This window comes from Thermobia domestica, chromosome 2 (assembly GCF_964235325.1).
Source record: "Thermobia domestica chromosome 2, izTheDome1.hap1.1, whole genome shotgun sequence".
Taxonomy (NCBI): domain Eukaryota; kingdom Metazoa; phylum Arthropoda; class Insecta; order Zygentoma; family Lepismatidae; genus Thermobia; species Thermobia domestica.
The window spans coordinates 290,554,339-290,797,601 of NC_137455.1; the positions used below are offsets into that span (position 1 = coordinate 290,554,339).

Below are 243,263 nucleotides of genomic sequence, written 5' to 3' on the forward strand. Positions count from 1 at the left end.
CTTCCGAAGTTCCATATATTTCATCTCCTTGTACATTTCTTCATATTACCCAATTCTCTCCAATTCTTCTACGTATTCCTTTTTTTTTTTTTTTTTTTTGAAAACTCTTCCCTTTTTCTGTCTGTTTCCTTTTGTAACTCGTTGTTTAACCTTCTGCATATCTTTCTGTCCTCTTCTATATTAACCTGTTTCCACGTCTTCCTTTCTCTCATTTTCTGCTAAGTCTGTAACCCATGGTTTGTTAGTCGTTTTGTGTTCGCGGTGTCTTACCACATTTTCTGCAGCCTTCTGCATGAAAAGTTTATTACGCTCCCATCTATCCTTTACTATTAGCACCAATCCTTTTCTTGTTAAGAGTTTTTTCCTCCGAATTTTCCAATGAAAAGATTTTTACTTCCTCGTTTTTCAATTTTTCAGCATTCAACAACTTTTTGCCTACTTTTCTTTTACTTACATTTTACAGTTGAATATCCGCTTCGGCCAACACAAGGTTACGATCAGAAAAAATCTCGTTCCGGAGAGGGTCTTCGCAGTCACGGATTTGGGATATAGGGCCCGGCAGGAGTCTCACTTAGAGGGCCCCATCTTTCCTTATTATTATTATTATTATTATTATTATTATTATTATTATTATTATTAGTAGTAGTAGTAGTAGTAGTAGTAGTAGTAGTAGTAGTAGTAGTAGTAGTAGTAGTAGTAGTAGTAGTAGTAGTTGTTGTTGTTGTTGTAGCGCAAGTTTAGGAGGCTTGTAACACTATTACCGTGGGGTGGCTTTTCTTCATAAAGATGTCAGCTTCATTTACATGAGGTAATAGGGCCAGGATGGGGACCTGGTCTGTTTCCTTATGGTGTTGCAATAACTTCCCAGACGACTAACAGAGGGCCCCAGCAGGGCTTTATAAAAGTCAGTCTGATTTTGGTATTCATGGGGTCCCAATATACATTTAGACAATATGATGCTGGGGCTCCATTCTTCATATCGTTGAAATATATTTTTACTAGACCTCAAACAAAGGACCCCAAACAGGACTTTGTAATACTGTTAGTTTCATTCCAATAATGGGGCCCCAAGACTGCCCTCCTGCCCTGGCCAGTCTGAGCCTGGGTCTTCGCGTTCTTCAACTATTCCGATACCTGTCCTGAATCACAACACAGTGTATCTGATATCTTCGCTCGTCTATTGAGGATTTCCAGATATATCTTCTCCTTTTGTGCTGATTGAACGAAGTGCTCCTAATTACTAGTGAATAATGTCTACAGAATTTGACCAGTCCATCTCCTCTTTAATTTCTTTCGCCTAAACTATATTTGCCTACGATACTATCTTCCTGTTTTTGTCCCACGACTGCATCGAAATCTTCCATAATAATTACGCGAGCACCCACCTTCTACCTGTCTATAATTTCCTTTATTTTCTCATAATTCTCTTCTGTTTCTTCAGTTGCATTAGAAGTCATCGGTGCGCATGTCTGTATCACCACTAAATCCTTGGTTTTTTGTTTAAGTCTTAACATCATAACTCTATCATCAATAATTCAAATTCTAAATTCATTGAGTTCTTTTTTAAGCTCCTACAAGAATTATTCCAACACAATCATGACCGCCCTTTTCATTGCCTGAGTAAGACATTCTATATCCTTCACTGTTCAACACCTCATTACCTTCCCATCTAATTTCACAAACTCCTATCAAATCTAGATTATTTTGCTTCATTTTATCTTTAAGATTTTTAAATTTTTCTACCTGTAACACAGCACTTACGTCCCATGTCCCTATCCTATACCTTTTGCACTTGCTTGTCTTTCTTTCTCTAGCTATCTTCCCTACATTGTACTTTCTCGTCCAAAAGTCCTTCGCTAGACATCTCCATCCCGGAGATCCCATGGGGTACATAGATCTCTTTTTGCTGTCAGTAAACTAAAGAAAAATAGAGTGGAGGTTTTCCGTTACCTTCCACCCCGTAGTATTCAAGATGTCTCTCTCATCTATACTTAAGACTAATGTCCAAATGCCGTGCCAATCACTATGATTTCCGCCAACTTGGCTACTGGAGAACTGCTCCTTCTCCCAGAACACTCTTCGTCTGGTTACTTCATTTAAACTAATTCGGTAGAGGTGGTCCTTCTGGTAGTGGACTACTACTGACATTACTCTAACTTTTACTGTAGTTAGGGATGCGCTCGAGTCGAGACATGTCTCGAATCTCGACTCGACTCGACTCGAATTCGAGTCGAGATTCGAGTCGAGACACACTTTGTAAAATTCGAGACGAGTCGAGACAAACGTATTTCTCGACTCGAATTTTCGAGTCGAGACACGAGTCGAGTCGAGACGGCTCTTAAAAATTAAAGATTAAAGATTTAAATTAAAAATTAATTTTTAAGAGCCGTCTCGACTCGAATGTCTCGAAAATTTTTCTATAATTTTAAATATTATTTTGAAGAAAGTATTCACTCAGAAACAGCCTTGAAACCAATTCCAGCGTTTATTCCTTCAGAAAGGTACAGAACGCATAAAATTAATAGTTAATCTTTAGAGATCAAGATTTAATTTTCAGCTCAATTCAGTTAATTAGAACTAATAGTTAATGTTGTTGTATTTGGTTGTACTGCAAATATAATGATAATAATAATAATAATTGACTATCTAGTTTGTATAAAACTATTATCCGTAGTTTAAATCTAGTTTGTATAAAACTATTGCGATAAAGTGAACTTCATAAATTCTCTGAATGAGCAGTTGATAGTCTATAGTAATTTAGCCAATTTAGCATAGTTATAATTATTGTTTTTGTTCCCATGAACGCAATAGGGTTACGTAACTTCTGGACTATTCGCTTGCCCAGCTATTTTGAGGCTTTAATATGTTGCAGCATACCAAGAGCTACGGATAATATATAATGAAACATTTGTTGTACATCACATATTGTGATACGAGACTATTTTACATAGTATATCTTATCTAATATAAATAAAATAAAGAGTTGGTTTGTGTGTTTGTCTGTTTGTGTGCGACCTGGGGACCAGACGAGTGGACCGATAGTTCCCAAAATTTGGTCACGGGTACCTTGGTCCAAGCCCCAGATCAAGACGAAGCGTTTATTTTTAAATTTCGAACCAGGGGGGGTCTCGGAGGGGACGTTTACTGGGACCGACCTGGGGACCAGACAAGTTGACCGAGAGTTACCAAATTTTGGTCACGGATACCTTGGTCCAGGTCCCAGTCTAAGGCAAAGCGTTTTTGTCAAAATTGTAACCAGGGGGGTCTCAGGGGGGCGTTTACCGTGACATGTAGTAAAAGTAATCCAAATTGATCGACATTAGTGTCAAATCCATAGTTTTCACGGTCGCTGAGATCAATGGTGACACTTCCATCAGGATGACTTGCAAATTCAGCTACCACTGTATGCGGGCCGAGTGTCAGATGGTGAGGAATACCGAGACATGTATAGCCCATATTGATTGATACTAGTGTCAAATCCATAGTTTCGCGGTAGCTGTAATGAATTGTAATGATTGTTGACTTCCAAATACAGCTCCCATGCGAAGAATGGGTATATTAAGCTAGTATTACAATAAACGGACTGCTTGGATGCCAAGAACTAGTACAGATAAGTACCATTCACTTCTGTGAATAGGTATTTTTTTAAAGGATTTTTGTAAACACTACATTATAAAACAATGAACTACATACAGTAATTATGGTTTTGGTTCCCAACATAAAAGAAATATGAATTGTTCATGAGATATTGAACTTTAACTTTCACTCCTGGAAAATTTCAATTTTGGAGTTAGGCCACTTGGTATCGAAGCAGTTCACTGTAAGATAAATACATTCCGCACATTAGTAACATAGTTGTTCAGAAGCCTTCGATTTCCATCCTCTCAAATGAAAGCTGAACGATTGCTTGATACATGCTGACTATATAGGAGAAATAGTGTATTAAGTTTTCGAGCTTTGGTGCGTATCCGTATTTACACTCTGATATAACTTTAAGTTCACACTCAAATCGAGCTAATTGTTTAATACATTTCGAAAGCTTTTGTATATATGCAGCTCATTAAGGAAAATCTATTTCATAATCGTAACATTTATGTACTAAGAAACTATGAACGTAAAGTGGACTCGACCTAGCCTCGTGGCTGCTGTGACTCAGTGGCACAGCTTTCACCCTTGGTGTGTGAGGACTCTGATTCTGTGTGTGTGTGTGTGAACTCCGTGGCTAGTGTACGCATCTTTGTCGTGGAAGACTCGGGTTCAATTCCCGGCGCGAGCTCATGCAGTTCGGATTCCACGTTAATCAGTAGGTCTACACTTCATATATCCTCGCTGCTGAAAGAGACGGTAAAGTCAAAATCAACTTAACAATATATATGTGTGTGTGCTTATGTGAATTTCCTCGTGGCTGTATGGTTAACACATACACCTTGATCGCGGGAGACTCTGGTTCGATTTACGGTGGAAGCTCATGAAGTTGTTACCGGTATTCCACTTTAAACTGTAGATCCATGCCTCATATAACCATACATATAATATATATGCCTTTGATACACTTATTTTCCGACTTGGAAGCCATCGAAAATTTCCGGACACAGAGTCCCGTAGACCGAAAATGAGAAACATGGCTACAGAGTAAAACTGCCATAAAAATTTAAGCTTTTTAGGCTAACTTAATCCTTATATATAATGCAACTAGCTTGGCCAAGTTATAATGGAGGAAATGCTATCATTTGCAACACTCTGAGAATAGAAAATGTTCGCCAGGTATTACTATCCTCCCCTTTCCTGCAGAATGAAAACCCTGACTAAAACTCAATATTATATATATATATATATATATATATATATATATATATATATATATATATATATATATATATATATATATATATATATAACTATTTTGTGTAATGTAACAAACCGTGGCGGATAGTATTCATGTTTTCTTGCAGAGGTCCTTACGAGGGTTCGCTTCCATCTTCCTCTCCCCAAGAACTAAGATAAATTAAAAAATTGCGATTACTTGTTAATCTTGTAAAATTGCGATTACTTGTCAATCTTGTACAAAGGACGCAATTAAAGTCCCAGTGTAACACCCCTTCACATTTAGATTTTTGCCCTGGAAGAAAACCAGTTATTATTGTTTCTTGATTTCTCAGTCTCACCTACATAAACATACGAGTAGAATTAAAGGATAGGACATGTTTAGAGTGCTTGCACGTGACATCTAACTATATTTCTCATCAAATGTGTCACAAATGAAAATTTCCGTTTGTACTGCCTCTATTTTCTGGTACACATGTTTCATTTATGTTATGTTGCTAAAATTCGTTAGGAAACAAGTACAGACTGCGCCTGTGTGCCTGACAAAACGTAAATGTACTGGATAATTATTTCTTCACTTTCTTCAAAAAAAAGTAACTCATCTCATGTCGGCTAACAAAAGGAGGTAAATCTAGCGGACCAAAGATAGCCGTTGTTTACCTAAGGTCGTTACACAGCAGCGGTTTCACTCAGTCAGAGAGAAAAAAAATTAAAGTTTCTACATTTGTTTTGAACTGCAATATACTTCTTCCTTTTATTTTAAGAACCATTTCCTTGTCATTTGTCTGCATCAGAAAAAATGCAAAAAATCACTAGAATGTGCCTATTTACCCAAAGTAGTACTAGATCACTAGTTCAATAGTAAAATCACTAAATCTAGTATTATACGAAATCATAAATGTGGCATGCCTGGGTTGGAGCGAAAGTAATGGTTGGAGTAAAAACTAGTCCGTATTTCTACTGCGTTCCGTTGTTGAATTCACAGAAATGTTCAAATATAAATTCAAGAAGTAAAACACGATCCTACAAAAGACTGTTTACTTGCTCACTGGTTTTAGTATTGTGAACTGAAACTCAAGTCGCAGTCATGTTGAATACTTCTGTCCCTTTCTAGTAGTTTCTACTTTACAACTTGAGGTAGGATGAGGGTCGAGTCGGAAGCGGTATGTATTGTTTATACTACTTACAATGTTACCCCCCCGATAAAATATAAATTCACCCTTTCTCCCTTCCCTTTTTTGAATACAATGAACCGGCTCTTTTGCTGAAGAAAGATGCTAAGAGAAAATTGAAACATCTGTGTCTAAACTTTCTTTGAAGCGCATTCTTTTGTATTTGTAGGGTTTAGCGAGTGTTTTCACATCAATATGAAGAGATAGTTAGCCAAATCTTTTACCATGGACTCCTGCTGCGAGTGACCGTGAGTAAACACCCGATCTCGCTGTGCTCAATTTCTCTCGCACACGTGAAATGGGTGTTGTTGTTTCCAAAACAAATAGGAAGTTATCTTATGCTTTTGCATTTCTGCACGCACACAGGTACCATTGCTATATTTTAATGATCAGAAGAAATATCAAAACCATCCAATATATATGATACGAAACAGCTAACAGAGGGAGGCAAAGATTATAGTATACCAAGTTTTCCGCGTGGTACCATTATGGAGAATATATATTTGATAAAGTCACGTAGATGCGCTTAAACCTATTCCATCTGTCCTTGTAATTTTTCTGGTCTCATCAATTTCTCAGGAGAATACGTACAACATATGTCCAAATTCCATATATACTCTTTCTAAACTAATGAGTAAACTCATTAAGAACACCAACTGATATCAATAAACAGGAAAGAAAACAATACTTTATACTTCTATCATTTGGTACAAATCTCTATCATTTGGTACAGAATGAAGCATAGCTTGTTTCTTTTCGAAATAGCTCCTTCGTGTCACAGCTGTGGTTAGTTTTGTTTTGTGTTAGGATGAAAGAGACAAATGCAACATTTGCTTCGCGGTGAAATTATATATATTATTAAGATGAGCGGTGATAAGCGAGGTTTAACAAAGAGTGCCTTTCGGATGCACAATTTAACGGGTAGTTGCAGTCCGTGTTGAGAATCGAACCAAAGCTATGTAAGACATGTCAATATTGAGCTCTTTTGTGGTAAAAGTGAACTTCAGAAACACACAAAAGACTTGAAACATCAAGCTAATGTAAAGCAATTGAAAAATAGCCTACCTATCGCTGCATATTTTCTGTGGCAAGGAGCATGCAGTGCGCAACAACAAGAATCGTGTTAAGGACTTTTTTTTTCGAACATAACATTCCCTCCCACACCATAAAAGTCAATATAATGTTTGTTAAAAGAAAGTGCACATAATATTTTTAAATTTTGTTTGTGATCCTATCATGCATAATTATAAATAATGCCTTTCATACTACGAGAATGAGTTCAACTATACGTCATGGCCTCTTTAAAGCGACGCCGCGGTGGCTCAGTGGTAGATCGTTCACCTCTGGTGCTTCGGGACCCTGGTTCGACCCCAGCTCGCACCAAGTGAACTTTGTGGTGGACAAACACCGTGTGCGTGGGTTTCCTCGGGGCTCTTCCGTTCCTCCCACTTTCTTCATTCCACGATTTCACTAATTTCTCATCATCACCCCTCTCCTTTAGCCTAACCGGCATAACCGTGGGACGTAAAACTCAAAGATTTCACTTCATTTTTTCCCTCGAAAGCGATATTTTTTAAAATTATTTATTGTTAGATATTGTAAATTTACGGTATCTATTTTAGTGGACGGGAAATTTTGCATCTAATCGGATAATTTCATGGCTTTTAACAGGAATTCGCAGTTACGAAATTTGCATCACTGTCTTTTAGTGTTGTAAATAGAAAAAAAACGGTTCGTATTTTTTCAGAAATGTACGTTTTTTTTAGAAAAAAAACATTGCCTCTCGTTTTTTTTCAAATAGTCATTTGTAATGCATCTTACGTCTATTTAAGTATGAAATATTTTTATGTAGGTCTAATCACCGTAAAATGCAACATAAATTAAACGCTAGATACTGATACGCTACAAATATTTTACAATTTATATGAATACCATACCTATTAACAATTCGGGTTTCAGCAGTTTTCATCAATATCAACTAAGAAATAAAAGTAGAAATGAAATTTTGTTTTTTCGTGAAAGCAGGCCTTTAATAAGCACGAAAATAATGTCACGAACAGTATAAAATTCCAATAACTTGTCTAAAGGTAAAAACTAATACTAATTTGCCTAATAGTATTTTTCTAAATGTCATATATAAATAATTTGTCGACTAGATATATATGATATGCAGAGCCGGCTCTACCATATATGCAGTGGCGTATTTACGATTTTGTTTCGGGAGGGGCTTTGCTAACTTTCGGGGGGGGGCTTTGCCTGAAAATGTGAAAATTATGCAAGATATTTCATATACTTTACTATAGTAAGTACGATTTCGGGGGGGGGGGCTTAAGCCCGGAAGCCCTCCTAAATACGCCACTGTATATATGCAACACGTGGATTTGCGTGGAACGGCAAACTTGGATGGTCCGGCAAAATCTGTCATAAGTATATTATTGAAATTAAATATTTCTTGTTGGAAACAGACTTCATGATGATAGTAGTTACATTTACTAAGCTGACCTTCTATTTGAATACTACATTCATAAATTATGTTTAGGTTGCATTAGTTTAAGGCCACATGAACAATGCTAAAGCAAATGGTCGAATAAATCGGAGCACAAATTGCTTGATTGTTGTCAAATGTAAGAATTCAATTCTCGAATAGTAGTGAATATCTGTTCCATTTAGTAAGTTATCACAGTTTTGATATGAAAGTAGTCTTGTTTTTGTCAGAAGCAAGTTCCTTATCATTGAAGATAGAAATAAGTTTTTTTTTTTTAATCTTAGAAGATGTAGAAGAAAAATCAAGAAATAAAAGAGCTAGTTGCACTGGAATTGCAAACTGAAACATTGAGATTGAAGCTCGATAAAGGATTACCATCTTTCCTATGCAGGTGTGTTTGCTTTATCTTTCACTATCCTAAAAGATTAACATTTAAAGAAAAAAATAGATACAACGGAATTGCGTTTTTAGTAAGTATTTAAGCCTTTCTGAGTGCAACTGCACTTACCCTCACCTTTGTTGTTCATGCTGGAGTAGCATACTTAAAATAATGACTTCTAAGATTTATTCTTTCTGGAGAAAGGGGGAGGCGGCAAATTATGCCATTGCACGAGGCGACAAATTGACTAGGATCTGAATATAGGATGACTCAATATGAAGTAATGCAGGGTGTTTCAAAATTAATATTAGGTTTTTGACACTTTGTAGTATCTATTACAATTAACTTAAATTCTAAATATTATATTAAATGAAAGAGCAACTCAAACAGTTTTGTACGCACGCATGTGCATAAGTTGTTTCTTCTAGCTGCCGTTAGAAAGAGCAAGTAGCAAAGGTGGAAACTAGAGAGCAGAAAGCTTTTTGTGTTTTAATAAAGACTGAACCTGTACAGTGCAACCGTCTGTGTGAAGAATATTAAGGAGACACTTGCAACTACGTCTTTATTGTTTACAGTTGCTACAGGTCTAAAACCTAAACTACGGTTTACGTGCCAATTTCGCAAGAGAAATATTGCTGCATAACAATGAAGATTTTCTGGATCGTGTCGTCTACAGTGATAAATCGACTTTTCACCTAAGAGCTAATGTGAACACTCATAATGTTTGAATCTCTCCGTCAGCAAATCCTCAGGAGATGGTACAATTGAAACGAAACTCCCCTAAATTGAATGTGTTTTGTGCCATATGGCGGAAAGTTTATGGGCCTTTCTCGCCTATCGACTAGATGTGTGCCGTGTGGTGAATGAATCTCACATTGAACACTTGTAGCAAAGACTGTTTGAGGTGCTCTTTTACTTCATGCATTGCTTATAATTGTTCGTAAAATGTAATAAGTACTACGAAGACTTAAAACCCCAAAATTTATTTTGAAAAACCATACATTTCTCACCAACAGTGTTGGAACTAAGATGTAAAAAGGAGAAAAAAATCCTTATAAAGTTATTGTTTACAACGATATTATTATTAGTCGAGACTATAACTACAACAACAACACGAGTTAGTAGTCAAAAAAATGTAATCAAGTGTATACTCAGTGGTCAATGTGGCCAAAGTGGCACACACAGGTGTGTCACTTGTTTAATCCGCTCCAGTGTGGACACTAATTAAGATATCGGGATATTGTTCTTGCAAAATGTGGTTGGACTATAGTTTATTATATTAATTTCTTTTTCTTCTGGTGTCGAATTTCACCCCAGTAAAAAATTGGAGAATTTTCTAATTTCGAATTTCCTTTATTTTTTTCCCTATAGCTTCCTTCATTGTAGAAAGACATCCCTAAGACTTGCCAGGTAGATACCTCGGATGGGTACCTAACTGTTGACATCAATTGAACGGGCCTGCGCGTAGTGTTGCCAATTAGGGAATTTAAAATTCTCCTATATTAGGGCAAAAAATTAGAAATTTTTGTTTATAAATCCGTAGCTATACGTCCGAGTGCAAGTCAACTTACGCCAATCGAGCATTTGTCCTTACTTAACAAACGAAAGTACAGATCGTTACATGGGGTAATTAGGGGACGCACGTAAAATTCGTATTTAGGTTCTAGTCCTTGATTTTTCTAGTTTTTCCTTGCTTTTCTCTTTACCGTAATACATTTTTGATAATTAGAAGCTTTGTTCCTTAAATATCGCCATAATACTTGTAGGATATATTAGTGGTGTACCAAAGTTTAATTTAAGATAGTTTACGTCTGTCTGGTTGCAGTGTTGCCAGCTACAGATTATTTTAATTCCAGATTTTAGGGGGAAATTTTGGAAAAATTATATGTTTTGTCTCAATTATATCCCTCTTGTTGGCTATATCGGAACAAACGTACCAGTATCTGAAGGTCTCGTGTTTGCTCTACACAACGCACTATAGAAAGTTTCAATAGGCTAATTAGGGGAAGTACAGTTGAGGTTTACAGTGGACCTTGTTCTCTAATTGAAAAGATAACTGTGATTTTTTTAAGGTAGAATGAGATATTTGTTATTGACATGCTTACTTTATTAGATATCGTCACAAAACTTGTAGGATATATTAGAGGAGTACCAAAGCTTATTTTAAGATAGTTTGTGTGTCTGGTAGTAGTGTTGCTAGCTACAAAAAAAATTAATTCGAGATTTTAGGGGCAAATTTTGGGAAAAATTCCCTTTTTTATTTCTATTATTTCCTTCTTGTTGGCTACATTCAAACAAATGTACCAGTGTCTAACAGCCTCATCCTTAGCCTACACAGCGCACCATAAGAAGTTTCACTAGAATAATTAGGGGAAGTACAGTTGAGGTTTATAATAAACCATGTTCTGGAAATTGTAAGAAAATGGTGAATTTCTGAGGTAGAATGAGATTTTTTTTTTTAATTTCATGTTTACTTTGTTATATATCGCCATGATACTTGTAGGATATATTCTTCGAGTACTACGGTTTATTTTCGGATAGCTTTCGTCTGTCTGATGGCAGCGTTTCCAACCAAAACAATTAATTCCCGCTATTAGGTGAAAAATTCGTAAAATTTCCTTTTCCCCTCTATTATTACCCTCTTACTGGCTACATTGAAACAAACTTTCCTACTACCTGAAAGCTTCCTCTTAGCTCTACAGAACGCACCATAAAAAGTTTCAATAGGATAATTAGAGAAGCTGTACCCCAGCATATTTGATTTTTGCCTCTGAGGCGTAAAAAGTGTCAAAATTTCATGTGTATGACAGAATTTTTTCTTTCCCTCTTTGAATGAAAGCCAGCGACTTCAGGATTTCACGGAACCTTGTCAACACACCAAAGATTTGTTTAGGTGACTTGAACCCATATAGCAGCAGTGGTGCTAGATACAAAATTTTTTTGAAATTCGGTTAGGGATTTTTTTGTAAATTTTCACCCCTACATTTCCCTCAATAATTTCCCACCCGTTGGTAACACTGCAATGCAACTTACACCAAAAAATAGCCACATCCATTTTCTTAAAAACAAGGCCTTAACCATATCAATCGAATGAATAGTTTTCGAGCAATAAGTCACTAACTGGAAATGTAGGAAAACGCCAAAAATGACCTGGGACCGAAAGGAATAATCACACAATTTTGCTCGTATAGGTTCAAAGAAACAAACGATTTGTAAGTTACGAGGGCTTCGACTCAAGTTCTGTTGATTATTTCAATAATCTGCAACATAAATCAATAAATAATAGTTGCCAGAAAAAAACAGATTTTTGAAAAAAACATGAAAAAGAACGGTTTTTTATTGAAAAAAAAACTTCACAGAAAAAAAAACGTTTTTTTACAACACTACTGTCTTTTGAAATGATGCCTAGAAAAAATACTACTAGAAAATAACTGAAAACACAAAATGAATTTGATAGCCAAATTCACGTCATCTTGGTGCGTCATCATTTTTCTTTAAATATTTGTATTTAGTATTAGATTAGAGTTTAATGTCTATTTCAGCATCAAGGCTATATGAGACGTGAACTTACAAATTAACGTGGGTTCAGAAGCACACGAGTTCCCATCGGAAATTGAACCTAGGTCTCCCGCACCAAAGACGCGTACGCTAATCATATGGACAAGGGTGTTCAATATTTAGTAGTGTGTACATAAAGTTGTGAAATTGCGCTTATATAATGGAATGCAATTTCTTCTACTGACATAAACCTTCACAATACTCAGCTGGACAAAGTATCTTTAAAAAGAAAAAATCACTGTTTATGTTTCAGTTCCTGGTTCGACTGAAGGATGGAACAAATTGCAATGAGCGTTTTTGGATCCTACTTTGTGTAGTTGATTCATCATAAACTTGGTATTTGATACGGATATGAACTAAAAACGTACAAATATAAATTTAAGTCATTCAAATACCTTTAAACAAAAATTGAATATATATATATATATATATATATATATATATATATATATATATATATATATATATCGTTCGTGAAAGAGTCATGTTATTTCTTTAATACAAGTACATGAATACAGTTAGCTCCTCTTAATGAAAATAAGTGGTGGTTGGTCTTTAAAACTAGTGTGGAAAGATTAGTAAAGAATTTGGCATAATTTAAAAAAATATATGGTAATTCAGGCCCGTGTTTGGCATCATCGATTGTGTCAAGAGTGGCAACCCTGACTTAAAGGTTTCGCTTCGAGAATAATGGATTCTCTGGGATATATCAGATATACAACTCGAGTTGGAGCAGTATTCTCTATAACAAGCTTTGAAGCAGGCAGTATATCTGTTGAAATAAGTTATTTCTGAGTATATGAGTGGAATTCAGAACTATTTTGAGTCAGTTCGACTTGTTTCTAGTTAAGGCAAGGTAAATCAATCCCCGGATAGAGAAATAGATTACTCTTATGTTATTTCTTAGTAGGGAACATCTAACATTTCCACGGGAGACAGTGTCCTTTTATGGGTATTGACATTTCCACGTATATTTAAGATTGCTAGCAATACCTGGTTTCCATAGTAACGGAGCAAGTCGTAGGGATTTTAGAGTGAAAGCCTTATTTGAATTGTCAGCAAGAAGGATGCTTGTTTACGAGGTTCAAAGACTGTTTTTAAACCACAGTCTGACTGTATTCAACTGAGTGTGAACTTAAAGAATACTGGACTAGTTCTCGATGCGAACCTAACCTCAAACGAAGATTCTGCTGAAGGCGCTTCACTTCTCTGGTGAGAGGAATTTTCTTATATTCAACCAACTCAATCCTATAAGTAATAGAATTAGCCTTTTGGATGAAGAGTCTGTTTATAGACCATTCCATGTTTAGGACTTTAGGCCAGACAGCTTTCTGATTATTGAAATTGTCTTTTAAATGTGAGGGAGTATGATGTAAGAAAACACATGTTCTGCTCTCTCATGATTAAAGCACAGCTTAGCTGCGTTAAAGAAAATCGATTTGTAGTTATAGTTTCATGAAGGCTTAAGTTGGCGACTTCTTCTCCGGACTGAAAAGTTGGTCTTCTATTTCATGACAGTTAACTTAAAGGAAATTCTTCTCAACCTGTATGGACTGTGGAAATGCTTTATTTATAAAAGTTTCCCTAAACATGTGGTATGTACTACTCTGTGCTTGTTAATTACCCTAGACAAACTTACCGGGCAGTTCAAATTTTTACAGTTAAAGAAAAGATTACAAGACTAATAGTTATTTACTATATGTTATTTTAAATGCGACACTAGTAGCAATAGAAGCCACGAACTCATTTTTTTCTTTTCTTTCTTTCTTTTTTTAATCGCACACACAAGAACACCTGTACACCAAAACAATCATGTTCGACAATGTTCCTGGGTTCATTGCGTGTTTCTATCTCTTGGTAGATGAATGTTTGCCCAGAATCACTATTGGAAATCGGGTTGCAGACCGCGAAATGCATGTTTAACCCTTTGAGACCTGGTGGTAACATTTGCGTACATCATATTTGCGAACAAAAAATACTACTTAGTAAATAACCAGTGGTTTTGAAATAGTCTTTGTTACTACTTATATTATTATGTAAACAAATTAGATGGAGCACTATGGCTCAGTGGTAGAGCGCTTACCTCTGGTGCGTGGGGCTGTGGTTCGATTCCCGGCAAAGTAGTTTTGTAGTGGACAACATCGTGCTCGTGGGTTATCTCGGGGTACTCCCGTTTCCTCCCATAATTTCATTCCAACAATTCTTCCATCATCATTCACTTACTTTAATCATTATCTCCCTTAGCCTAACAGACATAATCCTGGGACGTTAATTTCAATTTTCATTTCATTTTTTAAAAAACCAATTAAATCATAATTAAATTGAAGGCTTATTCTTTTAGTATGGGAAACATATTGACACCCATGGCCGTAATCAGGCTTGAAGATTTGGTCGGACAGACATTATTTAGGGTCAGGCTCTTAAGTATTCTTTTAATAAACAATGCTGAACAAACTAGACAATCGTGTTTTAGGATTGTAGAAAACGACCGTGAATTACTCGTATGTTCAAACACAATTATTATTATATTTATATCTCTGACTATTGGATCTTTACACAACAGTGTTAAACAAAAGAGAATAATTGTTTGTATAATAGTATTCAAGAGTTTTCTCATCATGATTAGTTTTGTAAACAATTCAATTACACTTATTTGGTGTTTATTTCTAAATAATAAGCCCTAATACAATTTCATAAAGTTGTAATTCTTCTTTAGTTTGTATCACTTTACACAATGACAAATCCAAAAGGTGTGTTGTATCGGTGCAGTACCAGTTTTTCACGTTTTTCAAAATTTTCCAAAACCCAAAGACTAATCTTTAATTTCTGATATTTTAGTCGTCACAAATTACAATTTTATAATGTAGTCAATGTTTATAATTACTGGGCAGTTGGGCGTTTAAACTAATGACATCATAATAAAGTCAAAACCATAATTTTGAGTTGAATTGATTCTGAGTTTAACGTCCCGTTCAGAAAAACTTTCTTATAAATACATACGCACCTTACTCACCTTTTATAATTGCTATGCTTAAGTTCATAAAAACAGAAATTCTCTTTTAGTGATACTTTACACAAGATCACGAAGTGGATTCCAATTTAATTAAAGGCAAAATACAATACAATAATCCACAAATATTGCCTCAAGTGAGTTTAAAGATTTCTAAACATTAGTGCGAAACCGGGCTCTGCCGTTGCGATCAATTTGCAGGTCTTGAGACGAAAGTAAGAAGGGACTTACGCACATAGTAAGTAAAAACAATTAATATGCCTGTAACTTTTCCCCAAATGGATGTATCTTAAAACTAACCTCACCATTGTTTTCCTAATTAAATTCTAGCCCGAAATTATGTATCATATTACCCTATTCCCATTTTAAAAACTTGACCTTAATTCAAAATGGCGGATTTCAAGATGGCTGCCGTCAAGGTCATACCTACCATACGACTTCCCCCCAGGACTTACATGTATCCACATGGTTGTTCTTCACTTTTCTTCATTAACGCTCCGTTTACAAAGGGTAGTAAGGGACTTCTGTAGTAATCTCTAATAACCACATCACAACTCTTAAAAGTTATTAGAAAAAAAAAAGAGAAACATGCACCATGGCAAAAATTTGTCATCACAAGTAATGCACAGCCGGACATTTGAGTGATGTCCCTTGTGGAATGTGATTGAACGTGACGTCAAAACGCATCGCCCCCCTTCCCGGAATTTACGGGAATTAGGTGACCTGAGTGTGCACATGTGGTGTCAGCTCTCTCCAGCGACCTATCAAGGATCATTGCGTGTATGCCAAGACGTGTCGCCGTTTTTATCCATGCCAAAAGTCGACATACTGACAATTAGGTAGGTAGTCATAATGGTCTGGCTGATATATGCGTATATTTTAACTCGTACATTTTGTCTCGACTCGAATTTCGAGACGTCTCGACTCGAATTCGAGTCGAGACGTCTCGAAATTCGAGTCGAGACACGAGTCGAGACAGAAACATATTTTCGAGTCGAGACAACATTTTCTCGAGTCTAGTCGAGACAGGCTTAAATCTCGACTCGACTCGACTCGAGCGCATCCCTAACTGTAGTACACAATACTCTCCCCGACACATAAGTGTCTTCGTAAAGATATTTATCTGCGATGCTATTGAGGACCAACATTTCGCTGAAAAGATATTCATTCTCCCTATCTATCAACCTTCCTAGCTGTTTGCTATAGTGTGAAATGAAATGAAATTTCCAGTTCAACGTCCCACAATTATGCACTGAGCCTAAGGAAAACGGTGATTATGACAATGAATTAATAAAGAAAGTTATGGTAAACGAGAGAACTAAGGGAAACCATACGCACACAGTGTTTGTCCACCACAAAGTCCACTTAGCGCGAGGTGGAGTCGAACAAGGGCTCCATTCGCCAGAGGTAAGCGCTCTATTACTGAGCCACTGCAGCCCCGGAGTTGTTTTCTATATTGCTTCACCTCATATTTTCTTAAAGAAATTAAAATGAATGTAAAACAAAGAATTTATTTATAAACCTCTAAATTATCTTTTTGTATAAATATAGCACAAAATGGCACACAGTGTTGTGGAGGCATGGAAAGTTTAGGAAAATAAGTCCCCTAGCTCATCTTGGCTGCGGGCCTCAGAGTTCTTAGTCTCTTGAACGTTTACCCTGGATGACATTAACATGTTCAATTTATAGTAGCTTATGTAAAGCGCTGTTGTGTTCTGTTCTGTATATTAATACTGACTATTTCATCTCCATACGGCTTCGGAGCTTGGATCTTATAAAATTACTGTTATACCGTAATATTGGGTATGGATTTTTAACTTAAGTCTTTCAAATCCGGAGATGAAATCTAAAATAGGTGAGGAAGCGATTGCTATTAGGTTGGCAAGCATAATGGAAGACCATTGGTTGGCGGGAAAGCTCTGAATTAGTATTGTCCAAGAGACAAGACGAAAGAGACGAATCTATTTCAATAGAAACAGTTACACTTTTCTAAACGAGACAGTACTTTCACAACATCTTTTCGCAACGACATATCCTTATATCTCTCTCGTGGGCAAGGGCGCCGATCCCGTGGAGCCCGGGCCCCCCAAAGCTCATGTGGGCCCCCTATTGTATTTATGAATATACAATGTTTTGCCTAATTTGACTGCAAGTTGTTTTAAAATCCTCATATATATACCTTCTGCATCTGAATGCCCCCCCCCCCAAATTTACAGAGAAATCGGCACCTTGCTCGTTGGCTATATTGTTTAGAATGTATAGTCAAGCAGCCAAATCTGAAAGGCCCTTTAAAACGAAATTGGCACAACCCACAGTACATCTAAGGTTTGACACCACAGTTTGGTAGAGTGGGTTGTATATAAACACCCTAGGTAGTATGTCACGTCAAATTGTGGTAAACTAATTGTATGGACATCACTTTGTATTGAGATCATGTGACTTCGTTCACGTTCGGGAGTCGATGGTTTAAAATGTAGTATAGGAGCATTTTATTATCTTTCATTTGGTGTGAATATTGTTTGAATTGCTCCATTCTAACTGGAGTTACGAACATTTTAACTCAAGACTTCCGAATGTGTCCAAAATCACGTGATCTTAAAACAAAATGGTGTCCATACAATTAGTGATACCACAACTTGACATGACATACTACCTAGGTGTTCATATATAACCCATTCTATCAAACTGCAGTGTAGAAACTTAGATGCAACGTCAAATTGTAGTATCATTAACTTCATGGGCGTCACTTTGGGTTGTGATCACGTAACTTCGGCATGTTAGGGATTTGTTGGCTTCAAATGTAGTAGAACATTTCATTAAGCGGAGTTTTGCACATTTTAAGCCAACGACTCCCGAATGGACCGAAGTCATGTGATCACAACACAAAATCGCGTCCATGAAATTAGTGATATCACAATTTGACGTGACATACTATCTAGAGTGTTTATATACAACCCATTGTACCAAACTGTGGTGTCACGCTCAAACGCCGGTTGAGCGAGACATTTTTTTTTTATATATATAGATATTAGCTCCTTGACTAGTACTTAAAGACGAGAATAAACATTATTATGACAAGATCGTCTGAAAGGTGCTAGCAGGGGAGTATGATACTCCCTAACAAAATTTCGTTTCGTCAACTGTGAGGACCGAACGTTTTTTCCCGTAACTGTAATCGAAGCCGGAACCACATTTACTTGATAATCATCTTTAATAAACGGGAAAACAAAATAAAGGAAATGCAGAATAAATCAACATTATTTTAAAAAGAAGTACTACGAAAACAAAGCAATCATGCTTTTGGGCAATAGCTCCACACGGAACAGGTGCTTTCATGACTCTGACACAAGCAAATACCTGGTAGTTGATAAATTGTTTTCTTCTAATACTATCTTGACAGCTCTGATTTTGTTTTACAGTAATTAGTAAGTTAGTCGTATTTTTTTATTTACAAATCTTGGAATTATTATCTGTTCTAATTTGCTTTAAATTTATTTTGGAAAATAGTTGAAGGCTTTTCCACAGAATTTCGAAAATAGAGGTGTTGAATGAAATTCGGGGAATCATGGTTGTAAGTGTAGCCAAATGGGATTCACCACTAGCGTCGACAGAATTCAACTTTGGGAGCTTGATATATTATTATTATTATTATTATTATTATTATTATTATTATTATTATTATTATTATTATTATTATTATTATTATTAAATAAATAGAGAATGTAGAGATTATGGAAAAGACACTAGGTAATGTATACTCCAGTAAATATTGTTTACGTAACATTGGCTCCAAAGTGCCAAATCACAGTATAAGAAGTACCGAAAATGTGAAATTTTAAAAAGGTTGAGTCATTCTTTTACATGATTAGACTTATTATTTTAGGGTGATTACTTGAGCAACATTCATTAAATGTAATTTTGAAACTACTTTCTTTAGGTTTCTTTCTTTGTCTGTTCGTTTTTAATCATATTGCCTCATATTCAGAAACGATTTTATGTGTGGCTAGTTGAAATACCCATTCTTCTCATGGGTCAGGTAAAATATCTATGTAAACAAATTGAACAATGAAAGGAAAAAGAATGTCATTTATTTCTACTACTTATCCCGGTAAACGGCTCTGAGACTCCCTGGTTCGAAATTAAAAAAAAAAAAAAACGCCTCTGACCCTCAGCCGATGGGGCTGTATTTGTAAGTCAACGCATGGGGAATATCACCATTCATCTAAGCTACCACGTAAACTAGGGTTTTGAGACTAATATTAGTCATTTTGGATTATTTTTTACATGTTTCAGTAAGCCCCCGCCGCAGATGAGCCCCGGCCCGCATACAATGGTAGCTGAATTTAAAAGTAATCGCTAATGGAAGTGACACCATTGATCTCAGCGACCGCGAAAACTATGAATTCTACACACATATAGGTCACTTTCTACTACTCTCACATGTTCCGGTAGAGCACATCTTCCCCGAGACCCCCTGGTTCGAATTTGAAAAAAGCGCTTCTTCTTGGTCTGGGGCCTGGACCAAGGTACCCGTGACCAAAATTTGGTAACTCTCGGTCCACTCGTCTGGTCTCCAGGCCGTATACATACAGACACACAAACTCTTTATTTTATTTATATTAGATAGATTAGATCAATGTTATATTAAGAGTTTGGGTAACGCAAAATTTCAGTTAATTTCAGAATTCAGAAGCAGGCTTGTGACATAGTGCATGACATATCGGAAGATGCAAGCCATTACCTTTCCGCAGGGTTGTCCAAATACCTATAAGAATAAAATAAAAGAATGATTAGTATTTTCTCTTACCTTTTCTAACTTGCTTGAACAACTCTGTGTAAAAGTTGTGGATTACTTCTTTGGATATAGATATAAGTCATGGGTAACACAATCAAGATATTGATCAATACTTAAATTATAATCAAATGTTAGTCAAACGCTTAGTATGATGCTAATTATAGGTAAGAACCACTCTGAATGACACATTGAATCTAAAAGTTTGCACGTTTTAGCAATACGGCAAGGAACTTACTCTGCTTAGTTGACTTTCATTTCCCATTATATAAATAAGTGATGTTCTCTTTTTTCCCCTTTATAATGATATTTTTTATGATTATGTTTATGACAGTGTGTCCGTAAAGTTGTGCAACCCAAAGTTTGACTCTGTATATCTTTTGAACAAAGAACGATAAAGACCTAAGACTTAAAACAAATGTAAGCGTGTTCTATGTAGATATTTTCGAGGTCATGACCAATGTTAGAAGTTGTAACATTTTTGTGTAGTAATGAAACTAATTACCGAAAGTGTAAAATAAAAAAATTACAAAATGAAAAAAAAATCAATATTCAAACTGATTTCCTGCTGGTGAATACCTGGGTATATGTGCAATATCCATTGGTGCGCAAGTGTGACAAAGTTAATGCAGTCCAATGAGGATGGTGACTAGAACGAGTGTGGGTAAACACTCATAATCTATGTGTGCCTCATGTTACTAGATGCCTTACGTGACGGACAGCTTTATCGTTACGAATCATGACCTAACACATTGCATTGACATAGAAATTCAGCCTATTATAGCTTCCTTGTGGACTATCGATTGATATATACCTAATTTTCGAATAGTATTTTACTTAAACACAAATTAAAGTTTAAGAGTTAGTGAAAATTTTAGGTTATACATTCATTAACAACATGTCGTCTTACTAGTTTCATAATGAAGAGTATAATTAGGGTATATTTCAATACCAGTTTTATGTCAATACGTACACACAGCATCAAATCTCGCACAGCATAAATTCTTAGATTTACAAATTGTTTTTCTCCTTTTTCTCCAAAACTGTTTTTTTTTTTTAAATACGATTCGTTTTATTTTTTTAAAAGGAAGCATGTTTTCAAAAATAAGTATTTTTACTTTCGAGCGACTGTAGAAAAGGAGAAAGTATAGTGTCCGAAAAAAAAAATCCAATTCAAGATTTCAACGATTTCACACATTTCGTAGTCCCAACATACCTCCCAAAATTATTTTTTTGACATCTGTCCGTCTGTTCACACTCGTTCGTCCTCACCTACACTCGCCTAGAGGCCATACCGTTCAATGTATGGAGACCAAATTTTAAACTTAATGTTTTTATGGGGTTGAACTTTCTTCTTATTCTAAAAAAAAGGTAGATTGAAAAAGGATTCGTTATCTGGACAGCAATATATTGTACAAATATACGGAATCCATATGTTTACGTGGAAATCTGTATGGAGCATACGTTATCGATATGCAACATTCGTACTGCTCTTTTCCTGCTTAGAAGCTACGTAATACAGCTGCAGGATATCTGATATCTAACAGTCTTCTGTATATCACATACGTATACGCATGTTACATAGCTACGTTACCTATATGTTATATACGTAACTCCATCCATCTTGATTCTGGAATTATTACTGAACTACTTAATATTTTTCTAACCACAGTATATACTTCTTTATTAAATTAAAATAAGTCGTAACAGTTTCAGTAATGTACCGTTATCATCATCAGACGTTAATTATCATTGCGAATTAAAGTCTGATGAAGATAACGGTGCGTTATTGAAACTATTACGATTTATTTTAATTTAATTAAGAAGCACATACTCTGGATAGAAAAATAAGTTATATACGTCCATCTGTATAACAGATCCTAACTGTCTATATACCGTTCGTTCTTCCATACAGAAAATACGTTTATTCGGAACACTTATACGGAAAGTATGTGTAAAATATACGTTTTCATTTAGACGATTGCTGCAGGATATTAGCTAAGGTTGTGCGTTAAGTTCAAAACTGCAGGATTTACGCATGTAACCTACGATTTTACTCACGCCAGATTCGTTTTTGTTTTCTCAGTGTAGTTTACTAAATGATGATAAAAAATATTATTTTCTCGAAAACGGCTCTATTTTGACTATAAATAAATATTTAATTAACAACCCTATATTGTTGCATAAGTAAGTCATTTCTCTGGGAATAATCCAAAAAGAGTACTTTGCTATTGGAGGTGTTTTTCCCGGATGATTTTCTCAAGAACGACTCCGGTAATTTTGTTCATATTTCGTAAATAAATGTTGCATTAAGAAATTTACAATATGCTGTAAGTCATTTTTCATTACAAGACTTACAGGGAGTAATTTAATCTTGCGAGTGAGCTTTTCCCGAATAATTTTCTCAAAACGACTAACGGAATTTTGTTCATATTTCATAAATATTTGTTGCATTAGCGAATTTACATCATAGTATAAATCAGTTTTGATTTTTAAGAATTCGCAAGAGGTAATTTACAATTGGGGTAGTTTTCCCAGGATTTTACGATAAACGACTCAAACAATTTTGTTCATCCTCATAAATGAATGTTGTATTAAGAAACCTACAACATAAGTATTCATTTTTAAAAAATCACAAAAAGTGAGTTGTTATCCGGACAATTTCATCAAGAACTCTTCCATTTATTTGATCTTGATTCATTAATAAATAATTAACAATTCTATCATATGGCATAAAAGTCATTTAGCATGGAAAAGTCATCCATACGCATTAGTTTATGGCAAGGGCGCCGATTTCTCCGTAAATTTTGGGGGGGGGGGTATTCAGATGCAGAAGGTATATATATGAAGATTTTAAGACAAATTGCATTCAATTTATACCAAATATTGTATATTCATAAATACAATAGGGGCCCACATGAGCTTTGGGGGGCCCGGCCCCCCCGGCGCCCTTGGTTTATGGTAGTTTACTCCTGGGGGTATTCTTTACGGACGAATTTCTCTTGAATGATTTAGACAATTTTGTTCACATTTCATAAATAAATATTTCTTCAAAACCCTACAGCACGGTATGAATAATTTGTCATGAAAAATTTCACAAATGTTAGTTTGCTGTTGGAGGTGTTTTCTTTGATACAGCTATCCGAAAACACCTATTGTAATATTGTCTATCTTTTGTAAAACAACTACAACTTGATATGATTTCATTTAAGAAGTGAAAGTGAAAATGTTTAATGTGGTGTCCTGTACTCATTATCATTATTTTTATTCATTATTATTATTATTCATTGTTTATTGTTTTTTTTTCATTTTTAGTACGATTTCATTTATTTTGTTTTCGTTTTTTAAAGAAATTATATATTTTTTTAAATATAACTTTTCAAATGTTATGAAAAATCGTGAAAATCTGAAATTTTGTTCGAGTTAAGAATGTTTATCCTGTATACCAGATAATTCTGCTTTACTCATGAGTAACGCTAATTGCATATGAAGAGGCTGACGATGTTTAAAATAAGACAAGAGATTCAACTTTAAGAATTATATAAATACTAGCCTTCAAAACTTCCGCGATCACTCGGTCAACGGCTTTTTCATATCATATTTCCGTTCCTCGCACGACAATAATACTTTTATGGCATTATTCCTTGCGGAAAATGAAAACTCCATTCCTCTTAGAGTACGTATTTCAATCACAGTGAAATGATAAAATCCTATGTCAGTTCAAGTGTTTATGTGTTCCATAATTCATTTCAAACGGTTCACCTGTTTCTCGTGATAATGAGATCTTGAAGTCATTTTATATATTAAAAAAAAAAAAATAGAAATAATCCTCCTTTCTCCGTTAAAAGCGGAATTTCCGGAAACGTTGTTGCACATGTCCATTCGTTTTGAATAAGAAGTTTATATATCAAGTTATATATTCTTGGCATGTCTAATCTTAAAGGAATTTTGAGATATGCCCATCTTATTATAATAACAATTTCAACCCCATCTGTTTCCTTCCCATCTATGGGAGACGTCAAAAGAGGCTGAAACGTGTCTTTAATTATTCTAAATGAAATGTCTAAATACCATATTTCATGTCTCTATTCTTAAAGGATTCCAAAATATGGCTATCCTATTGTAACAATTGTAATCCTACACTTTTTCTCTTCCCACCTTTTTTCTTCTCTTCTAGGAAAAATGACAGGGCCGGGTCCAGGATTTTCTGACGGGGGTGCAGTACATTTGAATAACTACCAGTACAGTTGAATTAAATTTGAATTTGTTTTAATGTCTTTAGGTATCTGTGATATGAATGAGGAACTGCCTTGGAAATACTAAGTGTCTGCTCTCTGTGAATCCTTTCCCTTCAACCTTCAGAAAATTGACTTAAACTATTGATTTTGCAAATCTCTCTCTTTTAAGCCCAAACGGAAACATGACAGCAGAAGTTTTCGGAAAGTGTTGCTATTTTCATTTCTAACTTTCACTTTAGGTAGTGTACATTTAATATATATATATATATAGATATATATATAGATATAGATAGATAGATAGATAGATAGATAGATAGATAGATATAGATATAGATATAGATATAGATATAGATAGATAGATAGATAGATAGATAGATAGATAGATAGATAGATAGATAGATAGATAGATAGATAGATAGATAGATAGATAGATAGATAGATAGATAGATAGAACAGAGAGAGATAAGCTGTGAGACACTAGTTTAATGATTTTAAATGGGAACTTCATATACCAAATTTCATGTCTCTACCCTTCAGAGAATTGGAGATATGGACATTTTACTATAATAATTGCCACCCTAATGCAAATTTCTTACACATTAATATGGCTAAAATTAAGAAAACTAGTGATGCTATTGGCTGTAGAAGCGAGTGAAAGTTTTAAATTGGAAACATCTTACTTATAGTGACCACCTAGCTCAAGTTAATACGAGTTTTTCGCACGATTAAAACATAAAATACAGTACTTATAGTTATAACAAATGTGCCCTTATGATGTTAACTTGCAGCAATGAATACTAGGTTATCTACAAAATATGATATTTGAAGGTACTAAAAACCGATTTGTAAAAAAAAAAAAAAAAAAAAAAAAAAAAGTATACGTAATGGATTTCTAGTAGAACATTTATTGTAAATCTGCTCCATAGAAAAAATATTATTTCTTGCACCTAACACACGTTGTCGCGAGTTTTCCGGATGAATTATCTTTCGTTATCTGCCTTTTTAAATAATAGTTTATTATAGTTATAATAGTTACGACTTCCTAATGTTAACCTATGCCGAGGAACACAACGTCACTTACAGAGTACTAATTTGAAGGTATTAAGAGTCGATTATGTCAAAAATATAAGGTACACTTATATGTAATAAAATTTCCAGTGGGACTCCTATTGTAAATATGTACTATATTATCGTTTGTCAAAGATAAATATTCTAGCACGCCGAACTAATTTAGAGCTAATGAGAACAAAAGTAATTAATGATATGTAATTTATTTTATTGTCGGTAAATATCAATTGCCACATAACCTGCACTATAATATTTGCTTTACTTGAAACATTCATGAATACACTCCCAGGATCACTTACTCACATAGGATCCATAACATCTTCAGTATCTCAATTTTTCATGGTACAACCTTTTCCAAGCTATCTATCTAACCATGTATTTATGTGCAAACTTGCAGCATGGGATGATTTTAGCCCTTTATTTTTGATGAATTGCACACCAAATAATAGAGTTATTTCTGCAAGTGGAAGTAAGGCACATTGCAAGATCCATTAAATTCGACTAAGTTTTACGAGAATTATCGTGGAAGAGACGGACAGACAGATGAACACACACACAAATGCCAATTGAGTTGAATTGTAGAAGCTTGCCTATTCACAGAACAAGACTTATGATGCCTTAGTCTCCTACCCCAAATGAGGAAACGATAATCGTTTCAAAAGTCCAGAGTGCTCTGCAACTAAAGTGGTATAAGAAAAACGACTCCTTATATCTCCATCATAATTTGAATCAATTCAAATTAGTTTCGATAAGATAAAAATAATGCATTATCAGCGACAGTATGACAGCACATAATCCGTACATTATAATACTCCGAAATAATGCATCAGTAATGCATACTACGTATGAACATTATTACAAATGTTGAATAGCCTATTTACAAATACACTTATACGTTTCACTAATGTGCATATGGTCATTTTTCTTTCATTTTTAGTCATTTAAATGCATCATTGATCCAGCGGTAAGAAATCCAAAACCAATGAAAGAGCTTTTTCTACAGTAGTGTGCCAATATGAACGAATGTTCAATGCACTTTATCTGATTTTGCAGAGGGCGAGTGAAGTTAAGAACATAGGTGCACTTTTCTTTTAAAATCGAGAAGCATAATTACGAATCTCCTTCAACATTATTCACTTTCGTTCTTTCGTATCTGCCATTATCTATATAGCTTTTGGTATTGTTTCAGTTCTTTAACAGTTTGTATAACGGAAAAGAAGTCACTCATTCTTTGTGTTCACCAGAATGTTTTCACCTATGATATTAGCGGCTATGTGTTGTTAACTCCTTTCATAATTTAGTTCGCCTTTCGCCCTGATTTCTGAGTTTCTTTATTTCATTGCTTGGTTCAATACACTTCCGAATACTAAGGGTATATATGGATATGAGACTTGTCCGATACACAAAAACTCCCATCAATTATCGAACTTGCAATCCAGAAGGGAGAGCTTTTCTTCATTTGAAGCAATGGAGTGTAAAGAATAATCCTTATTATGAAAGGAAAATGTCACAGTTTGTGAGTGACGCTAATCCCCAATAGTTAACACTCACCGCTCCGCTGCGTGCTCTGCCTGCCTGGCATCAATAGATAGCACTAGTGTGCAGTCAATTTGCAGCTTAAAAAAACCTATTGTGACGATTTAATTGCAAAATTTTATAATGCATCAAAATTGGACAATAAAGCCGCAACCGTATATATATATATATATATATATATATATATATTATGCTGGTCCTTAATTTTTTATTTCGGAATTTCTTTGAACGAGCCCCCTCAAATGGTTCCATGTGGAACTATATTAAGCCAGGAGAAAAATTAGCTCCATTGAATAATATTAAATGGTGCCTCAAGCGACCTAAAGTTTTGAATCCGATTACAATACATAGCATATGGGAAAAATCTGGAATAAACTCTTCTAATTTAGAAACGCCTTAAGGGAACGCGAAGATACCCTGGATAATGGAACTAGAGAAAGAGACACACCTAATTTTGTATAGTATTGGCATGGCGGCCATCTTAAAGTCCGCCATCTTGGATTCAGGTCAAAATCTTTAAATAGGAAAAGGGCCATGTGACATATCAGTTTGAGGTAGCGTTTCACGAGAAGTATAAATATGACACTATTTTAAAGACAGCTTTAGTCAGATAAGAATTATTACCTGTGAAAAGATTTCTCCTTTTCACAGATCGCTTCACAGGTAATAATTCTTACACTACTAAAAGTATCTTTCAAATAGTGCCAGATTTGTGCTTCTGGCACTATTATTCAATCATATATTAACCTAAGTAAATACAGCAACGATGATAATTGTATTATTGCATTTAATTATTGGACTATAATATTTATTTCTGTCATATTCAATACAACGTAATTACTTCCTAGTTAATTTGGTTTCTTAGTTGGTCAATATATGGCAGTAGCAAATACTGTGTTTATAGCCTACTTTGTAAGTTCTTTTTCAGTAATTTAAAGTGTAAATGCATGAACATAGAAAATATTTTAATTATAATTTCGTAGGCAAAAAGTTTTGTTTGTTTGCAGTATTTTTGCTGCGTGACATTCGATTTTTAATATTAAATTGAAGCTCACCAAAATATTTTATATCTACTTGAGTATTTGTAAGCTACAGAGGAAAGGTTTAAACTCTGGCCACAGAGAAGGTATTGCCTTCTACGGCCTACCCATCCTCGAATGGAAAGAATTTTTTTTTTTTTTAATGGTTATTTTAGTTCAAATATCAGGGTTAACAGTTGAATATTTCACTTTTCTAGCGAGTTTTAATGGAAAAATGCAAACTGCGGATACAACCATGTGTCGAAAAGGAATTTATTTAATTGGTAGTGCCAATGAACAGATTCTGGGAAGTAAATTACCATCAAACAAGTAAGTGTTAAAATCTTTTTCTACAACTTGAGAACGGTGAATCTGACAGTGAGGGAAAGCACATGATTAGCTGTTAAAGAAACTGAGCCAAGGATTCTAGTAAAGGCAAGGATTCTGGTAAAGGCAAGGATTCTGGTAAAGGATACCCAACACAGTGTTGACAAGCTGATTGTATTGTATGAGAAATGGTGAACATTACAGAAGAACAATGAAAGTCGAGTGAAGTGCAAGAGCAAAAACAATCCTTCTCAAACATCTTGCCTGATGTATTTGATATAGCACACGCTAATGCTCTAGGTATTATTGAAATCAAGATTTATTTTGCCTCAAAGGCAGAAGGGATGCCATGGTAACATACTTGGTAAAGACATGAGTTTGGCGCGAAAAGAACAAAACGGATATACACAGCTTCAAAAGAAAGAGGAACCCAAAAGCAAATTCACTTCTGAAAACTAATTGTTTGAACTTTATACACCAAAAGACATGGAGGTAAGTAGTTCAAGTAATGAAGAGGAAAACCCAGCTGAGAATGTTAGAGAAAATGTAAAAACGGATGGGTGTGTGCCCGGACACTCTAAGAGATGTAAAAGGGGAAAAACTAATTTTATTACTTCAAGACTAGTTGCTGCTCTTGATCGATACAAGGTCACTAATAGATTTGACAGTGACGGCAGAAGCATTAGGCCATGATGTATAGGAACTAGTAATAAATAGCTCTACCATTCACTAATGCCAAGAGAAAATTCAAAGCGAAGTTGCACAAAACAATTTCAGAGTGCATCAAGTGCGTTAGTAGTGCATTGGAACGGAAAACTACTACCGAATTTGACTGGCAGAGAGACTGTCGACAAGTTATCAATAATTATTACAGGATGGTCATGAGACGCTAATTGGTGTTCCCATTTTGTAAACATCAAGAGGAGAACATATTGCTTCTACTATAGTTCATTCACTTGAAGAATGGAACTTGGTAAAGTTCGTGCAATCAGTTTGTTGTGGCTCTACTCGCTGCAATATGAATCATGTCAACGGTGCTTGCATTCTGCTAGAGCAGAAGTTCCAAAAAAAAAAAAAAAAAAATCTTCTATACCTTCCTTGTAAACACCATATTTATGAATTGGTTTTAAAATGTGTATTTGATAAGTGTTGTGTTTGGTTTGCAGCTAGACCGGACGTTCCTCTATTTAAGCTTTTCAGAACGAGTGGTCTACAATAGATTGCACTAACTTTATTCCTGGAATTGATGATGATGTAAGGAACAATATTTCCGGTGTAAGAAATGAAGTGTTAAATTTTGCTTTCAGACTTGTAGAAGCAGGACACCGCAGAGAAGATTACGGAATTTTTAGGACTGGTCATCATATTCTTGGGTTGCATACCACAAACCTCCTCGAGGAGTTTTCTTTCGTTTACCTGAAGCAATTCACCATGCAAGGTGGATGGGAAAAGCAACCTACTGTTTAAAAATATTTCTCTTTCGCCAACAATTTCGTTTAACGAAGCAAATAGAAAAGGATCTTCGGAGAGTATGCATTTTTCTGATACGACTATACAGTATGTTCAAGCTTGGTTTAAATGTGATCGAACATCCTATTCACCGTTACAAGACCTGCAATTTTTGAAAGGTTTGTACAGTTATAGACAAATAGATGCTGAATTATCTGAAGTGGTTCTTTCTAAATTTTCTCGCCATCTCTGGTACTTGGCGGAGGAACACTTAGCGTTGTTGTTTTTTTAAATGAAGTTAGCATTATGGAAAAAAAAGATTGAAAGAATTAAAATTGTAAGGGGAAACCGTGAAACAGCAAAGAGGCTTGACGCAAGAGGTGATACGATAAAAATTCTTGTGAAAAGAGAAATCAATGGTTTTGTTACCACAAACACACAAACTTTCCTCGAGAGATTTAAAATACCCAAAGGGTGTCGAGTGTGATCCGATTCATAGTTAAATAATAATGACTATCTTCAAGGAAATACAATAATTAAATTCATTCACGTAACAAACGATGCAGCAGAAAGGGGAATGAAACTAATAGAAGATTGCAACAACGTTCTTACGAAAAATAAGAAGCAGAAACAGTTTCTTTTGCAGATAGTGAAGGCCCACAGACAATCTTTTCCTAGATGTGTCAAAAGTGAACTATGTAGCAAATAAGATTGTATAAAGCTACTACACAAATAAGGGATATTTCAATTTCTTTCAAGTTATCATTTTTCTCTTTTCTCATAATAGTCTATGAATCATAGTGACGGAAACTTATTTGTAGTTCATATAGCGAAACAAAGATTTAGCTTTCTCTAGCAGTTTGTTTCAGTTTATGTAAAAAAAAAAAAAAAAAAAAAATCCAAAGTACTTACAAATCTGTTGTCCATAACAACAATAAAATAACATTACATCGAAGCATTTCGTTTTTCACATGTAATAACTCTTACATAATTATAGGTAACTTGAAAATAATGCCAGATTTGTGCTTCTGGTGAAACGGTGTCTCAAAACGGTATGTCATATGACAATCTTCCTATCTGAAAATTTTTACCTGAATTCTAGATGGTGGACTTTAAGATGGCTGCCACGATAATGCTATACACGATTAGATTGGTCTCTTCCTCTAGTTCCACTATCCAAGATATCTTCCCATTTCCTTAAGCCGTTTCTAAATCACAGATTTTCCCCATATACTATGTACTGTAATCGAATTCAAAACTTTAGATCGATTGAGGCACCATTTAAAATTATTCAATGGATCTAATTTTTCTCATGCCTTAATTTAGTCCCATATGGTACCATTTTACGGAGCTCATGCAAGGAAATTCCTAAATTTATTTTCCCCATATAAATAAGGACCACAATAATATATATATATATATATATATATATATATATAGGGCGCGACAGCGTTCATAGCGTAATTTGACTTGCGTAGTACAATGACGTACTGCATGAATGCGCGCCAGCTCGTGCCGCATTCGTGTACTAATGAGCTGCCATTTCGAGTGTGACAGTGATATGGAGCAGTGGAGTGCACAACATCCTGCCTTTGCTGTTGAAAGTTATTTCAAGAATAACGACTCTGTTATTGCTACCCAGCGTCTATTTCGGCAACATTTCAACTTGGGACGCCATGGGAAAGTTCCAGATGGACGGACCATTGTGAGGTGGGTACGTGCATTTCGAACAACAGGTTCTGTTTGCAATGGCAAACCGGGAAGAAGTGAAAGAACTGTGCGGACACCAGAAGCCGTGGAAAATGTTCGTGCTGCAATATTGAGTAGCCCAAAAAGATCTGCTCGTCCTCATTCGCAAACTGTGCATATGCCCGATCGCTCATTCAGGAGAATATTGCACGAAGATCTCCATCTTCACCCATACAAGCTGCAGATTGTTCAGGAAATTAGGCTTCGCGATTGGGTTTCACAAGAAACTATCTGCTTAACCATGCGTGATCTCCTTCGCCAAAATCCACAAATGTTGTACACCATCCTGATGTTAGATGAAGCTCATTTCGAGTTATGTGGTTCAGTGAATAAACAGAATATGCGTTATTGGAGTGATGTAAACCCGCATGAACTGCACATCAAGCCCTTGCACAGTTTTCGCGTAACAGTGTGGTGTGGAGTTGCTTCCTTTGAGATTATTGGCCCTTACTTCTTTGAGGATGCCAGCGGTGTGGCTGTAACTGTCACCAGTGAACGCTACCTAAAGATGCTGCAAGACTTCGTTCTTCCCCAAATAGGTATGGTCGATGTGGATGTGGAACAATTACGGTTTCAACAAGACGGAGCGACCTCGCATACAGCCAGAATTGCATGGATTTCTTGCGACAGACATTTCCAGATAGAGTAATTTGCCGTTTTGGTGACATTTCCTGGCCGCCTCGCTCACCTGTTCTCTCATGTGCAGACTATTTCCATTAGGGCTACCTGAAGCAAGAATTGTTCCGAACACGTTGTACCACCATTCCTGAGTTGAAGGATCACATCAGAACTGCCGTCGGCAATGTCCCAGGGAATACGTTACGCCGAGTTATGGAAAGCTTCCAACGCTGCCTAGATGAATGTGTTGTGCAAAGGGGGCATCATTTGACAGGAGTCATATTCAAAAAGTAATCCACGCAATGGACAATGACTTACACATTAGTAAATGGCATACCTTTAACTATTAATTGACATAAGAGGTAATAAATAAATTACAGTTACTGCCTGATAGTGTGTTTTTAATATCCTACTATGAACGCTGCCGCAGCCTGTATATGATCATTAATATTTATGTATTCTTCAGTAATACTTTGTGAGATTTAATTGCAGCTTAAGCTGTGTTGTTTCAATTTAATGGTTTGAAAATGGATAGTAATGATGCTGAACATGAACGTGCTTTGTTTTTTATTATTAAGACAAAGGCCGTAACCATATTGCAAGGATCCATACAACCACACGTACTATATGCCACATGTTTTTACTACAAACACGTGTTTTCACGATTTGTAAATAAATAGTGGCAGACGACAGAAGGAAACTACACTTTCCGAAGAAGACGAAGAGGACACGAAGAAATCTGACTACTCCTCCACATATTCTCCCTCCAATGGACGGCCATAAAAGAGGACGTCGAGATCAAGAAGTTATCAGTGCCTTGTACTGGTCATCCTCCTACAATATCTACTTCCAAGGCCGCTATGAGCTACGAAGACTTAACCCTCAATATCTACTTCTGAGGCCGCTATGGGCTATGGAGACTTAGCCCGCAATGTCTACCTCTGAGGCTGCTATGGGCTGAGACTTAAAACACAATTCCAACTTCTGTAGCCGCTATGGCTATATAGAGACTTAATCTACAATACTTACTCCTGAGGCTACTCTGGTCTACGAAATCACCAGTCCAGTCTGAGGCCGCTTTGGGCTGGGGCACCTTTCTAACAACCCGAGGCAATTATACTCCGAGAAGGCCCTTTTTATCCAACATTTATTTAGAGTGATTAGAAACAGAGAAAGATTTCATTGAGACCTTTTATGAAAATTACATTTTTATACGACATTTCTATAATAAAAAGGTGAAGAGCTAAAATTCCCGTGTACGCTATTGACTCTCCCTACAGAATACTACAATATTTAGATTTGTGGATTGATATTTATGTTTTTTTTTAAAAAAAAATAAATAAATGTAAATAAATACAACTTTTAATTTACATTAATCTATAGTGTACAGCGAGCCAAAAGCTTCGGGTATCACTGGCACTACGGGTTCCGGGTTGGATTCCAGGTTACGTGACTTGGCGGTAGACACTATTGTGTTTGTTGGTTTACTCGAAGTTCTCCCACTTCCACCCGAGTTTATGTTTCATCAATACCTTCTTCTTTTGTCTTCTTTAGCATAAAGGCATTAAATAAGAAATCGAGAAAGTATTTTCTTTTATGTTTTAAAACAAGTTAGTTTCGTTTCACAGTGTAAAACGATGTTAAATTTTCAAATTATGCAAATTCAATTCTCGAACTTAAAGTAGCACATTTATAACTTCTTTGTTACAATAAAGGGATAACGGGATCAAGGGGATAAAGGGATAAAGGGATCAACGACAGAATATGTTCCTCAGAAGCTACGAATTCCATATCTACTAACAATTACTTGCTATCTCTTTCTGTTTTGGCTCTATTGACATTAACATAGAAGTGCTAATTGATGTGTATCACCTCCAGTTGCAATAGATGAATAAAATGTCGAGGAAATGTCTATGGAATAAAATGTCTATGGAAATAAATATTGAAACTGGGACTAGTAGTAAATTTCAACTACTTCTGGTTTCGGTAGAATGTTGCAGATGGCGATGCCATGTTCTTTTGGAACGCTCAATAGAATGCAAAACACAGCATGGGCGATGACGATAAACATTAAAACCGGAAATGGTTGATCTCTACAATTCTGGCTTGAATAAAGGGTTAACAGAGATGGAATATACTCTTGGGACACTAAATCGATTGTGAACAAAACAAAAAAAGAAACGTTTTTGCATAAATCTTACTGATTTTCTTCTTATAGTGGGGCAGACAAACATAGCCGTCCTATGAGACTTCCGACATTTAGGCGTAGCCTAGTTTGGAAGTCTAAAACTCTTTTCATGAATTTTGTTTGTAATCGTACAATAATATCCAAAGTTATTGCCTAAGCGACAAGATAACTCCTGTACAAGCAATAAAGCGTCTTAAACTATTATAGAAACAGAAAATCTATTGTATTTATTAAGTAATTTTGGACATATTATGCTGTATTACTAGATTCTACCTAATAGGAACTCAGGAGATTCAGCTCTCCGGCCCAGATCATAAGTGTTTGACAAATTTTAAACTTAATGAAACTTTAAAATAATTTTGCTAATTATGTTTTCCTTAACGATACATTTAAAAACAATGTGCCCACTTGCCACAAACTGTTGCTCTGAGCAAACTACTACACAGTTGCATAATGTCAGAACAGTGTCTCCGCTGCCATCTTTTAAAACTTCAGTAATTTCAGAAGGCATGAGGTTTTATGGAAAGATAAGCCATGTCCGTTATCACTAATTGTGCCGGTAGTTTTTAGTTCGCTTGAAATAACATACATTTTTGGCGGACATTTTGAAAACAGTGCCCCATATTGCGAAGGTTTCCTCCGATCGTTGTTTAATTTTTCAGGATCTATCGAATGAGGTATCATTCGACCCATGTTTCATTTCAAATTTTCGAGTTGGCCCACCGGTGTCCTATGATGGGGACATTTGGTATTCACACAATTTTATCGGCCCCTGACATGGTAACATTCCTGCGCAACTGGATTTGTCACATGTTTTGTCATTTCGTAAATGTTTCACGTCAGGGTTAGGTAAGACAATCTGTATATAGATAAATAGATATGATCAGATAAGCAAAACAATATTTCACTTGAACTGAATAGCTTTAAGTAATGCTATTTTTGATTAGTCTGTATATTATCCTCCGATCTAGTCTTTCTACCTTAAAGTATTTTCCCCAAATTTTTTGAACCACAATTCTAAAACTTGTGCTATTCCTCTCATACCTTTTTTTTATAAGTCAGGGTGAAATTTTTAACCAAAAGCGATGACCAGTAGTCATACCAAAAATGATCCTCAATGTTGAAGATAATGGAACCAACAAATGGACTGTATAGGTAATGTATAAAGGAGAAAGTCATCTTGTATGTGATTGAATCACAGGAAAACGGTTGAACCGTTTCAAATGAGTTTTTGAATATAGATACCATCAAATACTTGGAACTGGGTTTCTATCATGTTACTTTGATTAAAATGCATATTCTAAGGGAGGAGCAAGGGGCTCTAATTTATGCAAATAATAGAGTATCTCACGAGTCCGTCAAATTAGGAAGATAAAACTCGGGATATAAACCTTTATTAAAAGTAAGGGCCCAATATTCTCAAACAATTTCTGTTTAAGGGGGGAAGGTGTCACTTTCAATATAAATAAAAACGAAATGCAAAATCTTTTGACTGCCAATTCCTCTTAGACCAGTGTATCAAATTTGATTATTTTTTGGTAGATTAGTGTCCCTAGGCCCAATGCGCAATCTATATTTTTCGGGCTCACAGAGATGAATGATCATGCTTTTCATGCCATTTAAGTCCAAATTAATTTCCCATCGGCACTGGGGTTAAGGTTGAGGGTGAGAAAGGGGTGATATGCAAAAATAATCTAAAACCGACCGACCTTAGTGCGCAATTCATAATTTTCGGGATCGCTGAGGCGAATAGTTGCACTCTCAATGTCATTTAAGTCCACCATGATGGGGGCATTTGGTATTCACACAATTTTATCGGCCCCTGACATGGTAACATTCCTGCGCAACTGGATTTGTCTCATGTTTTGTCATTTCGTGAATATTTCAGGTCAGGGTTAGATTATGACATGTGAAAATAACCTATAACAACAGATATTAGTGTGCAATCTAAGATTTTTGCGGTCGCTGAGATGAATAGTGATGCTTTAAAGTAGTAACACGTCGAAAATCCAGGTTCATCCCCAATTGGCATGGAGATGGGAGGAGAGGGAGATATTACAGATTTTTGTCATAACACTTTTATTTAAATTTATTTCCTAAGGGAGGAAAGACGTTTCAAATACATACTTTGACAATCCTATTTTCTTCTTGCGAAGAATGAGCATTTGAGCAAGTTTAAGACTTATATCTCATTTACAGCACGACCACTGAAGAAAATATTTTTTAAAGGAATTGAAAATGCTTTTCAGAGAAACAATCTTCAATGGAAAAAAAAAAAAGTAAAATGCATCACTACTGCTGGTGGCAAATCTTGGGTGCAAAAAATAAAGGTGTCGTTGCTCTTGTATCAAATGTCGTAGAAAATGATGGTTTTCAAAACCATTGCTTTTGTATCAAACGTCGTAGAAAAAGACAGTGTTCAAAACCATTAATCGTACATTACATCATTCATCAACAATCTTTGCGATGAAAATGCTTCGATGTGTCAGCTCAGGAATTTCAAAGTCAGATATGTCAGCTGTTAATTATATCAGATCATATGTGCTTCATCATTGTCAATTTCGTTAGTATATTGAAGAGATTAGAGAAAACACTTAAGGGCCATTACACGTGAAAGTGAGGCTGAACCCAAACTTTCGAAAACTGTCAAAACCAATGCATTTTTACATATATATGAAGTAAATAGAACGAAATTTACTTTTTCACAAAGAAAAACTTATTTATACTTAGAATTCACGTAAAAGTTTAAGTTTAAATTGTGAATTTGTAACAAAAGTTTAAGTTTAAATTGTGAATTTGTAACGTCCGCTGCGAGGAAACTTTTTATTCTTGTTATCGGCAACATTTTACGGTATATTGTGCATGTTTGGCTGAAGTAACTTTGAGCTATTCAAGATGCTTCTTTTTGCTACAAGCTGCAGTTGAAAAAGTGTTTACAGGATAAAAATTGTTTATAATATCATTAAAGATATAAACGTCAACTTGAGTGTCCTGCCCGTGACAGAAAACTACCAAAAGTTATTGTACTGAATTACTAAATTTGAGAATGTGGTTCGTACTTAGTAGAAGTGATAATTTGCATGTGTACTTCACATTTACCAAATTTTGGACTAATGCTAATAGTAGGCCTATATTTCGATTTATTTCAATTTGAAAACTTGTCCTGCCCGTAACAGTGAGCATGCCACTGGTGGGAAAGTTTGTGTACATTAGTTATTCATGATAGAAAATGACTTCATGTGAACTAAAATAACGTTTCCTAAGCATGAACATTATTTACTTAAATAGAGGATTATCTATTACTGTCAGTATGATGTTTTAACTTAAAATAAGTGTCTTATAAATATTATCATTAGCGTCACCTTTTTGTTCGTTTCAAGGGAGCAGTTGATGGGATTGGGGTACGTACAAAAAGGCCAGTATGGAACTTCCTGAAACAAAACAAAGTAATTGTAAAATGTGCTGCTGATTTCGTAGCAGCTTTAAGCTCTTTATTTCAAAATATATCTGTTTTACTACTATCATCAGCAGAAATTGAAAAAAAAAAAAAAAAAAGAACAAAAGACGCTTTGAATAAAAGAAGGGAAAATGCTCTGTCAATTGAATGTCTTCAATCAAAACACTTTTTTTTTCTGCAATTTGACAACGAAAATTTGGTCCTTCGTTGAACTTTTAAATCAGACCTTTATCCGTGTAAAATTTTTAAATTCCTAACAGGCTTTTATTCAGATTCTGAAAATGATGATTTCGAAAGCCATGAAGCTTTGAGCGACGACTTAGGTTTGCATGTTAACAAGGCTTGTGTTAGACCAGCTGTTGATGATATAACACAAGGAACATTTTTGTTTATGGCAATTTTCTCTAGTTTACAGAAAAAGAAAACATACAGACATGCAACTATCGCACAAAGCCCAGTGGAAGAGGACGAAGAAGTCAAGGAAATTTGTATGAAGACCGTAAGCGATTGCGGTAAAATTTTCAAGGCTGTTGAAGATGTGTCCTACTTGCATTTCGATCAAATAATCTCTGTGATACCAGCAGTGCCGTGCCGTGGGGAGAAGGGGAGAGCGGGGTGACGGCCCCGGATGTCAAAGTAGGGGGCACAAAATTCAGGAGGAAAATGAATATATATATATATATATATATATATATATATATATATATATATATATATATATATATATATATATATATATACAGACTGTTCCATAATTCGTGTTATTTTCTACAGCGCTGGGAGAAGATGAAGTTTATACACTATTAATGTAAAATTTGGCACTCTTATTGAGAAATATCTGAATTTTTCGAATTTCTAAAGAAAATAAGAGAAAATTGTTGTTTAGCCCCCGTTTTAGGAGTGTAAACACGAAAGTTCATTTTCCTTATGTGAGATTCAATGTTAAATTTTAGAAGCAGTTTTCTTCAATAATTATTCGTGAAGATTTTGGAGCAAATGAGTTGTATTTGTTACAAAATGCAAAAACACTCATTCACAAAGCTAGTAAAGCCGTCTCAAACATTATTTTGCGAAGCTCCCCCTTTTGGGGGGCAAGGGGCGTAAAAAGGTGGTGGGTTATATGTTACCAAAATCCCAAAATGTATTTTCAGAATGCCAGTAAGCGTGAGATTAATCACAAATGTCACAGAATTGATGCTCCAATGTCCTTACATGTAAGAGTGACTGATAATGGAGCTACAGCCCCCTTTCAAAAATAAAAAAACACCATAAATATTCAAGTAGGGACATACGAGAAGAAGGTATTTTTGTTAATGTGAAATTTGGCGTCATTGTATCAAATGAGTATGCGTTTTTCAAATCTGGAATGTTATTTTGATAACGCATCGCCTTAGGGGGGCACAGGGGGTGAAGCACTCAATGATGGATCTTTATAAAACTTCAAAATTTTGTTCCGGAAATGTCAGTGAGAGTCAGATTAATCACAAATGTTACAGAATTAATATTCTGATATTTATATTTTTTATATATTTTTTATATTTTTATATATTTTTTAGATTTTATATATATTTTTAAAATTATTACTGTTTTAGTAAAACGAAACCTACGTAGAATAAAAATTATTTAATTGTTGTTTCTTAGCAAAGCATTTTCCATTATTCAACAATACTCTATGTTAAGTTACCATCGTTTTGATGACGTACTGTACTTGTCAAGTGAAAATTTTTTTCAAATATTTTATAGTCATTTTAAAAATTGCTGCATTTTGGTAAGTATTACTTGAAATTTTAAATATTTTTTAATTATTAAAACTATACGAAAAATACACGAAAAAATCATCGAACAGCTTTAAATTATAAGGATGTGAGAGGGACAATATTTTGATTCAATGATCAATGATTATTAATCTTCAGTATGAAAGGTCACAGACTCAAATCTAACAAGGAGACTTACGGAAGTATCATTCACAGATTTGAATGAAACTTTGCATACTTGTAGAATGTTACAAAATAATAGACACATTTCTTTTTTTTTTTTTTTTTTTTATTTCGGCAATGGTACAGGTTTAAGAGTAGAAACCACTCTTTGAACGGTAGGGGTGATCTCCAAGTATAGATAGAAAACAATCATTTAATGTAGAAGAAAACATACTGCCAGGGGGATTTTAGAACAGTTGATGGAGAATCTGACGTCAAAATTACAAACTTCAAAATGGCGGATCCAATATGGTGGTTACAATTACAAAAAGTCTTCTAGTTTGAAATGCTTTGTAGTTAGGCGAGAATAATTATAGTTGGCAGAGGTTACTGTGAAAAGATTGCTGACCGATTTGAATCTCATTTCTGTACGTACTTTAACGGGATGCTTGATAAAGTGCGTCTCTGCACCTCTCACTATTAGGGGTGCTTATTTATAGTGAGCCCCTCGTCTCTTACTATTCGGGGCTGCTTGTTGAAAGTGAGTTCCTTCGGCTCTCACTACGTCAGAACTTCATTTATCCTCAATTATGAATTTATCGAGGAAATGTTTTACAGTAATGATATTTCGCAAAAAAAAAAAAAAAAAAAAAAGTGTGTGATGTATAAACATCGTTTACAAGACGCACACTTATTATGGAAATAACTGTAAACAAATCGCAAAATGCTGCACAACCTTTGAAACAAAATGTTACGGGATTTTCAAACGCAGATGGTTTTTCCTGCAAATATCTGCTTCTGTACCACGCATACCTAATACGATTTGCAAGTCTGGGAGAAGAAAACTGATTATGAATCAGTGATTGAATCTTTATTATATTATTACGAGATGCAAATTTATATTATATTTGTAGAGAAGGACAATGTCAGAAAAATGTCTCAAGAAGTTTTTTCACGAAATAAGGAAGAATAAACCAAGAGGCTGAATCCTACTTGTTGTTCCTGGGGGAAGAGTTTCTATTTTGAGGTACTCTTTTGTTCTTAAAATGGGTTCAAAAGTTGATGTATTGTGATCACTCCACGAATGAAATAACAAAATGGATTTTGCATTAGACCCTGGGAGAAAAACCTCTTTTGAGACGATGATCTCACAAGACTTGTTAATTTTCCCTAATTTGATACTTTCACAAGGATATTTTCAGATTTAAAGAGGTTGTTTTGGACTATAATGAGAGGCGAGGGAACCCACTTTCCTTAGACACCTCGGATAGTGAGAGGCGAGAGGACTCACTTTAAATAAGCATCCCTAACTGTCAGAGGCGCAGACACCACTTTAATCAAGCATCCCGTTAAAATACGTACAGAAAGGGATTCAAATTGGTCAGCAACCTTCTCACAGTAACCCCTGCCAACTATGATTGTTCTTGCCTAACTGCAGAGCACTTCAGAAGACTTTTTTGTAATTGTAATCACCATATTGGATCCGCCATTTTGAATTTTGTAATGTTGATGTCCAGGGGCGTCATTTCAGACTTTGCTTGGGGGGGGGCAAGAGCACAACCGGCATAAGAATTTCACGTTTTGTACTAATATATTAGTAGACAATTGATTAAAGTATATGTATATCTGAAACTCTTGGGGGGGCAATTGCCCCCTCCTGCCCTCCCTAAATGACGCCCCTGTTGATGTCAGATCTCCATCAACTGTTCTAAACCTCCCCTGGCAGTATGTTTTCTATCTATGCTTGGAGACCACCCCTACCGTTCAAACTCGTACCATTGCCGAGATAAAAAAAAAAAAAAATACGTGTCAATTATTTTTCGATGTTCTACAAGTAGGCAAAGTTTCATTCAAATCGGTGAGTGATACTTCCGTAAGTCTCCTTGTAAGTTCAAGGTGAAAAACAGCATCTTTCAGGACACGGTGGATCAGGGATAGAATGCTCACATGTGATACGAGAAGGCCGTTCTTCCATCCTGGCGACACGAGATTATGGTAGACAACATCGTGTAGGTGTTTTTTCAGGGTTTCCTCACATTCCCATTCCACCAATTATTTCATACTTATTTATTTCATTAATCACTCTTCTCTTTTAGCTTAAATGGCAGAATAGAACGTAATGGCATTTCAATTCATTACTACTCTATAATACTTTGTAATCTGTGAAAAATTATGTTCCGAAATGGTTAATATTTTCTTAATGTTAACTTATGTTAAGAAACTTCATTTCAAAGTCTTATATAGCAAAATCATATATTTGACAATGAACAGACAACTGCTTAATTAAATGGTATCAAAATCAATAATTTCTGAGACTCAAAATTGTAATACTTGTATTTTATCAGAAGAGGGCAATCCATATTGTAATTTGAATTAGGTTATTTGTAGAAAACATCAGGGCAGATACCCTATTATCTCTTCAATAATTTCTAATAATTCAGCATTTGAAAGGCTTGACAACAAAATAGCACTAGAAGGAGCTTTATAGCACATTCTACATTTCTTTCTTTGACATTTCATTGTGGAGTGTAAACAAAAACCTACTTTAAAGTGCAGAGGACTTTTGTTTCAAACTAAAAGTCCTGGAATGCCATGTCTTAAACTTTGTTTATTCCTTACGACCATGGACACCAACAAAAGAAGTCTATCGTTGCACATCTATACCAATACTCTTACTACATCTGTACAGTGTTCGCCAAGGGCGCCCATCAAGGCGGGGGCCAGGTAGGGCGCTTGCTTCCCCCCTAAGAGGAAATTGTACCTGGGTTTATTGAAAACCCAATAGAATTTTTACATTAGTCACAGCAAAATTTGATACTATATTTGAAACATCGCTTATACTTGCCTTCCTTGGAAACCATAACGTGGGCGCCCTTGGTGTTCGCTCTAGTTACATTCAATGCCGTATAGCAGACGCGCATCCGATTCTCCATGAACTTTCAGACCAGACTCCAGCTCTACAACGTTACGCATTTTCACCGTTAGATTACGTCTTTGCTATCCATGAACATGATCAGGCCACCGCTCACTATCAAAGGCGCAAATCTGTCTTCAACATTGGGGGGGACGGGTAAGATGGTCCCGTATATATATATATATATATATATATATATATATATATATATATATATATATATATATATATATATATATATATATATATATATATATATATAAGCGATGTTCAAAATATTTATGAAGTTGAAAAACAATGCTGTGAAGGATCAGGGGAGCAGAATTGTCTTCAGTGACGAATTTAGGAGGCTATCGGGCTCATTCTCCCCTCGAAATAATTTGTTAGTTTTACGCATTCCACGTACAACAATAATCCTTCTTACCATTTCTAAGAATGTCATTGACTTTCCATTTTCTTATGCTTTTTTTTTAGAAATAATACTGTATTTGTCAAATTTCATTCCATGTAAGAACCGCGTCCTTAATTGTTCTTTCTGTCATCCTTTCTATTTTTCTGTTTCTTTTTCATTTCGCCTATCATACTTTATCGACCGTTGTCAGTTGTGATTCAAGTTGGCCGTCATCAGTAACACCAAAACTAAGAGGAGTTGATAAGCGAAACTAGTGTTCCATACCAACATGCGCGGATATCAACATGACAGGACTTGAGTTATTATAACAAAGGAACAATTATATCGTTTAGTTATTTTTAAAAGAAGGAAATGTTTGAATTAAAGAAAATCAAAACGGGGGAATAATTAGCCCGGGAAATTAGGACGGCCAAGAGGATGCTTTCTTTTTCTTGTATGAATAGAATAAAGGGTTAGATTCACTTTTAAATTTTTGTGTCATATCATATAGGATTTATCGATCTGTAATTCTTGTCATTATAACTTCAATTTATGCATAAATTAAAATATATTTAATTCTCAAACTCAGGTGGGCAATTGCCCACTTCCTTCCTTGTATTGGGCATAGCCCTCAAAAGAAAATCCTAAATACGCCATTGGTTGTCTTCAACATTGGAAGGTGGGCAGATTTGAGGCTTATTCTAGATAAGGGAGATGAAACTCTTATTACGGTAGATGAATCTGATCAACTGTTGTAGAGTATATTATATATTAGGTGATGTAGATGAAGTAGTATTACAAATCACTGCCGTGAAAACATTCTGAAATCTGAATACATGCATATTTATAATTGGTATGTTTCTAATTAGGCATCCACAAAGATCCACGTTAAAAATGTTTTATAGTAATATAATAATATAAATGACGACTTCCCCAAAACTATGAAGAAAGAATATCAATTATGTGTGACGCAACAATACTCTTTGAGCAAAATGATTATAATCTCAATAACATTACAGGAATCGTTTCAGAAATCTGACGCATGTCATACTCTTTACTTAACAGATGTAACCTTAAGATTAGAGAGAAAAATATTCCAGCAATTGAATTCTTTTCTTTGCTTACGAAACATCCTCTCTCAAAAGAAAAATTGGGACACGCGGAAATAATACGTAGGAACAAACCATGGTTCGAACTAGCAGAGAAGAGAAAACAGGCAAAATTACGTTGGCTACAAAATCCGAATGAAGTAACTACACAAAATTTCGTAGACATCAGGCGAGGAACTTCCAAAACTTTTAGAACAAAAAAAACGCGATATTTTGAAAGCTAAAATTTAGGAACTTGAAGATAATAAAAATAAAAACATTCGGGACATGTATAAAGGGGTCAACGAATTTAAGAAAGGCTATCAACCTCGTTCTTATATATGAAAGAAAGCTGATGGAACAGTTCTCACTGATACAGATAGCATTTTAAATAGATGGAAAGATTTCTTTGACGATTTGCTTAACACGCAGCCAAAAGCTAATGTGCGTGGAGAAAGGAAGATACACACGGCAGAATCATATATTCCAGAACCCAATCGAATAGAAGTAAAACTCGCTATAAAGAAATTAAAGAAACACAAATCTCGGGTGCAAACGAAATTCCGGCTGAGTTAATTTTAGCTGGAGGCAAAAAATTGTGGAACAAGATACACAAACTCATTCTCCTTATCTACAACAAGGAAGAATTGCCACAAGAGTGGGAAGAATCAATCATTGTTCCAATTCACAAGAAAGGCGACAAAACTGACTGTAATAATTATCGAGGCATCTCTCTTCTGTTAACATCCTATAAAATCCTTTCAAACATTCTATTAGCAAGAATGAGCCCATACGCAGATGAAATGTTTGGAGATTATCAGTGTGGATTTAGACGAAATCGATCAACTATCGACCAAATATTTACCATTCGCCAAATACTCGAAAATAAGCGGGAATACAGTAGTCCGGTACATCAACTATTTATTGATTTTAGAAAGGCTTATAACTCGGTTAGGAGAGAAACATTGTACAACGTTCTTACAGAATTTGGAATACCGAAAAAGCTAATTAGATTAATTAAGGCATGTTTAAATGAATCCCAAAGTAAAGTCCGGGTAGGAAAAGTTTTGGCCACGAGCTTTCACGTTAAGAATGGCCTGAAACAAGAAGATGCGTTGTCGTCATTATTATTCAACTTTGTCCTGGAATACGCTATAAGGAAGATGAAGGATAGCAACCAGGGCCTAGTGCTGAACGGTGTTCACCAGGTTATGCGTACGCTGATTATGTAAGTTTAGTAGGGGTTGATATGAGAAAAATAGAAAGAAATGCAGAGGTCTTATTAGACACGCTTGCATGGACATGAGTTTAGAAGTAAATGCAGAGAAAACTAAATACATGGAAGTGCGTCGGGACCGTAATACGGCAAATTATGTATGTGTTAAAATATTAAATAATACTTTTGATAAAGTGGATACTTTCAAATATCTAGGATCAATATTAACAGACGAAAATCATATTCACGAAGAAATTAAATGTCGACTAAAAACAGGGAATTCGTGTTATTATTCAGTTCAAAACCTCTTGTCGTCGCGAATTCTGTCGAGGGATTTGAAGCTTAAAATGTATAAAACGATAATCATACGCTTACTGAGTACAGAGCATAGACTGAAAGTATTTGAGAACAAGATCCCGAGAGAAATATTCGGACCAAGAGGAACGGGAATGGGGAATGGTGGAAACTTCATAACGACGAACTACGTAAATTATATGGCTTACCAAACATTGTTAAGGTTATCAAGTCTAGGAGGCTTAGGTGGGCAGGACATGTAGCCAGGATGGAAGAAAGTAGGAACGCTTTCAAAGTGTTAGCGGTAAGACCAATCGGAAAACGACTATTAAGAAGACCTAGGCGCAGATGGGAAGACAATATTAAGATGAATCTCGCAGAGATAGGAATACAAAGCAGAAACTGGATCCAGTTGGCTAAGAATAGAAGTCAGTGGAGAGCTTTTGTGAACGCGGCATTGAACCTCCGAGTTCCATAGGCTATAGAGTTTGTTAGCTTACGAAGCATGAGTAGATGCCTAGGCTGATACTACAAATAGATTAAATGCGCATTTACTGAAAAGATGGGTTCTACTGACATTGGATAGTCTATATACTCTTCGTGTGCTAGGGCCTAGGGGAGAGGAGGAGATAAGATTTCATATGAGGTTACGTCACGCACAGTCGCACGCCTTCATTTTCATTATAAATGGAAAAGCCAAGAGAAACAAATTTCATCTAACTTTCCTTTGTGGCAGTCGGACACAACTCATCACAGTTATCTGCAAAATGCACTTTTCAAATCGGCACTTTTCAAATCGGATTATTGGGAGAGCCTCTTGTTCCAATGTTGGGGGGGACATGTCTCCCCATTTCCCCGGAATTTCTGCCCGTATCTACAGCTGAGACAACTTTCCAGCATGAGGAGAGGGGCATATCCTCCTCTGGCATTTATTGCAATTTGTGCCCAAGTAGCGGAAGTGGAATTAATACATATTGATGAGACTACTAAACTCACTACAGCACGAAGTTCAGTTTGAAATACTACAGAATACGATTCTTTTTTTAAAAAAATGGAAAAGCCAAGAGAAATCAATTTCATCTTACATTCCTTTGGGGCAGTCGGACACAAATCCGAAAAAGCGCTTTTTAAATCAGATTATTGGGGGGGACAGTCCCCCCCAGGTCCAACATTGGGGGGACATGTCCCCCTCGTCCCCCCCGGGATTTGCGCCAGTGCTCACTATAACTCCTGTCGTTGTATATATTGTCGCCACCCATAGACTTATTAAACATAATTTCACGAAGGCACTCCTTTGTTTTCTAATTAACAGGGCTGCAAGTGTCTAAACCCGCTCTGAGTAGCCCCATAGCAGAATATTAACACTATTATCGCAACCAACATCGTATATTCTTGTGTTCTGTTACCTGCATTTCATGTCAACATACATAGCTCTATTACATACTATGCTCAGGTTACCTTCTTCTGCATGCCTAACCAGATAAATATATCAATCAATAAATAAATCCTGATACCCACCTCCCAATGATACTACAGTACAACCCCTCAAATCCGAACTAATTGGGGCTGAAGCCTGTTCGGATTACCCGGGAAATAATATTACGTACTTATTTCGTTACTGAATTGGCGGTAAAACAACGACTGAGGTTAGACAGGGTGGCCCAGTAGTCGAAAGGGCAGTGACCTTGACTGGCGGGTGTACACTCATGTCCAAAATGATTGTCGCATATCTATAACTGTCTTCTTGTAACAATATAATTAGATAATGATTTAGAATAAGCATTAAGTCTAAAAATGTTAAAACCTTAAAAAAAAACTAAATTTGTGTGATTAAATCTATTTTTTTTTTTTTTCATTTTCCAGCTGTAGTTATTTTTTTTTTCTCCTGAGAACATGTTCGGATTTGCCGGGGTTCGGATTTGAGGGGTTGTACTGTACCAATAAATGAATGTTCATGGCTCCAGAGAAGGCGTTACCTTCTGTGGCCCGCCCATCTTCGGATGGGAATGAAATTGCACTTTCAAAAAAAAAAAAATTGTTTCAACATACTTACAGATGATAATAATACAGATGATAATAATTTACTTACTACGAAGGTAATTAGTTGACTGGTGTTTACCGTCTATTTACAGCACTAAGGCTGTATGAGACTCCAAACTAGTACTCGAGGTAGAATCTAAATCTTGCATCCAGGGCAGTTATACCTAGTGGGGATCCATCCAAAGATTACGTATACTAGCCACTCGGCCATGAAAGGAATATAATGTTTCAAAACGTGACTATTGCCTATACATTGCAGAAGGATTAGGGGAATACAGGATATATATCATTGGATTTCCTGGATTGAATTCCTAGAATTATAACAATTTTTGTTCTAGTGGCATTAGATATGTGTAATACCTGAAAAAAAATCTTAAATATAAACGTGTTCACCAAAGGATCAAGTCCTTACAGAGTAGATTCGAATCAGGTCATTTGAATTTGATTTCGTATGTAGACGTTGTCGCATACTGATTACATTAAGAATAATGAAGGTTGCGTGTAAGCAGGTATGTCAAAATACGTGTACATAAGTACGATTTTCAGAGTTTCAAGGTTCTGTTGTGCTTCGAATTGACAAGATATATGTGAATCCTTTAAGAAATTAGAATTGTGGTTCCTGTTGCGATATTTTAATTTGTTGTTGTCGTGCAAGCTTTGTTCTTGTAAAGCTTTCTTTGTAGATATTTGAAAGAATTTATCTTAAATAAATTATGTAATCACTACGCCACGTAATTGTAGTGTTTTGTTTACAAGCTTGCTTTGTAAATACTTGAAAGTATTTATCTGAAATAAATTATGTAATCACTTTACTCCATGTAATTGTAATGTTTTGCTTTTTACATCATACTGCCCACTTCCGCTAGATTTGTTATACTACAAGTGATTTTTAGGGTTGTTTGATCACATAAAACATTTCGTTCCATTCGTGAGTTCAACTTATGCACCTCACTCGTGCGCTTAAATTTAATTTAAAGGGTTTTGGGATGATATTTTAAAATCAAGGAAAAAATAGGTACTAATAAATTTCCCTCACATTTAAATATCCCTTTTGCGAGAATTAGGCAGAACAGGAATTACTGTTCTGCCTAAAGATAAGATTAGATAAAAATTGTGTTATAAACTGCTATATAGAGGGTCATTAGGCAGAACAGGAAGGAAACTTTATAAGAATCTTACACTCACACATTTTAATCAGTTGCATAAATTTGCTCGTAGCATTCTTTCAACTTTCGGTGAAGCTTCTGCTGATACTTTCCACTAATAAACTTGATCCACAAGAAAACAATTGTCAGTGGACAGTTACAGCTACATAAATGTCTTTAATCATAATTATAATGTTTAATTTCATTACGTGAATTACATATCTATGCCACTTATTGTGAGTTTTTAGGATACATTTTGTATCTTTAATTACAGTTAAAATGTTCAATTTCATTATGTATATCACGAGGGAAGGGTGCGATGTCACTTAGATATAATTGCACCAAATTTGGTGTAGGAGTAGGCAATGGGAATAGAAAAGAACATGTGGAAGCATTTGTTTCGCAGACATTCGGAATCAGAAATAATGGGCCCTACAGTTCTGGAGACGTATGGCCTGTCAATCAGATATTGATGGGTCGGAGCCTTTGCTCACTGTTGTGGCCAATGCAGAAGAAGTTAAATAAAGTAGAATGAAAACAGAAAAGATGAGCTGAACAGAAAATGCGCCAACGTCCGCCTTCAGTCCCAACAGGCGAATATAGGGATACTAAATCTATCAACTGTCCTTGCCATTACCCACCTTATATCTTGTCCATTGGGTGTGCATCACTAGTTAGCCTAATGAAATTATATTAAGCAAATATAAAAAAATATATACACAGAATATCTCACAAATCGATCTCACGAAACACTCATGTTCATTTTGTGTTCACACTATTAAAGTGCAGTATTTGTGAAACATGCGTGACTTATATTTGGAGTCTTGAACGAAGTTGTTGTTATGAGGCTGTTTCTGTCCAATACATTTTGCTACTTTCTAGTGGTGAGTAGACAAAATTCAAATAATTCCTTTATCCTGTGTGTTAACGAAGAGTCTTGTATGTATTCAAACGGTTATTTTTGTTATGGCCGTCCACAGTCGTTCCCATTTTAAACATCACTAATTCCGAAATATACATTTAAATTTTCCTCACAAACACACAATATTTTAATTTTGGTAGGCGCCACATCGTAAATATCAAAAACCCGTACAAATGTATTTAAATAATATTGGTGGGTTCAAACATTTAATACTTGCGTACTGACAGCACACTAAAGCGTGAAGAAATACAGCAACTTCCTTTCGACCCCTTCCCTGGAAAACTTCTGGCGACTCCCATGATTAATGTCTGTATACATTTTCTTTATTTTCTTAATATAATTTCATTAAGCTAACTAGTGATGTATACCCAATGGTTAATAGCAAGGTTAGTTGATAGATTTAGTATCCCGGCATTAGCCCTGTGGAATTGAGGGCGGATATTGGTACACTCATGTCCAAAATTATTGTCGCATGTCTATTATTATGTTGTTGTAGGAATATGATTTGATAACGAATTCGCCCGGTATTTCTTAAAATGTTAGTATGTGTATAATCGGCAAAGATATGTATGTGGCAAATTTCGTGTCAAAAGAGCAGTAAATAAGAACAATAAAACGAAAACAAAACTTTCTAGTTCATTTACCAACATTTTGTTTTACTCATTCTAATTTTCGTATTTATAATTCTTTCCTATGAAATTTACCACAAATATTCATTTCTCGATTATACACATAGTATCAGTGTTAAAAGTACCCAACAAAATCATTATCAAATTATATTCTTACAAGACACTTATAGACATGCGACAATCATTTTGGACATGAGTGTACATTTTCTCTTCAGCTTATCTTTTCTGTTTTCATTCTACTTTATTTAATTTCTTCTGTATTAGTCGCAACTGCGAGTAAAGGCTTCGTCTTATCAATATCTGATTGACAGGCCATACTTCTCCAGAACTGTAGGGCCCATTATTTCTGATCCCGAACGCCTGTGAATCGAATGCTTCCACACATTCGTTTCTGGGGCCGCGGTGGCTCAGTGGTAGAGCATTCACCTCTGGTGCTAGGGGTCCCGGGTTCGATCCCAGCCCCCGCCAAGTGAACTTTGTGGTGGGCAAACACCGTGTGCGTGGGTTTTCTCGGGGTTGTCCCGTTTCCTCCCACTTTCTTCATTCCACCATTTCATTCATTACTCATCATCACCGTCTCCTTTAGCCTAACCGGCATAATCGTGGGATGTAAAACTCAAAGATTTCATTTCATTTCATTTTACGTTCGTTTCTATTCCCATTACCTACTCCTACAACAAATTTGGTGCAATTATTTCTGAGTGACATCGCGCCCTTGCCTCTTCAGTTATTATATTTCCCAATTGGTCGTATAAAAACATTATTATGTATGATTTACTTAGTAAATTTTACAATTTAATCAAAATAAACTGCGGGCGGTAGTTTGGATACCACTGCACGGTAACATAAACCTATTCTTCTAATCAGGTATTAAAAATTACCCAACACTTCACTTTTGCCTCTACGTGAATTCATACCCCCACCCCACCCAACAAAATAGAATCGCTCTCGTAAGTTACAACGATACGATGTTTTTTTTTATCACACGTAGTTCAACCACTTGTCTATTGGGCGCGCATACTACAGTGATATGATGACGTTTAAATGTCGTTCATATGTCGTATTCTCATTGACGTCATGTTTATTACAATTATTAAACGCATCACATGACTTCATATTCCTTCGCTTGACTTCTTTGGAGTTTCATGACCAACATTTTACATCCTATGACGTGAGTGTATTGGTTGGGTATGTTGCTTAGTATAAACCTAATATGATTTAAATATTAGGTAAAACTTTACAATGTTGGTGTGGCTATTGTAGCATATGTAGGGATCCCATATCGTTGTGGTATATGTGTGTATATGTGGTATATATGTTAGGACAATAAAATGAGGATATGTTGATAAGTATTTTAATAACAAACTATGAGAAATCTCGAGTAAAATAATAATAATAATAATAATAATAATAATAATAATAATAATAATAATAATAATAATAATAATAATAATAATAATAATAATAATAATAATAATAATAATAATAACGTGCTGAAAAAGATTTTAAAATATTTACAGTACATCCTTCCTCTGTTCATTCAAATATAACAATTTCCTTTCATTATGACCCCAACTATTATAAAAAGTACATATTCACTATTATAAAAACAACATACTCAATAATGTCTTGTGAAATATTTTACAATATCTGCGTTCCTTTCTCTGTTGAATCAATAGTTGAGGTGCTACATCGCAGAAATCAACGAAAAACTGCAAATTGTGATAAGAACATCCCCGTTGGTATAAATAATGTTTAAGGTTATATAATGAAATTAAGTCGGGGAGGCATCGTCTAAAATCAAAGAAATCCAAGATGGCGACCATATTTCAAAAGGGCTACGCGGTTACACTTTTTCTGTTATACATCGTAGGAATGGAGTGTTTGGTATCGATTTATAGGTTTTTGAGGTCAAGGATTGCAATTTTTATGTTAAAAACAAGTTAGGAATTACTATAGGTGTTTTTCTGTTCCATATACTTTTTAAATTGAAACGGGCGAAATCATTATACACTATTTTTTATCTAAAAGTATATGATAAAATGCTTCGTTTAAACTGAATATTTCTGAAGTTGAACAATGTATCTAGACCATAACCAAACATATCGACAGCCATTGGTTCTTACATTCATTCATTGTGCACATTCATTCTTACAGTTGCATAATAGTGTACAAGACAGTCCAACATGCCTGCATCCACACTTGTTTCTACAGTTTTTGCACGTACATTTTATTAGTTCTCTACATAAGTCCGAAATCTCTGACAAATCCGATTATTTCACGTGCCATGATGCATCATCCAACCACCGTCCCCAGTCGGCTGGAGAAGGTACACATATTGTGCGTTTGCTTGCTTGTCCACAAACGTGTCTAGCTTCGAAAGCACTACGTAACACTTGTTGTAATGCGTTCTTCGTCGGTGGCAGACTTTCAAGGGGACGTTTTTTGGTCATGAACAACTCCTGTCGTGCATTATTGACACTTCTACTGTTACTGGTTGAGCAGTATAGTAATGCCACGTATCTTTCAAGAATGACAAAAATTGCCGTTGGAATGGAAGTTTGAGGTTGTGAGATGAAAGAACATGCAGACAGCATCCATGTCTTCCAAGTTTGTTATTATTATTATTATTATTATTATTATTATTATTATTATTATTATTATTATTATTATTATTATTATTATTATTTTGTTTTCCCTGTAAAATATGGAATACTGTCACAACCTGTAAAAGCATGGAATCCTGGTAAAGCTATATAGCCTTTTCGCTTCCCATTGCTTCAGCTATAGCGTGAACTGGAATAAATCCATAATTCTTTCCTGTTCTAAATGCAATACAAAGTTTATCCAGGCCCTTTGTTAACAAGGGAAAGAAGTAAGCAATTGCTAAGACTACGACATCGGGATCTACAGTGCTTATAACAATATTTTTGAAGCCGTTTCCTTCTTTGTCTTGGAGGTGGAGTATTATCCTTGTGTCCGCTTCTTCATGGCCAAGGCAATGGGCACCAATTAGAGAACTTCGTGCAGTAATATTGCCTTTAATTTCTTCTCCTACAGTAGTTAGAACCTGAATATTTGTAATATTATTTACAGTTAATGCTCCAAGTAGAGTAAAAAGCTCTTCTTTGTTGCTAGAATTCCGCAAGAAATCTTGCCAATGTTTAGGTAAAGTCACGTGTCACTTGTCTCCTGGTTCCAGCTCCTCTCTTCTGTCTAGCTGCACCTTTAATACCTGGTGTAATGTATCTATCTCAAATCAAATCAATTCTTTGACAAGCAAAATTTTCAATGTCGTTACCAATGTGAGGATAAAATGTGTTCATATAGTAGTCATCAAATGTTCTTGAAGAATGTGGTTTTAAAACGTTAATAAGAACTGCACCATCATAAACTATAGCATCACAGGTTCCAGGAAAGGCATTATCATTCTTGTCTACAGTATCTTCTAGAATGTGTACTAAGCCAGATTTATTGCCTAATCTAAATTCGCCGTTATTTGAAACTGCAGGTGGAAATGGTTGGTTTTGTGCTTAAAAAAACTTTCCATATCCAACTGACGATTCTGTGTAACTATAAAGAGTCTAGAAAACAGCTTAACATCTGTTTTTAAAGTCTTAAGTATACTATTGTGTTTGCTAGCGTCCTTCGCAGGAGTGTTAAACAGGGGTATTTTGCTCTTCTTCAAAGGTTGAAATATTGTTGTAGACTGTTTTACTAATATTTCCTCGATGAAACTACGGAATAGCTTAATACCAGTCGACTGTGCCGAATAAATTGATGCATTAACTTGCTTGTCTACGATAATCCTGTAGTCGATGACAATAAGATCTTCACCCCCTAAAAATGGATTTCCAAACTCTATCAATTTGTTGTAAAATGCTTGAACCTTCGCGACATATTTTACTTGATATGACTGGTACTGCTCATGATGGCGTCGATTGTTTACTTCCAGTTTTAGCTGAATGGCACTCTCAAGTTCCATATTAACTCAGATTTCTGGCCTGGTAACCATTTAACGTCTTAGTGCCGATGGATACGATGGATACTGCTTCAGCCCTACGGCACCACCATCACCTTTCACTACTGCGTTATTTTGTTCATGTGCTTGGTCTATGCTAGTTGCTGAGAAGATTCTGTTTGATTTTCTTATCACAAACTGTCCAGAAGGAAATGAGCGATGCATGCCTGGTAGTTGAGACTCTGCATCAAATAGGTCTTTCAGATGGACCGGTAGCCAACTGGCATAGTTATGATGATCCAGGACAGAAAACCAATGAATCATGTCTTTTAAGCAGTTACAATACAAAAAGAAGTTGCCTTTTCTAATTGAGCGAACAAAAGAAGCAATAGGATTTACATGTCAAGACAAGTCAGCCAATATTTGAACACGACACTGTTTTGCAGCTCGCTCTTCACTCCATATGTCAAATTCAAGCTCGGAACCAGACTGGTGATAAGCATCTTTCGACAAATGGTATAGAGCTGCTGCAGTCATTTGGTGAATCCCTCTGTCTTTCTTTACGTGGGGTTATTTTGAGATAGCTTTCTGCAATTCAATATCAGCGCTGGAAATTGCAGCGCTCCATTCACTTCCTGACATCCACTGACTCAAAACTCTGAGAAAGCTTGTTTGATGTGGAAGGCACCAAACATCACCATGAACTTTTTCTCACCATACATGTCTGGATAGTTCCACTGAATCACTTTTGATAGTTCCACTGAATCGCTTTGCCATTTTCGATTGCCATCTTCACATACTCAAATCTGAAAAAAATTAAAAAAGTAAAAACAGGGATTAGTTGGGTGTGCTTTTGTTACAAAGAGTTTATTATTATATAAAAGAACCACAAATGTAGAACACTACACTTGTGGTCAGGACGTTTACATATAATTCCTAACACGTTTTTAACACAAAAATTGCTATCCTTGAGCTCATAAACCTATAAATCGATACCAAACACTCAATTCCTGTGACGTATAACAGAAAAACTGTATCCGCGTAGCCATTTTGAAATATGGCCGCCATCTTGAATTTCTTTGCGTTTAGACGATGCCTCTCCGACTAAATTTCATTGTAGAACCTTAAACATTATTTATACCAACGGGGATGTTCTTATCACAATTTGCAGTTTTTATACACGTAGCACCTCAACTACAAATGTTAACAGAACTTTTATTTAATATAAATTTTTGTTTTTATTTTTGTCAACTACTGTCTGTTCCAATGACAGGTTAAAGGAGCAGTAGAAAATTGTTTTTGAAATAACATGTTTGATACTGCAAGGATGCGATGACGAAAATTTATGATAAAAAGGTCCACGTTGTTATACAACGGTACTATACTTTCGGAAGCTTGGAATCTCCCTTGAAATCCCCCTGACTAGTAGCAGAAATTCTGAGAATTCCGTAACTTCTAGAAATTCTGAGAATTCCGTAACTTTTCTAGAAATTTCAAATTCCCTGACTCTTCCAGGATATCTCGCTCACCTCACCACCATGTATTTCCAGTAATACAAATCTCATCATAAGAAAGAGTAACCAAAAGCTTCCTGATTTAAAAAAAAAAAAAATAACGTGATCCTTCTTTTTCTCATTTCATTTTTTCATCCTTCCTTATTTTTTCATTTCTGGATTCGAAAAGGGAATCCGGACCCCCCGGACCCCCCCCCCTTGGCTACATGCCTATACTACTACTGCTACTGCTACTGCTACTGCTACTTCCACCACTACTACTACTACTATTGCTGCTACTATTACTACTAATACTACTACTTATACTTACGTCGAGAACAGAACTCAACCAACCTCTGCGGAGCTTCTAACCCGTTCCTACTTCTACTTTTGTCGAAAACAGAACCCAACCAAACCCTGCGGGGCTTCTAACCCGTCCACTACTACTATCACTATTATTATTATTATTATTATTATTATTATTATTATTATTATTATTATTATTATTATTATTATTATTACTGCTACTACTACTACTACTACCACCACCACTACTATTACTACTACTACTACTGCTATTACTACTACTAATACTACTTATACTTTTGTCGAGAACAGAATCCAACCAACCCCTGCGGGGCTTCTAACCCGTTCCTACTACTACTACTATTACTACTACTACTACCTATACTAAAGCAACCTTACCCTACACTAAGCATTACAGTGCTTAACCTCATATTGTAGGTGGGTATAGTCTACCTACCTCCACAAGAAAATTGTGTAATATTGTTCGCGGAGGAAAATGTTTCTTGAAAAGAAAGGAAGCTAGATGTCCAGCGAAATGGTGCCTCTTGTTACCATATCGCGAAATACTAAACTTGGCGTCCTGCCACAAACGCTCAATATTTTGGGTGTGCACTCCTGTCACTGGGTCTACGAAATTCAAGAAATGATTCACTGCGAAGTGCTCAAATCCTACCTCATTCAACCTATCATAAGACTTCCAGTAATCACTATGAATTGTTGTACCAGGCTTAACCCATTGCTGAAGAACTGAAACAAGGACTTCAGCTGAACGATTTTGCACTACGCTCATGAATACTTTCCCTGAACCTATCTCAATTCCCCAAAAAACCCATGTACCGTCAATCAATCTTCCGCAGTAATTTTTACGCTTCCCGAACTTAGATTCATCTATCTGAACTACTTTCCCTGGACCTCTTAGCTGAGAAGAGGAATCTAAGCACCAACAAACGCAAACTTCACGGCAAAAGTTAAACCAATCAATACAAGTTCTTGAAGAGACACCAAGATTCCAGTAAGCATTATTGATACTTGGTCGATTGTTCAAGCACCAATAAGCCACTAGTCATGTCACCACAAAATAATTGAGCTTTGCTCTACCGAAGAAAGTATCATTGAAAATTGAAGAGGAAAATTCATAACGCTTTTTCCTCCTCGAATTTCCAATGGTACGTTTCTTCTGGCAGCGAAACCCATTCCTTTCCTTTAAGAAAACAGTTTCCTTACCACAAGAATTACACAATTTCCCTAGTGGAAGCACTCCATGATTTTGCAATAATGTGAGGGTTCCATTTCATTTTCAGTCAGCTGTTATTTCCACAAGCCTATACTCATTGATTTCACATCCGTCACAAACTGAATTGCGCATAAGAATCCCGCCTGCCATTCTCGAGCTTAATATACCACGCCTACTTGTCACACTAAATAGTTCTGGAATGTCCTTTTCTGCTTAACACACTTAGGATTAATACACTGATAAGCTCGATCAGTGGCCATATATACATACGACAAGGCCACTCCAAGTATTGAATGTAATTACACTTTAAAAATCATTTTAATGAAATAATGATCTCATACTTCACAACACCTAGTACCATTTAATATTTAAAAATTCTACGAAAAAATAATCAGTGAATTATAATTTTCAGCATGAAGCAACGAACTACCAGGGGAGCAAGAAAGTTCGTGCGCTTTTATACTATGGAAGAAAACTGTCAATTACATGGTTTTAACGGTTTGTTTATTCGGCAAAATAGCCTCCATTTGCTTCTACAACCTTCTCCCAGCGCACAACAAGCTTGTATATGCCAGTTTTGTAGAATATTTGTTCCCGAGACTCGGAAAACTCAGCAACTGCATTTTTGACGTCTTGTTCAGTCTTGAACTGCCTGCCACGCATAAAGTTGTCTATGGCCAAGAATAAATGGCAATCCGAAGGGGCGACATCTGGGGAGTAGGGAGGATGAGATACAAGCTCCCAACCAAGTTCTGAGATTACTTTCAGCGCCTGTTTTGCGGTGTGAGGGCGCGCGTTGTCCTGGTTATAGAGCACACCTCTTTTGTTCACTAGTGCTGGCTGTTTCTGGGTCAGTTTGATGGCTACCGTTCTCAGTTGTGATGAGTACACATCTTTGGTAACTGTCTTACCACGTTCCAAGAATTCGTAGTGCACGATACCGTTTGTAGTCCATCAAACACAGAGCAAAACCTTGTGTTGATGGATGTTCGGTTTTGCAGTCAAAGGCTTCGGATCATTCGGTGATAGCCAATGGTATGACCGTTTTTTATTGTCATACATGACCCACTTCTCGTCACAAGTTATTATACGGTCCAAAATTGGACAGATTTTGTGTCTCGTCAACAAAAATGAACAGATATTCAGTCTTAGAACTTGGCTCATAGCGGTCAGCTCGTGAGAGACCCACTGACCCAGTTTTCAGGTCTTCCCCAACTGATGCAGACTTACCCGAATAATTTTCCTGCTTACCTCGAATCGGTGAGCAAGTTCCTCACATGGTTGACTGGAATAATCTTCAATAGAGGCCTTCAGGTGGTCCATATCCACTGATTTAGGTCTCCCAGAGCGAGGCTTATCTTGAAAGGTCTCGTCACCAGTTGAAAAGGTCTCGAACCATTTTTGTGCTGTACATTTACTTATTACACCCTCTCCGAGCGCAACACATATTTTTCTAGCTGCTTCTGCACCATTTGTCCCCAATTTAAACTCGTAAAGCAAACAAGCTCTAAAAACTTCATTTGACACCGACATGATCACGAGCGATTTTTACACACTACACTGACAAATGCGTTGTTATATTAACCGTGGCTGATGCGTCAATGAATAAGCTTTCCCAAACAGTAAAAACTTTCATGCTACGGGGACAGATGTCGCCGCAGCAGCCAAATGGAAGCAGGAGTGGTTCAAAAGCGCACGAACTTTCTTGCTTCCCTGGTACTTAACAGATTGACGAAATAGAACATCATAGCTACCTATACTCCATAAAGATAGAAGAGTGGCTACTCCAAATTTCGGTACCTTGAACAGAGACGACGACCCAATGCAACTGTATTTAGAGAGATTTGAACAAATGTGTAAGCCCCACCAGATTTCTGTGGAAGAAAACTCTTTTAAAACTAAGAATTATTTTTTGCTGCGAGTGGATTCAACACAATCTACACCGTAAACAAACCTCCGAAATCCGAAGATATATCGGTTCAGCGTGTTGTCCATACAGTAACAGTTACCATCTATACTTATAAAATGCACATTTAACTTTGTTGTTAGACGTTAACAAGCAATTATGTCGTAAATTAAGTTTTTCAATTACTTTAATATTAAAATCACATTATACTAAGGAACCTACACTGGATGCTTCCAGAACCGTAGCTAGGGGAAGGGGCCCAGGGGAGCAGTCGCTCTGGGAGCTGATAGCAAGAGGGAGTCAAACGAACAAGAAAGGTAAAATGTTGGAAATGAGTAAACGACGTGTCGCCCCGAAAAAGTATTGGCGCCCTATTAAATCAATAATCTTTCGGCTTGCAAAGAAATAGATTTGGTAAAAAAAATTTCTTGCTCGCTTCTCTCGCATCCCAAACGTTTCAATAACAGTCAGAGCTCCTCCGTGGCTAAGCGGTTAGCGTACGCGCCTTTGGCGTGGGAGACCCGGGTTCGACTCGCGGCGGGAGCTCATGTGGTTCGGATTCCACGTTAATCAGTATGTCCACATCTCATATAGCCTCGCTGCTGAACGGGACGTTAAACTCAAAATCAACTCAACTCAATAACAGTCACAACAAGTTTTTAGTTATTACTTGAAGAAAGTTATTATATATGACATCTTAATGACGATGTGATATACAAGATGCCGAACGCGAGAGCAATTTGAATATCAGAAACGGTCAAAGCCAAATACGTCTTCAGCAGTTTCATGATGATTACTTTGCTTAGTTAATCACGTTTTTCTACGCCATTCATTATTCACGGCGGGGAGAGTGAAGCTATGAAAATGAGAGGGGCTCAAGAGACACACACAAGCTCCTGTTTGTGCGGGAATATTAAAAATAAGAGGAATAAAGGTAAATAAGAGGAATAATAACATTTTCGAACTTGAAGTAGTTATAGAATAGGGGCTTAAGGGATCAGAACTTAACCTAACCTACAGAACTATATATATAACTGCTTCAAGATATACAGATGTGAGTTTTTAAATCATAGTGAAGCTTTTCTTCGCGTAAATATAAGGAAATTAATAGCTTTAGATTCGGCTGCCAAAGGCAATGTTAAGACTGAACTTATTTTTCTATATTGAAAAGATACAGGGCCTTACTTTCTTATAACTTTTTATTATTTGTCTATTTATTTTAGCGTGGGGGTACAGAAGTAGGTAACTCATTGCGTAAGCACGGAAAGAGGGACAACGGTAATAATGCATTTCATATACTAGATCAATGGTTCTCAACCGATGTGTCGCAACACACTGGTGTGTCACGCAGTGACCTATGTGTCGCGTTAGAATTTAAAAATCATGAAGAATTTAATAATAATCAGTTAAAATCGAGATAGACTGTGTCAGTCAACACCTCCAGCGGTAGCAATGATGCTCAGTGCTATATAGAATCATTATAAAAATTACTAGGTTTCACTATTGTGATAAATATTATTATTATTTATAACAATAATAGTAAATAAGTGTGTTGCGATTATCCTGGACGTTTAGTAGTCTAAAGTGTGTTGTCAGTCAAAAAGGTTGAGAACCATTGTACTAGATATTTGAAATATAATATATTAAAGGAGTAACATAGTAATACAGTAAAACATGTCTTTGGCGGAATCGAAAGGTACTCGCAAAATTTTCCGTTAAAGATAGCTTTCCGGTTAACAAGGGTAGACATTCAAAAAAAAAAAAAAAAAAAACGTACATAATGGGCATATCAAAGTAAAATAATATTATGTATGTACCTTAGTCAATATACAGTATTTACTTCTACTACGAGTTAATACACGCAAAACTTGCAATGAACAAAAAAAAAAAAAAACGTACGCACCTTAACTTTATTTTTCTCGTACTCAAAGAGTTTTCTGTACACATTATTGCATAGCTGCTTGATTTTCCACAAACACTTTAGACCGAAAAAACACTAAATATATCAATATCATTTTGACGTAAGGTAAATTGTTGCAGTTCTTTAAACTTTTACAAGCATCTTGATAAGCCTTTACCCTATACTCTTCTTTCAGCTAAATGCCATATTTTTCTTCCTCTACCTCCTCTTCTCCTTTGAGATTTTCCGTATAATTCTCATTTAAGGCATCTACAGTATATCAATTTTATTTGTTTCGGTTTGGACATTACTATCTATTTCGCTGACAATGTAGTCTATTGTATATATGTATCTTACCCCAATAGATGTCTAAAAACTTTCTAAATGCTGCAATCTGGAACTTGAATTCCTCCGTTAAAAAGTATATTTTGATTTCCGTTGTACGTGTAACACAGTTTTCGCCTAATGAAGGGAATTTAACATGTCTTTCGATCCTATATTCAAAGGGCCGTAAAATATTTCCATTTAATACAAGTTTCCGTTTAATATAGAGTTCGTTGAAGGCAAGTTTTACTGTATTTGTTAAGATAATGAGCGTGATTTGTGGCGAAGACACCAGTCACAAAAGAATGTAATGGGTAATAAATCAGAAATTCAAGCGTAAAATTTACGTTACGATCCTCATTCAATACAGTCTTTGTTGCTGGCAAGCGATATTCAATGACATTAATTCAACAAACATAAATAAACTATGAGTATGAAAGTTAATTGATTAATAGATTGAAAATTAATGTCCCTTTTTATTAGCACTAAGCATAAGACAAAAGTACTGCTTAAGGAGGAATCCGAATCGCTTTTCAGTCTCTATTCAAATTGTATACTGGGTGTCCGGCTGAGAACTATAAGAAATGACAGTGGGATAAGTATTTTACTTACCAAGATTTATTGTCCAAACTTGTTTTTACGAATTTTTACCAGTATTTAAACCAGTTTTTACTACTACCGGTTTAAATAGAAGAATAAGAGTTGAAATAGAATATATTTTTGCGATCCTGAATCCATATCAAAAATCTATTTGTCGCTTCCTATTACCGTTTCCATAGTGCTAATGTGGAACAGTGGCAAAACCAGAAATTCATTTTGTCACAAAACTTTCGGTCCTCGGGCGCAATTCGTGACGAAGTATTTTAATTTGCATAAAGACAAAAACGTACGTGTTGTACATAAAAACGTAGGTTACATGTGTAAATCCTGTACTTTTTTGGATTTAAGGTACGTCTCTAGGTAACATTCTGCAGCAAGCGTATAACTGAAATTGTATATTTTATAATACTTTCCGTGTAAGTGTTCCATCTATACGTAATCTCCGTATGAAATAGATAGGCGCTAAGGATCTCATATACAGATGTACGTATGTAACATATAGCTGACGTATGTAACATACTACGTATACGTATGTAAAATTACGAAAAATCTGTTAGATGTCAGACATCTTGCAGTGACATGATGTACAATCTAACCGGGAAAAGGGTAGTACGTATGTAACATAGAACATTTGACCGTACAGATTCCCGTAGCAAAGTCATGGAAGCCGTATATTTGTATATACAATATAGCCCTATCCGAATAACGGATTTTTCTCAATGTGGCGATAGTTACTTCCATAAATTAGATCTGTGCGACAAAAAATAGGAACCGGGCCTGAAATTTTGTGCCCTACATATATATAAATAAAGAAAGGGCTCAATAAGTTTTAAAAAGTAACACATCACTTTTATTTTCTAATACTTTCTATTCGTACTCACAGTAAATTTCGACGCATACACTACAGAGAGAGGAAGAACTGAAAGACATTCAGAATACAGTATATAACTAGCTTACTGAAGTCTTGTGAAAAGTTAAATATAAAGATTTTGGGAAGTAAGTTTTTCTGAATATGACACTACAATTATTATTATTATTATTATTATTATTATTATTATTATTATTATTATTATTATTATTATTATTATTATTGTGAATTTTTTTTTTAAAAAAATGACAGTATTAAGGATATCATAAATAGAACATAGCTACTGAATTGAAGCAGAAATCATTTTCAACATCACTGCGCTAGAGTGGGGCTTGAGCCGGGTTAGCCATCCTCGGATGAGACACAGGAATCGGAATAAGTATAGAAATCGAAAGTGGTACAAAATTTTATACCATTTAATAATACCATATATAGAGACATAATAACAGAGATGAAAGCTATTCCTTAGAAACTGACTGCATATTGAAAGAAACGTCTCTCAGTATCTCTTACCAATATGAATCGAATCGCTTGTTGAGAGAATAGATACAGTGCTCGAAACCATGCAATCTTCTTATTTGAAAAATGAAATGAATTATTTTTAGTTTAACGCCCCACGGTTATACATTTAAGCTAAAGGAGACGGGTGACTAATTAAAAGTGAATAATTGTGAAATTATTTCTTGTTCTATTCCACCGGGAATCGAACCTAGGACCATTGTACCAAAAACACACGCGCTAGCCTCTAAACCACCAGAAAGGGAAAATCTGCATATTTCTTCTTCGTTATACCAGAGCACCTCACAATAGATCTTCACCAATCAACAGAAAAAAAACTCGTGATTTCTTTGATAGATGCACAACCACTATCTTTGGAACTTGCGAGTACTAGATAAAAATAAATAAATAAATAAAATTTTAATAATTTCAACAGCATTACTAAACCCGCTTGACCCTAGAGGCAACTTATAGGTAAAAGTTAAATAAATAAAAATTATAAAAAGCGCTTGAGTAGTATTACTCCGTCTCCTGATAGCTTATCGCGTGTCTCCAAAATAATTAGGAACTTTTACTATTTTCTTACCATAAAGATAATTTTAGTTCACAGCTCCTATTCAAAATTTCAAAATATAACAAATATTCTATTCTCTCCGTATATCTGTGATGTGTGCATAATTTTGGTCAAAATCAGGAGAAAACGAAAAATAATGTGTTATATGATATTTAGAGGCAAACAAATTAACTTTTGGCATAAATCAATGAGCTCTCAACGTTGCCATGGTTGTCAACATTGTTACATATTGACATTGCACATGGTAAGGTGTACTAAGAACATATAGAATGGTGGCCGAATCAGATCCATTGGCATCGCTGTAAGTGCGTTAGTCGACATGAGAGTCATGTCAAGCGTCAATCCGACCGCCGCACACAATAGCCAAACTTTGCATTATTTTGCGAGTTAAGTTCCGTCAAAATTGAGCTCTGAGTGACAACTTATGTCACGTAAAGAATTGTTTGTAGCGATAGAATTTTTCGGCTAGATTCAAATCAAGAAAAATCTAGGTTGATCAGGCTATTACTGCAGATATAGAAAATAAATATTCCTATTTACATAACTTAAAATCTTCTATCTTGGTTGACTTTCTTTTACTTATTTGTTTATTGAATTTTGGGTGAAGAATGAAGATTTTTATTCGTAGGCCTCTCTGCTGGTCTAGTAACTAGCGTGTGCGACTTTGAGAGGAAAGCACAAAAAAATAATTTTAGAATAAATTCTTTAGGTTAAAGAGCATATCAGTGAGACGTTAAAATTTAAAAAGAAAGTCAATTTTTCATTGCACAAGTTAGGATTTTCGGAACACATTATTGTAGTACCAGAGCACACACACTTTGGGAAATATTATGTAGCAAAGTTTAAAAAAAAAAAAAAAAAAAAAGCTTTTCGTAGTAATGGAAAATATATTTTTTGCAATGCATTGAATTCAGTATCATCTTTCATAATAGGTCTACGAAACTACTGACAAAAAAAAATAAATCGCGCTGCGGAGACTCACTTGGAACATTACGTCCTTTCTCATATTTCATCAATATTGAAAAGGGTTATTAGCCCCAATTAAGCAATCAATAATAATAATTATTATAATTATAATTCAATAATTATAATGCAATTTCCAACTCTGGAAACTTATTATGTTAAATTATATTACGGAAAATTTAAAACAAACCCAATATGCACACAGAAAGTATAAATGAAGGTTCAGTGTCTCCTTAATGTCCATAGTTTTACAATAATTCGTTTCGTTATTGCATTTGAGCCAGGGAAAATGCAATAAAGAGTGAAATGCGGCCTAGATCTTGTGACAGCTCCACGAACAGGTGGCCTACAAATCAAGTTTTCGCCCGAAGCATCTACTTAAGCAGAGAATAAATGAAATTGTTGCCTGTTTATTCTTCTAGTAGCGACATCGTGAATTGACTTTCAACAGGAAATAATGAATGTATACAGAGTACAACTCACTTGCTTTTGTTCTGTTGACGCAAATGATTCAACTCCGCCTAATCCTGTAGCAAGGCGTATTCATCAATTGGATATATAGACTTAAATAATTATTAAACTTCTAAACCAGTGGTTTTCAACACATTTTGACTGTCGTCATACTTGCTGAGCGCTCATGATATCACAACACATTTGTTCGATTTTTTTTAAATTAATAGGCTAATAATATAACTTACCCTAGAGTAAAGGGGGCGCGGTGGCTCAGTGGTAGAGCGTTCACTTCCGCTGCTTCAGGTCCGTGATTCAATCCCAGCTCGCGCCGTGTGGACTTTGTGGTGCACAAACACCGTGCTCATGGGTTTTCGCGGGGTCTACCGTTTCTTCCCACTTTCTTCATTCCACCATTTCATTCATTTCTCATCATCACCATCTCCTTTAGCCTAACCGGCATACTCGAGGGACGTAAAACTTAAAGATTTCATTTTTGCGAACCTTGTATTATGAACCTGAACGTTTTATTGAATTTTCTTATTCATGGGTTATCCTAAGTGAGAATCTGACGGGTGCCATCTTGTCACCCTTGGGCAATTCAAAATGGTGGCTATCCAATTTGACGACTAGAATCTATGCGTACTGTTGGTTTGGAATGCTTGTATCTCGTAAAGTACTAGCCCAAACTATATCATTCAACCACTAAATTATTAGGGTTAGTAATTAGATTTCTGGGCTTTTGGCAGCTACGACCATATTAGCCCGTCACGCATGAGTGATGACGTCCCTTAATGATCACAGTAATGAAGAAATTGGGAAGGAAGAAAGTGGCCTGGGCCCATTATGTTAGGTAGGTGGTGTAAATGAGAACAACCCAGTAAAACCTAACTCAGGATGAATGACCTGAAAAAGCTTTTACACTTTTTCGACCGAGTATCCTCACCGGGAATCGCACCCGGGACTAATCACAATAAAAACAAGAGCGTTAGCGACTACGCTATGTGGGGCCTAAACACTAAATTATGTAGAAGATGTGGTATCACATATTGTTACTCATATTTAAAATTAGCATCAATTACCCGCTTCGTTGGCTTAAATTAAGAAAAAATAGTAATATGTTCCATTACGCAGTCATTTTACTATTACTCTTTCATATCGGTCATTTTCGATTATTTTTATATATTCCCCTCCCCTCCCCATGTTGCGGGCACGGCATCGAACATGTCATTGTTCATCTCAGCGACCCCAAAAACTATGAATTCGACACTGATATTTTTCATTTCGATTATTTTTATATAATTACCCTCTCCCCCAAGTTGCGGGGCTGAATTTAGATTTAAACGGCATCAGATTTGTCACTGTTCATCTTATCGACCCCGAAAACTGGATTCGACACTAATATCGGTCATTTTTGATCATTTTTAAATGTCTCTCCGCTCCCCACCTTTAAGAAACATCGTCAAATTGATATGACGAAAACTATATCAAGTTTTAACTTCATCTAGGTTGTAAATTTGATCCAGATCGGTCCGGTGGCTCAAGAGTTATTAAGTTTTATTTATTTTTATATACCTCCCTCTCCTATTCCCCTCTCCTTAGTTCTGCTGTCCAAATGAAATGATGAAAATCTTTAAATCTTTTAAGTTTTACGTCCCACGGTTATGCCAATTAGGCTAAAGGAGACGGTGATAATGAGAGATGTGTGAAATGGTGGAATTAAGAAAGTGGGAGGAAACGGGAGAACCCCGATAAAACCCACGAGCACGGTGTTTGTCCACCACAAAGTCCACACGGCGCGAGCTGGAATCGAACCAGGGACCCCAAGCACCGGAGGTGAACGCTCTACCACTGAGCCACCGCGGCCCCTTGAAATGATGAAAAACATCTCAGGCCCGAACCTCATCTATGTTGAAAATTTGATCGAGATCGGTCGAGTGGTTCAAGAGTGATGAAGTCACAAAGACAGCCAGTCTCATTTTTATATTTTACATATATCTCCGCCTCCCCCTCCCCTACGTTGCACTGTCAAAGTTAAATGACAAAAATTAGTCCAAACGTGATCTATGTTGAAAATTTGATCAAAATGTCACACTATTGTGAGCGGTGATTATATTCAATGAGAAAAAGCGGAAAGGCTATTACTCACCGCAAAAAGTATGTAGCAGAATTTCCTTCTACATAAACAGGTAGCGCTTTCGGAAGCTGCTACTTCCTTCATCAGCCTGTGGTAGACTTCTAAAAGGATGAAAAACATGAAGGATGGTTAATGTCAGTGAGTTTCCATTCCTGTGTGTTTTAATGTTTGACAGAAGATTTGCTTCTTACATATCCTAACTTTTTAACTATTTTTAACCATCTTTCATGTTTTTTATCCTTTTTGAAGTCTACCACAGGCTGATGAAAGAAGTAGCAGCTTCCGAATGCTTCCACACATTCGTTTCTGGGGCCGCGGTGGCTCAGTGGTAGAGCGTTCACCTCTGGTGCTAGGGGTCCCGGGTTCGATCCCAGCCCCCACCAAGTGAACTTTGTGGTGGACAAACACCGTGTGCGTGGGTTTTCTCGGGGTTCCCCCGTTTCCTCCCACTTTCTTCATTCCACCATTTCATTCATTACTCATCATCACCGTCTCCTTTAGCCTAACCGGCATAATCGTGGCATGTAAAACTCAAAGATTTCATTTTAGTTCGTTTCTATTCCCATTACCTACTCCTACAACAAATTTGGTGCAATTATTTCTGAGTGACATCGCGCCCTTGCCTCGTCAGCTATTATATTTCCCAATTGGTCGTATAAAAACATTATTATGTATGATTTACTTAGTAAATTTTACAATTTAATCAAAATAAACTGCGGGCGGTAGTTTGGATACCACTGCACTGTAACATAAACCTATTCTTCTAATCAGGTATTAAAAATTACCCAACACTTCACTTTTGCCTCTACGTGAATTCATACCCCCACCCCACCTAACAAAATAGAATCGCTCTCGTCAGTTATAACGATACGATGTTTTTTTTATCACACGTAGTTCAACCACTTGTCTATTGGGCGCGCATACTACAATGATATGATGACGTTTAAATGTCGTTCATATGTCGTATTCCCATTGACGTCATGTTTATTACAATTATTAAACGCATCACATGACTTCATATTCCTTCGCTTGATATCTTTGGAGTTTCATGACCAACATTTTACATCCTTATGACGTGTGTATTGGTTGGGTATGTTGCTTAGTATAAACCTAATATGATTTAAATATTAGGTAAAACTTTACAATGCTGGTGTGGCTATTGTAGCATATGTGGAGATCCCATATCGTTGTGGTATATGTGTGTATATGTGGTATATATGTTAGGACAATAAAATGAGGATATGTTGATAAGTATTTTAATAACAAACTATGAGAAATCTCGAGTAAAATAATAATAATAATAATAATAATAATAATAATAATAATAATAATAATAATAATAATAATAATAACGTGCTGAAAAAGATTTTAAAATATTTACAGTACATCCTTCCTCTGTTCATTCAAATATAACAATTTCCTTTCATTATGACCCCAACTATTATAAAAAGTACATATTCACTATTATAAAAACTACATACTCAATAATGTCTTGTAAAATATTTTACAATATCTGCGTTCCTTTCTCTGTTGAATCAAATGTTAACAGAACTTTTATTTAATATAAATTTTTGTTTTTACTTTTGTCAACTACTGTCTGTTCCAATGACAGGTTAAAGGAGCAGTAGAAACTTGTTTTTGAAATAGCATGTTTGATACTGCAAGGATGCAATGACGAAAATTTATAATAAAAAGGTCCACGTTGTTACACAACGGTACTATACTTTCGGAAGCTTGGAATCTCCCTTGAAATCCCCCTGACTAGTAGCAGAAATTCTGAGAATTCCGTAACTCTTCTAGAAATTCTGAGAATTCCGTAACTTTTCTAGAAATTTCAAATTCCCTGACTCTTCCAGAATATCTCGCTCACCTCACCACCATGTATTTCCAGTAATAAAAATCTCATCATAAGAAAGAGTAACCAAAAGCTTCCTGATTTTTTTTAAAAAAATGTTAACGCGATCCTTCTTTTTATCATTTCATTTTTATATCCTTCCTTATTTTTTCATTTCTGGTCTCGAAGTGGGGTCCGGACCCCCCAGACCCCCCTTGGCTAGGTGCCTGTACTACTCCTGCTACTGCTACTACTACTACTGCTACTACTACTACTGCTACTACTAATATTGCTACTGCTACTACTACTACTATTACTACTACTAATATTACTGCTACTACTAATAATACTACTTATACTTTTGTCGAGAACAGAACCCAACAAACCCCTGCGGGGCTTCTAACCCGTCCCTACTACTAATACTATTACTATTACTACTTTGAACTTTGTGGTGGACAAACACCGTGTGCGTGGGTTTTCTCGGGGTTCTCCCGTTTCCTCCCACTTTCTTCACTCCACCATTTCACTCATCTCTCATTATCACCGTCTCCTTTAGCCTAACCGGCATAACCGGTAGGACGTAAAACTCAAAAATTTCATTTCATTTTTTATTACTACTACTGCTGCTGCTGCTGCTACTGCTACTACTACTACTGCTGCTATTGCTACTACTACTACTATTACTACTGCTACTACTACTGCTACAACCACTACTACTACTATTACTAGTACAACCTCTACTTATACATTTGTCAAGAACAGAACCCAACCAACCCCTGCGGGGCTTCTAACCCGTTCCTACTACTACTACTATTACTACTATTACTACCTATACTAAAGCAACCTTACCCTACACTAAGCATTACAGTGCTTAACCTCATATTGTAGGTGGGTATAGTCTACCTACCTCCACAAGAAAATTGTGTAATATTGTTCGCGGAGGAAAATGTTTCTTGAAAAGAAAGGAAGCTAGATGTCTAGTGAAATGATGCCTCTTGTTACCATATCGCGGAATACTATCCTTGGCGTCCTGCCACAAACACTCAATATTTTGGGTGTGCACTCCTGTCTCTGGGTCTACGAAATTCAAGGAATGATTCACTGCGAATCCTACCTCATTCAACCTATCATAAGACTTCCAGTAATCACTATGAATGGTTGTACCAGGCTTAACCCATTGCTGAAGAACTGAAACAAGAACTTCAGCTGAACGATTTTGCACTACGTTCATGAATATTTTCCCTGAACCTATCTCAATTCCCCGAAAAACCCATGTACCGTCAATCAATCTTCCGCAGTGATTTTTACACTTCCCGAACTTAGATTCATCTATCTGAACTACTTTCCCTGGACCTCCTAGCTGAGAAGAGGAATCTAAGCACCAACAAACGCAAACTTCATGGCAAAAGTTAAACCAATCAATACAAGTTCTTGAAGAGATATCACAACGGTTTTTCCTCCTCGAATTTCCAATGGTACGTATCTTCTGGCAGCGAAGCCCATTCCTTTCCTTTAAGAAAACAGTTTCCTTACCACAAGAATTACACAATTTCCCTAGTGGAAGCACTCCATGATTTTGCAATAGGCCCCTAATGTGAGGGTTCCATTTTATTTTCAGTCAGCTGTTATTTCCACAAGCCTATACTCATTGATTTCACACCCGTCACAAACTGAATTGCGCATAAGAATACCGCCTGCCATTCTCGAGCTTAATATACCACGCCTACTCGTCACACTAAATAGTTCTGGAATGTCCTTTTCTGCTTAACACACTTAGGATTAATACACTGATAAGCTCGATCAGTGGCCATATATACATACGACAAGGCCACTCCAAGCATTGAATGTAATTACACTTTAAAAATCATTTTAATGAAATAAGGATTTTGTTTCAAATTGATCAAATACTTTATTACCGTTTTACACCTCAATGTTTAATTGACACTTTAAAACAGGCACTTCCTTAACCTTAGGGTGGGAGCTACGCCACTCATCTTTGCTATCTGTCTCGAGTTGGATCACCAAACAAGTTAGATTCAAAGTCTTATGTTTCGTATAGTTCGCGTCTCACTTTAAGTGCATTCTGTTTCTTATACAAGTTTATAAGGTCGTAATGTATTATATAAGGATATATCCAGTGCCATAACATAGATTAAGCTTATTCCTGAGTTCTCAGCGGTGCATATGATCTTTATTCGAGAAAACTAATCATGCGTTCATTACGCTGAAATTTTACATTGCTTGAAAATTACTTGCAAAACATGGACATACATATTATGTAAGTATATAGGTAATTCGAGCTATATGTATCTATTTTCTCTGTCCCGGCAAAACAAGGATTCTTAACTTTCTAGTTTTCTTTTGTATTAATTTTCGTAGTTTTGCTGCAATATGAAGGATCATTATTTTTTTCGCTGTACGAATTTTGTTAAATTTTGGATCTGTTTTTACCCTACCTTACCTGGTAAAAATTATATATATACATGAACTTTAGAGGTAGACTATGCTAAGTCATTTTTGGGTCGAAACTAAGTTAAGAATACATTATTAATAGACTATGTTCTTTCTAGTGGTGAACAATGTAAGTCTAAAAGCATCCTATTACTTTGTAACTACTTAGTATAGTTTGAAAACAGTACTATAGGTCTTACTTAAGGAACTGGTTTTTCGCTTCTCTTCTAAAATTACGAAACTATGACGGTTTAGTTTACCTCTAAGGTCCAGATATAATAAAATCATAGACATAATCATAATCAACCATTGTCAATCCACTGCTGGATGAAGGTTTTTCCAAGTCTTCTCCACAACTATCTTGAGCAGTTGTTTTTCAGGTTACTTCCCAGTTGTTCTTGATTCCGTCAAACCTTCTTGTATAAGGACGTTTCTTTGGCTGTATTTATCTCGTGGTATCCTGTCTAGAATTGTTTTTGTCTATTGATCATAATTTCTTGCAATATGTCCAGCACATTTTCCAGCCCACTTTAAAAATTATTCAATTAGTAGTACCAGTCATTAGTTGCCAAATAATTCATTTCTATATATTTGGCCTACAAATAGTCCTAATCCGCTACTTTTGGAGCACACACACGCTACTTTTTGATCTTCGAATCTGGCAACACTGACTCAATGATTTAAATCAACACAATGTGAGGACCTCCATTTGGTCTAGCTGCTAGCACGCCTGACTTCGGTTCGGTGGTTCCGAATTCGATTTCCGGTGTGGATACAGTTGAACGACCGAAGTGGTTCGGACTCCATTATTATCATTAGCTCCACGTCTCCTTTAGACGCCCTAGCATAATCATGCGACGTTAAACTAAAACAAATCAAACCAAAAATATGTATTACACAATAACTGTAAGTCCAATCAACACAATATGTATTACTAACTGTAAGTCCTTTATTGCATATAGCTATATGGTATGGATCGAGTTTGAGGTGGTCGGTGGTCAAACTAAAACAAGTGAAATGTAACTAGGGTGTATTTAAAACTTTTAATTAAGCACGGTTTTAATGTAAAGTGTAGACCAGACCTAGGGCTTAGCGGAAACAACCAATATTACTGAAAAGTTATCAGTTACGTTTAATTTCAGTTACAATTTGCATTTACATGTATTGCTGGAACGAAAACTTTGATATTAACATTATAAATAGCCCAAAGACTATGAAAACCGTCATCTTTTGAAAACATTCTGGCACCATAAAACAAATTACGAGTTATTAAAATACGTTGCAGCTTAGTTACATTGTTTGCACTATATTTAGAATAATATTTAGCAATTTATTTAAGTTGGCAACACTGCTTAAAATAATAGAACTGCGACTTGTAATTAAAACCACCAAAAATATTGTTGTAATGTTATAGAAGCAACACAAATCAGCGTTGCCAATGTGTGTGTAATTGCACAAAATGTGTGCAATTTTGGCCTGTTTGTGCATTTTGTGTGTAATTCCAATCTGTGTGCATTTTGTGTGTAATTTGGCACAATTAAAAATTTTGATCATTGATGAATATTACAAAGTTCCTTTCATTCAAATATTCATTATTTCCACAATTTTTTTTCTGAAAATTGCCTTCTAAAAACTACGAGCTCCAACGCCTGACTCCAGGCCAGCGTAATAAAACCACAGAGAAAATAACAAGTTATTTGTTATTATTGTTAATCTCTTGTTATTTTCTCTACGGTATGATAAAACCTATATTGCTTCCTTGGTACCTCACTTCTTGTTTTTCAGAGGCGGGTGTCATGGTATCCCCAAGCAAAGACGCTTTGTTCAAGCAAGCAATGTGAATGAATGTTGACCCTCGATGTTGGCCAAAACATGAGGCGGAGGGGGTAAGAAGTCTTTTGTCTTCTCACCACTTGTGAAGAAAATGCCATTTTGCAAACAGATGAACGACAGAGTGGCCAATGTCCAATTAAAAACATTAAGTACGTTGAAAGCAATGGCGCAGACTTTCCAAGATTTATGTGGGTGCATATCAATGGCGAAGACTTTCCAAGATTTATGTGGGTGCATATCAATGGCGAGTCATATTAGCCTATATGTTTTCAGGGAAGTCTCGATGTTTGATTGATTTACTTTTAGTTAAATATTTTATGAACATTGTCATAAAGGACTGTGCTGTGAGAAAGTAAAATATATCGGTACTATAAGGATAAATTGGGGCTGCCCTAGCTCAGTCGGTAACACGACTGATTTAAACGCAAGAGAAACTGGTTCAAACCCGGGTTCAAGCTAAAAAATCTTGTGGGAGCGCTGCACCCACAAGATTATTTATGTGAGTGCCGGAACCCTGGAGCACCCACGTAGTCGGCGCGCATGGTTGAAAGTAAAATGAAAGTGACAATGGGCGGAAAGGTGACGGTTTTACAATAATAATAATAATAATAATAATAATAATAATAATAATAATAATAATAATAATAATAATAATAATAATAATAGTAAATCAAGCGCTGAATTTCTAAATAATGGCTGGTCAATGTACACTCACGTCCAAAATGATTGTCGCATATCTATAACGGTCGTGTTCTGCGAATATAATTAGATAATAAACTCGCAAGGTACTTCTAGTACTGTTACTATGTGTATAATCGGGAAATGTGTATTTGTGCTAATTTTCATAGAAAAAATTATAAATACGAAAATTAGAATGAGTACATCAAAATGTTGCTAAATGGACAAGAAAAGTTTCTTTTTCGTTATATTGTTCTTATTTACAGATCTTTTGACATGAAATTTACCACATACATGTCTCTGCCGATTATACACATAGTAAGAGTGTTAAATGTACCCTGCGATATAATTATCCAAATATATTCGCACAACAAGCCTGTTATAGATATGCGACAATCATTTTGGACATTAGTGTACGTATAGGTATGTACGTCATTAGACATAATATACATATAGATAGGTATTATATATTGTGTAATGTTGTGTGCACTGTCTTCCAGTTTGTGTGTAAAATTGTGCAATTTGGACGTAAGGTGTGTGTAATTTTGCTTGCCCTGTCTGGCAACACTGACACAAATACGTTATTTTAAGCAGTATAACAATCACTATCCAAGTGTTTGGTATCTCTGAAACGGTTTGAAATAATTGTTGTAAATGACAACATGATCACTTAAGTCTTTTGGAAGTATCTACATGATGAAACGTGATATGCCAGCACGTTTTCGAAGTAAAGTCTTAGAAAAAGTTAAATTTTTCATTTCTTGTAACTTTGTTCCTTCATTCATTCAAAATACATTATACCATGATCATAGTATTTGACGCTAAGATACAAATCATGCGCATTGCACCGTCTATGCTATTTGAGTTATAAGAGATCTCCAAAATGTTGATGTTAGTGACACTGTATTATCCTTTGTTACACTGAACAATGTATGTGGTATTGTGTTTTTATTTAATATCTAAATTAGAAATAGGTAATACCTTACATAGTGCAATTTGAGAAAATACAACTTTATTTTGCGTTGGTAACGCTGCTTGTTTATATATACGAGCGGATCCAAGGGAAGGGCTATAGGGGCTATATCCTCCCTTAATGCTCAGGTATACACTGAATAAAATGAGCTTCAATCCTGCTTGACACTGGATAAAGAGGCAAAGTATGGTTTAGCCCCTCTCTTAATCATATCCTGGATCCGCGCCTGTATATATATATATATATATATATATATATATATATATATATATATATATATATATATATATATATATATATATATATATATATATATATATATATATAGAGAGAGAGAGAGAGAGAGAGAGAGAGAGAGAGAGAGAGAGAGAGAGAGAGAGAGAGAGAGATGATTATATACAACGGCAGTGGATTTTGTTTCGGGAGAGGCTTGAGGAACGGGTAACAAACATTTGTGTCGTACCTGCAATGCGAAAAAATTATTACAAATTTATTTCGGGAGGGGCTCGAGCGTCGAGCCCGGTACTTACCCCTAAATACGCCACTGTACATCAGTCAACCATTCCCATATTATCTCATACAGCAACGAAACAAATTTTGAGTAAACGCAAAATAACTATCAATATTCGAGACGAGACCGAGACTTTCGAGACTAACCAAGGTCTCGTCTCAGTCTCGTCTCGATTTATAAATGTCTGTCTCGGTCTCGGTCTCGTCTCGGTATATAAAAGTCCGTCTCAGTCTCGGTCTCGTCTCGAATTATCGAGATGAGACCGAGACGATACCGAGACTAGTTTCGGTCTCGGTACCATCCCTACTATTATAATATATATTATTATTTATAACAATAATAGTAAACAAGTGTGTTGCGATAAGAACCATTGTACTAGATATTTGAAATATAATATATTGAAGGAGTAACATAGTAATACAGTAAACCCTGTCTTTAGCGGAATGGAAAGGGACTCGCAAAATTTTCCGTTAAGATAGCTTTCCGTTTAACAAAGGTAGACTTATACAAAAAAAAAGAAAAAAAGAAAAACATGTACATAATGGGTGTATCAAAGTAAAATAATATTATGTATGTACCTTAGTCAGTTTACAGAATTTACTTCTACTACGAGTTAATACACGCAAAACTTACAATGAACAGAAAAATAAAAAAAACTGTACGCACGTTAACTTTATTTTTCTCATAGTCAAGGAGAGTTTTCTGTACACATTACTGCATAGCTGCTTGATTTTCCACAAACACTTTAGACTGAAAAACCACACTAAATATATCAGTATCATTTTGACTTAAGGTAAATTGTTGCAGTTCTTTAAACTTTTAGAATCATCTTGATAAGTCTTTACCCTATACTCTTCTTTCAGCTTAGTGCCATATTTTTCTTGCTCTATTCCTCTTCTCCTTTGAGATTTTCCGTATAATTCTCATTTAAGGCATCTACAGTATATCAATTTTATTTGTTTCGGTTTGGACATTACTATCTATTTCGCTGACAATGTAGTCTATTGTATATATGTATCTTACCCCAATAGATGTCTAAAAACTTTCTAAATGCTGCAATCTGGAACTTGAATTCCTCCGTTAAAAAGTATATTTTGATTTCCGTTGTACGTGTAACACAGTTTCCGCATAATGAAGGAAATTTAACACGTCTTTCGATCCTATATTCAAAGGGCCGCGAAATATTTCCATTTACGACAAGTTTCCGTTTACTAAAGAGTTCGTTGAAGGCAAGTTTTACTGTATTTGTTAAGATAATGAGCGTGATTTGTGGCGAAGACACCAGTCACAAAAGAATGTCATGGGTAATAAATCAGAAATTCAAGCGTAAAATTTACGTTACGATCCCATTCAATACAGTCTTTGCTGCTGGCAAGCGATATTCAGTGACATTAATTCAACAAACATAAATAAACTATGAGTATGAAAGTTAATTGATTAATAGATTGAAAATTAATGTTCCTTTTTACTAGCACCAAGCATAAGACAAAAGTGCTGCTTAAGGAGGAATCCGAATCGCTTTTCAGTCTTTATTCAAATTTTATACTGGGTGTCCGGCTGAGGACTATAAGAAATGACAGTGGGATAAGTATTTTACTTACCAACATTTATTGTCCAAACTTGTTTTTACGAATTTTTACCAGTATTTAAACCAGTTTTTACTACTACTGGTTTAAATAGAAGAATAAGAGTTGAAATAGAATATATTTTTGCGATCCTGAATCCATATCAAAAATTCATTTGTCGCTTCCTATTACCGTTTCCATAGTGCTAATGTGGAACAGTGGCAAAACCAGAAACTCATTTTGTCACAAAACTTTCGGTCCTCGGGCGCAATTCGTGACCAAGTATTTTAATTTGCACAAAGAGAAAAACGTACGTGTTGTTCGTAAAAACGTAGGTTACATGTGTAAATCCTGTAGTTTTTTGGATTTAAGGTACGTCTCTAGGTAACATTCTGCAGCAAGCGTATAACTGAAATTGTATATTTTATAATACTTTCCGTGTAAGTGTTCCATCTATACGTAATCTCCGTATGAAATAGATAGGCGCTAAGGATCTCATATACAGATGTACGTATGTAACATATAGCTGACGTATGTAACATACTACGTATACGTATGTAAAATTACGAAAAATCTGTTAGATGTCAGACATCCTGCAGTGACATGATGTACAATCTAACCGGGAAAAGGGTAATACGTATGTAACATAGAACATGTGACTGTACAGATTTCCGTAGCAAAGTCATGGAAGCCGTATATTTGTATATACAATATACCCCTATCCGGATAACGGATTTTTCTCAATGTGGCGATAGTTATTTCCATAAATTAGATCTGTGCGACAAAAAATAGGAATTGGGCCTGAAATTTTGTGCCCTACATATATATAAACAAAGAAAGGGCTCAATAAGTTTTAAAAAGTAAGACCACTTTTATTTTCTAATACTTTCTATTCGTACTCACAGTAAATTTCGACGCATATACTACAGAGAGAGGGAGAACTGAAAGACATTCAGAATACAGTATATAACTAGTTTGCTGAAGTCTTGTGAAAAGTTAAATATAAAGATTTTGGGAAGTAAGTTTTTCTGAATATGACACTACAATTATTATTATTATTATTATTATTATTATTATTATTATTATTATTATTATTATTTTGTGAAAATTATAAAAAAATGACAGTATTAAGGATATCATAAATAGAACATAGCTACTGAATGGAAGCAGAGATCATTTTCAACATCACTGCGCTAGAGTGGAGCTTGAGCCGGGTCAGCCATCCTCGGATGAGACACAGGAATCGGAATAAATATAGAAATCGAAAGTGGTACAAAATTTTATACCATTTAATAATACCATATGTAGAAACATAATAACAGAGATGAAAGCTATTCCTTAGAAACTGACTGCATATTGAAAGAAACGTCTCTCAGTATATCTTACCAATATGAATCGAATCGCTTGTTGAGAGAATAGATACAGTGCTCGAAACCATGCAATCTTCTTATTTGAAAAATGAAATGAATTTTTTTTTTTTAGTTTAACGCCCCACGGTTATGCATTCAAGCTAAAGGAGACGGGTGACTAATTAAAAGTGAATAATTGTGAAATTATTTCTTGTCCTATTCCACCGGGAATCGAACCTAGGACCATTGTACCAAAAACACACGCGCTAGCCTCTAAACCACCAGAAAGGGAAAATCGGCATATTTTTTCTTCGTTATACCAGAGAACCTCACAATAGATCTTCACCAATTAACAGAAAAAAAAAACTCGTGATTTCTTTGATAGATGCACAACCACTAGCTTTGGAACTTGTGAGTACTAGATAAAAATAAATAAATAAATAAAATTTTAATAATTTCAACAGCATTACTAAACCCGCTTGACCACAGAGGCAACTTATAGGTAAAAGTTAAATAAATAAAAATCATAAAAAGCGCTTGAGTAGTATTACTCCGTCTCCTGATAGCTTATCGCGTGTCTCCAAAATAATTAGAACTTTTACTATTTTCTTACCATAAAGATAATTTTAGTTCACAGCTCCTATTTAAAATTTCAAAATATAACAAATATTCTATTCTCTCCGTATATCTGTGATGTGTGCATAATTTTGGTCAAAATCAGGAGAAAACGAAAAATAATGTGTTATATGATATTTAGAGGCAAATAAATTAACTTTTGGCATGAATCAATGAGCTCTCAACGTTGCCATAGTTGTCAACATTGTTACATATTGACATTGCACATGGTAAAGTGTACTAAGAACATATAGCATGGCGGCCGAATCAGATCCATTGGCATCGCTGTAAGTGCGTTAGTCGACATGAGAGTCATGTCAAGCGTCAATCCGACCGCCGCACACAATAGCCAAACTTTGCATTATTTTGCGAGTTAAGTTCCGTCAAAATTGAGTTCTGAGTGACAACTTATGTCACGTAAAGAATTGTTTGTAGCGATAGAATTTTTCGGTTATATTCAAATCAAGAAAAATCTAGGTTGATCAGGCTATTACTGCAGATATAGAAAATAAATATTCCTATTTACATAACTTAAAATCTTCTATCTTGGTTGACTTTCTTTTACTTAGTTGTTTATTGAATTTTGGGTGAAGAATGAATATTTTTATTCGTAGGCCTCTCTGCTGGTCTAGTAACTAGCGTGTGCGACTTTCAGAGGAAAGCACAAAAAAAATAATTTTAGAATAAATTCTTTAGGTTAAAGAGCATATCAGTGAGACGTTAAAATTTAAAAAGAAAGTCAATTTTTCATTGCACAAGTTAGGATTTTCGGAACACATTATTGTAGTACCAGAGCACACACACTTTGGGAAATATTATGTAGCAAAGTTAAAAAAAAAAAAAAAAAAAAAGCTTTTCGTAGTAATGGAAAATATATTTTTTGCAATGCATTGAATTCAGTATCATCTTTCATAATAGGTCTACGAAACTACTGATAAAAAAAATAAATCGCGCTGCGGAGACTCACTTGGAACATTACGTCCTTTCTCATATTTCATCAATATTGAAAAGGGTTATTAGCTCCAATTAAGCAATCAATAATAATAATTATTATAATTATAATTCAATAATTATAATGCAATTTCCAACTCTGGAAACTTATTATGTTAAATTATATTACGGAAAATTTAAAACAAACCCAATATGCACACAGAAAGTATAAATGAAGGTTCAGTGTCTCCTTAATGTCCATAGTTTTACAATAATTCGTTTCGTTATTGCATTTGAGCCAGGGAAAATGCAATAAAGAGTGAAATGCGGCCTAGATCTTGTGACAGCTCCACGAACAGGTGGCCTACAAATCAAGTTTTCGCCCGAAGCATCTACTTAAGCAGAGAATAAATGAAATTGTTGCCTGTTTATTCTTCTAGTAGCGACATCGTGAATTGACTTTCAACAGGAAATAATGAATGTATACAGAGTACAACTCACTTGCTTTTGTTCTGTTGACGCAAATGATTCAACTCCGCCTAATCCTGTAGCAAGGCGTATTCATCAATTGGATATATAGACTTAAATAATTATTAAACTTCTAAACCAGTGGTTTTCAACACATTTTGACTGTCGTCATACTTGCTGAGCGCTCATGATATCACAACACATTTGTTCGATTTTTTTTTAAATTAATAGGCTAATAATATAACTTACCCTAGAGTAAAGGGGGCGCGGTGGCTCAGTGGTAGAGCGTTCACTTCCGCTGCTTCAGGTCCGTGATTCAATCCCAGCTCGCGCCGTGTGGACTTTGTGGTGCACAAACACCGTGCTCATGGGTTTTCGCGGGGTCTACCGTTTCTTCCCACTTTCTTCATTCCACCATTTCATTCATTTCTCATCATCACCATCTCCTTTAGCCTAACCGGCATACTCGAGGGACGTAAAACTTAAAGATTTCATTTTTGCGAACCTTGTATTATGAACCTGAACGTTTTATTGAATTTTCTTATTCATGGGTTATCCTAAGTGAGAATCTGACGGGTGCCATCTTGTCACCCTTGGGCAATTCAAAATGGTGGCTATCCAATTTGACGACTAGAATCTATGCGTACTGTTGGTTTGGAATGCTTGTATCTCGTAAAGTACTAGCCCAAACTATATCATTCAACCACTAAATTATTAGGGTTAGTAATTAGATTTCTGGGCTTTTGGCAGCTACGGCCATATTAGCCCGTCACGCATGAGTGATGACGTCCCTTAATGATCACAGTAATGAAGAAATTGGGAAGGAAGAAAGTGGCCTGGGCCCATTATGTTAGGTAGGTGGTGTAAATGAGAACAACCCAGTAAAACCTAACTCAGGATGAATGACCTGAAAAAGCTTTTACACTTTTTCGACCGAGTATCCTCACCGGGAATCGCACCCGGGACTAATCACAATAAAAACAAGAGCGTTAGCGACTACGCTATGTGGGGCCTAAACACTAAATTATGTAGAAGATGTGGTATCACATATTGTTACTCATATTTAAAATTAGCATCAATTACCCGCTTCGTTGGCTTAAATTAAGAAAAAATAGTAATATGTTCCATTACGCAGTCATTTTACTATTACTCTTTCATATCGGTCATTTTCGATTATTTTTATATATTCCCCTCCCCTCCCCATGTTGCGGGCACGGCATCGAACATGTCATTGTTCATCTCAGCGACCCCAAAAACTATGAATTCGACACTGATATTTTTCATTTCGATTATTTTTATATAATTACCCTCTCCCCCAAGTTGCGGGGCTGAATTTAGATTTAAACGGCATCAGATTTGTCACTGTTCATCTTATCGACCCCGAAAACTGGATTCGACACTAATATCGGTCATTTTTGATCATTTTTAAATGTCTCTCCGCTCCCCACCTTTAAGAAACATCGTCAAATTGATATGACGAAAACTATATCAAGTTTTAACTTCATCTAGGTTGTAAATTTGATCCAGATCGGTCCGGTGGCTCAAGAGTTATTAAGTTTTATTTATTTTTATATACCTCCCTCTCCTATTCCCCTCTCCTTAGTTCTGCTGTCCAAATGAAATGATGAAAATCTTTAAATCTTTTAAGTTTTACGTCCCACGGTTATGCCAATTAGGCTAAAGGAGACGGTGATAATGAGAGATGTGTGAAATGGTGGAATTAAGAAAGTGGGAGGAAACGGGAGAACCCCGATAAAACCCACGAGCACGGTGTTTGTCCACCACAAAGTCCACACGGCGCGAGCTGGAATCGAACCAGGGACCCCAAGCACCGGAGGTGAACGCTCTACCACTGAGCCACCGCGGCCCCTTGAAATGATGAAAAACATCTCAGGCCCGAACCTCATCTATGTTGAAAATTTGATCGAGATCGGTCGAGTGGTTCAAGAGTGATGAAGTCACAAAGACAGCCAGTCTCATTTTTATATTTTACATATATCTCCGCCTCCCCCTCCCCTACGTTGCACTGTCAAAGTTAAATGACAAAAATTAGTCCAAACGTGATCTATGTTGAAAATTTGATCAAAATGTCACACTATTGTGAGCGGTGATTATATTCAATGAGAAAAAGCGGAAAGGCTATTACTCACCGCAAAAAGTATGTAGCAGAATTTCCTTCTACATAAACAGGTAGCGCTTTCGGAAGCTGCTACTTCCTTCATCAGCCTGTGGTAGACTTCTAAAAGGATGAAAAACATGAAGGATGGTTAATGTCAGTGAGTTTCCATTCCTGTGTGTTTTAATGTTTGACAGAAGATTTGCTTCTTACATATCCTAACTTTTTAACTATTTTTAACCATCTTTCATGTTTTTTATCCTTTTTGAAGTCTACCACAGGCTGATGAAAGAAGTAGCAGCTTCCGAAAGCACTACTTGTTCATGTAGAAGCAAATTCTGCTACATACTTTCTGCGGTGAGTAATAGTCTTTCCGATTTTTCTCATTGATCAAAATGGTTGTGTGAAACGATAAAAAACTTCCCAGGTTTGAACCTCATCTATGTTGAAAACTTTATTGAGATCGATCGGGTGGTTCAAGAGTTATTAACTCATGAACATAGTAACTTTTATTTTTATATTTATTAATTTTAGTATATCTCCCCCTCCTCCCCCTTCCGTACATTGCTCCGTCAAAGTGAAATGATAGAAAACATTCCAGTTCCAAACCTTATCTATGTTGAAAGTTAGATCGAGATCGGTCGTTTGGTTCAAGAGTTATTAGTTTTTATTTATTTATTTATTTATTTATTTATTATTATTATTATTATTATTATTATTATTATTATTATTATTATTATTATTATTATTATTATTATTATTATTATTATTATTATTATTACTGTAATTCCCCACTCTCCCACCTCTAAGTTCTACCGACAAAGTGAGTAGCTAAAAACACTTCCAGGCCAGAACCGCATTTACATCAGAAATTTGAGCGAGATAAGTCGGGCGGTTCCAGAGATTAAGAGTCACAAACATAATCATTTTCAATTTTATAATATAGATTAGTAAAGGAGAAGATTAATTGAATGATATGTTGTATTGGATACATTATGCCTATAAGATAACTAAGTTATTCCCCTTAAAATATGATGACAGCTTGAAAACCTTTGTTTTTCAATGAAAGACTTTGCTATTTATTTTACACTTTCGCCAATTACCCGCTTCCGAAATTAGTAATATGATATCTTCCGTTAATCAGTCACTCTTTACTATTACTGAAGCACTCTCTGATATTGATCATTTTCGATCAATATATATATATATATATATATATATATATATATCGGGTGTTGCAAAATAAGTGTTACAACTCTTGGGAGGTGACTCCTGCCAATGAGACAAGAAAAAAAGTTCTCTTGAACTTTTGGCTATCGGACGTAGTTTCAGATCTACAAGGTGCCGAAAGCGTGGGAAAATGACTTTCGGACGTCCATAGTTCGGAAACTATCCAAGATAAAGAGGGCGGGTAAAAAGTTCACTGAAGAAGTCATACCTGCTGTATTGAATTTTGCATGTTTCACAATCCTACCATGCACGCGCAAGGGATTCCCCAAAGGAACGTAGGGAGTCCCGGATAATCTGCCAAATGAAAATTGGTCTAAATGAATATGAATTGATAGGGTTTCTACCAGGTAACAATAATTCGTTTGTATTAAGTCGATATCTGGAACAAATACAAAATGGCGGACACCTTCATGCCCGTTGTGTGTGGTTGCATAATCGCCAGGTACGGACGCTGGCCAACAGTGACGTTCTGAGTATTAAGTGTAGTGAATTTGTACTCAAATGCTCTAGAAAGACATCTGGAGTGTCGGTAGAGCACAACAGATGAAACAGGGTGATTCACATGTCTGGAAACACTTAACAAAAAATTCCAAGAAATGCACTCATACTCAATAAACCTGAGTTCAAAGCGTCGGAATGTAAGGATTAGCGTCAAGAACATGACAGCCATTGCCAATTCACCAATAATATTCCCTCAAACCGATGCAATATGATCTGCACGGTTGCATACCAATAAGAATGCAACAACTTAAGTCAATTTGAAATTGTGCAAGGGGACTCACAAAGAAACTGGGTAAACTAAATGAATGCCACTATGGGGATTGCATGACCGATATTGAAATGTGGCCAATGTGTGTGATGATATCGACATGTAGCTAATGAACAAATGTCAACATATCCCACTACTGCTGGGACACCGTCTCACGTGCGAAAAATATGAAAATAACTATTCGAGTCTTGAATCTGAGGCCGTGGGCTCTCAGTAAGATTGAAAACTGCGATTACGCGAGCGAAAGCGAGCGCTCTAACCCTTATGCTTCGAGAAAGCCTCACTTTCTCTGTATTCATTTCTTTGAGAAGTACCCACTTTGTTTGGCAAGCGCTTTTGTACAGCCTCCCGACATGCTTGTGTGTTTCATTTTGTTATTCCTACTACACAGTTGTAAACAATCAGAGCTTTAAGACGTTTCTTCCTATTTCTCATGTCCATTTATTTACCATATGGTGTTCCAGCAGTAGTGTTACATGTGCCAAATTGGTTCATTTTCGTCTTTGTCTTGGCATGTGCACTGTGTGTAAGATACGAATTTCTGGAGGTATTTTCCTATATTTCGAGTACGTCATATGTCCGAGAAGAAGTGGGACATGATACAAGTTTGTTATTGTCACGCTCTATCAGACTTTGAACCATGGATTAAGATATTTCTTTTCATATGTATCGACTTTTCATATGTTTCAAACAAAGAGGGACATTGATACAATCGTGTTCTAGTTACGTTCTACCAAAAAGTGCACCAATGTAATAGCACAATGTACAACGTTATTTTCCTAGTTTTCGCACGTCAGACGGTGTCCCAGCAGTAGTGGGACATGTTGAAATTTGTCCATTAGCTACATGTTGATACCAACACACACATTGGCCACATTTCAATATCGATCATGCGATCCCCATAGTGACATTCATTTACTTTACCCAGTTTCTTTGTGAGTCCCCTTGCACAATTTCAAATTGGCCTAAGTTGTTTCATCCTTATCGGTATGCAACCGTGCAGATCATATTGCATCGGTTTGAGGGAATATTATTGGTAATGGCTTTGGAATTGGCAATGGCTTTCATGTTCCTGATGCTATTTCTTACATTTCCGACGCTTTGAGCTCACGTTTACTTAATATGAGTGCATTTCTGGGAATTTTTCGTTAAGTGTTTCCATACATGTGAATCGCCCTGTTGCGTCTGTTGTGCTCTACCGACACTCCAGATGTCTTTCTAGAGCATTTGAGTACAAATTCGCTACACTTAATACTCAGAACGTCACTGTTGGCCAGCGTCCGTACCTGGCGATTATGCAACCACACACAACGGGCATGAAGGTGTCCGCCATTTTGTATTTGTTCCAGATATCGACTTAATACAAACGAATTATTGTTACCTGGTAGAAACCCTATCAATTCATATCCATTTAGACCAATTTTCATTTGGCAGATTACCCGGGACTCCCTACGTTCCTTTGGGGAATCCCTTGCGCGTGCATGGTAGGATTGTGAAACATGCAAAATTCAATACAGCAGGTATGACTTCTTCAGTGAACTTTTTACCCGCCCTCTTTACCTTGGATAGTTTCCGAACTATGGACGTCCAAAAGTCATTTTCCCACGCTTTCGGCACCTTGTAGATCTGAAACTATGTCCGATAGCCAAAAGTTCAAGAGAACTTTTTTTCTTGTCTCATTGGCAGGAGTCACCTCCCAAGAGTTGTAACACTTATTTTGCAACACCCGATATATATATACAGGGTGGTCGTGCATGAATGTCGGAAAATTCGGGAGATGAATCTACAGGTAAAAACAAGCAAAAAATGTCATATGAACATTGGGTGAATGCGGCTTCGTTTGGACGCTAGAGGCGTCTGAAATGTCACCTTCCGAGGCGGCAATTTGCAATATCTCAAGAACGGAGAGAAATACGAATGTCGGGTCAAAACATATCAAAGGAAACCCCATCCGAAGAATCCAATTGTGCATAAGTAATGGCGAAACAGTGGCGGCGCTAGAGGGGGGTACAAAGAAAGTGAATGAAACATGGAGAAAAGAGAACAATTTACACTTCAAAATTGTAGGAGGGAATGTTACTTGGAACATGCAACAACAAATGTTAATGAACAAAGGCAACAACGGCTAGTCTGTAGGGACATTATGGGAGGCGGATTGTAGGAATACAGTATCTTTGTAATGGTGAGAAATAGGAATATCGGGTCAAAAGATATCAAAGGAAATCCCATCCGAAGAATCCAATTATGTATAAGTGATGGCGAAACAGTGGCGGCGCCAGGGGAAGCATAAAGAAAGTGAATGAAATGCGGAGAAAGGTGAACCATTTACACTGACAAACTGTAGGAGCGGATGTTATATGAAACATGCAGCAACAAATGTTAATGAACAAAGGCAACAATGGCTACACTGTAGGGACACTATGAGAGGTGGAATGTTGAAATACAGTATCATTTTAACGGAGAGAAATAGAAATGTCGGGTGAAAAGATATCAAAGGAAATCCCATCCGAAGAATCCAATTATTCACATGTATTGTGGAACAGTGGCGGCGCATGGGAGCTGCAAAGAAACTGTTAAACACTCTTAGTGATGAAACGTGCAGATCGTAAAAAACACGTATGTAAGATGAGACCCAGTGTACTGTAAAAACAAGAGGTATTGTACTTACCATGGTCAACATAATGCCATTCTATAGCAGCTGTTCAATATCGAGACAGACAGTTACACGATGGCGTAAGGATTCTCTGACTGGTGTCAATATCGCTGGCGTTTGCCGTAATGTGGCAAATGCAGAATATACACGCTGGCGAAGATCTTTAACATCATGTAGGGGCCGTGTATACACGAGACTCTTCACGCAACCCCACATGAAAAAATCTAAGGGATTCAGGACGGGTGAACGTGGGGGCCATGCTTGTCTTCCACTACGACCTATCCACCTACCTGGAAATGTTTTGTTCAGATATGCACGAATGGTGTGATATGAGTGGGCAGGGGCGCCATAATGCATAAACCACATACACTGCCGTGTTCTCAGTGGCACATCTTCAAGCATAATAGGTAGGTTCTGAGTCAGAAACTGGAGATACGATATTGCGTTCAATCGCTGTGGTAAGAAGTGTGGTCCCACAACATTGTCGCCAATAATACCAGCCCACACATGCAATTGGAAACGCTGTTGATGTTTCTTCTCTACAATTGCATGCGGGTTGATGAGTGCCCATCGATGGTCATTGTGGAAATTTGTTATGCCATCCCGTGCGAATAATGCCTCACCCGAGAACAATACCTGTGTTAGAAAGGCTGGTAATACACGGCAGCGGCGGTATAACCAACGACAGAAACGTCGTCGGGTTTCATAGTCACCATCGTATAACGCATGCGTTCGTTGTACGTGGTATGGTCTGAGATTATTACTATGCAAGATGCTTAGCACGACTTGATTCGAAACGTGTTCCTGCCTTGCTATTCGTCGGGTACTAATACTCGGGTCCCGGGTCACATGTCGAAGTACCCTCTCTTCCAGTAGGGGTGTTCGAACGCGTCGTCGTCTCGGAATGTCTGTGTTGGGAAGGAATGACCCAGTGTCCCGCAATCGCTGATGAATACGAATAAACATCCTCGGTGCTGGAATTTGTCGATCTGGGTAGCGTTCCGCATATAACCTACGTGCTTCTTCTGCATTACCTTCCGCTAAGCCGTACATCAAATGCATATCTGCCATTTCGGCGTTAGTGTATACTACCCGATTCATTGTGGTGCATTACACATAGCACTTGTCCGTCCCGCGCTTGTCAACATCAACATTGTTTCACACGACACAAAGTAAACCACATTCACATACACATGGATCACTGCCCTGCCTGTAGAGTTTAGCACTAAAACGCTTGTGCTGTTACTGTCATTGCCCCATTCAGTACGAATGAACTGTGCTGTCCTCTGCACCTTCGATGCGAACGCTCTCGTTACCCACGCTTTCACTACTCCTATAACTAACTCTACTACGCGACGCTCTGCAGGCCGCCTTGTTCCACCTACTTTAGCTATGCGCCCTCTGTCAACGGATATGTATCATACAGTACACCTACAGTTGTATTCCTTGTTTCCTGATTGCTTTCAAATAGTTTTTTCACCAATTTCACTTTTTTCCGCGTTTCATTCACTTTCTTTGTGCTCCCCCTAGCGCCGCCACTGTTTCGCCATCACTTATACATAATTGGATTCTTCGGATGGGATTTCCTTTGATATCTTTTGACCCGACATTCCTATTTCTCACCATTACAAAGATACTGTATTCCTACAATCCGCCTCCCATAATGTCCCTACAGACTAGCCGTTGTTGCCTTTGTTCATTAACATTTGTTGTTGCATGTTCCAAGTAACATTCCCTCCTACAATTTTGAAGTGTAAATTGTTCTCTTTTCTCCATGTTTCATTCACTTTCTTTGTACCCCCCCTCTAGCGCCGCCACTGTTTCGCCATTACTTATGCACAATTGGATTCTTCGGATGGGGTTTCCTTTGATATGTTTTGACCCGACATTCGTATTTCTCTCCGTTCTTGAGATATTGCAAATTGCCACCTCGGAAGGTGACATTTCAGACGCCTCTAGCGTCCAAACGAAGCCGCATTCACCCAATGTTCATATGACATTTTTTGCTTGTTTTTACCTGTAGATTCATCTCCCGAATTTTCCGACATTCATGCACGACCACCCTGTATATATATATATATATATATATATATATATATATATATATATATATATATATATATCCTCCCCCATTCCCGTAAGTTGCAGGGCTGAATTCGGATTTAGACGGCATCGGAAGTGTCACTGTTCATCTCAGCGACTCCGAAAACTATGGATTCGCCCACTAATATAGGCCATTTTCGATTATTTTTATATATCTCCTCCAACCCTCCCCCAAGTTACGGGACTGAATTTGCATTTAAACAGTATCGGAAGTGACACTGTTCGTCTCGGCGACCCCTAAAACTATGGATACTATCTTTGATCTTTGCAGGAGGGACAATGTTTAGCAGAAAGGGTCCAGCTAATTTTCTAAGCACTGTTACAATTTCGTTAGTTTCTGTTCACATTAGTTTAGTTTAGGTTGGTTCAGGTTAGTTACGGTTAGGTTAGATTAAAATATATTACTATATAGGACCAGTATAATTTTCAAAAAATGATAGAATTTCACTTATTTCTACTAAGTTAGTTCAGTTTTATTACGTTAGATTTTATCAGGTTGTGTTAGGTCTAAGTACTTGCATCTTCCATTTCTCTTGTAAATTTTGTATTTTATGCGTACTACTGGACCGCTTCTGCGAAACATTTACCTAAGTGAATGCATATGAAAGATGACCGGCGATACTGTTTTCCATCACCTGTGTATTTCTACTCAGTTTACGGAAGCTATAATTTGTTTATACAAGTGGAGCGCTACTACCATGATACCATGACAAGTGCTATTCAAACTTGTATCAATACCAAAACTCACTCGTTTTCACTACCTTCACTGACGCGCCTGCTTCCTTCGGACTCACCCGCTCGCTGACTTTCGGGCCCCGTTTCGCCCTGCCTGACTCGGTTACGTAGCATTCGTGCTTTTCAGTGGCCACCTACAGTTTTTTTTTTTTTTTTTTTTTTTTGCACTATAGTTTTTATACTATACATACAGACCCCGTATTTGTACTCAAATCGTAAAAGAATTGTAGTTTTTCAACAATTGCTATCGATGGGACTTTGAATTTTATCTATGCTATGTGAGACATTTTCATGTCGCTCAATGCAAAGTGTTTAGGAAACAATAAGAAGGAAATTAGTGACAACTTATAATTTTTCAACAATTATTTCGAGTGGTGCGCAAAAAGTAGAGCTGCACGATCAGAAGGTACCTCATCAGTTGTGTTTTCACTTGTTTTGTTTTCACTTTCTCTCACGTGATGTCGCTTAAAGTAAAATCTTACTAATTTTCTTTGCAAAATCAAGGATGTTATAAAATAGAGGATCTGCCCATACAACAAAATCGTGAAGCCATACGTCACAGCTTGGCCACACCTACTCTCCCCACTCCGCACCACTAAGATCGTAATGTTTCGAGCCAACAATCATGGCGGAAACGAGAGTAGCCAATCAGACGTGCAGGCTCAGACGATGCTCGATTGTTTTTCGGCTTCATTTAGTTCATATGATGAAGATACGTATGGGCAGGTGCGAAATAGACCGTGTCCTAAATAAGAGAAATCTCATAGGACCGTTCAGAACACAAGAAATGACATGAGATCTGATGCCACACGTTGAGATCTGATGCCCCTCCTACCCCTGAGATTTTGACTCTATCAGAGATTTCCTAGGATCTATCCTATAGTATATAGCAGACCTAAAGCGATGGGGTGAACTGCATGTCCTAAAAATTCCGAATGAATGATGGTACGAAAAATAACTGTATACATAGTAATTTTAACAAAAGATAATTTTCTCTTATCAATCATTTATGTTTGAAAAACTTTGTTAATTTTTGCTTAGAAGAGGGACATTTAGGTGTTCTGTTTGAGTACCGGAAAAAAGGGACGTCTGAATACTTTAGGCTCTTAGATTTGACTGCCATTCAAAAAGGCGTCATTATTGATTGTGCGGCTAATGAAGGTGCTTCATTTCAGACTTCGCTTGAGGGGGGCAAGAGCACCACCGACATAATACTTTCACGCTTTGTACTAGTATATTAGTAGAGAATCGATTAAAGTATATGTATTCCTCAAAATTCTTGGCGGGGGCAATTGACTCCTCCTGCCCCTCCTAAATGACGCCCCTGTGCTAATGGTAAGTTGTTTCACATTGCTCGATAATTTTGCTGTAATCCTAGAATTGTGAGGAAGTGACTGAGTCGTCATACGAAGTAAGGAGACCACATGGAATAGATCAGTGGTTCTCAACATTTTTTTGGCTGACGACACACTTTACTGAACGTCAGGTCATCGCGACACATTTATTTTGATATTTTTATTATAAATAATAATAATATCTATTATAATACTGATATCTATTCTTTTTTATAATGACTCTATAGAGCACTGAGATGTAGAGGTATGCACGGGCCGGAATTAATACCCCGGGCCCGGCCCGGCCTGGCCCATGCATTTTACAAGGTGAGGCCCAATCGGAGTCCAAAATATGTTTTAGCATTTAAGCCCGAGCACGTGTGATAATCAAATGAGCCCGAAATAAGTCCGAATTACAGAACCTTTATAATTTACGCAAAATTGTATTTTTATTTACAGCAATTAGAAGTTTAATTTTGCAATTGTACTTTAAAAGTTCTCTAGAAAGAACGGTACAAACGTCCAATAAAGTACAGTACGTTTACAAAGTTAGGCCCGAAAAGGCCCGAGAAACATGATATTTAAAAATTTACGGCCCGAGTCTAGCCTGCGGGCTTGGCCCGAGCCCATACAGACCTCTACTGAGGTTTTGAGTGGTGCAATTGCTACCGCTGGAGGTGTTAAATGGTACAGTCTATCTCGATTTTAAATATTATTAAATTCTTCATGACTTTTAAATTCTAAAATTTCGTGGCACACCTTAGGGGCCTGTGTGACACATCAGTGTGACGCGACACATCGGTTGAGAACCACTCGGCTAGGTCAAAACTCAGGAACGGAATACTGTAACATCAGCAGTTCAAATTCTAGTTGAAGAAAAATGGGACCATACTTTGTGTCATGAGTATGTCTTCAAGGATAAAGCAGTTGAATTAGTATGTTCGTATGAGGCGTGAGTTTATTGCAGCTGGACTCCATCAACTTACATCAAGTATGGCCATATCTAGTCGAAATCACGTCCAGATAGAAGCTTTGATGGAAAACTATGATTTTGTATAACTAGCTTAATATGCTTAATTTGGCATAATTTTGAGTAATCTTACTGGCAGCACTGATTTAGAGCTAGCATCTGGCTCTGGCAATAGTGGTAATGGCAACTTTGCGGGAAAACAACGTAGAGGTTGTTTATAAATACTGTAAGTATTTTGACAGTTACAATACTCATTACGAATAAATTCTAGAAGTATTTCTTAACAACTTATTTGTAGTTTTACAATATGTGTGTTCCGTGACAAGTTTTTATTCGCGTGTGTTTATTATACTTACAAAAAAAAAAAAAAAAAAAAAGGTTAATGTAGGCGCAAAATTCAAAAGGTGAATTGCATTTATGTCAGCTGATTTAGATTGTCTAAAATCAACGTCCCTCTGGGAGCTGATTTATGTCAGGTAAATAAAAATTTGCGTCCACTTTTATTATACGCGTCCATAGTATAAGTAGTAGTAATAGTAAGAATGGGTTAGAAGCCCCACAAGGGTTGATTGAGTTCTGTTCTCGATATGAAATGGGCAAATTAGACTTGCCCAAATTTTTCTGTACGTTTTACAATCTATGGATCCGTATAGTAAAACTGCAGCTAGATTAGTGTTAATTTCAATATTACGTTATAACTAGAACTGCTTTATAGGAATTTCAACTATTGTTTAGCTTTGGGGGGCCAGCCTTTTCACCTACTTTTTTACGATATTTTAGTCCGATTCGGTCGTTTTATGATTTCATACGTTAAATTAACATCCATAGCATAAGTAGTAGTAGTGGTAGGAGAAGTATGTGGTAATAGTAGCAGGAACGAGCTAGAAGCGCCGCAGGGGTTCGTTGGTTCTGTTCTCGACATAAAATGGACAATAACCTCCATTTTCCTTTACCTGCTGCCTTTAAAAATTGTGTACGATATTTTCTCAACACATTTCTCCTGTTAATCAACCAGTTTTTCACTAATTTTGGCCCCCCATTTTAAACAATTACCGAAAGTTGTAATTAAAAAAAAAGTAAAATAAAATAAAAAAAATAAGGGCAAAGTATTTGAAATGTTGCTTCAAACAGTATGCTAGCGAACAAACTTTCGTGTTCACTCAGATGCATCTTAACGTAAATTTGAGTCCAAAGATTATTTAGAGATTAGGGTTTTCTAAGAAGTGATTTGCGTCAATAGTCGTTTTATAACCAATGTTTGAAACCTGTCACTGTATACAATATGTGGGTCTACGTCAAGAAAATAATACACATAAAGCCTCATCCATAGCAAATTGTGTCAACGCACAGCAAAATTTGTGTTTTATTTGGGCATTACTCGAGCGGACGGCTCTACCAAATTTTGACACATTTCTTACATTTTCAGATTAGGTTAGACAGACAGGAGACAGGAGCGCCGCAAGGGGTTCCGAACGGTAGCAAAGAGTGTGTCAGCGAGGTGGGTATACGCATAAACGAGGATAGTGTAAGAGCACATAGAAAACTTTCACTATCACTCAAAATTCATTTCAATAAGCTGTACACTGAATAATTATATTCACACCCTCATTCCTTCACGAAAAATGTTTCACATCGTATTTTACCTATAAATTTTCTGCTTGGTAGAACCGTCTGCTCAAGTGAACTCTTTATTTTGTGATTCAAAAATTGTGCGAAAACCTAATAAAGAATGAATCCCTAAAATATTTCATGGACTTATTTGAAGTAAGAAGTGACATATAAAAATGTATAAAGTGGCCCTATATTCTTAATCTGTACGAAAAGAAACAGCTAATCATTTACTAATGGCAGCACTGGATGAGTCACATGTACCAGTTTTCAATGGTGTATTACTAAATGATTGTTACTCAGAATCATTTCATATTTTCATGCTTCCTTTGATCTTCGTTAAATTCCTATGCCTGTGTTGTTATTGCCTCAAAGTAGTGCCCAAATTTCATACTATTGAAAAATAGCAAAAGTAGTGAATCCTTACCGTATCACTGCGAGGAAGGATATAACTACTTTCTCACAATTTTCATTCTTTTCAATTTTTCCAACCAGGATTATAAGCAAACCTGAATAAAATATTATGTTAATAAACTTCAAGAAGGAGGGAGGTTCAGGGCGGAGACCGTAATATTTCGCTCTGCTGATACATCCAGCTGTGACGAAAACGTTTCACTATTGAACCTGAACGGTTGATTGTGGGCGGAGCCCTTTCTTTTCTTAACTATACGATAGATACGTTTGCTTACCTTTTGTAGCTGTAGCTTTGGTTAGTTTCGATTATTTAGCTTTCCCTTCGCATTAAACATAAAATACATTCCTCGGATGTCCAGTAAAAGCACTGAGATGTTCGTGGGACATCTAATCAGGATTGTTAGAATTTTCCACAGCCCAAACATCACATGTTTCTTTTGGGGGAAGTTAAACCAACAAAAAAAGAGGTGGTGCAAGTAGAGATACTGTGCGCCAAAGGCACTAGGAAAAGCCAGGAGGTGGCGGGGGCAATGCCAAAGACATTGTCAATTTTAGCACAAAGTCATGTAGTGGGGGTTGGACGCTGAAGGCGTTCCCAGTTACTAAAGAATGTTCTGTCACCTGTAATGGATGTCCATTGTATTGTCCGATTTGAGACACATCAGACTGAGTTCATAATGTAAATCTTCACTATATTTGTTAGTATGGAACTTATCTCAGCTATATTCGTGCAGCTTACACTTCCTAGGGTAGTTAACAAGACGGTGAATTTGAAATACTGACACATCGTGTTGTATTGTTAGTTTACCTAATATGGCTTCAATACACGTCCTCATATAGTCCACAATTAAAATTTATTTTCCTCCCTTATTATTCACCCTACAGTAATGAATTTGATTTTTTTTTGTTTGTTTGTTTGTTTGTTAATCTGATGCCTAAATTTCGTCTAATTCTGTTATTTTTTCCGTAAATTTTATAATTGCATTTCAGGGCCGCCATATGAGTAATTAACCTGAAAAACCCACCAGGAAGCAGGGAAAAACCTCCGATATGCAATCCGTTTCCATATGAAATTTGAAGAAATGGACATTGTTTTCTAATTTCCTGTTGAGATGTTTCTCTTTTATCCATTATTGTTTTACTTCTTTATATTATCCCGGCATTACACTGACATCTAATATTTTGTGTGTGTTTGTTTGTGCGTTTTATTCGTATAACGAATAAAAAGCACTCGTAAAACAAGTACCTACAGCAGCAACAAATCTACTCTCGAACATCCAACAGTGACAAAATTCAATTCTATTTGCCATTGCTGTGATACGGAACGGATTAGCACACATACATACATGAACCAAACACGGTTCAACTTGACACGCACTGGTCTGATTCGGCACGACTCAGTGCTAATTATTTCCTACTGTCCAAAGCGTGCTAAATCTCATCAACCTGGTCTGGGATCTTACGAAATACGAAAAGGCATCTTATAGCTCTTACTTCTGCTGCATTATCTAAATGCCTCCTCTAGCACTGCTAGACACTGCGCTAGCTTCGGGTTGAACCCACCTGGGTTTTTCAGCTTTTTGTTAGTATATTGAACATCATGAATAGTGAATTCTTAATAATAATAATAATATAAACGCAAGGGCCATAAATCCATGATATTGAGGTGGGTGTAGGAAAGATGTATGAGACGATCACATAGTTAAGCTACAATATCTCAAAATGCTAAGAAATTCTGCATTTTTTCTATTTTAAATAAAAGTAATCGTATAATTAAATACTAACCTTGAATTCGAGTTTAGCACCCGTTTTATTAATTTAATCGTATACGTTTCGATGATTCCTTCTCATCATCATCGGTACATGATTTAAAGAATTTTTACATTGAGTAGTCGAAACGTATACGATTAAAAAGACTAGTGCGTAAGTGGTTTTCTAGGTTAGTATTTAATTTTAATATGCATCCTATCAGTTCATTTAGTAAAACTGATTTTTTTTTTTTTTAATCAAACTATTTAAATAATTATTTAAGTAACACTAATCGAGAAATGTATATTTGTTTTCAGGTGGGAAAAAGAAGTGAAACCAAATTAAAATGCCTTCAAGATATAGTCCTAAAGAAAGATTTAAAAACAAAGGTGAAAGCCTGAATCAGAACTCAGAAAATTTCGCTGCGCAGAAGGTGTAAGTTGTAATATATTTAAGTTGTTAATTGATCGAAAGTAAATTTCCTTTTTCTCTTGTTTATTTGTTCAGTATTATATATATATAAGACCACAGTAGGAGTACATTCAAATGCCAAAAATTATAGGATGGCAGCTTGTAAATTGTGGAGTAACGCTACCATCAATGACGATTTGAACGAGCATTTTTTAGTTAACGCGCATGCGAGTTGTAGCGCGTAAATCAAGTTGAACACGACCATAGATTGAAGAGTGAAGTATGACTCTAAAACATTCCTATATAATTTCCTTTATATCCATTACAGATCGTGCTATGTAGTCTAAAAGCTTATTTTCGTTCGTTTTGTAATTCTCTAACTCAGAAAGAGCCCAGACTTTGACTTTTTATGGTAATTTTTTAATGTTTGCATTGGTATCTAAAATCAAAAATCATATCCCAACTGTTATAATAGCTCAAAATCTATTATTGTTGTATAATTTCATATAAGATATTTTTGTTCGTTGTCACGTCACACTAAATTATAAGTTATTATTATTTGTATGGTTACTCCTTTACAGTAACAAGGCCATATGAGATGTGAGCCTAGGTTCCCACGGGATCGAATCTTGGTCTCCCACACCGAAGTTTCATATCCTAACAACATAGCTACAGTGGAGCATATCATATTATTATTATTATTATTATTATTATTATTATTATTATTATTATTATTATTATTATTATTATTATTATTATTATTATTATTATTAAAGGAGTGCTGTTTTTAACATTAGTACATGTCACAAGGCAGCTACTATGAAGGAATGCTGAAAGTTCCTGGCTTTGCATCTCTTCGTCCCTATAAAGCCTTGAGTTTAGATTCATAGGAATGGGATGATGAGATTAGGAGAGCAATGTCCTTTGTACAGCACCACCTTAAATCTGGATAGCCCGTTTCAAGGCTGACCATTTCACCGTTGTAGGTAAGACCTGCAGTGGGCGCCCTCCAACCTCAACCTATCCGGCAACATGCGATGTTGTATATGAACTGATCCTTCAAAAGCCAAAAAATAACGAAGATACTGAACATCTTACGGAAAGGTGGTGAGTTCATTATCAACAGTATACTGGACATTCGCAAGCTTTTAGCAAAGTGAGTGCCGAAATTTGTGAACAGCGATCTGAAGAAGGAAGGAGTACAAGCATTCATGAGAGTTTTGACCCATTTTGAGATTAGTCCTCCGAATTTTTGGCCCAATTAATAACTGAGGGTGAAACCTAATTTTATATTTATGATTCTGAGACAAGGATCAGTCAATGCAGTGGAACCATTTCTGATCTCCAAAGCCACCCACCCAGAAATCAGCAAAGAAGGTCATGGCTTTAATTTTCTGAAACAGTTTTCTGTTAGTGGACTATCTACCTCAGAATTCTAGTATGACCTGCGAGTATTATGCTTAACCTATTGGACCAGCTGCACGAAACAATAGACAAAATACCGCAGAGAATTATCCAAGGAATTTCTCATTTTGCATGACAATTGCCTGCTCACGTTCTACTTTGTGGTTGCCCAATTGAACACTTGAAATTCCAATTGGTCCACCATCTCATTCGCCTGACCTAACTTTCTCTGATTACCATTTGTTCCCAAATTTGAAGAAACACCTCAAGGGACATGATTTTGAGGACATTTCTGACGACCAACATGCTACGGGGACCTGGTTCAGGTCCAGCTTCCCTCCCCTCTAAAAAAGAAAGAAAAAATAAGGGTTAAAAAGTTACATCACTATACTAAATGCATCGGTCTCAGGGAGAAGTATGTTGAATAATTGTGTAATTTCATCCTTTACTCTTCCTGGGCAAAGGCAAGAACTTTTCAACACCTCCTCGTATATATTTTACTAATCTCTTTAAATCCACTATCCCATATCACAAATACAGTAAATACTACTTAAAAAAAAGAGAGAGAGAGAGAGAGAAATTTGTTTCCATTGCTCGTAATAGATAATTTTCTCTGGTGTTTTAAATTATCAGCTTCCGTAATTGGTTTGTGTATTGAAGAAAGATCTTGACATCTGACATATAGATGATAAATGGATTGTGGGATAAGAATGTGGCCAAACAATAAGCTTCATTGTCTCAAAAAGATTGTCATTCGAAAAACTCCCAATGATCTTCAAGCAAATGCATTTCATGTAGCCTCGATACTGGAAAGAGGCTTTAAGAAAGCAATAATGCATATTAAATGCAGTTTTAACTTTGTAACAGAGTAGATGTAGTAATTACGTGAGTATGTTTTTGAAATATTTGATAGTAATTTATTTTTCGTCATTGGAATACTCAAGCATATACCAAATAACTAATAATGTGTTCCATACGATCTATATCAAACAGCATAGATATATGCTTTATCAGTTTCTAGTACATTAAACTTCATTCACCGATTATGTTATTATTTCTTTGAAAAATTGTTATTGTAACATAAGGTACGAATGTTTTTCTTGTATTTCAGAGCACTTTTAACATCATTACGTGAGTTAGTAAAACCATTCTTCTTAGAGGAAATAGTCACTCCGTCCTATATAGAATCATTGTATGAGAATGAAGGGAGAATCTTTCTAATACATAAGGGAGCTGTAAGTATGTTTCGTAATATTTAATACAAAATTTTCGTATTTATTCATGGGTAAAGTGTCAGATAGACTAAATCTTACCAAAATTTAAAATAACATATTAACCCTGCAACAGGCGCGCGGGTTTTTGTGACATGAATAGTCGCGCGGGCTACCACTGTAGCCCATTTGTTTTTATTTTATTATTTTGGCAAGTTTGTTAATATTTTTATCTTTCTTGTAGAGAAATGTATTTACAAACTGTTTTAAGGGTCTTGTACTCAATTTGAGAAATACATTTATTTTGAAAGCTATGTATATACAAAGAAGATCAACACCATTCATTTTTCAAAAGTAATACACGAATAGGACTGTAGAAGTTATTTGTATTAAGCAATAAATGCACCAATCTGGTGCACTTCGAACTTTTCTTCATCGTAAACATATATGTCGGAATTCTTTTAAAAAAATACGCATTATTTTACAAAAAGTTTACAAGCAAAGCTTACAGATAAACGTATTATCGACAAAACTTATCCCTTTTCAGCAAAATACTTTTTATGATTTATTGCTATCAAAAGTTTGATTACGATTTTGCATAATTATACATATGGTATTTACTCTCATATATTTTTCTTTTTCTGTTTTCCTATTCAAGATCCTCGAAGCATGTTCTGCACACAAGTGATTGAGTGGTCAATGCACACTTTCCTTCAATCATTGACCACTCATCAAAAGCATCAAAATGCCAAGAAGGGCACTATTTCAGTCTCGTCTGTAAATTTTGCATCACGGTCACGTACTCTAACACGGTCAATGTAAATATTGCTACAATCAACTATAAATATAAAAATTTTTGCATCTAAAAACAATTCTAGACATTCAAGTTACGACAACGCAGACCAGGCCTCACCTTTAGGCCCAGGAAAACGAAGCAAAATATTATGAGCACGAGTACAAATATTACGAGTAGGAGTTTTTTTTTTTAATCTGAAATTGTCTTTTGCTATATAATAATTTACTTCAGAACTGTATTTATTATCACTATCATCAACAGGTATCAGTGATTCCTGCAACCCTGAATTCTCAGTAACATCTTCTGAACTTTTACTACTTCTGTGTCCGAAAATACAGTTCTTCCGTCCCAAAATATTCTTCACCTTCACTATCGCAATCTAGAAAACATTCCTCATCAGAACTGGCATTTTGCAAACTCATTAACCATCTGATCAACACTCAAACTATAATGAAAAAAACTTTGACGTTTTGGAACATTTGTGACAGCAATAGTCGCGCGGGCTACAGATGTAGCCCATGAAACTTTCAAGCAGAATAACAATGAGCTGCTTTCGATTTTACGTTCGACCACACACTAAACACGCAGAATGATAGTTGATAGAAAGGTACAAAGACACCCTTTGAGTTAGCATCTCAAATTACCTTGCGGCAAGGAAAACAAAACCGCTGGGCCACAATAGTAGCCCGCGCGCGTATTGCAGGGTTAATAGAAATCAGCAGCACTGGCGAAAATTATGTAACGCTATATTTAAAAGAAAAGGAAAAATGGCGCATATATTGTAACTATGTTCTTCCTTCTTAACTACTACTACTGTTCTTTATTTAAATATCTTTGTAATGAGCATTCTTCCACTCAACTCTGCCTCACGGTTTCTATCGGCTTTTTGATAGCTAATGCTACTGGCTTGTAACGTTTCAAGACTTGGACCTACAGTTTAAGGGAGATTCTGCACCACCGTAATGCGTACAATGTTCTTCCACCGAGAATTGAATCAGGAATCCCGTGTACCAAAGGCATGCGCACTAGACACTATACCATGGGGGAGAGCTAAAGGGCAGCTACGAAGGCGTGAAACTCAAAGGTAGAATACAATACAATGTTCTGTTTTCTCTCTTTTTTGGAAAAGAATCTACGCTAAAAGTAACCACCCTGGCTCTCTCTATATTTGTGTGTGTGTCACTTTGCAGAGTGTAAGAAATGATTTCAACCCAAATAGCTCTTTTGAGGAGGTAAACGTATCAGTTTATGACAACTAAAGCGTGTGAATTTTTGGCTAGCAAACATTAATTATAAAGAGTCTCCACTACCAACCCACCAGCTTAGATAAAAACAGGTTTCTACCCGTTCTAGGCTTTTTCCGTAAAGATAAAAATAACACTGCGGAAAACGTTTCTTAGTGCGTAAAACGGGGTTAATTTTTATATAGTTAGAAAATTACGAAAAAGTAGTAAGTCATTTAGATCCAAAACTGACTGAGCAGAGTAGAAATAACCTTCTGCTTTGTAAATATGAGCATAATTGAACTATTCGAGCTCTACGTACTGAGAAGTTTTCCCACGTTCCTATCCCATTATAACCGAATTAACTGGTGTAACTTGGGACAAGCCATGTTTTCAAGGCAGTATCTATTGAAAACAGGGTTTGAAAAAACCCAACCCACCTGGGCCCATGTGGGTTTTTTCGGATATTTTCGGGTTTAATTGGTTTTTTTCGAAATATTTCAATGTCTTTGGGGTTAAAATGTTAAAAAATGATTTACATTTCAAGATTGTCATTGTCACAACTTGCAACATTTTTCTATTCTCTGCTGTTTTGAAAAAATGGCCGCCATTTTGAAATTTTTTATTGGATAGCCGAAAAAATCTATACAGCAAATTTAGAATGTCTCGTGCTTCTACCCTCAAAATTTGAACTTAAAAAGTCCGAAAATTGTACCCTGTAGCAATGGATACACGCTATTTTGAATAATGGCCGCCATTTTGAAATTTTATGCCGCCAAAATATATACAGCTAATTTAGTCTCTCGTGCTTTTACTCTGAAAATTTCAGCTTGAAAGACCGAAAACTGCCCTTTGTAGCGTGGATATCCGCTATTTTTTTAAAGAGCCATTTTGTAATTTTACGTTCGTATGCCGTCAAAATCTATGCAGAAAATTTAGAGTGTCTCCAGTTTGTATCCTGAAAATTTAAAAGACCGAAAGTTGAACACTGTGTAGTACAAGCAGACACACAACAAATGTAGATCATCCCAGGAGCCTGAGTGACGTTCGGCAAATATGAATACCAAATAGTTGTATTAATTTGAAACAAAGACATAATTCATCAAAATATCTTATATGAAATAAATATTTTTCAACGTAAAATAAATAATTTTATTATTGAAATTCACTTTCGATGCTTTGTGCGTTCAATTATGGGAATTTCCGGAGCACTTGTTGCAAGACGGTTCTTTTCTAGTGTTTGCCAACTATGGAAAGTAGAAAAACCGCACCCCCGCAAAATTCCCTATGATATAGGTCTAAGTGTAACGTATCTCTGTTCGGACCCCCTCCCCCATGGGGAGAAAAATACTATCGTGAACAAAAGTGCATTAGCACCTGTATTCTGCATTTTCTTGGTACATTCAATAATAAGCTTAATGCTATAAATTAGGAATGGCCAAAATTTTCCGGATTCCGGAAATTTCACTTTCCGGATTCCTGAAATTTCACTTTCCGGATTCCGGAAATTTCACTTTCCGGATTTCGAAAAATTCCAGAGTTCAGAAATTTTTCCGAATTCCAGGGTTGGCCATCCTTACTATAAATGAGAAACTGAAATCGGCATTGATCATTTTTTTGTATTTATCACCACTTATTTAAAATTATCGAAACAAATTAATAAATTAATCTTTACTTGGCAATTTTGGATTTGGAAAATGAAATTTATTCTTTAAACTTACACTTCAACTACAGGAAATTGCTTTAAGAAGTCCTTTTTTTACTCTCAATAAATGTATAAAGTTCCTTACAAATAAATTTCAAATTTTCCGTGATACAGTCCCTGTCATCTTTTTAAAATTATGTAAGCAGATGAACAAAATATATTAATCGTTGATAGATGGTGAAAGGTGAGTTTCGGATTTACAGAATGAAAGTTACTTTTTAAATCTATACTTTGAATTAGATACAAGTTTGAAAAAAACGGTCATAAATGGGCTGGAAAGAAGTTTGCACCGGTCACCGGCGTTAATCAAAATAACAGCAATATTTCCGGCCAGGCCGGTGAAAAACCAACCCTATTCTTTTCCGAAAATTAATTTAAAACAATTAACAAAGATAGGCCTACAATTCCGAAAATTAATTTAAAACAATTAACAAAGATAGGCCTACAATTCCGAAAATTAATTTAAAACAATTAACAAAGATAGGCCTACAATTCATATTTTGGGGGACCAGGTTCTACCCATGGCCCAAATATTGTTCCCTGATGGTGATGGTATCTACCAAGATGATTTAGCATCCTGTCACGCTGCAAAAACGGTGAAATCATGGTTTGAGAAGCATGACCAGGAGCTATCACACCTCCCCTGGGTCCCACAATACCAGATCTGAACATCATTGAGCCATTGTGGTCTGAGTTAGAAAGGCGTGTTCGGTATCATTACCCTCCACCAACATCCCTTAAGGAACTGGAGCATGCTTTCGAGGAACAATGGTACAAAATTCCACACACCACGATTCAGGAGCTGTATACGTCCATTCCACGTCGGATCCAAGCTGTTTTGGACGCAAAAGGAGGCCCAAAATGATTTTTCACACTTTTGCAAACATTTTAGATTTTTTGTCCTACCCCTGTATATAGATATAGATATATCCGTCTCCTTCCCCTCCCCTAATTTCTACCGTCAAAGTGAAATGATAGAAAACATCTCAGGCCCGAACCTCATCGATGTTAAAAATTTGATCGAGATTGATCGTTCATTTCAAGAGTTAATAAGTTTTATTTATGTTTTAACTACTCATTCCCCCTCCCTTAAGTTCTATCGTCAAAGTGAATAGATTAAAAATATCTCAAGGCCAAACTTCATCTATATTGAAAATTTAATGTAGATCCGTCGGGTGGTTCAAGAATGATGAAGTCCCAAAGACAGTCACTTTTATTTTTATTTTTTACATATATTTCCCCTCTCCCTTCCGTCAAAGTTAAATGATAGAAAATATCTCAGGCCCGAACGTTATCTATGTTGAAAATTTGATCGAGATCGGATGTGGTTCAAGAGTTAAGTTTTATTTTTATATATAAATCTCTCCCTCCCCTCCCCCTTCCCTAGGCTCTACCGTCAAAGTGAAAATATAGGGAGGGGAAACATTCCTAGCCCGAACGTCATCTATGTTGAAAATTTGATTAGAGATCGGTCTTGTGGTTCAAGCGCTATTAAGTTTTATTTATTTTTATATATATCTCCCCTAAGTTCAACCCTCAAAATGAGGTGATAAAAACCACCCCAGGTTCGAACCTCATCTATGTTGAAAATTTTATCAAGATCGGTAGATGGTTTAAGCATGATGAAGTTACAAAGACAGTCACTTCTATTTTTTAGGCTTTCCAATGTTCCTATTTTTCCTATATATTTGCGTCTCTTCCTATAAACTACTATATTTTCTATATTTTAACGAAACCTATATTTTTGTGGCATTGCTACTTCCACTTGTGAAAATAACATAAGCAAATATATAGGTGTTGGTAGTTGGAGTGCCTTTTGTCTCTACAGTAGCGTGGTTGAATGGAGACTCTTCTGTGTTTCGTCCTTTCCTACTTATTATCTAAGATATTTGCACCAAACAACATACAGTTAGCGCATAAAGTGTCATACATTTACAAACTGAAACAGGAAATAAACTAGTTTCATCATATTCATTAAAGTTCTATGGAGTAGTGATTTTAAAGACTTAAAAATAATTTATTTAGATGTATCAATACTTTTTGCACTAACTGTAGGCAGATAAATGTAGATGTTACACATAGTCAAATCTTACCGTAAAAGAGACGTATACTTACAAACGCTGATTTTCTGATGCAGATCCTTTTTACACTTTCCTTATGGTCGTTGCTTAGTACTGGCGAGCTACGTATGAAACAAAGAAACTCGTATAAAATTTTGCGACGAGATAATTACCCATTTAGTTATATTTAGAGTAGAATGTATGTTCATATAACAATTGGTGTAATTTCCATGTGATTTTTTTTTTCTACGTATTGGATAATTGAAATGTTCCTTCCAATAGGTAGAAATATTGGGTGATATCAATAAAACGGAGAAGTTACTCATTACGCCCAATTTTGAAGTAGTTACTCGCATTGGTATCAATAAAAAGTGAACTGAGCACTAGTCGTCTCGGCTGACCTCGGAGAAGCCCCGCCCTTTTGAAGTAACCACACCTCTATTCTCGAGCCGAGTAACTACTCCGCGTTTGATATCAATAAAAATCAAAGACTCCTCTGTGATGCTAGTAACTTCTCCAAATTTGTGGAGCAAGCTAAATAGGTGACTCCGTGCGAAATGTAGCAGAGTATATGATTGTTTTGCTACGTAGAAAAACTTATAAACTGCATAGAAATGTTGGAAATAGAGATTACAAAGCATTATAAGTTTATGAAAGAAAATGTAGAGTGGTTAGCACAACATTTTTTAAGGAGAATCAACCGAAATTCGGGGTGGTGGACTACGTAATGATGAAAAGATGCGGGTTTTCTTCAAGGGCGCCGATCCTGTGGGGGCCCGAGTCCCCCAAAGCTCATGTGGGCCCCCTATTGTATTTATGAATATACAATATTTGGCATAATTAGAGTGCAATTTGTCTTAAAATCCTGATATATATACCTTCTGCATCTGAATGCCCTCCCCCCCCCCCCCCAAATTTACAGAGAAATCGGTGCCCTTGGTTTTCTTGCGTTACGTGAGTGATCCGGGATTCCAGGTCGGAATGTCAGGGGATTCTGGTGTGGCTCAAAGTACTGTCTATGACTACCTGAAAATGGATTGTTTCCGGAAGTGTGCGTAATATACAAACAGCAAAGGCAGAGTGGCAAGAACAATATACATTTCCGGGTGTTATCGGAGCACTTGACTATATACAAGTGGCATTAAAGAAACCTAGTATTTTGGAGAGTAATACGTTAATAGGAAGAGCTATTTCGTGGCTAAGCGGTTAGCGTACATGCCTTTCGCATAGGAGACCCGCGTTCGATTCCCGGCAGGAGCTCATGTGGTTCGGATTCCACGTTAATCAGTGGGTTCTGTCTCGTATAGGCACGCTACTGAAAAGGACATTAAACTAATAATCAACTCAACTCAACGTTGATAGAAAGGGTGTATACATGAGAATGTATTTTGTTTATGTCAAGGCGAAAGGGGACACGTATGGTGTGGAAAACGCAATCAGATGGACGTGATTTATAACGTGGGTGGCTGGACTTTTTTAAAAAGAAAACAAAGGAGCCAAGTGTCTGATTTCGTTCTTAAAGCCAAACAATCTACAAAGACCTTGGACAACACGTGATATGCGCTTGTCGTGTTAATCTTGATATTGCTGGATTCCATCAGCTCAAATAGGTTCATTCCCATGGTTTCAGTATTACTTTCTTCTTTCCCGTTTTTATATATTTTTTTCTTCTTTTTTTATTTTTGTTTTATTCTCGCTCGAATATTAAAGACTCTCTTTTGAATTTGTGTCTCAGTCGTAGATGTATTTGATATTTCGTTGCATTTCACTGTAATTACCTTCAAAGTTTCGGCTTTCCTTCGTTTACTTTCTGGTAGTTGTGACTGAAAGTACCATTGGAAACTCTTTTATAATACAAATGCACTTTGATTGAAGCTATCGTTGCTACTTGCCCGTTTCATGGCTTTTAAGATACTACGCCATAGGTTAAAAACAATGAAATGACTGCGCGATGAGTGGGAGAAATGAGTAATCACTTCTTTTATTGATACGACTCAGTGCTACGTGCAGAGGAAGCGCGAGTAAACGTTCATAAATCTGGAGCAGACTAGACCTGAGTAGTGGCTTGTTTTATTGATACGAAATTGAGGGAGGAGATTACTCCAGGTGTAGTTACTCCGATTCTCGAGCAGGACTTCTCAGGAGTAGTTACTTATTTTTATTGATATCACCCATTGTTATATGAATTTCTTTGTTCCTTGTTCTTTCAAAATATTCAAAATGCACAAATGTTCCAAGAAATAATTGAAATGTTCCTTCTTTACAGCTTTACGAAACCTCCTATATTTTTTCGTCGTGATTTCCTATATTTTTTTCATTAGCATTGGAAAGCCTGATTGTTTTTACATATATCTCTTCCTCCCCTGCGTTGCATCGTAAAAGTGAAACGACATAATCGGCCCAGGTTTGAACCTTATCTATGTTGAAAGTTTGGTCGAGATCGGTCGGGTGGTTCAAGAGTTATTAAGTTTTATTCATTTTCCTATAAATCCCCTCCTCCTCTCCTCCGCCCCGAAGATCTACCGTCAAAGTGAAATGGTAAAAAAAAAAAAAAAAAAAAAAAAAAGATTCGAACCCAATCCTTGCTGAAAATTTGATTGATATCGATTGAGTGGTTTAAGAGTTAGTAACTCACGAACATAGTCACTTTTATTTTCATATATATTGATGTTTGTATATCCCCCTTCCCTATGTTGCTCCGTCAAACTGAAATCATAAAAAAACATCCCAGAGATGAACCTCGTTTATATTGAAAATTTAATTGAGACTGGTCGTTTGGTTCAAGAGTTATTAAGTTTTACTCATTTTTTCCTCCCCCTCCCGTAAGTTCTACCATCAAAGTGAATACATAAAAACACACCCAGGCTAGAACCGCATCTTCGTCAAAAATTTGATCGAGATTGGTGGGGCGGTTCAAGAGATTAAGAGTCACAAACATAGTCACTTTCAATTTTATAATATAGATTCCAATGTTAGGCTTCTAAAAGCCATGTTTATTCTTAACTATCTTATCAACAATTCTGTTGATCATATTCGTTTGTCAAAAAAGTATGTTAAATAAATTAAAAAACACAACTCCCTTCACAAATTAACAATTAAAACTAAGACAGTTTGTACGTTGATGTACTAAATATCGCACACAAAAAGTTATGGTGTAAAAGTGCAACAACTAGAACGGAGGAAAATATATCCAAAGTTCACATAAAATTTGTTAATCACTTAAATATTCGTTTTATAACACCAACTCTTTTCTACTGAACACTCTTAAGCGACATCTTCGTGTGTGGGAATGTCTTGTGTGAAAAGCTCGTGTGCAGTGTAATAAAGTCTTTGTCTTTCTTTCGGCTGCTTTCCAAGAATTACTGCATTTTTGCATAGTGCTGACCAAAATTCGTCCGGCTACAGATCACTTTCACAGTTTACGAGCATGAGCAAACCATAATGATGTCTATAATGAAAGATCAATACATAATTATCATGCCAAAAAAATTTAGAGGGGTTCGAACCCAAGAAAGAGGTTTAGTGATTGCCAGTCTAATGCCTTAGACCACTCTAATGGAACTGGCGAATTACTCAACTTATACATTCTCTCCTTGGTCCTGCGGGTTCGATCCCAGCCCCCGCCAAGTGAACTTTGTGGTGGACAAACACCGTGTGCGTGGATTTTCTCGGGGTTCTCCCGTTTCCTCCCACTTTCTTCATTCCACCATTTCGTTCATTACTCGTCATGCTTTCGTCCTTTGGGAGAAGGAAGAGAGAGAGAGAGAGAGAGAGAAAAAGAGATTTCTCGTTTGGAAGCAGGTATATCTATTTCCACCACTACTGGCTCAAAGCCAAAGCCTAACGGTCGTCAATGTCATATTCGTGTAATTCTTTGTTCGTAATTCTACCTACAACTGTAAAGGAAGTGGAAGTGAAGTGATTTGTCTCTAAGAAACGGGAAGAGAGGAATTAGCCAAAGTGCATGTTTATCATGACACAGACAAACAGAAGATCAAGCTCTGTCCTAAAGGAAAGTTTACTTAGTAATTTACCTTAGGTCAACACTTTGTGACATGTATGATAGTGAAAGAAAGAAAGAAAAAAATAAATAAAACAGCATGGTCCCTTTCAAGAAGCTGTCGAAAGGAGGTTCTTTGATCCCAAAAGAACGATGTCCTGCTTCCAACAATAGTTACAATGATAATATCGAAATTCCACAAATACGGTTCTCTAGATACCTTTACTGGTAAATATTACTAAAAAATACTGTTTTTTTTTTTTTCCGATAAAATGGGTGAAAATCGTATCACGTTTAAAACGTAAATTGTAGTTATGTATTTTTGAGTTCTTTTGTATGAATAGCTTTTCGATAATAGTTACGAAGAGTATATAGTGAGAAGAAAGGCTTTAGAAACTCATGAATTAGTGCAAACTTTTTCTTTTATTATAAACTAAGTATGACTTTGAGATAGTTGAATCCAGTTTCGGAACAATGTAGCTGCTTCCAAAAATGCTTACAAGGAAAATATCGAAATTCGACAAATGCAACTTTCTAGTTAACTTAACTGGTATGGGAATAGTATTTAAAAAATTAGCACTTTCTACGATAAAATGGTCGAGAAATCTAATCCCATTTAAAATGGGCTCATTCCATGTCAAATGAACCAATGCCATTTGCCCTTATGTCATGGATTTTCTTCATATTTTTTCTTTGGGTAGATACCCATGAGAAATGATCACAGGAATATTTGCAGATTTTTATCTCCTAAACGGACCTCAGGAAAAATAAATGAAAATCTTGCATTTTCCGAGACTTCTGCCGCGGAAAAATCGACATGTAATGTTAAAAATTCTGTAACTCCCTTATTTTTCGGCCAATTGAAGTGTTTCTGGTGTCAAATTAAAGCTAATAGTCTCTACTGTTCAGAACTACTGTTGAATCAGAAAAAGTGGTTCATAGAAAACAGACACAAACTCTAAAACACAATTTGTATGATTTATATGTGATTTTTGTAGAAAATCATATCTGCTAAATCACTGAAAACACAACCGCCATATTTTTACCTCAGATTCACCTAAATATGTATGTTCAATAGTGCAAAAATGAAAAGGGTGTTTTTTGTGGTTTGTCAGTACGAAATTATAATGCAGGGACACGACTTATGGCACGTTATTAACATGCGTTAAATATTGTACAACAATTCACTGGTACACTGTTGGTTTTTTTATGTTCACAGAGATATACAAATAATATCTGGGTAAAATGTAGGAGTTACAACAACATATTAGTTACACATATACAGGCAGATACTACTACAAATAAATACCTGAATAAATAAAAGTTTAAAACGTCCCCTTCTTTTGCATCAGCTGGTAAGTTGAAGTATGAATGGTCTCAGCAACTGATGTTTGAACACTGTCTTCAATGAAGTAGTTTCTTCCTGAAAGTGATTTCAAGCTTGGCACTGGAACCTCTTTGATAATATTTTCAAATGGCACTCAACAATAGTCTTCTGTTTCTAACTAACTAACTAACTCTATGGCCTATGGAACCCGGAGGTTCAATGCCGCGTTCACAAAAGCTCTCCACTGACTTCTATCCTTAGCTAACTGCATCCAGTTTCTACTTTCTATTCCAATCTCTGCGAGATCCATCCTAATATTGTCGTCCCATCTGCGCCTAGGTCTTCCTAATGGTCGTTTTCCGATTGGTCTTCCAGTCAAGACTTTGAAAGCATATCTACTTTCTTCCATTCTAGCTACATGACCCGCCCACCTAAGCCTTCTAGACTTGACGACCCTAACAATGTTGGGTAGACCATATAAATTATGTAGTCTTCTGTTTCTGGCCAAAAAAATGTATTCGAAGGTCCAGACGGGTGCATAAATTGAACTTTTGCATCCCTCTCAGAGTAGGAGATTTCAATGACTTTTCCTATTTATCACTTCCTGTCATACTGAACAGCGTAAAACTTCTCTTGTGACACTTTGATGAAAGTATCCCTTTCCTTACATCCAAGCACAGCTTGAAATGATGTCTTTGATGATGTTTTCTTCACAAGGAGGGTTGATCCATGCAGAGGCTGGAAGAAATTGTTTTCTCTTGTTCCTGGTACTGTGTTGGCAGTTTCAAAACGTTTTTCCAAAAACTGTGTGCTTTCTTCTATTTCTTTTTTATCAACATAGAATGATGTTATCAACATGCACGGCAGTGCATGGCAGCCAAGTTCCGCGAAGCAAATGAAAACTGCCCTGCACTGCCGTAAGCATATTATACACGAACAAGAGTTTTGGGTAAAATCGCCGATTTCGAGGCTTTGTAAAAACGATTCTATTAAGGGTAGAAACATGAAATTTAGAATATAAGGAGATATCCCACAGATGTACTCATATACCAAATCTCACATTCCTACCTTCAACCATATTCGAGTACTGGACCCCCAAAATATGCAGTTTTCAGGCTCACTGACTCACTCATCAAATTGATTAGGTACTTCCCAATTAGATAGAAACGTGAAACTTTGCATAAAGGTACCCTATAACAACTTAAGTATGGAAAAAGTCCGAAATCTGAGGAATGTGCTATGGGAAATTTTTATAGGCAAAAAACTGTCCTTAGCCAGGAAAAAATCGTTTTACTCACTCATTCATCGAATTGATTAGGTACTTCCCAATGAGATAGAAATGTGAAACTTTGCATAAAGGTACCCTATAACAACTTAAGTATGGAAAAAGTCCGAAATCTGAGGAATGTGCTATGGGAATTTTTTTATAGGCAAAAAACTGTCCTTACCCAGGAAAAAAATCGTTTCACTCACTCACTCATCAAATTGATTAGGTACTTTCCAATGTGATAGAAACCTGAAACTTTGCATAAATATACCCTATAACAGTTTGAGTATGGAAAAAATCCGAAATCTGATGAATGTGCTATGGGAAATTTTTATAGGCAAAAAACTGTCCTTACCCAGGAAAAAAATCGTTTCACTCACTCACTCATCAAATTGATTAGGTACTTCCCAATAAAATAGAAACCTGAAACTTTGCATAAATATACCCTATAACAGTTTGAGTATGGAAAAAATCCGAAATCTGAGGAATGTGCTATGGGAATTTTTTTATAGGCAAAAAACTGTCCTTACCCAGGAAAAAAATCGTTTCACTCACTCACTCATCAAATTGATTAGGTACTTCCCAATGAGATAGACACCTGAAACTTTGCATAAATATACCCTATAACAACTTGAGTATGGAAAACATCCGAAATCTGAGGAATGTGATATGGGGAACTTTTTATAGGCAAAAAACTGTCCTTACCCAGGAAAAAAATCGTTTCACACTCACTCATCAAATTGATTAGGTACTTTCCAATGAGATAGAAATGTGAAACTTTGCATAAAGGTACCCTACAATAACTTGAGTATGGAAAACATCCGAAATCTGAGGAATGTGCTATGGGAAATTTTTTATAGGCAAAAAACTGTCCTTACCCAGGAAAAAAATCGTTTCACTCACTCACTCATCAAATTGATTAGGTACTTCCCAATGAGATAGAAACCTGAAACTTTGCATAAATATACCCTATAACAACTTGAGTATGGAAAACATCCGAAATCTGAGGAATGTGCTATGGGAAATTTTTTATAGGCAAAAAACTGTCCTTACCCAGGAAAAAAATCGTTTCACTCACTCACTCATCAAATTGATTACGAACTCTCCAATGAGATAGAAACCTGAAACTTTGCATAAAGGTATCCTATAGCAACCTGAGTATACAAAAAATCCGAAATCTGAGGAATGTGCTATGGGAAATTTTTATAAGCAAAAAACTGTCCTTAGCCAGGAAAAAATCGTTTTACTCACTCATTCATCAAATTGATTAGGTACTTCCCAATAAAATAGAAACCTGAAACTTTGCATAAATATACCCTATAATAGTTTGAGTATGGAAAAAATCCGAAATCTGAGGAATGTGCTATGGGAAATTTTTTATAGGCAAAAAACTGTCCTTACCCAGAAAAAAATCGTTTTACTCACTCATTCATCAAATTGATTAGGTACTTCCCAATGAGATAGAAACCTGAAACTTTGCATAAATATACCCTATAACAACTTGAGTATGGAAAACATCCGAAATCTGAGGAATGTGCTATGGAAATTTTTTATAGGCAAAAAATTGTCCTTAGCCAGGAAAAAAATCGTTTCACTCACTCACTCATCAAATTGATTACGAACTTTCCAATGAGATAGAAACCTGAAACTTTGCATAAAAGTACCCTATAACAGTTTGAGCATGGAAAAAGTCCAAAATCTGAGGCATGTTATATGGGAAATTTTTTATAAGCAAAAAAATGTCCTTACACAGGAAAAAAATCGTTTCACTCACTCACTCATCAAATTGATTAGGAACTTTCCAATGAGATAGAAACCTGAAACTTTGCATAAGGGTACCCTATAACAACCTGAGTATGGAAAAAATCCGAAATCTGACGAATGTGCTATGGAAATTTTTTTATAGGCAAAAAACTGTCCTTACCCAGGAAAAAAATCGTTTCACTCACTCACTCATCAAATTGATTAGGTACTTCCCAATGAGATAGAAACCTGAAACTTTGCATAAAAGTACCCTAAAACAGTTTGAGTATGGAAAAAATCCGAAATTTGACAAATGTGCTATGAGAAATTTTTTATAGACAAAAAACTGTCCTTAGCCAGGAAAAAAAATCGTTTCACTCACTCATTCATCAAATTGATTAGGTACTTCCCAATGAGATAGAAACCTGAAACTTTGCATAAAGGTATCCTGTAGCAACCTGAGTATACAAAAAATCCGAAATCTGAGGAATGTGCTATGGGAAATTTTTATAGGCAAAAAACTGTCCTTACCCAGGAAAAAAATCGTTTCACTCACTCACTCATCAAATTGATTAGGTACTTCCCAATAAAATAGAAACCTGAAACTTTGCATAAATATACCCTATAACAGTTTGAGTATGGAAAAAATCCGAAATCTGAGGAATGTGCTATGGGAATTTTTTTATAGGCAAAAAACTGTCCTTACCCAGGAAAAAAATCGTTTCACTCACTCACTCATCAAATTGATTAGGTACTTTCCAATGTGATAGAAACCTGAAACTTTGCATAAATATACCCTATAACAGTTTGAGTATGGAAAAAATCCGAAATCTGATGAATGTGCTATGGGAAATTTTTATAGGCAAAAAACTGTCCTTACCCAGGAAAAAAATCGTTTCACTCACTCACTCATCAAATTGATTAGGTACTTCCCAATAAAATAGAAACCTGAAACTTTGCATAAATATACCCTATAACAGTTTGAGTATGGAAAAAATCCGAAATCTGAGGAATGTGCTATGGGAATTTTTTTATAGGCAAAAAACTGTCCTTACCCAGGAAAAAAATCGTTTCACTCACTCACTCATCAAATTGATTAGGTACTTTCCAATGTGATAGAAACCTGAAACTTTGCATAAATATACCCTATAACAGTTTGAGTATGGAAAAAATCCGAAATCTGAGGAATGTGCTATGGGAAATTTTTATAGGCAAAAAACTGTCCTTAGCCAGGAAAAAAATCGTTTCACTCACTCACTCATCAAATTGATTAGTTACTCCCCAATGAGATAGAAATGTGAAACTTTGCATAAAGGTACCCTACAATAACTTGAGTATGGAGAAAGTCCGAAATCTGAGGAATGTGGTATGGGAAATCTTTTATGAGCATAAAACTGTCCTTAGCCATAAAAAAAATCGTTTTACTCACTCATTCATCAAATTGATTAGGTATTTTTTTAACGAGACAGAGACGTAAAACTCTGCACAAAGGTACCTTATAATTACTTAAGTATGAAAAAAGTCCGAAATTTGAGGAATGTTCTACGGGAAAGTTTTTATAGGTAAAAAAAAACTACCCTTAGCCAAGCAAGAAATCGATTCACTCACTCACTTATCAAGTTAATTATGTACTTCCCAATGGGATAAAGACATGAAACTCTGCATAAAAGTACATTATAATGACTTGAATATGGAAAAAGTCCGAAATGTGAGGAATGTGCTATGAGAGTTATTTATGGGCGAAAAACTGTCCTTAGTCAAACACAAATCGGTTCATTCTCTCCCTCATCAAATTGATTAGATACTTCCCAATGAGATAGGAACGTGAAACTTTGCATAGAGTTACTCTATAATGACTTGAGCATAGAAAAATTCCGAAATGTGTGGCATGTGTTATAAGAAATTTTTTATTGGCGAAAAACTGTTCTTAGCCAAGTAGAAATCGTTTCATTCTCTCAATCATCAAATTGATTAGATAATTCCCAATGAGGTATAGACGTGAAACGTTGCATAGAAGCACCCTATAATGACTAGAGTACAGAAAAAGTCCGAAATGTGATTAATGTGCTATGGGATTTTTTTTATGGGCGAGAAACTGTCCTTAGCCAAACATAAATATGTTCGTCTTCTCACTCATCAAACTGATTAGGTACTTTCCAATGAGATAGAGACGTGAAACTCTGCATAAAGGTACTGTACCTTATAATGGCTTAAGTGTAAAAAAAATTCCGAAATGTGAGGAATGTGCTATTGGAAATTTTTTATGGGCGAAAAACTGTCCTTAGCAAAGCACGGTTCATTCAGTCACTCATCACATTGATTTGTTAGTTTCCAATGATAATGACGTCAAGCTGTGCATAAAGGTACCTTATAATGACTTGAGTGTGAAAAAAGTCTTAAATGTGAGGAATGTGTAATGGAAATTTTTCATGGGTGAAAAACTATTTTTAACCAAGCAGATATCGGTTCATTCATTCACTCGTCACATTGATTTCACTTGTTTATGAAATATTAACGTAAAAGTCTGTATATTGGTACCTTATAATGACTTGAGTATGGAAAAGGTTTAAAATTTTAATTAATGTACTAAAGGAAATTTTTATGGGTGAAAACTGTCCGTATCCAAGCAGAAATCGGTTCACTCAATGATTGACTCATTCATAGCATTAATTAGGTACTTCCCAATGAGATAGAAAGATGAATCTCTGCATAAAGGTACCTTATAATGATTTGAGTATGGAAAATGTCCGAAATTTAAGGAAATGGTATGGAAAAATTTTACGGATGAAAACTGTCCTTAGTCAAGCAGAAATCGGTTCACTCACTCGCTCATCACATCGATTTTGTATTTCCAATTAAATAAGTCGTGAAACTCTGCATAAAGGTATCTTATAATGACCTGAGTATGGAAAAAGTCCGAAATGTGACGAATGTGCTATGGGAAATTTTTTATAGACGAAAAATTGTCCTTAACCATTAGGTACTTCCCAATGAGATGAAGATGTGAATGTCTACACGAAGGTAGCTCATAATGGCTTGAATATGAAAAATATCCGAAATTTAAGGAATGTGCTATGGAATTTTCTATGGGTGAAAAATTGTCCTTACTCAAACAGAGATCGGTTCATTTATTCACTCATCATTGATTAGGTACTTCCAAATGAGATAGAGATTTGAAACTCTGCATAATAGTACCTATCTTATGTAATGACCTGTGTAAATAAAGGTTCCAAATTTAAGGAATGTACTATGAGAATTTTTATGGGCGAAAAACTGTCCATAGCCATTAGGTACTTCTTAATGAGATAAAGATGCGAAACTCTCTATAACGGCTTGAAAATGAAAGTTGAGGAATTTGCTACGGAAATTTCTTCATTAGAAAAAAAAAAAAAAGAAAAAAAACTGTCCTTACAATCAGAAATCGGGAATGATTCCGTTATTGAACACATCATGTGCATAGTGATAATGTTGTCAATCGTCTGAGTGGTCGAGTTGATGCCCTCCTCGCTGGTGTATTGGCTATACTTAACATACGTTATCCATTGTTACATAGGAGACCCGGGTTCAATTCCCGGCGGGAGCTCATGTGGTTCGGATTCCACGTTAATCAGTAGGTCCACGTCTCATATAGCCTCGCTGCTGAACGGGACGCTAAACTAAAATCACCTCACCTCACCATTGTTACATACGCACTGCCCTCTTTCCCGCTTAGATATTACACAATGTCGTTGCAGGATGTCTGATATCTAACAGTCTTTCGTACATTACGTACGTCAGCTATAAGTTACATACGGCCATCTGTATGTGAGATCCTGACCGTCTATATACAGTCTTTTCGTTCGTGTGGAAAGTACGTTTATTCGGAACACTTATACGGAAAGTACGTTCAAATATACTTTTTCAGTCATACGTTTAGTGTACGTTAAGTCCAACAACTACAGGATTTAGACATGTAACAAACGTTTTTACGTACGCCACATACAGTTTTTCTCAGTGTGCGAGTAAAATAAGTGAAAGCTAGTAATAAGTAGTTAAGCAAGTTAATTAGGCATGTTCTGTGAATCAGTCAACTTTTAAAAACGTGGGCTAAGGCCCGTACATACTGCCGTAAATTTCGTGGCTGGAAACCCAGACAAGGAAAGCCAATATTTTGTCTTTTTTCGGTGAAGATTTTTCCTTTATTGCAATCATTCCTATTAAATAGATATTGAAATTAATTTGATAAGTAAGATAATGTAGAGGTGAGAATGTTTAAAATTAATGAAATTTTCAAAGAAATGAGAAATCCAATTGTTCGAATTTATGTGAGACCAGCAACAAAATGTAACCGATTTCGTAAATATATTGGTACCAGAGTTATATTATAGTTACCACAGTTGTTATGTAAAAATGTTCTTGATACTTCGTGTCTCTATCTGTGAACAGTGTGAGAATCTCTTACGTATCAGACTTCTCATCAACAGTGAATTTCGTGCCTTTTGCTCTTCATATTTTCTGAATTTGCCCTTCTTGGGTTCGCCCCACACTCTCGCCTTTGCTCGTCCTACTTCCTCACACCTCTTATGCTTACAATTCCCGAATTTCAAGTTTCTTTTCCTATTTCAACTATCTAAAAGATAAGATTTTGTATTCCAGAAAAACGCCTATTTAAATAACATGGTGATTTCTTCATCTTCCTTTAGACTTCTTAAAATTAAAAATATTCAATTTTAGCAATTTTCCTGTTGGTTAGTCCCGGGAGGGTACAATCGTGCCAAATTTCATCATTCTAACCCTGCCGGAAGTGCCTAAACATTTAGAGGTTTAGAAGACGTCCAATATAAATAACACGGAAAAGGTTTTTCTGTTCCCCATAAAACCACTCTAAATTTGGATATTTTCATTTTTACTGACTTACTTAGGTAATACTAACGAAAACGTTGAAGCATACCGAATTTCACGTTTGTATTCCAATTTCAAGTACCTAAAATATGAGATTATTTGTCCAAAAAAAGGCCTATTTAAATAGCATGAGGAATTTCTTCATCTCCCCTTTAGACTCCCTAAAAATTAAAAATATTCACTTTTGGCAACTTTTCTGTCGGTTAGTTCCGAAAAACTACAATCACGTCAAATTTAATCATTGTAGCCCTACAAGAAGTGCCGTATAATTTTGGGGTGTAGAAGGTGTCCCATATAAATACGTACCATGGGAAAGATTTTACAGTTCCCCAGAAAACCACTCTAAAGTTGAAATTGTTTATTTTTACTGATTTACTTAGGTAATACTAATGAAAACGTACAAGCATACCGAATTTCAATTTTTTTATTCCAATTCCAAGTTCCTAAAACATGATATTATATGTCAAAAATATACCCATTTAAATAACATGGGAAAATTCTTCATCTCCCTTCATTTCAACTTTCCACGTCAACCGGAAGCACCCCTTTAATTTATGCCAGTTCATGTAGCTTTATATACAGTTAGGATATGTTGGTGGCAAATATTATTAAGTTTACAAGCTATTTGAAAGATGTATATCATTGGAAGGAAAACCCGAGGCAGTATGAAACTGCGCAACATGCGCTTCATGTAATGAACTCCGTAATTTCGCAATGTGAAAAGGTAGAGAACAACTAGGTATATTGAAACACCAGCTATGTCTAGTGATGTAGCAGCGAGGATTCAGCATCAAGGGGTTTGGGCCCTGTTGATACTCTTCGTATTTAGGCAATGAAAAATGAGATGTTAGCGATCGTGATTTTGTAGTTCGGGTAAATGAATTGGAATCTCGTTTGGACATAACGCTCTGACAGATATTTGATAGAATAAATCCTCCCCGCTGTTCTAGTGGCTAGCATGTGCGCCTTTATGTACAGGTCTTGGGTTCGATTCCTGGTGGGAGAGCCCTTGGGAACTAATGTTGTATGTGACACATTATGACTTCTTTTAAAAATGTACAATTTTAAATTTAAATCCAGCAATATGCCACAATTGAGAATTCCAATATACGATATTGACATGGTGAACTACAAAAAGAAGTGAAATATGAACAAAAACACCAGAGGTGCAAAAAGTGCAGCCGAGTTAGTCAGCCTCAAAAAGTGTTGAGATGAGGATGGATGAGCCAAATTCCTTGGCCACTGCATCTGAAAGGGACACTGGAACTTGGCGCTAGGTGTCAAGGAAAATGATGTTAAGGAACCTTAGGGATAGTGGTGGTGGGCGTAGTGGGTTTGGGACCACCATCAACCTTAGGAATATCAACTTTACTAATGAGCTAAGGCACATATACAGAATACTGCAGTAAGATTGGTGGTTCGAAACCCAGACAAGGAAAACTTATATTCCTCCACGAAGTGTCAAAGTAAATGATGTTAACGAGCCTTAGGAAGGGTGTTTGTGAGCGTGGTGGATTGGGGGTCACCACTAGCCTTAGGACTGAAATGTCCCGGCCGTGAAACTAGGAACATACATCTTAATGTATTCGAGTATGTTAGACACCTCGCGCCAAGTTCCAGTGTTCCTTTCAGATGCAGTGGCCAAGGAACTTGGCTCATCCATCCTCATCTCAACACTTTTTGAGGCTGACGAACTTGGCTGCACTTTTTGCACCTCTGGTGTTTTTGTTCATATTCCTTTTACATTTTCGGCAGCAAATTTGTACACATCTTCTGCACTTAAAATGTGACCATCTGTAGTTCTCTGGAGACTTGCTCTAGTAACAAGTCTCTTAATGGTACCACCTATTCCATCACATGCATGTTTCCCATGGCTTATGGGAAAAAAAAAAATCCACTTAGACGTTAAGCCATGGTCTTGATGATAGTGACAAAGGTTAATAAAGTTTTTATAGTTCTTGTACTGTGCCCCGGATCCGTCACTAAAGTAAATTGCATGTGTGAGGTTCGGATTTTCAGTTAATATGTACTGTTATGAATTTCTTCTGAAATGTAAAAAACGTGCAGATATCATGTTTTAGACAGTTACTAATGAAACACATTGACAATGAGGTAAGTTCCGTATCTTTCTTCGTATAAACAACAACAGGGTGTATTGTAACTTGGAAATTGTGCCAATGGAAGCCTTGAGTAGCATCTTGCACAATGCAGGTGTAATTTTCACTGAAATCTATCAATATAAGACATTCATTAATTGCTAATTTGGTTTTCACTTCTTTCAGGGAAGCACTCTGAGACTTGGCAATGAAATGATGTTTTGTCAAAGTGTCCAGTTTATTAACTAGAGTATTGATGAATTCATCAACAGATTTAACTAATGTTTCAAGCATAGAACGATCTGTTTGGAGCTCGAAATTTGTTTTATAGATGGTAGTGAACAAAAGTAAAATTTCAAAATGGCGGCCAGATTTTCAAAATGGTGGCCATCCACGCTATAGGGCGCAGTTTTCGGGTTTTTGACTTGAAATTTTATGAATAGAAGCATGAGACATATACAATTTACTGTGCGTAATATTAAAGTGGAGCAATGTCAACTTTCAAAATGACGGTCGATTTTTAAAATGGCGGCCATCTACACTCCAGGACGTAATTTTCAGTATTTTGACTTGAAATTTTGAGAATAGAAGCAAAAGACATATAAAATTTAGTGTATCTAACAATCAAGTGATCCAATGTACAGTTTCAAAATGGCGGCCATCCACTCTATACGGCGCAATTTTCGAAATTCAAGTGAGGCACCTGGTCATTAGACCCACTAGTAATAGTAATGTGGGTATGTGTGATAGGGAGTGAGTGAGCGAGAATGTCATTGCAATTGACTTCATTCAATATTTATGATATCCTTCCGTATTCATAAAATAATATTTCAATATATTAATTTTTGCACGTTAGGCGTTCATCTCAACCAAGCCAAATGTAAGCAAGGTAGTAAACATTCCAACAAAATGCAACATTTCTATAGTTAATAACATGTTAATGTTAAATGTTAATAACGTGCCATAAGTCGTGTCCCTGCATTATAATTTCTTACTGACAAACCACAAAAAACACCCTTTTCATTTTTGCACTTTTGAACATACATATTTAGGTGAATCTGAGGTAAAAATATGGCGGTTGTGTTTTCAGTGATTTAGCAGATATGATTTTCTACAAAAATCACATATAAATCATACAAATTGTGTTTCAGAGTTTGTGTCTGTTTTCTATGAACCACTTTTTCTGATTCAACAGTAGTTCTGAACAGTAGAGACTATTAGCTTTAATTTGACACCAGAAACACTTCAATTGGCCGAAAAATAAGGGAGTTACAGAATTTTTAACATTACATGTCAATTTTTCCGCGGCAGAAGTCTCGGAAAATGCCAGATTTTCATTTATTTTTCCTGAGGTTCGTTTAGGAGATAAAAATCTGCAAATATTTCTGTAGTCATTTCTCATAGGTATCTACCCACAGACAAAATATGAAGAAAATCCATGATATAAGGGCAACCATAAAATCTGATATTGGTTCATTTGACATGAAATGAGCCAATGTATATTTGTGGTTCAATCTTTTGTTTTACAGTTTTTATGCAACAATGGCTTTCAATAATAGCTATGAAACTTTTTTTGTTTGAAAAAAGGATTTGGAAACTCGTGAATTACTCGCGCTGCAAATGTTGGAATCTTTGTCTTTTATTATAAACCAAATCTGACTTTAAGGTAGTTGGATCTCATTTCTCAACAGTGTATCTGCTTCCAGCCCTGGTTACAAGGATAATATCGAAGTTCCACAGATACAGTTCCCTGTGTTAATTGTCTTCTGATCTAAAAGAAAATTTAATTGTCTTCTGATCTAAAAGATTAATTGTCTTCTGATGGAAAACAATCGAATTATTGATTGTTACATAAACAATAATTGCCTCCAACAATGAGAGGATTAACAATATGAAAAATTTACATATACCATTCCCTAGGTATTGGTGAGTCTATTTTGCTTAGCTAGTTAGTTTTGGTTAAATTCTTTAATTATTCGATATTTTTACGATTATGTTTGCGTATCTCGTTCCGTACAGTAACATTAATAATAGTGGTGCCATCATTTGAGCTAGAATCAAATTATTTGAAGGTCCAAAACAACGTTAAGCAAATGTTTTTGAAATTAGGACTGTCAGCAATATTACCGCAATTCATATCAAATCGATTTCTGAAGATTTAAATGAGCAACAAAACAAGAAACAAGTTCTGTTATCGAAACATACGAAGACATTAAATTGAAGTATCTAAGGTGATTGTAGTAAAAGAAGGTCGTGTAGAAGAAAAATTATATTTAAAAATATTTTTTAAATTTGCTAACTCAGTATGCAGTAGCTTTTTTCTCCTTGTGTTCTTTGTTTGAAGGTTAGTCTTAGTCTTAAAAGTAAATCGTCTGGTATTAAATTCTATACGATTAGACATATGCAGTGAAATGTAGATAACCATATAAGTTCTATATGTAATAAGTTGCAAATGATTTTGTGACTGACTACTCTAATTCGAATTATTGTAAAAGACAGTGATGGAACGCTTTATGGCTCACTACTTTTGCCCGGATGGTCTGGGTCTCACTTCTCAGACCCAGTCTGGCTCGGAGACCCAGACCGACCCGATGACTCGATCAGACACGGCGACCCGTAACTAGCCGAAATATCAGCGCTGCAATATTTTATAATTGATTAGTGATGTTCAGTCCTCGAGCTTGAACATTGTTTGTTTGATCCCCGATGTGACATTTCTTAATCAAAATGATATGTCTTAAATTTTTCAAATATATAATTTCATGTTTATTCGTCTTCCCATAAGGAGAAGAAAGATTTAAGTTGGGACACTGGGTTGAGCGCTCTATTAAACATGGATGATCTCTCATAAGAAAACATGTACCTTGTCTTTCCTGTGATCCCCACACTCTTTATACTCTGATAAACATTGTAGTTATCTTTCAGTGCACTGCTTTATCACATGTAGACACAAACAACAAACAAGAACGAAAATAATAGAGTTAGTAAGAAGACAAAGAGGAGAGAATCGTGGTGTTAGAACTAGATTATCAGTCTCAAACATACTCCCCACGGGGTGAATCATGAATCAAATTGCCTCTGGGCATAACCTCTGTGACCCATTACGTCACTGGTAAGGATATGCTACATTGAAAAGCTTTAGATATTAGTCTTAGTTCAAACTAAAACTTCTTTGTCTACTATTCAGTTTGAAGGATCCCGAGTGAATTGAAAAAAATGGACTTCTAAAAACATGGTAAGTATAAGTTTGGCTTAGATGTGTTTGCATTATAATAAGATTTATTATTTTCTAATTACAAATTTATTTACCAATAAGTTAAACACGTACGCATGTACACACTTAAAAAAGGGAGGAACAAATATAACTTTATTTTTAAACTTGTGTATCCTCAAAATAAAACTCTTGTCAGCTTCATTACTTTAAAACAGTAACACGAATGGCGTATTGAGGTTTTCGTTTCGTAGTCTAATGTAAAATAGGAATAAACCTGTTCTTATTACAACATTATACAGGGTGAGGCATAAGTCGGTTAACACCCCTGTAGCACACGAACGGCTTGATGTTCACACTCGGTTCATGGTATATGTTGTTCGGGTGGGTAATGGACCATATTGCACGACATGGTTGTTCTGGCGGCCATCTTAGATCCAACTATGGATTTTTAAATGGGAAGGGGACATGTGGGGTACCATTTGACACGAGCTCGATATCAGGGAAACAGTGGTGTGGCCCTTTTCCCCTACCGTTATTGGTTAAGAAGTTGCGTCACAAAGGATGAAAATTTGGCATTACAGCATATGCTCTATGTACTGTTCTTGAACAAGACACACTGCAAAGCGCCTCTGCCAATCCTCATGAACTCGCAACAGCATATCCAGGTCGACAGTTTCACAACATTGCAGAATTCGCTGCGTCAGATAGTGGATATCACGGATGGATTCTTGATAAACCAGGGTCTTCAGATGACCCTAGAGGAAGAAGTCTAGCGGCGTAAAATCTGGGGATCGTGGTGGTTACTCGATCGGTCTTCGTCGCCCTATCCAATATACCGGAAATGGTCTATCGAGCCATTGGTGTGAACGTAACGCAAAGTAAGGACGTTTACCGGGATAGGTAAAGTAGTAGAAAATGACCGATATTAGTGTCGAATTCATAGTTTTCGCGGTCGCTGAGATTGCATTAACTTCTAAATTCACCCCATTCGGCTGCGGGCCGGGGTCACCTGCGGGAGGGAGGGGAATACCGAGACATGTAAACACAATCCAACATGACTGGTATCATTCCATAGTTTTCGCGGTCGCTGAGATAAATGGTGATACTCCCACAGGCGTTGACTTCCAAGTACAGCCTCCATTGGCTGCGGGCCAGAGTTTTTTAGTTTCGAACCAAGAAGTCTCAGGGGGCGTTTACCGGGATATGTATAAGTAGTGAAAAATGTATTGTTTAATGAATTGACAGAAACAAGATTTTAAAAAATAAATAAATAAACTTTACTGTAGACTATAGGACTTGAATTGATAATCATGGAGAAGGTGAAGCAATTAGAGGTTACAACTACTCTATGAAGGTGAGGTGAAGCTCTGCTACTTAGTAGACGTATATTTGCAAATCACTAAGCACAAAATGTCTGATCGCTTCGCATATTTTGTAGCTTATTTCTGTTTAGTCCTTTGTTTACGTGTAAAATGATTATTGACACTTACGCATATTAGAACTGTGCCATATATAGTATAATAATTAATATTGTGAGAAATTTACGTTGTATTTCTAATAAAACATAAATTGCCTTCTTCGCTGCGCGTTGTTGTTGTTATGTTTACGAAAAAGTACTTAGAATTTGACACTAAAAGTTTCAGAGGTTTCTTTTTCTTAAATGTAACTTTCTTAATTTTTAATTGTTTTCATGACTGCTGCGAGGGGGACAGGGTTCCTACTGCGAGGGGGACAGGGTCGGGGAAATCAAGGAATATGGTGCAGGTCAGGGAGACTCGGGTAAAAAGACTGGAAGTCAGGGAAACTTTATAAAATATATATTTTCTAACATTAATTGTACACCAATTTCAGCTTAGCCAACCATTAATGATCACAGTGTGGAACGTTGCTCAGATTTTTATGGGTGGTAAGTGGAATGTAAATATGAGCAATTGATTATTATTTGTGTGTATATAATAAATGTTCTCATATATAAATATTCACTGTTATTTATTCCTTATTTATATGTCAACGTCACCCGACACCTGTCATGAAAGTCAGGGAATTTCCTGCCAAAGATCAGGGAGAGGTCAGGGAAATAGGAATTTCTTCAGATCAGTAGGAACCCTAAGGGGAATATATGTTTTCTTCTTTTGTACATTTCCAAGAAGAGATATGAAATTTTCTTTCTAAGAGAGTGATTTCTTTTTGTGTAATTTCTAAAGGCATGTAATATATATATATATATATATATATATACGTGGAGAAGTCAAGGAATTCGTGCTCGCCAAATAAGTGGGATCTACATTGTTTTCACTTCCAGTTTGTCATGTCATAAACAAGTTAAAACACCTAGAAACACGAAAGGATTTCGATCAGATACTTATTCCTTTCCATGTCCTAAAATTCAATAATAGTTCTAAGTATAGTAACTTTACTTGTCTCCAGTGACGAAAAAATTTATTTCAGTAAAAATTTAAAATGAAAATTAATTAGAAAGTGATTAAGATAAGTAAGAAAAAGTCTAGAATTATTAACAAAATTATGCTATATGATAAATGAAGAAAAATATTGTCAAGAGCTTGTTAAAGTAATGTACTGATTACTTTTCCTTTTGCTTATTACCCAAAAATAAATACAGCATGTGAAAGCTAGAAATCAGTATTATAACTAAACTGTGAATTTCGCAACATATTCTTCAGTATCTTTGTTTAATAATTACGAGTTACGTTGGATCAGTCCAATTTATTATGCTATATTTCTTCAGTTTAGTTTACTTTATTTACAGAAGAAATCATCTCGTAGCTCAGAGGAAGCTCCATCATTTAATAGTCCCAGTAATCATTCAGGTAAGCTCACATATATATTTTTGGAGGTAGTATATAGTAAAAAATTATTTCTTCCTTTATGCAATTTCTTTATAAATAAATTCGAAACGAGTGCGTCCACTTCGAATATAGTAACTTAGAGAAAATTATGTTTTTGATAGACCATGCTTGCTATGCTATAGTTGGTCGTTTTGATGAGAAGGCATTCAGAGCAAAAACTGTATGAAAAAAAAGAAGTGATGACTATGATTGTATGTGGAACAAAATTATAGACGTGGAAGTAGCATCGTTGGTGAGTGGTATAGGAAAACTATCAGGCTAAATCAAGGATTTCTTCCTTTTTTAAATGATAATAATAATCAACTTGAACGTTCTGTTTCAAATGAAAGTAAATGAGTTGAACGATCAAGTAAGAGGATAAGAATATCCAAAGAAAGCATACACGTGTTTTAGCAACAATGCACTACTATGGCCCCATAGTAGTTGTGTGCAGGAGGCTGAATTTTACTTCAAGGATAGTGCCAAAGAGAGATTAATACTCGCATACACCTGAAACATAATTATAAATAATTTGGAATGGGTAATAGTTGTGTATGTGCTTTATATATGTATAAGAGCGTGAGAAATGAAATGAAATGAAATCTTTGAGTTTTACGTCCCACGATTATGCCGGTTAGGCCAAAGGAGACGGTGGTAAGAGCGTGAGAAAATCGAACTACTTCTAACAGAAAAAAAAAAAATAGATAACATAATGGAACATATTTTAAAGCAGGAAAATTTCGTCCAGCTTTTTACCTGGTGGTAGGGTTCCCAATATAGAGGCTATATACCTCTTTGTACTGCCATGCTTATTCTTTGAATTAGGAATGTGCTTGCTGTTTCATCACCGGATAAATGGCTGATGGGTTTGCTTACTTCCTTTATAAAGTTGATTCCTTCTTTGCCCCACAATCCATTGGATTCAATGGCAGTGGTTACAAATTGGTACTTCTCTGTTAGGTTACTATATTTTCTTCTTTTATCTGTTTCTTTTCGACTGGCTACGTTGCCTGCTTGGAGTGAGGAGAAAGGAAGGTTGGGAGGGGCAAAAGTTTCTGTGCACGTAAAATCCCAAATCAATGACTTGCTTCTCTTCCAAGGTACTAAGGTCATCCCACTTTTTTTTAGTACATATTTGGTATAAAACTCTGTAATTCTCTTATTGATCGCGACACACACTTTGCTCTTGACACTGGTTTGTATTTCGATTTCTAGAAAGGAGGAAGTAAGCAATTTTGTAGAGCAACAAAGAGGTGAGTAATTCTGTATAATATTAAATAGGAATAAAATTCCATATTACACTCAGGACTCATAGATCAGCTGTCCTGACTGAAGATTTCTTTAACTTCCTTTAAAATATGCCAGGCAAAAATACTACGATAATACCTCGAGTTAGAAGCCAGAGATTAAAGAAAGCGGATTTATTAAACTGTTTTGGCACAAACACTGCGTATCGCACATATACCATCAATTATTCTCTAGAACCTATATGCTTGGTACAAACCAACTTTTTTATATCCAGAAGGTATAAAGTTAAATGCATAATGCATTTTTCGCTCTATGCGTTCGCCAATATAAGGTGATGACGTCCCTTCAAATTTGGCTTCAAACAAAGCCACGTGTCTTGGGATAGCTTAGAAATATTTCTGCCTTTGCTTCGCAAAAGTGGAAGGAAAGAAAATTTATCGGTATTATTTGTCGGTACTTAAGTTCATGCGTATATATTAAGAAATGAACATTATAGCATTTTCCCATTCCTTTATCCCTATTCTCCTGCTTATATTCAGAAAACTTTATATGATTTAGTTTTAAGGCAAACAAGGTGAGTGAGTGTTGTTTTACAGGGTGTCTACTGATACTGGAAATACTTGAAATACTGGGATTATACTGGAATTTAATTTTGATACTGCAAATACTGAAAATATACTGGAATTTTGATCCACATACTGGAAAAATTATGAAATATACTGTACAAATAGTATCATTCTTTATAATCTACCCTGGATTTTTGAACTCCAAAAGTCCAGGGTAATAACAATCTTACATTATAATTAGAATAGAATAATATACAATTGGGTCATTCCACGTCAATTCAACCAAAATTTTGGGGAAATTTAACCCACTATCTCAGATTTGATTGAAATAGCATCAGCGGTTTAGAAGTTATTGCATTTCAAAAATGAGAAGAAAATCCATGTTTAACTGTCGCGACATAATATTTTCCCGGTTTGAAAGAACACTAAATCATATTTCGGTTCCTTGGTTGGCAACCCTGATAACTGGGTTGCTTCGGAGAAGTGGTAATGCCTACAGGCGTACTTCCAGGATACCGAAGAGTGTTTTTACCAATATTTTTTTGAGAGGGGGTGTGTTAAATCGTATGGAACTTATTGGAAAAAGTTATATTCTCAATCAGTTGGCAACACTGACTGGGCTATTTCCTCAGTACTTGGATGGACCATCACAATTTTTGTATAGTGAAAATAGATGTAATAAGCTTACTGCAAAACGCGGCACAGATACGTCTAACTCTGTGACATCTAAACCTGAAATTGGTTGGCAACCCTGACAACTGGGTTGCTTGGGAGGAATGGTAATCCTCACAAACGTGTTTCTAGGATACCGAAGAGTACTTATACCAATTTTGGGGTGGATATGTTAAATCGTATGGAAGTTATTGGAAAATATTTATTTCGCAATCAGTTGGCAACACTGACTGGGATATCTCCTCAGTACTTGGATGGCCCATCACAATTTTTGTACATGTGAAACTAGATGTAATAAGCTTTCAAACAAAACCAAATTCATTGAGATTCATTATAGGGATTTTGAGAAATAAAGGTTTGAAGTTTACAAAATGGCGTCCTAGCTTTTTTTTTTTTCCTCAAAATGTTACCTTTCAAATGATTTTATAAATTTTCTATCAGCTCTAAGGAAAGTTTTCATGTTTTTAATGGTAAACATCTTCAAGACAATCTGAATAAAAAAAGAATCATGTTTCTGGCATTAATAGGAACCGAAATATGATTGTTTTAGTGTTCTTCCAAAACGGAAAAATATCGTGTCGCGAGTGTTAAAAATAGATTTTCTTCTCATTTTTTGAAATGCAATAACTTCTGAACCACTGATGTTATTTCAATAAAATTTACACACTTGTAATAAGCATCAAAAAATTTCATCGAAATCTGAGATAGTGGGTTAAAAGCCTTGGCGTGGAATGACCCAATTATACGTATATACAAGTTATAACTTAATAATACATTTATATAATACAAATAATGCTCTTGGCTTACTGTATCAGGCCTCCGAGCAGAGTGTCTACGGGCCATGAAAGTCATGAATTGAGGTTTTCGGTCAAAGGAAAGTAGTGAAATTGAGCTTCTGATCATGAAAAAAGTGATTTTAAAGAACAACAATACTTATGTAATACATTGCAGTAATTGAAATAATAAATTGTGACGGCGTTAACACGTGACGCCATCTCTCTTGGGGTTGCACATAGTCATTAACTTTCCCCTTTCTACTAATACTGTTTTCAATTTCCGTTTCTTTCTTTCTTTCTTTTCCTTTTTTTCCCCCAATATCTCACGTATAATAACAATGGGTGCATTATATTATATGCAATGCTTCAAATACAGTATACATGGCTGCAACCTAGTTAGTAAAGTCAGTATGCTCAATAATGGGAAACTGAGGGCCAGTTTTAGTGCTTGGTATGAATGTGTAAAGGTTTCAGCGCTTTCATGAACAGCTACATATACCTAATCATTTGTATTTCAAAGAAATCAAAGCTAACTAAATTTATTAAAAATAAAATATTTATTTAATGGTGAAACAATTACAAAACCTGAAATCATCAAGAGTGTGATTATTCCTAAAGAACTTTAAAAAATAAATCATTGTATTAGATACTGAAATTTGGCTGATACTGGAAATATACTGGAGTTTTGAAATTGAAACACAGTAGACACCCTGTTTTAGCTGTTATTTATGTCGATCTGTTGCATTTTTATTAGGGAATGGTAATTGGGTGGTGTAATTATGTGTAATGTGCGGTACAATAGAAGACTAAGAGTGTTGTTCCTTGGATAGATTTTCCAATAATATCTCATTTGTATTGTCAATCAGGATTGGGAAATATTTCCCTCGTAACTATTCTAGATATTGAAAGGAAACTTGGCATACGCATCACGTATAAGCCATAATATTTTTCAAGGCAGATTATATCCAGGTGCCTGTAGTCGGGACCAAACTCCAAAAAGACATTTCTGGAGGAAAATTCTTCTATATATCCCAGATTTTCCTTTTCTGTACATTGTGAACACATGTACATGGTACCGTTTGAAAGCGTGTGTCATTTTGAAGACAGTGCGTATGAGCTGTGATACTCGGAATAATATTACGGTGTTTGGAAAGATTTATGTCCCCTATTTTTTCCCTTATTTATATTTGAAATTTGGTATTGTTAAACAGAATTAAGAAATACATTAATGAAAGGAGGAAACAACTTATTATTACACACCAGATCGTCTGTAGGGGCAAATTTAACAACTCGGAAAGATTGAAAAAGTGAATGATTGGACCGGAAAAAAAAATGAAATGAAATCTTTGAGTTTTACGTCCCACGGTTATGCCGGTTAGGCTAAATGAGACGGTGATGATGAGTAATGAATGAAATGGTGGAATGAAGAAAGTGGGAGGAAACAGGAGAACCCCGAGAAAACCCACGCACACGGTGTTTGTCCACCACAAAGTTCACTTGGCGGGAGCAATGATTGGACCGAGATCTCAGTCGATGCGTTAACCACTACGCAATCAGTCCACTTAACAGAACAGCCACACATTCACTTCTGAAGCGTAGTGGTTAACGTATCTACACGATATGCCAGAGATCCTTGGTTCGAGTCTCACTCCAGTCGTTCACTTGGTCACTTTGTATGTTTAAGATTAAGAAACATTTTTTCTCACGTATCTATTCTAAATATTGCAATTAAACTTTGCTCACATATTATGTATGGACTATAGTATTTTTCAAGTTTGATTATATTCAGATACCTGCAGTCGAGCATGCTTCAGATGGCACAAAATGCAATAGAAAGAATTTTTAAGGGAATTTTTTTCCATTTTACTCGAATTTTTCTTCTTTCGTACATTACGCACATGTATGCATGAATAGATGCGCGGCACCTGACCTCCACTACCTGAAAAATCACCATTTTTTTCTCAAGGCGTTCTGGTAGCAAGTACTCAATTATCCAGTATCGCACGATACGTAGTGCCACCCGTACCAGCCAGCATTGGAAAATCGAACACCTCGAAAACTCATTCTCTTTTAAGACTCCTTTTTTGGAGTGTATTCGTTCTCTTTTACGACCCGTTTTTGAGGGTGTACTCATCCTCTTTTACGACTACTTATTTAACATAGCAAAAATTATATGTCTATCAACACATATTCCAATCAGAAATTACAAAGAGACTATTACATAAGGCTATGGCATATTTTCGCAACCTCTATGTAACAGCAGAACTGATAAAAGAATATAGCATATTTTCGCAACTTCTATGTAACATAGCAGAGATGATAAAAGAGTATGACCATCTTTTTAACCCTTATATAACATAGCAAAAATTACACAAGAAAGGCTACTAACATAACAGAGAAGAATAGGGATGTACTCATTCCCTTTTTCAACCCCTATTTAACATACCAGAGATTGCATAAGTTATTCCATATAATAGAAATTTCAACCCTATATAGCATAGCAGAGATTAAAGAGTACGAAGACATATTCCAACACAGTAACCTTTAAACCCCTATTTAGCATATAAGGGTGTACTCGTTCTCTTTTATGGTACCTTTTTCGCAAGCCCTATTTAACATAACAGATTACGAACCCTAGCAGGGGTGTATTCGTTCAGTTTCCAACCCGCAATAAACATAGCAGAAATTATAAAATCTTGTGGCCTGTTTTAAACCCCTATTACCAAAGGCTACAAGCACTGTTTTTAACCCCTATTTAACATAGCAGAGACTTTTTTTTTTTTTTTTTGCAACCCTTATTTTGAACATGCTAATTATGAATATTATATTAGTTTATGTGGGATACGCCCTTATACAACAATTTTAACCGATTTGGATGAAACTCGGTACATAGAGGTTTTCGAACATGCTGCTTACGAATGTAATATTCATTTTTACCTAGGCCATATAGTTTATGTGGAATACGCCCTGTTATAACAATTTTAACCGATTTGGATAAAACTCGGTATATAGGGGTTGTCGAACATGCTGATTACGAATAAATATATGTTTTTACCTAGGCCTTATAGTTTAAGGGGGGTACGCCCTTTTACAAAAATTGTAATATTCTAATTATATATAATTCGTGATTTAAGTTGTGTTGTTACATTTACCAATGGAACATTGACAACCACATACCACAATACTTGTAACCTCAAGGTCAAAGTTCAAATATTTAACCATGTATAACCCGTAAATGGTACAACGTATTAAAATTCTGTTTGCATTTGTTAGTATGAAGACAGCAAATAGGTTATGCGAAAAAATGCAACCTTTATAAGAGAATAGCACTATGTATAATTTTATCTAACATAACAGAACTGTAGAGTAAGGTCACATGAACGGCGTTCGTGTAGCTCACACTTTTATCATAGCAGAAATTACAAAAGAAAGACTGACCCGTCATCGAAACCCACGTAGTAGACCATTTTATAAAAGCGGAGACCACGAAGCCAATGCGACTTATGTCCCCTAATGTCCCGTAATTGGAAGTTGTTTTAATATGGACCCATTTAGTTATAGTATGATATTTTCAATTTTAAAGTTTGACTAGCTTAGAACTTTGTTCTATTTTGTACATTTTTTCCAACCAGAAAAATTCAATTTTGTTGTGCGAATTTAACTAGCTTGGAATTTTGTATTATTTTTGTACTTAAAAAAAAAAAACTATTTAATAAACGAAGGAGAGCCGTTTTAAAATTAAGCCACTTTAATTACCTATAGACCGGCATTTTAAAATTTTATACCATTTTGTGCTACCAAGAAAATTTGTACAATTCAAATAAACGGAGGAGAATTACTTTAAAAATTTAGTTGTGGTGCAACATTTTCAATTTGTATACTTTTGTACCAATCAATAAAAATTGCATTATTTAAATAAACGACGAAGTGCTATTTTAAAATTTACAGACCAATTTTTGTGATGTGAATTTTTAATTCAAAATTTAATTACCTTTTGTACTTCCAAAAGATGTACTATTTCGAAAACGAAGGAGAGCCATTTTTAAAAAAATAGCTACTTTGAATATTTATAGTGCGACTTTTATAAATTTGAATTTTGTTATTTAAATGAACAAAGGAGGGTTATTTTTTAAATTGAGTGACCTATTTAGTTGTGGTGAGACATTTTCAAATTTGTATATTAATGTACCAACAAGAAAAAATTGTATCGTTTAAATAGGCAGAGAACTATTAGTTATGAGGCCATTTTAACTAGATTAGAATTTAGTACCTTTTTGTGCCACCAAGAAATTTTTTGCTATTCAAATAAACGAAGGGATAAATTTAGGTGGCCTATTTATTTATGGTGCGATATTTTTAAATTTAAATTTTGTACTGTGTTTATACAGTTTGTACCACTAAGAAAAGATTGTGGATTTGAATAAACTAGAAGAAGGTATTTAGTTATTGTGCTACATTTATAAATTTTAATTTTGTACTATTTAAATAAACAAAGGAGAATTATTTTAATGTGGCGCAACACTTTCAAATTTGTAGATTTATGTACCAACAAGAAAAAATTGTATTTAAATAAGCAAAGAAGAACCATTTTAACTAGCTTAGAATTTTGTACCTTTTTGTGCCACCAAGAAATTTTGTGCTATTCAAATAAACGAAGGGATAGATTTAGGTAGCCTATTTAGTTATGGTGCAACATTTTTAAATTTTGTACTATGGTTATACGTTTTGTACCACTATTTAGTTATGGTGTATTTTTTTTTTTAAATTAAAATTTACATAAGTCAAAAGTTTCTACTATTTTGTAACAGCAAGAAAATATTTGTACCATTTAAGTAAACGAAGAACAATTATTTAGTTGTGCTGTAATATTTTTAAATTTAAATTTTGCGTTTTTTGTATATTTTTGTACCATTTAAGATAAGTGAAGAAAAGTCATTTTAACGAGTTTAAAATTTTGTACCTTTTTATGGCACCAAGAAATTTTGTGCTATTTAAATAAACGAAGGAATAAATTAGAGTGGTATATTTAATTGTGGTGCATCTTTTTTAAATTTTAATTTTGTATTATTTTGTAACATCAAAAAAAAAAAATACTTGTATAATTTTAGTAAAGGTTTCTTTTGCACAACCTAATAAATTGAAAATGTTGCCTAAATGACTGCCGCATTCAATTTTTAAAACACAAAATAACACAATAATAGTAGTTTTGAGAGTTGAATAAAACTAGACGGTTTGCTATAATTATTCACAAAAAAATATTTAAATTGAAGAGAGTAACTTTATACATTCAGTTTTTACTCAATACTATATAACAGACACAACAGCAATTAGCAGACTAAGCTTACTATAAAATTGCTGCATTAATAGCTATGCACAGTTTTATTTAACACTCAAAACTATAGTTGTCGTATTAAAAGTCCAGAGTAAAATTGTTTTAATTACGGCAGTTATTTAAAATTCATATTTGTATTATTAGTATAGTGTAATTTGTTGAGCGCAACTTTGTACTTTTATTCTTCGATTGCGGTAGTCATTTAGACTTTTTATTATTAATGCAACGTTTCCAATAAAGACACATGGTACAAATATTTTCTACCGTATTTTCATTTAAATGGTACAAATATTTTCTCGCTGTTACAAAATAGTATAAACTTTTGACTTAAGTAAATTTTAAATTTAAAAAAAAAAAAAAATACACCATAACTAAATAGTGGTACAAAATGTATAAACATAGCACAACATTTAAATTTAAAAATGTGGAACCATAACTAAATAGGCCACCTAAATTTATCCCTTCGTTTATTTGAATAATACAAGAAGGTACAAAATCCTAAGCTAGTTAAAATGGCTCTTCTTTGCTTGTTTAAATAATACTGTTTTTTCTTGTTGATACATAAATATACACATTTGAAAATGTCGCACCACAACTAAATAGGTCACCCAATTTAAAAATAACTTTCCTTTGCTTACTTAAATGGTGCAAAATTCAAATTTATAAATGTCACTACAACTATTCAAAGTAGGTAAAATTTTAAAAATGACTCTACTCCGTTTTCTAAATAGTACAATCTTTTGGAAGTACGAAAAGTAATCAAATTTTGAATAGCACAAAAATTCTTGGTGGCACAGAAAGGTACAAAATTCTAAGCTAGTTAAAATGGTTCTTCTGTGCTTATTTAAACAATACATTTTTTCTTGGTACAAATTTGAAAATGTCGCGCCACAACTAAATGGGTCACCCAGATTTAAAAAATAATTCTCCTTTGTTCATTTAAATAACAAAATTCAAATTTATAAAAGTCGCACTACAAATATTCAAAGTAGCTAAATTTTTAAAAATAGCTCTCCTTCGTTTTCGAAATAGTACAATCTTTTGCAAGTACAAAAGGTAATTAAATTTTGAATTAAAAATTTGCATCACAAAAATAGGTCTGTAAATTTTAAAATAGCACTTCGTCGTTTATTTAAATAACGCAATATTTATTGATTGGTACAAAAGTATACAAATTGAAAATGTTGCACCACAACTAAATTTTTAAAGTAATTCTCCTCCGTTTATTTGAATTGTACAAATTTTCTTGGTAGTACAAATTACCAACGATTTTTTTAAGTAAAGAATTGTAATATCTTGGACTCAAATTATGGTATTACCGAAAGAAAAAAAGTGCATTTATACTTAGAAGAGAAGACTTTCTTTCCTTTTAATGTAACTACTTTTTGTTTGTTATCATTCAATGTAATGTTGATTTTTTTTAAAGAAGCATTTTCAATTTATAATTAACTGACTCATAGAGAAAGATATTTTATTATTTATTTGCACTAATACTCATGTACCACAAAAACAAAGGAAACGTAGTCGCATTGTTGTTTGTCCCAGATTACAGTGGAACACCGTTACAACAAATTTGATCGTGCGCGAATTAATTCATTATGCACAATTTCCAAATATATTTTTTTTCAATGGTATTCTGTTCTGGATACTTCCTTTTGATAAATAGTATTTAAAACTAATTCTTAAACTAGGCGTGTACTGAGAAAAACGATTGAAGAAAGCAATTATGATCACATTAAGATTATATTATTTCATGTTTTATTTTGCTTTCTTATTTTTTTGGAAGGGGAAATTCCAACAACCTCTGGTGGGTGCACTTTACTGGAGAAAATTAATAGATTTGTTAGCCTTCACATAAAAGTTAGTATTTTAAAAATGACGTCACTTCATAAAAATTCGTTATTCTCTATAAAAAGTTGTCTGCTGTACTAAAATTACAAACATGTGAATAACTTTTTACATAACTATTAAGCCTCTATAATCCTCGACAAAGGATACTCGTTTAAGTATCCGAAATATTGGAAGATTTTTAAGCTTTTAGAAGTACAATTTGGTGAGTACTATTTTTAACTTTTAAGGTATATTTCTTATGCTCTATCAGTCTAGGTAACATTTGTTTGACGCAAGTGCGGCACAATTATTGAAGTTTAAGAGACGCTAACTTTAACAGCTTTTTAGTCGCAGAGGCATAAGTTGTAATCATTTTAATTTCGCTTTGTTTTAATTCTCTGTAAATGTTCAGGTTTTGATTTTTTTCTCAGATAAATAATTAAGTATCTAACAGAAAAAAAATGCCAAAAGAAGCAGTACTGTAATGATTAGAGCCCGGATTTCCATGCACAAACCAACCCCAAGATATGCACGAAAAATATCAAAAATATGCACTAAATTATGCATCAAAATTTTAACATTTGCACTGATATATATATATATATATATATATATATATATATATATATATATATATAGGGTTTTCATGAACTATACCGACAAACTGTAAGAGGTGATTCCTCACATCAAAGTAGGAGAAAAAGTTCATATGGACCTATGGCAAAAAGTGCATAGTTTCAGACCTAGAGCTGTCCAAAATCGCGAAATAGTCAAATTTCAACAGGCCCTGTTTCGAACTCCAGAAACTGTGGATGGTGGTCCTTATCAGCGTAAAGAAAGCCAAGCATACACAATCTTGATGTACTTGCAGCCTTCCATGTTAATCCTCACACGAGTATCAGGCAAGTTGCTCGCGATTCTGGTGTCAGCGCAACTACGGTGTCAAGGATTTTGAAGGCTAACACATTTCATCCATACCATATGTCCTTGCATTAAGAGCTACATGGCACTGATTTTCAAAGCAGGCTCGACTTTTGTATGTGGTCTCAAGCTCAAATGCATGCAAATGCTCGATTCTTTGACGAAATAGTATTGTGGTCTGACGAGGCTACATTTAAAAGTGATGATCAGGTAAATCGTCACAACATGCATTATTCGGCCGCCGTAAACCCACAGTGGATGCAAGAGGTTGATCAGCAACGTAGATGATCTGTGAATGTGTGGTGTGGAATCATCGGGGAAGAATAATTTTCATTTTTTTGAAGCGAGTCTTACGGGTGCTGTTTACCGTACATTTCTGCAAGACCAATTGCCCATTCTTCTCGAAGACTTCCCCTTACACATCAGGACACACATGTGCTACAAGATGGTTGCCCAGCACATTTTGAACTGACAGAGAGGAATCAGGTGAATGCAATGTTTCGTGGTCGCTGGGTAAGTAGGGGTGGACCTGTGCCCTGGCCTCCTAGGTCACTAGACTTAACATGTTTAGATTATTATCTATGGGGACGACTTCAAGAAATCGGATGCGCGGTGGCTCAGTGGTAGAGCGTTCACCTCCGGTGATTGGGGTCCCTTGTTCGATCCCAGCTCGCGCCGTGTGCACTTTGTGGTGGACAAACACCGTGCTCGTAGGTTTTCTCGGGGTTCTCCCGTTTCCTTCCTTTCTTCATTCCACCATTTCATTCATTTCATTCATTTCTCATCATCACAGTCTCCTTTAGCCTAACTGGCATAATCGTGGGACGTAAAACTTAAAGATTTCATTTCATTTTCATTTCACTTAAAGAAATCGTTTATCAATATCGTCCCACAACAAAGGACAACATGATGGAGCGCATAGTTGCTGCATGCAGGCAGATTAGTGAGGAGGAACTTATTGCGGCACAGAATCATTTCAGTTACCGTGTGCAGAAATGCATTGAGGCACAGGGCAGGCATTTCGAATATCTACTGTAAGTTGGTAAATGTGCATTGAAGTCTGAAGTCTGTGCTTTGCCTATTCTTTTCGTTTTCGTTCATCATTCGTTTGTCATTGTTTTTTTTTTTTTTTTTTTTTTTTTCACTTAAAACTAATGTACTATCTTTTGTCAAGCAACGTTGTGGCAATCATTTTCTGTACAATGAAGGACCTTTTCAGTTGGCGAAGCAGCCGTTAAACACACCAACGAATTCCGTTCCCATTTGAAAATTACAAGAACGGGGCATGTCCCCCCCCCTTACACCACGAAGGGGGGATTTCGGAATTTCGTAAATAATTTCTACGGATTCTTTGGACCCAAATTTGTGATGCAATTTTTTATTTCAACTTGATAGCATGTAGCCCTACCGTTCTCGAGAAAAAGGTAGTGTCTGGGTCGCTCTGGAACACCCTGTGTATATATATATATATATATAGTAAGAAAATAAAATTTCAATTTCCTTCATTACCGTAACACTTTCAGTACCACTGAGACATGTATGTACATTCTCAGAGGACCCGTGGTAATTGGCCGCATGTTATTGCTATGAATCCATGTTCCACTGGTAAAGAGAAGCCTGCTAAAGGTTTACAGAATTCTTATGAACATTATCAAATAGACAGTAGTGGAAGTGAACGTGGTGATAATGGAACAGATGAAAGGGAAGAACAAGGTGCTAGTGATAAAGCAGTGGTTGCGTGTACTGTCATTTGGAAAAGGATGCCGAAATGTAAAATAATTGTAATCATAAATACGACCCAACCCAACTGTTTTTCTGACAATATACGTATCATAATTGAAAATACAAGATGATCATTCATGTCACTACCATTGGGACATATAGGTCCCACGTAAAAATATCAGTAGGATACACATGTCCCACCCTTCCCACGTCGAAAAACGAAACGGCGGAAAGTGTTTTATTTATTTATTTATATGTCTATCTATCTATATCTATATATCTATATCTATATCTATATACACGTTTGAAAACAACTTGAAGTAAATATATAATAATGTTTCTCACTCCGAAAAATGACCTCTGCAATGAACTATGAACGTCTTCCTTAGGTTTTCTTCTGTAAACCCACTTCGTTTATCAGTGAGAAACGTTTTGTAGATCGGAAAGTTCCTTTGTACATCAGCAGAAGTCACTGGTACATGTGTCAAATACCGAATACGAAAGCAATCGAAAGTGAATTTACCTAGGGTTGTGAGCAACAAACTCAACGCAATTTTGAAAAAAAAAAAAAAAAAATCTGCATCTGCGTTTACAAGTGATTCAGTTCACTTTAAATATAACCTACTTTCTTGTGATATACTCTGAAATATGGTAGTATGCAGCAATAAAATTCGGAAATATGCAGTATCCTGCAAAGTTTGCGAAATATGCACTTACATGCGCTAACACATGTATCTCAAACGAATCCTTACAAGTCAATCGGAAAGAAAAAATTACTTTCCATACGTTTCTGCATTTTGCATATAAATCCGGGCTGTAGTAATGACAGTGTACTGTAATATGACTGAATACGTTAGTACGATACGTATCTTGTTACGAGAACTATTCACTACAGATTCAGAGTAGTAGTATAGGAGCGTCCATGTTTAGCAATAGAATGAAGACAGTATCAAATGAAGACAGTATAAATGCCTACTAAAACTGAAAGGCATTAACACTACTTTTTCCCGGTGAATTTTTTCTTGCTTCACATGTTTGATGTTATATTATTTATAATATTTTATTAACCATGTCCATGGCTATAGAGAAGAGCCGAAAGCTAGATACCTAATGGTTCTTCACAGAAATTTAGATGACATGGAAGTAAAACGATCAGAAAATTTCCTGAGCGTGTTATCAATCCTATGGAATATTTAACATTGATTTAAATGTAAGTATTTTTCAATGAATACTCAGTATGCGTCCTATTAAACCAATTATCTTTTACCAACAATCTATTTACATTGCCTGACTATTATAATTAAAGTAATATACTTACTTGCTACTTTTGTTTCCTCGAAAAATGAATCACATTCATAGTAGTTTCTTTATTAATTGTCTCTACAGAAACTATTTCCTTTCTTTCAATAATATTAATTTTTGGTAGTAACAATGTACATTTATGTATATTGTTGGCTTAAGATAACATTTATTATTTATTCAGTTTGTGTCAATAATGAACGCTGACAACAGAATGCAAACTGGAAAACTAAAATGCTATTGCACTTGAAAACAAAATAATTTTCAAAAATATACCAGAGAAAATTAGAAAATTGCCGGAAAAAGGATAGCTTACAATTTTTAAATAGTTATTGCTCAGTTGTATGTATGGCGAATCGAGTTGCTTCAAATTATTAATTCAGTTATTCCGGAGATTCTTTTCCGTGCCTAATGCGGTTTGATTAACCTTCACATTCTCTTATCAGAATGCTAAAGTGTTACAATGAAAGTAGTCTAGAAAAAATAAATAAAGTGGACAAATTCTTTAAACACCCAAAGAATTGCATTTTGGTCGCAGGAATGAGATGGAAGGGATAAAGAATTGAAAGTCGAATCTGTGTTGCTTGTTTAGCTGTTATTTATTTATTTATTTACTAGTTCAAATACTTATTGTTCGCACGGGGAAGAAAGTTTATAGAAAGAATACGCTCTTCCCTTTTAGAATACGCATTTCAATAAAAGTGTAATGACAATAAAATCCATAATACACACTCCCTTCTCATCTCATATCGATAGGGGGTGAACTGGCACTTAAATAGACGGTGACAACCTCCTCAGTTCGTGTCTTAGAAATGGGGATGAAAAGTTGAACCGAGAAGATCACCTTCCACTCACCATCTAGAATGAGTGGGTACGTTCACGATTATTATGCGAGAGGTAAATAATTGTACCATGACTTTATAGGAAATAACTGGAAATGACAACTCAGATATTAAATTAATATTTGATGGTTGTATTTATCATAACGAGTGTTGCAGTGTAAATGTGATGTTGCATACGGGTATCTAGAATGTTTGCCAGAAGAGCAACGCATGCCAAGCATTGAGCGATTGATCACTGTTATTGAGATCACACATACCTTGGATTGTAATATCAGTTGGTGGTCCTCTGTGGTCCTCTCCTGGGCTGGTCCTTGGATTCTAGATATTGCCAAGTTGATATCTGGGACGATGTCTCTCTGGTCAAGACGCTGCAATCATTGGTCAAAGTTGCTGAAGCTTTCTGACAAATGTCCTCTGTACCTAACTCCAAAGTTAGTTTGACGAATGTAAACGATTTGAGATTTTAGTCTCAACTACTCGGTCTAATCTGAACTTCTAAGTCGCGTATAAACTTCTCTGTCAATCAGTCCATCACTCTGTCAAGACTCTCTCTAGACTCGGTCAAGACTCCGTCAAGAGCCCTCTCGTCCTCTGGTTTTGTTCAAATCTCGTCTCCAGGAATTTGATGGTGTCAACTCACATCAAGCACGTGTGCCCTTCTTTCTTTGGAAAACAAGGTCGCTTCCGTGTGTCGCGAACAACAACTGCAATACTTGGAATGCCCTGATCTCATGATTCTAGACAATTTCTACATACCCGTGAATGTGTTTCATGTTCACAATCATTATACAATTGCAACTTGGTGAATTCTGTGAATTATTCTTACTAACACATTTTCTGAATTCAGTTCCTGCATTCGCAGACAACAAATAATGTGCTTTACTAATTTTTAAAAGCTGACAAAACAATAGTACACATTTCATGAGAATTGCATTATAAAGAATCTTGAGCTTGACATAACTTATTTTCATTGTTTTTACCTTCACTAAATAAAAATTAAAATCTTTAATAAATCCGATATATCAAAATATACATAAAATTAATCATTGAATTATGAACTCTGCTACATGAAAATACAGGCTCTGCCACAACGGCATCGGAAGTGCCACTGTTCATCGCAGCGACCACGAAAACTGGATTCGAGAAATAATATCGGCCGTTTTCGATTATTTTAACTTCCAACCCTCCCCCCACCTCTCAACCCTATACCGATGGGGGATGAACAGTGCTCCGAAAGTTACGGATTGGATACTAATATCAGTCTTTCCGATTATTTTACGTGTCACCACTTATTGTCATCACTTTTCCTCTCTCACCTCTCATGTCTAAAATCGACAATATAACATCATAAGACCGTTGGGAGGCCTAAGGTTGATAATCATGCTAAGGATCATTTTAATCGGTTATTGCGTGATAACACAAAATTATAGTTGTTTATATACAGGGTGACTCAGAATTGTTTACCACTCAAATGTTAGAAATTTATCATTCATCAAATATGAAAGAATTTACATGACGGTATCAGCCTGTTCGCGTCATGTTTAACACACAAAAACCAGCGATTGGCAATAACATTTAAAGCCTGTACACACTTTTGCGGGGAATGGACAATAGCACACTACGTAACCAAACCTTTAAATCTTTGATAGCGTGAATTTTCCTGCTACACATATGCTTTGTCAACCGGAAAATGTGTGGTCGAGATAGGCACGAACAGTAAGGGCATAATGTGGTGGTCCACCATCTTGTTGAAAATACACTTCAAGTCGGATTTGTAGTTGTAATTCATCAATGTCGTACTGCTACAGTGTTGTTCAGTACATATCAAACGTCATTGTGGGGGTATCAAAAGAATAGGGCCCAATTACTCCAGTGGCGGTCAAAGCACAATGACGTCAGATCGCATCATTGTGATTTAACCGCCGCTGCAGGATTTCCAATGCAATTATGTTACACTGATTGACAAGTCCACTTATGTGAAAAGTGGTTTCATCGCTGAATGCATTACATTTAAAGTGTCTACCTAGGTATTCTGCATTTCAGGTCAAATCTGACAACATTCCACTCTAACACGCTTTTACGCCATTGTTAAAGCTTGGACGACTTGGATGTGGTATGATCGCATCCCAAGGTCGTAATCCAAGATATTGTTTTGTGGGGAATCCCTGTTTCAAGTCTGCACTGTTTGGTTGACTTTGAAGGGTTCTGCGATAGGGCTTGCTGCACATCAGCAACGTTAAATTCACATCTTCCTGATCTTGAACGTCCTGTATTTTCTCGATGGTTGTTCACTACTAATACAGTTTCCACAATCTGTTAAACAGGTTGGTGGGTCACATGGAAATCACTGCCGAAACATTTGATGAACTACACACTTCCATCAAACTTTTTTTTTTTTTTTTTTTACTACAAAGATAATTGCCAACCGTAACCTAAAAAAATATAAATAAAAACATGGTGAGTCAAGTTGAAGAGAAACAATAAAAGCTAATCTACAGGGTGCCAGAAAGTTCCTTTACATCCAAACTAAATGCGTGTAACAGTGTAAAATGTTAAGATACTTAAGATTAGAACCTCCCATCCTGATCAGTAAAATGGTAACAGTACTTCTCACGTGATTGCCACGTGACTGCCCACGGAAGGAAGACGTTAAAATCTGTGCGTTAACCGGTTCATTGTCTCGCCTTTCCGTGTTTGGTGAACAACAATGGCAGATGCCAGTAATTTCACTTTGAAGGGGCACTTAGTGGCAAATGTGTGGGTCCTGGACCGAAGCATAACTACAAAAATATGCCGCGGGTGATGAATAGATTGTGTCAACGGTTCGGTAAGAATTCACCAAGTCGTCAGATTTTGATGACTTGGGAGAAAGATTTTCTCTTGGAAAGTGTTTTGGATGCCCCTCGTTCTGGTCGTCCATAATTCGAATGGGAACGTGCGCAGAAGTTAGTGCGACAGTTATGCGTTCATCCTGCATGTCGACCAGAAAGCGTTCTGCAGAACTTGGAATTGCAAGGAGCACAATGCACAATGGACTTACGCGTGCACGCATTCCAGTCAATAGCCATCAATGAACTAACCGACGATGACTTAAACGGCCGGAGAAAGCATGCAGGATCTTGTTGGAGGCCTTCCCCACCCACCATTTCTGCTCGGAAGTGCGTTCTTTTCTCTGGTGAATGTGCTTTTTTTATCGGAGTTCGCGGGAAAGGAACGTTTTCATATGGGCAAAGGAAAGTTTTTGTAATCAAGAAATTGAGAATAATCCTCCGTACGTCATGCTTTGGGCGGGAATGACTGAATCACATATCTTTTGCTCGTACTTCTTTGAGAGTTCCGTGACCCAGGTTACTTATCTGGAAATGTTGAATGACTGGGTTCTTCCACAGTTGCAGAATCTGAGCATCAACAACACGGTTGTTTACCAACACGATGAAGCTCTGCTCCACTTCGCACCTCTTCGTGAACGTCTGAACGCGCTGATGAATAGGAGTAGGTCCCCAAATTCACCAGCCCATTATCCTTGGCTGCCTTGAAGTCTGGGCCTTATGACACCAGACATTGCCCTGTGGGGTATCATCAAATCACACTCAGGAAGAAGTACGTGGACAGTGATGCTTTGTGGGCAAGAGCTTTCCAGTTTGTGATGCCGCAACTGCTAATGTGAATGAATAGGAGGACATGGAGGTGTATCAAACTGTGCAGGAAAAATGAAGGCGCACATATGAACGTTTTGGACACATAATATTATTAATGTAAAGATGAAAGAAGTGCAGATGTAAAAAGACTCTGACCAACCTATATAAAAACAGTAAAAACAGGGTGAGTCAAGTAGGAGATATAAACAATAGAATCTAATGGATGACAAAAATTCCATATAATACATGTTTGGTGTATGCTTAGTAAGCAGATATTTATATCATTTAAGTGATGACATAATTTTGACCCCTCCGCCTGTATATAGATTTTAAAGCAAAATCAATATATTTATGTTTTTATGTCTTGGAATTATTTCTTCTACTTTTTTTCTTTTTTTCTTTTCTTTTCTTTTCTTTCTTTTTTTCAAATTATTGACAAAGTTTTTGTCCAGTTATTTCAACCAGTTATCCTACATTAATTCAACCAGTTACATTAAAACAGTTCGATCTCAGTATAATTGCTACTTTCTATTTTGTATGTAATATAACTTATTTTTCTTCGGAATAACGTTCCAAGACTGGAGCGAACGAGGCATTTGCGCCGGATGGCACACTTCAAGGAGCGCCACAATAAAGAACGTTTAACATTTACATGAATTTTATTACTCAGTCCACTAAATAGTAGTACTATGGCTAATACTCTACGAAAACATTAATTAGTACTGTAGTAATGTTTTTCGTGCATTGTATGTTATTTTAAGCATTTTATCTAGTTACTTCCACACGAAGCTTGATCATAAAATTTCTTTAACAAGAATAGCCTTCAGTTCTTGACGGGGCAAACATTTGCTTTCAAATACTCACAGTACCAACCGATTTAGCAGGTAAATTTCACTGGAAGGCTGCTGATAGATTGATTTGGGTATATGACTTTGAGTATATCTTTTTGTACTTGGGACTCTATATTCTTCAACTATGTTAGATTCTATTATTGTCTATATTCTCCAATTATGTTCGATTATATTATTGTATTTATTTTTAGAGGATCTAGACCTGACTGGCTCACCTTTAAAATGCCCTTTTACCCTGGACAGTGAGGATGAACTGGAGAGCTTGGAGTCACCTCAAGTTTTCAAATGTAGAAGACAGGAGAAACGATATTCTCCTTTAAATATTGTAGAAGCAAGGTAATGGTTTCTTGTTTGAGATTTTATACGAAACAAAATTAAATAAAATATTTTGTAGAAATATGTCCGAACTTCAGCAGGTAATTTCTCTACGCATGAATGATCGTGTCTCCAGATCCGGATCCAGGATTCTCTGTGGGGGGTGCACCAATAACTACCAGTACATTTGAATTAAATTTGAGTTTTTATTATTATTATTATTATTTTTTATGCCTTTAGGCATCTGTGATGTGAATTCCTTTGGATGCATCTGTGTCTGCTCTCGATGAATTCTTTTCCTTCGACCTTCAGAAAATTGACTTAAACTATTGAACGATATTATGTATATTGATGTAGAATTTTTTGTTGCTTGTCCTTAGAGAATCACTTACTGAAGTTTGAACATATCTTAGCGTACTACCTGTATAAGATAAACATATAAAATATTCATAAACCCTTTACATAACGAGAAAATTGTTAGTGTTCTTGGCAAGTGACAGTTATATTCTAGGCTAACATTATTTGGGTGAGAAAAATGTTAAAACACATATATTTTCCAATAATGTTTAAAATTTACTATGGACATTAAAATTGCTGTAAATAAATAGATTCTCTCACCTAGTTTTGATATTTTTTGTTTGAAATTTAGCATTCCTTTTCAGCACTGTTGCTGTATGAAATACGGGTTGGATTCGAATCATATAAGTTCACATCGGGAATTGAAAACGAGAACATGATTCAGTCCACTTTTGATATTCTTCCTATTTTTCAATTGATGAAAATGAAACAAGTGTTCAATGAAACTATTAACTTGGTCATTTGCCCAACTCCCCAGGTTAATATATATAACCCAGTCTCTTAGTTCAAGTCTAGCTTCAGAATCGGTTTAAAATGCTATCATGTATTTATCAAGAGATCAGCACCGGAACAGAATGCCATTGGGGGGGTGGGGGGGGTGGAAATCATGCGTAATGAATTTTTTGCCTTCGATCAAATTCTCTGTAACAGTGTAAAATCTATTATACAAAAATGAAAAGGATCTTGTTTATTGTCGTATCAGAAAGAAATGGCTAAAACATTTTAAATGAATTTTTGAATGTGGTTATCACGTACCTTGATCTGAATTTTTATCACGTTACTTTGATTGAAATGCGTATTCCAAGGGGAGAGTAGATGGTCAAAGTCTATGCGAAAAATTGAGTGTATCTAATCCTGTAAGTCAGAAAGATAACTCTGTTTATATGCTCCTCATTAAAAATAAGCGGATCCGTGTCTCGGTGTTTTTGAAAGTTCCCGTTTTAAGAGGGTAGGGGGCATTGTCAATTATTTCTTTCTCTACATTGAAAGCGATGTTGCCTGATGTTTCTGATTGCATCATGGGATAACAGTTGAGCAGTTTGAAATGAATTTTTTAACATACTATCTACCTTGAGCTAGGTTGTTACCATATTACTTTGATTCAAGGGCGCATCCTAGGGTGGCAGAGGGGGATCAAAATTTATGTAAAAACATACAGTGTGTCACGAGCCCACCAAGTTAGCAAGATGAAACTCTGTATATAAATTCCTAATTAAAAGTAAGTGAACACATGTTCCAGTGTTTTTAAAAATTTTGATTTTAAGGGGGGCATTTTCTATGATTCCTTTCGTCGCATTGAAAACGTTGTTTCCTGTTATTTGTGATCACATCACGAGGAAATGATTGAACAATTTGAAATAGATTTTGGAACGTAGTTAGTACCCATCTTGAGATGGGTTTTTAGTACGTTACTTTGATTAAAGGGTACATCCTAATGAAAGTAGAGAGGGTTCAAAATTTCAACCAAAACTCCAGTATGTCATGAAACCGTCAAGTTAGGAAGATAAAACTCTGTATATAATCTCCTCATTAAGAATAAGGAAACACGTCTCTCGCCGTTTTTGAACATTTCCGTTTTAAGGGTAATTTCTTAGCTAACTTTTAAATTGACTTTGACTGTTGCTTGTGATTGAGTCTCGGAGGAAGGTTGAACAGTTTGAGATAAGTTTTTGAACATAGTACCTACCTTGAGCTAGGTTTTTATCATGTAACTTTGATTAAAGGGAGTATCCTAAGAGAGGAGGGGTTCAAATTTTATGCCAAAAATAGAATACCTTAGAAGTTTTTTATTATTGCGCTTTAATTAATATGCGTATCCTAAAGGGGGAGAGGAGGGTCAAAAGAACGGTCATTTCAGCTAGTATGGAATAAAATACATTGCTACTACATACTGTTTATTTTTATAGTACATACTCGGTGTTAGTACAGATAAATAATAAAATATCTTTCTCCATGTGTCAGTTAATTACAAATGGAAAAGGCTTCACGTAAAAGAGGAACTTATTAAAGATATGCGTCTATCTTCTCAACACTAACTGCAATCAGTCGTGAAACTCCCAAATTCTTCTCGCGAATCTTATGGTGTGTGTGGCGTATATCTGTAGTACAATTATATTACTACGTTACAAAGACCCTTTAATCATAAAATATATTGTAAGAAAGCAAATTTGGAATTGAAAATGAGAAATAAAAACAACAACAACAACAACAAAATTACAACATTTCAGTTTTTTTTTTCCCAGAAAGATTTTTTATTTAAAAAAGCACCTACTTAATAAAGCTGTTTTTTATCTCTGGCTCTTGAACTTGAGGCGCTCTCCCAATATATGAGGGAAACTAAAGGAACCTTCAGTCAGAGTAGGTGGCTCAGGGATTTGAATCCTAATTGTAGTAGGGGATTTTATTCCTATTCTATATTATATACAATACTCACCTCTTTGTTACTGTACAAAATTGTGTACTTCGTTCTTTCTAGAAATCGAAATATGAGCGAATGTCAATGGTGCAAAGTATGTCCCACAAAATGCGAATGGGTCTTAACGGATTACTTTTTTTTTTTTTTTTTTTTTTTTTTTTAATATCTCACGCTTATGCACCCAGGCCAAGGGAGACGTTGATAATAATGAGATGGATGATAATGGTGGAGGCAACAGGAGAACCCCGAGGAAACCCATTCACACGGTGTTTGACCACCACAAAGCTCACTTGGCGAGAGCTGGGATCAAACCAGGAACCCGCGATAGAGTTGACCCGCCATAGTCCCACAACGGAATTCCATATTTTCATGTGTATAATTGAACATGAATGCTTGAATAGTATTTTAAGTACGAATGTGGCCTTAAGTATAGGTACAAAATTTAATAAAACCTAATTTTGTCCAATTTTACCTAATAAAGCCCACTAAGATTTTTTTTCTTTTTTATTAAAGTGCGTTTTTCACAACCCTGGCCTAACTTACCTTCATTTTTGGAATACTCAGATTTTCTCCATAAGCCATGGATTACTCATTGAACTGTAAATTTGCCATCTATCTATCTTTAAACTTGTTCGTAATAAAGTAACATTATTTCGATCCTGTTAATGTTAAAACCATCTCTTGATGCTGGACATCTAACTGAATATTCGACAGCATTTGTGATCTTCATTTCTTAGAATCTCTTTCAGAGGATCTATGTTGTTTAACAAGATCATTAAACTCAATGGAAAAAGGAGGAAAACTTGCTCATGAAAAGTAATTTTTCCCAGAAAAGTACAGAAGGTGATAATACGATTTATTGGTATTAATTTCTATTGCCGGCAGCTGTTTAAATGGGTCGGCGCCGTTAAGCCGTCTAATTCATGTTCCACATTGCAGAACATTTGGTTATCCAATTCAGACGTATTTACTGAAGCATAGATTTCTTTTATTTCCTCCACGTGTTTGATATTTATAACAAATGACGGTGATCGAATTCATGTTACAACATGTAAAACAGAAAAAAAGGAAACAGCACAACTTATTTGATCTTGAGGCTTCCTGATCAAAAATTCAGTAACTTATTGTTCGTAAATCCACAACTAAGAGCGTTTTTGAGATCGCTTTTTTAAGCATTGCTAATTGGAGAGGTGAGACAACATGAGAGTATATATATTTTCTTCTTGCTATTATTACTATTTACCAGTGTGCGAATTAGATAACCTATATTGGGGGGGGAAATAAAATTAGGCCACAGGACATAGTCTGAAGGTTCAAATTTCAAAATGAGACAATAAATGCCTTACCCCCCATATATATATATATATATATATATATATATATATATATATATATATATATATATATATATATATATATATATATATATATATATATATATATGTGTGTGTGTGTGTGTGTGTGTATGTGTGTGTGTGTGTGTGTGAGTGAGTGAGTGAGTGAGTGAGTGTGAGTGTGAGAGAGAGAGAGACATCTGTAATAAATAAGAGATTTATTAATTTAATAAATCTACCGACAATAACTATGCACATATATATTGTCTGACATACACACACCCCACTAAACCTTTCTGAACGTGTTTTAATGTTGTACTCACTCTTGTCCCCGTAGCTCTCTAAGGTTTATTTAGTTAATAATTTGGCTCGAGCGATAGCGATGATCACAAGCATATGTTAATTTTTCCACTCATATTGAAAGCTTCCACTTTGTATTAATACATACAGGTTGCGAAAAGAAACCTACTTCAGTCTTGTGAAAACCACTAAAATTATCAGTTAAACCGGACTTTTTTTTTTTTTTTTTTTTTTTTTTTAAAGAAAATCTAGATATTAGCCTATCAAATAAGAAATGGATTGTTGCTGGTCCCGATTTCTCACATCAAGGTCAAATCGAAGGCCAAATATTTAAAATCTCTCAATTCAAATTTCGAGCTTGTGCTTCTACTTCCCGCTAAAGCTGTGCTCATCACGACTTTTTTTCTCCAAATATCGATTCCGTGATGGGCACGGAAAGTCAACACTTAAAAATTACTTTACTGTTAGGTTGAAGATTAGTTGATTCACTATGGGCTACGTTATTCAAATAAAGTAAAACATTACACTGAAGTTTTTCAGACAACATTAATTGCGTGGACAGCAAACTGTACAGCGAAAAGATGAAAAAATGAAGGGTTAACTTTAAAAAAAAAAAAAAAACGCTCCAGTTGAAATGCTTATACAGACACGGACAATGACACGGAGAACCAGTCGTATTAACAAATGCTGAAACAAATCTTGAATTATTCGCTTATTCACCTAAAAATCACCTTCATTAACATGTCTGCTCACTAGGAGCGTATCCCCCAGCGTGTACTTTACATTTACTTACGAGAGAATACCTATATCTCAGATTTTGAGTACAGTTTCAAAAGTTCATTTCCGTAAACTGTAAAAGCAGTGATTACTATGCTAATTATCACAAATTAAATGCAACTTTTGAGTTGCATACACACAATCTACTAGGGAATGAAGACCATGTGCTAACAATGAGTACACTGGAAAATGAAATAACATGTTATAACAAAAATTAAAATAAGATGATAATCGATACAAATATAGAGGATGAATATGACATATCCGAACTTCGCCAAATATGGTAGAAGAAGCTATTTGTTTACTTCTTCTTGGCCAACCGCTAAGAACTTTTATAAATCTATATGTGGCTTTGTTATACGCAATTAGTACATTCAAATTCACAAACGATGACGAACTGAAGGGTACGAAGGTACAGTTGCAAGTAACAACCGTAGTCATAATAATATAGTTCTACTAAACAACGTTGAAAATAGTGGGTAATTAGGTGGTAAGTAGAAATGACCAAAACTGAACATTTTACATCGATCATTTCGAAATACAGCTAGAAGATTAAATTTACAAGAAATAACAAAAATCAGTGAAATTTGGAGTTATACTAAGCATAGTTTGAGGGGGAAAGCGAGCATCCCCGGTGGGGATACTTCACCTGACTTCTTTGGGGGGGAAGAAATGTGATTGAGGGGGAAAATCCCCCTCATCCCCCCCGGTAATTCGCACCCTGCTATTTACTGTTATTGTTATATATTTATTTTCATATATTATTATTTTGTCAATTTTTTAGGTTGCAGCAGTCTTTTCTTATATTTTAATATATCTTTTTTTAAATTTAATTTACGGCAGTCCGTGTTTTGAAGTAGTCCTGTTGATCGTGACGGGGACAAATAGCCAAAATGCTGACGTCCCCCTTAAAATTCAATCAATCAATTAATAAGACAACATGGATGTTCCAAGTATTTGCGTCAACTAACGACCTTATCTGTCCTTTGTTTCCGCCGTAGATGTAAGGGAGAAAGTAAAGAATATATTATAGCGTTTTGTGCGTTATTAGCATGTTGAAATTAAACATTTAAATCAGTGTGTGCGAATGGCGAACTAAGGCAAATATTTATTACGTGCGATATTTTAATGTTGCAGAAATTATGTTTACTATATATTATTACTATATATTTACGTAAATATATATGTTTACTATATATTTACAAACTCATATAAGTAATAATTAGAATTGCATTAGAGATGTACAGGGTGGCCCAAAAGTAGGTATACACTCCTGCATTGATCAAGTATAACATTCTAGTTTATGGGTTTATTTGCTTCGGCTCTTTCGAGCTTAAGATGTAAATAAAACAAATTTAGAACAAATAATAAAGAAACTAAATCTACCTGATGGATAACAATAAGAAATGATATAAAATGCAATGAGTTGATCAGTACGGTACTATATACCTACTTTTGGGCCACCCTGTATATATTACACTCTCTAATACTGTTGAGTTAATGGGGGCACAGTGACTTGGTGGTAAAGTGCTCTCCTCTGGTGCGATGGGTCCCAGATTCGATCCCAGGCCATGTGAGTTTTGGTGGACAGAATCGTGTCCATGGGTTTTCTCAAGGTTCTGCCACGTTCGCATGCCACTAATTATTCGTGAACATTTACTCCCATTAATCATTTATCTCTAGCGATACAAAGCATAAACATATGAAACTAGAAATTCGATTTCCGTGTTGAGTCAAAGAAGATATTAATGCAAATCATTGCTAACAAACTATAGCCGTACACAGACTGAAATATGTCTCGGTTAATCAAACCGTGTAGTAAATAAGACCAACTTATTAGTCCGGCAACCAGAACATCTATTTTATATACCTTTAATTCTGCCCGAAGACCTATCTTACCTTTAATATTAAATATCTACTAAGGATCAGATATAACATACGCTACCAATTAATTTAGATCTTCCACTGATCATATAAACATCTCCATCTAACTACATTAGCTATATGACCATCAGGTCGGCCATAACCACTCACTTATTGGACAAACTGTATATTTTCGCCAATTTGAAATTATCATGCAAAATTAATATTTTATTCAAGTGAAAGAAAAAGTTATTTTCTTGCTTTGCTCTGAACGCTTTATAACAGGTGAGAAACTATTTTTCTTCTTTTGCACGCAGGTGTATTTCAGACAGACTTGCGCCGTCAACAATATATAAAAAAAAAAACACTCTTTATTGAACTGAATGTTTATCTTATTAGCGGAGTGCTTCAAAACAGCAAACATTTTTTTTTTCTTTTCTTGAGTGAAGATTTTGGCTACTAAAACTATTTTGTGTATACTTTTCATATTAGTGATTATCAACGCTTAAAAACCTTTTTAAATACGAAATTGTTATATTGACAGGCCAGGTGCAACGGTCGATCACTGACGCTTTATTATCTCAACTACGGTGGGAACTGTGCTTGTAGCCTGTGTGAATTGCAGACGAAATAGCCAATCTGTACTCTTTTCTATTAAACTATTTTATGTTGAACTAACATATAAAATATCAATTAGTTATGGAATAAATTTCTAAAGTTGGTCTGCAACACTTGCTCCACCTTGACCACGAATTCATGTTCCCATAGGACTAAAAGACGTGTTGCCAGGACTATTCAATATACCATAACTATATTTGTATTGATTATGAATATAAAATTTGTGAATTTTCCATAGCAAATCCTAAAAGACACTGCCAACCAAAAGCATTCTGTCTGGATATTTCCGGACATTGGCAGGAGCTAGAAGTTCGTGCTTGGCACAAATGAAGGGAGGCACGTGAAAGCTTCCTTGGAACGAACTTACTCGTATTTCGTATTCTAGTTCACATATGGCCTCGCTTAAGTAGTGAATAAATTTGTGGGACTACAACCACAGTACGCAATAAAGGAAGTGAACAGAATGTATTCTTCATAATTAACATTGTGTAGTGCGTCAGAAATTAGTGTTTTTACCCAACTCCCCCATACGTATTGTCCCCATTCACTATTGAAAGCCAAATCTCAAAGTGAACAGTGTTTTAGTGCATGTGATAAGAAGAATAACTACAAAGCCTATATTCTAAGTCTATTTATTTGCTATACGTATACCATATATTTTTTCTTTGTCGTATTAAGTGTTTCATATTTCAGAATTGGGTGCATAGTGTTATTCGCTTAAGCATTCATGTTTTATCAAAAAGGAATTTGTGTGTTATCAGTATCCTTTCTTTCACTATATATATATATATATATATATATATATATACGCATACATTCAATAAATAGGAATTCGGTAATTTTTTAAATTAATAGAAATTAAGGTATTTTTTATTTATTTGTGTGTGTGCGAAAACTTACGGAATCATCAGCTTGCCAGTCGTATATATGTATATATGTGTGCAAAGGTAAAATACAGTCAAACCTTGATTTCCGAACCACTGAGGGTACGCATGTCGTATCACTTATTTCATACTTTTGCGAATTTGCGCTTGAACAGGACGTGAACTCTAAACCAGGTTGTTATCAACTGTTTCTTTAGGAACTATTCTAGGGGTCAGTACCCAAAGGAGACGGTAGGTAGCAGCTACATCTAACTCTATAACTATTGCAACGATCCATCATAACAAAATTACAGATTTTGTTCATCATAGCAACCAACATTATTTTCCGAAACATTGCAATAAATATATATGGAGGTAATAACCAATCTCTCCAAATGCTCAATAGGGTAAAACGAGAGAATAACTCCCGCCCCAACCAGAGCCATCCGATTGGTGGTTACCAACTACGTTAACACTGCTCTGTCAACGTAAATATACCATAACTAATTTTATAACTAATATTCACACAGGTTTAATTTCCCCACCTTAACTACTGAAATGTGTTAATATGTATTTAAATGTGATAGCTTTCAACTGGATGATTAGTTATTGAAAAAAAAAAAAATGAGAATGGAAGCAGTTTTGGTTGTAGATCGTATAACTACAATGGTTGGGTGGAAATCCATAGCAGCGTTGTTAACGAATGAGACGCCATAGCAAACATGTTCTTCGGAATCAAATATTAAAGGAATTTTTAATGTTTAATATCTGTGTTTGCCTGTTTTGAACGAGGTAAACTCTGTAAACTTTAGGCAGGAAAATGTCTTGAACAGGCCTACTAGGTCTCTACATGTCTATATATATATCTTTTGCAAATATATACCCCTAAAAGTACGCCCGCTCGCAGATGCCCATCCATCCGGCAAGCGGATTAGTGGGACTCGAGTCGAGTCCAATTTTTCAATGTAATTACATCGTTGTATTGTACCTTAAGGTACTTAAAGAGAGCACTTTAAAAATATAAAAATACTTATTTAATAACGAGACTCATTCAGCATTTTTTATCGTTATGGTTATGTTTTTATTACTATTTTATAAAATATTCCTAACTATTTTTATGTAATTGTGTTTAATTATTGTAGGAAAGCCTTGTCAGTTTGTAACGTCTTTATCTCAAAAGAAGCTGAACTCCCGCCTACCATTCCTTTGTGGGTGATATGTGATGGGTCTGATAATGGGAAGACTGTACTTCTGGCTTCTATTTGGCAAGGACGTTTTGTTACTCGAGTGATAGCCACAGCCACTGAACGTATTCCTATAAGTGAATTAGAAGAAGAATTAACGAAACTGAAAGAAAGACATGCTAAAGTGACAACGGGACTAAAAGTAAGTGGAATTTTCAATATGATTGAAGTTACGTACAACATTTAATAAAATTCAGAAGTCATCAATGTCAGTTTACATGCGATGCAGATTGGGTGATTTATAATTTCAATGAAAGAAAAGACGGAACATTTAAATACGTTGTTGTGAATATTTCAAGCCTTAAAAGAAAATATCTGTTAAACTCATTAAATGATTGGAGATTTGATTCTTCCTCTTTTGTTCTTTCTTTCTTCACTAGAATACAGACAACTAGAAACAGAAACCTTAAGCCTAGCTTATTCGCAATACTCTCTCTTTCTGCCAAATTAAACGCATGTTCTTTATTTTGCTTTGTACCATCTAAAACAGCTATACTTTGGCATTGAAAGTCGCATTTTATATTTACATTATTAAAATACTTTATAATAATATATTTTCCTCAAAAGCGTTGCTTTTCTAAAAAGCAGTTTTATTCATCTAAAAGAGGTTTTCCTTATGTATCTTATTCTTAATTGATAATGTTTCGCAGTTTTGTTAAATCTATATTTTACATTTGTGTAAATAACTCATCCATTTATTTAGTCACTTATATTCTGTAAAGATATACGTATATCTTAAATTACATAAATCGTAGACATCTTAGAGTCGTGAATTTGTATCTTCATTTTTTGCAGATGGAAGTTGACATGTTTGCAGCATATGACATTTTAGGAATAAGAAATTTACCGGAGGATCGGAGTAATGGGGCCGTATCATTGGAATTCATGTGGAAGAAAATGAATCCAATTTTACAGGTTCCTTTCCTAGAATCCGAAGCAACTGTGGTAAGATTTTTTTTATTACTATTATTATAATTAGTTACAAAAGCTGGAAGAAACAGTAAAATGTTCTTTTTAAACTGGATAGTTCTGAAGTAAATCTTACTGTGACAAATAAAAGCTTAAGGATGGTGTAGTTGGCTGGTTGAATGGAGCTTAATAAGTTGGGTCTTGCTGTAACCCAACAGTAAGTGCTGTCTACAACATTCAGTAGTGCTTGTACCATGTTCAGTATATGCTCCATGCCGTTTAAATCTATATCAATCGAGGGCACCAAGGAAGTACCTGAAATTTCGTTGAGTACCTCGAACCTGTAGTGCTTTCCGTAGCTGATAGAAACTATCACTACCGGGGAATGTAACGATCATAAGTGGGTGAAAGGCCACCAGAAGTTTCGTACAGTCGCATCTGTCAAGATAGATTGTAGCCTCACTAAAGGTATTCTCCCCAAAAGAATATTCCATATCACTTCAGAGGCACCAACACCCACCTTGCTGACACAATGTATCTATGGCTTCATATGTTCGTCGCCTTTTCTAGATAACACTACGCCAATTTAGATGTTTTCTGACCCAAATAAGGCGCAGTATGCAGTGCTTGGGCTCTAAGATTGCACCCCCGTGGGTCTACGACTACCAGATCCCAAAGAGTGCAGTGTGCATTGTATTGTGATGGTGAGTATTTGAATATTGTGATATGTGGAAGAGTTTGCCTTTGTTGGTTGATATCATCGCTAGTTGCCGGTGATTGCCACTGTGCCCGTGCTGTTGATGCCTGTCTAGAGGTTACGTATTCTTCGTACACTCTTCCAACTTTTGCCCTAGAAAATACCGAAACAGCGACTTTTTCGCTGATAAGGTGACTCATTGTTCGAGCTGCGATTAAACGGCAATGTATATTCTTCATCCATCGTTAAACTACTGCCACACAGCCTAACTGATGTTGAGCCAATGTTATAACAGATAATGCGTTCGGCTTACACACTTTTCTCCGTGGGTAGGAACTTTTATTCTTCAATTTGTTTGAGAAATTTAGCTTAATCGTAAATTGGAAAGTAACACTGAAAGAAACAATTAATAGAAGGACGCACATTGAAAATGTTATTTTTTAAAATTTTGAAACTTCAGAAATACTTTATTCTTATTGTGTTTATTTGTGTAGTATCATTATAAATATTCAATATGGTTTACAATGGTACATGGCAAGATTTTTCTTTATCTTTCTTTCCCATGTTTTTCTTCACTTTACGTTATCGACGAGCCTTTCGAGGCTTGAAAGTTAAGTGTCTTCATTTTTTCTTATAAACAATCGTGTAACCAGAATGCAGGAATCTACATCCTTACATGGGAAGGTCCCACAAGTTGTCGCTCAAATCTGATTGCCACATAGCACATCTGATAGAGCATTTGAGAAATGAAAATAAGCAAAATTTAACGTGGTATGGACCAGAAGGATAGGAACTACGGGGCTTCAAAGTGTGAATATCCAAAAAATTATATCATGGAACTATGTACGTTTAAAATGAATATCTTGAAAACCGTTAAAGCAATCAAAACAAAAGTTGCACAATGTAATGAGAACAAAATGTCCTATCGAAAACCACAAACAGTGTTGCCAACTCAGCATAAAAATATGTTGTTTGAAATAGCACCATATACAAGTGTGCACAGCTTTAAAATGCACTATTATCACTAAACATAACAGTGAAGTGTAGTGGTACAGTGTTGTACATTGTTGGAGCTACGTGTGCTGAAAATGTTCAATGGAGAAGTCTTATATGTAGCGACAGATGGTAATAAAGGAATGCATTAGAAAAACCTGAGGGTTTCGCATTATACTTATGTAGCTCCGGTGAATAAGCAGACACCTCGCGAAAACAAAATGATACACGCGAGGAAAGAAAGAAGTGTTTTCTAATTCTGTAAATTGGTTGTCCAGATTATTTTATCAATATTTGGAAGAGTACTCTCTTGCTTTGTCTTTCGTGTTAAATGACGTATTCTTGTACTTCCTCTCCTACATACTATATGATTATGTTTGTACACTGTAATATTACCATATTCACATTGGAAATATAATTATTTTGTTACTACATCATTTCGTTATTAGTCGACCCGGATAGCCGTGTGGTATAGAAGGCTAGACAACCAATATATTAGGGATCGCGAGTTCCAATCCCGCCTCGGACATGTTTTGTTGTACTTTTCACCTTTCATTTCATTGTTATCTTTCTTTCGGATCCGACTTTACTTACAGGTCCCATCCTATATAGCTTCGGAGCTGACACAGGACGTAAAAATGACATCACTCGATTTCGTTTTTTAAATCCATCAATGTTTTGTGACACTGCTGACATTTTACTATATTATACTATCGATGGTATGCATTTGAACTAAATTCATAGTATGAGACCCAGTTCTTTTATTACCATCTGTTCTCACATATAAGACTTCTTCATTGTACATTTTCAGCACACGTAGCTCCAACAATGTACAACACTGTACCACTACACTTCACTGTTATGTTTAATGATAATAGTGCATTTTAAATCTGTGCACACTTGTATATGGTGCTATTTCAAACAAAATATTTTTATGCTCAGTTGGCAACATTACTTCTCCTATAGCAGCACTGTTTGTGGTTTTCGATAGGACATTTTGTTCTCATTATATTGTGCAACTTTTGTTTTGATTGCTTTAACGGTTTTCAAGACATTTACTTTAAATATACATAATTCCATAATATACAATATATATATATATATATATATATATATATATATTTGATATTCAAATTTTGAAGTCTCGTAGATCTCCTTCTGGTCCATAGCACGTTAAATTTTGCTCATTTTTATTTCTCATGATGCTCTATCAGATGTGCTAGTGGCAATCAGATTTGAGCGACAACTTGTGGGACCTTCCCGTATTAGAGAAGGAAAACTTTCTAGAACATTCTGTATATATTTGTTAATATAAGCTTTGATAGTAAATAATTTGCGATTTGAAAAAGAAAAAAATCTTCCATTGTCTCGAAATATTTATGTAATTGGCATGCTCCTCTTTCTTGCATGTTTTCTCTGCACTGATTCCTGATTCAGTGACATAAAAGGTAAACATTAGACATGAAATTAAACAAAATCTTACCTATTGTTTCTTTATTTGTCTTTTTATTTATGTATGTATTTTTAATTAGTTCAAAGGAAGAAACGCGTTTCTAGTAGCATTCATAATTGAGTTATTGTCAACCATAATTTTACCTGTCTGTTAACATAGAACCGAATTAGCAACACCACTGCCATCTGGCGATGGCACTAAAACGGCGCATCTGCTGTTGTGAACAGTAGTGTGTCACGATTGTAGATGGGAAGCATCGTCAAATGGCGCCTAAATTAAACTGGGAAAGGTATGTCATGAGCCCTTTCCATGCTCTCGTTTTTCCTACATACGCATAGTGAAACAATATCGGGAGAATGAGTTCACTCTCGGGCGACTACTGTGAAAACTATTGTGATATGTTACACAAACCAGAAGCCCGTGGGGAAATAGTCGCCCAAGAAAAGCACCGGAGAAGGGTTGCTAGGTAAGTGACATCTGCGGTGTTGTAGAAGAGAGGCAGCCAGGAAAATCCACTGACTCAACATGCAATGGGCCAGTAATTCAAGTTGGCATTTTCAGCTATGAGCATAGTCATTCATAAGCGACTCCGGTTGAGGTACCGCGCCGTACACCACCTGCCCCAACACCACACTGAGAACGAAGAACGAACTCTAGGAGACTGTATTAAAAGCGCCTGTGGGGTCTAAATGGCATGCATTCGTCACAGTGGACAAAGCTTACTGGTACATCCATCTTACTGCTGATGATCATATTCAGATTCTGACATACCCTGACAGTGGTGCTAGGGATCCCTGCAAGTTTGTTCGCCACTGCTGGGAAAGTTTACAGCATGAGTTTAGGTTATTACGGAATTCAGCAGTGCGAAAAAGTAGATAAAAACGTGAAAATGAATACAAGATACTTCCAAAGATCCATTATGATACCTCTCTTACCAATCGACATCCGATAATTATACGGTGCAGACGTCAACCAGGTGGGATCTACATATACAAGGCTTCAAGTCATACCACAAGCACATCAGAGTTTTTATCAGGAAATGTAACGAGAATTTGAAATTCATGTCATTCTGTTTCAAGACGTTATTGTGAAGAACCCTCATGCCAGTCCAATGGATTTCTGCGGCTTTCTCGTGCTGAAAAGTTGTCTCCAACATCGGCATCCACGCACCCTTGCTGGATGTCGATGTTGGGAAGTTCACAGGGACTAGTGAGACTAAATTCCCTTGTCCGTACTTCGCTGGAGTTCGCTCCAATAGAAATATCGATGATGGTCGATAGTTCATAGTACTGGGATCCTGTAGAATACTATTGGTGGTGGTGGCAAGATTTTGTAAGATGAGTACCCTTCAAAATCAGTTCGATACAAACCGAATAATCTTCCGTGTTAGCTCGGTGAATACAGTGATAGTCTTCAACTATTTTCAAATGAAAGAATTTGTATAATTTTTTCCATCCGTGAAATTCTACGACTTATTAAGGGCAAAAATGAGTATTTGGAATTCTGCTTTTCTTCTTTTCGGCCTAGCAGAATGAGACAGTTACCTGCTGCATCTTAACGTGAAATCTTAATCATATGAGCTTTCACTCGGAATCGAATCCAGTTTCTCGCACAACAGAAGGCAAGCGCGCTAAACTTTGGCTACGAGGGAGCCAAAAGATAGGTTTGCAGCTTAATACACTTGTTACGATATTAATTTTTAATTAACTATTATAATGTTACGGAAAGAAAATCAAGATGTACAAAATATAAACAATAAAACATTGTTCTTTTCTTACGTACCTTAAACCTCACGTTCGCAGTTGAGTCATTGTTCTGAATAAACCAGGTTTGCAGCTTTTGTAGGTCAAAAGACTCTCCTAAAGAGAATCTTTGGCCCGAGTGATTGCAGACTGTACACTTTTTCCACCTATGCTTAAAATTTCTTTTCTATTCCAAGGTTGTAACAGTATTACCTGGTCATGAAGAAAGTCGAATATCCACATTATGGACTGAGTTATCCTCACTGCAGAGGTTTATAAATAATTACACTGAAGGCGTTTCTGCGACTGACGAAGGTGCAACTGATCCTAATATTCTTCAAGACATCGAACGCCTCCTGCAAGATACTGATTATTATAAGTACTTGAGTAGGAAGGAAACTGAAGCAGTACAAGAATGTGATGAAGGTACGTTTCATCTGCTATTTATAGATTAGTTTTCATATTTCTGGAAAATACGAAAACGTACTGTTTCTTCTTTCATTTTCAAAACCTTTGAAAGTTAAAATTTCTAATGCTTCTTGAAAGTGCTTGAAATTTGTTGGAAGATAATAGTGAAATAACGATAAAATTTATATCTTCGAAACCTCAAGAGTGGATCTTGTACTTATTTTTCGATACAGTGGACCCACGAGTAACGTACCTCTAGGTTCGCGAACAATTTGGTTTGTAAACAATTTTTCATTCGGCATACGAACAATAATTCGAGGTTCGAACGCACACCCACGAGTATACCCACAATTCCACGCGCCCAGTAATGTTTTTGTGTGTTTACCGTAAACGTTATCTGTCAGAGTGTTGTATTTAAAAAAAAAAAAAAAAAATATTGAGTTGATCCATTAGGTCGTGCCATTTGGAACCAGTGGATACATTTCTTGTTTGTCTGTTGAACTAATCATATAATAGATCACTGAGTATTCTCTCTCATTGTTGACAATCTGTTCGCAATGTTAAGGCAGTTGTTGGATACGTTTATAATAGAAACCCGGTGACTTGGATACATAGAAACCGTCAATGAAGTTTTCCAACTGCTTATAGTTTTAGGAAAATGTGCCACGGAGAGCATTCGACAGGAACCAGAAAAAAATAATAATTTGTACGAGCCACATCTGGGGAAACAAGATAAAGAAGAATCTCTAGTCCCTCCCAAAGTAGATGGACGACTATAAAGTGCAGCATTACTTAGGTCAAAATTTCCACTTCGGAATCTGTCAAACCATTCTCAGGTGGCTCTTTCAGCAATAGTGTCCCCTCCATACACTGCGTAGATTTGTCTGGATGCCTCTGCTCACTAGAACGTTTGTCAATCTCGTCAGGAGAATGTGTCGGAGATGACCCTTCATTTTAACTTGTCACTTTATACTTCAGACCCTTAAAAAAAATTGATTACATCCAGCAAAACCGCAGTGTACACATTACTGATAACATAGCTACAATTTGGTATTCCATAGCACTGCCATCGTCACTGACGTCTGGCAAAAATTCTTAAAAATGAATGAATGAATCGAACCAATACTTTTCGTTCTCTTCCTGCTTTTTTTTCTTTCTTTTCTTTTTCTTTTTCTTTTTTTTTTTAGCTCTCATACTGTTTAATTTAGTGTTACTTATTAGTCTTTTAAAGAGACAGTGTTATTTTCATTCTATATTCTTCATTACAGAAAAGACTTTAAAAAATTCCATGTTTCTGTGTCTAGAATAAATTAATTGTGTTTACATTAATTTCAATGGAAAAAATAATAATTGTTTACGAACAGCGTTACGGAATGGATTAAGTTCGAAAACCGGGGTTCACTGTATATGTTTGTTTCTTACAAGACAGGGTACCCGGTGTAACACGCCCATTGTAATAAGATTGCACAGACGTAGAGAACATCGAAAAAGAAGCGATACGTATTTTTTTTTTATATCGGCCAAGAAGGGCATTGAAAAGGTCAAATAGGGGCATAAACGTGGGGTCAAAATAAGACTATGTGGAAAATATCGAGAACGAGAAGAGATGTCGGAAAAGGTTAAATGTACGAAATATTACCCATAGGCGACGCAAGGCAATGAGATAGAACTTACCCATGCAAAGAAGGCAGAACATCCAGAAATGGACCAATCACGTGTACAACATTGTCACAATGGGCTACGGAAATGAGCAAAGGGAGTGGCAAGGAGTAGGAAGAAAGAAGAAACGAAAACGGAAAATATGTGTTTTTGCTTTAGGTGCATACGTCGCCCGTATGCGAAAGAGACTTAGATTAATCTTAATGCACTGGGAATCTACACGCAGGAAGGATGCAAACGCAGTACTGCACAGTGAGTTGCATACATATATATATATATATATATATATATATATATATATCAGAACTTCAAGCTGAATTGTAGAAAGCACTAATAGATGAAGGAATGCAAAGTGATATGACGTAGTACATCATGGCACGTCCAGGACTGTAAGGAAAGAAAGAGCAAGTTGCTGTTGAACACAGAACCAGTTGTGAACAGTGACAGTATGGGACGCAGCGTATCCAATACGAACTGAATTTAGCATGCGAAGTTGCCAAACGCAAAGTGTAGAGCCAATAAAGTGTATGTGCATTTGTGTGTTTCACAGGTACTATCCTCAACAAGACAAGCAAGGCGACGTTCAACTGCTTGTGAGACTAAGTGGTGAACATTGGACAGCGTGATAGCTGGAGTGGTATTGGAGTCGCAAGATGGTGGACGTGGACTTGCAAGTGGACGTCGCAAGATGGTGTAATCGCGTTATTCGTCGTGGCTGGTGTTTATCAATACGAACGTGCTACTTGCATGCACTTCACTACGCTTTCGGCGCCCTACATCTCTCTTGATATACACCCTCTGTGTCTCCCACATGGTTTCCACTGCAAAAATGGTTGCTCAGTTACGAAAGAAGTCCTATCGTCCAAGTATAACTTAAAGAAAAAAAAAACTATTATTAACCTTAATAAGAATTTTATGAAAATTAAGAGACGGTTTTATTAAAAAATACAGTATGTGTGTTATGTAATGGTTCTCATTGTTCAACTATAGAAAAGGAATTAATTTGTTCATAATCGTTTCATAGTGGGTACAATAATGGGATTATATGAATTAAGGGAAATGTGTGAAATGTTTGATAAATGTGTAGAAAAAAATGATCTTATTTTACTTTTAGTCAGCTATGAAAAATGCAAAATGTACGGTCATTGGCATATTACGGTCTCTCAGACAGATAAAGTGCAAGGAAATGTGGTAGCTTTGATAGGAATTGGTTTAGAATCAAAATAGAAAATTAGGCCTATCTACCTACGAATTAACATTTGCTGCATAGGAGAAGTGAAAAATCTAGGTATTCATTACTCTATGCCAAATCTTAACATTTTAATTCATATGCAATTAAAATTTTTGTTATTTAAGTGCAAATAGCTGCATTACCGATAGTTTAATTATCACAATTAAGCTACATAAACCATGTAATATTTAAGCACAAATGTCTTTATAGCATTATTAAATAAACTATTGGTTGCTTTCAATACAGTATTTTAAATTCCATTGCATAGATACGTTTGTTACTTGTGTAACATTTTTATATTCCACTTGTAAAATCACTAATTTGTATATCTATCTAGTAAATTATTATTAGGTCGCCTCACAAAAATATTCACCTCAACAAAAATATTAAGAATATGCCTTTTAAAATTTTATTAGGTCATTTTACTTTAAACCGCCATGTTAAGCACATAAGTATACTAACGTAGTGTACATCCTCGCATACTACGTACTATGCACTCGCAGACTTGTGAACTTGGGCCTTTTGCGCACACTAAGTGACGTCAGTTCCGGAAATAAACGTACTTCGAATGCGCGCTTGTATCTTTTCGACACGGCCTGAGTCTCTTTCGCATACGGGCGACGTATGCTCCCAAAGCAAAAACACGTATTTTCCGTTTTCGTTTCTTCTTTCTTCCTGCTCCTTGCCGCCCTCTTCGCTCATTTCCATAGTACATTGTGACAATGTTGTACACGAGATTGGTCCATTTCTGGATGTTCTGCTTTCTTCGCATGGGTGCGTTCTACCCCATTGCCTTGCGTCGTAGTATTTCATACATTTAACCTTTTCCGATATATCTTTTCGTTCTCGCTATATTCCACATAATCTCATTTTGACCCCATGTTTGTGTCCCTACCCTCATGAAAACTTTTGAGAAAACAGGCAATGTACAGTGCCTGTTTTCGCATGTTTTGCTCATGTGCTACAGGTGTTAAGTGTAAAGTAAATGGTTTGGAACAGAAACAGGCACTTATCCGGGAAATAACACCTGTTTTTGAATGTAATAATTCTTGTCCTGACATAAAATCACATGTGTTCACTGTACATTGACTGATCAGTACCTGTGCGACGAGCATGTACATGCAATGTTCAGAAGAAAATGTTGCGGGCTGCAGACATGTGCAGATCAGCGAATGTAAGTTCATGTGTAGCACGTAGTATTTAGTGAAAACGTGTCTGCGTATGTAACGGTACCAACACATACACTGTACTCCACCGATATTGTAAACATGTACACCTTGTCTCAAAAAGGTTGAGCGCATTCTTTATTGGTGTTTTGAGGCAAAAATTTTCAAAGTCCAACTTCGGGTATCTTCGGGAAATAGTAAACCAGGTTCGAACCTCCAAGCCAGCCTTTGCAATCGGGAAAAAGTTTGCAGATGTGTTTTTCTTCTTTTAAATATAATAAGACTTGTTATCAAGTGTTGAAAAAAAAGCAACATTGATTGAAATATTTAATGATACAATATTTCGAAACTTTGTATTAATGTCAGCTCATGTTTGTTTGTCATTTAGCTCTCCGTACGTAATGGAACATTTAGATATGTAAACGAATCTTTCCATATGTAAAAGAATGCTCAAAGTTAAGACATAAAACATAATTATCGCCTGAGTATTAAAATAATAGTCAAAGTAGAACAAAAACAGCGTTTCTAGTGGGTATGAATGTCATAATTTTCTTGAGAACCGTTATACATCGCTAAAAGTACCTTAGTAGAAGTCCTTGTGTTAGCTCACTGGTAAGCTGTCGGGTTTCAAATCATAAGGTTGTGAGTTCGAATCCCATCTGGGTCAATGCTCTTTTAAAAATTATATTTTCCACAATGTATGAAAAATTATATAAAATAATGAAATTAAATACATCAGTTGTATATATATAACATAATCATTGCAGAGTGTAGTAATTATTATGTTTAAAATATAACATCTGAAATAGGTGGGTGTTCACAGTAGGTCTGTATTATATATATATGAGAATGTTAAATACAAGTTAAGAAACTCGTTCACTAGCAATAAATAAATCATGTAGTGTATTTATTTGCAGCTATTTGTCATATAGAGGGTAATTCTCGACATTCATAATACAGCATGTCATTTATGTTCTTGAAAACTTATTCGATGCATAAACCGAGGGTTTAAACAGAGAATCCAAAGTCGCAACGCTCGCAAGAAATTCATGAACCCCAAAGGTCACGTGAGCAGACTGGAATTGTCCTTATGAAGCACGCTACAGCAGAAAGTCTTTACATAGATTTTCAATTCAATTCCTGATATATGCTTTTGCAATGTGGAAGTGGTGATGCCTTTAGTCGCTCTCTCTCGCTCGCTCGCTCACTCTCTATTTATACAGAATATAAAAGTGGATGTATGTGTGTATTTCAACATAATTCTGATATATCTAGCGCAATTATAACTATATTTCTTACAGTCTGGAAAAGAGTACTGTCGGGTTACATATCAAAAATGCTAGAAACGGGTCGATAGTAGAATCGAATCCATAGCTTCGTGGTCGCTTAGGTGAATAGTTCTACTTTCAATTCAAGTCCAATTAAGCTCCCATTAGCACCCAGGGTGGTTACGTAGCGACATAAAAATATCGAAATCAACCGATATTAGAATCGAATCGTAAGTTTTCAGCGCCGCTAACAGTGTCGCATTTCCCATTAGTCCACATTAGTCCCATTGCCTATAGGGCAATATATTTGCAGAGTGCAAAGTTTAAAACTTGAATAATAGTTTAATTTTTTCCGTATGAAAAAGTTAACAATCAAGAACAAATATACTATTTCATTAACAATCCTCTTTTACTGTTCTAATATGTATAATAATAGCGTAAGAAATTTAAAAATAATTCAGAACACGTTTCACATTTGTTATTTTTTTGTTACGTAGTTCTAGCTGTAGCATGTAGTGAGTGGTATTTAAATGTAATAAATTCACTAACTAAGCATATTCGAATTAAGTTTTATTTTTAAGTTAGGGATGAAGGGGCGGAGAAATATGTAGTTATTGGGGGCGCCGAGAGCAAAAGTGCGTAGGGGCACCGAGCTTTTAAATGCAACACTGGTCGCTAAATTAATTGGTAGAAATTTTAATGTCATTTAAGACCAAATTTAGTCCTAACGGTGACAGTATCCGTTTGCTCTCCTGGGAGAAATGAAAGGGGCTGACATCAAAATTATATGTATATATATATATATATATATATATATATATATATATATATATATAAAGACCGACATTAGTGTCGAATGCATAATTTTCGAGGTGGATTAGATAAAGAGTGGCACTCCAGGTGGTTAATGATATAGAAAATTAGTTTTTCTTTCTTTTTTTACGTTTGTCTACTTTTCCTTGATTTGAGACTTTTAAATTTCATCCTATTTTCTACTGAAATGTGTCTGTAAGGCAACAAAGAAATAATTATATATGATAAATTTAAATTCATTTTAATTCGGAAGTTGAGAAACACTTTGCCATTATATATCGTAAAGGTCAGATCCATCAGTATTGTAACAGAGAGGTGCTTGAGCCATTGACGGTAGAAATTCAAACTCCGATAAGTGATAATTTCACAGTCTTGTTTTATTACAAGTGTAGCCTCTTTAGTCAACGGAGAAGAGGACGTGTATCATGGGTCAGAGTTGATGTCGATGGGTGTTGGTGGGTCGGAGTTGGTCGCAATGGTTCAGAGTGGTTCATAGTTGGTGGTGGGTCAGAGTGGATCACGATGGATGATGGGTCAGAGTGGGCCAATGGGTCATTTGGGTGGTGGGTGATACTGGATCATGGTGGGTCGTGGATCAAATTTTCATTGACCCACACCATCTCTGGTTAAAATTGTACTAAAGATAAGAGGTACCGAAGATGCATGTCGGCTATTATGCTCAAATTTTGCATATAGATAGTACCCCACCAGAAAGCAATAAATCTAAAACGGTTCACGGTATCACCTCCTAGAACTCGAGATGTAGGGGTTTGTCTGATTGGCTAAAGTAAGACGTCAATGATTTATCCATCAACAAGCAAGCTTTTTATGATCGTTTTCGTGGGGAAATCAGAAGAACACGTGCCTAGTAATCGTAATATTGATAGTTCGCGTCCACCCCGGGGTATTTGTTTTGTGTTTTTTTGACTCACCTAAATATAAACAAATCACACATATAGGCATTTTAACATATTTTGGGAGAGTAATTTTGTGGTTCGTTGTCGTTTCATCGCGTCTCTGCCGCTGGTAGTAAAGTTTTCAAAATGGAACTGGGGCCACCGCGGATTGTCGCTGCGGGGCCACCAATTTTTGGCGAGAGGTCAATAGTTGACCATCTTTAGTCCACCGACGCTTACAGCTTAGGGTAATGAACGATGTCTTTGCCTTGTAGACGTCATGACTACCGACGTCGGCAGTCAACTAGCTTTTAGTATTCCTTTACTAACCATCTATCGTTCATGTTTATACACGATATTGTAATAACAATAATAATAATAATAATAATAATAATAATAATAATAATAATAATAATAATTATTATTATTATTATTATTATTATTATTATTATTATTATTATTATTTGTAGTAATAGTAGTATAATTGATAATAGAATAATTATATTGTCTATGTATTGTCTAGGTAGGACTACACACAGGATTTGGTTCGTTTCAGTTTGACTCGACTCTAATCCGAGTCGAGTTGGAGGATATTTTTCGCGCCGAGTCCTACAGTAGACCTCAAAGATGTCTGTTTCGAGTCGAGTAGAGTTTCAAAGAAAAGTCGCTCGTTCCCATCCCTACTAATGAGAGCTTAATCGGAGTTAAGCGAAATCGAAAGTCACACTATTTATCTAAGCGACCCCGAAAACTATGAATTCGACACTAATACCGATCATTTTCTATAGCAATCTTTTATATGTATCCTCCTCCCATTCACCATAGGTAACCCGACAGCACTCTTTTTCAGACTATAAGAAATTTGGTTAAAATTACTCTAGGCCAGTGGTTCTCAATCTAATTCCTATCACGATCCCCTTTTATCACATCCTCTTGCCAGCGACTCTTTTATAATTTGTGTTTTATAATAAGCTTGTGTGGGATTTTTAACATACCTATTTCTATAATAGTAGAATCCATTTCTTGTTTATAGTGAACAGTGCCGTGGCATGGAAAATCAGCGCTCGGGGCGAGAGTATACGACGATGTCTCCGTACATATGAGTGAGGTCGACAGACTAGCTGCGAAGCGCCACCATGGCACGAAGCTCAATAAAATTTTCAAAAGTAAACGCTGCCTTTCCTTGATTTTGAGCACATTTTATTACGTTTTTCCTTCTATTTTATACATGTGCATATGCACTTTCCTATAGGGATGCACGCGAGACGTCTCGTCTCGTTTCGCATTTGCGATACGAGACACGAGACGAGAGTGAAAATTTTATGCGAGACGAGACGCTAGACGAGACTCGGTTAAGTCTCGCACGAGAAGTCTCGCGAGACTTCTCGCAGTCTCGCAACATTTATGAATTACATTTAATTGTATATTTAGTAATTTTACATTTATTGAGTTTTCTAAGTTGAGCGTTAATGCCTCAGGAACAAAAAAGTGATTGGGGCAATAGACATTTTATGAGATTTATTATTAATGAAGGTTAATTTTCAGAATTAAAGCCTTCTTTAGTTTCTAAAAAAGAAAAGCTTTGTAAATTGGAAATTTATTACAGCATAGATTTAGGACCTTTTTTGCGACACAAACACATACACGCGGGTGCGCACGAACACATGAACTTCTATTTTTGGTCTGAAAAGCGAATAAGACTCCCTATTGCTGCGAAATATGATATTTCTGTTGTTTCTGTCTTTTTCACATTACTACTAGCGATTAATGTTGGGGGATGGCGGGGAAATCCCCTCTCGTCAAAGTTTATCCCCGGCCCGGCTCGCAGAAATAACATGATATTTTTACATGGAATAAGTATTTTCTTTCTATATATTTATCAAAAACATCCCCCTCTAGTTCGGAAGTTTAATTCAAATACTGGCTTGGCAGGATGTCCCTATAGGTTTCGTGGGAGATGGTAGGAATTGCCCTATATCTGTCAGTAATTTTATTTTCTAGATCTGGCAGTATAAGTTGAAAGCGAAAGTTGATAAAATGCGATAATCCAACATTGCTACAAGCGCAAACGAACCAAAAGAATTGGGTCGTATTGTGTTGTGAGGAGTTCTTTTGTTGTGTACAAGCGCTTTTGGTGGTATAAAAACATCTTTATACTGGAAACTCACCCTTCAAGGAAACGACCAAAACGTGTAAATGTTCATAGTGGCGACGATATTTTAGAAGAGCCAAATATTGCTGGACACCTCTAAGCTGGAAAACAATGTTGGATCCAGCAACAATTTATGCTGGTTTTGCTGTAAATTATGCTATTAATTTGACGAAAATTAATGGTCCAGCGATCAAATTCCAGCACAACTTTTCTTTTAATTTGGAGCGGAGGGGACACAAGTTCGAATACCATGTTGAATTCTAGGTTCCGTCTCCTTAGGATGTTATGAACATTCATCCCATGGAAAGCAATGGCAAACCACCATTCACCTTGCCAAGGGACTTTTAGGTCAAATACCTGCCTTCGGACAGAATATCACATCATCATTCATTAGCAGCCATAGAATAACACATTGCAAAATTTTGACCTAGAATATATGCGAGACTGCGAGACCATGCGAGAAAGTCTCGCGCGAGATGCGAGATGAGACTCAAAATTTTATGCGAGACGCGAGACGAGACTTCACATTTGCGAGACGAGACCTTACGCGAGACGAGACCAACGTTTGAGGTTGCGAGACGAGACGAAACTTTTCCATTTCTCGTCTCGTCTTGTCTCGCGTGCATCCCTACTTTCCTAACATGAGTAACACACTTCCTCCGAAATTTGTGCCCCCTTTTTTCGGCGCCCGGCATTGACAGTGGATACAGTAACTGTACTATCTATATTCCCAACGACGAAGGTGCTGGTTCAAGATGGATGTTAAACTCCTTCATTGAAGAGGCCATTAACGTATCTGATCTAAGCCCACAACATCTTGACCAAATAATAGAATGATCATGCTACAAGTCTTTGCAACTGGTTTTCTGTAACAAAGACTTGGACAAGTTCTGCCTGATGAGGAGAGAAGAATATCCTGGTCTGGTATCTGCTGCTTTAAAAGTAATAATTCCATTTGCTACATCGTACTTGTGCGAAAGTTTTTTTTTTTTTTTTTTTTTTTTCGTGGTAAACATTAAAACAAAGACAAGAAATCGCTTATCAGTTGAAAATGGCTTCATAATGTTCGTTACGAAGATTGAACCGGGCATTGCTGCACTAGTGAAATTACACCATGCTTAGGTATCTCATTAGGTTTCAATTTTAATTGTATTTCAATGTGCAGGTTTTGTTCCATGTGTATTTTTCTAGTATTTCTATATACAGTTCTCATTAGTATCATATCATACGTCTTTCATTTAAATTCATTTTTAAACAACTCTGCACCCTTTGAAAATGTTCAGTAGACTTATTTTTTATTGTTCTTTACAGTATGTATAAAAAATAAAAGTATGCCTATCAGAACAAAATTCAAAATAATTTCCGGTATTAGATTCTAACTATATTTATCTCTTCCGCTTATCTTCGCGACACCCTAGGGGCCACGACTCCCAGGTTGAGAAACCCTGCTCTAGGCATACATGAGTTATGTCGGAACATATTTAATACATACATACACTTTTATATGTATAAATGCAGATAAGAGAGAGTTGAGAGAGAGCGATTAAGGTATTACCGCTCTCAATCTCTTCACTTTACTTTTGCGATTCGTGAATTTCTTACGTGACAGTTTGGGGCTAGCTAGTTTTTTGTCTTGAACCACGATCCGAATTTCGATATTCTCTACCTAAATGCTGTAATGCGAATATTGAGAAGTTACCTGCGTATGAAAATAGCTGCAAATAAATACATTACATAACTTATTTATTGCTATTACACGATTTTCTTAATTTGTATTTAATATTCACATATAACATACCGACGTTCTGTCAATACCTCAGATGTTATATTTTAAAGATAAGAATTGCTTTTATATTCAACTGATATGTACAGCTGATGAATTGTAATGTAACTATTTTACATAATTTTCATGCATTGAGGAAAGTAGAATATCATAAAAGAATCCCACCTGAACGGGTATCGAACTCACGATTTAAACGCTCGGGGGTGTACCACTGAGCTAACATGACCGCTTTTCGGAAGCTGCTTCTGAAATATAACTGAGCTCATACGTATTTTTTTTTTTTCGTATGGAAATCACAATGACGAAACGAGAGTGTGAATATATAGTTTCGAAATATTGTATCATTAACTATTTCAATCAACTTTACTTTTTTTCTACACTTAATACCATTTCAACATGTCTTATTATATTTAACAGAAGGAAAAACATATCTGTACATTTTTTCCCGATTGCTAAGGTTGGCTTGGAGGTTCGAACCAGCAGCTTTAGTTTACTGTTTTCAGAAGATACCCGAAGTTGGACTTCGAAAGTGTTCGTCTCAATACAGCTATCACCATATCGCTCAATCTGTTTGGTATATGGTATATGTTTTTATACGTTATAAAGTCAGGATAACAATTCATTCTTTAAATAGCTTTTCGTATGTATTAATACTCCTTTATAAAAACTGTTTTTGATATTATTATTACGGCGCACCATTTTCAGATTTCTTTCGCTAGTCGTTGACCAAGTCGTTCCCCACAATAGGCGTGTCGTGCAATTAACCAACCACACGTCTGGTACTAGCTTTTACCTATTGCTTCCTGCTCACAGCTCAAAACATTGGTAACTATGGATAGACGTACAGCAATAATTACTTTATGGGAGTTGGAAGGCTATTCTGCAACTGCAGCTAGCAGGCGAGTAGGTGTCCCGGCCTCTACAGGAAGGCGATGGATTCGGAAATATGGTCCTACACGTCAAACTGGTAATTTACGATCTTCTGGTTGTCCGCATGTGTCAACCGAAGCCGAAGATGCGAGATTAGTAAACGAAGCCCGGTCAGACCCACTAAGGACGTCTAGACAGCTAAGGGAAGCTTCTCTTTTTCCTGGTAGTAAGCATACAGCTCTGCGAAGGCTTCGTCATGCTGGGTTACGTGGTTGTGTTGCTGCCGTGAAGGAAAACCTCTCAGACGACCACAAAATTTACCGTCTCGCGTTTGCACAGGCGAATGTGGGTCGCAATTGGGAAAACGTAGTTTTCTCAGATGAATCCATATTCACAACATCAAATGAGGGACGCCGTTTTGTGTATCGTCCGAGAGGCACCCGATATGATCCTGGATGTGTTGCTGCTTGAAATCGCAGTGGCCATGTATCTATTTCATGTTGGGGTTGGATTTTCAGGCGCGGAGCATAACAGCTTCACAGAATTGGAAGACACCTGGACAGTGCTCAGTACTTAGATATTATGAGTAATATCATGGTGCCATCTGTACAAGTATTTCCGCCTGATGGTGTAATTCAGTTCCAGCAAGACCAGTCGCCAATACATACTTCCCGTGTGATTCAGGAATGGTTCGCAGGGCAGCCTGAGATTGATTTAATTGACTGGCCGCCTCGTGGAGCAGACCTCAATCTCATGGAAAATATGTGGGCAGAAGTGAAGCGTACTCTAAGGGATAGTTGGCCTGAGGCAGATCCACCAAGAACCCAGGATGACCTGTGGCATCTTGTTTCCGAAGCATAGCTAGAGGTAGGGGAAGGAGATAAATTTGTCACCCATTTAATAGATTCCATGCCCAGAAGAATGGGGCGTGTAATAAATTCAGAAGGGTATTGGACACAATATTAATGTCCCCGCCATAACTCCCGAAAACAGTCCTTTTAAGGGCTACCTAAACGCTTCTGAAAATATTTCTAGAAGTAAACCACTCCTTGAATCCGATTTCTGTGCAATTCTACTAACAAAAAAAAAAAAAAAAAAAGAGATAAATCTCTGCAGGCTTTGAACTCAAGACGACCTCATTAACAAGCCCGTACTCTACCAGTGAGCTAACATGAACACGCATATCCAATCTGAAGAAACACGACTTTCAATTTCCGGTATCCCATGACTCTGATGGTCATATACTTTGCAAATGTTGTATTCAACTTGGGATATTCCGCAACACATAAACAAAGCGACAGAGAGAGAGAGATGAATATACAAAAGCATATTCAACGTATTCGAATGAGACTCTAAGTAACGATATTCCGTTCTAAAGAGAATTTGTGTTTCTTCCCGTGACGTTAAGGGGATCGGGAAAAGTTATGTGTCTTGAAGCAGGATCCGACTTTGGATACTCTGTTTACACACTTTCTATATCCGTAGGAATATACTGTATTTCATGAATGTAAATGACATGCTGTATTGAGAATATTGAGAAGTTACATCTGTATGACAAATAGCTGCAAATAAATACACTACATGATTTATTTATTGCTAGTGAACGAGTTTCTTAACTTGTATTTAACATTCTCATATATATATAATACAGACCTACTGTGAACACCTAGCTATTTAAGATGTTATATTTTAAACATAATAATTACTACATTCTGCAATGATTATGTTATATATATAAAAACTGATGTATTTAATTTCATTATTTTATATAATTTTTCATGTATTGCGGAAAATATAATTTTTAAAAGAGCATTGGCCCAGATGGGATTCGAACTCTCAACCTTATGATTTGAAATCCGACAGCTTATCAGTGAGCTAACACAAGGACTTCTGCTAAGGTATTTTTAGCGATGTATAACGGTTTTCAAGAAAATTATGACATTCATACCCACTAGAAACGCTGTTTTTGTTCTACTTTGACTATTATTTTAGTACTCAGGTGATAATTATATTCTATGTCTTAACTTTGAGCATTCTTTTACATATGGAAACATTCGTTTACGTTTCTAAATGTTCCATCACGTATGGAGAGCTAAATGACAAACAAACATGAGCTGACATTAATACAAAGTTTCGAAATATTGTATCATTAAATATTTCAATCAATGTTGCTTTTTTTCAACACTTGGTAACAAGTCTTATTATATTTAAAAGAAGAAAAACCCATCTGCTAACTTTTTCCCGATAGCAAAGGCTGGCTTGGAGGTTCGAACCTGGTTTACTATTTCCCGAAGATACCCGAAGTTGGACTTTGAAAATTTTTGCCTCAAAACACCAATAAAGAATGCGCTCAACCTTTTTGAGACAAGGTGTACATTTGCGTTCCAGGCCAGCCCGTATTTTAAATGTTGAACGAAAATTTTCTGCGCATTAAATATAATGTGTTCCGTTTTTTAACGTGATTTTTCAGCTATGCTGAATTTCAAAAGAAATCTGCTGTGAACATGAGCTGTTTTTTTTCCCTGTATTGCCGAATGTTCATGCAGGTTCCAGAGAATTGTTCATCTAGCAGAAGTTTGTCGTTTACATGTCTGGTACATGGTATGTTTTTAATACGGAAAATAGGATTTCCAGGTGGTTTGTTTTAGAAGAAAAGGGTTGTATAAACATGAACTGTACATGGTATGTAGTGACAGCATGTATTTGCAGGTTACAGAGAAACAGTACACTGTCTGAAATATAAAAGAAACATGCCAGGTAGACAGAATGTTTTAAATCCGAGAAAAGGCCATTTTCAGATGGATTTCTCATTTAAAAAAAGGAAGTTGTTTTGTTATTAGGTGTAGTCTGTTCTGTTCTGATATTTATGGTCTTTCCTCTTTAAGAAGACTAGACCAAGAAGTTTATCTTGCTGACTATCAGTTTACTGATAATATTATTGAAGAAAAAGAACTATAAAACATAACCACTCTCTCACGCACTCTGTCTCCAGTCACGCCGCCATTTTCTCTCTATAGTGTAGTCATTCCTTGAAATTTCGTTGCCCACGAGAAAGTGCTTCAAAGATACCTAAATGAAGATAGCGACTAGAAAAATGAAAGCAACGGCATTTCATGACAAATTAAATGATCCAATAAGTTTATTTTCTACTTTTCAAATAATACTCTCATTTCGTTTGTAATAAAATGTTTTTGACACAAAGACATTACACTAAATAAATGTATCTAACTTTCAAATTATTTGAAAAGTATATTTCATTCTCTTCGAGAAAATAGCTAAAGAGTAAATGTCAAATTTTTGCCTTCCAAAGGGTCCGGCTCCGTCCTAAGGTGATTCTAAGAGAGTGTAAGATATTTTTGAAGACCATCGAAATGGAATTTACCAGAAATATTACTTCTTGATTCACAGCTCGTTGGCGCATTTGGGTCATTCCATGTCAAATCAGTTCCCCTTTCACTGCATGTTTGCGATCTCTGTACACTGCATGTTCAGTGCTCTCGAACAATACTAGAATAGCACTGGTCTTCTTCCTTTTACATGCAATGTTCAGCGGATGATCAGCTGCTGTTGAAGAGAAAACACATTAAGATCAGTTGCAAAACATGCAGTCCACAGATGTTGCGTTCGGTTATAGGTACAAAACATGTGTTTTCCAGGTGCAAACCAGGTGTTCACTTCTTCCTTGTTTGCCTGTGTTTTTCCGTCTCCAGGGACTGAACACGCAATGTTTTTAAAAAACATGAGCACATGATCAGGCGTAAAACAGTGTTCCAATTTCAAGGGTTTTCCAGGCGCATGTTGTACATGCGCATGTACGGTACGTGTTTTTTTCTGCTGGGTATTTAAACCTTTCAATGCACTTGGCCGATAGAAAAAATACGTGTCGCTTCTTTTTCGATGTTCTCTATGTATATGCAATCTTACCAATCGGCGTGTTATGCTGGGGTACCCTGCCTAACAATTTATTGAATCGTGTGATCATTCGATTGTATGTTGCGTGTAACCAATTCGCTATATTAGAATTTTATAGTTTGGAGGCTGTATATTTCTTCCTCGAGAGTGATATTTCGAGTGAATCTATTCTATTTCTTCGATAAAACTCGTAATGCGCGTTGGCTAGAAATGTTTACGAAGTTGCCCGCAAAATCGTGGATGACAATAGATGATTATCACAAATAGTTAAAGCCGACAGATGATGAATAAAAGCAGCATATTATTTACAGTGAGGAATTTGATGTTAATAATATGGGAATAATTCCTTTGATATTACGCATTTACATGAAAGATAACTCTGGATAATGAGAAGTGTGAATACGCTTCCGTGTTAATTGTATATTAAGTTGAAAGAAGGAAACAGAGATGGGCAAACAAACAAACATAAACTGCCAGTGCAAGGCAAAGATATTGATCCTCACCTAAATCAAAGGCACAAGAATGAAGAAACTGCGAATATATAATGAAATACATATCAGAAACTAATGAAAACATAATCACAATTGTATAAAAGTATACGATAAATCCTTTCGCTAACTTTAACCATTTAGGGACAAGAAAAAAAATTAAAAAATAAATTTCAAAAGCAGATAAGAAGTGTCCAGGTAGGTTCGATCGTACATTCCAATATAACATCCACCTGGACGCTTCTCAGCCTTTTCTTTGATCTTAATTTTTCTTTTGGCGAGCCGCCAAGTGTATGTCAAAAATTGTTTTATTATTATTATTGAAACCGTCAAGATACGACTGTAGATACAGCAGGTTACTTCAATAATTAACAAAGCTAATATTTGTGAAAAAAATTAAATCTGGGAGAGTAACTTTTTTTTTTAACTTTCTAAAAGCAAATTCCCAACAATGTTTGAATTATTCGCGTGGGACACAGGTATCCCGTTGGTAGTCAAAGGGTTAAAATCCTACAATTATGTCCTTTATGCTATGAAAAAGAATTATTGTGAAATAAATAGTGGAATGATAATGTGGGAGGGAATGGCAAAATACGAGAAAACCCACGGATACGATGTTGTGTACCACAAATTCACATGACCTGGGATCAAATCAGGGACTTTTCGCACCAAATGTGAGCGCATTGCCACTGAGCCACCAGGCTCTTTTGATGCATTCTAACAAAATATAGAAGGTCCTTTCATCCTTATTGTAGTGAATTGCTGGCGCCGCAAAAAGCATTGTTTGCTCCAGTACTATATCATACACATCACATATAAAGCAAACAGTTGCCTACATGGGAAGTGAGAGTAAGGGTCTCTGCAATCATTCGATTTAAAAGGGCAAGATAGTAGCAATTTTCGGCGTGAGCTATAGCTATTGCCAAATTGAAAAACAATGAAAGAGCAAAGGTTTCACAGCGTCTGATAAGAGCATACATGCAGCAGTCCATCGTGTTCGACAGTCACTAGCAACCGTTAATCGTAATCATTCGACAGGAGTTAGATCTGTAAACGACGTACAAACGGAACTTCATGCTCCAACACAAACTATATCGCCCAACGAAGGCTAGCATACAAATGTCAGTGTGGGTGCCATGTAGCAAGTGATAAATGGCGTTCACCCTAGATGGGTCTATTTGACCAAGTCAAAACAGCTGCGTGCGATTTACTACGTCCTATTCATGGAAAGGAACACACAGTAGTTCGCATGTGCAATGAAAGTTTCCCCAAAGAGTTTATGGTAGTGGCGGGTTTCTGTACTAAGGAGAAGCTTCGTACACACAGAATGGCGTCGAAAGGAAAGATAAGTGCTGCTTACTATATTAGCACGTCTTAGATCCCATATACCGCCAACGCCCCTGCTTTGTATGGTAATGAGACCACTAAGATAAGGTCAGCAGTCACACCGCCAAAACGATGTGACGGTGGTTTACATGGCTCATATGGAACAGAAGACAGATGTCAAGGCAATTGACAGATTTCTGTTAAATCACCAATTGCATCACCCATATACTTTCGTGTATTTGTCCATTAAGTGTACAAAGATGAGTGAGTTCAATTGGATGAAGCTGTGCTGAGTAGAAGCCTCCTTCAGTGGAAGGTCTGATGTCGTACAATTGTTCGTCGTCAGAACCGTCATATTGGATGTGATTGGTGGTGAAAAAAAGGTTTTACAGTCTAGGGCAGGGAAATGGAATTCACTACCATAAGGATGAAACGACCTGCTGTACTAAATATCTCAGAAACATACAGATGATTTGAGGAACACCTCCCTCTTTCCAGTTGCCTTCTTTTCTTTTTCTTTCTTTTTTTTTCGTTATTCTTTTCTTAATTTCAAACTTAGTTACCATTGCATTAAGAGCTCTACGATAATAAATGCTCCTTTTTCGGAAATTTCGTAAAATATATTGTTACCTTCAGAATTGAGAAAAGCCATTTTCAGTTTTTAAATGTCATATATGAAGTCCTATGCTTGCTACGCTAGCTTTGGAGACTTTTGGTAGACGATCTGCTATTTGCTTGAATTCTCGAAACACATTTTCTATTAATACAAAAGATGAATTTTGGTTTATAGTCATATTTACTTCTGTGAGATGTAATCGCTCAACTAATTTTTTCAAGTATGGGATGAGACATGCTCTTCTTAGAACAAAGTGTTGAATATGACATGCTTTCATACATGTAACGCTGTTGTTTATTAGATAGTATATGCTTTGGTCAGAGTTTATTTTATACAAGAAGTTCCAAAGCTAGAATGAGTGGTATTCACACATTCCATTTATTTTGAAACTTACTCTGGTATTTTCTGTGAAGCATGTTTTTACTTAACCCATAAAATATCTTAGCAAATTATTGTTCATAACTTGTAGGAAATGGCGGCCCAGCAACAAGTGGAGGAACTGTGTGTAATTGAATGCTATATTAGGCTTTAGGTCTACATCTGATACAGCCTCAGTAATGGAAGGGAACGTTAAATTTCAAATAAAGAACTATCCCTGTAGGTGTCAAACAATTCGCTATCATCAAGCCACTGTTGGACGGCATTATACTCTTCTGTTTTGCATGTTATTCCCCGATATATTTGGTCCGTTCTGTTATTTTGAAAAAGAGTGATTCATTGTAGTTAACTAGTAACCAGGGCTGAAACTTCTAAAAGTCAATCTACGATTTAAAAAAAAAAAAAAAAAAAAAAAAAAAAAAAAAAAAAAAAAAAACTTCTGTGTACCAAAATATTGGTATCAAGGAGGCATGTGGAGCTGCTTAACATGTTTTTTTTTGCTTTAAAAACAACCAGACAATTTTTCGTTAAGGAATATTGGCGTTTCACTGACATATTTTCCTTGCTTGGTGTTTCTTGCAGGACAGTCATGTGTTCTGAATTGTCAAGTAAGAGATATAAAAATTGTCGTATTATGTAGTGTGATGTTTTGTAGCTAAGTTAATACATCTCTGCTGTCCGTGATACATGGCAGCCAAAGAAATATGTCTTTTGTGGGGTAAGAAACCGCTTTACAGAATTTCATAATAACCGGAAAATGAACGATAAGTAATAATTATATTTTCTTGTTTCAGACATCGTTTTTACGGCAGTGTTAGATGACATGAGTAGTGGAAGAAGAAAAAACGCTGATTTCACGGATTTGCTGTGGAGGAAGTTGGAAGGTAAATAAGCAAGTAAATAAAAGTAAAATTCATATATCCTACATAACATTAAAGTATATAGGTAGCCATAAGATAATACAATGAAACCTGTCATTATTTGACAACTCTTAGATCCGAAGGAAAACTTCTAGCTTATGTGATTGGCCAACTAACAGAACAATAATACACCTAATCTACATAGTTCCGCAGATACGCAGCAAAATTAAGCAAGTGACTAGCTTAACAGATTTTACTGTACTTACAGTTGTGTAGAATAGAGAATTTCTCTAAATAATTTCAACTAAAAGCGACTACTATCTTCAAAGATATTTAAAAAGTTCGAAAAATGAGTTAGGGTTGAACTAGAAATAATAAAATAATATAAAGCTTTATACAGACAATGAATGTAAACCAGTACAACGCAAAAACCGAGTAAAGACTGTAACGGGGGGAAAAGAAATATTACCAAACTAATGTTAAAATTTTGAAGTCACTCATTTTTTTTTTTTTTTTTTTTTTTTTTTTTTTTTTTTTAATTTTAGTTTCTGTTTTAATGTGGTATCTACGAGGCAACTATATTGGCACGACAAAGCATAGTACAATAGTCTGTATGAAAGAACACATACCAACGATATAAATGCCAACCTCCTGTTTTGTCTTTCTGAGCACATAAATGATTAGTCATTGCATAATACAACTACTAGTCGTATTATGCAATAATTAACGATGATCATGTGCTGTGATAACCAAGTTTCGAAGACTGACCACTTTGTAGACTATAATGTTGTTCACGCACGTTTTATAATGTTCTTTATTATGATTATTCTGAAAATAGTAAAAAATAAATAAATTATTAAATATAGTAAAAAAATTGTAAACTACCTCTTAACTTATCGTTCTGTTGAAAAAAAGAATCGTGGCTTCTCATCTTTCTGTGAAAAGCCCTATATTTTTATCCATAGATGGAGTTAAATTCAACAAATGTAAACTTCATTCGACTAATTAAAGTCTTTCAATAAAATATATGACCTACGATTGGCAGAGATGGCCTTTACAGTCTATGTACAGTTTATACAAAACTGTACATTGTATAAAATCATAAAAACACACAATAGCTGTGGATAATCTACCATAATTTTTTGTCAAAATTAAATATGTTATTTTGGATCATACTTTGCTTCCCATTTGACTTCCATATTTAATTTGTGATTTGTGTTTTCACTATGGATCGCAGCAAAAGCTTTGAGTCCGTAATTAGGAGTCTAAAAAGTGAGAAAACGACAATGGTAACCGTTACACTGCCAAAATTAAATCGTGGCTTGTTATACTTTGCCTGAATTAACTTTATTCATCTTATAATACAGCTTCTTATGTTGAAATTCCCTGAAATTACTTATACTAGAAATTTGCAATATGAATCTTTAACACTTTGCGTTGATTTTTGTTTTAAAGCATCAACAAAATCACATTGAATGATTTTATTTAAATTTAAAGAAGCACAAATTTCTACAAGACAATAGAAAGAGCCAATACCTTTAAGACCCATAATGCTAAAATTACTGTCAAACGTCAACAAATGAAAATAAAATGAAATCTTTGAGTTTTATGTCCCACGAGTATGCCGGCTAGGCTAAAGGAGACGGTGATGATGAGAAATGAATGAAATGGATTGAAGAAAGTAGGAGGAACGGTGTTTGTCCACTACAAAGTTTACGTGCCCCGAGCTGGAATCGAGCCAGGGATCCCATGCACCAGAGGTGAACACGGTCAACAAATATTAACTGTTTTTCTTACCAGGGAAGGGTCCGAATGGGGTACTCGAGTTGCCGAACGGCATGCATCAGATATGAAAGAGAGTGTGAAACTATGTACATATGCAAATTTATAGCGGCTGAGTGCAGCATGGAGAAGCATGAGACCCGGAAGAAATATAGCCAATCATAGGGCTCAACAACAAAGAAAGCTTACTCGTTCCGCACATGAATGGCCACAGAAATGAAGGTCAAATGTTTAGTAGTAAATGCATGATAAAATCTGCTAAATGCTGGGGAATATGAACATCATGGTCTTCATATTGAAAACGGCCATCTTGAATTTGGATTCACAATGTTAAAGAGAAAGTGGATTATGTGGCATATCAAGTAGCACTGAAATCGCAAATGAGATGTTTTCCGTTCAGTTGCAGCTGATCACACATGTTTAAATATTTAAAGATTTTATTATTTCAGTCATATTTCATTCAATATGTTAAATAAACAATGTGATTTAAATAAAACTAAATTTATAGTTTTTTTTTTTTTTTTTTTTTTTCGAAAATATCAATCCCAAAAATTTCCATTTTTGACTTAACAGGTTTTATAAACAATGTTCGTGTTTTAATCTCCGGACTAATATATATACGAGGGTCATTGCAAAAGTTAGGGTCATTGCAAAAGTTAGGGTCATTACTACTTTTTTTTCTCGGAAATGGTAACGAATTAAAAAAATCTTAAATATCCAAATGGAAGGTTAGTTCATATGTAAACAGTACCTGTAGAGAGATGGATTAACACACACACCACCATAAAGATATAGCACGAGAAAAACGACGAAAAAAAATTATCGTTTCAACAGTGTTTTACTGTCAATTGCAGCAGTACACAATACTACAGTGTAGGAACACGTACCTGTGACATCTTAGAGTCCTTGTCATTTTCTGGATTCTTGAGGAGACTCCTAATGCCATGGAATGCACGTAGTTTGTAATGTACTATTGTGTACTGTTGCAATTGACAGTAAAACACTTTTGAAACGACAATTTTTTTTTTCGTCTTTTTTCTCGTGGTGGTGTGTTTGTTCATCCATCTCTCTACATATAATGTTTACATATGAATTAACCTTCCATTTGCATATTTCAGAATTTTTTTAATTCGTTATCATTTTCGAGAAAAAAAAGTAGCTGCCATGATTTTTGCAATGACCCTCGTATATATAAAATAGTTTTGAAAAAAAATCCACTCTTAAACCAGTGTACTCAATGTGATATGAAAATGATAAATTAAACAAAATTGGAACTGGTGAAATGTTTTTATTCTTCTCATTTTATTTTTATGTAAAACGTTCCAAATAGTAAAAGGTCTTCTGGAACAATGTGGAACAATCCAGATTATTCTCAAATGTAACAGAACCTTCTAAAACATCTTGGAATCATCCAAATAAATTCCAGAATGTCTCAAAATCTTCTAGAACAATCTGGAATCATTCAGATAATTCTTTCTGATTGGCCTAGCATATTGAAAAGAGGACTTGTGAATTCATAGGTCAGTTATCAACAGATAAACAGAGAGCAGTTCACCAAATTTGTGTTTCAAAGTATTTGCAAACTTTTGTGAGGATCCTGCTGATTGATTGAGTTGTACGATATAGTGTGGAAAGAACTGAGTTTGAAATGTCTTCTAACTAGGACCATACAGGAAAGTGAAGTGTGCTGACTATTTGCATATCCATAAATGGGTGATATATATAAGATTAGCAAACAAAACAGAAAGAAAGAAAAAAAAGAAACCAGGTTGGTAATAAGGGTGCTCATTTCAAAACTATTTCAAAATCAAGATTTTCCAGTCATGACTTTCTATGTTCTATATGCTTTGATAGAATATCAACAATGACTGAACAAGAAGTCTCCTATGGTGTAGATGATGAAAATTTCGTATCTGCAGAAGAATTACATTTCCTGAATCAGTCAGCTAGAGAGGTGGTTGTTAGTCCTGTTAAGAAACCATGATCAGTAAAGTCAAGTCGTAAGTGGTATGCATCAAGACACCATAGCGAAATAACTGTAGGTGTGGGTGAGTACATCAAACTAAAACTGTCCGAACTCTTCAAGGTAGAAATTCGATCTTCAGAAGAAAGTGAACTAAAAGAAGCTTGTGCGATTTGCTGAAAGTTTATATCAAACATCAATTCAGCTGTTGTATCTTGTGAATCCTATAATGAAGATATACAAGCTTTAACACTTATCGCAGTGTCCCTTTCAAAGGTACAAATGTTGCACCACGCTCCATCTGCAACAAAATACATGGCTGACAAAACAAGATAGGAGGTCTTCGAAAGGAGTGTTTGGAAAACTGAATCTCTATTATGGTCATCCTTTGAATGAAGCACATGTTCAAATTACACAGTAATTTTATCTGGAACATAAATGGGACTGTTCTCGCTAGAGCGTCAACAAAAATGACACTATCACTGTAGCAATTTTTACAGGAGAAAAATGTGGAAGTGAAAAGATACATGACCCGCAGTGTCAAAGAAACTTTCGCCATATATAAGAAGAAACATTCAGTATTCCACATTAGAAGATCAAGATCACTCTACAGCCTAAGTGAGTGGTTCCGCATCCACCTAGACGTGTCTGTTTATAAATGCATATATTGTGCCAGTTTGGAACTTTGCATGGCAACTTTGAAAAACTTACTTGAAGGCGTCATATGATACCTTGGTGTCGTTAATAGTCTGTGATGTACAACGAGAAGACTGTGGTGACTGCCCTGGAAAGTTAGGATTCGCGTTACAGTCTCCTGAGTTTACATATGAAACATGGGAGGAAAATGAAGTAATTAAGGAAACTGTCGCGATTCATAACTTCACTGACGAACTTGGGAAATGGACAGTTTTGAAAGCACGCCAGCATCTAAAGAAATTACAACATTGCGGAAGTGAAGGGACGTGGCTGAACAACTATGTTTAGTGCTTCACTGTGATTTTGCTGAGAACTGGTTTGTGGTTCTGCTACAAGAAGTACAGGGATATCAATAGAGTAATGACCAAGTTTCAATTTTTTACAGAAGTCACATATTTTCAAAGCAAAACCACAAATATTGCAGTTATAAGTTATGACAGAGGATGTGACTCAGCACTGTATTGTTGACAATACACAAAATTCTTCAACAACTGCAATCACAGGCAGAAAATATCATCATTATTTCTCTAGCCACTTCAAAAATCATTACCAACTGTTTGAATTGAAATCACTTGTGCCAATGGAATGGGAATGAGTGCTACTGATTATTGAAAGGGGCCTTGCAATGGTGTAAGAGGCCTGCTGAAGCACCACACTAGAAAACAATCCTTCCAGCCCAAATACAGTTGCAATTCAGAATACCAAGGATTTTAATAGTGAAGTCATACACATCGACAGCCCTCACTCATCCTGTTGTTCAAAGAGGAAGTAGAAGAATTCCGCCAGCAGAAATTCGCGGTGGCTCAGTGGTCGAGCGTTCACCTCTGGTGCTTGGGGTCCCGGGTTCGATCCCAGCCCCCGCCAAGTGAACTTTGTGGTGGACAAACACCGTGTGCGTGTTTTTTCTCGGGGTTCTCCCGTTTCCTCCCACTTTCTTCATTCCACCATTTCACTCATTTCTCATAATCACCGTCTCTTTCAGCCTAACCGGCATAACAGTGGGACGTAAAACTCAAAGATTTCATTTCATTTCATTCCCGCCAGCAGAAAATAGAAGAATGATCCAACGAAACTACCCTTATGAAAGGAATTCAAAAGTCACATGTCTAGACTCACAATGATAGGTGAACTTATATTCCACGAACTTTAAAGAGCAAGAAAAGAAATTTTACTTTCCAACTAAGATTTCAGAAACGGCAGAATATTCAGATTCACAAGTTGCAATGAGGGATGTTTGTGGCCTGTGTGTATGACTGTGACTGGTGATCTGCATATAGTACAGATGTGAGTTAAACGAAATCGTCATGAACTTTATGCTACAATATGGACCAGGTGTTAAATATAGATTTCCACCTGCAAGACAGCAACATCACCACCGGTACTTACTTCGAATTCGCGATGTTTTAAAGATTGTGGATGTTCCAGTTTTTATTATTTCAACAAGAAGGCATGACTTTGAACACATTTTTAGTTCCTTGAGCTGTTAATTTCAGTTCTAAGCAGCTTTGAAAGCTGTAATTTATTTCGGAATTTGCACATATATTTTGGAAGTTTTAATATGTTTGAAAGCTGTTATTTTTATGCAGAATTACAATGCCATATCAAATAAGACTAGGTTTTAATTTCATGAGAGCAATATGTGAGAATATGGTGACGGAAACTGGTTTAATGTTTGATAAAAACTTTGGCAGCTTTTATCTCGGGCTAAGAATTATTAAAAAAAAAAAAAAAAGATTCTTACTTTGTCCTGAATTTTAACATCTGAAACTATTAAGGCAAGACTTTTTCTTTGCCTGCCTGAGTTGAACTATGTAATAATATATTTTATTAATTTCTCTTTAACTAAATTATTTTTGATAAACAGAAGTATTTGTGAATTTGATTTTGCTAAAATGCATCCAGTTAAATATTTTTAATTGTAGACTTGAGTTGTCGATTTCATTTGATCACTTCTCATTGTTCCCAAGTTGTTTGTGTGATTTTCTTCAGCATATTTCCATTGTTTCTCTTTCAGGTGTTAAAAGTGTTTCAGAGTTAACGACTGTTCTTCATCATATATTAAACTGCGTATATAGTGGTGAGGCGAAACCTTTTGTAAGTATCATAAATCATAATTTTATGTTTTTATGTTATAATACATTATTAGTTTTTTTTTTTTTTTTTTTTTTTTTTTTCATATAAGAAGCAGAAACATGTACTTGCAATGCACTTCGACACGATAGGCTCTTACTTTTCATTTGACACAGTAAACAGCTTTTGGGTGATGAGGAAAACGATGTTTGCCAGATAGAAAATATACCAAGACCTTGATATTCGTAAGTAGAGGAATACCATGCTTCGAATAATAATAACAATAATAATAATAATAATAATAATAATAATAATCTTCAGATAACAAGAACATGGGTGTAAGATGATAGATATTGCTCACAACAAAATAAAATTACTTTTCTTCCTTTGACTTCACATACATAAATAGATAAAACAATAGAAAAAATTACGAAATTCACGTCAGTCGCAAGATTTTAAATTAAAATATCAATTAAAAATAAAATTCGAACCACCGTCTCAACCGTAGGAACAGCGGGATTCTTCTTAAGAAGTACGAAAACAATAATTTAGATAGAAATTGAAATAGTGTAGTGTAATTGTGGTGAGATATGGAATAACTAGTCTCGAAGTCACCAAGCCTAGTGAACTAGAATAATGTACAGAAAAAACGTTTTCTGCACGTAATAATAATAATACACACTGGTTCTTTAGTTTGGAAGTTGTTGATAAGAAAACTTGTATGGAGTGGATAATAATTTACCAGTGAAATATAATAATTTACATGACCCATTTTTAGGCCTGTCTGTATTGTACATTGACTCTTAACATATTTCTTATTTGATTCATAGTTCGCTGGATATTGCCTTGTAACACTCAGTTTGAACACTGCGCTTTGTATCTGAATGGGGAACCATTTTCAGCGGCCATTTTGAAACAGGCTTGCCCGAAATCAAAACAAATTTTGTACTAAGCTGTTTGGTTTTCCACGACCTATCAAACAAGGTACTACTCGACCTATATAACCATTTGAAATTTTCAAGTTGGTCCCGGGAGTCCTGTGATGGGGTCCCTGGGGACACCTCGGCAACACCGTTCAACGTTGCCTATGGCGTTTTCATTTTTTGTTTCATCTTTTTCTACTCAGCCGTTTCTTATCTACGATAAGTACTGAAAATTTTATCTGATACAGGGGGGCCATCTTGAAAACGGTGCCCCATATTAAAAATTGTTTCCTACAAAAAATGTTCAATTTTCCAAGCTCTTTCGAACGAGATATCACTCGACCTATGTTCACATTTGGAAATTTCACGTACACCTCCCTCCCCCAAAATGGGGGCGAGGGAAACCTCGTGTTCGACTTATTTTTTAGGACCCTCTGTATTGTACATTGACTCTTAATATTTTTCTTATTTGATGTATAGTTAGCGAGATATTGGTTTGTAACACTTACTTTGACTAAACCTTTTATATATATATATATACAGGGTATCCATACAGTCCGTTGCTACCCCGTGTATATTCGAATGGACTGCGAATATGAGAAAACGCAAAAACACGTCCATCATTATTTTAAGGGGCTTGAATTTTGACCTATAAAAGGTCCACTCCGGACGCCCCCATATAGGGGTACATGGGGTCAACTTGAAAATTTTAAATGGCCAAGTGGGTCGAGTAATATATCGTTGGAAAGGACTCGACAAGAGAAATATTTTCCCGAGTTTCAAGTCCCTATGCTGACCCCATTCTAAAATGGCGGGGGTTCACATTTCGTGTCCATAAAATCCGTTGGCACCCCGTGTATCTTCGATTCGACTGCGAATATGAGAAAACGCAAAAACACGTCCATCATTATTTTAAGGGACTTGAATTTTGAGCTATACAAGGTCCACCCCAGACATCCCCATGTAGGGGTACCTGGGGTCAACTTGAAAATTTTAAATGGCAAAGGGGGTCGAGTAATATATCGTTGAAAAGGACTCGAGAAGAGAAATATTTCGTCGAAAGTTTCAAGTCCCTATGCTGACCCCATTCTAAAATGGTGGGGGTTCACATTTCATGTTCATAAAGTCCGTTGCCAGCCCGTGTGGCTTCGAAACAACTGAGAATATGATAAAATGCAAAAACACGACCCCTCGTACTCCTATCTGGGGTGAACCTTTTATAACTCAAAATTCAAGCTCCTTAAAGTAATGATGGACGTGTTTTTGTTTTCTCATATTCGTAGTCAATTCGAAGATACACGGGGTGGCAACGGACTTTATGGACACCCTTAGATATATATATATATATAATTGGCAATGTTAACGACCGTGATCTTTTATTTCTTGAATTGATAGCATGACTTTTGTTCCTCCTCCAGTGATTTCGCCTTTTATTACTTTTTCTGTTCTAGAAACAGAGCTGTACAAAATATAGACGAAAAATAATATACGCCCCAAAAAGTTTCGATTGTCTGGTAATATATACAATTAAGTTACTAGAAAAGAGAAATGAAACACATATTATGAATAATCAAAGACAAAAGTTCACTGTAGTATTCTAAGATCACGAACGTTCTGTTCTATGAAATCATGGAAGGTTATAGGAAGAGGAAGCAGCAACTGATTTCGAAAAAGCATACTTTCACAGTGTGTATTAAATTTTGTTTTTATTGTTGGAAAAACTGAATCTTTAGTTAAAACTGACGTTTGCATTCTTAGCAAGTGAATGATGAAAGAACAGATAAAATGCGAATTGAGATAATACCAACGATACCCTCAGTTACGATACACGATATTGTTCACTACAAACCCACATCACTTGAGAGCGAACCAGTTCTTCAAAATGCAAACTAAAATTCCGCACGTCCTCGTATGTAAAAGGGTTTGCTCAATTACTTTTCACAGTTTCTTTGCAAAGAAACAAAAATAATATTAAGATAGAAATGGATATAGTTATCAACTATCTCGAACTGGGATTTTATCATCCTACTTTGATTAAAATGTACACCTAAGGGGGAGCGAGGGAAGGGTCGTAACTTTTGCGAAGAATTGAGTATTTTTCACGAACCCGTCAAGTTAGAAAGATGGAACTCGGTATATAAACTCATTACAAATAAGGAAGAAGACACATGTCCCAGCGTTTTTCAAAATTTCCATTTTAAGGGAGGGAAGGGGTAATTTTCTATATAAATAAAAACGAAATGTAAGAATATTTTACGGCCAACTCTTCCTAGGCCGCTGCACAGAATTTGATGACTTTCGGTATGAGTAAACCGTGGCATATATTAGGTTCTTATCACATTATCGGCATGAAAGGTAAAAATGATGACTGTTAGGATAAGAATGAAGTAAACATGTAAACATAATCGAGAACAACCGAAATTAGTGTCCAATCATTAGTTTTCGAGTTCGCAGAGGTGAATAGAAACATACCCGATGTTGTTTAACTCCAAACTCATCATTCATTTGCATCGGGGTGGGAATGAGGTGGCTTTCAAAAATATTCGAAAACGATTGATACTAGTGTATAATCCATAGTTTTTGGGGTCGCTGACATGAATAGTAACACTACCGATCCCGTTTAAGTCCACATTCTCCTCTCCTTGGTGTGGGTAGGAAGGAAGTGACATGAAAAAATAATCGAAAATGACTGATATTACACTCTGTAAAGAAAAAATAGCGACACTTGCTCGTATATGGTTTTCTCAACACACTTTAATCAATATGCTTTTTTTACATGAATTCCTGATAATATTGCAATGCATATTCCTAATGAGCAGTTCATTCTTAATACTTGCACCAGAGTTTCAGGCTTTTGACATGAATTTAGTGAATTTATATGCATATATAAGTAGCTATGTGTGTTTTGAGCAAAATCGTTTGTAGGGCGAGTAATACATAAAACTGAAAAAGATCAACAACAATAGCAGAAAACCAGAAATGGAATTTCTTTAGGGTAAGGCATCTTGTGTGCAAACATCGGGAAGTACGATACACCAAACTAGTATTTTGTATGTGCACCATGGGCTTCCCGCATTGCAGCGAATCATAAGAGCCCTTTGGTAACAAAGATATTGTAAAATGCAACCTCGATATCACGGAATAACACCCGCATTATCTGTTCCTTGAATTCCATTCTATTTGAGATAGTTGTCTATTGAATTTTCTACTCATATTGATCCACAAATTTTCAACTGGATTCATGTCGGGTGAGTTTGTAGGCTACATGAGTCTCTAACTAGTCATATTCTTGAACCACGTATTAACAATTTTCGCTCGGTGACATGAAGCATTATCGTCCTGGGAAAGGAAGTAGTCCAAATTTTCTTCAGAAAAGTCATCTTTAGCTGTTGTAAGAACTTTACGTATCAGAATTTGAAGATATTTTCGTGCATCAAACGATTCTTCACATATATCCGACGTTCTGACGTCTTTAACGGTGAACCATGCCCATACCATCACTCAGTAACTGAATATTTGCATCTCTTAAACAAAATCCTTGTCAAGTTCCTTGCTTGTTTGTATCCACAACTTCACACCACCATCGTTTCCCACTATTCTAAACTTCTTTTCAATGAAGAAAACGACATGCTTTCAGTCGTCGTAAGTCCAAGTTGCATATCGACTCACAAAACTACATGAAGTCCTCTGTGTTTTGTCAATTTCGACTTTCTACGCGGTTTCTTCTTTGTAATATCCTCTTCATACAGTCAAGACAATACAGTTGTACGAGTAACTGCAGTTACAAGATCATGTCAAACTACACAAGGGATTTTTAGGGAAATCACTCCTTAAATCTGCAGTGCTATTGATTTCATTTATCAATCTGCTCTGGGTGATGCTTTCTTTTTTCTTTCACACTGTTGACGAAGGGACGATTTGTTATGCTGTTTCCACTTGTGAATTACTCTTCCTGCCGTAGAATGATGGATTTTCAGAATCCCATCTATTCCTTTAGAGATTTGCCTTAGCTGCGCAAAGCAAGAATTATGTCTTGTTCACATGGCAACAACTCACATTTCTTACCCATCTTATGTTCCCATGTAGCAACAATATCACACACAAACAACACTGCACAACAACAATTTTGCCACTTGACACTGTCCAAACAATGAGAAAGCAAAGAACAATCATAAAATGCTATTTACCTCAGCCTACACATCACAAATGCAATGCAGAATTCTCACTACAATAATTTACGAGACGCACTCAGTGCCATCTATCGAAAATACTACTGATATACAAACAATTGACAAGCGATGTCGTACACCACAGGTGTCACAGATAGCGCAAATGAACTATCCCACTCTTCATTTCCTTCTATTCCTCTTCTAACGGGCTGCAACTATGGTTTTCTGTGTAAGTTAGTTTGAGAATTGAAGTGTCGCTATTTTTTCTTTACAGAGTGTAGTATCTGATCCTTAGTTTATGGAGTCACTGAGATGGTTAGTGCCACTTCCGATTCCTTTAAGTACAAATTCATTTTCCATCGGCATTGGAAAGGGGGGGGGGGACAAAAGTGGTTGACATGTAAAAACGATTGAAAATGATCGATACTAGTGTCCCATCCAAGTTCAACCCTATCAGCTTGGGGTGAGGAGAAGGGGTGACATTACGAATTTTTATCATTAAATTTTCATTAAATCACGTGATCTAAGGTGAGAGAGGGTTCAGATATTTCCACCTACTCTCCCCGTGTGAAGAATGGATATTTCAGGTAGTCTTATATAGGTAATAATGAATTTGCAGTCAGCTGTTAAGGTGGCATATTTCATTCGAAAGTTTTATTAAAACTATTTATTTTACGCATTTCAAAATTCGTCCAGATCTGTGTTATTATTGATACCATATGTTCATTTTTAGTTTTTCTTGCGAGGCTAACACTAGAACGCACTAGTTAAAAACTAATTTTGTTCCATTTGAAAGCTGTTTGAAACATGCTCTGTAGTTGGCAACTGCGGCCAGAGATTCATTTTGTAAGTGGAAAGGCTTTGATTCTCTTCCTCCTGCAAGATCAAAACGCGTGGACTTTGGAATGGCAACAGAGTAGAAGTTCATATTTGAGCTACTCATGCAGGTTTGTCCCGGAAACAATGACAAGGAAATGTGTTTGACTGGTGATAAGATCAAAACCTGTTCTTTGCTTTAAAAAATAATAATAATAATAAATAAAAAAAAACCCTCTCCATTCAATGTAAGGTCCAATGTGAAGTGGAAGCTTATAAATCATGAATGGTTTCAGAGGGACATTTTACCATTCCTCAATACTCAGTTCGATCAACGAAGATGAAGAATGTTCTCTCCGTATTCTCAGTTTCAGAACCGAGCACATATCTCATCCGTACTCTGTGTCTCTGCACATTTTTCTTCTCGGTAAAGCGTTCTTGGCGGTTATCAACGGTTTGGAAATTCTTAGAAAGAATCAGTCGCTGATTGGTCATAAACTAGAATATTTTATCAAAGCTGGCAAATCTTAGCTATCTGTCAGTCAAAAAAGTTGACTGCTAAACGAACGATATTACGTATTTTCGTGAAAAGATGAGTTTGTGTGATAATTCTTCGAAACGCTATTAATTATTAGTTTCTCGTAAAAGTGAGATTATCATTCGGTAATCACCAGAGCAAAATTGTTTTGAATTTTCCTTTGTATTTAAACCCCTATAATAATGTAAAATGCTAACTTAATTTTATGCAAGTTTACTTGAGGCAGTGGCTAATCCACAAGGGGGCGCGTGCCCTCTGAACTCTTTGCGTTATCTCAATGAGACAAGACGACAGAACTATTTTTTTTCTGTTAGTATATTAGACAATAATCTGTTCTCACTCTGTTAGCACAAACGAGCTAATATCCTCAAGTATTATAGCGGTTAGTATTTTGCGGGTGTCCCCGCCAAACCGTCCATCCTTTTGAATAAAAGTGAAAAGATATAAACTATCCATGGCCCAGCGACTGATCCATAGGAGGTCATGCCCCTCTCAAGGAAAAAGACATTGTTTGTCTTTTCAGCGAGACGACACGACAAAAGTAATTTTTCTCTCAATATATAAGACCAATAATCTGCTTTCACCCTATTGTTACTACAAACAAGCTTACATCCCCAAGTGTTTCAGCGGGTCATATTTTGCGTCCTCCTTCGAATCTTTCATCCTTTTGTTTAAGAATGATATATATCTTTCGAGGGCGAAGTTCTAACGTATTGAAATATATATATATATATATATACAGATGGTGATCAGAAAAATGGAAACACCTGAACGAAATTGCAACTTACCAGATTAATATGGTGTCGGGCCACCTTTCGCCTTCAGAACAGCCTTGATGCGACGTGGGATGGAGGCATAGAGGTCATGAATGGTAGCAAGTGGAATTTTACACCATTCCTCGTGCAGGGCATCGGCCAGTTTTGTGAGAGAGGATGGAGGTGGAAATCATCGCCGGAGTCGTGTTTCCAAGACGGACCACAGATGTTCAATTATGTTGAGATCTGGGGATTGGGCGGGCCAGGGGAGGTGTTGAACTTCATCCCGATGTTCCTCAAACCACGCTGCAACAACGCCAGCTGTGTGAATGGGTGCATTATCATCCTGGAAGATGGCGTCATTGTCCGGGAACAACATCCGGACCATAGGATGCAAGTGGCTTCCTAAAATTGCGACATAATCGTTGGCAGTGATTCGTCCGCTAAGTGTGACCACAGGACCCAATGAAAACCATGATATGGCGGCCTACAGCATCACCGAGCCGCCGCCATGTTTCACAGTTGGGCGGAGACACTGCAGATCATAAGCTTCTTTGGGCGTTTTTCACACATAAACACGGCCCGTGGTTGGGAATAGGGTGAAGGATGACTCATCCGACCATATCACACGTTTCCAGTCCTCAACCGTCCAAGTTGCATGGTCGCGGCACCATTTGCGGCGTGCGAAAGCGTTATGCTCCCTGATGAGCGGTTTGGCCCGTGCAACATGACCCTATAAGTTCATGTCATGTAATTCGCGGCGGACTGTGATTGTCGAAACAGGGTGGGGGAGGTGCTGATTGAGTTCCTCCGTCACTTGCTCCGCGACGGTTCTGCGTGACAATGCGCTTTAATACCCGGCGTGACCTGTCACTCATGATTTTCTTCCGCCCACTGTTCCGCTTCCCCGATGTGGTTTTCCCGTGTGTTGTCTAGGCCCTCATCACCTTCGACACTGTCCCACGCGACACACCTAACATAGTAGCCACTGCCGTCACACTCACTCCACATAACGGCGCACCAACAATTTGCCCTCTTTGAAAATCTGAGAGGTCTCCCATTTTACACTACCTCCGTCTGCTGCAGCCACTGGACACTGCTGTTCCACTGCGCCTGACGTAGTATGGAGACCGACCTAACACACCACCAGCAGCGGTCCAGCACTGTGGGCGCCACGACACCACTGCCAAACCCATACATCTGACGTGTTGCCAACTACAGGTGTTTCAATTTTTTTGATCAGCATCTGTATATATATATTAGGGATGGCCAAAATTTTCCGGAATCCGGATTCCGGAAATTTTGTTTTCCGGAATCGGAAAATTTACTTTCCGGATTTCGGAAAAATTCCGGATTTCGGAAAAAATCCGGAATTTAGAAAAAATCGGAATTTTTCCGAGATCCGGAATTTTTCCGATTTTACTTTCCGGATTCCGGAAAGTAAAAATTCTGGAATTGGCCATCCTTAGCTAGTAGCTGTTAAAAGAAAAACACAATAATGAATAGGCTATATATACTGTATTAATTTCTTGTAGTTGGATATGTCTTTATCATTTACGTAGACAATTGCTACTGCAGTTATTTACTACTTTATGAGAAAGGTCTTATTTTCACACACAAAAAAGTCGCCGGTATGTCTCAAACATTATCGCGTTCCCACCTGCAGCTGCTCCAAAGCACTGCAAACTACTTTTTAACCACGCGAAAGGCATTGAAGGAAAATAAATCTCAACAAATATTCTAATAACATTCGCTTATTGTCAACATACCTACAGTGAGCGCAGAAAGTGTTCGTACACCGTGCATACTTTATATTGAAAACAGCTAGCATGAGAACGGGAGGTGGAAAAAATATATATAACCAGAATTAAGACTACATATTCATACATTTTATTTCTATATACAAGAGAAAGGCCAAACAAACACAATCACTGTTTTGTTCAGAAGAAAAGAGATAATTCCTTTTTTGTAAACGCAAAAAGTCACCGTACACTTCTGCTTGAATTAATGCTTATAAAGTATATTACGTTATTTAATATTTTGTGGGATTACCCTGTGCGTTAATGATTGTCTGTAGTCTTCGTGGCATTGATTTCACCTGTATTAGTTCGTAGTTCTGTAGCTTCGGGACTGATTATGTCCCATTCTTCTTGAATAGCTTTTCTTAGGCCTTCTTTAGTAGACAAGCTGTGCCTTCTGATTCTTGTCTCCAGAACAGATCATAGATGTTCTATGGGGTTCATGTCTGGGGATTGGGGAGGTGTGCGAAGCTGTTTCAAGGTATTATAGAGTCAGGGGCGGATCCAGAGGGGGGCGATCGGGGCAATCGCCCCCCCCCCACAAGAGGAAACTCTTATTTTATATATAAATAAACCCATCCATAACAAGTTTGGAGCTCTCAAAAGTAGCAGTATTACCGCCGACCGCCCCCCCCAGACGTCCGTCCTGGATCCGCCCCTGGCAAACCTTGCAGACAGGCCTCGTTCAACAGTACAAACAATAATTGCGATGTATAATGTTTCTATCACTGTGCGAAACCATAAAAAAAATAATAAAAAAATAATAATAATAAAAAAGAACTGGAAGACCAAGAGTGTTGAGTGAACAAGTTAAACGTTACATTATTAGGGAAAGAAAAAAGGTTCCAAAAAGTAGTGCTGTGCAATTGGCAACGGATCTGGAAACACGCGGTGTTAAAGTATCAGCCAGTACAGTGCGGAATATTTGCAGGGTATCATGGTCGGATAGCCAGGAAAATGTTCTGGGTGAACAAGACAAATCGTATAAAGAGACTAAAGTTTGAAAAAGAGTATAAAGATAAGGGATCAGGCTTCTTTCTGGAATAGGGTCATATTTTCGGACGAAAGTAAATTTAATTTTACCGAGTCCAATGGGAGGCGTATGGTATGGCGCAAGGTGAATACAGAGATGAATCCTCAAAATCTCGTCCCTAAAGTAAGACACGGAGGAGGGTCCGTGCTCGTCTGGGGTTGTATGAGTGCCTCAGGAGTGGGTCGTCTCCACCTTATCGATGGAGTGATGTTCCACAAAGTGTATATTAACATATTAAAGGAATATCTCCATACTAGTGCGCAGAAGATGGTTCTTGAAAACAATTTATTGTTCAGCAAGACAACGACTTTAAACATACAGCGGAAAATACTCGATTGTGGCTACTCTATACAGGGGCGGATCCAGGACGGACTTCTGGGGAAGGGGCGGTCGGCAGTAATACTGCTACTTTTAAGAGCTCCAAACTTGTTATGGATGGGTTTATTTATATATAAAATAAGAAAGTTTCCTCTTGTGGGGGGGGGGGCGATGGCCCCGATCGCCCCCCTCTGGATCTGCCCCTGAGGTTTGCTATCTTTCTCAAAGACTTACCCTTCTTATGCAATTTAATAATTACTTTTCTTGTCTCCTCATTTGTTTCTGTTCGGTTGCTTCCCATTTCGACAGCCCACCGTGCAGTTTTTTCACTCCTATTCACAACTAAACTCATTCTGTTACTCGTCATGCTATACAGAGGTGTATACTCAGGTGAATACTAGTGAACCCCAGTTGTGGTATCTTTATTTCGTATTCGTACGTCAGGTGTACGGTCACTTTTTGCGTCTACCCTATACATTTTCTACGGAATTTATTTACTTTCTGACCATTAAACTTGTCTTTGTGGTTCTTTATTGATATATTCATAAAGCTTAGTTTTCATTATTCATATTGTGTGTGTTATTACACTTCTTAAATTTTCTGTTTCTTTTTCGCAGGCATTCTCGTTTCAATAGCATAGGTGTACGAACACTTTCTGCGCTCACTGTATGTACAGTAAATACAAATTTATAATTTTTGACTTTACGAAGTATACAATGTAATTGTTCAATAATTAACATAATCAGGCATTCATTAATTTATATTAATATAATAGTTAACAAAACTAATAAGCGGGTGATTGATGACTCAGTGGTAGAGTTTTCATCTATGGTATTCTAACCCAGGACATGTGGGTTTTCGATGACTAATTTTGTGTTCGAAAATTTTCCCGGTGGTACTCTTGGTTCCCTTTCTTATATTTGTTCCATCATCACTCATTAACGAATTTAGTTTATCAAAACTCTATAGCCATATATTCATTCTGTCCGTCAGTGAAACAAACAGTCTCAAGAACTATCTGATGGATTACCAATCAATTTTGGCCATGATGTACAGAGTCAATAGTTAAGAATCGAGTTCCCTGATGAATGTAATATTCAAACCGGAAGCGGTACAAATCAACCATTTCCGGTTTTAACGTTAATCATTATATAGTAAATATGGTAATAGATAGCGAGAAGCGGTTTCCAGTAATCGACATATATAACATTCATGTAGATAGAATGTTAGCCAGTTTGTGCATCTGCTGAAAATAATGAGCTTAGGTATTTAGAGAGCATTTTCCGCTTTAGAAAATGTGTGTTTGGTAAAGAATGTAGAGAATTAGCTGAGTCAGGCACGTAGCTAGAATATGGTAATAGAAAGGGGGGGGGGGTCTGTCACGAAATACGGTGGTTATTTACCAGGGGCTCAATCATTCTAAACTATTTTATTGGCAACATATATTGGTTCGTTTAGCCAAGATTTCTAATGGGGGCATGATATGAAATACTGTGGTTACACACCAGAGGCTCGATCAATCTAAATATTTTACTGACAACATACCCATATTGATTGGTTAGGACAATAAAATGAGGATATATTAGTAAGTATTTTAATAAGAAGCTATGAAGAAATCTCGAGTAAAAGAATATAAAAAAAAGTATTGAAAAAGATATCGTCTTCCGAGGTCATTCGAACGGTGTCGAGAATTTTGCGTCTGGGAAATTTGCGCCCTACCTCAAGAACAGGGAAAATTGCGCCTGCGATGTACCTCCACCGGGAAGTTTGAGCCCTGCGAAATAAAAGAACCTATTGGAGCTTACGCATTTCCTCGGAGGGGCTGACATTACAGCATAAACAATCCTCCCCCCACAACCATGCCATTTGTGATTTATTTTCATTGTGGCTATATAAGGGGAGAATAAACTTCAATATAAGCCAAAAGAACACAACGGATCAACGCAATCACTGCTTCTTCCAGAGATGATTTTGGGGGAACACTGGCCTCCCCAGAGCTCTCAGAGTGCCCCCTCGGAGGAGACCAAAATAATACGTCTATAATATAATAATAAATAGAATAGTACCAGCAGTGACCCCCCTCCGGAATACTAAATGTGCCCCCCGGAACATTTTTCCTGAAAGAACGACTGAACGCAATTGTGTGTTTGAAGTGTAATTCCAGCAAGTAAACACACTGTACATAGTTTTCTTGATAATATTACTGAACTGATTTTACATTCACTTTACATTTTCTTTTCTATATTTTGTGTCCTGAAAAGCCAAACAACTCGCAAGGATTGTGAACAGAGATATCTGGGTAGAGCCAAACAGCCTTTTGTAGATTAAATTATACTCTTTGATTATATTAATAAATAATTATATATCAGTCATTTATACGTTTATTGTAAATTTTGTAGTATAATGAAAAAATTGTATTTGCATGGATTGCCCTTTAGTGAACTAAAATTGTATTTTTTTCATTTGTTCGGAATATTATAACGGATGGAGTAACTCACTGAGACGATGAGAGGCAAGCCTAGTTCAAGTGCGAGTGGAAGTTACTTTACACAATACAATAATAAGTTGAATTGTAGGGCGCTAACATCCCAGTGCAAATATATAGCCGGCGCATTTTCCCCTCTTTTTGGGGTAGGGCGCAAACATCCCAGTGCAAATATATTGCGAGCGCATTTTTTCCTATTTTTGTGGTAGGGCGCAAATTTCCCGGGCGCAAAATTCTCGCATTCAAGGAAAATATAATGTCCGTGAAGTTGACAAGCCACTTATGTCAGACTCCAATTTCGACTTTAAACGTCGCTAGTGCTACGTTAGTGTTCGATAGTGACGCAAATCGTTAGTACTCCAACTGCATGCCAACACGCCCACTTCTAAGAATCATCTCAAAAATGAGGTTAACCGTTAGAGCAAGTAAGTGCTCATTGGTGCCATTAACATTAACGTTAAAGCCTCCATCCTACGGCCCTTTGAGTAATAATAACACCACGTTTTTTGCTAGTCTCAATGCGTCCCTATATTCTCGCGAACATTCTGACGTGCCCAAGTTAGTTACTTTTTTTGGGGGGGAGACTATTGTTTATCTGTTATTGTTTATTGTATATTGCTAGTCTGCAGAGTAGTCCTTACATTAATATGCCATTGTCCTTGATAATCATTGCGTATTTACAAGCAATTTGTTATTACTGTTAGAAGATATCAAAAAACAACAGATAAAATCTACTACTTAACGGTTCATAGTTTTCTTTTACAGTACATAAACGATTAATAATAATAATAATAATAATAATAATAATAATAAGACTATTCCAGCATAAAAGTTATCAATTGCATCACACTGGCAACAAGCGACGCATATTTTAACTTCATAAAAAATCGTTTCTCACGATTTTCTGGAAAACTACGTATGATAACATCTTCATTATGTCAAGTTGTTTATCTCAGTGTGATATATGACTTACCTCTGGACAATATCACAGTAAAACAAAAATTAAATATTAGGAGTACATCGTACTTTTGGACTACATCTCATTAACCATGGGAAGATTGAGTAGTATATACTTTAGGATGTAACTTTCAGCTTAACTTGCATCATACATTCTTAGGATTACAAAAAGGAAATTTGTTCGTTTGCATTTGAACAAAATTCTTAGGATTACAAAAAGAAAAAATAATTTTTACGAATTCCGGAATTTTTCTGAATTCCGGATTTTTTCCGAAATCCGGAATTTTTCCGAATTCCGGAATTTTTCCGAAATCCGGATTTTTCTGAATTCCGGAATTTTTCCGAATTCCGGATTTTTTTCGAATTCCGGAATTTTTCTGAATTCCGGAATTTTTCTGAATTCCGGAATTTTTCCGAATTCCGGATTTTTTTCTGAATTCCGGATTTTTTCCGAAATCCGGATTTTTTCCGAATTCTGGAATTTTTCCGAAATCCGGAATTTTCCGATTTTACTTTCCGGATTCCGGAAAGTAAAAATTCCGGAATTGGCCATCCCTAATATATATATATATATATATATATATATATATATATATATATATATATATATATATATATATATATAAGAATTGTTCGAAACTATTTTGAGATAGTGTGCCGCATCCTCCTAGACACCAAAATGAACATAAACCTTCCCAGGCTAGCCAGACATGCATATTGAAAAAATAAAATCCAGTGACTTCAAATTGAATTATACAGATGTTTTATTCAAGCTTTAGAACGAAAATTATAATACAGTAAGTTATGAATAACGTAATTTTCTCCATGTAGGTTCTCTCAAAATTTCTGAGGCCACATCTATCTCAGCTAAGACTCGTACCTAAAATCACTTTTGCATGGAGCTGAACAGGCTTTCTTCCTGAAAATTTTATACGTAGGGAAGGAGAAAATCAGTGTAAGATGGCTTCATTAGTTGCTAAAGGACAAGTATCCCGCATAAAAGTGACATGTAATCACAGTTTAATCTTTCTCATGTCTGGCATTGATTTCGGGGCCTCACTGGCTGTATGCCTGGAAAAAAACACTGCAGCTGAATAATTTGATTCTTGTCCTACTTTTTTATTTATAGAGCAGAGTGATGAGTGAACAAGAAACAAGATTCGTGTGAAATGCACATATTCCCTTTTATTCCTGAAGTCGTATAAGAATGTTTTACTTTCACTCCATTTCGTGAAACCAATTTTGGAACGTTGAAAGCTACAATTTATCTAAGTATAATCAAGAGATGTTTCTTTTCTGAGTACAAGGAAACTAAGTGTCTGCTAATAAACAATAAATTGAAGAAAGAAAAAAAAAAAAAAGAAAAATCAAATGGATTTGTTATTATGTAGAAAAAGTTAGTGTAGAAATATCAAATATAGGGTATACCGGAACTTGAAAATTGATACCCGAAGTTGAACTTTACAACACACACACGATTAAATATTCAATAGTAATAATAATGTGTGTGTATCTGTCATTAGCTTTTCGCATAGAAAGGAATATCTAGAGCTACCAAATTTTGAAAACAGATAGATTTTCACCAAACCTAATCACCTACGAAGCCCTTTTTTCGGAGGTCAAAATGTATGCATAAAAGGAAATGATAAATACCTGGGACGACGGATATTAGTGTCACATTTATAGTTATCGGGGTTGCTAAAATGAATAGTAACTCTCCCGACATTGTTCAAATCCAACTTCAGCCCCCATCGTCATGGGCGAGTAGGAGCAGGAAGCGTGAAAAATAACATCCTAAACAATCAATACTAGTGTCGAATATATAGTTTTCGGGATCGCGAAGCTGATTGGTGACAATTCCGATGTGATTTGAGCCCAAGTTTGAGGAAAAAGGAATATGTGTCCAGGAACTGACAAAGACGTTGCTCTTCTATATTTATTTATTTTACTCATTTAAGAGTAACAACCTCGAAGGCGTTGCTATTCTTAAAGGAGCAGTTCGACTTAGAAATGCATTTTTTTACAATTTATTCCCATTTGTAGAGTTGAAAATTCTAAAAGGAATGGTGTTTGTTTGATCGCGATACGTTCAGTCGTTAGCGAGTAACAGAGGAAGAAAGATTTTGTGATGATTTCATAGGTGGTCAAGGAGCGAGAGCAGGCTTACATACTACACAGTGCCAAGCATTTCGTTAGTGAGAGGTGCGGTGGCACGTTCTAAGTGCGGTTTCCTTTTCCAGAACTGATTGCAAAGACTTACAAATATCATCTGCATGTAGAAAATGATATCTGATGGTGGGCTGTACAAACGTTTTTATAATATTATAAAACGTATCCTATAAAGCATGAGTTCACCGTTTCAAAAAAAAAATCGAAACCAATATGTAAATAGATGGCGGACGAAATTGCTGCAACACCTAAGTACCTTTTCTTTAATCATTCTTCCGATTCCCAAACATAAGTATGTTCATTTTCACGTTTGGTTGCAATTTTTAACGCTGACCCTATAATTTTGTGCTTCAAGGTATGTACAGGAGCGCAACATATGAGGCAAAAATGAAATAACATCTGTAAAGTTTGCCAGAATACGAAAAACACTTCACCGGTTAAATTTCTTTTATTCGCATAGCTGTCCGCGAAACAACTCTCATCACCCGTTTCATCATCATTGTCACATGATATAGAGAAATTAAACGATGAATCAATGTCTTGATGAACAGTCCTAGTCACTGATTCCTTCTACAAGCCGGTATATTTCACTCCCTAATTCACATTGTATAACTTACTTCTAAAGCAGTATCTTCAGAATCATGAGTGACATCGTCTCTATTACCATCTAATGCCTTGTCTTGACTACAACCGTCAATTGCGTCTTGTACGATATTTGTACGTTGGTAACTGGACATAGATCGGTGCTTGTTCAATGGCTCGGATTTTAAACCTTTCAATAATATACTTGGAACAGCATTCTTTCTCAGTTTGGGTGTAAATAATTCTCCTTGCATTAGCCAGAAGTGGATCTAGACGGTAAAAACTCAGGGGGGGGGGGGAGTCAGAACTCAGACTATATGTATATCACGCATAATAGCTTAAATCAAATTCGTCACTCAAAAACTGGGGGGCCTTGGTCCCCGGCCCCAGCCTAGATCCGCCACTAGCATTAACTTTTCTTTCAGTAAACTTGACTTCTCGAAGGCAGGCTTTTCAAGATGTTTGGAACACGAGTGATTTTATTTGGTACATTTTTTTCCCATTGATTTTCTTGAGCCATAATTTATATCGATCTGGTGATTTCTCACGAATTAGAAAGTAAGGAAAGATACTTTATGTCCTCAGCTTTAATTGCACAAGTATTACAACCGAAAACACAGCAGGTGTTAGGCATTTCTACTTCACTTCACAGACACAGCACGCGCTGTACTAACACGTGTTTTCTACTTCACACTAGTGTTTCTTTCAGAAAAAAAATCCGGGGGGGGGGCACTTAGTATTCGGAGAGGCACATTATTTTTACACAGTACTATTATATTTATTATATTATAGACGTATTATTTTGGCCTCCTCCGGGGGAATCTCTCAGAGCTCCGGGAGACAGTGCCATCCTAAAAACATGTCTGGAAGAAACCCTGTTTCGCCCAACAAACGTAATTACTGCTCTCTTTCTACTCTTTTTGATACTAATGCTGTAGGAAAAACAACTAACAAAAATATCCCTCAAGAATTCAACACAGAGCAAGACCGCTAACAAATCCAAAACACAACCTATTAAATCCAATGCACTATTAAAGGTTTATCAGCTGCGTACAAGGGAGTGGTTGCTGCCTCACATTGAGTTTCTCGCGTATCCCACCAGTGACGTCAGCATTTACGATTCATCAAAAACAAATGCCTGTAGAAGCTGAACGAGACGGCCTATCAAGATATAAAAAAATACGAGTCTCTTATTTTTTGTTACTCTTTCCATTGCGCCAAACTTGTTTTTAACTCGAACTGCTCCTTTAATTTATTTATTTACATATTTGTTTATTTATTATACTCATATTGACAGGGCAGCGCCGAAAACGTTGCTCTTCGTTATTTATTTATTTCACTGATATTGACAGGGGCAACGTCAAAGGCGTTGCTCTTCCTTATTCATTTATTTCACTCATATATTTACCTTCAAATATGATATATTGCATAATCCTTATCCTCCCCGTGCGAAGAACATATATTTCAGGTAGTATATGTATGTGACCAATGCAATATAAGAAAAATATCCTTATTTGCAGATCTCCGCATCTCGCACAGGAAAATTCTGGATCCGCCACTGGTTTGAGGTTGTTTATTATTTCTTAAGGGACCGACTACATATTACATAAAGCTTTTTTTGACCAATTTTTACTCCCTTCCTCCCTCTTGTCACACTTCGTAACACAAGGCCGAGCCCTTCTCCCCTTTGTTAGTAACACTTTTTGAATTTTGTTTTTTCACCAATTTTGCTTATTTTTGGGGTTGTTATAATAAATAAACTACAAGGATCGTTCAAGGTTGACCGGGACTTTTATTTCTTCAGAGGAAACAGATAGCACAAGAAGCACCAAACTATGTCAGCTTCTCAAAGTATTCTCCATGCGCGTCGAGGCAACGTTGCCATCGTTGTGGCAGCTCCCTGATTCCTTTGGCGTAGAAAGAACTTTGTTGCTGTCGTTAGCATCGTTGGCTGTCGGACATCGTTCCGCAGTTCTTCATCTGTCGTAAATTTCTTTCCTTCCAGATGGTCTTTAAGGGATGCAAACAAATGATAATCACTGAGGGCTAAATCTGGACTGTAGGAGGATGGAGTAGAACTTCCCAGCGCATTTCGGCCAGAGCTGTCACATTGGCCGTGTGAGGGCGGGCATTGTCATGGAGAAGAATGACATTTCCAGGCAACATCCCAGGTCTTTTCTTGCGAATGGACTTTCGTACAGCACCACTCAACAATGTGGAGTAATACAGGGCATTAATTGTGCTCCCTTTGTGCAGAAAATTCACATGGATAACACCCTTCATGTCCCAAAAGACACTTGCCATGATCTTTCCAGCGGACGGCAGCATTTTGCTTTTCTTGGGCGGCGGGGAACCATTATGTCGCCACTCCATGCTGCTTCTTTTGGTCTCTGGGGTTGAATTGTGCAACCATGTTTCATCACACGTGATGATGGATTGCAACAATTCATCACGTTCGGCTCGAAACCGATTCAGAAGCTATTCACAGACCGTCATGTGTGTTCACTTCTGATCAAATGTCAGCTGGCGAGGAACCCACCTTGCACAGATTTTGCGGAAGCGTAAGTGGTCGTGAATGATTGTCTCAACACTCCCGACACTGATATTCACCTCGGCAGCAATATCAAGCACTGTTACTCTCCGGTTCTCAAGAATCATTTGCTCAACACGTGCGATATTCACTGGTGTGACTGCAGTCGGGCGAATGTGTCCATGCGCTTCATTTGTCACCAGTTCTTGTCCTTCGCGAAACTGTTCACACCATTTATACACTCTTGCCCGTGACATCGTTCGTTCATACTGTGCTTGCAATCTTCTGAAAATCTCAGCTGGTTTAACTTTCTCCTTCATAAGAAATTTGATTACACACCGTTGCTCCATAGCCACAGACACACTGCTTGCCGCCATGTTCGCTGAAACTGCTGCGCATGCACCAAATACGTCATGCCGGGCGCTAGTTACTTGAGAAGGAATACATTACATGACCCGCAATCAATTATTTACGTACGAAAATCCCGGTCAACTTTGAACGACCCTTGTATTTTTAATGGTAGAATTTTCTATTACAAAATGCTTGTATTCTGAATATGTGTGTAGTTTTTTTTTTTTTTCAACAAATCAAAGTATTAGAAAATGGTAGTACTGTAATAATACTTTATCCCCATAAGATTGTTTAATTAACCAGTCCTAATTCTTCAAAACTGCATACTGTCGTTTTCCCAAGGAGATTGCGTCCATCCTTTTAGGTCACCGATGAGGAAATACTGACGGAAAACGCAGGTGAAATATGATCTAAAGAACTGACATCAATCTCTTCTTCAGGGATCCAGGATGCTTTGTGCATTTGAAGTTCGCCAGCCTCGACGATGTAAAGTTCTCTTCCTCGTCGACCACAGATTCGAAGTGATTGAACACGCGAAGCAACAGAGACATCTCGTTTGTGCACAAGCTTTCGAGCATCTTCGTTGGACTTGAACTTCAGTTTACCCCTTTTCAAATTCTTCTTGTCCTAAATCAGTGCGAGAATGCGAAAAAACTCTACTTCTTCAGAAATATTCAAACCCAAAAATTAAAAAAAAAAAAAAAAAAAAGTACGAAATGGATATCCGACGAATTGGGTTCTTAATATCTTATTTTGGTTTGCAAATCGTGGATCGTTCCATCGCGGAAAATAATATTTCAGAAAAAAGGGATTCGTCTGTTTCACATGCGAAACCCCGTAGAATAGAAGAGTGTGTAATGATTCAAGTCAAAAGTTTTAAATAATTATCTCAGAAATACCGATACGAGTGGAAACGTAAGGGCATTTTCAAGCGGTTGTTACCGATCACTAACTACTAACTCCAGAAAAGCGTGTGCCGCAAATGCAATGCTGCGATAGCCACAAAACGGAGTTTTATTGTATTGTAATACACGCAGGATTCGTCACCAATCATGCTGGTGTCTAGCGCGTCTTCAAATCCATTCTGTATGATCAATTTATATAGGTATAGTTTGCAATTCTCCAAAATAATAGAAATATTTATTTATCTATATATATAAAATTGAAAATGACTATGTTTGTAACTTAATAACTCTTGAACCACCCGACCAATCTGAAATTTTCAACATAGATGAGGTTCGGGCTTGGGATGGTTTTTATCATTTCACTTTGAAAGTGCAACTTGGGGGAGGGGTATATATATAAAGATGATCGAAAATGACTGATATTAGTGTCGAATCCATAGTTTTCAGAGTCTCTGAGATGAACAATGATACTTCCTATGCCATTTAAATCCAAATTCAGCCCCCAGTAGTACTCCTAAGGGGAGGGACATGTAAAAATAATTGAAAATGACCGATATTAGTATCAAATTCATAGTTTTGGGGCTCCCTGATTTGATTTGTGACAGTTTTGGTGGTCTTTATGTCGAAAATTAAACACATTCTTCCCGTGCGAAGAACGGGTGTTCTGCTAGTTTATTTATAAAAAAGAAAGGAACTGAATAAAATTATTTCTTTAAAACATTGCATATAAATCTGAGAATAAATATAAAAATTACAGCAAAAAGAAGAACCATCAGTTGTGTAACGAAGACGTAAACCCCCTCCTCCACATGGTCACACTTCGTAGCTCAAGGCCGAATCGCCTCCCACCTTTGCCGCGTTACGTAACATGCCTATGACTTCTATATATAATATTTCAGGGATGAAAATAACCACTTGCCCCGGGCGAGTGGTTCATCGGTGCGGGCGAGTATTTAATATCATACCGACCGAAGGTAAGTAAATGATTTCAGTTGTGGGATTTGGGCTCATAGCGTTTTTCTTCGGCTAGTAAAATTATATTGCTTATTTGCATCCCTGACTATACGTATATATATACAAGGGTCGGCTGATAAGTTCTCGGCCCGACCCCGTTCCGAATGTACTACCCTGATGTAATTGATGTCATGTGAAATGTTGATCTTTTATATGTTTAAGTACCAAATTTCACGATTCTACCATGAACGGTTTTTATTTTACAGGTAATTGAATGAACCATGGCGGAGCCAGATATCAAATTCACCAAAGAGGAGTAGCGAGGTGTAATGAAGTTCTTCTTCCTGCAACAGAAGTCGCCCACGGAAATCCATGGTTGCATGCTAGACACATTGGGTGGACAGTGCCCTTCATACTCCACTCTGAAGAAATGGTGTACGAACTTCAAGCGTGGTGAATTTTCAACTCTGAAGAAATGGTGTACGAACTTCAAGCGTGGTGAATTTTCAACATAAGATGGTGACAGGTGTGGCAGGCCAGTGTTAGTGTCAACTCCGGAAAAAGTGGACCAGATTCATGACCTGATTTTGAGCAACAGACGGATTTCGCTTCAGGGGATAGCTGACAAAGTGCACATATGCAAAGAACGTGTTGGGTCAATAATCCATGATCAGTTGGACATGAGCAAGCTTTCTGCGAAATGGATTCCGAAATGTTTGAACGCGGATCAGAAACGCGAACGTGTGAGATCATCGCAGGTGATTTTACGGCATTTTGCGAACTCCAAGGACGATTTTTTGAATCGGCTTGTTACCCAGGATGAAACATGGTTGCATTACTTTGATCCGGAAACCAAACAGCAGTCATGCGAGTGGCGCCACTCAGGATCTCCAAGGCCCAAAAAGTTCAAAGCACAAAAGTCCGCAGGGAAGGTCTTGCCTCTATATTCTGGGATAAGGATGGTGTTTTGCTCTCAGACTACCTTCCAAAGGGCCAAACCATAACTGCAGAGTATTACTGCAGTCTTCTGGCTAAGGTAAAGGACGGTATTAAAGAAAAGCGCCGGGGAAAGTACCACGAGGTGTCTTGTTCTTACAGGACAATGCTCCCGTCCACAAGGCTGGCAGAACAATGGATTTTCTGAGGGACCTAGGGTTTCAGTGCATTGACCACTCACCTTACTCGCCAGATCTTACCTCTTCTGATTATTAACTGTTTCCAAAACTCAAAATGGCACTGAAAGGACAGAAATTTCACAGTGATGAAGAGGTGATAACAGCTGTGGAGCAGTTTTTTGCAGACCTTGAGTTTTTTTTTTTTTTTTTTTTTTTTTTTTTTTTTTTTTTTTTTTTTTTTTTTTTTTTTTTTTAAGTTGCAGCATCGGAGTGCCAAGTGTGTTGACCTTCGAGGGGACTATGTTGAATAGCCTCACACTTTCATGCCTGCAGCTCAAGCTGTTCTGGGTCGGGCCGAGTTATATATATAGTGACTGGTAATTCGATGCATTCCTGGCAAGGGTATATTCTACAAGTACTTTGGAACATTTTTACCTATATGAACCGGGGGTCGCAAATCAATAGTTTCTGAGTAATTTCCACATGTGTGATTTCTTTTAAATTTGCCGGCTAACGAGAGGTGTGCGAGAAAGTTTTACCCTGACCCACTTCTACACATCGTAGAGCAATGGAATTTACATGTGTAATCCTGCATATTTCTATAAGTGATGTGGTAATGTACAGCTTGTAACTCTACACAGTAGCTGTGTTATAGGTCCAAACGTGAATAAGGTGTAGTGGTCCAAAATGCATTACTGCACCTCAAAAAGCAGTGTGGCAACATTGCAGAAGTACTTGCCACTAGAAAATGACTGCATGGCTGGAAAGAGGTAGAATGAAGATGGTATGCGGTCAAGAGAAAACTCGAACCATTTCTGTATGTATGTATTTATGCAAAGGAATGACTCAAGAAAAGGTTCGGACCTCCAACTCTGGATTCACATCGGTCTTTTAAGTGAGTCTAGGATTTGGGAAGAAATGGTCCTGGCCTCCGAGAAGGTACCATCCAGGCCTTCTTTTGGTGGGAGAAAGAGCACCAGGGAAAAGCTAGTCAAACCAATGACAGCGTGGCAACATACCACCACCAAAGGAAGCCTGTGTTCAACTCTGAGCGACCAAAGTGATGATCACGTTTATTTGGGATCAGCATGGGGTATTACTACATCAGGGTGTCTACTGGTCATGAAAGTCATGAAAGTCATGAAAAAGTCATATATTTTGCTTAGTGGTCATGAAAGTCATGAAAAAGTCCTTTATTTACCCAACTGGTCATGAAAATCTGGAATCTCAGAGTATATTTTTATACTTCATACTTTTATACCTCATACTGCATGTACTGAAACAGTTGTATCAGGTCAGTAATTGTGAGAATTTCCCCCACCAGTTAGTGCTGGCTAACTGGTACTTTACTGTCTTCCTAGCTGCTCCCCATCCCATCTTCTAGTCTCTGTAATATAGTAACAACTTTTTACTTTCCAACTTTGTGATCTGCTATTTCTTTACTTCTAAGAAATGTAAATTGTGTATTTTTGGGCCTTTAGACTTATGCAAATAATATTATTCGTTTGAGTTTGCAGATTTTAAATTTGATTATCTATTTTTTTTTAAACGAATTTCTTTTATAATTTGTTTTGTCTTTGGGCAGTTCTCTGAGTGCTTAATTTTAGACAAATTTCTGCTAGATGGATAATTATACTCAGAATTAAAACTTCAAATACAGTATAGAGTGATTAACTGTTAAGATCAGACCCGTATTTAGGTAAGTGCTATTCTGTGCTCGAGCACAAGGCGGCAGAATTTTAGATTCTTTCTTTAAGATTCACAATAAGTGATATTTAAGACCAGCAACCCGCATAGTTCCGATGCACCACTGATGGTAGGGGTTAATTATTACTAATGGTAAATTTTTATCGCCAGGGTCATGAACATTTGAACAAAAAGGTCATGAAAAGTCATGAAAAAGTCATGAATTTACTTTCTGGTATTCCAGTAGACACCCTGTACATGCTTTCCAGGCAAATGGTACTACAATTACCAGGATATACTATGCCTCACTGCTACGTGCGTTGTGGGATTCTGTAAAATCCCAGAGAGAAAAGGTGTCCGTCTCTTGGAAAACAATGCAACCATTCACTGCTCGAATGTCGGCCAGGGAGATGCACGACCCTGGGTGTGATATTTGTCATAGTTCGCGTTTTCTCTTGACCGCAAGTATCTTCATTCTACCTCTTCCCAGCCATACAGTCATTTTCTAGTGGCAAGTACTTCTGCGATGTTGTTTCTGAGGTGCAATAATGCATTTTGGACCACTACACCTTATTCACGTTCGGCTATAACACAGCAACTGTGTAGAGTTACGAGCTGTACATTACCACATAACCTATATAAGTATGCAGGATTACACGTGTAAAATTTCATTGCTCTACGATATGTAGAAGTGGGTCAGGGTAAAACTTTTCTCGCGCACCTCTCGTTAGCCGGCAAATTTAAAAGAAATCACACATGTGCAAATCACTCAGAAACTATTGATTGGCGACCCCGGTTCATGTAGGTAAAAATGTTGCAAAGTACTTGTAGAATATCCCCATTCAAGGAATGCATTGAATTACTAGTCACCCTGTATATATAGGGTATTTGAAAACAACACCAACAACGTTTGGAAGGTGATTCCTGACTCCAAGATAAGACAAAAAAGTATAGACCAACCTGGGTGCACATGTGCATCATTTCGGAGTTATAGGCTGCCGAAAATATGAAAAAATGAACTTTAAAGATCCATGGCTCCAAAACTATGGGACCTACTGTAATCGGGTCAAGACTTCACTTAGGAACTAATATGTGCGCTATCCAAAAATACATGTTTCAGAATCCTAAGGTACTCACGCAATAATTTTTATACAAGGAGTTTGGCTACGGGCACATAATCTGAAGTACTCACCGACTATCTCAATAAAAATTGTTGCGGAAGTACTGCAGGATTCTGAAACTTAGATATTTGGATTCTTGACCCGACTACGGTAGATCCCATAATATTGAAGCTATGAACCTTTAAAAGTTCATTTTTCATGTTTCCGCAGTCTATAACTCCAAAAGGCTGTTAGATACTTGTTGTCTTATCTTGTTGTCAGGAATCATCTCTCAAACGTTGTCGGTGTTGTTTTGAAACATCCTGTATATATATGGACCTGTGGGGAAAATGCGTAGTTTCAAAACTAGGGTTGTCCAAAATCATGAGAAAGCTAAACTTCAACATGCGCTATTTCGAATTCGAGAAACCGTGGAGTGGCAGTCCATACCAACGTAAAGGAAATTGTTCAGTCAGAAACAATATTAAATATAGGTTGGAGATATAAGAAATGATAGCTTCAACTTATACTTAATATTGGGATATAGTATACATGAAGCTGCATCAGTTCCCGAAGGAGCAGGACGCTCATACTTTCAGGGATTATTCATTGAGTATGTACGAACTTACAAAGAAGGTAACAAAGCGACTTTTATTTACTTATCGACTGATACGAAAATAAAAAAGAACGTACCTGTACTTTATATCTGCATGTGTACTGCCCTTGTACTTTATCTATGACTCTGTGTGTGTGTGTAGGGAGGAGGGGGGAATTTAACGCATATCGCATGTCTTGTGCACATGGATACTTCTTACTATTGCACTACGTAGAAAATTTATGGTATTTCATGTAGAAGTGGTAATAGAACACAGAACAAACGCAGATCAGGGGGTTCTCATGTATACTATTACCTAATATTGTTCCTGATTGTACATACGCTTTCCAAAAATTCATATTTCATCAATGTCGAATGTGTGTGCATAGGATTCCCTACATGGTACAAACATGACTTAAATAGAGAAAGCACCGTATGATAAGACTGTTATGAATACAAATATTTGTAAGGAGATAACATTGTCTGATTTCAGATAACAGTCAGTCTTGCCTTCCCCAAAGTAAAGAATTACGTAGTTATTAAAAGACAAAACAGAAAGAAAAAGCTTCAAGGTTCTCCCAATGACCGAGTGCACAGCTGGACGACGATAAAGGGAGAGCCACATGTTTGCCAATTCCTGCATCTGTGTGTGTATGTATGTTGTCTCCAGTGCTGTCGTATTTCTTATTAAAAGTAATAATACTGATCTATGAAAGCTAGTTTAAAAATAAAAATGTAAACATGTAGTATTGAGGTAGGTTAGCATCTGAATAAATTTTTAGTTGCATACGACAAATAGTTTTCGTGGTATTTCGCAGCGAAATTCACCACGTTGTACACGGAAAAATGATTTCAGCTGAAAATGTTAGACACGGTTTTAAGTTCTAGAACTTTATTTTTCATGCCTACCTTGTTAATCTAGTGGCTAGCGCGTGTTCCTTTGGCGCATGGGTTCCGGGCTCGATTCCTATTGGGAGAACCTTGAAGCTTTTTCTTTCTGTTTTGTCTTTTAATAACTACGTAATTCTTTACTTTGACGTAATCTGCAAGTAATGGGACGTCACTACCCTAAGACCTAGTTACACATCACAGAAGAACTAGTTCGAGTAAATTGTAGAAGCAAGAAAAATTTTACGTCTTAAAATTATAATTCATTTGTATACATGAACTATAGAAAATACAGTAGTATCAAACAGTCTTCATTAATAGTGAACACAATCATAGATTATGATTTCTGTTTCTCATTTATAATACAGAAATATTAGTACTTACCATTTTTCAGGTGTCAGTTGTAGTAACTTCATTAAATTATTTGATAAACCACTGGCTAGCGTAATGGCTAGTTATCACACTCACTGTCACGATAAACCTAAATCGTTTTCTTTCATTTTGCACATGATTTGATTAAATTGTAAATTATGTCGCCATAGAAACTATTTGAAATAACGGTAAATGGTGATATAATTGTTTAAATTGTCAGGAAATCTTAAAGAAATTTATATTACAAGAATTGTTTAATGTACTTTGAATGATAATTAAATTTATCTCTTTTATGCCATCAGAGCAAATTACAGTGAACTCGTTCATTGAATAAATGAGAAATATTTTATTTTGATATGATAACTAAAACTTATTAACCGAAATGACATAATTACGCTGCATTCATATAAATTACGATTTAAATATATAATTATAAGGTAAAGAAAAACTATTGTCCAGGGATTAATATATATAAAACAATTCTTCTTAGAGTAAAAACACCTCATCCAGTTCCTTTCCAGGATGTAAAGTACCAAGGACCGACGAGACGTTACCACGTTGGATAGAAACAGATATGCGCTGTATTAAATAAGATGTGGAGCGAACTTCGCCGGAAACACAAGAAATGCGTCTTCCTACCTCCCTAATGAATTCAAGACTTCTTACACCCCAAGCATCACTAGTTTCAATAGCGATTGGAGTGAAAACAAAACTCTCGAGAAGGGGGTTGTATTTTCTTTGCTTTTCAGCTTCTCTGCGATTAGCAACACTCCAGCGTTCATTACTGACAGAGGGAGACTTGAATGAGCGTATGTATCAGCGCATATGAAGTCCCATAATAAACATTTACCTCTCATCCATGGAACCAGTGTTATCCCATCCGGTCGCTTTCCATCGGAACAACAGCAACCAGAAGGTTCCCGTATTGAAGGAATTCCAGCTGTGTTAAGGGCTCGTAGTGTCATTAACGGAGGAGTGTCGGGCGAATCTACCAGCGCTCTTCATACATGAAAGGCCGTGCAGGCCACGTTGGTTAACCTCATCTCCACAAGCTGGACAGCGATGAGGCTCACAAACAGCTAAACCTAAACGTAAGGCAACAGCAATTCGAAAGCTTTCATTTGACAAATGAAGGCCTAAAGGCGGAGAAGGTATCGCCATCAACCATGCACCCGCTTCGGGAGATGAGGCAGCAAGGAGCCTGGCTTTATCTTCCGGAATCACAACAGATTGTAACAGATGATTATGTAATTGAGATACAATTGGTGTATACCAAGATGACTGATAACACTTTTTGCTAATTTCTGGGAGGTTTGTATCTGCTAAGCTTGCCCACTTATTAGAGCCTTCCTGAACTGAACCATCTGGGTCCAAACAATAACCCTGTGGAAGGAGAGCTTCGATTAAACGCAGAGATCCATAGTATGACGCTAAGAATGTAGGAATCGCCATATCCACAACTCGTCGAATATCAAGACCGCCCAAGCCAACAGGTGAACATGCTTGCATCCAAGAGTCGTCATTTAAGGAGCAGTTCAGAATTGATTAGAGGCCAGCTTTCAGGACAGTATCATATTTTTCCAGCAAAGAACTCTCATGCCAAGATGGAAAGCATCCTAAAAAAAATAGGTTAAACGAGGGATTGATAAAGATGCCCGTAAAACAAAAAAGGCTGAATGGGCTGAAATTGAGGAAAGTCGAGACAAGAATAATTCTAAATTAGATATTTTATTCAATAGCACGTTCGTGAGTGCTTCCGACGTGAGAGCAGCGCCTAGAAAACAAGCATTCTGAATTGTTAGAGGACGTATGCCTGGTGCAGCCTCATTAAATCTTCTAAAGATTTCATTGAATGTCGTTTCATCTGTTCCAAGACAACCCACCTCTCATTTAGAAAAGTTAAGATGCAAGCCAAGAAGTGATGCCTTCTTATTTATTTCTATTAAGAATGAAAGAACCACCTCGGGCTCACCACTAATTGTTCCATCGTCTAAGTACCAAATGTTTAATTCGGTATTCGATGATTTAACTAAAGAGTGTATAGTTATAGCGAAAAGTGCTGGGCCCAGAGGATCACCTTGTTGTACACCTCTCTGAGAAGAAATAGTGTTTCCGTTGAAAAACAGGTCACTTGATTGAGCATAACATTGATAAACATACGGATAAATTGAAGGAAAATCATTCATCACTGCGGCAAGCATAGTATCCCGGCGAAGCTCATTAAATGCGTTACGAAAATCCAACTTTACAACCGCCTTCGTAGCACTGTGAGTAGAAGAGAAATAAATTCGGGTTGCGTGAACAGCTGCCTCGGCCCCATTAGGAACATAAACACCAAGCTGATGGGGGGATAAAAAGTTCTTAATTGGCTCACGTATTCTAAAGCAAATTATTTTTGACGATATTCTGCGCCAAACATTCCCAACTGCTATGGGCCGAATACCAGCATCTTTTTCTTCTTCTTCTTCTTTCTTTCTTCCAGAGCTGTAAGTTTGGCACCGAAAAACAGCGAGCGAACTTCCATTGGTACTTTTCCAGAAACGATTAAATTAAGTAGGTCACAAAAGGATTTTAGGAGTTTATTCTTCGATTCCAGTATTTGACAAGAAAGAAGGTCTTTAAGAATTGAAGGACGAAGCCCATCTAGACCTCCCGCGCTGCCTGACAGAAAGGAGTTAATTGCTTTTTGAACCTCCATAGTCGAAACTCTTTGAAAAGTGTGTTGATCATCAGGAAGATCCGGCGCAATGAAATTGTCAGAGTGGGCAGGATGTTTCTCCAACAGGGTCTCCAATACAGAGGTATCCGGAGCCGCAACCATATCATCAGAAATTAAAAGACGTACTGCTCCACGTATGTCCCCATCGGCAAGTTTATTCTCTACAACCTTCATATTAGAAAATTTGGGGTTTAATCGAAATGTGTTTATCTTCGTTGAAGGCCAGGTTAAAACATCATGGCCAATATTGCACCAGAGGCGAACTCGCTGCTTCACCCAAGAAGTCAGATTCTTAACTTTATCTGATTGTTTGGGAGCACTTAAGGCAACAAATGGAAATAGGGGACATAAATTGTATTTCTTAAGATCATTGTAGTTCCTTAAGAATGGCACTAAAGTTTTATAAGGTAGCAATAATATAGAAGTGCCTGTTTACTCTGCATTTCGTGGCCATTTAGTTTAAAAATATTCTTTAACATATACCCAGTGGCGCTGCATGTAAATGATGGAAAACGTTTACAACAAAAACTCTATTGTATAAAATCGAAAAGTACGAAGAGTGCAGCCCATGTCTTTTCCACAGCAATGCCTATGCATGGTACTAGGCTTGTATTTTTCCAGTTTCTTGCCTAAAACAGAGCTGCATTGTATGACATTCTGATTATTTGACGAAATGAGTCCCATGTTGTTATTTTCATTTTCAAACGTGAAAACACCACTTAAAATGTGCTGTTTGGATTAGTTTCTTTCTATCTAGAAAATTATGACGAAGATTTTATCAACCTTATCCACTGATGTATCCATATTTAATATGCATAATCTAATAGCGTACAAGTAGTCAGTTATTCCGGATTTTTTTTTTTTTCAGGGGCAAAATTACACACACATATTGACTTATTTTATAACTAAGTGATTTTTTCCCTTAAAAATGCAGATATACGTATATTAAAAAAATAACTATTATTTGAATCTACTCAGTGGATTGTTTATTAAAATATACCAATGTTTAATAATGTAAATAACGTGAATATATACGTACATATGATACTTCATTTCTTAAATACTTTCAGTTGTGCAAGTTGTGATTGTTTAGCTACACTCAGCTTCTTAATTTCTTAAGTCGGTTTTTATTTGACTTAACTTCAGTCTTAAATCAGGTCCGCGATCATTTTGTCCTCGATACTTCAAAAATGGTTCATCCGATCGTCTTCAAATTTGGTAGCCACAAATTACTCAACACACTTTCGAGCTGATTAGGTTTTGGTAGAAATCGGACAACGAATGTAGAAGAGGATGAGGATTGATTTAAAAAAAAAAAAAAACGCGTTTTCCTTTTACCGGATGAAAGAAAATGTCAGGAAAATTTCTACGCTGAGTAGTATCTAGCAGTGACCGCGTACTTCAAGTTGAGAAACCATGATCTATAGGAAGGATTATATTGGGGAAAGATTGTGTTGTTACATATTTAAGACTTTATGTATTTCTTTATGTTTGATTCTGTGTTAAATCCATTTCCAATGCAAAGGATTACGTGTTTCGCAGAAAACGCAACTACATATTAAGAAAGAAAGAAGAAACAAAAACATTCAGAACACATGTCAAACACACTGTTCTGTTACTTTATTAAATTAAGAAAGCGTTAATCAAAATGACCAGTACATGAGATCAACAGGAACATCCGGAACACACTACGGCCTACACCATACCACTCTATAAGTCCTGTCGTCTTATCTAAGAGATATTTGCATCACATTTTTAAAAGTAAGTAGATAACCATTTGTTCGGGCATTACTCAACAACAGATATTGGTTTTAAAAGATGATTTATTATTATTATTATTATTATTATTATTATTATTATTATCATTATTATTATTATTATTATTATTATTATTATTATTATTATTATTATTATTATTATTATTATTATTATTATTATTATTATTATTATTATTATAGATTCAAATTCAGTAATAATAATAATATTTAATATTGAAAACTCAAAAGGACAGCCAGCTGAAATTAACAAATTGTTAATGTGTATTGTTCAATTTTTGTTGTTCGTATTTGTTAGCCAATTGAATTTCTCTCCACCATGGCTAAGTATGTATATGCTTTGTGTTAAAAACTTTGTACATGCGGTAGTGCAAATAATCAATTAGCTGTAAATATGATGTGAATGAAAGGATGATTCCACTTTAGTTTGGTTAATCTTCGTATTTTTTTTCTTTTTTATTTATTTATTTTTATTTACTTGCAGATTCACCCCAAAAATAATACCCGGCTAGCGGTATTGATTCAAGAGCTAATGAGGCAAACAGTATCAGTCCCAAAGTTCAGCAATAGTGAAGTTCTGTCGCTTGTGATCGAGATTGGCTTGGAAAAAATGAGAAACGACTATCTGCATACATTTCTGGGTATTACGTTGTTTCTATTTGTTTAAAAAGATATTTCCGTTTATTTAACACAAATGACACTATTCTCAAATATTTAACGAAAGGTATATATATATATTTTTTTCCTTTTTTGTGATAATACTAACATGAAATGAAATCTCTAGTTTAACGTCCCGCGATTATGCACTGAGGCTACCTGAGACGGTGATGGTGGTAATGAGTGAAATGGTGGAATGAAGTAAATGATAGAAGTGGGAGAACTTCGAGAAAGCTCCCCTCACACACGGTGTTTATTCACCATGAAGTTCATATGACACGAGCTTAAATTAAACCAGGGACCTCACGCAGCAGAGCTGAGTGCTCTACACTGAGCCACCGCTGCTCCCATGAAATAAAGTACAGAAACTAGAGACGAAAATACAGATCATTAATCATATATGCTAGAAACTAAGGTAATATTCAACATAGATACTTACTGAAGATATGTATAATTTAACACACATACATATTTTGAAATCGGTTCAAATAATTGAATTGGCGCTTTTATAGCGTTATAGTACAAACTACCATAAATAGTCATAAAACAGCATTGTCAGCAAAATTGTGGAGTTCTAGACAAGAAGGACTGATTTATTTATACTCTAAACTCTTTATCCTCTGAACCTTTCAATATATGCGGTATCTTCAATTACATCTACTATCAAGTTTCAGCTCAATAGTGTATGACATTCTGTTACAGAAACAGTACCTAGAATAATTTCGTTGTCGAGTAACAAAAAAAAAAGTTATACATGTGGCGCCCATCTGGACGGCTCGCAACTGCTTTTCTGTTCTTTAGTCATTTCTTCCTACTTCTTCCCGTATTATCATGAAGGAGACAAATAACCTTATTGCTAACGTCCCCATTAAATTATAATTATTCATTCATTCTTCTCTCTTATCTGATAATCACTAGCGAAAGTACTTATAATGTAATTTCTTTAGTGTGTGTAATTATGTAGTCACTATTTTCTCATATATAGGAAATCAATCGGAAGTGAGGGTTCGGGTATGATGAGTAAACATCAAGATGTATTAATGTTTGAAGAAAATCAGATTCTAGGATCCCAAAGGGCTTGTGCTTCGATAGCGCAAGCAGATGCACTAGTGAAGAAATAGAGGACAGCCACAATGTCAAGATGGGTGTCAACAGTAGCAAATGACGAACCATCGGCAAAACTTCACAGGATAACGCAAATTTGATTTTCGTGTTTAGCGTTGCATTCAGTGATTGATACGGACTCAGGCGCAGCTCAGTGGAGCAGCTAAGTAACCAGTGCAATCGTAACCAACTCGGAATATATTCCTTATGATAGTATTCCGTACACTCGCACGTATCAGTAATTCCAGCAGACCCTGGCGTCATCCACTCCTTATCCGAGTTTAGCAATGCTAACGATTAGTCTGGTACAATGAACATGCGAATTGCACGATATAAGACTACGAGGCGCTAAATCCCTCGTGCATAGTGCCAAGAGTGCAGGCCAATGACGATGGGTATGCTTTGGAAATGTTTACATTGGCAAGCATTTATCCTCTAGTGACTGTATATGAACGCGTGATTGATCTATATATCTCGATCTCGTGACACACTGGATACATTTCACTATATTGCCTTCATCCATGATGATGGTATCATCTAAGACGATAACAAACCTGGGCATGGCACATGTTCCGTATATGAGTGTTCAAGAAACACGGTGCGGATTTCCAGCATCTTCCGTGGACTCCAAACTCTCCCGATTTCAATTCCATTGAACCTAGTCTCTCGAAACACTCTCATTTCCATCCTGGCATTTAAATCACATTACAATGAGTTTGTTTGGTCATACGAGAAAACGACTACTGATATCTCAATACAGTCTTTCCACGTCTGATTAAAACGCTCTGAACAACCATACGGTCCCCGTGGTGGAGTGCAGGATCACGTAGTTATATAATAGTGGTAAGCAGGATTTTTCTTTCAACACTTCGTATATCCATTCGAGCACAGTGAAATCATAACAGCAGAAATCAATACACTCTCAATTACATACTCAAGTAAACCACAAGAAATGTATACTCATGTCCAAAATGATTGTCGCATATCTATAGCTGTCTTCTTGTAAGAATATAATTTGATAATGATTTTGCAGGGTACTTTTAATACTGATACTATGTGTATAATCGGGAAATGTATAGTTGTGGTAAATTTCATAGGAAAAGAAGTATAAATACGAAAATTAGAATGAGTAAAACAAAATGTTGCTAAATGGACAAGAAAGTTTTATTTTCGTTTTATTGTTTTTATTTACTGCTCTTTTGACATGAAATTTGCCATATACATGTCTTTGCCGATTATACACATACTAACATTATAAGAAATACCGGGCGAATTCGTTATCAAATTATATTCCTACAACAACATATTTATAGACATGCGACAATAATTTTGGACATGAGTGTACATCTGATATCAACAAGATAACATGATGTAGTAAAAGTCATGATTGTCAGTCGGAAACGTAAGACAATGCAGTAAGAAATTGAAAGAATAAGAAATGTACGTGTTATTTTCAGGAAAACCTACAATAAAACACGATGTAATGTAATAAAAAGCAAAACAGAACAATCTGTAGAAGAAAGGAATCAGTGGTATTTGGGGTCTTATAGCAAAGACCAACAAGTTGTATTTCGACTTAGACAACATTTACGATTTTCAGAGTTTCTTGTGGAGATGATATATCTGGCATTGTGGTTTTACTATCATACCCTGATTCTTTCTGGAAAACAATAAACTCATAGAAAAAACTAATTCAAACAACATATTCTACTACATAGTCTGATAGAAGGGACTCAATAAAGAAAAGGAAAAAAAAAAAGCTGGAGAAACAAGAAGTTGCAAAACATTAGGTCGAGATGACAAGAGGAAATGGACATAGAGAGAGGGAGGGGATATATCCGAATCATTTCTTTCTACAATCACTCCTTGGCATTCTAACCTAAGTACCAGTATAGGTGGGGCAAATATAATTTTCGGGTATCAAATTTCCTTCGAACCACAATTGTACTGATGCCTGAGTAATACGAAAAACCATGATGGTCGTCTCGGAACGATAGTTTTTCAAGATGGCGTCCTAGTCTATTCATAAAACAGGCAATAAGTGAACTCTTAATTATCCAAGTTTAGCGCCTTGAAAAAAAAAAATGAAAGCTTGCTATAGTTGTAACAAATGTTATCTTTATTGTTTTTGCCGTAACTAAAGTCTATGAAGAAAATAACAAAAAATGAATTTCTTGTTTTTTAAGTTTCATTAAATGTGTTAAACTAAAGAAAATTAAGTTACTTATATATCTATCTTAACATGACTTAAAACTGTCTCATTAAACATCTTTCTGATTGTGACATAGCCGAAAATATCTGAATTTGAACATTCACAGACACGCGGCGAAATCCACAAAACTCAATCAAAATCGAATGTTTACTAACATTTCTCTATTCTACATAAAGCACATAACATGACATTAAGTTATTTTTCATATTATTTTACTCTCTTAAAATGTAAAGTTAACTTGAAGCACTGATTTTCAAGTTTTAGTTCTCTTCACTGTCTGGAAATCCAATCCCTTCGTTAACCATATGCTCCTCAGGATTCATTAGAGGTAGATTGTGACAGCCGAGCTTCAGCTAACAAGCAAGTGTACATTCCAAATTATTAGGAAAGCAACAATAACTAGGCAACTTACAGGAACTAGAACAAGAGCAACTTGAAAAGTACAAGACAGATTCTGGAGTTGGCAATCCGCTCATCTATGGAACAGATAAATGTCCTCTCTCGCCAATTCTCCAACCATGAGTTTCAGGTTCAGGAATTTCAGGAAAGTTCTGAGGTATCCTTTACAAATTGCAGATTGTAATTTGCTCTAACAGCATGTAGATAGAGGCAACTTTCCTAGGAAGGAAGTTGAACAGAGTCAACTATATCTTGTTTGCTTCGAAATAATTGAAGCGTGCTTCACTTGATTAATGCGCGTATTTCTAAAATATAAAAAGCAAACAAATGTCTGCAGTGGACTGAAAAATTCACGGTTTATATTACAGTCTCTTCCAAAGGGGGGAAAATGTAGACTTTTTGAATGATCTCGTTGGGTGGGCTGACGTAAGAGGCACAGGATACAGCAGAACAGCTCGCCAGACGGTGACAGGGATCCCACTCGATCAATGAGTGTGAAGTTTGTGCGTAGAATGGGAAAAACCGGCGATATATCAGTTTGATAAGGACCAGGTTGTGATGGCCAGATGGCTGGGAACGAGCATCTCGTAGACAGCGCAATTTGTTGGCGTTTACGAGCTGCCATAGCTAGTATCTTCCAAAAGTAGAAAAAGAGCGGTTGAATCCAGCGCCAAACTACAAGACATGGGGGCGGCCACACCTCATGAAAGGTGTCGGATGTTGTTGACTATATTATTGGGTAAAACGGTATAGAAGGCAAAATGTGGCATAATTAACGACAGATTTTTAACGGTGGACAAAGTATGAATATGTCTAAGCACACAGTTCTTCACCGTATACTGTTAGATTTGAGCCTCCGTTCCACACGTGTATCAGTGTTAACCGTATGGCATCATCGATAACTATGGAATGAGCACATGCCCATCGTCATTGGACCGCAAAGCAATGGTACAACATTGCATAGTCCGATGAATCAAAATACTGCCTTCATCACATGAATGGCTGGGTCAGAATCCGTCTTCTTCCAGGATAACAGCCGCTAGAGACGTGTGCAGTAGGATAACGACAAGCCGGTAATAGCTGCATTATGATTTGAGGTACATTTATATGGTTATCCGTGGGCCTAGCAATGCGTGTGGAGGGCGCCATGACGTTCATAGCAATCAGTAGGTCGTTCTTGATCACGTATGCCCAGTCATGTCTGCCATATTTCCAACTGGAAATGGCATCTTTCAGCAGGACTACGCTTCTTGTCACAAGAACAGCGTAATCCTGCAGTGGTTCGTGGAGCACAACGTTAAATTCCAATTGCCGCAATGGTTCCCAAACTCATCCAATCTCAATCTCTTTAAAACATAAAATTATATCCCTTCATCAGTACTTCTCAGAGTTCTTTCAGTAGACTTCATTGATTTCTTTTTATAACTGTCAAAAACTACAACTATTCGGTCACTGAAGTGATTTACTTTTAGAACTTCTAGTAGGTTAAATGAGATATTTCATCCAAAGTATAGATTTCCCCATGTAATTTATGAATGAGCTCCATTACATCAATAACTGTTGTAGATTTACCTTACGGATAATCTGTAGGTGAAACTAAATATCACAAAAGTTTGTTGTTAGTGTGGCTTTATTAATCGTCTTTAAAGTTCCGTCAGGATTCGCTAGACTTTGTGGCAGGGGACTCAAAGAAGGACCGAAAATTCCTCCATGTTTAGGTTACTGTTTTCAGCTATCAAAATCATATTCCAAACATATTTATATCCGCTTTTAAAATTATGTCTTTGTTGGTTGTTCTATGCTTAATTTCTTTATTATTTTTTAAAGTTTTCACCTGAATTTTAAAGTAGAACCAAAGAAACCTTCGTTCTTTTTTAAACGATAATGTTTGAAGTCCTCGTAAGCTTTTCCCGTTTTCTGTCTTGTCAATTTTGAACCTCCGTCGGCGCTTCTAAGCCTACCGAAATGTGCACAATATTCAAGGAATTTTTGTCGAAAGGATTGGTCCACTCTTCTGCAAAAGCTCAACTAAAGTCGAGATTTGTTCTAAATAGTACTGATTGTCCCGAGATTTAAACTGAATCCTTTTGTTCAGCTTACTATCTGCGTGTCATTATTTACTGCTTCCTCTAAAGCCTGTACCAAAATTCTCGTAAATTGATTCTTTGACTTAAACTGAATAGAAAATTCACCAGACATGAAAAAACTGAAAAGGGAAGGATTTGTATTTTCCAATTAAGAATGTTCAGCAAAATGAACTGACAAGTATCGAGCATAGTTTATTTTATGTAAAGCAAAACACTATGGGATCATTTGTTGTAAACAAGAAAGGTAAATTAACCAATTACCTCCCTATGAATTCTAAGCAAGCCCGATAGTAACTCCGAATCTACGTAAAACATTCAGAAAGACGGAAGTACCCCATTCTCATGCCTTAAATGATTTACATAGCATTTGAAAAAAAAAAATAGTTTATGAACTTTTGTTTTTATATAACGTTTAGGATTAGGATTTAGATTTCTGGGCTTTTGGTATCTGTGACCATGTTAGCCCATCACGTATGAGGGATGATGCCCCTTGGCGATCATACTTGCCGGTGAATTATGAAGGAAGAAAAGAATGGGGAAGGGAGGGACCATTATGTAAGGTATTATCCCCGCGTTTGACTGGTGTGAATGAAAAAAAATTCACTTAGAATGACTGGCCTGAAAAAAACTTTTATACTTTTTGACCGAGTGTTTCCATTGACCGAGTGTTTGACCGAACCCGTTATATAATGTTTCAAAACTGTTTTGAGACACATATCAGTTATAGGTTGTTATCGTTATCTGACAGTTACTATGCAAGTTTTGTTAATATATTATGCCTTAGTATGAATTGTTTACAGTGAATAGCTTGTGCTTGTGTGCGCACCTTTGAATGTTCAAATCTAGGTATTTCCGGCTGTGTTACAGTTAGAATATTCACAAATGCATTAAACGAAAGCAAAGTAATTTATCTTTCTTTCTTAATTGAAGTATTTTTTTCCCCACAGAATTTGTACTTGTTACGGATATTATAGATTAAATGATTATAGATTATATTCATTTATATTCATTTATAGATTATATATAATATATATTATATATAATCTATAATAGATTATATCTATAATCTATTATAGATTATAGATTAAATGAAACTATGAATTTTTTTTCAATAAAGTTTGTTGTAAATATAACAAGCTTTCGTTTCTTTTAAAAAAGAGCTCTAAAATTGGATAATTAAGAGCTGACATATTGCCAGTTTTATGAATAGACTAGACTGCCATCTTTGATTCGACGCCATCTTAAAAAGCTGCCGCTCCGAGAGGGCCATTATGCTTTTTCGTATTACTCAGGCATCCATACATTTGTGATTCGAAGGAAATCTGGTACCCCAAATTATACTTAAATCTTGTCTGGACCATAGACTAATACTCACAGAGAGCTTCTTTCATTGCCATTGAAAACTTGACCGCGTGGCTATTGTGGGTTATCACTACACGCCAAATCTTTCTCCAAAGTGAGAGAGGAAAAGGGTACAAAAAAGGCCCTGTTCGAAAGCTCTTCTTGAATTGTTAGCAAAACTGGCTGTGCATGAAGTTAGCCTTCCTCCATATTAATTACTATGTGAAAATTCAATCTTGTTGTAGAGTCACTTATGTAAAGTGAGAAACATTGATTTACGTATAACGAAATAAAAATTGAATTGATCACTGCATTTTATATATTGGGGACCAAAACTTGCAGAACGTACTCTTAAGCAACAAAGTATTCGCTAACCTTTAAAATATGTTTTCATGTGTAGTATAAAACTTCAAATTTTACCCTATTCGTATTTGCAGCTATCCCAACAAGATTAACGGAGGTACAGTCTTGTTAAAAAGAACTCGGCCACCCACCTCTCTCTTGTAAAGCTCTACACTCTTCCCTACAGTTCTAGTTAAATAAAACAATTGTTGATTTTCTTTGGTCGATTGAGATCTTCATTTTGAGTCAATGTATTAGAATTTTCTACCTATCAGAATTTTCTAGATTACCATAATTTCGCCTTCTAAAGTAAGGTATGCAAATAAAATATGCATTTGTATAAACTCCGATTATAATTACAAGTTAATCAACTTCCCTTTCTCGTAAAGCACTATATTCACTTTTATTATTATTATTATTATTATTATTATTAATTGTTTAATTCTTATTTTATATTTGTAGCAGGAGCTAATCTACTGAGTAGGGATATGCTAGGAACAAAGGCTGTTGGTTCAGTTCCTGAAGCTGAGTGGTCCATACAACTGGCATGGCTTGGTCGACTCCATATCACCCTGGATGTTTTGCTTCTCGTGAAGGAGCAGCTATCATTGTCGGTTTCGGATTTACGGCCAATAACAAAGAGTGCAATTCAATATTTCCTCAGAGAATATGAAACAGAAACGTTTGAGTGTTTGGCACAAAAAGAGATGTTCACGTTTAGGACAAAAGTAGATTCAAAAGCTATTGGAGATATGTTTCACAGGTATGTAAATGCAGATTTTTTTTTTTTTTTTTTTTGTAACATATGAATCATAGAATAGAATAGAATAGAATATTTTATTGTCATTGAGCTTTACAAGCAATAGACAACGTCCGAATGAAATATACATAGCTATAGATACAGATATATATAAAATAATCATTACATACAGACAATCAGTTATTGGTTAATATTATTATGAACAACCTAATAATCTTTGAAATAAAGTGACAATGCAAACTAGGACACAATGTCTTGACATTCACTAAACTCTTGAATCGAGTAAAATGGATTCGTTATTAACCAGTCATATAACTTTTTCTTAAAAACCTTAAATGGCAGCTGTTGTATGGAGGATGTTAGTTTATTAAATAGCTTTGGTCCTATAACTAAATAACTATTTTTGATCTTCGATAATCTAGTGAAGGGTATATCAATTTTCTTACACAATCTAGTATTATATGTATGTACTTCATCTCTGAGTGTCATATTTGCCAGGTTTTGCTTAGTGTAAAGTAGCACTTGATAAATATATACATTAACTACTGTCATTATCTTTAGCCTGATAAATAGTGGTTTGCAGTGTTCTTTATCATGTGTTCCAACAATAATCCTGATGGCTTTCTTTTGCAAAACTAGAACATCATGTGCTTGGCTACTGTTACCCCAAAGCAAAATCCCATATCCAATTATGCTGTGAAAAAATGCAAAATATGAATTCCTCAGATACTCATAAGGAACTGTATCTTTCAATTTTCTTAACAGAAAGAGCACTCGGGAGAGCTTTGTACATACATATTTGACATGTTGTTCCCAGGTTAGTTGGCTGTCTATACGTATACCAAGAAATTTAACCTCAGATACATCATAGTTTCCTCTGGGTTACTTTTTTTGTTTTATCTTGATTTAGCACAAAACCATTTCTTTTAAACCAGGCCGCTGCCTCTCTTAATGCAGCTTGAGCTTCTATATACACTTCTTCAAAGCTTGTATTTATGTTAAGTAGCGTAGTGTCATCCGCGTATAGAATTGATGTGGTATTAGTATTTAGAGGCAAATCATTTATCATTATTAAAAATAGTACCGGACCCAGAACAGAACCCTGCGGTACCCCATATTTCACTTCTAAGATGTTTGAATGCATGTTGTTAACACTGACTATCTGTTTACGTTCCTTTAAATAGGATTTTACAAAGTTTAAACTACTACTGTGGAATCCGTAATACGCTAACTTATCACAACTTTTATGATCTACACAATCAAATGCTTTACTTAAATCGCAGAATGTAGCTAGAGCAAAACCCTTATTTTCAAAAACGTCATATATTTTTTTCGTTAGTGATTCTACTGCATCAATTGTCGATTTCCCAGATCTGAATCCAAATTGAGCTTCTAATCAGTCATTGTTAATAGGGATATGTGCTATTTAAATATAACGAAGCATGCCCCTTTTTAATAATGACTGACTCATATCATTTGTAGGTAATTTCAGTCATTCCTTCATCCAGAATAGTGAGACTTAACATTGATTTAAACTTGTGTCCTGCGTTGTACTTAACAAACCCGGAACTTTTATTCTTCAAATCATAACAAGACAAATTATTTTATTTGTTATTTCGACAAGAAATACTTAAAGAAAGATTCAGTGTTAAAAATTGTTTTTTGGGGGGTTTAATATCTTTTACTAGCACTGAGAGCATATGAGACAATAGACTTATACGAATAAATTAAAAAAAAAAAATCAGTAATTCGACCTACGTAATACAAACGTTTGAAACTTTGTATTCAATTTACATGAAGTAAGTACCCTGATACAAATCGGTATTATAGTGCAATGAAGAAAGTGCTGGACTATTGATTATAAGGTTGTGGTACGAGTCTAGCGTCTTCTTTCGTGGTGTATGTGTGTGTCTTTGTTTCTGTTGCTTGTAGTTGTGTGTGTATGTGGTAGATTTTTCAGTGCGTATTACTTTCTTATTTTTTACCATTCACAATATAAAGGAGGTAATTGTGTGCCAAAGATTGCTATTTGCCAATGGACGCTATAGGATACATATTATAAATTGAAATTAAGTACTAACCATGTATCCCAATATAATATTGTATTTATTAAATGATTTCAACCCGGTCTGGAATCATAATCATTAACTCTTCTTCCGTTGTAATATTTATTCTTGATAATTTTCTTCAGCGTCTTAATTTTGGTAGTTCAAAAATCCCCCCCCCCCCGACCCCCAAATGGATTAATTATCCAGAATAAATATTGCAACGGGAGAAGAGTTACTGATGAATACCCCAGAGAGGGTTAAAATCATTTAATAAATACATTATTTTGAGATCAAGGTTACTTGATTTTAATTTAACGATTTACCATGATAAAACCGAAAAAAGAAAAACTATCGGTCTAATACTTGAGTGTGTAAGGCTCGCCAATACTTTGTCTTGATTTATGGGGGGGGGGGGAGAATGAAATGATTTTTTTTAGTTTAACGCCCCACGACTACGCTCTTTACTCTAACGGAAACAGATGATTAATGAAAGTGAGAGATTATGAGATTAATTTCTTTTGTGCTCTTCCACCTGGAATGGAACCCGGGACAACATGCACCAAAGGTACACACGCTAGCCACTAGATCAGCGAGGAAGACGATTTATGGGAGGATGTAAGGTAGGTGTAATTTCGTATTGTGTGAACAGTCTTTTTGAACTTGTTAGTGACGATTGGAACAATTTGAATATACGTTTTGTTTTCTTCTTTCTCTACTGATATCTGCTACTTGCTTTGGTAAATTTTGAGAGCAGCAGCAGTAGTTGTTAATATTATCCGAAATGTACACTGATGTCCAAAATTATTGTCGCACGGCTATAAATATGTTGTAGGAATATAATTTGATAACGAATTCGCCCGGTATTTCTTATAATGTTAGTATGTGTATAATTGGCAAAGACATGTCTGTGGAAAATTTCATGTCAAAAGAGCAGTAAATAAGAAAAATAAAACGAAAATAAAATTTTCTTCTCCATTTAGCAACATTTTATTTTACTCAATATAATTTTCTTATTTATAATTCTTTCCCTATGAAATTTACCACAAATATGCATTTCCCGATTATACATATAATATCAGTATTAAAAATACCCTGCAAAATCATTATCAAATTATATTCTTACAAGAAGACAGTTATAGATATGCGACAATAATTTTGGACATGAGTGTACAATGCGACTTCTTCTTCTAAATGTATAATGCTTTCAGTTTTCACTTTTCTCTCTGTCTCTCTCTAGTTTGGACGTTAATTATTGCTCTTTTGAAAAACTGTTTTATGTATGTAGATTTCAGTTGCCGACAGTGTGCAACTGACATATACCGAGTGCCTGAGCGTAGGTTTTGTATGTATTTGGGTAACGAACTCACGGTCAGTCTTTGTTATATACTGTAAATCACAATATACTCTATTCAAATAGGTATTTTATTGAAAATTAACACAGGAATACGTGACATAACCCTGTTTTTAACAACGTGGGTTTTGTTTTAACACAGTTTCTGTTATTACATATATTTACAAATTGTAGATAGAAATATTGTAATTATATTATTTGCTTGTGATAGGACGAAAAGCAAGTTTATGCAGTAGATATTCGATAGGTTTTCATGACACATTCTTCCCGTGTGGCAAGTTATGTATGTCGGCCATAATTTAGAAAGAAGCATCATAGTGGGTCAAAGTCTCAATATTGCTGTCAGGTGCTAGAGAGACTTGTTGAAAAAAAAAAAAAAAAACAGAAGAATGGTTCAAGCAAATTTATAAGACTATAAAGAAGTTTATATATATAAACTTTAAGTTTAGAAGGATTTTCTGTTTTACTTAGTTTATAAAGTATATTTGAGGTAATTTAAAAAGTAGTGAGGCTTTTGCGCACGAGATTGTGTTAGCGTGTCAAATCATAGGGTATATGAATCGTGGTGGGTGTGATGTGACGTTGACAGCTGACAGTTGAAACTAGTAGACGTGCAAAAAGGGTTGGAATTCTTATAATTATACACTCTTGCCGTTCGTAATCGTCAAATACAGCGCACAGTACTCAAGCGTTAGGTCTCGAAGTAATTTCCATCAGCATCCAGCACGCTTTGACAACGTTTTTGCAGATGCGCAATGCTCTGGCGATAAAACGTGAGAGCCTTGGATGCAAAGAAGTCAGTGAGCGTGCCACATGTATACTTCATTGTCGAAAGATTTCCCACAGAAGAGATTGTCCCGGGAATGAAATAGATAGTAATCTGATGGTGCTAGATCCGGTGGGTATGGTGGATGGCATTGTGTCTCCCAACCACATCGCCGAGTGGTATTCATGGTGATTTCGCATTGTATTTACCCTTCATATTAACCAACGCTGGCTTCTGCTGTAATCAATGTTGAACTGCTGCGATTACAGGTCAGCAGTGACGATGTGGCTTGGTGGTAGGAGGTCGTAATGCACCACTTGGCAACTACTCTACGAGATACGGATAATAATTTTGCGTGTTTGGAAAGATGGTCTTGAGATGTGATACAGGGTCACGTGGTGACAACCAATGTTTGTTATGATTGGAAGTGTCATATTGGACTCACTTTTATCACTTGTGAGCACTCGACCAAATATGGGTGTGTTGTGGTGTCGAGACAGCAACGACAAGCAGGCTGTCACTCGCTGTTCATTGTTGGCTGCCGACAAAATGTAGAGTATCCACTTGCTCAACTTGTACACCTTTCATATGCGGTGCAAAAAGGTTGGAGTGATTTCTTGAAAGCCTGGAAGCATTTGGCAAGTTCACCACACGTTCGACTGCTGTCCTGTATGGTCCAACAGCTGTGGACGCCCACTGGATTCATCACAAAGTCTCAGATCTCCGGACCTGAACCTCTGGAAACAATGCGGCGGTGCGTTCATTCGCAGCATCCTCCGCAAATACTTGACATATTCGGTGACTTTATACGACTACTGATAGGCCTATTGTAAAGTAATACAGCAAACAACTGCGAACGAGCTGCTTCGAATACCTTCATTTCTCTTCCACTCTCGACATTAAATACTATTTTAAATTTTAATTGTTTTTGCAATCCATGGCCCCGCGTGGCATGGTCGCTAATGCTCCCGGCTTTTGTGCGAGCGGTCTCAGTGGGAACACTTGGTCGAAAAAGTGTAAAAGCTTTTTCAGGCAAGCCATCCTGAGTAAGATTTTCCTGATTCACACCATGCGAATGACTAGATGGTACCTCACATAATGATCCTAGGCCTCTTCCTTCCTTCCCAGTTCCCCGGGCAGTGTGATCGCCGAAGGATGTCATCCCTAATACGTGACGGGCTAACATGGCCATAGACGCCGAAATCTAATTCTGAATCCTGTCTTTGCAATCCAGGATATAAACACATAAACTATATTTATAATTCTAAAAGAATCAATATTTTTATTGCGAACAACGTATAGTAATATCTTTATTTTGTTTCAGTCCCTATCCTCAGGCATGGAGAACCAATATGACGTCGAAAAACGATAGTAGGCTCTTAACTACAGTTTGTCACTTCAGTTATCACTCTCTTTTCCCTACAAATGGCACTTCAGATGGTAAGTCATTGTTTCTTGCTTCATCCTAGCCATGCGGCAATGAAGATCTACTTTGTTTTCGTTTTTGGTGTCTTTACGATTTCAAAAATGTACTTTATTGGTAAAGTGTTACTTCTTTCTACGGTTATACTGTATTGATTGAGAAAATAATTATGATCATAGAATGATAAAACATAATTCGAACTCACGACTGACACATTTCCTACTCGTTCGTTTATTGATTCAAACTGCTTGACTAAACAAGCGGCTAACCTTTTCCTAAGGGCGCTTATTTTTCAAAATCGAAGGGAGAGACCAAGATTTAATTCACAATTAGCATTGGAAAGGCTTAGCACACATCAGTGAACAATAGATCACCAGATTAAGTTGGTGTGAATGAAATGTACTCCCCGGATGCGCCGTCTCGGCGGAGAAAGGCATGATGTATCAACCCCACCATAGATCATCATGCCAGCAATATCTAGGGATTTTGGAAACCTTTCTGGACTTTGACTAAAATCCAATCACTGTCCTGATTGTTTACGATTGTACTAGATTCATTTTTCATCAAAAGTGACAATTCGATGCAGGAAACTGTCCCGGTTACTCCTTACACTCAGAGAACTGCACACTTTCTTGTTAGCCAGTTTCAATTTATGTGGCACACATAAGGTGTTTTATTTATTTATTTATTTTTTAACCTTATTGATTGCACAGAACCACTGAACGACAGTGGTGTATGCACGCCTAACTCGTCTGCAATGGCGCAAATATTTTCCCGAGGGTCCGCTTCCACAGTGTTCAGTGTTCATGAGAAGCTTATCCGAACATGATGTTGGTCAGGCCCACGGGGCAGATTTTGGAATGCTGTGTCACTGGAACGAAATTGGGCAAACCAACGCCAATGGTGTATTCATTGCTTGCGTGCATTATTTTCTCTTGTTTTCTTGCTGTGCAGAATGTTCCACTTTGAATTAAAAAAAAAAAAAAAAAAACGCAATTACGTGTTCTCCATTGGTGACTTTCATACCACCCATATTCAACAACGCACTGCCTCTTGACTGTCCGGCAGTCAACTCCAACCTGTTTATTGGACGTTTACAGAGTTCGTGACGTTAGACGCGTAACCGTAGTCCATTCCTGTGTTATGTTATTGTGATGAGTTTCACACCAGGCGTCAAAGCAAACATTTTATTCGCACCAACCTAATACTTAATTGATAAGAGATGGAGTTGGGAACCTCGGAAAATCAACATCCGCTACATTACCAGTGGCGAAGTTAGTTTCTAGGCATTTATCTAATCCTGAGATTCAAACTGACCAGACTATTTGTCTTCTATGCATGTGAAATTTATGTTCCAGAGCCAAGCCTTATAGATACAATTAAACATACGATCCTGTAATATGTTTGCATTTGGCGGATTTTCAAGAGCAAATATAAGGTGTACTTACCTAATATTGCACATTATCCCTTACCGAACGATTATATTTCACTGTCTAATCTGCCATCCTTGTAATCGGCATGGAAATAAGTTCAAGTATCTGAATAATTTATACACATTTTAATTAGCTACGAATTATACCACTAAATTTCTTGATCTCTCAAGTATTAAACTGTAAACCAGTTATAAAATGCCCAGTTGCCTAGTTTCTTAAGATACAGTTCATTGTTGAAACTAAGTGAAATAAAATACTTTTAAAATAAATTACAATTGGGAATAGTGTATAATAACGAGAACTTCTCCAAATCACACATGAAATTCATAATACATTACAGCTATGTATATTCATTTTTAAAATTGTATCATAGTAAACGTTGTGTTATAATAATAGTTGCCGGATACTAACTATACCTTTTAATTTCGTTATTCTTTTGTAGAATTAGAATGGATTGTATGTTTAATTCTTAAGTTAGTGTCGTTTTTCAGATCACTGTAGATTCCTATTGTACTTCCGTAACAATTTTTATAGAGGCAGTTGGAGAGTACTTGAAATTATATGACCTAGCCAAACTCTCTCTATAAAAATTGCTTCGTGAGTGCCTTAGGATTCTGAAAGATGTATTTTTGGATAGCGCATATATTAGTTCTTAAGTGAAGTCTTGACCCGACTACGGTAGGTCCCATAGTGTTGGAGCTATGGACTTTTAAAGTTCATATTTTCGGTAGCTTATAACTCCAAAAGGAAGCATTTGTACACCCAGAATAGTCTATACTTTTTGTCTTATCTTGGTGTCAGGAATCACCTCCCAAACGTTGTCGTTGTTGTTTTGAAACACCCTGTATATTATTCCGGGTATACTAAGTGTGCCAGAGGAACTGACTGTGATTACCTTTCTCGTGATTTTTTCCACTGCGTTCTACACATAAACTATTTCACACGGATTTGATAACCGAACGTCATACTAATGCTTTATTTTCTTTTCTTTTCAAAAGAATTTAAGTAGACTATAATTGCACAGACATTGGAAGGGTTGACTTTAGCGATGACGTAAGGCATTAAACAGTTTCTACTGCGTAATTTAAGGAGACTCCAAATAATAATAATAATTAAAAAAATGTGTATTTTAGTATTGCTACTTAAAGTACGTTCTTTATGATAATGGTGCAATTTTTATTCAAGATTAATTTGTTTTCAGCTAAGAACACTGTGTGGTTTATACTTAATGTATAATACCTTGTGAAAGGTTATAAAATTATGTTCGCAAAAAATTAATGTAAGTTAATAATTAGCAGCATTCAGTCTTGTCAGTATTTGAATGAGTAACTGTCAGGCAAAGCAACGATGCAGTTCCTCTGGCATTGTGGCAATCAATTTGCAACAACAAGGATGGAAAAATATCAGGTAGTTTAATAGTGTAAATATTATAAAGCTGGTCAAATTTCAAAAATAAACGTCCTAAAATTATTTTGATACAAGCCATGATTGTTAATAAAATAAATTCTGTTTCAGGTGACTTTAATGCCAGTTTCTCGTCACCGAAATACTACTGTTTCCAGCTAACTGCAATTGGTGATAGAGTGTAGAGAATCTTATATTTTGGTGGAATAATGTCGGAAAAAACAATAGTTCGACGATTATTACTGTACTGAAAGTGACAAATATCAAGAAAGGTGCTATACATATGTATATGATGGACTTACATAAATATAGACTTTTTAAAAAAATACTGAATTACATGATTTTTCTTTCATGATTTTCGTTTAGTTCAAGTCAACAATAAAATCTTCACAAACTCACGATGTTCATATTGTGTAGGCGTAAATAAAATAGGTGTTAAATGATGTACGTACTTCTCTGTGATCGTGAGTGGATATACATACATCAAAAGGTGTTCAGCTTGACAACTCCGTAACATAGCCAAATTGGGCAAAGTGACATGAAAAACTTCACAATCTTTAATTCCATAAATTCAGTAGATGAAGGATAGTATTTCTCTATAAAAGAGACTTTTTAATGAAGGGTGAAATCAGTGAGGCGTTTACCTTCCATTGGTCCGGGCACGATTTCTGTTGGAGTGATCTTTATTTTCAGTTTACTCTCATTCCAAAGTGGCTCAAGGTTCACCCAGCCTCTATAAAATAGATACTTTGTGAAATACGAAAGACGGTGCTTGGTCTGACACTATCATTTGCAGTACGTCTGTCATACTCCCGTTAGTCTAGAGTCTAGCACGTGTGCCTTTGGTGCACGTGGTCCCGGGTTCAATTCCCGCTGGGAGAACAGATGGAGCAAAAAAATTTTTTTTCCATTTCTACCGCGGATGAGACCTCTGTAAGAGGAAACTAGGGAAATCGCAGTTTTTATAAGTTAACACTCTGAATTGACAAACCCTGCTGATGTTTCAGTGCATCAAAAGGTGTGTTAAGGATCTGTCTACATTATGCAATTCCTGAAAACAATGAAAAAGGAACTTTAAAGTTATCATGATAAAACTTCTACTTACATGCACCCCGCAACACTGCTACTATCAGAAATGAGTTACCAGCTTTACAGCAGATGCTGGAATTGTCCCCTGTTTGATTCAAACACTGGTTCACATGTTTCACCAGGTTGGCAGCAATTTTACGAAGACTAGAAGTGTTAATGTTCTCAATGGCACTGCGAATGTTCGTTTCCAGGTCTTGAATAGTTTGAGAATTGTCCTTGTTACCTCTTGCTTTAAGTATACATAGAAATGAATAGCAGAATAGCAGTGTTATCGGGTGCATGAAAGTAAACGTTTTATCATGATAATTTCCAAGTTTCTTTTTCGTTGTTTTCAGGAATTGCATAATGTAGACAGATCCTTAACACACCTTTTGATGCACTGAAACATCAGCAGGGTTGCTAATTCAGTGTTAATATATGAAAACTATGATTTTCCTAGTTCTCCCTCACAGAGGCGTCATTCGATTAGTTATCGCTGGAAATGAAAAATTCTTTTTTCTGCTCCATAGTATCCAAGCTACTCCAACTAAACAAACTAAAAATTAACGATAGAACATCCATTCGTATGAGTTATGGGTCAATTTACATGTTTTGCAAAAAAATTGATTTACACCTTCGGTTACATCTGGCAACACTGTGTGGTTCCTAGTGTACTTCAATAGTTGCTTCCTAGTTTAAAAATGTATGCATAAACAAAGCTTCATTTGGTATAACCATCATTTGTGTATCGCTTCAGGTTCAAATGTTCTATCCCAAACTCCGGGTTGCATTGTATACTGGACACCCTGTATTATGGTTTTATATTTTCAACTTCCTTCTTCTTCTTCGGTATGTGTCTGGATAAAACATTTCTGACCAAGTGACCACAATTATATAACTGTCGTTCTAGTCACAATACTGTAAAGTACCCGAAATTCAATAATAATTTCGTATATTTATTTTATGAATTGAATAAGAAGGAAACTGTACAGAACTTAGTTGTTTAAGGAAATGAAAAAGCTAACGTAGACATCATACCACAAAATATATCGTAAGGCACTTCATAACAAGGTCTGAACTTATGAACTTGAAGGTCGGTACGCTGTAACCAGCGAGTTTGAGGAACTTTATAAATCCCGAAAAACGAGGAATCTTGGCGGTTACCGAGTGTTAACTCGGGAGTTAGAACAGAGAAAATGTAAAATTGATTGAGAGATTCATGGCAGCAGCAATGACTAGTAAGTACATTACATTTACAACGTTAGGATAGTCATAATATATAGATATATAGGATAGGAGTTGAAACTTATACCATTACTATCGCCTTGTTAGAAAGATTCACTCGAGTTCTAATAGGCTGTGGTACGATGTCAAACGAATCTCAAGCAAATTGAAACATTTATTTCATTGCAAATTCCTACAAAATGTCTGATAACAATAACATTACAGATTTCTGACGAGCTACGGTCTGCCCCCAATGTTTAGAAGTTCTTTGGCTTTAAACCAAACCAGACAGAAATTTGTAGTACACGTTAATATATCCTTAACTATACACTCTGCGATTGACAGTCACATATATAAAACCATTGGCCATACTGAAGTAGGAAATATGTGAAGTTTGTTTATATCTATCTATCTATATAGATAGATAGATACAATTGAGTGTGTATCTGTATGTGATAATTTTCTTTCATGATTTACATTAAGTATGAAGTAGCAACGCTACGTAACCAGAGCTAGAATTCTGAAGAGATGTTGTAAGAAAAGTACGGTATTTTCATATACCCTGCTGCTGTTTGTGAAACTTGCAGTGCCATCCAAATTTAGAGCATTTGTACGACAGCATATGATGTATGAACGCTTGCACTTTTAGCGAGATGGCCCATGTTGGGCACAGCATTGACCTCGGCTCGGTGCCTGTAGTAATAATGTTATATGGTGGTTTATGCTACCCTCTGGTAATGAAACTGGGCAAGTATAAATGTATATAGTTGATGTCGAATGGCGCAATATGAATAGATGACTGCATTCGAACGAAACCGCGCTCGAACTACAGAAAGGTGGTTTTAGTGAAAAAAAAAAGTGCGTGTAGAATATGACTATCCATTTCATAAAGATAGGCCCCTGACTTCGCGGTGCTGCTCTGACGTTTACTCGAGACTTATATTGCATTGTCGTACCTCGTTAGAATTGTTGGAATGTTGTCTTTTCAATACTTAAGACACAAACATTTTCTTTGTACTGTGTAATAAGAAAAAAATAGAAATTAATGAAAAAGTGCGTATTTTATAGTACTTTTTTTGGTAAATCAATGTTCATAGGACTATATCTCGAAAACGAGATCACTTAAAATAATTTCCTGTGTACGATATGTAGATGCATCCATTAACTGTAAGTTATGAAAAATTCAATTTTCATCACTTGATACTTTTTGTGTAATTAAAATAAATGTATGACGCTGTGATCTCCTTTACCGTGGTAGGTAGAGAAACGTACAAAACACAGTTCGAAAATTTGGAACTCTAGTGTTCCAAATATTTGAAACTTTTAACGAAAAAGGGTTTAGTTGGTAATTTATTTCAAAAAATAAATAAATAAAAATGTTTATTCGAACATATTCTATGCGTTAAGCGGACAGCCATGTTGCAGCCCAGCCTTTAAATTCCCCGCGCTTATATGAAGAAACAGCATACAGTAACTAGAAGTGTGGCAACGGTGTTGTGCTGTGTTGTCGCGTTCAGAAAGTTTGGAGCGCGAAGCCTACTTCATAAGAATGTAATAGGAAAAAGTATTTAAGATCTCATAACCTTTCACAACATCTTAATAATAATAACAATGCATGTACGTATCTCAATGTAATCGAAATAAAACGTTGAAGTAACACATCCAAAAACTCATCTCTTAATCTACTTATCTCATTCACTTTAGTCACTTGTTGACTCATCATAGCTCCTGCTATCTTCCTGGACACTTATTAACAATGGCTCCATTTCTACCTCAAGATCTAGCAGTATACACACTTACCAGCTTACGAACATGTTAAAGGGTAAAAAAGAAATGTACCCTTGGCAATCACATATTCACCCAAGTTGTTCTGTGATCAATTCCCCTGCTGAATGTAATAGAGAAACATGGGTCCTTTGTTTTATTTCAACGAAAGAAAACTATGCAATGTGTAGGTGACGAGGACAGTTTTTGCGTCTAATCACGTCGCACTGATTACGTTTTCAACACTTCCATTCAGTTCGTAGGCGTCAAAAACTTACACACACACATCATATGTGCTCATTGGAATGAGACGGGCGAACGTGCCCGTATTTTTCCTAAGTATTTCTCGTGCTTTTTTTATTGAAAAAAAACTATGAATATTCCGTCTACGAGCGGTGGTATTACAGAAGGAAGTTTCAAAATTTTGAGCGATAATGAAATTGCAGAACTGATGAATGACTCCGACACAGATGGTTATGAGTTAGGTAGTAATGACATTGATTATTCTGTGCTTAGTGGCGGCATATCCGGGAGTGAACAAGATAGTAACTCTGTTTCAAGTGAACCTGAGGTTGCGCCCTGAAAGAAGAAAAAGAATCGCGTCGTTCCTATTTGAAGGCAGATTCTGATGTAGTTTGGAGCGATAAAACTCAAGTAAATGCAAAACCCCTGTTTAGTGGTGTCCCGGGAGTTAGTCAAAATACTAGGCTATCTACAGAGTATTCCCCATATAGTGTGTTTCAGCTATTTTTACCGATGAAGTTTTATAGTAAAAATAGTTAAGTTGATTTTGAGTTTAACGTCCCGTTCAGCAGAGGCAATATGAGACGTGAATCTACTGATTAATGTGGAATCCAAATCACATGATCTCCCGCCGGGAATAGTAGAAAAAGAAATGAATAAATACGCAAAACAGCAGACTGAGAAAAAGAAAAATTACTGAAACAAAAATCTTTGTTTTCTAAGTAAAAGCGTGTTACTTCAATTGAAAACAAGAAATCTTCTACATTGATTATTCACATGTGCTTTTTAGCCAGCTTTACGCGATTTTTACAAATCAACTACGTAAGAGCTATTAGTATGTCTATCAAATGATGGAAGATGTTTTTTCTGCTGTTTGTCTTATCACTGTCAATGCTCACATACTGTACAGGAAGGAAGCAGGAAAACAAATCGCACTTCGAACTTTTTATGTGAACGTAGCAGAAAAACTGCTGCACTCAGCAGGCACTGAAATACAGGGACTATCCCATTCTTCATCCATGGAAGACTGGTAGCAAGGGGCCATTACTCATACAAAGTCCCCCTAATATCCGCAAATCCTAATAGAAAAATGAAATGAAATCTTTGAGTTTTACGTCCCACGGTTATGCCGGTTAGGCTAAAGGAGACGGTGATTATGAGAGATGAGTGAAAATGGTGGAATGAAGAAAGTGGGAGGAAACGGGAGAACCCCGAGAAAACCCACGAGCACGGTGTTTGTCCACCACAAAGTTCACTTGGCGGGGGCTGGGATCGAACCCAGGACCCCAAGCACCAGAGGTGAACGCTCTACCACTGAGCCACCGCGCCCCCCCAAATCCTAATAGAGTAGAACAAAGGAGATGCAAAGTGCGTAGCATCCGAATGGTGAAAGAAGTTTTTAGTAAAATATTAGCGTTTATTGTCTGATATATGAAGTTGAACTTTGTGTGGGGGTGTGCTTCGAAATGTACAAAATT

General features: G+C 36.2%; 1 protein-coding gene across 2 annotated transcripts; it reads left to right on the forward strand.

Annotated features, from left to right (window-relative positions):
• Nucleotides 1-92,868: 92,868 nt before the first annotated feature.
• Zwilch (zwilch kinetochore protein) lies at nt 92,869-237,929 on the forward strand. Of its 2 annotated transcripts, none has more exons than XM_081748870.1 (14): nt 92,869-92,981; nt 96,844-96,961; nt 99,453-99,576; nt 126,632-126,692; nt 146,599-146,743; nt 156,393-156,636; nt 157,290-157,439; nt 162,486-162,714; nt 182,049-182,138; nt 188,570-188,649; nt 220,644-220,800; nt 228,764-229,064; nt 234,551-234,666; nt 237,598-237,929. In XM_081748870.1, exons 2-14 carry the CDS (start codon nt 96,873-96,875, stop codon nt 237,669-237,671), a joined length of 1,860 nt encoding a protein of 619 aa, XP_081604996.1. In that variant the 5' UTR covers nt 92,869-92,981; nt 96,844-96,872; the 3' UTR covers nt 237,672-237,929. The 2 variants fall into 2 exon arrangements, with proteins under 2 accessions (XP_081604996.1, XP_081604997.1); XM_081748871.1 differs by lacking the exon at nt 92,869-92,981 and adding an exon at nt 93,010-93,231.
• The last annotated feature ends 5,334 nt before the right edge of the window (nt 237,930-243,263 follow it).

Excerpts from the sequence above, each read along its gene's own strand:
- Zwilch (XM_081748870.1), top strand. The coding sequence starts at position 96,873 with ATGCCTTCAAGATATAGTCCTAAAGAAAGATTTAAAAACAAAGGTGAA. Across the intron at positions 96,962-99,452 it reads AATTTCGCTGCGCAGAAGGT|AGCACTTTTAACATCATTAC; the intron begins GTAAGTTGTAAT and ends CTTGTATTTCAG. Across the intron at positions 182,139-188,569 it reads GCTGTGGAGGAAGTTGGAAG|GTGTTAAAAGTGTTTCAGAG; the intron begins GTAAATAAGCAA and ends TTTCTCTTTCAG.